This window comes from Phascolarctos cinereus, unplaced genomic scaffold, assembly GCF_003287225.1.
Source record: "Phascolarctos cinereus isolate Bilbo 61053 unplaced genomic scaffold, phaCin_HiC Scaffold_5;HRSCAF=322, whole genome shotgun sequence".
NCBI classification, from domain to species: domain Eukaryota; kingdom Metazoa; phylum Chordata; class Mammalia; order Diprotodontia; family Phascolarctidae; genus Phascolarctos; species Phascolarctos cinereus.
This window is the reverse complement of record NW_027555958.1, coordinates 79,930,714-80,219,071: the sequence shown is the minus strand read 5'-3', so window position 1 is coordinate 80,219,071 and position 288,358 is coordinate 79,930,714. Positions and strand designations below refer to the sequence as shown.

At 36.7% G+C, this 288,358-nt stretch overlaps 1 protein-coding gene and 1 pseudogene across 1 annotated transcript; both read right to left on the bottom strand.

Annotated features, from left to right (window-relative positions):
• Window positions 1–17,225: 17,225 nt before the first annotated feature.
• LOC110197977 (small ribosomal subunit protein uS17 pseudogene) lies at window positions 17,226–17,739 on the bottom strand (annotated as a pseudogene).
• A 36,370-nt stretch (window positions 17,740–54,109) lies between these two features.
• On the bottom strand, window positions 54,110–277,525 carry WDR27 (WD repeat domain 27). The gene is made up of 24 exons (XM_078155033.1): window positions 277,336–277,525; window positions 276,484–276,625; window positions 272,681–272,805; window positions 270,545–270,658; window positions 269,449–269,500; window positions 268,153–268,223; window positions 264,121–264,241; window positions 261,611–261,725; window positions 257,886–257,989; window positions 257,546–257,613; window positions 257,037–257,155; window positions 256,481–256,563; window positions 248,131–248,209; window positions 246,506–246,583; window positions 244,352–244,449; window positions 240,268–240,357; window positions 223,193–223,314; window positions 221,808–221,941; window positions 220,318–220,415; window positions 214,307–214,428; window positions 203,899–203,996; window positions 183,420–183,522; window positions 154,707–154,805; window positions 54,110–56,588 (listed from the first exon to the last, which is right to left on the bottom strand). The coding sequence occupies exons 1-24, from the start codon at window positions 277,522–277,524 to the stop codon at window positions 56,538–56,540; spliced, it is 2,475 nt and encodes an 824-aa protein (XP_078011159.1). The 5' UTR covers window position 277,525; the 3' UTR covers window positions 54,110–56,537.
• Between the last annotated feature and the right edge of the window lie 10,833 nt (window positions 277,526–288,358).

Here is a 288,358-nt window from a genome sequence, read left to right as displayed (position 1 = left end):
CCAATTCTGAATGCCAGTGGTTTTTAAACAAATCGGGGGGGAGGGGGGGAAGGCTACTTCACATAGGCAGAGCCCCTTAGAGAGAGAGAAAGAGAGAGAGAGAGAGAGAGAGAGAGAGAGAGAGAGAGAGAGAGAGAGAGAGAGAGAGAGAGAGTCACCTGTTAATAACCACACTGCCATTTGTAAATGATTAGTAGGGGGGGAAAGGAAGAAAGAAAAAGCAGATATAAAAGCACAAATTAGGATGAAAACTAAATCATTTGACCCATGGGGACAGTTTGATCCAACAAAGCCACACAAGTCATAAATTCAACAGAGAAATGGTTTTTTTAGCAATATGTTTTTACTAATAGAGATTCCAAATAAGGATTTGAGTGAGATTCCAAAGACAGCAACTCACTGATGTGTTACTGTGAGATAAAGCAGTAGATCCTCCATTGAAGTCCAGATTTTGGCTGTTTTTGGTGGCTGCCCCTGCAGAGTGGAGGCCAGACAAGATTGGAAGCTCACTGTTGTAAGCCAACGATCCTTTGAGCTCAGGTAATATACTCCAGGCTTTATATGCTCTGACACAAACAGAATAAAACTTTCTGCTCAATTCTATCACGATTTTTAAATTTTAATTTCACAAACTGCTAAATGTTTTCTTAATTGATAGAGCATGACAAGCTTGGAATTTACCAAAGTATCTTTAAGTCTACATTCTTCAATCAGCCTTTTGTCTTCTTCTTCATGCAATTGTGTATTATAGCTGATTTGTCCCTTGGGAAAGATCAGATTAACACAATGTAGCCATGTGGCTGTTCCCTTATTGTTGGGGGAGGGGAGGAAGAAGTAGAGGTGGGTAGAGAGAATATGTGTGTCACACATTGCATTTCCCAAGCATTTGTTTATAATTAATGTGAAACCCAAAGTCTAGAAAACCTCGGCCTTGATGGAGGGGCCTGGTGCTTAGATGTGGTCATGGAGATAGAAGACAGGATATGAAAGCTATCTGGTGGGGTTTTGTGCCCAGGGCACTCCAGTTAGCAAAGTATTACTTGTGAGATATTTACAAGGAAACTAGAAACAGGAAATCTGGTAGAAGAAATAAGAACATATGGCTATGAAGGGGAAAGAAGGGCAAAGAAGGGCAGTGGGGATAGAATGCCCTGTTGATGGCAGTATGGTACAGGGGGGAAAGTGGTTGGAGACAAGCCTCTGTGGCTTTCTGGAGAGGAAGGAATCAGATTCTAGTCCAAAACTTCAGAGCGATATAGCTAACTTTAAGCACAGAAAGCAGAGAGACAGATACAGAGATAGAGAAGAGAGGAAGAGAAAGAAAACAGTCAGAGACATAGGGAGACGGAGGCAGAAAGAGACAGAAACAGAAGGAGACAGACAGACACAGAGAGACAGAGACATGGACAGAAAAAAGACAGAAAATACTCTTTCCAGATGAAGTACTCCCAAGACCTCTAGGAAGAGTGAAAAACTTGCCAATGGAGGTGATACACTTGAATGCAAAGGAGCTGTTAATTTCCTTAGGTGTGTAATCTCCATAGTACAAAAAAAAAATGACTCAGACATAATCTATCAAAATGATTCTCACCATCCCATCTACAGCCAGACTTTATCAGTCACATCATATGTTCTGGGTAGTATATTAGGCACTTGAGGGAGATACACAGACAAAAATGACAGTGAAGGAAATGATATTGTACCAGGAGAGAGATAACATCTACTGGTAGGTACTTCCCCTTTGTTATGTGAACATGTTGGTAACTGGATGGAGAAGACAAAGAACATTTGTGCAAGAAAACAGATAAAATCAGCTTGAGAAGAACTACTGTTTGTCTTTCTCCTAGTATTTTTTATTTGAAAAATACTAGAAGAAAGACAAACTATTCTGAGGACGTTTGAGAAAACTGTTGCTCAGAAAGATGTATGAAGAAAACCTGTCTGAAGCCAAATCACCCATTATACAATGCATTTAGGTCTATCAGTCCATTTACATATAGCTGTGTTCAAAGTTTTGAAGAATGTAGATGATAAGGGATAAGTACTGGGGTTGTGATTTCATTGGTACAGAGAACTCCCAGATGAGAAAACTAGCAACACTAGTCAATAACTCCTCTGAAACTTAGAGAGTTGACTAGGGCAAAAAGTAACTTGAAAAGGATCACACAGCCTATACAAGGGAGGGCTTCAATCCAGGTCCTCCAAGCTTTGAGACAATCTCTCCTAGCCCTTAAGCCACACTGCCTCTCATATAACTAATCTAAATTTTCATATGGTTTTTCTCACTTAATAAACTATATGTCAAATAACTTTGGCAAATATAAGACCTGTTGAGATCATACCTGACATAAAGGTGGATTTTTAAAAATTTCATGTCAAGAGCATTATTTGAGGCACTGTTGTTCAGTCACGTCTGACTCTTCATGATTCTTTGGAATTTTCTTGGCAAAGATACTGGAGTGGAGATACATTTCCTTCTCCAGCTCATTTTACATATGAGGAAACTAAGGCAAACAGAGTTAAGTGATTTGCCCAGCACCTCATAGCTAGTATATAAGGCTCGAGGCATGGCACTCTGTGCCTCGTGCCACATGGCTGTTCTAGGCATTAGAAAGCAGGAAAGAGATGACTAGATGAAGATAGAAGTGGGAGAGGACTCTTAGTTCAAGAAGATTCAGGAGCAGAAGACACAGAAGGCAATGGAAGAAGCTCCTTACAAAATATAGAAAATGACAAGAATTTCACAGATAGCTCTGTAGCCGTTTTGGTAGGAGTTCAAACCAAGCCGTGCTGCTGATAGCAAGTGGAGAGTTACTGGAAAGTTTTGAAAAAAATAAACAGAATGCAGGAAATAACAGAAGAGAACTGCCCAGAACTTCTGAACCCAGAAAGTGAAATGCCAATTGAAAGAATTCATAGGTTACGTGGTGGGGAAGGGAAATCCAAGGCTACAAACTCCAGATATATAGTGGTCAAATATAACAATTCAGCTCAGAAACACATTCTAAAAGCAGTCAAGAGAAAGACCTTCGAATATAAAGGAAAGGAAATTCAAATAACACAAGAAATTCATCTCCTTGAAAACACAGGAAGGAATGGAATAATTCTGCAGAACAATGAAGTTCAGGATGCACCTCAGGGTGACCTACCCTACAAATCTGAGCTTAACTGTAAATGAAAAAAATGGACATTCAATAATAAAAAGGCATTCGAAACATTTTTAGAAAGAAAACCAGTCCTGAAGAGATCCTTTGCTTCTCAAGCACCTCAGACAACAGAAATGCAGAAGAGGTTAACAAATTCAGTAGCCAGCAACAGCAACAGCAACAGAGAGACCCTGGAGACCAGTAAGAGACTTCTTTTACATTTGAATGCAAGGAGACAGGGATGAAGGTGGAAGTCCAGTGGAGGAAACATTGAAGAGGCTAGACATTATGGACCAAAACTGGTGACACCTTGATTACAGATGAATCAATGGGTTTTCTTTTTGTTTTTGTGGGACTATGTTACAAAAATAGGGTGGTGCATGAAAAGGGGAAAGGGTCAGTGATGGAAGATAGTATATTATATGCCCAGGTCAAATCTAGGGCTAGGATTTGAGGAATATGAGACCTGTGTTCTCTCAGGAAGAAAAGAGTCCATAGCAGAGTGGGTGAAGAAGAAGGGGGAAGATTAGGGAAAGAAGGGAGGGTGAGCTTTGATGGTAGAAGGGCATTCCAATAATGGTTGCTTCTGTAAGTGAAGAAAGATGGTCTACAAAGAGGGTTGGGAACCTTCTGCTGAGTGTGGTCTAGGGGACTGGGCCTTGAAAAGACCATTCCTTCTACTTTTGTTGGGGAAGAGTTAAAATTCCTGGGGGCAAATGGCAGCTGGGGGAGTGTGAGGGCATGGACCTATGGGGGAGATTTTGAGGCAAATAAGGGAAAGAAGGTAACCAGGAGAGGGTATAGATAAGTCGTGGGCTGCATAATCAGGCATATGATTGTGGTAGGGGGGCGGGGAGGATGTTCTACACAGGATGGTGTCTTCTCTCTCACCCAAAGGAATTGGCATTGTTCTGGGAGTGAGGTACAAGGGAAGAAGGGAATCCATTGTGCAAGCTCTATGAGGCAGTGGCAGAAACTGCATAGAGGGTACAGCCCAGAATGGACACCTCAGAAGTCTTGCTTCCACGAGGAATACAGAAAATAAAGACTAGATAAATATAAGGGTTATAAACCAGAGAATGAGAGTCTAGAGTAGACAGAAAGAGAGGATAGATAATGAAGAGAGTGAGAGAAAACCTATCTGGAAAGGAGAACAAAAAAAAATGAATGAACAGGATAATTTGAAGGGAAGCAGAGGAAGGGGTAATCTAGTTGACTAACTGAGATGAAAAAAGAGAATTAAGAATGAAATACCAGATAAGAACAGGAAAGAAAAAGTCACTAGGAAAAGGAGGAGAGGTAACAAATGGGAGGGGGATCAGAGGTAAGGTAAAGAAAGCCAGTGGGATCAGAGCCACCTTAAAAAAGAAATTGATGGAACATAGTACTGTGTTTACAGCAAAAGAGGGGGGAAATGATAACTTGAAAAAAATCAATATTAGAAACAAATGGAGGAAAATATAAAACTAATGCTCATCACTTTAAATGTGAGTGGATTAAACAATCAAATAAAACCAAAAGAAGAAGGAAAGATTGGATAAGACAATAAAACCCTACTATCTGTTGTTTAGGAAAAACATATTTAAAAATCAAAGACATATACAAAAAAAAGTGAGAGGATGGGGAAAAATTACTATGCATTAAGTATATTTTAGAAGTCAGAGGTTACAATCATGATATATGACGAAACAAAAACAAACATTCAAAAACTGAAAAAGGATAAACAAGAAAGCATCATTACATTATGTTGAAAGGAATCACAGATAATCAATTTCAGTAATTAACTTATATGTTGTAAATGCCTTACCATCTAAATTCATAAAAGAAGTATTAACTGAGCTACAAGAAGATGTAGGCAGTATCGCAAAAGTGTTATTATAGGGAAAATATCAAACTGAACAAATTGCTAGAGCAATTAGAGCTAAAAGACTCATGACTAGGCCATGCCAATACAATAAAAATGATAATGCTACCAAAGTAAATTTACACTTTTAATGCTATACCAATTAAATTGAAGTAGTGGATATTGTTTTTGCCTTTCTTTTTAACCCTAGCACTTAGGACAGTGCCTAATACTTAAGAAGGAAATGCTTAACAAGTGCTTGTTTAACTGACTGGGGTTCAAAGGTCAAATGCCAGATACATGACTTGACCAAGGTTTTCCCGACTCTGACTTCCCCTTCATCCATTATGTCAAACCACCTATGATCAACCAGGGTTAGTATGACTATTCTGTTTGAGCCAGAATGGTATCAATTCATCCAAAGTGGTGAGTAGACTTAGAACAGCAGCCATTTCCTATGCTAAGGACAAGAAAATGATCTTTGTCCTTTTGGTGCATTGAGTTGTTTGAATTGTCTTCCCACACCCTATGAATACATACAGTAGCAGAAAAAATATGGAATTCTCTTCATGAAAACTATAGGAGAATTGACTAATGGAAAGTTCATAAGTGAGGGGATTAATTTTGCAAAATAGACACTGACAATTGCTATGCCACAGCTGATGAGAAACACACGTAAATTACAGCACCATTCTCACAACTATCAATGTCTGTATTATGGCAGGGATCAAGTGGTTCATTCCATCTCCCTTCTCTTCCTGGAAAAACGGAAGTTTTTCTTCTGGGATTATGGCATTGTTAATAGGCGAACTTTCAGTCCCTTTTCAATGTCTTGCTCAATGTCAACCTTCTGGAATGGAAAGAGGCTTTGTTAAGTTCTGGGGTCACTATAGGAGAGTCATTTACAAGAAAATATAAAAAGCACCAAAATATGCAAAGTCTGACCAAGAAATGATGATTAAAGGGAGTAGAAAAAAGGAAATATTTTCAGTTTGAGATTTACAATTTAATACTTGAATAAACGTATAGCACACCTGAAGTATTCTCCCTTAGTTTCAACATGCTATTTAGGAATTAATTTCAGTTTTGTTCTCAACCTGACAACAGTGGAATATTTCTGAGTTGTATTTAACTTTATTCCCCACTAACAAATAAGATAAGTTTCTTCTGTTTTCCTCAAAGAGGGAAATAAAGTAGTTGGTCCAGTAACTGTCATCATTTAGCCAAGGCAACAAAAAAGATAATTTCAGGAAAGATTTGATTATCTTGCCTTGACATTCTCCTGATGCCTATAATAAAACAAAGAGTAATATGGTTTATGCACAAATAGTGATTGCAGAGAATGAAAAAATATAGAAATTCTATGGAAAATTTGACAAGCTACTATAAAATGTCAACATGTACATTGATCATTGCAGGCAGTAATGTAAAAATGGGTACTGAAAAAGAAAATCAAAATTGTGTTAGAAAATATTGATCATAGGATCAAAGGTTTAAAGCTGGAAAGGGCATTAGAGATCATCCAGTGCAAGCCTCTAATTTTACAGATGAATGGCCCAAATTCCAAGGATTTTCATAATTTCTCGAAAAAGGTAGAGATGGGATTTGAACCAAGGTCCTCTAACAACAAATCTTGCACCTTTCCCACTGAATCAAAGTGTAGATTACACAGAAACCTAATGCTGGGTGGCTCAGTGGATAGAGTACCAGACCTAGAATCAGAAAAACTTATCTTCATGAGTTCAAATCCAGCTTCAAACACTTACTAGCTGTATGACCCTGGGCAAATCATTTAATCCAGTTTGCTTCAGTTTCCTCATCTGTTAAATGAGATGGAATTGGCAAACCACTTTCAGTTTCTTTGCCAAGAAAACCCCAACTGGGGTCACAAAGAGTTGGACACAACAGAACTGAGAGATCATGAGTACTTTCTTTAAGAAGAAAATAGAAGGCAGTAGATGTAGTGATTTTTCTTTGGCTTGGTTTCGCCAAGGCTTGTGATTTCACTGGTATAGGGAATTTCCAGTAAGGAAGCTACCTCCACCAATTCAGATCAGCAATTTTCTGCAGATCACAGTCTTAGAGAGTTGCCTGGGGGCACTTAGAGGTTAAGTAATTTGCCCAGATTCACACAACCAGTGTATATCAGCATTAATTAATTAGATCAAATTTATATAATTCATTATATCTTAACAGACAGGAAATGACTTGCAACTGGCAGCAGTCATTTCTGAACAATGGTTTGCATGCAGTCAGATTTTGACCCCTTGAAGTGAAAATAAAAGTAAATGCAAAACTAGACTAAAATAAATAAAAATAAGAAAACCCTAGCTGTGATTAGAGAGGCTCCAACTTGATCTGTCTAAACAAGTAGTTAATGCTTTAAAAAGGGAAATGGACAAAGGTGAATGTATTTATTCTATGGGCATTTCTTAAAGAAGTTTAAGATATGCAAAACAGTTGCCACCATGATGAGGGTCACAAGAGCCCAGAAACTGTTTCACATAGTAGGCTCAATCTTCTTGCCAACCAGGGAGACAAGTGGCAACCAGGAACAACCTGATTTTCAAAACATTACATGTGAAAGAAAATGACAGAAGATTAGAAAACAATATAAAGCAGTCATTGAGAATATAAGTCTGGAGAGGGCTTGGTTTGAAATCCAACTAAACTATGCAATACTAAGAACATTTGTTGATGGTGCCTAAAAAAAGGCACCAACAGAAATTGAACAAATCTTACCAATGTTTCTGAAGTGACATTCTCACTGGGGATGATAATGGAACCTCCCCATTTGGACCTTATCAACTGAGCACCTAATTTATAGTATGCCATGGGATGCTAGTATTGAAAAGTAATTGTTGTCCAGCTGTGTTTTACTATTCATGATCCCATTTGGGGTTTTCTTTGGTGGAGATAATGGAATGGTTTGCCATTTCCTTATCTAGCTCATTTTACAGATGAGGAAACTGAGGCAAATGGGGTTAAGTGACTTGCCCAGAGTCACACAGCTAGTAAACATCTGAGAACAGATTTGAATTCAGGAAGATGAGTGTTCCTGACTTCAGACCGGAAATCCATCCGCTGTGACACCTAGCTGACCCTATTGAAAACTAGAATATACTTTGAATATCGCTTATTTCAATCACTCATTTTTCAGGTAAGAATACCAAGCCCCAGAACAGAGAAGTGAACTGATCAGTCACACAGGCAGTAAGGAGAAGAACTGAGAGTTGAACATGTTTTAGAATTCCAAACACCTCATCATTTTGGGTTTTTTTTTTCCCTACAGTGTTCTCTGTGGAAGTTCTAATGGCCAAAATCCCACATAAGAATTCCATGCTGGATATGACATAATTTGTATAAGTTTTAATTGATGTCTTTTTTTTAATATCTACATAATATTCCTCTCTTTGACCCTCCCAGAGAGGAATTCCTTGCCAAAAAAAGGAATTTTTAAAGATGAAAAAGAGTAAAAATCAGCATAACAGATCAATATGTACATTGAAAAAGTCTGAAAATATGTGCAGTGTACAACACTTGAGGACCTCTCACCACCAAAAATAAATTTGAAGAGGCTTCTAGTGAAGTAGTGGATGAAGTGCTGGGCTTGGAGTCAGGAAGACTTACGTTCAAAACTAAAGCATAGATCCAGCAAGCTTGTGAGCCTGGGCAAGTAATTTATCAGGATAAAACAGCACCTACCTCACAGGAACAAATGAGATAATCTGTATAAAAGCATCAAACACAGTGTTTGGTACATAGTAGGTGCTTAAATGCTTATTCCCTTCCCTTCTCGTTTCTGAAAAGGAATAGATTGAGAATCTCTTCTCATATCTATTCTTTCTAACCATATTTGTTCTTTATGATCTCACAACATTAATTTTTGATTTTGTGTATGTATATAGCTATTCTTTCCATTTACATTGTTGCAAAAATTGTGTTTATTGCTTTCTTGTCTCAGCATGCTTTAATCTGTCTCAACTCATGTAACTCTTTCCACGCTTCTCTGTATTAATTATATTCAATATATCTTATATTACACAGTAACATTCTATTACATTTACCACAATTTCTTAAGCCATTGCCAAATTGATGGCCATCTTCTTTGTTTCCAATTCTTGGCCATTACAAGAAGTGCTACTGTAAATATTTTCAAATACATGGGAACATTCTTCTTATCAATGATCCCCTTGGTGTATAAGCTTATAAAAGAATCTCTGGGTCAAAAGTACTGACAATTTTATCACTTTATTTACATAATTCCAAATTGCTTTCCAAAATGGTTACACCATTTCACAGCTCCACCAATAATGTGCCAGCGGACTTATCTTCATGCAACCCCTCCAACATTGACTGTGGCCATATTTTCTCATTTTTGCCTATTTGCAGGTTTTGAAGTGAAAACTTAGGGTTGTTTGGATTTGCATTTCTCTGATTATTAGTGATTTGGATCATTCTTTCAGTTGGTTGTTAATAGTTTGCCATTCTTTCTTTTTAAGAACTATTTTTTCATACCCTTTGACCACTTCGTTATTGTGGAATGGCTTTTGGAGGAGAGATAGGTGTATGTGTGTGTGTGTGTGTGTGTGTGTGTGTGTGTGTGTGTGTGTGTGTGTTTGTGAGTGACAAAGAGAGAGAGAGAGATGAATATAGATAGATGATATGGATAGATATCTGTTAATTGTTTATATATCTTAAATATCAAAATTAAGAAGTTTGACTAAAAGATTTTTTTCTATTTGCTTCCTTTCTTATCCTGAGTTTATTAAATTTAGTTGTATAGAAGCTCCTCACTTTTATATAACCAAAGTTATCTATTTTATCTTTTGTAATTGCTCCCGTCTCTTATTTGGTTAAGAATACATCTGCTATTCACAGGTGTGAGAGGTATATGATCTGTTTCTCTTCTGAGTTTTTTATAGTAAATAACAACTTCCTCAAAACCCAACCCATTGGCTGCATCATCAGGAGAAATGGGACAATGACAAAATAAAGGAATGTCAGCCAGGTTCATTTACACCAGAGTACTCTCTGTGTCCTGACTGGCAAGAACACTGAAATCATGGCCAACTGAGCTCTACAATAACACTAGTTAGGTTAAGAAATAAGTCAATGTGATGAAACTTCCCCACCATCACTAAGAAATATATGGGGTTACATAGGATTATAGGTTATCAACTCCACATCAGGAACAAATTAGAAATACCAGTACTCTACTTGCTGGAAATTTGTGTGTAGATGATGATGATGACCACTAAAGTAGGCAAACTACCTATGTTCATGAAATGAATGGAAGACATAAATACTTTCAATATTATAACATAATAAAATGGGAAAGAGATCTCACCAGTTACAAGGAAGGGCTTTTTGTCAACGGTGCCCTTAATTCCAAACCACACAGTAATATACATTACAAATCAATGAGGGATAACCATAAAATGTAATTTCCTAAAAAATAAGAGGTGAAAAATATGGCTTAAAGCCAATCACAAAACCAAAATGAACTGAATAGCAATCAAAAATTTTACCACAGAGGCTTTAGAAGTAAGGAAATTAAAGGCAAGAGAGAACTCCCAAATGAGAAGGATGGGGGAAATTTCTCATCATCTATCTAGTTGAGAGGGAAAAGCCCAGGGTAACAAATATGCAAGTTTCATCAAATGAGAAACAGGAAATTTGTATGTCATTAATACAACAAATGACAGCATCAATTGTTACTGACACGTGTTACTTCTCTGCAAAAACCCGAAGTCAGAAGGAATATATAAACTCCATAATTATTGGCTAAAATGTTCCACAATGCTACATGTATTACTAATAAAGCCCTCTATCAGCTTCCTCTCAAATGCAGCCCTGATTCCAATGTTTTTACATAACATATCTAGTTATCTATCATACATAATTATTAGGATATATCTATTACTAAAAGATCAGAACACCAGCAACACTTCCAAAAATTGGTCAATAAGTTGTTTATGTCCTTTATACAATTCATTCATAGTTTATTTTATTTTACTAAAAATAATTGGCAAATACAAGAAAACAATATGTAGGTTGAGGAGGGAAAAGAATATACCAAATAGTAACAAGGATGTAAAAAGCAATTCATTATGAATTCAGCAATTACTAAACCAACTGCCAAAAAAATAAAGCTATGGGCATTTATATTGTATTTGGTGATTACTGCAAACCCTTTGAAACTCAGTTCATCACTCACTGCTTATTTTTGTATCACAAATATATATATATATGTATATATTACATATATATATATATGTAATAGACCCGAGTCTCATGAGAATGCTAGAGTATGATAGATCATTTGAAAGACCTGGTCATTTTTAGGCTGAAGAAAACAAGACTCAAGAAAGACATCATAGCTGTACTCAAGTATTTGAAGGGCTGTCCTATGGAGGAGATATTAGTCTCCTGTTAGACTCCAAAAGACAGAATCAAGACTTATGGGTAGAAATTGCAAAGAGGCAAATTTAGGCTTAATGTCAGGAAAAATTCCCTAACAATTAGAGCTATCAAGGCAGTGAAATGGACAGCCTTGAATAGTGATGGGATCCCAGTTCCTCATTGTAGGGGATTCTGTCAGAGGCTGGACAACCTCTTGTTCACTGTTCTAGATTCCTTTCACGTATGGGTTAGACTACCTGGTGACGGAGGTCCCTTCCAATTCTCAAATTCTCTAGTTTTATGGTTGAATAAGTTAGTGTCCACTTTTCTCTCCTTATAACATGTCAGTGACACAATAATGTCAAATAAGAGATATAAAATGTTCTCTTGTTCAGAGAGACAGAGAGCCCTATGGTTCTGCTCAGCCTTATCCATCATATCTTTCCTAAAGAGCACTAAGTATGATTTCCAAATTAAAGAGGGAGTCAACACAAAATACCTTATTAATCACTTGATAAACATGTATGACAAGCTACATGGCTCCACCAAAAAACATATTAAACAACTCTTTCATCTCATGGAATCTTTCTCTAATGATATCAGAATGTCATTTGGATTTGTTAAGTGTAAAATTCTTAACCTGTGCCAAGGAAAGATAGACTGAAGCTTTCAAACTTGAATCCAGAAGTCCTATTAAATCATTGGATGAAGGCAATACATCCAAATACATTGGTTTTCTCTGTGCAAGTCAGAAGATATCAAAGAAAAGGCTGTGACCAAATATGTAAACAAAAAAGTTCTGATATCCTATAATAAAACTTAATGAGAAGGAAAAAAAATTAGTGGATTAACATCTACACAATACTCATCTTAATATGTGTTTTTGTAACTGTAAAATAGACCATAAGAGATCTAAAAAAAAAATCCTGGCATAAATCCAGACAATAATGGCAAAACACAGGGCTCATCATCTAGGGAAGCTGTAGAGAAACTTACATTTCCATACTCATAAGGAGGAAAAAGATAGATCTTACAGCATTTTTAGAGCACAGGTTAAACAGATCAAACAGATCAAACACCGACAGAAATACTTTTGGAAGAAGCAGACATTACTTCATCGAGCAATAATAGTAAAGGTACATGTCATTATATTTGTTAAATATAACCAAGAGTGGTTTATCTCCAGATGGAAACAATATCTTCAATGACATCTAAGATGGGAAACAAAAGAGTCTTCATGGGTGACATCCACTTAAAATTGGCCAACAACATGTCAACAATGAAATGTTGAACAAATGACTACATCAAGGGGATTTTTTTGTGGAAATGTAAGGGTTTATGATGACAATTGAGGACTAGATTATGGAAGCCACAATTTTACAGGCGTTCTCATTCTATCCTGAAGGAACCTGGAATTAATAATCAATATAAATTATGTGAGGAAATGGTAAAAAAAAAAAAACTGTGCAACACATCATTGCAGACCATAAACACTTAGTACCTATCAAATACCTAGCAAAACACAGCCTGGTAGCTAGAATTATAAATCAGAAGACTGTTATCCTTTATTGACTGATACATGACAAGTTCCCGTACTATAAATATGAATCCTGGAATACGATGGAGAACTCAACCAAGAAGTTGTACAAGAACTAAACCATTACTACAGAGTGAGTTGTTGCCCTAGATCACCCAAATGTAATATTGATTCATAAAAACCTAACAATGATTTTTAAAAGCTTTTATTTATTTTTAAATAGGTCTTTCTTGATATATTTCATTTTTGCATTTACTACATTTTCTCCTGAATCCCCCTCACCTCCTATGATCTAAGATAGGAATCCTTTATAACAGAGAATAGTTTTAAAAGAGGAAGAAGAGGAAAAAATCAGTAAAACGCTGAAAAGTCTGATATTATATGCAATGTCATATACACATGGACCCCCCCCACACACACACACCTCTACAAAGGAGTTAAGAGTGATCTTTTTTTTATTCATTTTTATTGTTTTCGTAGCTGTTTTACTCCATCTACATGGTTGTGCATATTATTTTCTTGGCTCTGCTTACTTCGTTCTAGATGAGTTCATATGTGTGCCTTCTCAGAATGTTCCCGTTAGATACAGAATAGTTTTGATTTTTGGTTTTTTTGGGTTTTTTTCTGGTGGGCTCTTTGTAGAGTCTTGAATCTGCTTCCATTTGGCCTTTGGTCCCTGATGCAAACACTGTTGTCACTTCTTGTGGGGATGTTATTTGAATGCTCATTGAAGGATATGTGTCCAAAATCCTCCGGACCCTTTGAACCTTGGAAGGTCCTCCTCTGTCCAACTGAGTACGTAGATTGAGACCAAAGATAAGACCAAGGGCTCTGCTCCCTTGCAAATCAAGGCCTTCTCAGGGGATGAGCTGTAGTGCTTTTTCTTCTCAATTTGCTTTACTGTGTTAGATTCTGAGGTAGCTTCCATATTTTACATGGACATCGCAGAGCATCACAAAAGTTCCTATCATAATAATAGACTTCCTGTGAAAATTCACTACAATCCATCTAATGGCTTTTAAGAACCTTTTCACACTTAAGCTTAAGTATTTGATTAAACTATTTATTGAGGTATGTTTTCACATGATAAATGTATCAAGGCTAAATGTTCAGGTGATTTCAACTTCACCCTTGCACACGTACAACAATTTGTTCAGCTGTTCCCCAATCAACTTAACCAATGAGCATCTACTTTGTTTCCAGGTCTTTTCTACCATAAAGAGTGCTGCTATGCACTAAAAAGTGCAACATATAGAAATATGTTGATGTGCATGGAGACTTACTTTTTGCCAATGACCTCCTTGAGGTATATGCCTAGTGATGGAATATCTGAGTCAAAGGGTATGGACATTTTAGTCATTTTACATAATTCCAAATTAGTTCCCAGAGTGGTTGTAACACCTCATAGCTCTACCATTAGTACATTGGTGTTCCTGTCTTACTGCAATGCATCCAAAACTGACTATTCATATTTTTTGTCATCTTTGCCAATTTTCTGGGTTGGCTAAGGTGGAACATCAGGGTTATTTTGATTTTCATTTCTCTTATTAAGTGATTTGGAGCATTCTTTCATATAGTTTTTAATAATTTGCAATTCTTCTGAAAACTGTTCTTCATAACCACTGAACATTTATTGATGAATGGCTCTTGGTCTTAGATATTCTGCTACTAATTTTTATATCTTGGATACATTTGCTACAAAGATTTTTTGTTAACCCAGATATTTCACTTCTCTTACATGTACTGTTTTGTGCAAAAGCTTTTCAATTTCATGTAATCGAAATTCTCTATTTTATCTTTTGTTTGTTGTTCAGTCATTTTTCAGTCATATCTGACTCTGTCACTCTATTTGGGGTTTTCTTGGCAAAGATACTGGAGGAGTTTGCCATTTACTTTTCCAGTTCATTTTAAAGCTGAGGAAACTGAGAATTAAGTGACTTGCTTAGGATCACATAGCTAATAAGTGTCTGAGGCCATATTTGAACTCAGAAAGTTTATCTGTTTGGTTAGGAATTCACCCCACACCCATTTCTTTAGAATGATTTATGATCTGCTTTTCTTCTTATTTTTTGGTATGATATTTAACATTCAAGTCATATGCATTAAAGGTATCAAGCCTGAGGGCCACAACACTCTTAAGTGTGGCCTAAACCAGATTAAAATATAATTGGGAAATATTCAACAAAATAAATAAAAATACAATAAAAGATAGATGATATTGACATGTGGTTTTCTCAGTCAATACCCACCTGCAGGTGTCCTTATGTACAGTTTAGTGGTTCCTGTTTCTATTTGAGTTAGACACCACTGATGTATACCATCTTGAATTTATTATAGTATATGGTATAAATTGTTGAGCTAATCCTAATTTCTGCCAATTTGCTGTCCAGTTTTCTCAGGAGTTCCTATCAAATAGAGAGTTCTTTCCTATGTAGTTAATATGTCCAGGTTGTTTGTTTCTTAACAAGGGGTTTCATTATTTCTTATTCTGCTTTATATTATCTGTTCCATTAAGCTACTTTTTAAATTGTTTAACTAGTACCAAATGGTTTTCATTATTGCTGCTTTATTATAGTTTGAAGTCTGAAAGTGCCATTCACCACTCATTCCTACCATTTAAAAGTTATTTTTCTGTATATACCTGATTTTTTTGTCCCTCTAAATATTGTTACCTAGCACCATAAAGTAGCACTTCAGTAGTTTAGTTGATAAAATAATAAATCTTTGAATTATCATATTATTTGAATAGTATTATCATTTTCATTCCATTTGTCCAGTGTACCCATGAGAACTGAATATCCTGTCAGCTAATTGTGTTGTTCTTCATTCCCTTAAAGAGCATTTTGTCATTGAATCTATATGGGGACTGAGCATTCTTTGGTTGATTGACTCATAAATTTTTATATCACTTGTAGTCATGTTGAATAGAATTTTCTTTTTTACTACTCTTAGCTTTTCATTTATTATATAGAAACACTGTTGGTGTTTCTCATGTTATTTTTGAAGCTCACAACTTTGCCGAAGCTATTAATTTTTTCAAGTACTTCCTTTGCTTGTTTCCTAGGATTGTCTAAATTACTCACCTTCTTATGAGCAAATAGAGATAGTTTTATCTCTGCTTGTCTTTACACCTTCAATTTCTTTCATCTTAATGCTATTTTTTTGCATTACAAATGTTTAACCATTGTGGAAAATATATTTCCATGTATAAGTGAGAAGATGTAACTTTTTTTTTCTTGGGCTAAAGATTCCCAGAACTCTCTATGTTTCAATTTATTCCAGTACCTTTTTTAAAAGTATTTTTTCAGCCATAACAACTCATGAAGACTGCCTAGAAAGGTGTGGAAGATGGCTGAGGTCTCATGGAAGAAACGCTGAAACCTTAAGGTGCTTAAGTGAAGTAGCAATATTTTTTATATTGTTATGAAGGGAAGGCTGTTAGCAATATCCTTCCTTCAATCTTCCTAACTCCTCCATATTAATAGGCATAAGGAAAATATTGGTTTTTTTACAGGAGGCAATAACCAGATAGTAATTATTCAAATGTTGATATTTTGTTAATGGCAGGAATGGTTCAGTCTTGTAGTCTTGCAATTACGGGAGTCTTGTATTATCAATTTCCAAATTTCTTTACAGCTTATAAAAGGGTTCATTGATAAAGAACAATAGTTCAAACATGATGACATTCTTTCAGCTACTAGCTAAATGGCCAGATGTTCATTCATCTCTCAGACATGTCCAGTGAAAACAGAACTCAGTTCTCCAACTTCTGAAATACTAGAAAATTTCTGTCACTCAGCTTCTCCAAATGCCCTGCTCTTGGCCCTCCTTTCTCCATACCCCTTTTTCAGCCATTTCTGCATCTCATGATCAAAATCATTCCAGTGACCATAAAATTTCAGGACACTGTGTTTTGTGTGGCACTCTTTTAATAGGTTAAATAAGACATTATGTTCCTCAGTGTGCAAGTGTGGAGATGTCTGGATGCAACTTTGGTTAAGGGTAGCAGACCAACATAAAGAAATTTTCCAAATCAGGAGATGCCCTAAAGTTGCCAGAGGAGAAAACCCCAACTGCCAGACCCCAAAAGTATCCTCTTAGTGGTTGCTGCTTGGCTACCAATAGGAGGCTGAAGTCAAGCATCTGACTCATCCCAGGTGGTGACCTCCCTTAATGCTATTTCTACCATTTTTTTTTATGGGGGAAGGATGCCTTTATTAGCACAACGGCTGGCTCAGCCCCAGCAGAACAGCTGGTGCCAGCACTCAAACCCGCACCACACCCACCCGCCACCAGCGCAGAGGGCTCAGAACTTCTGGAATTGCTTCTTGGTGCCAGCTGCCTTGGTGACCTTCAGAACGTTGAACCTCACCGTCTTGCTGAGGGGCCTGCACTCACCCACAGTCACAATGTCTCCAATCTGGACGTCTCCGAAGCAGGGTGACAGGTGCACAGACATGTTCTTGTGGAGTTTCTCGAATCGGTTGTATTTGCGGATGTAATGCAGGTAGTCCCGGCGGATGACAATGGTCCTTTGCATCTTCCTCTTGGTCACCACACCAGACAAGATCCTGCCTCTGATGGAGACATTGCCGTTGAAGGGACACTTCTTGTCAATGTAGGTGCCCTCGATGGCCTCCAGGGGGTCTCGAAGCCCGGCCCGATGTTCTTGTAATATCTGGGCAGCTTCTCCTTGGCCGTGTCCCTGAGCAGCACCCGCTTTTTGCTCTGGAAGATGGTCGGCTGCTTCTGGTAGGCTCGTTCTGTCTGGATGTCCGCCATGCCGCCGCTTCGCGCGTCTCTCGCTCTTCTTCCCTCGGACAAACGGACAGAAAGAGGCCGGAAAGCCGCCGCCGGGGTCTCCTTAAACATGAGGCAAGGGCCGCCTGTTTCCACCATTTTCAGAATATAATAATAGTGGCGAGAGTAGACATCTTTACTTTACTCTTGCATTACTTGGGAAAGTTTTAGTGCATCCCCAGAGGTGAAATGAGCATATCATTACTGACTCAGTCATTACCTAATAAGTCACCAAAAAAGCACTATTACATTTATGTTGCTTTGATTGATTAGGCGAAAGCTATTGATTTCATTCTGCTTCCATGGCTTCGTGTGTGTGGTGTGTGTGTGTGTGTGTGTGTGTGTGTGTGTGTGTCCTTTTGTTATTGTTGTCCTTTATTCTCAAAGAGGCCCAAAATGGCACTGCTATGTTGGAGTTAAGTGTTCGACTGTGGCTGACCAGACCAACAGGAGCTCAGAATGCTCTACCACAAGTCAGGCACAAATAGTCCATGTGAACATTTGGAGTAGATTTTCTAAATTCTATCCTTCCATGGCCCTTTATTGAAAGCAATTTTTATTGCATTGTGATCTGAAAAGGATGCATTTAATATGTCTGCTTTTCTGCATTTGATTGTGATAATCAGTTTTCGTGTAGGCATCATGTACCCCTGAGAGAAAGATATATCCCTTTTTATCTCCATTCAATTTTCTCCAGAGTTCTACCATATCTAACTTTTTCTAAAACTCTATTCACCTGTTTAACTTCTTTCTTGCTTATTTTTTGCTAGATTTATTTAATTCTGAGAGGGGAAACGTGAGGTCCCCCACTAGTATAGTTTTACTGTCTATTTCCTCCTGTAACTTTAAGTTCTTTAAAATTTTGAGTGCTATCCCATTTGGCATATATATGTTTAGTGTTGACATTACTTCAATGCCTATAGTACCTTTTAGCAAGATGTTTTTTCTTTCATTATCTCTTTTAATTAGATCTGTTTTTGCTTTTGCTTTCTCTGGGATCATGATTGCTACCTCTTTTTTTTTTTTACTTTAGCTGAAGTATAATAAATTCTGCTTCAGCCCCTTACCTTGTGTTTCTTATAAACAACATATTGTAGGATTCCAGTTTTTAATCCACGTTGCTATCAACTTCCATTTTATTTGTGAGTTCATCTCATTCACATTCATAGTTATGATTACTATATATTTCCCTTCATCCTATTATCCATTTTTTGTTCTCTCTGTGTGTGTGTGTGTGTGTGTGTGTGTGTGTGTGTCTCTCTCTCTCTGTCTCTCCCTCCCACTCTTTCCTTTCACCAAAAAAATTAAGAAATTTTAGAGGGAATTTTATTTTTGGTGACAGGAGAGAGAGAGAGAGAGAGAGAGAGAGAGAGAGAGAGAGAGAGAGAGAGAGAGAGAGAGAGAGAGAGAGAGGAAAAATTTCACATGGCTCTCCTCAGCAATGGTTTGCTTCTGACCACTGTCTCCCCCCAATCCATTCTCTTTTCTACGCATCCCCCACCCCATGTCTTGTCCTCCTCTTCTCCTACTTCCCTATAGGGTAAGATAGATTTCTATTCACAAGTGAGTGCATATGTTATTCTCTCTTTGAGATAATTCTGAGAGTAAGGTTCAAACACTACACTCATCTTTCCTTCCACTGTGATAAGCCAATATTGAGCTCTCAATGCCACCTCACTATAAGAACAATTCCCCCTGCCCTTTTGGGGCCAGCCACAATGAGCATTTTCAACAAACCAGACCTAAATAATTGTAATTAGCATCTAAAAAATACTTTATGGTTTTCAAAGCACTTTATTCACACCTGTTATCTCACTTGAGCTTCACAGCAACCCTGTGTGGTTGAGAGAGTAGTTCTCATAGGATTAGACAGCTAGTAACTGCCAGGGGCAAAATTTGATGTCAAATCTTCATGGTTTTAAAGTATGTACTGAGCCATGTTGCACTCCAAATCTCATTCAAATCTGTTAGAAGGATGAATAGAGAAAAGAATTTCAAATAAAACTGACAATTCAAATGCCATGTCTGTGATATCTTTTAGATTAAGTAATGCCCCTATGGTCTTTCAAAGATTCATGAATTCCGTATTTCAGAGTTTTGCCAGAGTAGTAAGCAGCTATTATCTAACTGGTTGACAATTTTTTTCTGGGACTCTGGTCAGAATGACACCTGGATAACAAGGGTCCTTAAAGAGAAGCCCCAGAACCACCTATTGGTAAAGTTAAAGCGATGTCTATTTGGGCAGGAAGACATAGAAGTTTTGGTAAATGTCGTAGACTGACTCAGGGGAAGGAATAGGTCTGTAGAAGGTAGAGGCCAGCCTGCGGTGGGATGCAGTCACAACAACCGAAGACCTAAGGCAGTTCTTACGCCTCACGAGCAAACTATCATCGCTGTATCCCAGGGTGATTGGCCCAGATCATGCACTTTTAGACTTGTTCAAACACCCGCAGACATTTCTATGGGCTCCTACAACCAAAACTGCCTTCAAAAACATGCCAAAAAGCAATTCACTTTGGCCTTTGTTATGTGTGAAGTTTCTATTAGGTACACTAAAAGGCCCTTCTGAGCTCAAAAGATGAGAGGTCCTATTAGCCATCACTCAGATGGAGCCCAGCCTCGTCAGGTCTCAAGAACCTGGAACATCTCCTAGGTAAATGTAAAATGAATTCAGAGACAGATGGGGGCGGGGAAGAACACCACTTTTAACGCCGCCGTCTATGTCCCTGAATGCGGAAATCAATACACAAGTGCCCTATCCCACAAGTCAGAGCTTGACTCCACCAAGCTTTGCTAGGGCCGATGAATTTTACAACAACCCATCCCCAGTTATACCTCTTAGATCTGACCTCATAACAGTACTTTTAAGAAATGTGCATGAGAGAATTTGTTTTGATTGACTATGCACCTTCATTACAAGGGCCTTGTTTTTCTTTCTTTCTTAATGGTGAGAGGAGGGTTAAGAGGGCTTTTTGTTAATTGAAAAAATGTCATTTGTTTTGAGGAAACATGGATAGGCTTACGTGGTCATCATTTAGGTGTGAAGGCTTTAAACAGCAGAGGAAAGAGTAATATCAAATGGGTTTCTCTACTCCTATGGCAGACTATGTGTCCCATGCCCCTCCCACACACACATATCTTCTACTCATGCACTCACATACTCCTACTGGAGCAGGATGGCCAGGGCTAGAGCAATGGTATCATAACTCAGCAACAGAGTGTGTAGGAAGATTCAAGATATTCCATGCAGTGGCTCAAGAATGTTGATGTCTATGACTCTTGGATAATACCAATCAGTCCATGTGGTATTGGGAAGTCTGTTTCCAATCATAGGACCCAGTGGAGAAAATCCTGGGTCATGTGCAAACCTTTCAGCATTCCTGCATAGACAAGACAAAGGACTTCCTCATATTAATGCCACTGTCCCAGGGCTATGACTCCATCCTTTCGGTAGTAAATGTTCTTATTAAAATGACTCAGTTTATCCCCTGCTGGATGGTACCGCTGCATGACTAGTCCTCAATGGCTTTTCCAGTTCTACACTCTTCCTTGAAACTTCAAATCAGTCCAAATGCAATATAAGAGGCAGCTAGGTGACAGGCCGTAAAGTGCTAGGCCTGGAATCAGAAAGACCTGAAGTAAAATTTGACTTCAGACACTAGCTATATGACCTTGGGCAAGTCACTTGACCCTGTCTGCCTCAGTTTCTTCAACTGTAAAATAGGAATAATGATATTGCCTACTTCACAATGTTGTAGGTATCAAATGAGATATTTGCAAACATTTGTAAAGCACTTAACATAGTGCTTGGCACATATTAGGCACTTAAATGCTTGTTCCATATACACACATATACATATGCATATATGAAGGGCTTTATATATATGAAGGGCTTTTCAAACCTCAAAGTGCTATCTAAATATTCATGGGGAGCTCAAGTTTGTGTTGTGGTTTTGGTATGTGTTCACTGCTCTCCAGATAAAAACCTACCCTATCACTTAAAAGCTAATAGTCATTTAGAGACAACCCACCCAACACTGGAGAAAAGTATCTACTTCATTACTTTCTATCACCTGGATATCCAGGCCACCCTCCTGCCAACAGTCATATTTTGTTATACTAAGGTTATGCCTTCCTCCACATTAAGCAGTGTTTTCCATATTAATTATTGTTCCCTCCTTTTTTTTTCTTTTCTTATTCTTTTTTTTTTAAACCATCTTCAGCTCCAACACTGAAGACCCAGGGGAACTGACTACCTGGGGAAAGATAGAAAGCACCTCAGGCTGATCTATGAGAAGTATTGTGAGCCACCAAAGATGCAGAGGGAGAATGCGTTCAATAGTCCAGTGAGGTAGGTACCATAAGTATCATTGTTCCCATTTTCCGGATGAGAAAATGGAGCCTTAGAAAAATAACAGTTACATAACCAGAAAGTGGCAGAGTTGGGACTCAAACCCAGGTCTCCTCACTCAGAGTCTAGCATTCTTTCCACTGTTCCATTCTGAGAATGTCAGACCACATTTGAGTTATTGCATTCACGTATGGAAACCACAGTTTAAGGACACTTACAAACAGAAGATTGTTCAAAGGCAGGGTAATCAGACTGTCACATGTGGTTGTATAAGCTGGAGAGAAGACTCATAGGTAGCTGTGCATCAGTATTTAAGGGCTGGGAATGTGGGAAACAGATTATACTTCTCTTTAGTCACATAGGGCAGAACTAGGAGCAATTAGTGAAAGCTAAAAGGAGAAAATCTAAACTTGATGTCAGGGGGAAAAAAACTCCTAACAATTAAAGCTGTCCATATATGGAATGGCTGCCTGGGGAGATGGTGGACTCTTCCTCATAGGAGGTCTTCAAGCAATGGCTGAATGACCACTTGTCAAGTGGTTTTTCTTTTCAGGAATGGATTAGAGCAGAAGACCACTGAAGTCACTAAAATTCTGAGTTGCTGTGAGAAGAAATAGCATTAATTAATTAGATGTATAACTAAGGGTAAATTATTCCCATTATAGCAAATAAAAATGTGGCTTCACATTTCTAAACAAAAACTATTTAAAAGAATAGTAATAATTTAAACTAGTATTCAAGCAAATTATGATCAACCACCCACTGAGTTAACAAGAATGAGAACCAGAGTAATGAGTCCTGAAGATGGTATGCAGGAAAAGAGGCAGTAGCTGAGCCCTGAGTAACCTTTCACATACAGTGTGCGTCAATTTCAATTCATCTGTTATGTAGAAATCATGAGATTGGGTCAATCTGAATCATCTCCAAGCATTTATGATTTTTATAGGAAAAAGTGTTCTCAGTTGATAGTGAACCCAAGCCTGGGTCATCTGACTTCACTTTATAAATGTCTATCACTATCCTAGCAACAGAGTTCTCATTTACCATTCTATAAAAATAAATATTCCATATTCTGATTATTATTATTATTATTCACACATTTAGCACTTTTCAATTTCTGAAACACTTTCTTCAGAACCATTTTGCAAAGGAGTCAGTACAACTGATGATTTCTCCATTTTATAGTTCAGAAAAATCAAAAAATCAATCAAGAACTATTTATTAACTACTGCTGGTGCTAGGTGAGGGGAATTATGGTGTAATGGAAAGAAAGTTTTCCTTGGAGTCAGGAAGACCTGGGTTCAAGTTTCATCTCTGACACATACTGGCTGTGTCATCCTGGGCAAGTCACAACATCTGTGTCCCCAGCAACTCTCTAAGATTATAAAATGAAAAGAAAGTGCCATCCTTGATTGATAGAAGAAGCTCCTCACCAGAAGCTCCCTACTCCAATTAAATCAAAAGCCTGATGAATCATTTAGATAGATAGATAGATATGTTGTATTTATAGATGAATGCATACATAACTGTACAAACCTATAATTATATGATTGCTCTCCTGTCATTAAAAATGTTTTAATTATTTCATCTTCATTGTTTTCTTCCCTGCCTCCGCCCCCCTCTTCCCCAGACTCTTATAAATGAAATGAAACTATAAAAAATAAATCCTGGCAGTGTGGCCTTAGCCTGAGTTCATGTCAGGATGTGTGGTTTGCAGGAAATGTCTGGCTCTATTCCCTGGAGATTATCTTTCTGTATCTGATGCATTTTCATTTATCTAGGAAGGGTAGGGCAAGAGAAAAGTAATGCATGATTTCTACATGCTCTTACATTTGTGTCTCAACCCTAAAGGGTCAGACATTTTGAATTTATCTATAAGGTTGCCAATCCTTCTACCAGGATGTCTCTATGTTAGTTCCATGTGGATGACAATATGATGCAAGGTATTTAGGTTGTTGTCTAATTTTCTTATTGAAGTTTTTGCTTACCTAGTACCTGGTTTTCTGTGGTTCTAGGCTAACTTCATTTAGGTAATATGTCTGTGAGCCCCTAATCCCACAATTTTGGGGGGAGATTTGGGGGAGAGGGGCTAACCAGGAAGTCACAGTTCACCAAACTCCTTTTCAGGTTCTAAGCTACCACCACTTGCTCCTTAAAGAGCACACTAATCCCATAGGTATTTAAATGCAATTTTCTGTGAAAGCACAATATGTAGGAAAATATAAAATAGGGAGGAGGGGATGGTTGAAATAGATCCTCTGCTAAATAGGGTAATCCTCCAATGTCTCATCATGATCTGAAAATGATCCTCGTTTTTCAAATATTTGTGAGTAGAAAGCAAAGTTCTACCAAAGCTTCAAGAAAGGTCTACCAAAATGGCAACTAGGGTAGATGGCAGACTTGTCATCTGAAGATCAGCCTAGTTGAGTTCAGAGAAGCTTACCACTTAGTTGGCTATAGGGCAACGAATTTTTTGGTAACAGTAACTCTCATAGACCATCTATTAGGTAAGAGAAGGCTGTAATTTGTGTTGGTAGAAAAGTCTTTTTTTAAACTATGGATCAGTCTTATTTTGTCATCATATCACAATAACAGAGTTGGAATTTTGGAGATTATCTAGAACAGAGGTCTCAAACATGAATGGCTATGAGAGTCAACATTCCTGAGTAAAGTAGAGCAAAATTAAAATGTAATTGAGAAACATTTAATTTAAAAATATAATAAAATGCAGATAACGTTAATGTGTGGGTTTCTTAAGTTAACGTGCTATCTTCAGGTATCTTTATATACAGGCAGCTCCTATTTCTACTTGAGTTTAACACTATTGATCTAGATAAGGGGTTCTTAACTTGGTGTCCATGAATTGATGGTTAGATAGATAAATAAATAGACTGATAAATATATTGATATAAAAATACATGTAGATAATTATTTCAAGGTAATTTATTTCCTTGGTAACATTCATTCAACTATATACATTTAAGAACATTATTCTGAGGAGTTCATAGGATTCACCAGGCTGTTAAAGGGGGTCCATGATAAAAAAAAAAGGATAAGAGCTCTTGGTTTAGATGAAGCCCCTCATTTTATAGATGAGGAGGCAGAGATCCAAGGTGATAGAGTGACCTGCCCAAAGTCATACCAATAGAAAGTAGCAGAGCTATAATAGACAAATCTCATTCTTTTGACTCCTTCTCCAAGACTGGTGCTGCCAAAGTATGGGAAGAGTTAGAGGGTGTGGGAGACTTTCTTTAAGAAGAACATAGGTGCTCCAAAGAGCACAGTAGAAGAACTGGCAAGTGGAAGAGGAATTATACTCATTTCATTTGGCCCCAGAAGGCAGAACTAAGAGCAATGAATAGAAGTTGAAAAGAAGCAAAAAGACTTCAAGGAAGGAGAAACCTCCAAACAATTAAAGATATCTCAAAGCAGAATAAGCTGCCTCAGGAGATTGGGTTTCCAAGTCCCCTCGAGGTCTTCAGGAAAACATTGGATGACCACTTGTTGAGTAGTTTATAGAGGGAATTCTTGTTCAGGTACAGGTTACAATAGATGGTCTCTGAGGCCTCTTCCACTTTTAAGAGTATGTGCTTCTTTCAGAAAGTACCCATGCTGGTGAAATATGCTTTTAATGTATTGAAGTACTGAATTAGACAAAACATCAACAGGTAGGAGATTGTGACAGTGAATTCTGGCTTAGCCCCTATGGTATATGGAACAACAAATGATGCTGTGGGCTCCTTCTATAACACAGAATCATCACAGAGCCAGTAGATATTTTAGAGGTTAAATCCAATCCCCTTATTTTAGAAACGGAGAAACTGAGACACAAAGAGATTAAATGCTTACCAAAGGTCACACCCAGCCAGGAAGAGCCTGAGGTGGAATTTGAACCTAGGTCTTCCTGATTCTAAGTCCACAGCTCAAGCCAATTCATCATATCCTTTTTCATTAAGTAGTAATTGCTACTTAATTAAAAAAAAAAAAAAGGAAAGCCACTCAGAGGGATGTGCTACTCCAACAAGGAAGTTTCCATTCATTGATGACACTATTATCCAGGGAACACTGGTTCCAGCATCAGCTCTGTATACAATACAGTTGTCAGGAAACAAACCAACCCTTGAGAAGGGTTCTTGAAGGTTGATTTTTCTGGAGAGTGATGGGCTTGCTTGGACTTGCACAATCTTTCCATCAGCCCCTAAAGGCAAACACCTGCCAACCTCAGGCATCCTTTAGAGTAGCCCCACATTTGATTACCCAGGAAAGAGCTTGATTTCTTAAGAACAAGTTCAGAAATCCATCCCTTGTTGTAGAAACAACTACTTGCTTCCAATTTCCATTTGAAAATGATGTTGTGTGGTTAGGCTGGAAGAAATTGGACTCGAGGACTCCTCTCCACCCTTTATATTTTTAATAGAAAATTACTGTCCAACATCCCCCTGAGAGAAGTCAGCAAGCTCTTACTAGAACTCTTTTCTTTAACATTTAGTATTTATTCCTTTTCCCTCTAGGGCTGTTCTATCAGGCCAAGTCTGGGAAAGGAGAAATGGTTTAAAGAACCCCTGACTCATACTGTGAGCCTGTCTGTTACAGGCTTCTTCCTTTAATTTATCCTTAATCAAACCTCTTTACCAGGTACCACCCATCATTCTCACTCAGATTCCAAAGGCATTAAGAGGGAGTGTGAATGCTGCTGTGGAAAAAAAGTGGGTGAGGGCTGAAAATCCATAAGTAGTATGATTCATATCCTCTATAAGAGAACAAAACTCCCCTGAAGTAACAGCATGAATCAGAAAGGTAATGCTAGGAGGGATGAATTGGGGATGGGTCTTCTAGCCAACTAGCCAACTCTGTAGGGTGAATCTGCTAAGAAGAGAAAATCGATCAAAAACCATCTATTAAGCATTTATGTGCCAATCACTGTGCTAGACCTGAAAATGCAAGTACAAAAGAAGGATGATGCCTGCCCTCCAGGAACTTATATTCTATTTGGGATGGGGTGGGATATTGGGTGCTCATAGATGAGTAAATACAGGATATATACAAAATGAATACAAAATTATTTCAGGAAGAGGGGTGCTAACAATTAAAAAGATAAGGAAAGGTCCCCTGAAAGCAGCAGCACTTGAGCTAAGCCTTGAAAAGAACTAGGGGTGAGAAGAGGTAGAGGCAAGGAGGAAGAGCTTTCTAAACATGTGGGAGAGTCTGTGAAAAGTCAAGGAGGCAGAAGATATATTGTCATGTCTTCAGAACAGCAAACATATTTGGCTAGAATGTCAAGTATATGAGGGAGAGTGACGTGTAATCAACCCAGAAAGAAAACCTGGATAATATAACAGAAAGTTTGTAAGAGAAGGAAAAGTGGTTAGTGACAGGAAAAGTATTAAATTTGAGAAACAGCATTTTGATGTTGGTAGATGGTAGAGAAGGTGATATGGAGAAGTTGAATGGAGAAAAGTTCCAGTAGACCCAATGTGGAGAAACAGATGAAGAACATCTTCATCCAAAAACACTCCAGGGTTAAGGTTCACGTCACACAGACTGTCACACAAGAATCATAAGATCATAGATTAGAAACTGAATGTATCCTCAGAGGTCATCTAGTGCCATACCTTCATTTCAGAGATGAGTAAAAAGAGAACCAGAAGCCAGTATAGAATAATGCAAGGAGCTCTAGACCTGTAGATAAGAAATTCAGGTTCAAATTCTGGCTTTGCCACTTACTAACTACATGAAAAATTACTTCAAGTCTCTGATCCCAACTTTCCCCATCTATGATACCATGGGGTTGGTCTTGATGGCCTTAACAGTTTCTTCTAGCAATAGATCTGTGATCCTGTAATCCTTTTCCATATTGAACAAGCTCATCTCCAATCTCTACCATCCATCTCAAAAACCTAAAAATGACTTGCCTAAATTCACATAGTGAGTAAGTGGCAAAGCCAGAATTTGAAATGAGGCCCTCTAACTCCACATCTAAAGCCTGTTCCTTTTCATCATACTGTCTCTCAGAGAGGAAGCTGGCTGTGCAGATTGACAGGGTGAAAAAAACCAAAACAAAACAAAATAAAACCTAAACTCCAAAACTTGGAAGTACTAAAGAAAAAGAAACAACCTATAATGACTAAAATTTTGTTTTAGAGAGGAAAGCACATCAAAAAGAGCATAGGAGGTAGGATAGATAAAATGACATACAGTAAGCTTATCTGGTCCCTCACATTACAAATTCTTTCTTTCTCTCTTTCTCTCTCCTTGCCTCCTTTGCTTTCTCATCTTCACACTTTCCATATCTACTGGGTTGCTTCTCTGCTACCTACAAATACTGCCAAGTTGTCTCCATCCTCAAAAAATTCTCGAAAGATCCTACCATCCTTGCTAAATACCACTCTATAACTCTTCTACCTTTCTCAGGCAAATGCCTTGAGGAAGCTCTCTACACTCAGTGTCTTCATTTCCTCTCCTCTCACTACCTTCTGCACCCCTAGCAATCTGGCTACTGATCTCATCACTCAACTGAAAAAGCTTTCTCCAGAGTTACCAATTATATCTTAATTAACACATCTAATGTTATCTTCCAGCCTTACTGGCCTACTTGCTCTTGTTCTTTCTAGAAGCAGCTATGTCACACAATGCATAGAATGCTAAGCCTGGAATCAAGAAATTCTGAGTTCAAATCAAGGCTTAGATACTTATTACCTGTATCAACCTGAGTAAGTCATTTAACCTCTGTTTGGATAATAACAACACTTATTTCCCAGGGTTATCGTGAAGGTAAAATTTTAAAAAAATTTTAAGTACTTGGTGCAATGTAGACACTTAAATGCTTCAGATTGATATATACATATGTATGCATATATACACATGTGTGTATACACATATATGTATGTATATATACATGTGTGTATACACATATACATATGTGTATATATACACACATGTATATATACATATATACGCATGTGTGTATACACATATATGTATGTATATATACATGTGTGTATACACATATACATATGTGTATATATACACACATGTATATATATACGTGTATATATACACACACATATACAATGTTATGTCTTTCATTTCCATGCCTTTACATTAGTTGTTATTTATGCTTGGAATTTATTCTCTCTTAACCTCCATCTCTTAGAAGCCTAGGTTTTATGCAAAATTGAGATTAAGCCTTTCCTGAAGCTCTCCATTTATTTCTTCCCCAAACTACTTACACACACACACACACACACACACACACACACACACATACACACACACGATTATACTTACATATAGACATGTTGTCTCCCCTGTTCTAACATCAGATTCTTGAAGGTAGGAACTGTTTCATATTTTTCTTCTTTGTAACCTCAGTGCTTAGTACAATACCCAGTATGTAGAAGGCACTTAATAAATGCTTTTTTAATTGATTACTCAAAAGGCAAAGATGTAATTTCTTTCACAGTTGCTTATACGATTATTTTTCTTATTCTTTTTATGTTAAAAGGTTTGATGTCTAAACTCATATTTTTAATTTAATATATGTTATTTTCCCCAATTATATGTTAAAACAATATTTAATATTTGGTTTTTTAAAGCTTTGAGTTTCAGATTCTATCTCTCCTTTCCTCCCTTCTCTCTCCCCTCCCCAAGCCAGTAAGCAATCAGATATAGGATATACATGTGCAATCATGTAAAGCATTCCGTGTTAGTCATTTTGTACAAGAAGGCTAAAGTAAAAGAAAAAGAATGAAAGAAAGCGAAAACTAGCATGCTTCAGTCTGTACTTAACATCAGTTCTTTCTCTGGAGGCAGATAGCATACTTCATCATGAGTGCTTTGGGATTGTCTTGGATCATTGTATTGCTGAGAATAGCTAAGTCATTCACAGTTCTTCATCACACAATGTTGCTGTTACTGTGTACAATGTTCTCCTGGTTCTGTTCATTTCGCTTTTCATCAGTTCATGTAAGTCTTTCTAGGGTTTTCTGAAATCATCCTACCCATCATTTCTTAAACCACAATAATATTCCATCACAACCATATACCACAGCTTGCTTAGCCATTCCCCAAATTTCCCTTAGCCATTCCCCTATTTCCAATTCTCAGCCACCACAAAAAGAATTGCTATAAATATTTTTGTACACATACATGACTAATGTGAAAAAATGTTTAATAGGAATGTATATGTAGAGCCTATATCAGATTGCATGCCATCTTGAGGAAAGAGGTGGGAAGGGAGGAGGAGAAAATGTAAAACTCAAAAACTTATGGAAGTGATTGTTGAAAACTAAAACTAAATTAATTTAGAATAAACAAGTAAATAAAAATTTTGTACAAATAGGTCTTTTCCCTTTTTTATGTCTTTGGCATATAGACCTACAAGTGGTATTGCTGGATCAAAGGGTATGAATAATCTAAACTCATATTTAAAAAGGAAAGTTATGGGACAGCTAGGTGGTGCAGTGGATAGAACACTGGCCCTGAAGTCAGGAGGACCTGAGTTCAAATTTGGCCTCAGACCAAACACCTGACACTTACCAGCTGTGTGACCCTGGGCAAGTCACTTAACCCCAATTGCCTAAAAAAGAAAGAAGGGGAAAAAAAAGAAATTTAAAAAGAAAAAGTGGCAAAGGACATTCTATCTTCAGGTTCCCTTTTAAAATCTTTATGTCTGTAGAGGAATAACATCTTAAGCTTTATTGCTTTAGGTGACTGAAAGCAACCTCCTTGAGGCCAGGGACTGTTTTGACATTGAGTTTTGGTTTGATCTTTGTATTCCCAGAGCCTAATATGGAGCACTTGCTTAATAAATGTGTGTGAAATTGAACTGGCTTGTTTGGCTTTCTATGAAAAAGTAAGGAAATATTGGAGGCCATGGCTCTCAAATAACACTATACAGGCAGCACCTAATCTACATTCCCATGAGACCAGTAAATTAGAAATTATTCCCGAAAAACAGTGACTCAGAAATCCAAAGTGTTTTGTTTATTTTAGAAGTGGGGCCTGTCATGGGCAGAATATCAAGTCGTGGTTTTGATGTGCATCTGGGTATTCAGCAATGATTTACAGGTAAGATTACAAAAGAGTCTATATAACCTAGCACAGATGCTCCACACAAACATCAGAAAAGCTGTCCTGGGGTTACCTAGCCTAAACATTCATCTAGAAATATTTGGAAATGAATAGTTATATTTGCTTTCATCTGTATTTTTTCCCTGTTGTATTTGGAACTAATAAAAAAAAAACTTTCGCTCCCTTTGAATGGTATTAATCACATCTGCAGTGATAGTATTCAAAAAACTGGTTCATAGTCCTCAATATATATAGTCTTCTGAGGCTAATAATTTAGACTCTTGTGACTGCCAAGGTTACTGGAAGTAATAAACTACAAGGACACTTGACTGCTGATTCTTCACATCTGAAGAGAGCCTCCCACAAATACCCACCCACACATGTATTCTGGGTCTGTGAGAACCATGGACTCTCTCATGTTTGGTAGCTGGAGCCATGTTTCTTCTTCTCTGTTATCTTAAGATCGTCAGTGTTCAGTCCTTGATCCTGTGGAGTTATAATCCCAGACAACTGAGAAAGTGTGCAGAGATCCAACTTAGTCAAAGCAAAAGAGAAGCATTTGGAAAATAAGTCATTTATTATCTCAAAGGAAAAAATATGTCACCCTTTATGGTAGGGGAGAAAAACTGAAGTTAGAATCCATAATTAGAAATGTAATATTTATAATGGAAGGGACCATAGAAAGTTAATCCACCTCCCCATCTGTCTCACATGGATGAAGAAATGGAGGTTCAGAAATGAAAGGACTTACCCAAGGTCACAAAAGTTAAAAAACAACAGAGCCTACTCTGATTCCAAGATCACAGGCTTAGAGTTTGAAAAGACTTCAAAGTTCATCTGGGTGGCACAGTAGACAAAGCAGTAGACTTGGAATTGGGAAGATCTTAATTCAAATCCTGCCTCAGACACTTCCTACTTGTGTAACCCTGGACAAGTCACTTAACTGCTGCCTGCCTCAGTTTCCTCATCTGTAAAATGGGGATAATCATTGCACCTATCTCCAAGGGTTGTTGTGATGATCAAGTAAGATGACATTTGTAAAGCACTTTGCAAATCTTAAAGCACTCAATAAATGCTATCATCATCAACATTATTAATGTTATTAATTCAACCCCCCCTCATTTTACTGATGAGGAAACTAAGTCCAAGAGACTTGCCCAAATCCAGTGCCATTTTCACAACACCATGTTATCCCTGTTGCTAATGTTTCAAGGCTTAATACATATTTTCATCAACACTTCCATAATGATTCTCTAGGTAGCTAGCATTAACAAAACCCACTCACCTTTGTATAGTGGTTGTCTATTTCCAAGATACTTTTACATCCATGATCTCAATTCACCATAACCAAGCCCAAAGACCCAGTTGTTTCTTGCCATAAAAATATGTGCATGGAACATGCATGAAGAAACAATGAGATTGATGGTCTAATAAGTCAATTATTACTCCTCATTGATCTCTGAGAAACATTTTAAATATATTGAAGCAGGAAAAAAGATCATCTTTCCATTTTCCTTTCCTCCTTTAAGGAAAATTTAGATTTACAATCCTTCTTAAGGCAGGTCCTGTCACCTTCATTCATGCCCTTACTACCACTAAGCTCAGTGGCCTCAAACTTTTATGGTTTCTCAACTACTCTGGTAGGAAGAAAGACTCCTTGGGTGTTTCTCACCCTGGACTCCCAAAAGAAGGCAAGCTCCTTGAGTGAAGAGCTATCTCCTTTTTCTCTTTGCATCTCTAGTGCTGGACACAGGCATTTGGAGGTTGTGAATGGATTTAGTGATGAAAAGGACCTCAGAAATCATCTTTTCTAATACAGATGAGGCATAGAAAGATTGCTTTTATTGAATTAAATTCTACCTTGTCCTTCACTAACAAAATGATATTTTTAATGAAATATCAAAAAAAAATACTGATTAATAAAAGAAATAGACCTTCTTCAATATAACACTATAACACTATAAGATACCAGCCTGCAGGTACTCAAAGACAACCAGTGGTCCTCAGACCTCTCTTGGGTAGCTAGGTAGTGCAGTAGGTAGACTGCAGGGCTTGAAGTCAGGAAGACCTGAGTTCAAATCCAGCCTCAGACACCTACTGGCTATGTGACCCTGGGCAAGTCACTTAATCCTGTTTGACTCAGTTTCTGCATCAATAAAATGAGCTGAAGAAGAGAATGGCAAATCTCCAATATTTTTGCCAAGAAAACCCCAAATGGGGTCATAAAGAGTCAGACATAAGTAAACAACAACAGGCCTTTCTTACTGGATTTTATTTCCTCTTTTCCCATATAAATTGCTTTAAATTGGAAAATTTACTTAGAAAATAGGTTTTAAAAGTCAGGATCAGGCTCATAGTGAAAGGGCTCAGCTACTCCAGTTGCTTTTATTGTTATGTGTTCTATATTTTAGAAGTTGGGGTTCCAATCCAAGATATATTCATTTTTGCTGGTTTTAATAAAAGCAAAAATTCACTTTGTAGAAGGAATTTTCCCGTTATGTGCATGCAATTTAAATATGTCATAACATTGGGTTCATCAATAAAATTCTATGACTTCCTGGGATGAAAAACATTTAAGTCCCCATTCATACATAATCTTGTGTTATTTGAGAATTAGGAAGAAAGATTACTCAATCGTTTAAGAGGGGAGGCTGCTAAAGGTGCTGACTTTTAGACCAGTATCTGACATAAAAACTATGAGTATTTTCTTTTCCAGCTGTTTCTGTGGTAATTTCCAAATTGCTAATTTCTTTAATCCAATTTCATGTCAAACTTCACAGGCCATGTTACTGTTGTGGGCTTGTTCTTCCCTCAGGCCCCCAAAATCTCATGTTCTGCTGTTCCATGCATCACCCAATGATGAGCTCTTATGAAAAGCATTTTGGGGGACTCTATTTTATGATGTATTTGTTTTTCATTGGCTGACTACTATAACCAAGGTCATTTGAATCATGAGCCTCCCACATGTTAAATGACTTCAGTACCACCAAATTATGGACCTGCCTTAAGTTGGATCCTTTGATTATTGCATCCAGAAAAAAATTTCTGAGTAGCACAGTCACTTTTGTAATTACTCATATCTGATGTCCCCTGGATCTACACTCTAAAGAATTCCAACATAGCTACTATGGATATTGCCACTTGAAAGATCCCTTGATTTAAGGTGCAATGCTGGGTTTGTATCATTTCATTTTTGAAAGTGTTTTCTCACTCAAATTCTATAATATCCAAAGGCTTACAAATGGACTGCTGTTATAATGTGAAGAAGAGACAATGATTTATAAGATGGCTGGATAAGGACTACCTCTTTTTGAGAGAAAAAAACATTTTATTGAGGCAAAAATGTAGAGTCAGTAAAATAGGGACTGGATAGTTACAGGCAGTGGTCAGGGCAATAACCAGGAGGTGATATGCAATACGTATCTGCATATGGTTTGGAAAGGTTATATGCAGAATTGCAAAGGTAGGTTGCACTACTTAATCCAGCTAAAAAACAGTGCTTAAGGTTGGAGGAACTATGAGTGAATGCACTCCTTTTCTTCTTTGGTCAGTCTTAACTTCATTACCTCACTAAAGAAAAGTAGTATGATACATTAGAAAAAGCACTAGTTTTAGATTCAATAGAACCAGGTTCAAACCCCATCTCCAACATTTATTTCCTGTGTGAACTTGAGAAAATCAATTAAGCTCTTTGCATCTTGGTTTCTTCACCTGTAAAATGAAAGGGTTGGGCTGGATAGCCTCAAATTCCTTTCCTCAATCTACTCCTTTGATTACAATGAGCATTCTCTTGTCTTCTTCACCTCCTAGATTTCAAGTCAGAGAACCTGGATCTGTTACCTTCTTTGTTTGTGAACTGGGGCAAGTCACTTGAGTTTCTTCATCTACAAAATGAGAAGATTGGGCAAGACTGCCTCTAAGGACCCCTCTAGCTATAAATCTTTTATTCTAATACCTAAATCAATAAAAGGGGGAGTGGGGAACAGGTTGGAGAGGAGAGGAAAGAAATCAATTTGAGGTGACCATTCAGGTCCATTTTCCAACTACAAGCTCCAGTTAAACCTCAAATGGGAACTTTACCTCTAGTTTGATCTTGGACTCTGGGTTACTTTCCATTTTCCATTCACTCCTCTCTGAGTTTAGATACTTTGACTACTCCTAATGAAATAGCAAGGTGGTGCAATGGATAGAGCACTAGGCCAGGAGTTGGTAAGACTTACTTCCTTGGTTCAAATCCAGCCTCAGACACTAACTAGGTATTATGACCCTGGGCAAGTCACTTAACCCTTTTTGCCCCAGTTCCTCATCTGTAAAAAAATGAGTTGAAGAAGGAAATGGCAAACCGCTTTGACAGGAAACCTCAAATGGGGTCATAAAGAATAAACTGTGATTGAACTGAACAATGAAATAAATTTTATCAGATTTCTGAATGACTCCCTGGTAAGGCTTAAGATGACAAATCAATTTCTTTTTTACTTTGCTTCAGGATTTTAATTTATTTTAATGTATTTAATTATTTCATTTAATTTAATTAATTGGTTTGAATTAATTTAATCATCAGCTAGAGTCAAGCGAAAAGGTTTAGCCCATCCTTTTGTGAGAAAGTGCCTTGTAACCACAATCTTGGTATTTTAACTTATTATTTATAGTTCTAATTGGTTACATGCTAGTGCTTTTTCCAAATATAATTCACTACCTTTTATCTCTCTGGACCTTCCCTGTAAAATGGGAATAATAAATAGCCTTGCCTGAGTGCTGTCTCTGGAGGTTCCCTTTAGGATTTGTTTATCTAATGCACCATTTTCCTCATAGGCTTTATTTGTAGTAGTACAGAAAAGCAAATCATTTTTTGATCTTGAACCAGTTACTTTAACTCTAAGGGCCTCAGTTTCTTTCTCCAAAATAATGAGGGTTGGGGTTAGACTATGTGATCTTTAGGTATCCTTCCATGTCTGACATTCTGGGGCACTTCACATGTGATCTTCCAAGCAGTCCCTTCCTGCTCTATGCGAATGCTAATTGGTTGTTGTTCAGTCATTGTTCAGTCATATCTGATTCTTCATGATCACATTTGGGAGCTGTTGTTTATTGCTGTTTTGTTTTCTTTGGCAAAGATACCGAATACAATTTCCTTCTCCAGCCCATTTTACAGATGAAGAACTGAGGAAAACAGGGTAAAGTGACTCGCCCAAGACCACATAGCTAGGAAGTGTATGAGGTCAGATTTAAACTCAGGTCTTCCTGACTCCAGGCCCAGAATTCTCTCCACTGCATCACCCAGCTGCCCCCACGATAGACTCTAATGCTACAGAAGAAAAGCTTGATTCCATTGATTAATGACTAGAGAGCATAGATTTGATCCTCAAACCCGTCATCCTTTGGATGCCTGTGTGATTCTGGGCCAGTTTACTTGCTTACCTGAGGTGAGGCCTCTTGTTCCTGTCCCACAGCTCAGGAACATTCTGGAATTAATGTGTGACTGCCTAGCGGATGCTTGGCAGTCAATCTGGTATTCTCTAAGTCCCTGCTTTTACAAATAAAATTTAAAAATTAGATTAGTAATTGCTTTGGAACTATTCCAGGTGGTAATTTGGAAACTCTGTGGGGAAATATGGTTGTGAAATGATTGTAAAACAGATGCAAGCAGCAGCAGGATTTGGGAGGGCCGTCCCTCCTCTGACACACCCAGAACCAAAGGGCATATTCAGAATGCCACCACCAAGCCTTAAGCACCTGCCTTGCATCTACCGTCTAAAACAGAATGCTGCTTTGGCAGCAGACGATACTGACTGCAGCTGCAAGGCAGGACAACTTATTTTCCCACAGACTTCCAGATTCCCCAGAGGATTTGAACAATAAAGGTGTCATTTCTGCCCATGTCCTGATCTGATTTATGGAAAATAAAGGTGCTCATTCAACATTCTATACAAATGATCCCAATTATGTTGAAGTCCATTTTTTTTTATGACTAAGATTCAAGTTTCATAAAAATCAACCAAGTTCCATTCAAAGTTCTTAGAAATATTAAGCTGGGACCGGCCAGAAAATTCAACTGTACTAGGCACACAGAGCAATTAGGAGCCTGGAGTGAGGAAGACCTGAGTTCAAATCCTGCCTCAAACACTTACTAACTGTGTGACCCTGAGCAAGTCACTTAGCCCTGTTTACCTCAGTTTCCTCATCTGTAAAATGAGCTGGAGCAGGAAATGGCAAACCACTCCAGAATCTTTGCCAAGAGAACCCCAAATGGAGTCATGAAGAGTCAGACATGACTGAAACAACTCAACGATAACAATTAGGCAAGAGCCAAAGATAACTAGTGGACAGCTGGTGTACTCCATGGCTCCATACTCACACGATGGCCCGAGGAAGAGAGGAAGGTCCCTAGCATATTGTGTAGGGCCCCCATGCCAAACTGATGAGTGAAGAGGGACAAGGGTCATATGGATTGCAACTTACATCATTAACAGGAAGATCCACATTGTTGATACAGCGGATTCTTTAATACTATAATGCTGGGAAGGCTAGATGCTATCCATTAGTATTCTCTCCTGTGATCAGAACAATTGGATCTTAGGTCCCTCCTCTGCCACTTACAATGGGATCTTGGACAAAACACGTAGGTCTCAATGACTTCATCTGAAGAAGGGACCAAAGGGGCAGAGTTTACTTTCAGTATGAAAAACCCAGGGATGGCATGAATTTCTAGGACACAGAAGCTTCTATGGCACGGTAGAGCTTAGTTAAATCAACTTGAGATATTCCTGTTGAATATCCTTATCTTCCTATGCATGAGAGAGTAACATTGTATATCAGCCTTGTTCCTGAGGAATTTAATTGTGAGCTTCATAGAGGAGAAATTAACAAGAAGATTTTAAATGACTACAACATAATAAATAGACATTATATCTTATAAGAGACCCCAACATCGCCAAAAAGAGAATTCACCATGTTTCTCCAAAGATCACGGCACAACGGCAAAAAACAAACAAAAAAACCTAACCTCCAGCTGCTTTAAACCCAAAATGAAAATTTGAAAGAAGATAGCAGAATCAAAACTAGATTGAAAATCAGCCTTCTCAAAGCATTGGAGAACTACTCCAAAGTATTAAAAACTAAAAACTAGGGGCAGCTAGTAATAATGTGCCAGTCCTGAATGCAGGATGACTCATCTATCTTCCTGAGTTCAAATCTAGTTTCAGACACTTATTAGCTGTATGATCCTGGGCAAGTCACTTAACCTTGTTTGCCTCAGTTTCCTTTGCCCAGAAAATCCAAAATGGGGTCATGAAGAGTCAGACACAACTGAAATTACTGAACAACAACTAAAAACGAGAACAAATTTGAGACTGTTATTTTTTTTTCCATAACACTGCCGGGAATTTGGTTTTGTAAATTATGATTTGGCAGTTGTAGAGTGGATGGAGTGTTGGACTTAGAGTCAGAAAGAAATGAGAAATTCTGTCTCAGACAGTTATTAGCTGTGTGAACCTGTACTAGTTATCTAACCTCTCAGACTCAATTTCCCCACCTGTAAAATCAGAATAATAATAGCACCTACCTCTTGGGATTACAGTAAGGATTAAATTAGATAAAACATCTAAAGTACTTTGTACATCTTAAAATTCTCTATAATGATAGCAATTCTTATTATCAGCTTATAATTAATTTTATTCCAGATAATAAGATTTCTTTTTCACTGTCAATATCTTTATAAAAAAACAACAAAAAGCAAATAAGGAGACACAACTGGAACATTTGGAAACCTAAGTGGCCCTTATTTCAAATAATAATAATGTGTATTTCCAGAGTGAATTAAAGTAAAAACATTGATAAATCGCTTTTGTCACAGGATCTTTGTCAGATAGATAGTGTAAACATTATTATTCCTATTTAGTAGATGATGAAACTGAGGCCAAATGACTTATTATATGAATCAGGATTTCAGGATAGGTCCTCTGACTCTCAGTTTAGTGACTTTTCACTGCATACACTACCTCAAAGTGGAAGGGTACACAAAAAGGGTTGCCTTCTCCAATCTGTATGTTTAAAATGTTAACTCTCTTCTCTCAAATCCTATAACCCTTTCAAGTTTTCTAATAAGTTTGGAACCAAAGTTGGTGAACATAGGAGAACAAGAATTAGGGCTCTGGATCAGATTTTCCATTACTATTCAAATGCTCCTCTATTGCCTGGCTCATTTCAGGACTCCTCTTGGGTCCTGAATTTGTACTTTTAGTGATCTATTTTTATGATTTATTTGAGTTTATATGTATACGTAGGTACAGTGATCCACACCAAGAGGATTCAATGGAAATTGTGTTACAGCTTAAAGTCTATTAACTTAGTTACACCAGGTGTAACTATGCACCACCCTATTACTTCTGGTTTCTGTGTTCTTGTTCCTTAAGCAGTTGATTTCAAAAAAGATTTATTTAAGTGTTAAAAGACTCAATTAAGGAAAATATATAAACAGAGGCTCATCAAGTTAGAATTAAATTTTAGGGATTTGAAGTGGGTCAAGAAACAACAAAATGTATAATGAATGGTAGTTTTACATAACCCAGTACAGCAGACATGACATAAGATGTGGGAAGGAATTTAATTTAACACTTAGACAATATAGACACAGAGCCTATCTGGCCAGCTTGCCACAGACAAATTGACCATTTGGAGAGAATTTCCTTCTGAAGTAGACTTTGTACGTGAGTTTGCTTTTACTTGTCAAGACTTTTTCTTGTTTTTTTCTAAATGCCAGTTAACCAGCCTACCAGTTAGTGCCAAAGACTAGTGCCAGAGAAGAAAAGAATAGGCATGTGAAAAACTGCACACATTTAAGTATTGCAGTGAGGAAGCATCAAGAGTATGGAGCACAAGAGGCTAGCATTCACAATGTGGGGGGAGTGCTGCTGAGAAAGGAAATGTAATAATAGATGTATCTGACCATTACCTTTTTAGAATATAAATCAGCTGTGGATTACCCCAAGGTAGGTTTGGATTTGACACTGTGAACTTGGAGGAAAAAGACTGACACCATAAACTTGGATGGAAAAAAGATTACATGTTTATTTTCACTACCCTTTAGCTTAAATTTAGTATTTTCTCCAATTATGAATTTTTTTAAAAAAATTATTCTGAGAAGCAGTCTGTAGGTTTCATCAGACTTTTTTGTGTCCATGATGTACACACAAAAAAAGATTAAGAACCCTTGGTTTAAATACTGCATATCTGAAAAATAGGGAAGCAAGACAGAACTTCCCTGTGACCAAAATATTATTACATTTAGACAAGGGAATGTGAGCAGGAAGGATACTATAGCACCATAATAACTGAACTTTGAGGAACTTAAAGTCGATGGCATTAGCCAGGCTAGTGTTAAAGAATTTCACAATCTTCAGCCTTTCCTGTTCCTCTGAATGAGGTAGTTATTGTCTGTTCCAACACCTTTTTTTTTTAATAGTACTCTTCTGGAAGATTTGATTGAAGCGAATATGCAATTGTGATTGCTGTAGTCTATCTGTTGTTTCTGTTCCTCTCAGTCACGCCAACTATAGTTAAGTAGTTTGGGTCCAAAATCATGCAAAGGCTGAAGATCATGGAGTTTGTAGGACTCAAGTGGAAGGATTGGCCCCTACCAGGCGCTCTCTCCATTGCTACCATATCAAGGCTTCTCAAAGCTAGAACTATTTAGCCGCTCTTTCGATACTTGACTAGTTAGTTCCACTGGAAATTAATGACTTCCTATAATCACATCTTAGAACTTAAAGGGGGTTTAGAAACCATCTAATCTAACCTTCCAATTTTATAAATGAGGGAACAAAGCCAAAACAAAAAGGATAAGCTTCCCAATGTGACATGGCGAGTTAATGGCAGAACTGGAAGCCAGATGACATCAAAGTAGAAAAGCAGTTAGAGATCATGCAACTAACAGTATTTGTCTTCTCTGGACTGATTAAACCAAAATACTTTCCAATATATCAACCCTAACTTCTTTGAGAATTAACTGGAGGAAATGGAAGGTGAAAAGGGAAGGGGAAGTAAAGGGAAGATGAAGACAGGAAAGGGAGAGGGAAAGTGAGAAGGAGAGGAGAGAGTAGAAGTAGAAGAAAAAATGGACACCTCTACATATGAATTCTTAATAAAAAAAAAAAGGATATCTATGTGTGTCCAGTGTACTCTAAGGCACAACCATCTCATAAGGTCCATTTTGAAATATATGTCTGTACCACTGCCTTGAGGTTTCCATTCAGCAGTGATGTTCCATGGCCACTCTCCACCTCACACCTTTATCTATTTATCTATTGATTGATTGATCAATCAATAAATATATATAGATATATTAAAAACCTACTATATCTAGTAGGATTCAGGTCATATGGCTAGTCTAAGGTCAACTGAGTAAATCAATCAAATTGTCCCAATTCATAAAATAAGTGATAAAATGCTATATCCACTTGAACCAAATCAATCAAAGGTGTTCTAATATCACATCTCTAAACTTAGATTTTAAGTTTCTGGGAAAAGACCATTTCTTTGTCACTGACATAGATGAATGAATCAATGATTAAAGTGGTAGCTAGGAATGGGTATTTTGGTTCTGCAAGTCACAGGAATTCAGTACTCTGGGAGTAGCCATTAGGAAATAGATAGATATATCCTTTCCAGCAGTAATATCAGTATAAATAAAGGTTCAAAAACTGAAAGTGAGTGATGAGGAGGGCTTTGCAAGGGGATTTATGAGCTAGCAGGATGACTGGACACAAGATGGGCTAATGCATAAGGTAGATCACATCAAAGCCACCTAGGAAGACTGGCTGGTATGTGATATTCACCAATCAGGACAATGGGGTCTCAGAGGTAAAAGGGTTAAGTTCCCCAGTGCATTCTTTGTTTGGACGGTGGTGTGGCAGGGAGGCTGGTGAGAAAATGGGGCCCTGAATCACAGCAGTTTGGGCTTAATTCAATAGTCAGTGAGAGTTACTGTAGATTCTGGAACAGAGAAGGAATATTTCTCCATTCATACAGCCACCGCTCCACTTCAGGTCCTCATTACCACTCACTGGCAATATTACAATAGCCTTTTAATGACTTTCCCTGAGTCAAATCTTTCTCCACTCCAATCAGTCTTTCATACTGTTGCCAAAATGATATTCCTAGAGTATGTATTTGACCATGTCATCCAACTACTCAATAAAATCCAGTGTCTCCCTATTACTTCTGGGATCAAATATAAAGTCTTTTGTGTGTCACTTAAAGTTCTTCAAACCTGACTCCTTCCTACCTCTTCAGCCTTCTCACACTTTACTCCCCTCCCCATGTTGTCTTATCCAGCCATTGGCCTAGTCTCTATTTCTTGGACACAGCACTCCATCTCTCATCTCCACACCTTTGCACTGATTGTCGCTCATGCCTACAATCTTCTTTCTCTTAGAATCCTTGACTTCCTTCAAGACTCAGCTCAAATGCCACTTTGTAAAGAAGGCATTTCCCAGTTCTTCAAGCTTCCATCTATGTAAGTATCTGTATGTATGCATATGTGTATGAACATATTTGCATATAGATACATATCATATGTATATAAAACACTCTTGACTCAAAGAGTTTATATTCTAATAGGGGAAATGACATAACTAAGTGACCTCTATACAAACTTTGTCATGAGAAGAATAATTCCAAGGAAAATCAGCAAACTTGGAGAAGACACTGAATATTCTAATTCCCACCCCATTCCCCCCCCTAAAAAAAGAAAGAAATCCAATTTAGTATCACATCCCAGGATCATCAATCAGTTCCTGAAAACTGCATCCTTAGTATAACTGTGGTCAACTAAAGGTGGTTGAGGAGTCCATAAAGGGGTTCCACCAATCATTTATTCTGTGTAAAAAAAAATAGATTTTTACTCATGATATTTTTAGACAGCTTTGGACAATTTTGCTTGGATATTTACTACTCTATTTTTTACTCTTGCACTTTTTCAACACTATTTTATTAGCTTGATACAAAAGAGCAAAATTGGATTCTAAATATACATACATATGTATATATTTGTGTTACATACACACACATGAATTGTCATTACAAGAAAATATATGCAAGAGATAACATGTGTGTGATAAATATCATTTATACACACATACACACACACACACACACACACACACACATATTCTGTCTCCCCCATTTGAATGTAAATTCTCTGATCATAGGAACTGTTTTGCCTCTCTTTTTTACCCTAATGCTTAGCACAGTGGGCAGCTAAGTGGTGCAGTGCCAGGATTGAGTGCCAGTCCTGCAGCCAGGAAAACTTCTCTTCACGAGTTCAAATCTGGCCTCAGACACTTACTAGCTGTGTGACCCTGTTTGCTTCAGTTCCTCACGAACTAGAGAAGGAAATGGCAAACCACTGCAGTATCACCGCCAAGAGTGAAAAATGACTTAACAACAACTAAGCATAGTGTCTGACACAGGTTTCAAAAATTCTTGTTGATTGATTAATTGATTGATTGATACATTAAAAGGCTATTCTGTTTTCCCCATTCTTACTTAATTGTGCATCATTCTGCAAATATTTCCACCGTACAATTGTTCATAGTCATGATCATATGTACAATCATCTTTCATTATATTCATATGCCATAATTTCTTCATTTGGAAGAGTATAGTGTAAGAAGCATAAGAGAAGGGTTTGCGTGCAAAGTGTTGTGCAAGCCAGGTTAAGAAGATTAGATAATATTTTTTAAATGTTAAATAACTTAGTAATATTTTGACTTGAATGATGTTCAGAATTCTTGGTTTAATTAAAAATAATCAAGTACAGAATGCAATGAAGTTTCAAATACTTAAGTTCCCTCAATTTCGAGTGTCTTTTGAAGCACACTAGACAAAAGGACTAGTGTTCACTCAATGCCCCAGGCACGGGAAACCATTGAATTTCTCACACCTTAAAAAGTGGGCAAATGTCAAATAGTTTTCTTCCATTTGACAGCTTCAAGACGAGCTGTGCAAATATGGTACAAGTGTCCAATGCCTGGTGAGGCTAATGAGGAAACTATTTACACCAGGATGTAGGTGGCATTGGAAGTGGAAGTCTGACACAGTTTAAGTTATTGAAGTTACCCACCTCGTTGGATCATTTTGGATTCTGGACAGCATGATTGTAGAGAAGGGTGAACACCTTGTGCCTACAAAGGATTGGACATCTAGAGGTGGTTTTCTTAGTTTCTTTCCATAGGTAACCATGGCCTAGTGGGCAATTTAATAAGTATGCCATTAGAAGTTTCTTCAAATATATCCCTGAATAAATTGTTTCTTTTTTGGTTTTTTTGCTTTTTGGTAAGGTAATTGAGGTTAAGTGATTTGCCCAGGGTCAAACAGCTAGTAAGTGTTAAGTGTCTGAGGCTGGATTTGAACTCAGGTCCTCCTGACTCCAAGGCCAGAGTTCTATCACTGTGCCACCTAGCTGCCTCCTTGGGTTTTTTTTGTTTGTTTGTTTGTTTTGTTTTCACATCTTATGGATGATTTTTGCTTTTCAGTCAAATTTTTTTTTATTTTTAATTTATGGAATAAAACAAGCATTTCTATAATAGCACAATAAAAAGGATGATTGCACATGAAACTTCAAATTTACTCTGCACAGCTTGCTATTTCTTTTCAAATATACAACAAAATTACCACATAATTTTTTTTCTTCCTTCCTCCACCCTGCCCTAGAAATGGCTATACATGTATGTATATATATATATATGTAAAACTATTCTATATGTGCTTGTATTTATCAATTCTCTCTGTAGATTCAGATAGCATCTTTCTGCATATGTCCTTTATGGTTAATTTGGGTATTTATAATAGACAAAATAACTTATTCACTCAAAGTCATTCTTAAAACAATATTTCTATTACTGTGTACAATGTTCTGTTGGTTCTATTCATTTTGCTCTTCATTATTTTGTCTAAGTCTTTCTATTGTGATGGATGCTACTGTATTATAAGAAATGATGAGCTCGATGATTTGAAATCACATTTCTTTTTAAACCTATCTCTCCTCCTTCCCCCACCTATGGCATGCTTCTTTGTACAAAGATTTATTTTAAATATTCAGCAAAACCAAACTACACATCTACTATGGCTCATGCATAGCAGCATCCCAATCCCCAATGTCTTCAGTGAAACTTGGGAAGTGCATTTTCTCAGATCTTTTTCTGATACCAAACTTGGTGATTATAATCTCATAATACTCAGTTTTGTTTTGTTGATTTTTTTTGTTTGAACTATTGTAACATTTCATATAGTGTTTGCCTGGTTCTGCTTACTTCACTCTTATCAGTTCAAGTCTTTCCATGTTTCTCTAAATTCATTATATTCATTGTTTCTTTTGTTTGTTTGTTTTTTTCAATCTAGACAATGAGGTTAAGTGAGTTACCCAGGGTCACACAGCTAGGATCTGAGGCCTGATTTGAACTCAGCTCCTCCTCACTTTCAGGCCAGTGTTCCATACATTGTGCCACCTCGCTGCCCCTATTCATTGTTTCTTATGATATAATTGCATTCCATGCTATTCTCATGGTAAGATTTATTCGGCCATTCCACAATCAATGGACACCTACTTTATTTGCAGTTCTTTGCTACCATAAAATATCCTGCTATGACTATTTTGGTATAAAATAAATCCCTTGGGACATAGGCTCAGCAGTGATCTCTGAGTCAGCAACTACGAACAGTCATGTTTTTACAGACCCTTCTTTTTTCATGACAGCCCAGTGATCATTTGTATATTCAAGTCATTATTACTTTCTCTATTTTGCTAATGTCTCTTTTCAGACATGTAGACTGCTTTATCTTTCTGATACAGTGTCTCTTTGTCATCATTCTCTTTTATAAGTTATTGTTCCTATGATTTATTTTGTGACCCACTCATTCTGGATGTCATTGTTAAAATCTCTTAGGTTTGAATCTTTTGCTTATGTTCCCTATACAGGGTGTTTCAAAAGTCTTAGTGCAGTTCTTAACTTTAACAGCACTAAGACCCTTGAACACTCTATTAATTGCTATTTAATTACTACAAATTTTAATTACTATTTAACTGTAGCATGGTCTTTAAAGGATGTGTTTAGTATTTCTACATTACTATTGGCGAGTGATCTCTGTGACAAAGACCATGGTTTATTTTTATGAAGGTACCATATATTACCAAGAAATGTATGTGTATATGTTTGTGGGGGTGAAGAGTACTAGGAACAATGAGTATTTTAACCTTCCTATTCAGAAGATCTCCAAAATATTTCATCTCTAGAGTTTCCAACAGTTTATTCAGTTCTTTGTTTTCTGTTCTGTTGATCTTGATATTTAATGTGTCCTATTCTGTAGAACACTATAATCTCCAACAATTTTTGTTAGCATCTGTCTTTTTACAGTTCAGTTAACTTTTATGAATTTAACTGTCATACTATTTTATGTATATTTGTTTAGTATTATGATTGCTTACCATTCCTTTATGTACAATGTAGTTTTCTGTTTCTCTCTCTTGATACTGTGTATGTTTATTTCTGGTTTGTCAGATGGCATGGTTGGAATGCCTGTTCTTTTGAAAATATTTTATGAATGGCAAATTTTGCTTTAATCTAATTTTCATTCTGTCTCTATTTTTCAGATGTTTCATGTATATAGCAGTTTATTAGATTTTTCTTATCCATTTTTTCATTTTCTTTCCTTTTATTAAACTCCATTCATTGACACAGATCACAAGATATATGTGCCCTCTAATATGTATGATTCTGTTCATGTAGCCACATGAAAAGACCTATACAATGTGCTATGTCTTCCTCTGCTTTGGGGGTTTTTTTTCTCCTTAATATATTTTATTTTGTTAAATATTTCCCAGTTACATGTAAAATAATTTTAACAATCATTTTTTAAAATATTGAGTTTCAAGTTCTTCTATCCCACCCCACCACCTTCCTTGAGAAGGCAAGCAATTTGATATCAATTATACATGTGAAGTCAGATAAAACATTTTTCCTTATCAGCCATGTTTCAGAAGAAAACACAAAATTAAAAAATAAAAATTAAGTAAAAATAGTATGCTTTAATTTGCATTCAGAGTGCATCAGTTCTCTCTCTGGAGGTGAATAGCATTTTTCATCATGGGTTCTTTGGAATTGTCTTGGATCATTGTCTTGATCAGAGTAGCCAAGTCTTTCACAATTGATCATTCTTCTAATATTGCTGTTGTTGTGTACAGTGTTATCCTGGTTCTGCTCACTTCATTTTGCATGATTTATATAAGTCTTCCCAGGTTTTTCTGAAGCCATCCTGCTTGATATTTCTTATAGAATGAAAGCATTCCATCACAATCCTACATTACAACTTGTGCAGCCATCCCCCAACTGATGGGCATTCCCTTGATTTCCAATTTTTGCCACCACAAAAAAGAGTTACTATAAACACTTTTGTACAAATAGGTCTTTTCCCCTTTTCTGTGGTGTCTTTAGGATACAAACATAGAAGTGGGTCAAAGGTTACGCACAATTTTATTGGTCTTTGAGTGTAGTTCCCTATTGTTCTCCAGAATGGTTGAACTAGTTAAAATCCACCACCAAGAACCCATTAGCATCCCAATTTTTTGACATCTCTAGTATTTGCAGTTTTCCTTTTCTGTCATGTTAGCCAATCTGATAGGTGTGAGGTGATATTTCAGAGTTGCTTTAATTTGCATTTCTCTAATCAATAGTGATTTAGCACATTTTTCATGCGAGTATTGATAGCTTTGATTTCTTCTGAAAACTGACTTTTCATATCCTTTGACCATTTATCAACTGAGGACTGACTCTTTTTTGTGTCATTTTGGCTCAGTTTCATACATATATTTGAGAAATGAGGCCTATATCAGAGAAACTTGCTATAATTTTTTTTTCTCCAGTTTCCGGTTTTCCTTCTAATTTCAGCTGCATTAGTTGTGGTGCAGTGGATAGAATGCTGGTCCTGGAGTCAGAATGACTCATCTTCATTAGAAAAAATCTGGCCTCAGATATTTACTAGTTGTGTGACCTTAGACAAGTCATTTAATCCTATTTGCCTCAATTTTCTCTTCTGTACAATGAGCTGGAGAAGGAAACGGGAAACCACCCCAGTGTCTTTGCCAAGAACATCCCAAATGGAGTCACAAAGAGTCAGACATGACTGAAATGATTGAACAACAATAACCAAAGTTAACTCTTTTACTTCCCTTGATTCTCTTTATCTCATTTTATCATAAATTATTCCCTTATCTATAATTTGACAAGTACATTTTTCCATGCTTTAATAGAGGAGCTTTATATCTAAATCATTTATCCATTTTGACCTAAGGTGTGAGATGCTGGTCTATGCTTAGTTTCTACCAAACTGCTTTCCAATTTGCCTAACAATTTTTGTCAAATGTCTTCTCCTGATTTTTAAAGATTTCAAGGCTACCAGTGCAACACTCAGGCTGCCCACTGTTAATTTATCATCTATATGTGACTGCTATGCATTCTTTTTTGGTCATTTAGAATCACAGAATTTCCTAATCAGAAGGGATTTCAGCAGCCCTCTTGTTCAACTCATGCCTGAAAAAGAATCTCTACTACAACAAACCCACAAGTTAGTCAACTATCCTTTTCTTAGAGACCTCCAAAGAAGGGAAGAAACTCTCAAGGCAGCACATTCACTTTGACTTCTCCAAAGATTTTTCTGACATTAAGACTCATTCACCTCTTTGCAACTTTTATTCATTGCTCGTAGTTCTGACTTTTGAGGCCACACTAAATGAATTAATTACTCTTCTTAAAGAGTTAATTCATCTAGGATATGATTGGCAAGGAAGCTGGTAAAAAGCTGTCTGGGGAGTGAATTGAAACATAGCTAAAACCAGGCCTTGATGAAGCAGGTGACCTAGGCAAGCACAAAGGAAAATAGAGGAACCCTGAGCCAGTAGTTTCTGGTGGTAAAAGGGTTAAGTCCTCTAAAGCATGGTTTGTGGTTCTAGAGGGCAAGAGGGCTGGTGAGAAGATAACTGTAGAGAGAAACATGACTGAAGCTCACCAAACAGTTCCCAAAAATGACACTGTCAGCATTCCCAGATACAAGTCCTCAATCTAGTAACCAGCTGTCCTAACTGGTGTAGAATTATTGGATCATGAAAAAATTTCTGGTTCTTGTTATTATTTAGGGATTTGAGGTATGAGATTTCTGGGTAGACTAAAGCAGAGATTCTTCAACTTTTGTGCGTGTGTTTCACAGGCCCCTTCAGCAGTCTGATGAAGCCTATAGACCTATTCCCAGAATAATGATTGTCCCCTACATTCATCATTGAAGAAATGCTAAATTTCCATTAAAGGTTAGTGAAAATAAAGATATTTGTGTGATTGAGGCAGAGGGTGCAGGTGAGTAGGTTCTCCCATCTAAGTTCATGAACCACCCTGAAATCTATGCATGAACTCCTGGCATAGATAATCTTTGAGAAAATTGGGGGCACTAATTTTCTAATCTCTAGAAAGAAGATGTTGAACTATAATATCTGTAAGGTCCTTTACAAGTCTAATAGGTGTGATCCATGAATCTATGAAATTTCTTCTAAGTCTGATAACCCTAGCCAATGAGATTTTTAATGGATCTAAAGTTTTAAATAATAAGGTTTTTAACAGATTTAAAGTTTTAACTAATCAAATTTTGATGAGTTATAAAACCTAAAAAGCATGATAGCTGACATTCATATAGTACAAAGCATTTTACTTAAATTGTTTCACCACTATGCTTAGCTCATTTCTGACAACCTTAAGATTTCAGCTACATTGAACATATATGCTCCTTGGACACATCTTGTCCAAACTCTAAGAGTTAACGTTTACCTGAAACAAGTTTTTCCATGAACTTTTTCTAATTAAATTTCCCTGAGTGTGGATTCTGTCCATTTTTCTATTTCCCTCTTCAGTGAGAAAGGATTCTAACTTGGCCATTCCCACGTTACAAAACAAGTATTGTTTTCCTAAAAGCAACCATTACAAACTGTTTGGATCCATTCCATATCTTTGAAAGACAAGTTGTTCAGATTATTTGTATGGTTTATTTCATAGTGGACGGTAATTCAGTATGGTTTCACTTAAGATGGGTTATTTTTCCCTTTTTTTTGTATTTTCTCATCCATCTGCAATGTATTTAAATCACTCAGAGCTTATTCAGTGCAAATGGAATGTGATCTGACAGGCCTTGATTCTGCTGTCACAGAGGCCTGCATGTGGTCCTCCAGGTTCTGAAGGAAAATTTCAGTTTCTTAGTGGAAATCCTGCTTTATTTCTGGGGAGTGAGGCTGTAGCTAAAAGTTCAAGAAATGTAGTCCATTAGTGAGGGCATATAATTTTCCATTACTGAAAGAAAACCAAAAAACACTGTTCTGTGAGGGAAAAGGGAATGAAGTGGGAAGGTACCAAAGGAAAGCAACATCCTGGAAGCTTGACTCATAACACAAGCGTAATGGGGCAATGCTATGATACAACAAAAGAAGATTTCCTCAGACAGAACAAACTATGAGAGTTCAAAGATTGAAGAATGAAGAGCCACCTATGAGTACCGTGACAGAGGAGGATGACATCAAATCAAGACAAGCCAAGGTCTAAATGTGGAAATTATCTTTAGTGAGTCTTACATTTCAGAGAGCAAAGACAATATGGCATTCAGACTTGCCTTGTTTAAACTTTGTAATTTTCCTTTCCCCCCTGCCAATAGCTTGTTTTGGTATCCAGATGGGGTAACCACAGTTTAAGTGTGCTAGGAGCCAATTTGGAGCTTTCTTTCTATAAGCACATTGCTACATCTATACAAGTGAAGACAAGCTTTAGGTCCCTCAAACTATATATATAGGCACATTTAGAAATGAATCCTATCACTAGGTAAATTGATCAGAAAATATATGTTAACAGTAATGTAGTGAAAATAACAGTGTACATGGGGTCGAAACACCTAGATTCAAACCACCATATCAGTTGCTTATATGTCCTGTGAATCTAGGCAAATCATAATATTTCTTTGAGCCTCAGTTTCCTCATTATAAAATGGCTCTTATTATACTTCTCGAAAAGGGTTTTGTGAGGATAAATTAATGTAAAGTACTTTGTAAACCTTGAAGATTTAGTGGAAAGAAGGCAGGGTAGTAGAGAGAGAAAAAGGAACAGAGACAGAAAGAGAGAGGAGAAGAGAAGAGAGGAGAGAGAAAGAGAGAGAGAGAGAGGAGAGAGAGAGAGAGAGAGAGAGAGAGAGAGAGAGAGAAAATCAATTAATACTATTATCACCATAAGGATATAGTCAACTTGAACTCCCACTTAACTAAAAAATTTTTTTTCCTTTTTTGGTGAGTCAATCAGGATTAAGTGACTTGCCCAGGGTCACACAGCTAGTAAGTATCAAGTGTCTAAATCCAGATTTGAACTCAGGTCCTCCTGACTCCAAAGCCAGAGCTCTATCCACTGCACCACATGGCTGTCCCTACTCAAAAAATTTTTTAAACCATAGTAGGGAAGGATGTATACACAAACACACACATATATATGTATGTATATTTGTGTGTATATGTATATATATACATACATTATGCATATATATACACATATACATATATATGCATATACACACACACACCCATTACCAATGTGTAATTTTATTGGCATTTTAATATAGCTAGCACCAGTGGTGAACAATTCCTTTATATAGGACTTCATAAACTTAGCTCTGGTAATCTAGAAAGACATTTTTAGTAGTCTGAGATTGAATTCAATAAGGATCAATATCCCTAGAGCATACACACGGAGAGAGTTATTTTGGTCTAGTTTTCCAGATCAGAAAGGATAAGTCCATTTGAGTTAAATATATAATTTCCTACAAATACAAATTTTGAAAATAATGTCCATGTCATATTTTGACAGAAAAAAAATATTTTAAATTTTAAATGTTTAATCTTATCACGAGACTTCCTTGAAGTGTTTTTTTTCCTGTTATTACATATAACAGACTTTAGGTTTCTATAGCCAGCACCTCACACTGTGACTAGGACATAATGTTTCTATTTCCAAAATCAAAAATTCTATTGATCTTCCTTTGGCTGTTCTGTTCCCTTTGAAACCTCTGCATGTGTTCCTCTTTTTTCCATATAAAATGCTATTTTTTCCCCATTGTTTCTATCTACCCTAATTCTTGGTCACTTGGATTGTCTCCATTCAGGAATGAAAACTACTTGTTTTTCAGTCAGTCAGTCCTCCTGTCTTTCTGGAAGGAAAATCTTCTTCTTGGACACTTCATAAAATTGCATCCATAAACAAACTGAATTGTAGAGATTCATTTTTACTTCCCTTTCAAAGATTTCTTCACATCCTTTTATATGTAAAAGTTAATGATACCTGAGATCAACTGAAGAAGCTAAGGACTTTTAGCAAGAAGAGACTTATGGGGCCCATCATACGGAAAAGAGACTAGTCTTGTTTGGTTTGGTTCCCAAAGGGAAAAATAGGGATAATGTCATGCTTATTTTAATAGTAGCAGAATTAAAATAATGGAAGGGAAATCAGCTGAGAAAAATATTTTAATTCATTTTAAATGTAAAATAATGTATTTCTTATCTACTGGTTTTGATTAGCTGTTCTCTCCTTCATTAACACAGATAAGGCTAGATTACACTAGCAAAATTTCTACAGCATATCTCTTAGGTGGAGGTGGAGTTAGATTATCTGAGATACTCAACTAGTTTGTAAATCAGTTCATTATTTCTGCCAACACTATACAAATATAGCTAGTTCTTATTCTAATGTGAAGGTGGGATTCGACCCTCACTACAATCAACCAATTATTCAATCAACAGAGCAAAGTAGGTATTAGGTATTCTATAACCTAGCCTCTATGTTTGGACAAGCCCTTAATTTGAAAGGATTCCAGGAGGTTTGGCCATTGGATGAAAGACAAAGGAGGACACACAGGAAACAGTTGGTTTCCCAGTTGAAAAAATCCAGTTACACCTCTGGAGATACAATTAGTCCAGCTGTGAGCTCAGTTTAGCAGTGGATTTAATGATCCTGAAGGACTCCAGGCCTGTGAGGGCCTTGAAGAGATAGACTCTTGCACCTGTACCGGTTCAGGTCACAGGGGAGGAGAGGAAATGAACAATCTCCAAGGGACCATTACATTTTCCACCTCCCACTGACCCTGTTATTGGAGAGACTGGACCAAAAGAGACAACACATCTCTAACACTAAAGACAAGCAAAGATAAAAAAGACACAAATGTGAAAATAGTCATCCTAGGAAATAAGCAGCTTCAAGGAGTGTGACCATTGAGCCAGAGAAGAATCTCAGCTATGGACCGAGGAAAGGACTTCTACTAACCAGGAGCTAGGTGCCTTGACATCCTTGTATTCACTTTGAACTCACTTTCCCCAGAGGCCTGAGTGCGTGTGTGTGTGTGTGTGTGTGTGTGTGTGTGTGTGTGTGTGCGCACATGCGCATGTAGGGAGAATGCGCCACTGGGAGGTGGGCTGGTTGTTGAAGAATGTTTTCTACTGTTCTTATTATACCATCTTAATAAATACCCTTATTAAATGCCAGTTGAGACTACTGGCTGATACTCAATGGCAGGCACTGGTAAGAGTTCATGAGGAACAAACACCGAAGCCCCTCAGGATTACCCCTCCAGCCTTAGGGGAGTAAATAGCAATAGCAAGTGGGGAGTGACCCTTGATGGAGTGATCTGCTAAAGAGAAAGAATGCATTCTTATCCCTCAAAGAAATCCCTCTAAATGGGATTTCCAGAGTGAATGGAAAGTGTTTCTTAACAAAAATTCTTTAGACCACCACCCTAAAGCATAACTTTGGTCAACCACTTTCATTCCTGCTTTGTTGTCTATGAAAACATTATCAAGATTTTTTCCTGTGTGCCAAAGGTTGTGCAAACCCTATAATATCTAAAGTATAACATGAATCATTTTATTATTAAAATGCCAAATATGGGAATCTTAAGAACTAGATAATTATAGGGACTGAAACAAAAAGTTACACCAAGATATAATTCAAGTTCCCATCGTCAGGCAACATTCTCCATTGGGTAGGATGATCCACAGACCTCTTTTCCATCCAGGGCCTTGCCACAACCCAGCTTAAACAACAAAAGTACCGCTTCCAAAGCCCTGCCGCCCGTCAGTCATTATTTCCCCCAATCTCTTTTTTTCTTTAAGATCCTGGTAAAGTAGGATAAAGCAAGGCTTTTGCTCTGATGGTCTAGCACTTAGTTCCTTAATAAGGATCAGTTGGGGAAAAAAAATGACTTCCAACTACAGTGTGATCATGAAGATTAGAAGTGACAAATAATCAGTCCTAAAAAGAACATAGAATTTTATCAAAAGGGACCTTAGAGATTATTTAATTCAACCACCTCATTTTACAAAAGAGGTACAAAATGGGAAACTAACCTCCAGATCCCAGATTCAAATCCATGTCTGATCGAGTAATTGGTTTACCTAGGTCTTCTACCAAATCCCTGCATACCTGTTTTAAATCATTTATCAATTCCTTCCCCCTGTAAAGGGAATGGAAACTAGAGAAAATAGTGGGACACTAAAGTGAGAGAATACTGGATGTGCAGCTGGAGGCCCTGGACCTGGAGTTCAAATGTTGACTTTGTCACCTACTGCATGACTTGGGGCATTTAAGAACCCCTTTGGGGCTCGGTTTTCTCCTCTTACTGTAAGTGAGGGATTTGGTGAATATGTTTCAGATCCCTTCCATCTCTACATCTATGATACTAGGAAAGCAAAGTGAATTAACTGTATAGAGACATGTGTGTCTACTGAGAGTGGACACATGGGGTAGTGGACACAGAGTGAAGGGTGTTGGGCTTGGTATCAGGAAGACCTAGATTTGAATCCTGCATCAGATACCTACTAGCTGGGTGATCCTAGGCAAGTTACTTGAACTTTGTCTGTTTCTGCATCTATAAAATGGCGAAAATAATACATCAACCTCACAGGGTTGTTGTGAGGATCAAGTAAGAATATATAAGTAAAGCACTTTGCAAAACTCAAAACAGCTATATATTATTATATGAATATTAGGATATGAAAAGGTAAGGAAAAAAGTAGAAGGATGAGAGGACAAAAGGGTTTGATATTGCCTTGTTTCTTATCAGAAAGAAAAGGAAACAAATAGTGATAATGGGGATCTAAAATGTATTTATGAAGACCATACCTTACACTAGATATTGGAAGATACTAAAAGAATGTGATTATCAAATATAAGTATGCCAGCTTGTTCTTCCTGAAATTGTTTTATTTTCCTACTATCAGCATATTAATTTTTTAAAAGGGACATTATAATATATGAAAGTAAAAGAATGGGTAATGAAAACATCCTACACTCTTCAGCAACACTGCAAGAAAAGACAATGTGGTTCTACACCTAATGTTTGGAAAATACCATGAATATTCCATCAGGAGTCAATAGGACATTAACTCCTAGGAAGTATCATGGGGGCATGTTCAGCAGTGAGACCACAGTGTTTGCTACACATTGTCCTATGGCCAGTGTCATTCAGGGTCTTCTATGAATGGGGACCAATTTCTAATGTAGGGGACCTCCAAGAAATGAGATCACATCTAAGTCTTTGCAGTTCTTCACCACTCAGCAGGAGCTCCAGAGGAAATTCCCATTGTTTTAAAGGTAATGTTATTGTCAAAACCTCTGTTTTGGGGACTAGTCAATTCTCTGGGTTAGTTTAAGACCACTGGGTAACTCCTTCCCACTTGTCCTAGGCCTGTGTAACTAAGAATGGTGCAGGAACCTGAAAGTTGCCCAAAGTTTGTGTGACACAGCCTGTAATTAAATGCCTTTTTGCTACCATGTACCTGGTAACAAGAGCACCTTGGTCATTGGGTGCCTCAACAATTCATGACTCCATTTAGGATAGCCATTAGTTGTCCTTGGGAAGTTCTAAGTTTCTCTGAGGTCCTGCACTACTTAATACAATTCACTCGATGATAGTCACTGTCTTTCTCTTTTCCATAGTTTAATAATAAACACTGGATTATTTTTGTGGGAAAATTTCTGCTTCAATTATTACCAAATAATGCCCCTGCAGATTGCTCAGGGTATGCTGCTGCTTCTATTCTTCCAGGTTGGGCAGTGGGGAGGGAATCACTTTTGAGAATCAGGAAAGTCCAAAATAAGTATATTATAAATACAGTATGTGACCTGTAGGGAGGGAAATCTGAAAAAAGAGGCTGTAGCTTGAAAAAAGAACTTTCTGCTTCTTGCCCTATTTCTGGTGAATGAGCAGCTTTTTTCTTTCAACAAATCATTACTTTCCAAAAACGCTGGTTGATCTTCCATAGGTCAGCAATCATTCAGCTAGAAACAACTGTAGTTTACCATCCAATGTGGCTGTGGCAAGCTGTGATTGAAGAAAAAGAGGGGGAAAAAAACAGTTTCAATATTGTTCTCACTTAACCAAAAATCCACTATTGTGGAGTAAAAATCCACAATAATAATAGTCTCAGCTAAAATCTCATCTTCCTCAAAAAGTCTTTCCAACCCCTCTTAATTTTGTGCCTTTCCTCTGTTGATTGTCTCCTATTTTTTTCTGTATCTAGCTTGTTTGTATGTATTTGTTGCATGTTCTCTTTTCCATCACACCATGAGCTCCTTGAAGGCAAGGACTTTCTTATGCCTCCTTTTGTAATGCCAGTGCTTAGCACAGTGCTGCCACATAGTGTGCACTTTAAAATGTTTATTGATTGATTAATAATGGCTAGCATTTCTATGGTGCCTACAATGTGCCAGGCACTATTATAAGGGCTTTTGTAAATATTATTTCATTTGATCCTCACAACATTGGGAGGTAGGTGCTATTATTTTCCCCATTTCCAGTTCAGGAAACTGAAGTAAATAGAGCTTAAATGGAATGCCCAAGATCACATATCTAGTAAGTGTCTGAAGCTGGATTTAAACTTAGCTATTTCTGACTGTAGGCCCAGTGTTCTATTCAATGTGCCATTTAATTGCTATTATTTACCAGTAAATTTTTAGAAACCTGAATTTAAATCTGGTCTCAGACCAGCTATGTAACCCTGGACAAGTCACTTAATATCTGTCTATTTCAGTTTCCTCATCTGTAAAACTAGGATAATAAAAATATCTACCTCTCAGGCTTGTTGTAAGGATCAAATCAGATAATATTTATAAAGTGATTAATATACCTTAAATCACTACATAAAGGCTAACTATTATTATTATTATTATTATTATTATTATTACTTATTTAGCATCCCAATATTATTTTGACATTTTAAATCTTGGTTCAGACTCCATCTAAATAATGCCACAGGAATATCCCATAGAATCACAAATTTAATGCTGAAAGTTATTAAGTTTTATCTATTTTAAGCCCTTCATTTTACAGATGGGGAAACTGACGCTTAATGAAAATGAAGTGAAATAGTAAGTTGAAGGGCCAGGATTGGCCCCCAGATCCTCTGACTTCAAATGCAGTGCTATCTCCATCACATCAGTAGTAAGCTCTGTTAAATACCTCTGCTGTTAATTAATTACTTTGAGTCTGAACACAAGTATTTGATTTCTCTATTTTTACTTTCAACCTGGAAGAGACAACAAAAAAAGCTGTTGATTTGGTAAAGAAACTTAATTGATTCACCAAAAATCTCAATATTTCAATTTCCAATGCTCATTGGAATGTGTTCTGATAATGATCCATTCAATTGCAAAATTGATTATTTCTTTAATAAAACATAAGCATATAAAACATTTTCAACTGAAATTGGATAAGTAAATTTTATTTTGTCTTACATCGTTCACCATAATTCTTCTAAGTAGATGTGATGCAAACAAACTCAATTACATAAGAGGCTATCTAAAAGAAAATTCTTATGGTGATTATAATTCTGTTCTCTCTTGTGATAACAGATAAAGCAATTAACTGTATCTGCCCCTTTAAGAAAATTCAGTGTATGAAAATGTAGATTTATAATAAAGGTTACTTAGCCATTTATTTAATTAATGAATGATTATTCTCTCTTCAAAAATTTCATGCAAAAAAAATTATACTAATTCTTCTAACCACCCTATGCTTCTACTTATTACTTACATGCAAATTATTCCTAAATCTTTAGGCCTGACATTTCATTTGTGTTTCAATTTCATATTTCAGAATGCCATACTAAATGGCAGAAGAAATGAAATATACTCTATTAATAGAGAGAAAGTAACTGGTTACAGGCAAAGCCTTAATTTCGGAATTGGACATCTAACATACCAGGCTAGATGAAGATGAGAAGGAAAATGAAAATGAGATGCCTGAAGATGAGAAGGAAATAAAAACACTGTAAATGATTGCAGCAGCTCTAACTCGACCTGCTTGAATAGAACGCAACTACAGATTCACATAGACCAGAATATAAGCAGGGCTAGAAGGTCCAGTCAACAAGGATTTATTAAGCATTTATTATGTGCCAAGGCACTGAGCTAAGCACTGAGTTAGGCTCTATCCTAAGAGCTCAAATAGAGCAAGTGAGGATACTTCCTAACAGAGAGTCAAGGCAAAGCAGAGCTGAGAAAATGTCTGGGTAATTTTGTGATAAGGCATGTGCAATCTGTGTAGGGCACATATGTCCACATGGGCTGTCTAAATACAGCTTGATGAAGGGAGGCATTGAAGACTTCAATTCCTACATTGAGGGGAGCAGAAGGGGCTACCCAATTAACTACTTTGTTCTCCAGTCTCTGGAAAGAGGACTGAACTAGAATTATATGTGATGCCCTAAATACTGTTAGCCTAGGGGAAAGGTTTTTAGGTTTAAAACAAGAGCTGATAGCTTCTCTGTTGGTATCCCTCATAAGCGGGAGGGCAGCCCTTGGTTCAGTGAAAAACAGTGTTGACTTCAGCTGGTCTAACCAAAGAGTGAAGACTGGGGAAGGAGGAGAATAAGGGCAGAGCAGGCCTAATGGTCTACGAATGCAGTGAGGGATGGGGGAATCAGGTGGTGATGAAGATACAGAATAAGATTATGAGGGATGAGGCATAGGGAGAAATGATACAATAGCAGATTTTGATCAGATAAAGGAATGTTTTGTTGTTTATAAAAGAAGTAGAAAATTGGGGGGTAATGTTGATATCCAAGGTGTTAGCATCCCTGTATGTGGTTGAGGTGGAATAGAAGAGATATTATATGAGATTATTGGGAACTAAGAGTCTAAGGTGTTTGGGCAGTCTTCAGTATGAATGCTGAGGTCCCCTAGTAGAAGGGCAAGGATTGGGAAGAAGAAGAGAGTGATCCAGGCACTGAACTCCTTGAGAAAAAAAAAATGAAGAATATGAGGATTGATTGATAACAGTCATCTTGACCTGTACATGAGAAAATAACTAATAACTGAACTCTAAAGGGGTAGAGGTTTCTGAGTTGTGGCAGTAAAGGAAATGGCAGTTGACAGCAAAGAATATTCCAACTACCCCTCCACAGGACAAATGTATCGGTGGCAAAAGTGAAGATATATCTAGTACTAGAGAAGATAGCCTGGACTGCTGGGGAAATCTGGGGAAAGCCAGCTGTCAGCGAGAGCAAATAGATTGAAGGAATATGAGAGGAAGAGGTTCAGAATGAAAGAAAGTTTATTTGCGTGGAGTGGGAATTCCAGAGGGTGTAACAGAAAGGAGTAGGCAAAGTTGGAGTGGGAAATGAGTGGGGCCAGGCAAGGTTGAGTTGGGTGGAGATGAGAATAGGAGGTACAAATTAAGGATCAATTGCTCTTAAGTATCTGTTAATTAAGTAAACACAGGAAAAAAAGGAGAATAACAGGTAGTAGGAGTTTGCTAACCATAGAAGGTGTTAGTGGTGACAGATGAGTTGTAATGGTCCCAGCTACGATGAGGTGGTGTTACAGGGCAAAGATCAGAAATGCCAGGGCTTGGATACCCCATTTCTTTTCCGGGGTGAGGTAGGGGGGATAAGAATTTCCAGGGAGCTAGAAAACTCACAGGGCAGCTAGATGTCTGAACAGATAGAGGGCTGGGCGTGGAGTCAGGAAGATTCATCTTCCCGAGTTCAAATCTGGCCCCATATATTTACTAGTTGTGTGACCCCAACTTAATCCTATTTGCCTCAGTTTCCTCATCTGTAAAATGAGCTGGAGAAGGAAATGACATACCACTCCAGTATCTTTGCCAAGAAAACTTCAAATGAGATCACAGAGTTGGACATAACTGAAATGACTGAACAACAGCAACAGAAGACTCACTGGATGTCAGCAGAGAAAGTGTCAGCACAAATGAGATTGTGGATCTATGACAAAAACAATTTTTTTTCCTAAAACTTACTAGAATGTTAATCAATAAAATAGTTTACTTAAAATCAGTGAACAAAAGATATATATATGTATGTATGTATGTATAAAGCTACTTGTCTCTGTCATCACACTACCTTCAAAAGACAAGACTGAAAGGGGGAAAACCTACTAGGTCGGATTAAATTTGTGCAGCTTTGACAAGAAGCACAAACATGTTACTATTTGGTCCATATTTCTTTCATGTTTGTCATGGTATCAGGCATTTTTATACATCAATAAAATGTTGAGGTTTTCCAGGCTGAATGCACTATGTATTTAATCCTAGAAGTTAAAAAATAAAGGACATTAGTAATATATTGGAGGGATAAGCAGATTTTATGGTGAATGTAGGTCAACACATAATATGCTAGGAGATTTTAATTCTTCCTTCAGAAGACAACACTGAATAAAATCTGATTCTTTGTTGGAACAGAATTATGCTTACCTAAGGGTTCCAAATACATCTCAAACCCAGAGACACGAGTAAAATCAATTCTAGCATTTTCCCTGTTATCTGGTATATATCAGGAATAGCAATGGTGAACCACACACATTTTGCATAAACTGTGAGGCTTATCTAGTTTTAAATAACTCAGTCTGAAAGACTCTGCTGAAGATATTACACTAATGGCTTCCTGGAAAGAATGATAAATATTGCTTATAGCAGGTTTGGAAGCATCACAAAAACAGTCTTTTGGATCATTTTCTACTTTTTCTTGGAGCACTTTTATTTTGCAGGGGGCTGAGGAGGGATGAGGAGGGAATATGGGAGGAAGCCACCAGGAAGTAGAGAAGTAACAAAGTCTATTATATAAACATTAAGTTCCCATTCACCAGTGGCCTCAATTTGAACTTTGGCTAAGAATTTAATCTCTTTGTGCCCAGGCTTCGTTAATGTAAATGGAATTATGTTTTCCAGTAGGATTCTGATATGCTCAGTCTATTACATCTTTACTGTCTACATGCATTCAAGGCATTTTATCAAATGGTTCCAAATGACATTTTTGATGACTACACAATTGTGATCTATTTAACAGGTTTTTCATGATAGCCAGGAATCACTGTTGCCATTCATTATGAGCTAGTTGAGACTTATTGACCCAAGCCCAGTGACCTTATCATTTCCTTCTTCAATAAGTCATTACTTACTTGTCTATAATTCTCCCTTGCAGTTGTGGAAATCCCAATGATTTTATCGCTAAATTTTGTCCAAAGAGCCTGGAGTCACGTACCATGCCTCCTCACCACAAATAGACTCATGAAAAATACACTGGTGTAAAGAGGCTAAGCCAAAATTACACAATGTTTCTGAAGGGGAAAAAAATGGAGACTTTAAAAGCATGACTACAAAATGGAAGTATAGCTAAGAGGAAAAAAATAAGTAGACATTTTCCTTTCTGTATCTCTAGTAGAAAGCACAGTGGCTGACATATAGGGAGCATCAAAAATGTTTGTTGAACTAAAATAAATTAAACATTGAAAGCCACATGGGAAATAGAATCCAGGGGTTAGGCAGAGAATACAGAATCACGGGAATAAGGGAGAAGAGTCATGGCATTAAAATCAAGGAAAATTTTAATAAAAGCAGCTCTTCTATCCACACTAAGCTGAAATAGTTTTCTTGGTTAGCCAATGTAGGATCTAATACCTAAGCATGATTATCCTAGAACTTGATTTACTCTGTGTACTATGATGGCCATAACATATTTAGTTGGTACTATACTTTAAAGGGGGCAGTGAAAAAATAATATAGATAGGTCCAAATAAGAATTACAGGTATGGTGAGGGTATTGGAAACTATCACATGAAGAATAGTTCTATAATTTGGGATGCAAAGGCTAAAAAGGACCCTCTTCCTATGATAGCTGTATTTAACTGACAAATATGATATATTAGAATGACTGCAATGGGACTCAGAAGACCAGGGTTCTAATCTCAGCTCTGCTACTCATTTCCCTTCAGTACTTGATTTCCTTTTCTATAGAAATATATCTCTATGGACACTTGGAGCTCTTTAAAAAAGAACTTGAAGGGCTACAAAGTAGAGGATGATTTCTCATCCATAGCATGGGATCTATTGTAGTTAGAATTGGATGTTTAATGCCCTTGGCACTAATACACCATCACAAGATGATATTCATGCACATTAAATTAATTCTGGGTAAGAATAAAGAGACGCACTTGTAACAAGAATTATTTAATTTAGTCCTTAGGGAAATCTTCTTGACCAAAATGTTTGTATGGCATTATCAATGGATGACACTGATTTTCCTTCTCTGGAGATGTTAGAGAAAAAGATAGACGATAACTAGGAGAAAGTTGTATTCAATGTATTCCTGTCCAGAAAAAGGAGGGACTGGATATTATTTGAGATTCTTTCTATCACAGAATATTATTGCAACTATGCCTTATGGCTTTTCTGTGAAAGAGAGTGTAAAAGATGTCTTGAAGCTTAACATCAAAAAAACTAAGATCTTGGCAACTGGTCCCATCATTTTCTGGCAAATAGAGAGAAAAGAAATGAAGCAGTGTCAGATTTTATATGCTTGGACTCAAAGACCACTACAGATGGTGACTACAGCCATGAAATTAAAAGACACTTATGACTTGGAAGGAAAGCTACAGCAAATCTGGACAACATACTAAGAAGCAGGGGCATTGCCTTCCGATAAAGATGCATGTAGTAAATGCTATGCTTTTTCCAGTAGCAGTGTATGGCTATGAGAGTTGAACTAGAAGGAAAGCTGAGTGCTGCAGATTTAACGCTTTTGAATTGTGAAGCTGGAGAAGACTTTTGAATGTCCCTTGGGCAGCAAGATCAAATCAGTTAACTCAGAACTGAATCATATCCATGTATGTATTCTTAATATAAATATAACAAGAAAACATAAAGAAGTTGCAATCAAGTAGAAGAATTACAAGTTTTTCTTAGAGAGACAAAATATTTCAGCAGAAACAATTGTTATCCTGTGGACAACTTGTTGGTTATTGGATACATATCTTGTATCCCTAAAATAAATTATATCCATTAATTCGATACACCTTAAATATTATTTAGAGCAACAGCTAAATAAATGTTTATAAGAGGTCTAAAATCTATGTGATTCTTAATACCGTAGTCGCTGCTTTTCTGTGACTCTACTAATGCTACTTCAAGAGTTAAAAGCATCTGCATAGGACTTCGGGCTATTTTGCCTTTTTATCTTTTTCATGGTTTATCATATTCAAAGATTCACCATCTAATGATCAATCTTCTGTCATGAAACTGGGAGAGAACAGGGAATAAGCATTTATATAGCACCTACTATGTGCCAGACGCTATTAAGTCTTTCATAGTTTTTATCCCATTTGATTCTCACAACAACCCTGCTAGGTAGCTGCTGTTGTAATCCCCATTTCACAATTGAGGAAACAGGAGTTAAATGAGTTGCCCAGGGTCACATAAGCGAGTAAGTGTCTGAGTCCACATTTGAATTCAGGGATTCTTGACTCTAGGTTCAGTGCTTTATCCACTATGCCACCTAGATGCATGAGTCAATTTGTACTTAAGCTACCAGGGGTGGGGAACTGTGGCCTTGAGGCCACATGAGGTCTTCTAGGTTCTCGGGTGAGGCTTTTTGACTAAGTCCAAATTTTACAGAACAAATCCTTTTGTTAAGAGGATTTGTTCTGTGAAGTTTGGATTCAGTCAAAGGGCCACACTTGAGGATGCAGAGGGCCACATGTGACCTTGAGGCCACAGGTTCCCCACCTTCGGCACCACCTAGATATTTTATTGGATAGTAGGTACATAAGGTTGGTAGACCCTGACAAGGTTTGCACTTTGCTTGGCATAACCTTATAGATAAAACCTTCAAGAACCCAGGATTATGCCATTGCCATGATGAAGCAGCAGATCAGAATGTCTATGGAGGTCTTTGATTCCATGATTTTATAAGTGAAGATAAGTGAAGAGTTCCAGGGTGGAGAATAGAGTTCTTCATTCCTTAATTCCAAACTCTGACAATCCTCTGACCATAACTTCCTATCATTCCATCACTCTCTGTGCCTTACTGTTTTTATAATATTTTACTTTTCACCAATTATATATATTTTTAAAAACCTTTTAACTTTTTTTTTAAGTTTTGAGTTCCAAATTCTATCCCTCCCTCCCTTCTGACACTACCCCCTCCCAGAGACAATAAGCAATCTGATATAGGTTATACATGTTCAATCATGTAAAATATTTTCATATTAGTCATTTTGTATAAGAAGACTCTAACAAAAAAAAAGAACAAAAGAAAGAAAGTGAAAAATAGTATGCTTTAGTCTGTATTCAGATATCAGTTCCTTCTCTGGAGGCAGATATCATGTTTCATTATTAGTCCTTCGGCATTGCCTTGGATCATTGTATTGCTGAGAATAGTTAAGTCATTCACAATTCTTCATCATACAATATTGCTGTTACTGTGTATAATGTTCTCCTGGTTCTACTCACTTCACTGTATATCAGTTCATGTAAGTCTTTCCAGATTATTCTGAAATCATCCCATTTGTCATTTCTTATAGCACAATAATATCCCATCACAATCATATACCACAACTTGTTCAGTCATTCCCCAATTGATCGGCATCCCCTCAATTTCCAATTCTTAGCCTCTTTGTAAACCTATTCTGTATTCTCATCGCCATGTCCAATACTTCCACTTTTCATTACATCCTTAGGCATTACCTCTGCTCTGATTAAACCTTCTTCCATCCCCAACCTCAAGACTCCTATTAATCAATTCAATTCTCCACTGTCATCTCCTCTAGAATCCTTCTTTTCTTTGTCCCATTCTTGCTCATCCCTTGCCAAATTTAGCCCTGGATTATTCCCACCATCTGCCTCCTCCACCAGAATCAGGCGCTACTGAATGGAGCTGAAGGAAATTAATTCTTGGATTGCTTCTAGACTTCTTCATTTAGCTGAAAATGTTCTTTCCAAAGTTGCCAATGATTTCTTAATTACTACATTTGCTATTTTTTTTAAAAAAACTCTTTCTCAACCTATCTGCTGCACTTGACACCATAAACCACATTGCCCTCTTATATACTCTCCTCTCTTGTCCTTTCAGGATACAGCTCTCTCCTTATATATGCCATTCTGGATCTTTATCCTTTTCCATGAAAATAAATTTAGAAAGGTTATAGACTGAGGTCATACAAGTTCTAATGTACTTCAATATAACACAAAGGCATGAAGAACAATGTATATCCACCCCTGGTGTCAGTGGTAAAACTTAAGAGAGATAGTTTAATTCAATTTCAGGAAAGATTCAAAAATTCAGAAAATATAAACTGTTTTATATTATCTTCACCAATATAATATATGCACACATATGCCCATACATGTGTTTATATAGGCATTTGTTTTCTTTTCCATTAGAATGTATGCTCCTTGAAAGCTGCATTTCTATGACCAGTGCCTAGTATAGGGACAGGCCAGATACTGGGACAGAATAGATATTTAATGAACACCTGTTGATTGACTGATTGATAACCAGAAGCATTTCCTTTCCCTTACCTCCTTTCTCATCCCCATAAACCAATAATTTCACATGTTCAATACCAGATGTAGACTGGCACTAAATCGGGACCCTTCAGCTCCCATGTTTGAGGTTGCCCTGGCCTTAATCATTCTGAAGCAACATTAGAAGAGATGGAAATGATGGAAACAGAGTTTAAAATTTCAATTTTATCTTCCCCAAAACAAGATTGAGTTTTCATGGTCTTTTAGAGCTAAGTCAAGTAAATAATGATTTGTTAATGACACATGGCCTCAGTTGCTCTTGATACAACTTTTAAAATAAAGAAGTCTTCCATTCCCCATATCTGGTTCACTAGGTGTGTACCTAGGTTAACTGTAGTCAGCACTGAAAAAAGTTATAATGCCATTTAGTTCTACCTGGGGCACTATTACCACATTAAGATATTTTCTTTTGGATACTGAAACATGACACAGTAGTATTCCCAAGTTTTCCACAAACATCATTATATAAGACAATATCCTATCATGGAAATAAATCCACCCAAATTTCTCCTTTGCTCTGTCAGGTCCCAGAGTATACATGTAAGTCCTGATATAACTAGGGAGGAAGAATGAAATAGCACAAAGGGTACTGACCAAAAGGTGTTGGACTTACAGTCAAGAGATCGGAACTTCGATCCAATTTGGTACTGCCTATTTAATTAAAAAGTCACTTGATCGATCTGAAATTAGAGTTAGCTAAAATGATACCTAAGGTTCCCTTAACAAATATAGAAGAATATATAAAAATAAGTTAAAATAACAATGGGAGGAATAAAGTTCTAGAGAAAGAAAAAACCTTGAAGTTGAGTGAAAACTCACATTCCTGTTACCAAGGGCAGTGACACAACTATGTCTCTGCTACAAAAATGCAAATAGAAAATACCAATTTCTTGAACATTATTGTCAAAAACTAAATCATACTTTAAAAGCTCTAAATAGGTAAATCCCAGAAACACGTGAACCACAATTTTAAAAAATAAATGACAAGGTGATAAGTGTATGCTATAACATCAATCTTGAGTGACATACTTCTTTATAATAGCCATAGAAACAGATTAAGGATTTTGTCCTATTAAAAACAAAAATGATACTCTAACTTGCTAATGTCTTGAATTTATCTGCTTAATATTTTTACTGTTTCAGATGAGTACTTAGTGAAGGAATAGGTTCCACAGTATCAAAACCACTCCACTGGAGTCCAAGATATTCTGTAAAAAAAGCTTGAAATTTTCTTCCCCACAATTTCTTTCATCACATCTTCTTCTCCAAAATTTAAACACATGTTATGAAGACTACCTCATTCACATAAAGTGTTGAGTAAAAGCCTCTTTTTATAAATAGATGCATTGGGAGTCTGGCATTTCCACAGTCTTTTGATGGTTTGAAAGTGGAGCATGAGATAAGAAATCATGTTTCCAGATTTTATACCAACCCAGGATAGTATCTATTAGAAGTAATAAATTTAGGGCCTTGGTTTTCCTTTCCCTATTAAAGTACAGTTATCCTTTCCACATCATGACTTTCCCCATCCTAGTTTCAATATATCATGGGGCAGCATAAGAAATTAAATGAGAATTTGGGGGGAGTTTTTCAGAAGCCACAGACAACACACAAAGGCCAGCAAACAACACAGAAAGTTATGAAACTCAGAAATGCATAAAATATGTGTGCAGTATTATATAATAACAAACCAAATTTTATAACAAGGTACTATAAACACCCACTTGAAAAAAAAAAAGATTCAGACCTCTCTGGTATGAAGGGAAGGCCAAAATATTTTGCATGGATTTTCCAGATTACAGAGGCACTACACCCCTAACCCCTCCAATGTGGAAGGGATAACTGTATACTATTTCTTTTTAGGACAGTTAGGTAGTGCAGTGGATAGAGAAGAGTGCCAGGCCTGGAGTCAGGAAGGTCAACATATCCTTTAAAAAAAATCCTTTCCATCTTCAGTGCATTTTGCCCTATTTGCAATATATCCTAGAGTTTATGGGATAGAACTTCCAAGTCCCAGGTCCCCGTAATGGTGCCATTTTCTAATTCTATGGGAATGCCTGTGGCACAGAAGATTTGAGGTCCAATGATTGAGTAATAACAAAAATGTGATTCTATATTACATTTAAATAGTATGCTATAATTACAAAGCACTTTTCTGACAAGAAAAAAAAACCACGTAAGGTATATAAAACCTTATTAGTGTCATTTTATAGAGGAAAAAACTAAGACTCCAAAAGATTAAATGGCAATTCCACAGTAACATAAGTAGTATATCTAATAGGAAGAAGCTCAATCCAGTCCTTGTCTCCAAGTCCAAGTCTCTTTCCCCTATACTAATAAGGTGTCATTTCCACCTCTGTAATATGATTCTTTTCTTTATAAAACAAGTCCCTACTGATTACTCAAAATACTTAGCATGCAGAATTCTATGTGCAACACTTTCTTAGGTGTGCAGAGAAACATGAAGGAAATAAGAAGCACACATTCTGCCCATGAGACCCTTCTAATCTAGTTCAAGTGGAGAAGTAAGAAGAGTAAAAGAAAATATGTAAGAAATCAATATAGCAGAAATAAGAACACATCTACAAATCATTTCAGATTTACTCCAGAAATCTAAGTGTTTCAGAAGCTGCAGTTTCCTTGGCTTGAGACAATACATTCCCCTCTTTCTAGCTCTTTAAACGTCCCTCTTCCAAGTGTGTGTTCTCTGCTCTGCTAATCTCATTCATATCTATGGTTTGATCTACTACCTCTATTTAGACTGAATTAAACCTCATTTGGAGTGTCATGTTCAGTTTTAAGCACCACTGTTTAAGAAAGATATTGAGAAGCTAAAGAGTATACAAAGGAAAGTAACCTAGTTGATGAATAGCCTTAAATCTATGTCATAGTAAGATCATTCAAAGGAGATGGGCATGTTTACCTGAAGAAGAGAAGATTCAGTGGAAACAATCGTGGGCCTCAAATATTTGAAGGGCTTTCATGTAGAAGAGGGTAGGAGGAGTGGGTAAAAGTTATGAGGAGACAGATTTAGGTTTGATATCAGGAAGGAGGAAAAAAAGCTTCCTACCAACTGGAGTTGTCCAAAAGTAGAATGGTCTGACTCGAGAGATCATGGATTCCCCCTCCTTCAAGGTCTTCATTTGGAAGCTGGATGACCACTTTTTGGCTCTGGCACAGGGTTGGGGAGATTTCTTTTGCATGTGAGTTAAACTAGACAGCTTCTGAAGTCCCTTCCAATTCTAAGGTTCTGTGGTTCTATGAAAACTATATGGCCCTAGCCTGTCTTTCTGGCCTCCAGACCTGCATCTCCAAATAACTCCACAGGACATCTTTATTTGGCTCTACATGGACATTTCAAATTTAACATATTCAAAGCTGAGTTTATTTTCTCTCTCCTAAAATTTCGTTTCTCTTTCAAACAATTACCAAATCATAATGATTCCATTTATCAATATTCTTGGCATCATCATCATCTTCATCATCATCTACTTCTTCTACTTCTACTTCTACTTCTTCTACTTCTACTTTTTCTTCTACTTCTTTTTCTTCTACTCCTACTCCTACTTCTTCTTCTTCTTCTCCTTCTTCTTCTTCTTCTCCTTCTTCTTCTTCTTCTTCTTCTACTACTACTACTTCTTCTACTATTTCTACTTCTACTACTTCTACTTCTCCTTCTACTTCTCCTTCTTCTACTACTTCTTCTTCTTCTACTTTCTCTTCTACTTCTTCTATTTCTACTTCTTCTTCTACTTCTACTTCTTCTACTTCTACTACTTCTACTTCTTCTTCTTCTACTACTATTACTTCTTCTTCTTCTACTACTTCTACTTCTTCTTCTTCTACTACTTCTACTTCTTTTTCTACTACTTCTACTTCTAGTTTTTCTACTACTTTTACTTCCACTTCTTCTACTACTACTACTACTTCTGCTACTACTTCTACTTCTTCTTCTACTACTTCTACTTCTTCTTCTACTACTTCTACTTCTACTTCTACTTCTTCTTCCTCTACTACTTCTACTTCTACTACTTCTTCTTCTTCTTCTTCTTCTTCTTCTTCTTCCTCTTCTTCTTCTTCTTCTTCTTCTTCTTCTTCTTCTTCCTGCTCTCCTCCTCCTCCCAACTACCATCACCTCCTGCAAGCTCTCATCACCAGCTTAAACTACTGCAATAGCCTTCTAATGAACATTCTCACTTCCATTGCTTCTCTCCTACCTTTCACACAGCGGCCACTCATCTTCACTATGTATAATTTTGTTCATGTCATTACACTGCACAAAACTTTTCCATGGCCCCAACTGCCTACTAGATTCCCAGAAGGCTCAGCTTAACCACTACTTCTTATTTGAAATCCTTGAACCCTTTCTGCTACTACTGCTTCCCTCCCAAATTACCTTGTGCTTATTTTGTACATAATTATATGAGTATGCATTATCAACTCTTATAGATTGAGGGCACAGACTGTTTAATTTATTTCTTTGTATGCCTAGAGCCAATGCAGAAGGTACTGAAGAAATACTTTTTGAATAATTCCTAAGTAAAGTCCAAAGTCCTTTTCCTCCACCACCTGGAACTGCCTTGCTTCTCCAGATTTTCTGGATTTATCTCATGCTACTTTCCTTTACTTTACGGTCCAGGAAAACTGAACTACTCCTCATTACCCATTCACACCCCACTTCCTTGTCTCTGGATCTCAGCTGAAATGACCTGCTTCTCTGCCTGTTGAATTCCTATTCATTCTTTAAAGTTTAACTCAAAAGCCATTTCCTTTAGGAAATTTTTTTTCCTGATCAATCAAATAACAAGTATTTATTAAGTACCTACTATGTATCAGGCACTGTATGAGGCTCTGAGAATAAAAAAACTAAAATGAAAGTCCCTGCCCTAAAGGAATTTACCCTCCAGTATCAAATGGAATTTATCTCTTCTCTTTTGCCCTTATAATGCATTATTTTACATTATAGCTGTTTTTAATATATCTACATATACATACACACATATACACATGTATATATATATATATGTATGTACATATGTATATGTACACGTATAGTATTCTGGACTATAGGCTCCAAGTAATCCCTCCCAAGCAGGAATTTTCTTATCTGGACTTTGTACCATATCCGGTGTCTAGAACAGCATTCTCTATACAACAAATGCCTAATAAATGTTTATTTAAATGGAATGGAAAGAAATACTTCTTGAAGGAGGTGTCTTAGTATCTTTTTCCATCAACACAAATACTCAATTAAAAAAAATCCATGATGTATTTCTGTTTTAGTTCACAATTGTATCTAGCATAAAAATAACAATGGCTAATACATACATATGTATGTGTATATATATATATATATATATATATATATATATATATATATATATATCCTACACATCTCTATCATATCTCTTATTTATATGTGTTCCAACACACTAACCTGAGTCCATATATTTCTTTGACCACAACTATAAATATATATATATATATATATATATATATATATTGTTTGCAAAGCATTTTATAAATATTTGATATCATTTGATCCTCACAACCACCTTGGGAGATAGGTGTTATTTCCCCACATTACAGTTGAGGAAATTGAGGCAGGTAGCAATTAAGTGACTTGCCAAGGAGTCCAGAGCTAATAAATGTGAAACCACAGCTAATTAAAGTCTGAGACCAGATTTCAACTGAGGTCTTCTTGACTCCAGGTCCAGTGCTTTATTCCCTGTATCTAAATATTTATAAAGTTGGATTAACTTAGATTAACTATATATCAATCATGATACAGTAAAAATGTGTAAGGTGTTATGGAGGCAAAATTCTTCCTTTTCCTTTACTGAATACAAAAGTTCAAGTAACACTTTTTTCATTATTATTATCAGTTAAAAAGCTGCTGTATCCTAGAATGTGTCATCTGGATGATATTGGGAGATAACAAAGTATTATTCCAAAGAAATGTTCACTCTTCATTTATTTGAAGTTTGGGAATTTAAGTTTTAAGTTTGATCACTTATGTTAACAATGCCTTCATTGTTAACACTTTTCATACAGTGGACTCTAAATATTTTCCTAAAGCCTTGATATGAATGGAGGCTTACTAGTGATAATCTACCTTAAATTAAATATATGTTTTCATGGTTTTGCAAAATTCCAGATGTTTGGCTTCCTGTGGCCAAAAATAGAAAAATATAGTCTTCAATATGACATACCTATTATGCTTACTATGTGCACATTCAAAAAATAGCTTTGGAAAAAGATGAGAAAAAATACTAATTTCAGGTTCTAACAATTTTTAATATTTTAGGGAAAAGGCAAAGTGACCATGCCTGCAATCCCTCCATCTGGGGAGGCATAGGCTAGTGGATCACTTAAGCTTGGGAGTTCTGAGCTGCAGCAGGGTGCCTGTGCTGAGCATGGCATCAAGACGGCGATCTCCTGGGAGATGACGACCACCAGGATGCCTAAGGAGGAACAAACCACCCTAGGTCAGAAATGGAGCAGGGCAACACTTTTGTGTTGATCAGGTGTGGGGTTACTTCTAGCTTAAGCAAAATAGAGAAGCCCAATCTTAGGAAAAACAAAATTAAAAAGATATTCAAACTTATCTAGCTAAAATTTTCTCAATATTCTCGTGAAACTATTGCTCTAAGTTGTAAATCTATATAGAAAAATTACATAGATTTATCTTTTTTATCTGTATACAATATTCCTAATCTTCCTTAAAGAATTCTACTCCCCTGCCTTTTATATTTTTCTGTCAGGAAAATATTATCACAAGTTTCCCATTTTCTTTTTGATTCTCACAAGTGTCCAAAATAGCATCATTATTCTCTTTGGCACATCACTATTCTCTTGAGACAATCATTGCACATCTCTGGCCTCAGTTTCCTCATATATAAAATCAAGAGGCTGGCCCCTGACAAGGTTCTTCAGCATTAACATTCTATTCTTTTCTAATTCTTATTTCATTCTCTTCTATTCTTTATGATGTAAACAAATCTTACACATCTCTATCATATCTCTTATTTATATGTGTTCCAACACACTAACCTGAGTCCATATATTTCTTTGACCACAACTATAAATGATACATGAAATATGTATAGGAAGTTTAGACATGTGATTTGAACTATATGTTGGAAATCCCAGTGTGAAAGGCTTCCCCTACAGATGCAGACTGGCAAGTTGTCTATAATTGATACTTGGGGAGTTGACTGAGGTCCCAAGGAGGTAAATAATTTTTGCACATGGTCATGTAGCCAGAATTTAGCAGAGAAAGGACTTCAAACAGGTTTTCCTGACCCTAAGGCTGGTACTTCATCCACTACTCCAGCTTATCTTTCTTACATCAACATATAACCTTTCTAAATAGCACCCATCTGTATGACAATTGGAATAAGTATGGAAAGCAACTGCATTGCTGTGGGATGGTATTCATGGTCCTTCTGTAGGTATCAATACTTCACTGTGATCATTTGAAATAGCTGTCATTTCTTCAGAGTGGCTACTCTGCTGCAAACTATAACCTTGAGTTTCTGGGGACAAAAAAAACCCCAGTACCAGAAAAGGTCTTTGAATTGCATACATACATACATCTGCATATATTTGTATGTATATAGGGCAGCTAGGTAGTGTGGTAGATAGAAGGCCAGGCTCAAAGTCAAGAAGACTCATCTTCTTCAATTCAAATCTGTCCTCAGACATTTACTAGCTGTCTGACCCTGGTCAAGTCACTTAAACCTGTTGCCTCAGTTTCCTCACTGCAAAATGAGCAGAAGGAAATGGCAAACCACTACAGTATCTTTGCCAAGAAAACCCTAAAATGGGGTCATAAAGAGTCAGACATGACTGAAGTAACTTGAACAAACAATACGAAATGTGTGTATGTGTATGTGTATATGTATATGTATATCTGTTTAGAGCTGTGTGTGTACTTGTGTAAAGTATTGCCTGACATGAAGGCACCCTGCATCATGAACTAGGACTTTGTGTTCTATAGGCATATGTACCTAATATACCTAATAAACCTAACTCACACATTCCCCAGAAAATTAGGTGATGAAAAGGAGAAAGATTAAGCCTCATGTATTGGGGAGTAAGTTTGTATATTTGTGATTACCTTTTGAAGCAAATATTCCTTTGTAAAAGGCAATTTCTTAATGGTTAAATGGAAGTAGGGATAAGGCGGGCACATCCATTTTGGGGAACACCATCAGTGGGAGCTGTAGTCACTGGCAGAGAGCCTAGGCACCTCAAAATCCCCTTAATGGTACCAAAGAATCTTACAGGATGAGTGAGATGTAACATATTTGATCTTCGGTCAGTGCAACCACGGTAGTCAGTGTTACAGATATATATACACATACATCTAGGTAATACATAACTATGTGTGTATAAGTACATACATCTATGTACATACACATATACATATATGTATATTCATATATTATAATATAATTCCTATTTTTCTGTTTCTGTCTTTCCCAGTTGGAATAAATGAAGAGATCACAGCGATCACAAACGGCGAATACATGTGCGGGTATGTGTATGCATACACATACACATATCACTGGATCCATGCAGAAAGCCTTGCCAATTTGGCAACAATCTACCATAACTTATTCTATTCCCATCCTTCAAAAATCCAAGATCATCACAGCTCTATGCTGAAGTACCAGATAGGGGTTTCAGGGTAGATGTCATTAATTCTAGCACATAATTTACCTGTGTGCCTCCCTAACCTTGGTATGTATTTGACAGAACCAGACAGACAAGGTTAACTTGGAGAAAAAAGCATTTGCCTAGGAGGCAGGAAATCTGAGCTCTCTCTCCAGTTCTGCTACTTGCTAACTCTATGACCATTAAGAATTCAATTAAACATTTCCAGTCTCAGTTTCTACATTTTAAAAAATAAGGGGATTCAACTAAATGATTCCTAACTTCCCTTCAAGTTCAAAGACTATTTGATTCTCTAAAATAGGATTCTGCTGGGCCTCTGCAGTTTCCTTCTAATTCTGAAATCCTCTGATTCTTGGAAAAGGACAATCAAACCTATTCCAGGACATATCAACAGATGTCAGAGCTGGAAGGGACCATATAGATTATTTAATAAAACTGTTGTGTTTCACAGATGAGGACACTGAGGAGTAGGGAGATTAAACCAAGCTGTCTCCTATGACAAACAGGTGAGCCATAGGCACCCTACTGGAGAAAGAAGCCCTACTGAGTTCTAAAAAGTAAAAGTTTTTTTTAAAAAGCCTGGGAGTTTCAATCATTGGCTATATTTGTTCAGAAAAAGTAGTTGCAGAAAGCTCAGAAATAATCTGGCATTTGTAACTATCAACAGACACCTTGTCTTTTACAATCTTCCCTATCTGACAATGACTCCCTAAACTCAGATTAACTGTTCTAGAATATAGACAAGTAGCTGTGCTCAGTCCAAATATTCCCAATGCATAAGTTCATAGTGAGAGCTACTGATGAAAACTGCACATACAAAGTATGTTAAGTCTAAAGCACTCAGATACTATTTGATAGGAACTCTGCTGTTGAAGCCTTGTGTTGTTCAGTCATTTCAGAAGTGTCTGATTCTTCATGACCTCATTTTGGGTTTTCTTGGCAAAGGGACTGGAGTGGTTTGCCTTTTCCTTCTCCAGCTCATTTTTACAGATAAAGAACTGAGGCAAACAGGGTTAAGTGACTTGCCCAGAGTCACACAGCTAGTAAGTGTCTGAGGCCAGATTTGAACTCAGGACAATGAGTCTTCCTATTCCAGGCCCAGTGTTCTATCCACTGCACTGCCTAGCTGCCCCTAAATGATGATGATAATAACGGTAGCTGCTACTAATAAGACCATTTTGTGTTGTTTTTGAGTTGTATCTGACGCTTCGTGACCCCATTTGGGGTTTTCTTGGCAAAGATATTGGAGTAGTTTACCATTTCCTTCTCCAGCTCATCTTGCCAATGAGAAAACTGAGGCAAAGAGGGTAAAGTGATTGCCCAGGGTCACATAGCTAGTGTCTGAGGCCAAATTTAAACTCAGGTCTTCCTGACTCTAGGCCCAATACTCTATCCACTGTGTCACCAAGATTCTCCCATTTACAAATGTCAATCTGTCTCCTAGTTCTAGCCTGAAAATCCTTGTTTCTGTCTCTCCCAGCTGGAGTTAATGAAGAGATCACAGTGACACTGAAGTAAGATTAATTATGGATGATGGAGAAATGCCATTTTTATAATTTCTATGACTCATCACCATCCTGGTTAATTAGCATTGCATTCCATAGCCTAAGCATGAGGAATGAAAAAGAATTACATATGATTTAGGAAAAAAGAGAAAAAAATTCATTAAATTGTTTTATTATTGCAGACATTGGTCCTAACCTAGTCAAACTACCGGCACATAATTGTGTCCATAGAAACATAGTGGTAATAAGTCCCCTGGCACAGCCTCTTAAATTGTCAGAAGCTGCTTTCCAATCTCTAAGAAATCTTCATGTTACCTGGAGAAAATAGCCTGCAATGTCTTCAAGGACAAGTCTTGTATATGTTTTATGGTAATCAATGCTACTTTATGCAATGGGCATCATGTCTGGATAACAATTCATGTGTACAAGATTTGGGATTTTATTGGACTATAATTTTAATATGAGCTAATAACACAAAATGACAGTGATCTTAGGCTACATTAATAGAAGTATGCCATTAAGAACCAGGGAAATAGAATGAAGTGGTCAATTCTGGGCACTGTATTTTTGGTGAATACAAGTGCACCTAAGAAAAGGTGAAAAAGATGGTGAAATGATTCAAAACCATATCATATAAGAAGTAGTCTAAGGGGGGCAGCTAGGTGGCACAGTGGATAGAGCACTGACCCTGAATTCAGTAGTACCTGAGTTCTAGCTGTGTGACCCTGGGCAAGTCACTTAATCCCACTGCCTAGCCCAAAAGAAAAAAAAAAGTAGTTTAAGGAAGTAGTGATATTCAATTTGGAGAAGAGAAGGCTTAGGAACATGACAGATTATTGAGTATATTGGAGATAAATTCCTGCCTGTATATGGGTTGGACTAGATGCCCTCTTAATTCCCTTCCAATTCTAAGATTAAATTCTATAAGGTTTTCTATTGTACAGAGAAACCTACAGTTTATCTCTTTATTACTGATGATTTTAAAATACTGATTTTTTTTAAAATTGTGATAGAGTTTTTATTGGGCATGGCACATTGTGGGAGACCTTAGGCATACATAATGTGAAAAAATTAGTGCCCAAGAATTATATTGTATATTCAAGGAAAACTGGCTTAATTTAGTACTGGCTGAGTAATTCTGCTACCACTAACTTCCTCTATCTTTTGCTCCTCAGCTTACATTCTAAGCAATTATTTATATGTCACATTGCTTACTCTGCCTCCCTCCCTAGTCTGAAGGCCAGGTAAGTTACATTTCATCCATTCCCCAGGTTTCTCCAGCACCCTTAGGGGATCGGTAGATCTTTTGCCTCTGCCATTGACTCAAATATTCACTGATTGTGTTCCACCAATTTTAGGGGGCCGGGTACCCAAATTCCATTAAATCATTTAACAGTCGAGATAAGCTTTCATAAAGGTATCATTTCTTCAAAGTTCACAGCAAGAAAAAATATATAAACATCTTCACCAACATAAGTGGGGAGGGCTGTATAATCCCCCCCAACACCATCTCAGTCTCTGGGAAAGGCAGGGGAGATTAGGTTCATATTTTAGTTCATTTTCTACATAGCATTAGTGCCACCCCAAAGTTCCTCTCCCTTACCCTTCCATCCTGGAATTGTGGATCCCCTGACAGGCTGAATGTAATACCTGGCCATGGCATCCTGGGCTCCCAGTTCTGGGACTCTACTTAGACTCCATACTCAAAACTGAAAAGGATGGGGAAAGTTAAGACCAAAATCCTAAGCCCATTTCTCAGGGTCACAGGGGTCTAAGTGGAAGGGAAGGCAACAGTTTGATGAATTTTACAGTTCTGCATAAATCTTAGTTATTATCAGATTAAAAAGTAGCCCTGAAATTAAGCTTGTGGTCATGTCTTCAAAAGCAAAAAAAAAAAAAAGGGAGAGCAAATCTAAAGGAAAACAGGCAGAGAATGAGTCCATGAGAACCAGGAAGGGGGTCTAAAAGAAATGAAATTTATTCAACCCCTTCAACTTCATTTTTTGGGTTTATCTTTCATAAAAATGAGGAATGTAAGAAATCTATATATTAGTTGCGGGGCTTATGTTTTCTAGTAGTCATGGAAGCTAATGAAGGGAAAAGGGTAGCAATTATAAACAAAATAAGAATAGTATAATTTTAGAAGACCTGGTGGTAATTGAAAACTTACTGTGAGAGTTTTGTAAAGATATCTAAACTTCTGATAAGATACCATGGGTGTGTGTGTGTGTGTGTGTGTGTGTGTGTAATGTTGATTCCTGTGTTTGTAAGTAGTATGTTTCTAACTTCTCTTAATTTCAACGACTCATCATGTTAAAAGTGCTAGGAACTTGGCGATTTCATTTACTTCACTTCCCAAATTCATGCAGCTAGACAACCCAGACACACTTCTATTTTACTTTTGAGAATTTGAGGGAAATTTATTAACTTCTCACCATAACTCACTTTACGTCTGGTATTCCTTACATAACACCACCCCCACTCCTTCTCCCACCCCCCCAAAAAAAACTGATCCAAATATTTCCTGTGTCTCTTTAAGTCCATTTCTTTTTATTCCCTCGAGATAGAGCACAGCTGACCATTGTTCTCTGTATAATAGTCCTCCATCACTTGAAGACCATTACTTAGTCACTCTCTAGAGTTCTTTTATCCAAGATAAATATCTCTCATTTCATTTAAGTTTGCGGTAGTCCTGCTGGTAGGAATATTTTGTGGTGGTCTTTTTGGCTCTGCCCCCATAGGATGTTCCAGGAATAAGATTTCAAAATATGGCACAAAGCCACTTTACTTTGTTCTTCAATCCAGATAGCTAAGCAGGCCTGGATCCAGTTCACATTTGGGTGGGAAAACATAAGGAATGTCTGGGGGCAGGACTCTTCCCAATGAGTCAATGCTGAACCGATGACCCAATGAGGTGTTAACTATACAGTCGGATGAACCATCTCGCAGATGAATGGGGAGAACAGGGGTCAAGAACACTGGTAGTCATTAAGTACCCTATGATGCATTTCCTAAGAACAAAAGGTTGAGCCCAGGTGTTCTGGCAAAAAACAAGCCAGAGTAATTGTGTTTCGCTGGGCCTTAAAACTCCTCTCGTTTCTATGGGGCCAGTTTTAACCTATGCATTTGTGCAGCACTATTATTCAGTTAAAACCCTTCCCTGAGAATTGGCTGTTTTTCAATTGCAGGGGAAGCAAACCCAGTGTGAACCTTATACGGTAAGTCCATTTGGTTCTGGGGGTGCTCTGGGATCCTACAGGATGCACTATACTTGTAACAATTCAAATACAATATAAATTATTATTGCTAAATGTTTGGCTTGTAATGGTTTGGGTATGTGTGGGAAATGATGACAGTGGCTCATGCTTTATTAAGAGCATACTTCCCGTGACTGTCTGCCTCGGTTAGATGTTGAACATATATTTGCTTCTGTTTTTGAGAGGCAGGCATAAGCCAAGCTGCCAAAACCTAGTCTTTGGGGGCTATAAATATTTTTAAGTTATCTGTGGATTAAAAGCACAGTTGTTGGATAACATTATGACCACAGTGTTTGCTACATTGAGGTGGAAAACCAGACAAGTGATAACTCTGAATTTTCATTCAGATCATTACAATTGACTTCCCCAGGTCTCCAATTCAAATGGAGAGGGGGAGAAACCAGACAGTATTTCTCCAAGTTAAATGGAAGTAGAGGATGTATCTCTTTCTTATCCTATAGACATAAATATGTATGGTGCTTTGTTTTCCTAGAAAATTCCCCAAAAGGGTTGTTAGGAAGTAAACATTTTGGAAGCCTTTAAAGTCCCATATAAATGTGTTATCTGTATTGATATGCTGAAATGTCAGTCAATAAACATTTATTAAGTGCATTCTATGTGCCAAGCACCATGCTAAGCAAAGAAGATACAAATTAAAAAGATAGTCCCTATCTTCAAGGAGCTCTCGATCTAATGGGGGAGACAAGAGAGAAGTTCTACTAGCAAAAAGCAAGCAAGTTAAAGGTCTTGATCCAACAGCCCCAAGCAGAAGAATGGAGCCCCTCCCACCTTTAAATGGGTAATCATCAAGTCCATCAATCCACCCTCCAACTTTCTTGCACATATAACTTGCTGGGCCTTATTTAATTTTACTTTTATTAATTCTATGACTAGCTTTTCAATAACAATTAGCAACATCCAAAAAATGATACAGTGTATACAATGCTTTTTTTTTTAATTTCCTTGCTCCTTCTAGCTCTGGAACAAATAATATAATCTCTCTGCTTCTGCCGGGGACCTTAGCTTATCCCTCTGATAGAACTCATCCCAAAAAATATTTCCTGTGATACCAAATAATATGGACAAATGTAGGGCTGTTATACCGAGAAATGAGCGAGTTGACGACCCAAGCTAATTTTAAATTGTGGACTTTATTAGCTATTAGCGCTCGGCTGCCAGGGATATTCACATCCAAATCAAGCAGCCCCCATCAGGGGTTGAGCTAGGGTTTATATAGGGAGTATACAGGACAGGGAGGGGGATGGATCTTTGAAGTCTGGCAAGAGGAAGAGGTTTTTTTGGGGGCTGGTCAAGGACACCCTTCTCCCTCTGTGTAGATATGATAATGCTGTGCAAACTTTCTCACAATGGAGGCTTCCAGAGATATGATCTGAGGGCTGTGGCCTGAGCAGCCAGATAAGGGTCTTGCTAAGGAATCTAGAGGTTTCCAGAGATATGATCTGAGGGCTGGAGCCTGAGCAGCCAGATAAGGGTCTTGCTAAGGAATTTGGAGTTTTCCATGGCCTAAAGGGTTCTACTACCTAAATGGTAAAATAATGTTCTGCATTACAGGGCTACCTCATAATGGAAGCATTCTATCCTTTTTTTCCCCATTTGCCATTACCATCCCTTCTCTGAGCAAGACACACACACACACACACACACACACACACACACACACACACACACACACACACACACACATACATTGTCAATCTCACCATATCTGCCAACTGTACCAAAAGTCTTAGGTCAGGGAAAGATTGGCCCTAAAATGCAAATTTACAATCTGGAGAGAGTAATTCAATGATGCAGATAATTTTTAAATTATATATATTTATATATATAATATATGCATATATGTTTACATATGTATATAAGGATATACAAAGTGCAGCTCTCTCCAGATTCCCACTGAACAGAGACTCACAAGTGAACAATAATAATAACCTAAATAAAAATAAATATTTCCTTCAGATCCTAAGAAAGCTTCTCCTTCTTGATATAAATTCCCCAAAGAGAGTGACTTAGTGCAGTGAGCCTATCCCAATTTGGGGTCTCCATAGCTAAGGGTGACACAAATTCTTTATATTATGAACACTGCAACACTTGATAAACTCCTAACTGCTAGAGGTCCGGATAAAAATAAAGAAAGCCCGAGATAAATGGTATAAATAATTTACATAATTAGACTAAAATATCCCCAAAACTGCCTTCAGTAAATACTTATCTCCTTTCCAAGAAGGCAGATGTAACTGCCAGTGGCAATAATGGTTTCAAATATAAGCTGGTTTATAAAAGTTTTACGGGGGATAGTGGAAGAACATGATCAACATTACCTAACAGAATAAGAAACAGCGGAGGAAAACACAAGTTGAAAGAAAGTGTGATGAGAGACTGATTTAGGAAAAGTCATCCCCAAGACATTCAAGGATGACACTGGAAGGCTGACGGTAAACAGAAGAAAGCTGAAAGGATGTTTATAATAGGTTCTTTTCATCAGCAAGCATTGTGGAGCCACCACATTAGGGCTCTAACCTCACATTCTCAGATGTGTTTAGAAAGGTAAATGGGATGGTAATGAAGAAAATGAAGATGAGAAAAACATTTGGGCTGGACCAAAAAAAGACAAAGAAGAGGTCCGTGTTGTAGGTAACACCGTTTTAAGTGTACTTATGGATGGATTCTCAAGGTAACAAAACATGCCAAAAATTCGAGGGGGAAGATGGGGGAGGGGGAGAGGGAATTAATCTCAGAGGCCTTGAATTACCACATGAGATGATGAAAGAAACATCAATAATTATCATACCATATGCTTACTTTCCCATTTCCTATAATTTTTTGTGAAAATAACAGAAACATTGAGGCCATTTGTAACTAGAAGAGAACATTTCCTATCAAAGTGGGTAGTAATCCTTGGATTACTCCGTCACGCCTCCAGGAATCTCAGCATATTGTAAGATTACATCAGCCCGGGTACTCATACTTCATCACTACCCTCTGCCTTTCTTATTGGAGGAGTAGTAAAGAGCTCCTCCTAAAACTTCAGTTTTAAGAGGGCACCTGAGCCAACCGTTTCTTCATTTCCCATCCCACTTCATTCCTTTGGATTTCTCCATCATGTCATTCTCCTCACCAACACCCTTTTTTAAAGCTTCTTTTTGGGTGTTGTCTTACCCTCATTAGATTGTAAGCTTCTTGGAGAGAATTTTAGGAAGATGGCAGAGTAGGTCAGATACTTCCAAGCTTTCTAGATTTCCCCCACAAACAAGGTAATAATAGTGCCTCAGGGCAAACATAGAGTGGTAAAAATAAATAAGCGTAGGGGCAGAACAGTGATCTTCCTGGGACAATCAGAGAAGATCTAAAGAAAAAGCCCAGGAAGAGGTTTAGTTCCTACGAAGAGTAAACACTAGGTCCACTTAAATAACAAGCTAGCCCTGGGGTTAGCTGGGTTGAGAGGCTGCCTCAGCCCCAGCCACAGGAACTCTTACCCCAAGGACAGTGAGGGGAGTAGGCATCTGAGCCTGGGAAGATCTAGGGAACCTCTGATGACAAGAACTGCCAAACCCAGCTATGCTGTGGAGACAAGGCCAGTGGTGAGAAGGAACCAGCATACACCAATCTGGTGAGTGTAGAAGCAGTGTGGCAGAATGCCACTGGCTGTGGACACTTATAGGAGACTGGTGGTCTTGATTTGAGTTCCAGGTCAAAGGAGAGAACTGAAGGAGGATCTGAGTCCAAAGTCACCATCCCCATACCCTGGGACTAGAGGTGATTACAAAAATATAAGCTGATAAAAATAAAGAAAAACTAATATATATATATATATATATGTGTGTGTGTGTGTGTGTGTGTGTGTATACATACACACACATATATACATATTATATATGTATGTGTATATATATACATATATATGTATGTATGTGTATATATGTATATGTATATGTGTGTATGTATATGTATATGTATATGTGTGTGTGTGTGTGTGTGTGTGTATATGAACAATCCAAGAAAAACAAGAAGATTATGAAAAGGAGTTAACTGATAAGAAAAGGAGATCCAGAATCTTAAGTAAAAAAACAACTTCTTGAAAATCAGAATTGGGCAAGGGAAAGCTAGCAAAGTTGCAAGCAACCAAGAAATAATAAAACAAAATATAAATAATACAAAAATGGAAGAGAATGTGCTCATAAGAAAAATAACTGATCTGGGGAACAGATCAAGAAAAGAAAACATAAAAATAATTGTACTACCTGAAAACTATGATCAAAAAAAATAATCTTGATATAATAATATAAGAAATAATTAAAGAAAATTGTCCTGAAGCATTAGAACAAGAGAGGAAAGTAGAAATAGAAAAACCACATCACTACCTGAAAGAGATCCTACAAGGAAATCCACAGGAATATCATAGTCAAATTCCAAAATTCCCAGCTCAAGGATAAAATATTGAGCAACAACAACAGCAACAAAAAAGAAACCTATTCAAATATGGTGGTGCTACAATTAAAATCAAACAGGACTTAGCAGTGACAACACTGAAAGACTGCAGGTCTTGGAACACTATGTGTCAAAGAGCAAAAGAACCGGGGTTCCAGCTAAGAATATCATGCCCAGAAAAGCTAAGCATAATCCTGAATGAAAAGAAAATGGATATTTAACAAATTGTCAGACTTTCAGGATTTTGTTTTAAAAAAAGCTGAACTTAATAGAAGATTTGACATACAAGAGCTAAGAGAAATATAAGGAACATACCAAAGACTAATTACAAGGGACTCAATGAGGATAAACTGTTTACCTTTTATGTATGTAAAATATAAAACATATATCTAAGATTGTTGTTTTAGTTATTAGGTAGTTCATAAGAAAGATTGAGGTAGACCTGAGTATGAAATGATTTTAAAAAGTAAAACCATTTAGGAATAGCTAAAAAGAATAATTAGCTTATACAAGCGAGGTGTGACACAGACAAATTAGGGGGGGAGAAGGACTGGTAGTTCTGGAAACCTAGTTTCATCGGGAATGGGTTCGAGAAGGAGCAATACATATATATCTAGGAGACTACAAAAGTCTTCTAAATTCAGAAAGAAATAAAATGCTAATGGGATAGAGAGGGTAGAGAGGATAAGGGAGGGATCTCTAGAGGGGAAAGTGAGGAAATAAGTTAAAAGGGGGTAGATATGGGGGTTTAGATTAATGGGAATGGGAGGATAAGAGGGATCCTAGGGAGAGGAAGTTTAAGTTAAGAGGAAGGTAGCAGGTAGAAATGAAGTAGAAGAATCAGGAAGGAGAGGAAATAAGAGATAAGGACAAACATAAAACAAAGATCTGGAGTAGAACTTGTTAGGGAAAAAGGAGCAGAGGTGGTAATCATGATCTCAGATGAAGTTAAGGCTTAAATAGACTTAATCAAAAGAGAAAAATAGGGAAACTACACTATGTTTCAGCCATGTTTATCAATGTTGGGGCAGCTAGGTGGCATAGTGGATAGAGCACCGACCCTGAAATTAGGAGGGCCTGAGTTCAAATCTGTCCTCAAACCAAACATTTGACACTTACTAGCTGTGTGACCCTGGGCAAGTCACTAAACCCCAATTGCCTAAAAAAAAAAAACATACTTTTCAATGTTGTTTTGGACTATTTAGAACTAGACAATATAAGGTTGGAATATTGCTGTGGTATAGGAAATAATGAGTTGGTAGACTTGGAAAAATATGGAAAGATTTGGACTTGGGAAGGAAGAGGCTATCTACCCTCAGAGAAACAGAGGATAAATAAGTATAGTACAGTCTTACATAGATGCATTTGAATATATGTGTCTACATAAGACTATAATTATCTATATCTAAGTATATGTATGTATGGGTGTTTATGTATATATGTATATTTTGTGTACATGTCTATATATGTATGTGTATATATGTGCCTATATATCCATGCTTAATTGTAGCCTGGGGGAGTAGGAAGGGAGGAAAAAGAACAAAGTAAAAAGTGCACTGCAAAGAACAAAAGAAAACTTACAGGGAAGCAAAGAAAAGATGGACAACTTTCAACACAATGCATAGTATTTATTATATAGGCTTTCTTGAAATTGAACTTTATTGCTGTATATTTTGAATCCTTTTTCACGTTCTCTAGTGCACATAGTGATGCTTTTTTTTCTTTTCTTATTTTTTATTATTTTAGTTTTAGGATTTAAGTTTGTTTCTCTTTTCTTATTTTCCATTTAAGCTTAAAATTAAAAATATACAAAAAAAGACTGTAAGCTTCTTGAAGGAAGTATCTGTCATTCCTTTTCATATTTATATACTGTCCAATTATTATTATATTATCCAATAATAATATACAATCAATATTTAGCACAGGGACTGGCACACAGTAAACACTTAATAAATGTTTATTGACTAAGTGGAACAAGCAGACTTTTGCAAATGGTATTCCACAGTAGACTACATCTTTTGTTGTTGTTGTTCAGTCATTTCACTCATGTCCAACTCTTCATGGCCCCATTTAGAGTTTTCTTGGCAAAGTTACTAGAGTGATTTGCCATTTCCTTTTCCAATTCATTTGACAGATAAGGACCTAAGGCAAATAGGGTCAGGTGATTTACCCAGGGTCACACAGCTAATATGTGTCTGAACCCAGATTTGAACTCAAAAATAAGTCTTTCTGACTCCAGGCCTGGTGCTCTATCCACTGTGCCATCTAGCAGCCAAACAAATCTTTACCATCACACAATTATCTAAAAGACCTAGAGAATACAAGATGCTATTTCCTCACTACCTGTTGACTACAAAAAGAATTTTATCTGATAAAGTAAATATTAACTTTAAGACTCTTCTCCAACAATGTAATTCCCATACCATGACAAAATTATGCATGATTCATCTGAAAAAGCACTTATTAAGGAGATCAGCAAAGATGAAATAGGAGAAAGCAGCACAGCCTAGCTTTCCTCATAGCTGCTAAAACAAAGAGCTGAGAGGAATTCCAAACCAAGCAGTAGCTGGGAAATCAAAGAGGAAGAATATACAAATTCAACCCACTGGCAAGTGATCAGAGCGAGATTTGTGGAATAGGGGCAGTGTACAGCTCTGTACATTTGATGGAGGACCTGGGCCCATATGAGATATGGGCCTACAGAAGTGTAGGCCAGCATTAGGCAAGTACCTCTGTTGTTCCAACTTGAGAGCTCTACTTGGATTTGCCCCAGGTGTGAATGGACTGAGGATGGGCTGTAGGACCAGGGGTCTGCCTATAGCTCTATCTGAAACTGTACAAGCTTCCAGCTAGCAGGTTGGGGCAGGAGCTAGTGATTATCTATTGGAGCTTCACTCAGGGTCAAGTGTGCAACTGTGTTGCATAGACCCAAATGGGTCTGGAGCCTGGAAGTCAAGAAAGACAGGGATTTGTTGGCAGCTCCCCAGCTTGACACACCCTTGAAATGTCTGAAGAACATAATACTCACTATCCACTTTGCCCTCTGACTATAATTGGGGTGGGCAGTTTGTCTTTCATATTTTTTGGGGGGAATATGATACACAAGTTCTTTTTGATATACAAGTTCTTTTTTTTGTCGTGGTTTTCAGGTAGTCCAATGATTCTTAAACTATCTGTCCTTGATCTTTTTTTTTTCAGGCCAATAGCTATTTATATGAGATATCTTACATATTCTTCTATTTTTAGTTTTTTTACAATTTTATTTGGAGATAAAATATATCCTTGAGTAGAATCAGGACCTACCTCTTGGTTTTAGTTGAGATCTCATCTTGCTCCCAGCAAAGAGCTCATTCACTTTTTTTGTATTTTGTCATATATTCTAATGTATGTGTATTGTATGTATATATATTTATACTTATATGTGCATGTATGTATATATATAGGTATATATATATATAATCTCCTATTTTCATTTGCTATTTACTTATATAAACATATTTGCTCACTATTCAATATTTGTAATGATCTTTGTGCAAGCTTGGGCTCAGCCTCCCCACATTAAACTGGTTAGTTACCTGGGAAATAGTTTAGGATCTGGTGCCTAGACTATCAATAATTGAGGGAGAAGGGGCATATATGTACATAGAAATGTGTGTACACATACATACATATATGTATATCTAGTTACATACTTTTAATCTAGTAATCCTCACAGAACTTGGAGAAAATATCATTTTGTCTCAGCTCTTCTCTTCCTCCCTTTAAAGTAAAAATCATAATATCCCTTGGAGAGAGGTTGGTTAGACCACAGATCACATCTATTCAAACCTGCTTATGATCCACATCTATACAAGTTAGATAACCTATTTGGACACATATATCATACATGGAAATACACGTATCTCATGTAAATTTTAATAGCAGAACTCCCTTTCTAATAGTGATTGGCTTAGGCTAGTATTCTAGTTGGTTTTCATTTTCTAAACACCTAGCAACTAATTGGCAAGAGTAACAGAAAAGACAGCCATGGATTAAAATTTACCATGAATAAAATTATGTATGTAAATGTATAAATGTTATGTATTTATTCACACACAGATAGATGAGAGAGAGAGAGAGAGAGAGAGAGAGAGAGAGAGAGGAAAGAAAGAAAGAAAGAAAGAAAGAAAGAAAGAAAGAAAGAAGAAGAGGAAGGAAGGAAGGAAGGAAGGAAGGAAGGAAGGAAGGAAGGAAGGAAGGAAGGAAGGAAGGGAAGGAAGGAAGGAAGGAAGGAAGGAAGGAAGGAAGGAAGGAAGGAAGGAAGGAAGGAAGGAAGGAAGGAAGGAAAGAAGGAAAAAAGGAAAGAAAGAATCAGAAGTTGAATGTATTTTTTTAGTTTTCTTCTAGAATAGAAATTTCATAAATCTAGGAGGAAAACCCTAGGGGGGAAACCAGTGGGTTTGGAATGCGGCTGCTTTTAGCACTTCCTACTTTAGCAGAAAGAATTCCTATTAAAGCAGTTGCTTAGCAAGCACAGCTATGCTGTTTGTTCAAGTCCTAGCAAGCTAAACACTTAAGTGTAGCACTGAATAGGAAATGTTGGTGATGGACCGATTTGTTCTAGCATTTGACTTCCAATTGGCCAAAATTCAACTCACTTTTGAGATACTTTGTTTCATTAGGATGTGATTGTGAAGTTCAGCTATCAGGGGACTTGCCAAAACATGCTCCAAAAAGCTTTTTGTTGTATCCACCACAGAATGCACAGCTCTATAATTGTACAAATGTAACCTATTCCTTCTAATTATAAAACAAATAATGCTGAAGGATGTATATATAAAATCATACTGACAAATACACATTTACATTAGCATTCGACATCGTTGTCAATCATTAGTGTAACTATGTTTTTTCAGGGAGTGGTGATGAGTGAAGTTTATAAATTGTAAGTTCCAAAATTAAAAATCTCAGTGTTCCTGCAAAAGAGTGGAATGGGAGTTCTCAAAGAACCCCGATCCTGTATAGGAATAAATAAAAATCCATATACTCCTTCAGAGAAAGAAATAAGTAAAGAGAAGGAGAGAGAGAGAGAGAGAGAGAGAGAGAGAGAGAGAGAGAGAGAGAGAGAGAGAGAGAGGAGGAATCACTACAGAATTTCAAAAGAAATTAGTATTTCAAATTAAAAGAAAAAAAGATTAAGACAAAAAAATGAGCAAGAAAAATAAACTCCAATATAACAAATACTATAGATTAAAAGATTCTGAAAACAAGGAACCATAAGGGGAAAAAATTACAAATTAATTAACAGCAGGCTAAGAAATAAAGTGGGACAAGCTATATCAAATAGGATAATAAATATATTAAAGGAAATCAATAAGGATGAAGGGCTGGCATCTATACTGAGAGATCTATCTGTAAAAGTAGAACAAGAAAAAATGATTTTTAAAAGTCAATGACATGGAGAATACATTGGAAAATTGGAATAAATAAATGGAATCAATAAGAAATAAAATTCTCAGGCTAGAAAAGTTAATCAGCAGAAATGTCAGATAGTACAGCAAAATAAGGTCTAAGGTCAAAAAAAAGTCAATACTAACCTGGTAAAAGAATAAAAAAAAACCTTTACAAATCATGATAATAGAACTAAAAGATAACCTGGGAATTAGCTAAGCCCCCAGATATGCAAAGCAATCATCTAACCACCATCTAGGGCAGTTAGGTGACACAGTGGATGGAGTACTGGGCCTGAAGTCAGGAAGACTCATCTTCCTGAGTTCAAGTCTGTCCTCAGACACTTACTAGCAGTGTGGCCCTGTATAAATCACTTAACTCTGTTTGTCTCAGTTTCCTCATCTGTAAAATGAGCTGGAGAAGGAAATGGCAAACCACTCCAATATCTTTGCCAAGAACGCCCCAAATGGGGTCACAAAGAATCAGACATGACTGAAATGATTGAACAACAACAACAAACAAACAGTAGTGACAAGGGAACGAGGGAGTGGGGTTAAAGTGGAGAAGTTGGGTGAGAGAGGACTGGAATTGATGTACGTATGATCATAACATGTTGTTTATACTATTGTAATTTATCATATTTATAATGGATCTAACCTAATGTAATATAATAATATAATGCAATAAGCTATATTGTTTGAGGTGTGATAAGTGAATGGGCAGATGCATTAGAAAAATGAACTGAAAGGCTATGTGATTCTATACATTCTTATCACATGTATTCTGCTACCACTGGGTTTCCAACACTCAACTATTCGTAGCAGTTGAACATGGAAGCGAGGAAGCTTTGAATCATTTAACAATGCCTAGTAGCTGGGTCACTTTCACTGACAAAATATCAAGGAATATAGGGGAAAAGAGGATTTTAAGAGCAGTTAATGTGCTTGTTGGTATTTGAGAACTCTGCTGAGGTTGAGGTTCAAGTATATTTCAGTAGTGCTCAATCTGCTGCATAAATATCTGCTTTGTGGCAATTTTTTCGAGTATTCAATGACTTTTTAAACATTTTATCTGGACCTATGATTTCACTGGTTTGGGGAACTTCACTGCCAGTACAACTGTTCTATAAATCCCTCGGAGTTGCCTGGGCCACTGAAAGGTTAACTGGTGTGTCTGTGCTCACAACTGGCATGTATCAGAAGCACCTAAAAAAGCTAATGAGATTTTGGGGCTTCATAAAAAAGGGGCAAGGTCCAAGAAATAAGGAAGCGATGATTGTTTGTATGTTACCTCTCCTTTGGCACACAACAGGTAGTTAAAAAGTGCTTGGTGGCTTGACTTGTTGACCTGATCACAGCACTGTACTTTGCACTCATCCAACTCCATCTAGAGTGTTATGTTCAGTTATGGGAACCACGGTTGAAGAAGGACATGAAAAGTGACAGCGTGTCCAGAGGAAGTCAACCAGATGAAGGGACTTGAAAGAGATGAGCATGTTTAACCTGAAGATAATACTCAGGGGGAACATAATATTTTTCTTCAAATATTTCAAGTCCTCAAGTTGTCACATGGAAGAAGGATTAGACTAACAAATCTGGTTGTCTCTAGAGGGCAGAGCCAGGGACAATGGATGAGTGTTACAAAGGGGGCAGTGTTGGTTTGATGTCAGAAAAACTCTCTGTAACTCTTCGAGATAATCAAAAGTGCAAAGGCTCCCTCCAAAGACTGTGGCTGAGGCAGCATTGACCACGTGTCAAGTCTGTTGTACTGGGGACTTCTTTCAAGCATAAGTTGGACTAGATGGCTTCCGAAATCTTCCAGCTCTCCAATTCTGAGATTCTATGATGGTTAGTTACTGTGGAAGTAGCATTGGCAGAACTTGACAACTGAATGGAGGGGCAAGGGAAAGAGGAAATTCATAGATGACTGTGCTGTATTTTATCTTTGTAGAAAATATTATTGTAAACATGCAAATTATTATGGTGCACTTGGATCGAAGGTGGAAATACTTACATTGATATTTCAATCACTAAAATTATTTTTGTCCATTGTAATGACAAGATGACCTATCTTTCACCCGTACAATGTGTAAACATTTCTAGGAAGAAATAAGAGTAAAATAGTTCAGGGAATAGGACTTTCTTTCTAAACTTCCAAGAGTTATCCCTAGACACTTCAGCCTGTCAACCAGTGGTTCATTATACATTGATCTTTTTTTTTTTATTTTGGAAGGAAAAATGACAGAACTTAACTGAAGAAAATTTAAGTGCCAGCTATGCATTTTAAGGACTTTTCAGCACTTGTAGCTGCCTAATCTTTTCAACTTTTGCTGCAAATTATTAGCCTAACCTAATGTTCCTACCAAGGCCTATTCAATTTTGCTTTGGATCCACCAAACTGCTTAGCTTTGAATATTCAGCTCTGGGACATTAAAACATTGGGCCCTGCAAATTCCTTGCCAAAAAAAAAAGTCTATCATATGATTTAAATTTGCTTGAACAACAAATTGCTGTCTTGATTTATAATTTCGTTTTTCTCTCTGCTCTTCAAGTGAGCAAACCTGAAAGAGCTCTGGATCTATTCTACACTCAAAACATCTTGGCTCTTGCAAATCTTCCACTGACAATATCTCAACACCATCATAAGACCTCCTTATGCTGTATTTTTGGACAAGGGTTTGGGGAGATCTAGAAAACAAACAGTCAAATAACAACAATCTCTCACTGGCCATAATTTACAGTCAAATGTTGCCATAACCTCCTTCTAGCAGAGGACATGAGATCATGTAAACCGCACTATAATCCTTCCACCTCCAGTTAGAAAGAGGAACAATGTCAGTAACAGATTAACCTTGGTCATCTAATAACAACTCCAAGAAAAGCGATCAAAGAAGTTTGCTAGCTTAATGTTGAGTGATTTCCCTGTCATTATTTTATTGCTTCTTGAAGTATGCCTTTTGTCTTATTCCCATCTTATTTTTCTATTTTGAAATTATGAACACCACAATAAATTTAATTTGGGGTCTAGAGAAGGAGACTCATTTGCCAGAAGAAATGTGTTCTTCTACAGAACACAGGACAGTCAATTATAACTAATTTGTATTGACTACATACTCACAAACTACATTGCGCTACTCAATAACTTGGTGGGCAGGAAAGTCACAAAATTAACTATGCAAATGTCTGAATTCATAAAGAACATTTAAATTATCTGTGCTATTCCTGTTGTTTTAGAGGAAATTGCCATTTGGTTGCATTGAAAGCATCCATCTACTTTATGATGGGTGTTAACCTTTCATCACTTTAATAGCAGTTCTTGGAAGGTGTCCAAGCATGTGTGTCCACTCATTATCAATTTTTAATCTCGCTTTGGCTTAATGACACAGAAGCAAGATATGTCTTATTCATATGGAACCAAATGGAAATAATAATCAACATTTGTGTAACAAATGGAATGCCCTACAAACAAGGCAAAATTAAATACCGTTCTATTTAATAAATGTTGAGCAACTACAATTTTAAATCCCTTTACATGCTGACATGACTTGTAAAGAAAGTGATTAAAAAGAGATCCTCAAAGATCTTGTTGGTACTTATCTTAATAGAGAAGGTATCTCTGTCCAAATGTCTAGGGCTGAAATCTCCAAATGTGGTCTTCCTGATTAAGTATTGTCTGAAAGTACTTGGAAACACTACACTATGCCAAATGAAGAGCAAGTTTCATTGAACAAGGCAGAAGAGAACATGCTGATGCCAAGGACCAAAAGAAAGAATATGGTATATGAAATGTAAAATAAAACTTTTTACACAAATCATATATCAGAGATAGAAAAATCAGTTGCATAGTTACATATCATTTTTAGAAAAATTCCATTTCTCTAAACTAAGCTATAGAGAAATCTTTGTTTTTATGGGTGATAAGAAGTTGGCTCATTTAAATAATGTGAAATTAATAGGAAAAATTAAATATATATACATATATATGTGTGTGTGCACCCTATATACCTTTAGATGCATATCCTTCAGCTTTGGGACATTTTACTCTGACTCATTCATTCATTTATTCATTTTCTCTATAGATATAGAAATAGGAAACAGAGATAGATCAATTATACAGATATAGAGATGTTAAAGACAGCGATATAATAATACAGAGATCGAGATCGATATATATAGAAAGAGACAGAGATAGATGAATCATACAGATATAGAGATGTTAAAGGTAGAGATATAATAATATAGAGATTGAGATCTATATATAGACATAGAAATAGATATAGATACTTGCCATATATATATATATATATATATATATATATATACACACGCATATATATGCAAGGTGCTTCAAAAGTCTGATAAGCTAATAAAACTTAAAATAATTTTAAGCTAGTAAAGCTTAAAATACTGCTGTGGACCACAATTTCTCTACATGCACATCCTTCTGCATATAGAGAAATAGGGGAGAGAGAGAGAGAAGATGAAGTTTAATATGACTTGGTATTGAACCAAAAGTTGAACTAAAGTTTTTGTTTCTGTAGATTTTTTTAATTATAATTAGTAGAGGCCATCTATGAACTGAGTAAGGAGAACTTCTGCATTTTCTTCATATTTTTGTTTCAGGTGTTTCAATCACATCTGACTCTTTGTGATGCCATTTGGGGTTTTCTTGGTAGAGATACTGGAGTTGTTTTGACATTTCCTTCTCCAGTCATTTTACACATGAATTGCTGAGGCAAACAGAGTTAAGTGACTTGCCCAGGGTCAACATACCTAATAAGTGTCTGAGGCCAGGTTTGAATTCCAGAAGATGAGTCTTCCTGACTTCAGGCCCTGGACTCTATCCACTGGGCCAACTAGCTGCTCCAGCAGTTTAGGATTCACAAATTTGAGATTTCCAGACAAATATCCTATCTAAAAATATATTAATACAACTTTGTAATTCATGTAAACATACAAAGATATGAAAGGATTAAAAATGAAGAAAAATTTAAGAATTTGTTATGTAAACACTTAGACTTACACATTACTTATTCAATTCCTGCATTGATATGGTTCCTTCACTTTAAAAAATGTGTAAAAATTCTAACTTAATAAAATTAGAGTAAAAAACCTATTAAAGTAATGATTAGATCTAGGAACAACAATTTATATGCTAACTTTACTAGAATTACAACCAGCATGTGAACTAAGATAAAAGCATTTAATGTTTTTGTCTGTGACCTTTATAACACTTGCTAACAGTGGTAATTTTATGTAATTAAAAGTTTGTATTTGGAGTCCAACTTGTAATAATGCGTATTTCAGTTCTTTGTTTATTTCAACTATTCAGCAATGGCTTTATATGCTACTATTTTTATTTTATAGCAATATTTCAAGTACAGTTTCCTCATTTTGTAATAAGCAAAATTGATAAGGACACCACTAATCTGCTTCCAGTGGTTACTCAACAAATATATTACTTTTATACAAAAGAAATCTTTTTTTTTTATTAATAAGGACTTCACTGAAAGGCAGTGCCCAAAGTTACAGTGGTTAGGCCAGCTTTGGAGGCAGGAATTAGTGTTTAAGTCCTGTCCTTGACACTAATTGGGTGACCATGGATATATGATTTAAAATATCAACATCCCCAGGCAACACTCTGCAACTATAGATTACAACTGAGTTACTGAGTTGCTAATCTGTATTGGTAGGGGTAGTGTTCAGACAATGAAATCAAAGGTTAAGGCCATTTTCTCCATCTTAGATACCTAAAATATGGACATTTACAGAAACTTATATAGTTTGTAATTTCCATTTGTTTTTCTTAAGGTCTAAGTCAAGTCAGAAGAGCTTAAATGTTTGACCACATGATGACTGTAATTATACATATAAAATTCTTCAGGTTGGTTAATTGGGGTAAAACTGGCAATACACTCTAGCGATGATGTTATGTTTCAGTTGGCTTTATTTTTGAAAGCATACTTTATCCACAAAGGGTTTATGAAATAAAATCAATAGCCAATTAGTCTTGTTTAGGCACCTAAGTAACCTGGACCAGATGACTTCTCAAGAACTATTCCAGCTGTCCTTTAACTTTAGTGTTATGAATTTCAATAATTATATTATATTTCTAACTTATGCATAATTCTGTCTGGAGTAAAAACCCTAAATAAAATTTTAATTGTACTTATTAATTTCAAGAAATTTTTAAACATGAAATTATTAAGAATTTAATAAGTATAGCTACTGAAGGGATTTTAGCTTTACTGTTATTTTTAGAAGATATTAACATAAAAATAAATGAAAAAAATTGACAATTTATAGAAAACTTGAAACCAATTATCAAGATTCTAAGTTTCAAAATAATTTTCAACAAATGATGTCTCTTGTCCTTTCGTTCTCCTAAGCTGACATACAGAAGAAGATTCTTTAATCAATGCTTTAACCATTCAAAATTATGAAATGATACAACACTAAATCTACTTTTCCTGGCTTCCTGTTTTACCCGAGCAGAAAAATACTAAATATTACCGGTCTTTAGTAGTATACATACAAGTTTCAAGAGGCCTTTTAAATAGAAGCGAAGTTTCAAGTAGAGTTAATGAAAACAGGAAACATTCTCTGGAAACAAGTTATAGTACCTTTTCAAAACCAGAATTTTAATAAAATTACCTCTTGATGGTTAAGAAAAACAGTAGCTCTGATTGTGCTCATATTCAATACCTACTTATAAAAGACCAATAATGAAAAATGTGTATCATTTCTCTTGGCCTATAGTTTATTAATTTAGAAATTTAGATTATAAAATAATGAAGAATGAATTTTATGATTAGCTTAAAGGGCAAAAGGCTTGATATAATCTATTCACAATTTGGACTAAGAAAAAAATTTTAATAAGTCTATTCTGCAAAATGTTAAAAAGGGCCTCCAGATTCAAATGCAAAACATTTCATTCTCTTGATTTCAGATAGGACTGTATATACAGCCATTTGATCAATGTTCATTTAAAGATCTTACAGGTTACCAGAGACAGGAATCTTACCACCTCCCTTAAGGCAAGCACAATTCAAGGGATTGTGTTCAGCTTTGATACTATTTCCAAATGAGCCAATCTGTCCTCATCTTGACAAAGCAGGGCCTCAGAAATGCCATTCAAATTAAATTTTGACAAGCTTACTCAAACACAACTTTAAAAAATTTTTTAAAACACCAAAAAAGACAAAATGCTTTGTCATAATTTTATATAAAATGCCCTTTTATGAATGGCATCAATTAGGCCAAGACTATTATTTCAAAGTTTGTGGCTCTCAAACATTCATCATGATGGAAAAACTGTAACAGGCCACACATGTCCTTTTGTGCCTGTTAGTGTACTCTCTTTGCTTACTTGAATGTGATTTTGATAAAATAGTGAAAGGGGGCAAAGGAGCTGGGAGACAGAGGAGTAAACTGGTTCTTACTTGCTACACAATTACATCGAAGTCAACAGTAAGATCAGAGAGTAATAGATTTGAATCTGGAAGGGATCGTAGAGGCTATCAAAGCTGACTTTTTCGGCAAAATGAGGAGGTTGAGGTAAAAAAAGGTTAAGTGACTAGCCGTGTTCATCCAACTAGTAAAGGACAGTAGCAGGACACTGCTGCGCAGTATCAAGTGGATATCATGGATTTGGAAGCCTTGCTGTGAATCAATACTGAAATGATTCCATTCAAAATATCCCTGTGAGAGCAAAGGATTGATGCTCATGTGCAAAACCAAATGAAACTAAAGGTTGGACCCAAACATCACATTCTTAGTTTAGAAGTAGTCACAGAAAGGGCGTGAACTTTTAGTTCTCCACACTTTTTTAAGAATGGTAAATAGGCAAAAAATATGCCTTTTAAACAACTTTTGTACATAACAATAATATTTATGCAACACTTTCATCTTTGATGACTCTTTAGGGGAGGCTGCAGAAAGATGATTAGCAAGTATTATCATTAATTTATTATTAATAATATTTATAGCAATTAACAAATATTTTAAATGATTGCTATAACATAATATTTTATTTTCTACTTATTGTGCCTATTATTCTTATGTAATAAATACTTCATAATATTTATTATGATAATATTATAACATTTAATATATCATATTTTATAATTAATATACTTGTATCATTAAACTATGTATGCTCCAATTATTAAAAATACAGATAATTATTAATGATCAATCATTATCATCATTGGAAAGATGACAAAACGTGATCTGAGAGGAGAAGATACTTAGCCAAGATCACACAGCTGGTATGTCCAACAGAATTCAAATCTACATCTTCTCTGTCTATTACGCCTTAGTGACTCTCAATGAAAACCAGTGGGGAAATGCCATCACTTTCTCACAAGGTGCATAGAATTCCTGGTGTCTATGATAGTCTACAATTTTATGGGGACTCTTTGAAGAGACTTCCTGCTTTCCTGTGGGGGGAACAAAAGAATCTCCACCTTTTCTTTAGAGAGGTGATTTTCACTTTGGAGAGAAGTACCTCTAGGTACAAAGCTTAATAACCTAAGACTTCTCTTCATAACAAGCAAGTCTGGAATCAATCAAGCTCACAGGACACATGACAAATTTAGTGAGAGACTTTGTAGCCATATGTACATCTAGAGGAAAGCTGAGAGTAAAACACTTATTCTTGCCCAAAGTAAAGCTGAAAAAGAAATTTTCTGTTTTCTGAACTTTGAAAGTTCTACCTATCATTTGAAAGATGAGAAAACATTCTCTGAGAAGAGAAATCTACCTCACAGCCCAAAAAAACAACCACCCATACATTCTGGGAGAATAACAACATATTCCAGGTGAGTTATAATAAAGAATGAATAATTCACACATGATATTTACACTACCTCTGTACAGGCGCAGCCATGAAATTTCTGGTGGCTTTGACATTGTCTTGTTATCCTTCGGCTTGGCTGCACAGCTCATGCTAACGTGTACCAAAGAGAATGTGGTTGTTGTTCAGTAATTTTCAGTTGTGACCAAATCTTTGTGACCCCATTTGTGGTTTTCTTGGCAAAGATGCTGGAATGATTTGCCATTTCCTTCTCTAACTCATTTTACAGATGAGGAAACTGAGGCAAATGGGGTTAAGTGACTTGCCCAGGGTCAACCAGCTGGTAAGTATCTGAGGACAGATTTGAACTCAGGTCTTCCTGACTCCTAATCTGGCACTGTATTCACTGTACCACCTAACTGCCCATAAAAGAGAGTATATGCTACCTTAAAAGTCCTTATTGGTTTTTAGTTTAAAAAAAATTGTGCCAAAAGCCTTCTGGAGTGATGTCCAAATGTGATATACCTTGGATTATCTATCTTTACTTCTTCAGAGTCATTCCACATAATAGCTTGTTTCACCTTCGTCTTAGGGTTTTGTTCCAGTTCCTTTGAGAATTCAATTGGACAAATATTTGTTGAACTGAAGAAATAAGACTAGTGCTTCTGCTTCCAGCTGTCAGCTTCTGAATCATGAATTGACAATCAAAGAATAATAGTCTAGCAAGGATTTTGGACATAAACCTCTTTCCTGTTAGTAGTTTCCCTAATCTTCCCTTCTTTCTTCCTCCCCACCCTTCAAGTGAAGAAAACTGAATCATGAAAAATACAACTTGCATTACCAAAAATCAAATCTTATCTAAGCAAGGGAGGTTAAGAAAAATTATTCAGCTGACGGTTTTTCTTAGTGTGTCTACTTGATGGTGCTCAATATTAATCCCCCCCCCAACTCTCCACTCAACTCATATAGGTTTTCCTAAGGAGACATCTGTTACAGTGTTCATATTTTACTTACTACTGTGTGATTTCAATTGCATTTTATTACTGAAAATTCAAGTTTGCCATTGACGTATATCTAAACAAAGTGAATGAACCCATTTAAACAGCAAACTTTTGGCAGGTCATTTAAATCAGGTCCACTCTTTTAAAAATGCTTTTTGAATTGTTTGCATACTTTGGAACATTAAATAAAACTTTTAAAATAATAACTGTGCTGCAAATAATTTCTCATGCTTTTTTGTCCTCTCTGTGGAAAAATGTGATATTGTGTCACTGCCCTGGGTCTGAGTTAGCTTTGCTTTACAATTGGCTTTGTGATATAGTAAACATGTTCCCATGTTATAATAATTGGCATATTTCATTACCACTGTCCAATAACCAGCAACAAGAGGAGAGAGTACATAAGTAAGAATGCCATGCTTTGAGTATAACTAAAGTTCTGTTTTTCTCCCCCCCCTTTTTTTTTTTGAGATTCAGAAACATTTTGCAAGTTGGGTTTATAAATCATACAAAGAGATGGAGGCAAAGTAAAGCCAGGACCCAACTGTCACATTCCTCCAATGTGACCACAATGTGCTCTGGCCTGGAGGCCTTCATAGGGAGTATTTGAAGAGACAAATGGCTTGCCAGACTATTAGGAACAAACAGCTTCCACTAGCCAGATATTAGATCAACAATCATTAAATATAATATGAACCATCTTCTTCCACAGCCATAGCATAAAATTTGCAAATATAAACAGTTGCTAATGTGTTGTTAAAAACTGAATGATTTCTATCATACTGGACACTTGGCTGACTCTGTATAACACCTTAGTTTTGACTTTGGAAATAACCTTTTGTTCTTCAAAAAAAAGTGAAAAAATAACAATTCCTTACACACTCACTTCAGACTATTCCTTTCTCTGTTTTTCCTTTATGTTACTAATTTCCTATATTTGGCATCAAAACCATAATAAACTTCAAACACCTCTATCAAAATGCTAGTGAAAGCTGGGACTTGCTTCTAGGCCCATAACATCCATAATAATGTGCATCTGATTTCTGAAATCACAGTCTACATGTTGTTATTTTATGACTTTATTTGCTTACTCAAAATATCTGGTCCAACTGCATGCTGTGTTGGGGTAAGGGAGGGGAGAGATGGGGAGAAAATTTGGAACTCAAAATCTTTTGGAAATGAATGTTGAAAACTAAAAATAAATTAATTAATTAAATTTTTTTTAAAAAAAGAAAAAATCTGGTCCAGGGTTGGGGAACCTGTGGCCTAGAGGCCACGTGTGGCCCTCTAAGTCCTCAAGCGCAGCCCTTTGACTGAATCCAAACTTCACAGACAAAATCCCCATAATAAAAGGATTTGTTCCATAACACTTGAACTCAGCCAAAGGGCCACACTTAAGGACCTAGAAGGCCCCATGTGGCCTCAAGGCTACAGGTTCCCACCCCTGAATTCTGGTCCATTGCAATGTAAACTCCTGTTAGAATCATCATTAAAGTAGGGTAACTCAGACTTTACTCCGGAATGTTGAAATATAGAGAGTGGAAACATCATATTAGGGTGTACTTTTGACCCCGGCTACACACCCAGCCCTTGGACCCACTCCATTCTCCTATTTCACCTGTAGTGAAGTCCTTCAGTAGCATAGAAACCCTCCATCCTGGGCAGCTACACTCCCAGCGAGCATTATCCTTTGCCCTAGATGGAAAAGCTTGTTATGGCTTTCCTGCTAGATGTAAGCTCTGCTGCATACATTGTGGTACAAGCAGATGACTGCACTCCTTCCTCTGTAACTCTGAGTAAGTTATTTAGCCTCTATGCAACCCAAATGCTTTATCTGTAAAGAGTATCACAACATCTTACCTCTCTGAAGGCAAGTTCTGGATCTGTTCATGGACTGTGCAGATCTAATATCTGTGATTCTGAATTCAATGCAATGCTTCAGATGGACACTAATTCTCATAGAAGCTAGTAGACAATCACCACTCTGCTTCACTAATGCGGTCTAAGATTACACAGGTTGGTGGCATAGTTGATCCAGGGCTGGGTCTAGAGTCAGGAAGACCTGAATTCAAATCTAGTCACAAACACTTACTAGTTATGTAACCCTGGGCAGAACACTTAAACTGTTTGCCTCAGTTTCCTCAATTGTAAAATGGAGATAACAATATCATCTGCCTCAAGTCACTTAGCCCTGTTTGCCTCAGTTTCCTCATTTGTAAAATGAGTTGGAGAAGGAAATGGAAAACCACTCCAGCATCTTTGCCAAAATGGGTTCACAAAGAGTGGACACAACTGAAACAACTGAACAACAGGTGTTACGTAAATGTTTATTCCTTTCCTTCCTCGTCCCTTTTTAGCGGCCATATCACAGCACTTATTCTGAGCTTCTGATCCACAAGTATTCCTAAATCTTTTTCAGATAAACTATTGTTCTTCCTTGTATGCTGTATTCTATATTTTTGTAGTTAATTTTCTGAATCTTCATTGAAGACTTCACATTTCTCTATTTTTATTTTATCTTGCTATTTTGGGCCTATTCCTATTTATTGAGATTTTTTTGGACCTCGATTTTGCTGTCCAATGTAAGGGTTTTATTTTATCTTAGCTATTTCCTCCATAATCCAATAAGCATCTCATTGATGCTTTCTTTCAAGTCATTGACAGAAATACTCAATGAGAAAGGGTTAAGCATGAAGCAATGAGGTTTCTCTTAGGTGGTCACAAGAGACAACATAGAACCCTTCAGGTTGACTTTAACTCATTCCATGGCAGTCTTTCAAGCAGCTCTGAATCCCACTTAACTATACTTTCATCCAGCCCCCATTCCTTCCTCTTGCTCACAGTAAAGACAAGGAATCTGGATTTTGTTTTATTGGTAATATGTAGAACTAGAGAAAGAAGAAATATGGTACCTTTTCTATGATTGTGCCAATCTGGGTAGTGAAAAGAACAATGGAGTCAGACTTAGAGGACCTAGGGTTCAAATCTCAGCTCTGACACATACTGGCTGCATGACCCTGGGCCAGTCAACCTACCTCCTTCAGCCTCAGTTTTTGCAATTATAGAAAGAGGAGTTTGTATGAGATGATCTCTAAAGCCCTTCCAGCTCTTAACCTATCATCCTAAGATCCTAAGGTATCCCAACAAAGGCATGACACAAAAAGAGATAACAACACTTCCTTTGTAGCTGTGCAATGCAAAGAATACTCAGTCAATCAGCACTTGATAAGTACTTACTATGTGCCAGGCACTGTGACAATGCTAAGCACAAACTTAGTAACTGGAGACAATCCATCAATCAACAAGCATTTATTAAGTGCCTACTATGTGCCAGGTACCGTGCTAGACCCTGTGGACATAAGGACAGAAATGGAACAGTCCATGCCCTTATGGAAACGAAAGTCAATCAAGGGAGATAACAGGAACATATAGAAGTATACATAGAAAAATACAAAACAGTCTTGGGGATAGGGTGAAGGAGGACAGGGAGGAGGATCAGGACTGATGCAGTTTTGAGTTGAATTATAAACAAAGTAGGATATTCTAAAAGTAGGAAGAGAGAATGCATTCCAGGTTTTGGTGATGGCCAATGCAAAGACACAGTGATTGGAAATGGAATGTTGTGTTTGAATAACAGCAAGGGACCAGTTTGGCTATCCTGAAGATGGCAGGAAGAATAAAGTATAAGCAACTGGAAAAGCAGCAGCAGCAGCAGCAGCAGTAGTAGTAGTAGTAGTAGTAGTAGTAGTAATAGTAGTAGTAGTACTAATAGTAGTAGTAGTAATAGTAGTAACAGTAGTGGTAGTAGTAGTAACAGTAGTGGTAGTAGTAGTAACAATTTCAATAATAATACTAACTACCACTTATGTAATCCTTTAAGGTTTGCAAAGCCCTTTAGTTTGGAGGCTAGTTTATGTTAAAGAGGTTCTAAAAATCAAACAAAGGACCTCAAATTTTATCTTGGAGGCAATAAGACACAGCAGTTAACTGAGTGGAGGGCTGAAATGGTCAAAACATAAAATTCTCTCTAAGTTGTGTGTGAAGGATGACATGGATTGTGAACAGAAGAGGAAGGGAGACTAATCAATAGACTGTATTTCGTGCCCCAGCTACCTCATTTACTAATTGAAAATTTGGAAAATTTCTCCAAGCTTTAATTTCCTACATAGCAATATGAGGGTAATAACAGCAGTTCTGCTCACCTCAAATGGTGATTATGAAGGTCAAGTGAGGTAACAGATGTCAAAGTTCTTTGAGATCTGTAAATGCATCAACTATGCATTGAGATGTATGTTTAAAACTGGCATCAGTCAGTCAATAGTCAAGCATTTACTAAGTACTTACTATGTGCCAAGCAGCTGGGTGGCACAGTGGATAGTGCTGAGCCAGGAATCAAGAAGACTTGAGTTCAAATCTGGCCTCAGATACTTACTAGCTGGGACAAGTCACTTAACCCTGTTTGATTCAGTTTCCTCATCTGTAAAATAAGCTGGAGAAAGAAACGACAAACCACTCCAATATTTTTGACAAGAAAACTCCAAAAAAGAGGTCCCAAGTCGGACTTGAGTGAAAAACGACTAAACATAATGTGCCAAGCACTGTGCTAAGTAAGTGATGGAGATACAGAGAAAGACAAAGAACAGTCTCTGCTCCCAAGGAGCTGACGGATTTATGGCTATAAACATGCCAAAGTTGGTCCACATTCTCAAAAAGTTCTCTCTCTGTGTCTCTATCTTTCCTCCTCTTTCCTCCTCCTCCTCCTTCCTCTGTCACTATTCCTTCTCAGTCTCCTTTGCTGGAACTTCATCTAGGTCATGGGAAAAGATGAGGCATGATGACCAACTAGCAGGTCATTGCAATGAAGTGATTAGAGTCTTACACCAGGGTGGCTGCAGTGTTAGAGGAGAGAAAAGGGTACATGTGACAGATGTTATGAAGGTAGGACTGACAGTAACTGATGACTGATTAGATATGTGGGAGGGAGTAAAAGAAAAGGACTGAAAGATGACATCTAGGTTGTGAATCTGGGTGACTGGGAGGGTAGTGGTACCCTCAGAATTAGGGTTATAGGGAAGTTAGGAGGAGGAGAAAAATTATAATGAGTTCAATTTTTGACATGAGAGAGACTAGGATTGGATAAGTAGATCTGAAAATCATTAGCATAGAGATGACAATTTATGGAAGCTACTGAGATCAATAATTAGAATAGTATGGAGAAGGCAAAGTGAAGATGACACAGGGCAGAGGACACCCACAGTTAGTGAGCATGTGAAACTATGCAAACCAGGCTAGATATTATCAGTAGATAAAAACACAAGAAAATATTTTGAATTCTAATTTTTTGCTTAAAATGCTATGTGAGAAAAATAAGAGATAATCTTATATTAGTGAACAAAATTAAGTTGAAACTATATTTACTTTAATATTTCATTCTATTTTGCTGGATAAAATATTTCTAATATTTTTGGAATGAGAAGCAAAACCATTAATTTATCACCCTTAAAAATCAATACAGAAATGACTTTTCTTATTGTCTGAATTTTAAAGCATTCAAACTAAGTGGAAAGAACAGTGGATTTGAAGTCAGAAAAATGAGCTTTAAATACCACCACAGATACTACCTATGTGAATACAGACAAATTATGTAACCTTTCTAGGCCTCAGTTACTTTATCTGAAATAGGGGAATACAAATATTTGTACTGCCTACCTCATGGGATTGTTATGAGCAAAGCACCTTAAAAACCTAAATGTCCCATATAACTATAAATTAGTATAACATATTAATTTTAATTCTTATTTGAAATGAATGAATTATTAATTTCCTTCAGTTCAACCACATGTAGTATTATGCACTACTTTGTTTTCATGTGTGTTATATTATTGCAATGTTGCACATTAATTGTATTATTTTGTTAGTATTTCATTATAATGTATTTGTAACTCTATATTAAATTTTAATTCATCTTTATATGATTTGTAAATTTACTTCACAGTTGATTAACAAGCATTAAGTATCTACTATGTGCCGAGTACAATGCCAGATACGATGAATGTAAAGGGGGGGAAATGAAACAATCCCTTCTTCAAGTAACTTAGGTTGTATTCCTGTAAACAATGTGCATACAGACAAATATATACAAGGTAATTGGAAGAGACAGAAAAATATGAAGCAAAGTGGTCCATTTTAGGCTGGCCTTATTTAAATTAATTTAAATTAAATTCCTTTATAGAAATAAAGGAAGCCTTAAATAACTCGGGAGATATTCATTGTTCATGGCTAGGCTGCACTAATATTGTAAAAATTACAATACTGTCCAAACTGATTTTCAGACTTAATGCATTAACCAAACAACCAAAGTTTGCTTTATAGAACTAAGTAAAATAACAAAATTAATCCCATTACAAAAAAAGTAAAGAATCTGAAGGGAAATAATCAAAAAAGAGGCCTTTTATTACCATATTATAAAAGAGAAATCATCAAAATTATAAGTTACAGTTTAAAAAACATTTTAAGTTGGTCAATAATCAAACTAGTCAAGACAGACCCAGATGCACTTCAACATAGCAGCAGTAAGTGTTTGATAAATCTAAGAGCAAAAATCCTGGGAAGGAATTCCTTATTTGAAAATAGTGGACAAACAGGAAAGGAATACTATTGTTCTATAAGAAACAATAGATGAAAAGAATTAGAAACTTGGGAAGACATGTATGAACTGACAAAGAGTGAAGTAAGAAGAACCAAGTGAACAATTCACAAAATGAGCATAATAATGTAAAGGAAAACAATAATGAAAGGCATCAAAACTCTGACTTCTAAAAGGCTAATGGAAATAAGCATTATAGTCACTGAGTACTATAGTCACAAATGTGGAAGACTGCCTGCCTCACCTGAACAGAGAAACAGTGGATGTTAGGTGTGGAATGTGGCATTACATTATCACATATGGCAAACTGTGCTGTTCTGTTTTCTTTATCTAAATATATTGTTACAATGGTGAGTTCCATTGGATAAGGTTGAGCATTGGGAAGTAACAGTGTATTTTTTTTAAAGTATAAATAAAATCTATTATAAGTAATCCAGAAAAATTTCTATCTCATACATTACTTCTCTCCCTTGGGATTCTTGTTATCTGCACAACTGAAGTTATTATCTCATTTCCACTTGAAATTTGCAGTCAGTTCTTGTAATCTACTCTTTTCACTTATAAGAATATTTTCTACATTTTTTGAGAGTGACAGCTTGGCACTGCAGAAAAGGTACTAGATCTGGAGTCACAAGATGTGAATTTGAATCCTTATTCAGTCCCTCATTAATTGAGTAACATTGGATATACCATTTAATTCCTATGGATCTTGGTTTATAACTCCATAAAATTAAGGCATTAGATAATATGACTGTTAAGATGATGTCTTTTGTAACCTTTTATAAAAGATAATTTTGAAGGCTAATAATTTAAATCTGGAAAATAAAATATCATTCATAATAAAATAAATAAAATGTCATTCACTCCCAAACTATATTCAAATAATATAATGTAATAAACTAAAAGTCATAAGACCTGTATTTATTTTGAAATTAAGAATATACTGAATTATTCTGAATTTCTGTTCATAAAATGAAAGTCCCATCTTACTATATTGTTGAGTGATATCATATAACCGCCATAAGAAATTAGAAAGAAACCTTAGAGATTAATCAGTTCAACCCTCTAAAATTCTAAGGATGTGGTAATGGAGGTTCAAAAAAAGCATTGTCACTTGACCAAGTTCAGAAAGCTAATTAAGTCTCATCATCATCATCATCATCATCATCATTATTATTATTATTATTATTATTAGCGAGGCAATTGGGGTTAAGTGACTTGCCCAAAGTCACACAGCTAGTGAGTGTTATGTGTCTGAGGCTGGATTTGAGCTCAGGTCCTCCTGACTTCAGGGCTGGTGCTCTATCCACTGTGCCACCTAGCTGTCCCAAGTCTCATTATTTTGTAAAATTAATTAAACTGAATTAGGATTAAATCACTTTCCCATAGACTCTACACATTCTAATTACAGAGCATGTCACAGACTTGGGACAAGGTGTACCAGCTGTTATTATTATACTTCCTTATTAAATACCTCTTGCTAAAAGCTAATTTTGAGTCTATATAACTAACTGATATCAGCTGATAATCACTGGGATTGTCAATTGATACCAACTGTGAACCATGCAACATTAGAAACACACACACACACACACACACACACACACACACCCTCTCAAGGCTACCTGTAGAACCCAAGAAAGTAATAGTAGCCACATTTTGAGAAGCCAATTCAGCAGTGCAAGACAAAACTGAGAAAGTCAATTCAGAACACATATTATACATATATTAGCTATCTTCTCTTATTTTCTAGAGGTTTTGTTCATTTTTCTGTATTTGTCCATTAAAGGCCATCATATCTTGATTTTTCTTAACCATGAATACCAGCAAATATTTCAAATTAGCATCACTAAATTTTCTACATATCACTGCAATTTCATTCAATAAATATATACTTGCTATGTATGTGATGAGAGAGGAAAAAAACACATCATTTCTATTTTTCAAAAATATCTGACAAGAATCTAGAAAAGAGAGAGAATCAAGAGAATAAATTACATGATAAAATATTTTCCAGTAGTTCACCTTGCCCCAGAAAAATGAATACTTACTAATTGTTGCCAAGCTATGCCCCACTTTTAAAGTATGCTATAATAATTTAACAGTGCATTTTCTGGATGAAATAAAAACACACCTATGGTGGAAGATAGTCAATCTTTCTTAAAGTATATATAATCTAATAGTGAAAAAGATCGGGATAGTATTGGGATAAGATTGGGATAGATTGGACTGGGCTTGTGATTTCATTGATAAAGTGAATTCTCTGGATGATGAAAGCCCATCTACTAATGCAGGTTGGTACCTTCCCTGAAACTTAAGAGTCTTAGAGAGTTGCTTAGAGCAAGCAAATGACTTGCCCTGCCAGCCAGAATGTGACAGAGACAGGATTGAAAACAGAATATTACTAGGAAAGGTTAGAAATAGTCTTCAGACAGTATAGGTTACTTCAGAGATGATATCAATTACTTCTGATAAATGAGGATAAAGGCAATCAATTTTCAGCTTTGAAATTCAATGTGCTGTTTTTCTTAGTAGTGTCTCTATCTGAAGATGTCACTTCTAATCAGTAATTACAGGTTTTAGTTTTGTGAAACTGATCCCTTTCCCAAAGTCTTTCATTCAGATAAATCAAATGTTGACAGGCTACTTAATAGAGACAAAACCAGGAGGTGCCAGCATTCCTGTAGGACTTAATCTCTGGAAAGTATTAAAGGATTCTACCTTGCCAATAAGAATGACTCACAGCAGGAAGAAAAATAAAATGTTTTGCTAATAGAAAGTGAAAATTTCTCTGGTTTCTAATTGGAAATATTTTCTTCAAAATTCTCTAAATAGAAATATTATTGGGGGTTTTTCTTTGAGAGTACCATAAGACCTTCTATCAGAGCTACATATTTAGTATATTCTATATTCGGTTGATCACATTTAGAGCACTCAGCTACAACTAATCTTTAATATTTTTAAATACTCCCACCAGAAGTCATCATACAATGAGTCCCTTAGGGAAAAGTGAAAGATTATTTTGTGTGAATGCATACCAGCACACTCACTGTAGCATTTACAAGTAAATAAATATGTGCCAGACTACTTCCACAGATGAGGGAATGTGGGTGTGAATCCCATAGCTCCACTACTTAGTAGCTTCCTCATCCTAACTAAATCACTTTAATCTCCCTAAATCTCTTTTTCTCTAGATGTAAAATAAGATGATGGGTCTAAGTAGTCTCAAGTTCCTTTCAGTTATAAACACTTTGATTCCTTGGCCTAAGTCTTTGCTTTCTCTTCTATAAAAATGGGAGTAAAACTAATTAAGGACCAAAAATTATATTTATGTAAAAAGCACTTTGCAAGTCTACAAGTCAAGTCAACAAGCATCAGTTAAGCACCTGCTATGTGACAGGCACTGTGCTAGGCAAACAAAGAAAAGCCATAAAAAAATAATAATAATAATCCATGCTTTGAAGGGACTCACAGTCTAATGGGGAAGTCAACTTGCAAACATTAAGGTACAAACAAAATAGACACAGAAAGGATAAATTGGAGATCCTCTCATAAGGAGGCAATGAGCATTGAGGGGTACTAGGAAAAGCCTACTGGAGAAGGTAAGATTTGAACTAAGTCTTGCAGGAGTCTTGAATCAAAGCTAAAAGGAAGAAGTGAGGAGGGAGGAATTCTAAGCACAGAAGACAGCCAATGACGATGCCTAGAGGTGGGAAACAGAGTGTCTTGTTTGAGGAACAGCAAGGAAGCCAGTGTCTTTGGACTCTGCAGCCCATGAAGGGGAGTAAAGTGCAAGCAGACTAGAAAGGCAGGAAGGAGTTTAAAGAGCCAAACACAAGATGTTATATTTGGCCATTGACGCTTATTGAATGTGGGATTGGGTGTGTGGGGAGTAGAAACAGGTGATATGATCAGACGAGTTTTAGAAAGATCATTTTGATAGCTAAGTGGAGTAAATGTAATTTAGTAAATATTATGTATGTTGGCTCTTAGGATCACTACCACTAAAAGTCTGCAATTAGAGAATTTCTGGCAGTTGATGAGAGTGTAAAGCTAATGAAGCCATGGCAATGGGTTTAATATTTAGATAATATTTACCTGAGGTTAGCTAGGTGGCTCAGTGGATAGAGTGCCAGGCCTGGAGTCAGGAAGATTCATCTTACTGAGTTCAAATCTGGCCTCAGACACTTCCTAGCTGTGTGACCCTTGACAAGTCACTTAACTATATTTGTTTCCTCATCTTTAAAATGAGCTGGAGGCGGAAATGTCAAACCATTCCAGGTCTCTTTGCCAAGAAAATTCCAAATGGGGTCATGAAGAGTCAGACATGAATGAAAAATGCCTGAACAACAACAAAGATTTACCTGGCTATGGAGAAGGTCTCTCATAGAAAAATAATGTTCCACCAAGTCTGGGCAGCTGCCTAATAAAGATTCTCTACTGATTGCCAAGGGAATATGAAGACAGGCTATGGATGAATCAGCACAAGCATCATCACTATGAGAAAAATAATTCAAAATCAGTGTCCTTGAAAAGGAAAGTCAGTACTATCACTTTCACATATTTCTAAAGCAGATTTTTTTAAATGATCTGACATATGTTAAACTGTTCAAGTTTAAACAATATTGAAAGTGTTTTGGTTGGTGGTTAAACAGCCACCAGTAGATAATGCTTAGTACAATGGCATATTCAGTATTCTCACCATCTGCCTTGGATTCAGTAAAATATCCATTCTTAACCTACCCAGACTACAAATAATAAACTTGCTAATTATGTTCATTTACAATGTTTACATTTAGGGGGAAAAAAGCACTACTAGCCTATGTAAACCCTACATCATATATGCTAATCTGACAGAGAATCCTTATAACAGTTATAACATGAATTTGACTGAACAAATAAAAATTAAGCCACTCAGTGTGGTTTTTTTTCACCATGATTTCATGTCTGTGGCACTGAGCTCCTCAGCTATATGATAAACCAAAGCTACAGTTGCAAGTGCTAAAATATTGTCTATTTGCAAGGGTTCATGAAATGTTAAAAGGAGAATGAGAAGGAAGATGAAATAGAGAAAAGCAATTCCATCCAAGTTTAATGTGAGTATGACACCAAGTCCCATATATGTGGACTATGCATGGATATGATAAGCAATGTAGTATCCACACAACCTTTCTTCTCTCTCTGGGCTGACTCAATCACTCCCAACCTGCATTTACTGCAGTAGGTCAAGGTGACATGCCCCACCTGGGCACCCATGGCTGCAATCACATGACTACTACTGAAACTCCAGGCCTAAGCTAACTGTAGTGTGTATGGAGGTACACTCTTACTCGTTTACACAAATGAATCAGTCCCAATGGTATCACTAATTCTCACACATAAAAAATCTACTAAATTATAAATCTTAAAAATAAGAGTGATAACATTAATCATTAGAAGGCAAAAGTAAAAGTAATCATAATGTTTACTTACCAGAAGACAGAGGCAACAATAGCTACAAATTTACTTGATAGCAACAGCAGAAATAATTAAATGTCTACTCATAAACCAGAGTGACACCCCCCAAGACAGTGTCTGTAGGGGAAAGTGAACACACATTTACAAAAGTCTAGCAGGGAGAAATAAGAAACTCAAAAGCGTAGGACAGCTCAGACTTCAGAATCCCTCTCTTTCTTTAAGACACAGCTCAAGCATCATAGTCTATGTGAAATCTTTCCTGCCCTCCCTCTAAAAATACTTTGTATTTAAGTACTTTTTAATATATCCATATTTATTTGCTTTATATTTATACTGAATGTAGTTTTATAAGTAACTACTACCTCCCTCATTACATTGAAAGTTCTTTTGCGAGTAGAGTAGGGATAATTTCATTCTTTGTACTTATTATCCACAATACCTAACATTGCCTAACATATAGTAGAACCTATTGATTTATTGATGTAAAGTCTATCTCCACCTCATTCCCATCCCCTTCCCATTCTATCCCTTCTTTCTCTTAAACCTCAAACCATGGGAGGCAATAAAAAGCAACTCAAGCAAATATTTAAAAGAATTCTTTGATCAGACTGGAATTGGAGCTGATCAATCCTGTCTCTCTCTTCCCAATCAGCTCTCAGAAAAACAATGCTGCTCTTCTAATCAGCAAGGCTCCCAGCAACATAGCTGCAACATTATCACTTTTGATTAGATCTTGTTTGATGGGGTTGGGATCTGGACCCTGGAAAGGAAAAACTCTGGACTTTCCCACATGGCAAAAATGTCTGGCATTCCCTTGAGGGTATAATCCCATCAACTGGCCTTTCATTGTGGCTACACCTAATCTCCCCTCTATTGTCTTCCATTCTTCCCTTGGCCACTCCCAGGAATTCTGTTCACTCCAGTTTACTAGCCACTTCCATCCAGATCCTCCTTAGACCCCTCCTCCAGTCACCCCAAACTACTTGGTCACTCCTAGATCCCTCCCACAGTCTTTCTGTATATAAAGTCCATCTTGTCATCATTAAGGTGCTTAGATTCTTAAAATCTAGCCACAGCTCAGATTTTTACAATCTAGCCAATAGCTCACAGGTGCTCAGATTCCTTAAGAGTCTGGCCAATATGGCAGATCTTTAATAAACCTTGTCTTTGGCTGAAAGAAAGCTTGGGTCAAATTCATTTGGACAGGACCCATGTGTGGTGATTTTGGGGTTCCAGTACCCCTAAACCTCAATATTGTTGACTCATATTTTCTTCTATGGTCATTTCTATATTTCTTCCTTTGTCTTATGTTCTCAAATCCTCCTTTCTTTAGTTTCCTCTCCTATTTTTATCTCCATTTGATCATTTCCTTCCTCTGTAATAGGTTCTATTACAGAGGACTCCTTATAAGCAGGATCTATCTCTAACTCACAAAATTGTGAGAGATGATCTTTCAAAAGTGAAACCTCCTCAGGGAATTGATCAATAGTTCTTTTCAATATTTCTGACTGTTGCTTTCAAAACCCTCCCCCTGCTAGGACCCTGGTTTTTTTTAAATGCCTAGCAGAAAGAATAGTCCTGCCCCCAACCTGAACTGCTTGCCCTTTGAAAAGCTTCCCACCTTTTCTTGTCTCTGGGGTAAGGAGAAGAGGGTTAGGGAGGGGAAATTGCAGTAAATTTCGGTTTCCTAGAAATTACCTAAACCTACAGGAATTCGGCCCTAAACCCCCTCCTGATTGCCACACCACTATCACATCAGCATTAGGTTTACTAAATAAGGACATGCATGTTTGGATTGGTTACGCCCTGTTTCCTTGTTCTTTGCCTTTGAATTTTTGCGCCTAGAATGTAAGCCCACCTCCCAACCAATGGGAGTAAGGGATAGTGGTGGGTGGAGGTTTGTTTGTGTTAAGGTATATAATCTCATTTTGCTTTCTGTGCCTCGCTTCTCTCCTCCTGGAAGTGTACAGGGCAGCAGACACCCCTTGTGGTGAGATTGTAATAAAAAGTAACTTTTGCTTCCACCTTGAGAAGTCTCTGAGTTTAATTGATTTAGAATCACTGTACCACACAACACAAAATGAATCTCAAAAGACCCACCTTTCTGTCAGAGATGATTCCAGTAATCCTCTTATAATATTCACATAGCACTCAAATAGCTATTTGATTTATAATTTATCCTATATCCTTAAAACTGTGGAAGTAGTTCTCTATCAGGTGCTAGGAAAAGTCTGTCTCTCTTCAAAATTTTAGCTGAGGAATTATTTCTTCTCAAACCCATTTTATCAGTTTTCCTTAAACAAATGGTCCTTTTCTGCCCCTTTCAGCAACCCAAATGCCTTTTCTGAGAGGGGCAATATCTTACGCAAGTAAACAGGTTATGTAACAGTAAAAGCAGAATACAAATAATGTTTCTTAGAATCAATCAGTTTCAGTTCCAGCTATGAGGAAAGTTAAAAGCATTCTCAACATGCAAATTAGAGTGCTCCAGAGAACATCTACCCATTTCCTAATAGTCTTACCTGTAGATGTTTTGATAGGCCTAAGGCCAAATGCAAAAAAACCATTTAAATCATTAAAAAACCATCTGAATTTTTAAATTGTCGCAAAATAGTGCTATTAATAATAGAAATTCTAAAATTGTCTTTAACTGAGCAGAAAAAATCAAAAAGCAGATCCAAAAGTAGTTTGTGAGACTTTAAGACTTAGAGAATTTTGCTTGGATGATTTTTTAGTACAAGAAAAGGCATTTGTGTGGTAAAGTGTAAAGAACAAAAGTGTTAAGAGCCCTAGATTTTACTACCAGTTCTGTTGTTAACTTGCTGTGTCCCCTTGAATAAGTGACTGAACCTGCTGAGACTTAGTTTCTTCATCTGTTAAATGAGGTAATTGAACTAGATCAATAGCTCTCAAACGAGAAAGTATTTTACAAAAATTTTAATGTCAGAGAACCATTTCCACCTGAGTGGCTTATACCATTATTATCTATTGATTGTGAAAATAGATGATAACAAAAAGTTACTACCAGATCAGCAAGCCTTCAAAACAAATTAGTATTCTGTTATTTTAAGCATTAGATCCTGGATTTTTTTTCTATTAGGTATAAACGAAGTGTTAATAATACAAAACTATTACACAAAACTCATTCTTTTGGTTGCGTATTTTGTTGGAGCTAAATGAAGAGCAACATAACAATGTTTGGTGTGCATACAGATTTGGAAACCTCTCCCCCCACTCCCAATAATGCCTCTCTGTGCGACACTTCCTCCCATTCAATCATGGGATGTGTGGTCTACAGAAGTAATGAGCTAGATGATCCCTAAGGTTGTTCAGGCACTAAAAAGTATGAGCTTCTGTGATATCTCCTAATTTATTTGAATAAAATAACATTTGGTGATATCATTCCCTTATTAGAAATCCTCATTGGTTCCCCCCTTCCTATAAGACAATGTACACTCTTCAACCTATAATTCAAGGCCCCTAGCATTCTAGCCCTATCTCCTACAATTCCCCTGACTGGATTCCACTACTGCAGGTGAACTGATTTACATTTACATTTTACTTACATCAGATCAAATTCATATTAAGCATTATTAATATGCACAAGGCTGTGGGATGATCAAATCAGTCACAAATTCAATTCCATAAGTATTTAAGGGACTACAAGGTACCACATGCTGTCCTAGACAGGTGCTAGTGATATGAAGACAAACATGAAACAGTCCCCACCCTGAAGGGGCCTATATTCCACTGGTGAATAACAAGACATGCAGAGATAAATAAATATAAAACATGTAACAATTTTTGTAATGGGTGTGAGGGGTAGACACTAACCAATAGGAAAAATAGGAGAGGTTTCTTGAAAGAGAGAATGCTAGAGCTGAAGCATGAAAGGGGTAGGGGGCCCAAAAGTCGGAGGCAAGGACAGAGAACATTTCAGGCATGGAGGACAGCTGGTACAAAGGCAACAAAAGGTAAAAAGGCACAAAAGATAGGATATGGATCATCATATACAGGGAACATAAACCAACCATTTTGGCCAGAACATAGAATGAATACGCGGAGGATGGCCCTAACTGCCATTACTAGGCTGTCTGCTTCCACAAAAAGTTGTTTTCTGGCTCTGAATATATGAGGGTCATGGCAAAGATAAACCGAGATTTAAATTTCTCAGAATTGCCTGTAACTTGGGAGACCACTGCAAAACTTGATTTTTTTTTTAACATATTGCTGAACTGGGCACTTAGGGTAGAAATAGGATAGATGAAATATCTTTATTTTTTAGTACAGAATTTAATTTCATTGGTGTGGAGAACTTACAGGGCAGAATCTAATATAACTCATTCTCTTCCCCTATCCCCATCATGACCATTTTTACTTTTCCTGGGTGCGCCCCCTGCAAAGAGACTGCTGGCATGCTATTCAATTTCTTCCATGGGGCCAGACATGGTCTACATGGGGCTACTGGTTGCTTGAGGCTTGTGGCTATTGGCCATGCCGCAGCAGCACTGCATAATAAAAGAAGAGCTGGGACAGATCAATCAATCAACAAGGTATGTGTACTATGACGCTGGACTAGACATTGGGGATACAAGTACAAGTACAAAGAATGAAACCAACCCTACTACCAAAGAGCTAATATGCTAATGGGGAATACAAATACATATACAAATACGTACAGCACAAATATAAAATAAATAAATACAAATAAATGCAAAATAGTTCAATATGAGATATTTGGGGAGAGAGGGCACCAGTCAGCAGTTGTTGAGGGCTGGGGGGATCTTTGTGCAGAAGACGCTGCTTGAGCTTTACCTTAAAAGAAGTTAGGAACTCTGGGTAAGAAACAGAGAAGGCTCTCCAGAGACTATATTGGCATAGGGGAAAGTGTGCCCTCAACATGTTGGTGAGAAATATTTGTAGTCTTGTTCTTGATAGATCCTTAAAATAAATATCCCTTTGAAAAAGCTAATTAATGTTAATTAGTTAAACAGAACTGGGACAGTAGGGACTCTTTGCTAACAGTGTGGGGAATACAATTGGTGGGAGCTCAAATAGAAAATATTAGAGAAGACACATCCCTAACCCCTAGCCCTGAGGGCTAGGGAATGTATTTCTGGCCTTACTCTGGAAAAGTGAGCCAGATCATACTTGTGACAGGTGCCAGTAATTAAATCCATTCAGATAAGAAGAAGGAAATACCATAAGATGACAGAAGTAACACACAAGGCAAAGAGTCCACAAAACAACACAAAATCATTTAAATATTTAGATCTGTAACTCTGTAATCTCCAGAACAAGCTTTATAATCTGAGTGCAAACAACCTCCCAGACTTGTGCTGTAGAATCTGTTGTAAGGATCCTTGACTGGTAACTCCCATAGCCATGATTCAGTCCTAATACTTTCTCACTCCAAAGATGTCAGCAGTCACCGATTCTAACTGTTACATGAAAGAAAGTAGGAGCAACTAGAAGAGAAGAGTGGAAGATCAAGCCTTTATGAGTTCATCTGGCCCAGAGAAAATCACCATCACCTTACTTGAGGCAAGCAGTCTATGTATATAACAGTGGAAAAGAGAGGAGCCAAAGAATGCAGAGAGAAGGGACAAATGACTAAGAATATAAGAGAATGACTGAAGACCAAAGACCAAGTGAGAAAGCCAAAGAAAAAAATCCAGTTCACAAGATAAATCAACAGTTACTCCTAAAGACAGAAGGAAAATGATGAATAAATATACAAAATACACAAAATAAATACATAAAAATGTGAATAAATACCAAAGAGAAGCCAGAACTTTATGAATGAGCATTATACTGTAAAGGAAAATGAAGCAAAATTCTTCAATCAAAAAGAGAATCCTAAAGATTCAACAGAGATCATGGAACAACAGCATAAAACCCCAGAATGCTTCAAAAAATAAATAACATTGTTAAAAGAAGCTATTAGGAATTAAATTAGTTCAAAAGTCAGAAGTTTTTTTTTTACAAAGTTGAAAAATAATATAGCTGAATATCATAGAAATAGATTGATGAATTGAGTACGTAATTTTAAAGCCTTCTAAATCACCAAAGTAACTAATCAAAAATAAACACAAAAGAGGAAAATCTTGAAAATTAGAGAAGAAAATAGCAGTTGCTGGAGGGCTTGTTGGATGACAAGCACACTGACACACTGTTGATGCTGTGAATTGGTTCAAACATTTGGCAAATCAATTTGGAACTAAACCTCTAAGTCACTAGAGTATATATAACCCTGTGACCCAGTGCTATCACTAAGGGCAGCACCCAGGAAGTCAATAAAAGCAGGAAAAGGCTCAGACATACAAAGGATTTATATCATCACTTTCTTTTGGAGCAAAGAATTGGAACGAAAGCAGGTGATCCTCAATTGGGGAATGGCCAAACAAAAAGGCAAGGCACCAATATTAACCTTCAATATTCAGAAAGCTCAATGTTAATGTTTACCAATGGAAAACATGGGACCAAATAGTTTCACAACTTAGAGCCTGCCCTTTGGCCAAATAAGCTTTAAGACATAACAATGTGTTTATTCCAAAAGAGACTCACAGTTGGACTGGACTGTCTGCAGCACATAAATATAAGCCGTTAACCTCCAGTTGATCAAATCTTCAGACTTCTTGAGGACAGAGCTTAAAACTTTATTTGAACAAATTACTCATCTTAATGCAACTAGTCTATGGATAAACCTCATGTTTCTTTTAAAGCGAAATGGCAAACGTGTTCCAGTGGTTTCTGTTTGCTGCTTTAAAAAAAGAAAAGGAAGTCTATTTGGCATGTTGCTCATTTGCAAAAGTGTTGATCTCAGTGCTATCTAATGCATGTTGTTCATTAGTTTTCCAATCTATAACAAAACCCTGGAATATACCATATTGATGAAATAACACAATCTCAGAACCTCTCAAGATTATGACATTAACCTATAGGTATGGGCCATTCCTCCCTATGAAATTCAGTTTTGCAGATTCAGCATCTCATCATAAAGGAGATGTTCCAAGATTCCAGTTAACTAGCCTAAGAAAGAAGGAAAACTATAGTATTACTTACATTGATGTTACAAAATTCTTTCAAAAATGTAAAAAAAAAAAAGTTCAAAATCAATAGTGTCCAAACTGGCATTTAGTGGTAGACTACATAAATGTTTATTATGACAAATTATCACTGAAGTTAGAAGAAATCTCACTCTTTATCAGAGCTGGCACAGTGCCTAGCACAATATCCTTATACAGTGCTGAGGAAGGAAAATGAAAGAAGTATAATTATCATCAAAAGTGGCTAAAAATATTTTGTACTAATATTTTTGCAGCACTAAACATAACCCATGCATTGGACATTCCATTTCAGTGACATGACCAGGAGAAAGCCTTCACTTAAAACTAGAACTTGGGAACTGACAAAGCTACAATTTGGTTAATACCACAAAAATATTTCTTTTGTAATTTTTCTCCAGACCATCATAATCTATGGAGCTAGATATAATAAGCAGTAGAAAATTGTGTTCCCCTTATATAGCTCCCTAACCCATGATTGCTAAGTGTTTTTCCATGTAAACAAATTAGACTAAACTTCTATGGTTTTTAACTATAATTTACCTGATTAATGGCCCTAGCAGAAATGAAAACATACGATCTTTGAAATGCTCACGCAACATAGGCAAAATGGCAGTTTCCTTTTATGTATTGCAAAGTATGGCAAATCGTAGCTTACTAAACAACACCTGAGAGTATTTAGGCCAGGGCTTCTAGAACTTTTTTGCATCATACACCCTGTGCTAAAATTGTATCTTTTTGTGTTCCCCTCGATCAGTTCCCCTTTCTGGTCTATACAGTAAGTGTATAAGTAGCCAGTTTAAAGGGACAATAACAGGAAATAAGATTACAAAAGGGAAAACTGAAGTCACATACAAACTATTCCAAAGATCAAAGGAGCATAATTTATATACTGTACCATGTATTAACCAAAATCACAGCCTGATAAAAAAGAGATGAATCAGCAGAAGCCGTCTAGACACTACCCTCAGGGTTCTGGTCCTGTGGTAGAGCATTCTGAGCTCTTATTTGTCTCATCAGCCACAGTTGGACACACTGTACCATGACCCCAACATAGTGATGTCATTTTGGTCCTCTTTTAGAGCAAAAAACAACCATGTAAATTCCAGACAAATTCTAGACCTCCACAGCTCCACACCAGTAGAACATCAGAAGGTGCTAACAACTCTGAAATTTTAAAAGGCAGACATATTAAAAACATTTTAAATAAAATACAACAATAAAAAGAGTAAACAAGGAAATATAAAAAATTAATATCTATGAAGAAACTAAGTAACAATATCCTAAATAATGAATGGATCAAAGGAGATCATGGAAACAATGGATATTAACATTAAGGAGAATAACAAACGGGATATTATCTGTAATAAAATTACATTTATGACACACTTAGCACAGTGCTTACCACATAGTAGGTGCTATCCAAAGGCCTATTCCCTTTTCTCTACTCCCTCTGCAACTGACCACTGAAGAACTTTGCCCTCCAGGAGTCAGAAGATTTCAACTTTTTAATTGGAATTAATTTACTTTGGCATTTTTAATTGGCAGAGTCCCTAAACTAGTGTTTTGGGGATAGCAAGTGGATTGGATATGATAAGGAAGGGAGATTCAGAGCTGTGCAAGGACACTAGCAGAAGAACAGCACCATATCTAGAGAGGCACAACTTGAGGACCTCAGCAAAAGAGCATCCAGGAACTGAGAGCAAAATCTCTCTACCCCATATAAAGCCATCTACTCTTGACAGCTCTATTCCAGAACCAGCCATGTCAGTTGAGTTGGATCCAGGAGTTTCCTTGACACATGGACCCAGGAGTCCCACATCATTATTGATTTGTTTCCTGCTGTGGCCTTAAGATCACCATTCCCAAGGCTTTTTGTTGACATTCCTTTCTTCTTCTAGTATGACTTTAGAAGTGTTAGACCTAGACCTAGTACTGGGATCTGGGTGAGTCTGTGAATAACCCTGTTTGTGAGGAGTTGATGGACTCCTCTATTTAGAGGTGTTGTTCCTGACTCCAGTGTAAAGAGGGGATCAAGCATTGCCTTAGTTGTGTTAACTTGTCCCTATTTTCTTTTTTTTTCTTTTTTTCTTTTGGCTAGGCAAAAGGGTTAAGTGACTTGCCCAGGGTCACACAGCTAGTAAGTGTTATGTGTCTGAGACCAGATTTGAACTCAGGTCCTCCTGAATCCAGGGCCAGTGCTCTATCCACTGCGCCACCTAGTTGCCCATCTTGTCCCTATTTTCAATTCCCTTATACGTCTCCAGTTAAACCAAATAACCTTTCCCTTTAAGACTTTCCTTTATATAGCCCAAATAAATTTAAAAGGACTATTGATTTCATCAGTGACTGGCTCACTTAATTCTTCTGCAAAGACTTTTAAATCCCAGTAATGAACTCTGGTATTTGTGTTCCTTGGCTTTACCAAACACTAGACTGTTGCACATTTTCTCTTTTGATTCACTTGCCTTAATCAATTTCACTGACCAAATTTTGAGGTTTGGGACAAAATTTGAGTGTTGGGACAGTAGTCTCCTAGTCTGTAAAAGCTTGTAAAAGATTTAACCTTTGGTGCATTGTATTCTAATTATTTTATGGCATGAGTTTTTATATTTAATTTTATTCTTTGAAATTTATTGTGATATAGGGTCTACTGACCCAACGCTCATTCACACTGAAAGGTTGGTTCCCAGGCCCCCACCAGTGTGCTTCCCCCCAGCAATTATCAGTTGACACTCATTAACCAGTCTGACTTAATTAGCTGTTATAATGAGGTTTTTACTAAAGTGGCATAATAAAAACTCCCCCCCAAAATCTGTGATAAATTCTATCCCCAGTATCTAAATATTACATATTCAAATGTAGAGAGTACATGTAACACATCTTTGGGAGTCCCTTTCTCTTGTTTTTGGGGTGCTCAAGAACTTCCCCTTTACCAAAAAGTTACAAGGTCACAGATATGGTACATGTCAGAGGCGGTACTTTAACTCACATCTTCCTGACCCTAAGGATGTCTCACTATTCTCTATGCCAGGGTGGGGAATCTGCGGCCTTGAGGCCACATGTGGCCCTCTAGGTCCTCAAGTACAGTCCTTTGACTGAAGTTCATTCTGTGAAGTTTGGATTCAGTCAAAGGGCTGTACTTGAGGACCTAGAGGGTCACATGTGACTTCCAGGCCATAGGTTTCACACCCCTTGCTCTGTGCCATGCTACCTTCAAGATTATCTGGCCCAGGTTACCTGATTACCTGAAATTAAAACACTTTGGCCCAAATGAAATCAATACAGCTGAAGAAAAATTAAGCCTAAGGCAATATTTGAACATTAAGCATATCTGATAAAAGTCTAATATCCAAAATCCATAAGGAATTGAAATCTATAATTTACAAATCAGAAGATATAAGCAAGCTATTTTCAGAAGACATGCAGTTCAGTATTACTAATAATCAGGAAAATGTATATTTTTCTAAACTGAGTTTTTAGCAAAGATATAAAAAAACCATAAAAACTCAAAATTGGAAAGGCTGTATGGGCTAGTTCACTGCTATTGGAACTGTTAATTGGTCTGAAAAAATAATTTGGAATTAGGCCAGAAAAATTGCTATATTTCACTTCTTTTGAGCCAGAGGTAAACTTACTTGGTTTATGGCTCAAAGAGGTCAATGAATAGCAGGAAAAGACCTGTATGTATGAAAATATTCATAGTAGTATTACATGTGATAACAAAAAGCTGGAAACAAGCTATGAGGCCAATGGAATATTACCAAGCCATAAGCAAAGACGAATATGAAACATTCAGAGAAACAGGGGAAGACTTATACAGGGTGTCCCAAAAGTTTTAGTACAGTATTGAGCTTTAATTGCTTAAAACTTCACTAAGACTTTCGGGACATCCTTTAAGAAGTTGATGGTGAAAAAAGCAGAGCCAAAAGAACAACATGCAACAATGTAAAGAAATAATGCTAAAAAGAAACAAAACTTAGGTCAAACGCAGTGGACAATGTGGCGTCAATTTGTTAAAATTAAAACTCACGCTTCCTTTCTATTAACAAACAGTAAACCACAAAAGTAGAAAAAGACATGTGGTATCATTTGCAATCACTTTATGCGGGTAGTTCTTTTTTTCTTAACAATTTTGGGAGGATGTAGTGTGTGTGTGTGTGTGTGTGTGTGTGTGTGTGTGTGTGTGTGAGTGTGTGCGCGTGCACAAGAGTTATCTGGGAGTTCATGGTGAGCTGTTTGTTATGTCCAAACAAAACGTAACAATAAACAAGAAAAAGAAATTTTAACCTCAATGAATTTTTCAAGATACACTTGCTGTTGCTGCTGCTGCTGTTCAGTCATTTCAGTCATGTCCGACTCTTCATGACTCTATTTGTGATTTTCTTGGCAAAGATACTAGAATGGTTTGCTGTCTCCTTCTCCAGTTCATTTTACAGATGAGGAAACTGAGGTAAACAGGAGTAAGTGACTTGCCTGGAGTCACACAGCTAATAAGTGCCTGGGGTTATATTTGAAATCAGATCTTCCTGACTGCAGGCCCAGTGCTTTATCCACTGTGCCACCTAGCTGCCCCTAAGATGTATTTAGAATAGTCAAAAAACATTTTCTACCAAACTAAAAATCTGATGCATAAATTTAACTGAGCTCAGTATATGTTCTGCTATTGACTTCCATCCCTCCTCATTTATCCAAACCTTACTTAACTAGAAAATGTAATCACTTTTCTAAATTTTTTTTTAATTTTTAGGCAATTGGGGATAAGTGATTTGCCCAGGGTCACACAGCTAGTGTCCAGTGTTTGGTCTGAGACTGGATTTGAACTCGGGTCCTCCTGACTCCAGGCCCAGTGTTCTATCCACTGTACCATCTAGCTGCCTCAATATAATTATTTTAAAAGAAAAATAGGAAACTTCTATCCATCTTCTTTTGAAGCTACTAAAATTATAAAGACCAATGACTTTTATATTTCATCAAAGACTTCCAAAGTTGGTAAAATTAGTAACTTGATGGCACATACATGTGTTTTTTTTTCTGTGTAAAATAGTATGAAGAAGCTTGGCCTTGGAGTCTGAAGTCTCAGGTTCCAGTTCTGGCTGGAATAGATCCCTACTAGTTGTGTGACCCTTTCTGGGCCAGTCACTTTATATCTCTGAACTTCAATTTCCACATGTATAAACTAAGCCAAGAATGTCTGCTGTGCCAAACTACTGTATGGTTGTTTTGAAGACCAAATGAAAGAATACATATGAAAATGTTCTATCAGGTTTAACGTATCATATGAGTATACAGTATTTTTATCCTCCTTTTACACTACTTAAAATGGAAAAGACATTGGAAACCTGTTGTCTGAGCAGCTAACCATACAAATGATCGTAAAAACTTAAAAGGGAAAGTTTCATTCTTCAACAAATCTCCATAAACTTTGGAAATCACTTACATGTTGTACTACTCTGTGGAAAACCTACTGACTTAATTAGAAGGCCTCCACTCAATCCAAATTGAATTCCATGAAGGAAAAAGTTACCTGCTCTGCTCTTGGCACTTCCCATTGGAACTCTCTTCCTTTTGACTCTACATCCATCTGAAGGGATTAATACTTCATTACACTCTCTAGAAAAACCTGGCATAATATGGGAGGAGTCCATAAACAAATCTATAGCTCTTGGTTAACTGACTGTTACTATATATTGAATAAAAGAGGAACAATGTGGTATACGGAAGAAACTCAAATATATGTGGTGATTTGGAGGCTTCCAACAGAAAAGTGGAGGATCTGCCAAAGCTTTTGGTTGTAGAGAACTTAATACAAAGACATCTCTTTACCACTGGGTTTTCTGTGTTATGTTTCCTTGTGCTTCCTTACTTTTTACCATTCTGGTAGAAAATAAATCAACAAACTTACAATTCTGAGAACTAACTTATGATTGTCTTGGTGCTTATGAGAAATATTAGTATGTCGGGTCACTCATTAAAGTAATAAATAAATGCACTTATTAGCTTAATTAAAATGTAATGTTCTTTTGTGTTTCCACATTTAAGCTAATGTACAAATTTGTTCTTTAGAAAGAAAAGTCAAGGTTGCAGGACATTAAAACTCCACTACAATAGCCATGGTACAAATCCAGTTTAACAGGTTAAGATGAGGATATGTGACTTGTTATTTTTTTTAATCATGGCTGCTTAGTTATCCATATAACGAAGAAAAGCTTTAAAAGGTGAGTCTAGAATAATGGTGAAACTGATGGATTTTTGTGCTTGTTATAAATGATTTACCCTCCTAATGCATAATTTTTAAATTTTAAATTATAAATTATAATTAAATTTTTAATTTGAATTTTAAATTGAAAACACAATGTTAGATACCTGTATCACTTGGTTAGATGATATGGTTGTGGTTTCAGTCTTCTCATTGGTCAATAAGTTTTAAACAGAAAAGAGTCTGTGATACTCCTGGATCTCTAATTAAGGGCACTGAGCAGGAAAGTTTGAACAGCTCCATACAAAGCAACAGCCAAAAGAAAAATCCACATCCTGTTAATTCTGGGTCAGTAGTATCATCTTCAATATACAGTTGACAGCACATACTTTTGTAGGGGAAAAACAAATGATTTCTCTTACTGAACCACAGCAGTTAAGTCTTTTCAAATATCTAAAACTTTTCAGAGATGACTACACTAATTACCCAGAATAAACTAAAATTCACATATGATAATATATAAATGTAGTTATAAATAGTATATAAATGTATATTTTATAGTCTCATTTTTTCTCATTTTTTAGTCAGCAAATCAGGATTTATTAAGTACTTATCAGATTAAGTACTTATCTGTGCTAAGTGGAGAACAAGAATTCAGAGAGAAATAGTCCTTGGACAAAACAGTATACTGCTATTTTTAATATTTAATGTTATGCTGATTTTGCAGAGGTAGATAAAATAATTACTTTTAATAATTGTATGATAGCATTGGGATATAAACTTGTCTTTAGTAGGCTCATTGAAAGCATTTTGGAGACAGTTCTAGAAGCAGACAGTATAAGCCTGCAGGATAGAAACAGACTTGTGCTCCCACATGATTTTGATTTTTTTCTGCTAGATGTATGTATTTTGAAAGCTAGTCATTACACATAGCCTGATATTATGCATATGTAGTACAGGAGTATCTATTAAAATTTTTTAAATTTTCATAGATCAAAGTTATATGTGGGTGACAATGAATACCAGGCCTGGAGGCAGAAAGTCCTAAGTTCAAATCCAACCTTAGATATTTACTAGCTGTATGACCCCAGGCAAGTCACTTAACCCTGTTTGCCTCAGTCTCCTCATCTGTAAAAATTAGCTGGAGAAGGAAATGGCAAATCACTGCAGTATCTTTGCCAAGAAAACCCCAAAAGGGATCAAGAAGAGTTGAATGTGGCTGAAAACAACAACGCGACAACACGAGCAACTATTCTCTCTGTGATAATGATCCAGTTACAATACAAACTTATTCTTCAATTCTCAAGAAGCTTCTGTTAGTTTATGAAATGGAAAGAGTTACTGATGTATAATTCTAACAATCGATAACATCACGTTATTTGACAAGTACTAATGTTTTATAGCCTGCAATGATGTGCTGCATAATTTATACTATTTTTCTGGCATTGGACACTGCCCATGAATACTCCCTTCAGCTTGAACTAATACTCACACTACTCCCAGAAAATGGCTACTACCTTGGGATCTAAGGATAAGTTTATGGGACTATACTTTTAATACTATTACTCATGTGGGGACAGCTACATGGCGAAGTGGATAGAGCACTGGCCCTGAAGTCAGGAGGACCTGAGTTCAAATCCGTCCTCAAACCAAACACTTGACACACTTACTAGCTGTGTGACCCTGGGCAAGTCACTTAATCCCAATTGCCTTTAAAAAAATTGAAAAGAAAAAAAAACACTATTACTCATGAGCTCCTGTGCTTACCATTAATAATTAGTTGATAAACCAAATTGGCTTTTAGTGAAGGCATTTACTGAGAGAAGAATAAGAACAGTTGGTATAAAAATTTCCCACCCCTATTAAAACCTGGGACTCTTTCTCTTACAAATAGCTTCACATTACATATGAAGAGTAGGCTCAAATATAAAGTACAATTTTAGTAAAACACACATGTAGAGACACATGTATGGCTAGGGAGCACCTCACAATCCTTTGCATTGGAAATCCTTTTTTTTTTTTCCTTCTTGAGTCCATAGCCAGAATTTCTCTACCAAAAGGAGTCAATAGTCTCTGTAGCTGCCTCCTTTCTTGGGTAATGTCTTTCTGCATCCATCTGTCTGCAGTGTCTATCTCTGCTTCAGGCTAGATCTCTCCAATTACATCATCGATTGAGGGGGAGGAGAAAAAGAAAAAGAAAAAGTCTGAAAGCCTCCCTCCTCCAAGTGATGCCCTTATAGAGGTTTTTTTTTCCCTTTATTTCCGGCTCCAACTCTTAAATTAGCAAACTTAACTGAAAATCTTCTACCACTCGACTAGTGAACTTTCAGATTGACTTGATATTTATGCTCATAGACTTAAGTCTCATTGGCTAATCAGAAGATGTTTCCTGTATGATATCATTTATCTTTATCCAATGACAAAGTCCTATAATTCTTTCAAACTGATCCGAGACTGATCAAAACTTTTAGCAGAAATGTAGGAAAATTCCTCAATGACTTAGTCTACATTTTGTAATTAAAACTTGGTCCCACTCTTAATGATCCTCTGAATGATTCTGTGACTACCTCAATTGAGATGTCTGGACCTTCTATGATTATATTAATTGAAAGGGGGAAATCTACCCCTCACACACATATACATATGTGCATAATCCGCATCAATAAATAAATACAGGCTCATTAAGAATAAACCATCTGTTTTGGGGGGAACAATGACCTAGTCCTGAATTGCCATCACAAGCCTTTTCTGTTTCTAGAAATAATTTTCAAAGTTAGCCATTTTTGTCTGCTTCTTGGCTAATATGTTGTTGGTTAAATTCATACTAATGTCACCTGGGGATGGTTTTCTGATTCCGCTCTTGAAGCTTAGATGTTGCCTAGCTTCTATTCAGAGATAAATCCTCTTACTTATGCGACAGATGATCTCTCAGAAGTGAAGCCTCCTCAAAGTGTCATTAGTTCTTGTTAATGGTTCTGGTATTGTTGCTTTTGGGTGGTACATATATACCAACACTAAGTGAAGACCCCTCAGAATACAAGACCCCCTCCCCTAGCCTTCTCCCTCCCCTACTCTTAGATAGTGTTAACAGAAATTCCTGAGCCATAAAAGCATCCTGTCTATCTCATCCTCTAGCTAGCTATGTGACCTTGGGTAAAAGGCTGCTCAAACGGTGAGGCCCTGAAAAGGGGAACATGCTAACATAATTTCTATACCTCTTTGTTCTCTCTGTTACTGGGGTAGTTTTTACACGAATACATTGTATACCTGAGGCTCAGTCAATGAGCCGAAGAGAAGGGGGTTAGGGTGGGCTGCTACTTTAGGGTCTATATAATCTTGTCTTAAACAGAGAGCACTCTCACTCTCAGGGCAGCTTAGGCAGCATGGGGGTGCCCTTCTCAAGAAAGTCAATAAAGAGATCTCTCATTTTTGCAAACTTTTGTCAAGACTCTGGTTTTTAACTGAGTGAAACAATGTAAACAATGTGAGATCTCTCAGATAGGCTGAGTGTAACAATTTCTTAGACTGTTGCAAAACTCGAGGTTGGTTACACTAACCTGAATAGGCCTAAGTTTCGAGTTCCTAGAAATCACATGATTTGTATTGCTACATGTACAGCATTAGGTAATGGCTAATTACTAAATAAGGACAAATAGCTAGGATTGGTGGTATTATATATGGCTTCTTGTTTCTGGGGTAGATTTTCGCGTTTTAGATTGTAAGGCTGAAATTCCTGTCCAATGGGAATTCAAAGCCGGTGGTGGATGGGTATTTCTGCCTTAGGGCTATATAACCTTTGTCCTGGCCTTTGTGCCTTGCCTCGCTTAGCTTGGACTGCCCAAGGAAGCAGACTCCCATCTTCTCGTGAGAATGTAATAAAACTTTCACTACATACCGAAAGAATCTCTGAGTATTATTTTGGAGAGGATCGCAGCTGTACCACACACTTACATTAACTAAATTCAGCAGTATGTGGAAATAGCTAAGCAATGTCTGTTTATTCCAAAAGTATTTCTGTATATTTTCAGCCCATTTATTATGTTCCCTGAGGAACAAAAAAGGATCCTCTTTTTGACAAAACAAGAACAAAAACAAACAAAAAAAACCCCATTAACTTCCTACAGGTGCCTTACGGTTTGGGGCTTTATATTTCATTACTTTGTATCTGATTTTTTGGTGAAGCTTTTCAAATCTGTTGTTGCTCAGTCTTTCAGTAATATCTAACTCCATTGAACTATAGCACACTAGGCCCTTCTGTCCTCCACTGTCTGTCCAAGTTCCTGTTTCTGTGACACTATCTATCCATCTCATCCTCACCTGTCCCTTTCTCTTTTTGCCTTCAATCTTTCCCAACATCAGGGTCTTTTCCAGCGAGTCCTGTCTTTGTAGCTTTGGCCAATGTATGTGAGTTTCAGCTTCAGTATTTGACCTTCCAGGGAACAGCCTGATTTGATTTCTTTAAATATTTTCTGATTTGATCTCCTTGCTGCCCGAGGGCCACTAAAAATCTTCTCCCACACCACAATTCAAAAGCATTGATTCTGTGGCACTCGGCTTTCCTTAGAGTTCAACTCTCACAGTTGTATGTTACATAATGTTGACCATATGTCAGCAAGGTGATGTCTCTCTTTTTTAGTATGCTGTCTAGATTTGCCATAGCTTTCCTTCCAAGAAGCAAGTGTCTTTTAATTTCATGGCTACCGTTGCCATCTTCAGTGATCTTTGAGCCCAAGAATATAAAATCTGACTCTCTTTCCATTTCTTCCCCTTCTATTTGCAAAGAAGTGATGGAACCAGTTGCCAAGACCTTACTTTTTTTTTTTACGTTAAGCTTCAAGCCAGCTTTTACACTCTCCTCTTTCATCCTCATCAAGAAGCTTCTTAATTCCTCTTCACTTTCTGCCATCAGAGTGGTATCATCTACATAGCTGAGATTTTTGATATTTCTCCCAACAACCTTAATTCCAGCTTTTGATTCACTCGGTCTGGCTTTTCACATGATATATCCTTCATATAAGTTAAATACGGTGACAATATACCGCCTTGTCATACTTTTCCAATCTTAAACCAATCAGTTGTTCCATGTTTGGTTCTAACTGTTGCTTCTTGGCCCACATATAGGTTCCTCAGGAGACAAGTAAGATGATCTGGTACTCCCATCTCTGAGAACTTGTCACATGTTGTGATCCACACAGCCAAAGGCTTTAGTGAGGTCAATAAAGCAAAAGTAGATGCTTTTCTGGAATTCTTTTGCTTTTTCCATAATCCAGCTAATGTTGGCAATTTGGTCTCTAGTTCTTCTGACTCTTTGAAAATCAGCCTGCTCTTCAGGCAATTCTCAATTCACATATTACTGAAGCCTAGTTTGCAGAATCTTAAGCATAACCTTGATGGCATTCAAAATGAGCACAATTGTTCAGTAATTAAAACACTCGTAAGCAATGGACTTCTTTAGAACTAGGACACATACCGATTTTTTCAAATCCAGTGGTCACTGTAGTGTTTTCCAAATTTGATGACACATTGAGTGCATCACTTTAACACCATCATCTTTTAGGCTTTTAAATAGCTCAGCTGGAATTCTAACACCTCCACTAGCTTTATCATTAGCAAAGCTTCCTAAGGTCCAGATGACTTCATTCTCCAGGATGTCTGACTCTAGATTAGTAACCAAACCATTGTGGTTATCAGTGATGTTAAGATCTTTCTTGTATAATTCTTTTGTGTATTCTTACTACTTCTTTTTAATCTCTTCTGCTTCTGTTAAATCCCTGCCATCTTTGTCTTTCATCATGCCTATTTTTGCGTGAAACTTTCCATTGATATCTCTAATTTTCTTGAAGAGATCTCTTGTCTTTCCCATTCTATTGTCTTCTCCTATTTCTTTGCATTGCTCATTTAAGTAAACTGTCTTGTCTCTCCCTGCTATTCTCTAGAATCAAAACAACTTGATGGCTGTACCAAACATGCTTTTTACAATCCAAAAAGTGACTTTACACATGGACATCACCAGATTGTCAATAAAGAAATCAGACTGATTATATATTTTGCAGCCAAAAGTGGAGAAGCTCTATACAGTCAGTTAAAACAAGACCTGGAGCTGACTGTGGCTCAGATCATAGCTTTTTAATTGCAAAATTCAGACTTAAATTGAAAATAGGGAAAACCATCAGACCATATAGGTATGACCTAAATAATATCCAATTTAGGATCAAATACTGACTATAAATACATTTCACACATTATAACAAATATAGCTTATAATCATAATACTTAGTCAAAATATATCCTAAATGTTGCCTCAAACATAGAGTAAGTTTGAATGAACCAAAGACAGTCTTTTCATTCTTCAATTTTATTTGCTTCAAATAAGATTTGGCTCCTTCTGACTCTATTATTTTTTTTCTAGCCTTCGTTCTCATTCCTCAAATTATCTGTCTCTTCTTTCTTCTGACTAGGAAGAAGACAATCAAACTTTTATTTCTTTTTGAATCTTAAGTACTATAAAGGATTTAAGTCTGGAACATTTTAAAAATCCACACTTAATACTAAGGAATCAATATTTCATTTTGCAATTTTCATTTGGCCTTATTTTGTCCATAAAGATAGGGTCAAACAGTAAGCTAAGAACAAGGGACAGTGATGAAATATCCAGTAATCAAACGGAGCTCTATCTAGCCTGGAACAAATGGAAAAATATTTCAGTATGCCATGGAGAATAAATTACCAAAGAAGAGAATTTTTAACATGTTAAGCCTACAAAATAAGTTAATCAGAACCATTAAAACTGTTATTCTGTACCAAGCATTGGCATCGACTCAGTTATTTCTATAGCTTTCCTGAAATTTTACCCAAACAAATGCGGACTGTGCAAGAAGTCAGCATTATTTGAGGCAATAAAACAACCAAATGGAATTCAGCTACTGTCCTGTTAAGGTAATCAAACAGCTCCAATACCAAGCTAAACAACAACTATAACTGGAAACGTGTGGTTGCCTTCTGACAGTCCAATGCACATGTTCCCTTCAACCTCAAGGTCTGGAAGAACTTTGTGGCTTGGCAGGATGGAATGGCAGATGGATACATATGTATACAGAATGGGAAAGGAAAGCTTGATGATTTATGTACCAAGAATATTAGTGTGCCAATTAAAATGGGCAGTTCTTCTGATGAAGAAAAGATGTACAGCTTGCCAGTAGTTCTGTCAGTGAAACGTTCATCATCTGTTATAAGTTATGCTCTGTTACTTCTGATATGAACCAATACCTGCAAAATGCAAATTTCTCCATTTAAGTGATACAGAAGATGAAGGAAACACATTGAATGAAATGCATAGCTTTGTAGCCAGTGAAATCTTTAGGATATTTATCTATCTTAGATGTTTAGGTTCATTACATTTAAGACAACAAGAAACTTTACTGAAAATTCTAGCCACTGGAATCTGGAGAAAAATAACTTGAAACCATCAACATAAAAAACGTTCTACTGTATAGTTTCTCAGGCTATCCAGATTATCTGTGCTTCAAGACACACAATGAACACACCACCAACTTTGCTTTGGTCACCAAATGTACCATCCAGTCTTCAAGAGGATAGCTCTTGTACAAATAGCTGTACTTTCCAGCTTACCATATGTTTTCAAGCCTGACAGGTTATATAGTACATCCTATAATTCATGCATATACTAAGTCACTTAGTTTCCAAGGGTCTACCATGTTAAAAATTACAAAAGTTCATGTGCCACATATGTTGATTAAATTTTATGGAAAACTTTAAGGCTTATTTCCATCATATAATCTATGATGTGATAAATATAAATACAAATAAAATGGACTATTTAGAAATCTACAACAACAGGAGTGTTTTCATGAACATCATTGGAAATATTTAAGTTTTTGTGTGGATAAAAGAAGACGGAGGCTTCCCAGGAGACCCTAGATGCTAGTGTTTTCATACACAAGATTACTTCATATTGGATTGTTATGGGCTTTGCATACATCTGAATATGTGCATTTTTGTCTCCTTCATTAGAATGCAAGCACCTTCAGGGCAGGGACTGTTTTGATTTTTCTTCATATCCCCAACACCTCGCACAGTTTCTGACACATAATAAACACTTAATAAATACTTGCTAATTGACTATTTTTTAACCATGATGGAGATGGGGCACATTGAATTAAAATTCTATTTTAAATTAAATTAAAAATAAAAATTCAAGATTATCATCTAAGCCAGTGTTGTGAAACTGAAATAGAAACTGATCCCTATAGGCTGCATACTGATTTAGAAAACCACAAATTAACATTATCTATGATGTATTGTACCTTTATTTATTTTATTAAACATTTCCCAATTACATTTTAATCTGGTTCAGTTTTGCAGGCAAGGAGTTTGAAACCACAGGAATTAGCACGCTGTAACATGCAGACAAATTACAATATACATAGAATACTATATGTTAATCTTTTCTTTCTCTGATAATACAATAATAATTTCAAGTTTCTAGTAGACTTACACTTAGTGAAATATGTTAGAGGCATTAGTCAAGGCAATCCCCTAAATTTTTAAAACGTATATTGTTGTTGTTGTTGTTGTCATTCAGGTGTTTCATTGCTGACTCTTCATCACCTGTTTGGGGTTTTCTTGGCAAAGATACTGGAATGATTTGCCATTTCCTTTTCCAGCTCATTTTACAGATGAGGAAATTGAGACAAACAGGGTTAAGTGACTTGCCCAGGATCACACAGCTACTAAGTGTCTGAGGCTGGATTTGAACTCAGGTCATCCTGATTCCAGGCCCAGTGTTCTATCTACTGTGTCACTTAGCTGTCCCTGGCATTGAAAAACACTATTAACAGAAAAATAACTTAAAATATACTTTCCTATCTGCATCTGTGTTATTCTCTAAATAAGGAATTTTCTCCTCAAAGATCTATCATGCAAACACAGCTGACACATGAATATTACATTTCACACATGCATGTGGTGAGTTTCTCAAAGGCTTTATGGGAGACTTCACTTGCAAAAACATATAAAACTATGTTGGTAGAGAAGCTCAGCACCAGTTATTATTTTAATGCTTCAAAAATAAACATTCATTCAAGGGAAAAGTTACCAAGTATTTCACAGAATACATGCTTGGCTTCATTCAACTTTTGCACTCAACATTTAAACATCTATTCAATGTTCAACAAAAAATTTTTAACATATTAACTATATAGGCAGAGTAACCTTACTGTCATAGGGCTTCAATCTAAGAAAGACTAACACCAACAACAAACACAGATAACTTTAAAACAAGTTACATGATAAGTGTGTTTAAGAACATATACTGCTACTATCAAAAAAAAATCTGAAGCATGCATAATAAGGCCTACCATTGTAGGCTGTGTCATCACAATGTAACCTCAAGCTTTAATTAGTTATTGTTGTTGTTCAGCCGTTGTCATGTCCAACTCTTCATGACCCTGTGGACTATCGAACATCAAGCCCTTCTGTCCTCCAGTATCTCCTGAAATCTCTCCAAGCTCATGTTCATTGCTTCCATGATACTTATCTATCCATCTCATCCTCTTTTTCCTTCTCCATCTCCTTTTTCCTTCAATCATTCCCAACATCAGGGCCTTTTCCAATGAGTCCTGTCTTCTCATTACATGGTCAAGGTATTTTAGCTTCAGCTTCAGTATTTGACCTTCCAATGATAAGCCCCTAAAAGAGGCCGTTAGGGAACATTAAGATCCCTCTCACCTGTGTCAAAATGACTTTTAATGCTTTGTTTTTTATTGTGAAGCAGGATCGATGTGGCAGATCACTGCTGACCACTGATGAGGCTAGGAAAGGTTTAGAAGGGTTCCTTCCTTATCTTTCAATTGAATGAGGTTCTTATGTGATGACTTTGTCTCAGAGCACTTTTGACCAAGCCACATTTATGTGGCCTACTCTCCCAATTTACATTGTGATTTAAAGATACATGTGTCCTGCACAGAGAAAATTGTGAAATTAGCATAAGTAATTTACTATTTGAGTAATCTCTTTTATTGTCCATGGATCCACTGCATACTTATAAAGGTAACTAAGACCTTTGATACGTAACAACTAACCACATTCAAGGGGTATGATTAAATGATTAAAGATATAACTCTGAGAGATCAAATTGGTGAAGCTTGCTAAAGACAGTCTCTTAAATTTTATTATTTTCAGACCATAAACTGACTTACTCAACAATGTCTAGTCTAGGATTTTTATTTTAAATCAAAAACCATAAATGTATGGAAACACATCACACAATGTAGTCAAAAGCAAAATTTTAGTAGACTTAAAAAAACAAGAGTGGCTATTTTTATAAATTAATTTACCACAATAAAATAAAATCTTATTAATTTGAATAAAATTACAGTATTGATGTTTTGCCTCAATTTATCCAACAATACAGGATTTATTCAACATCCCAATTTCAACTTCAATTAAAACATATTTATTGTAAGCCTTGTCAATACTTTTCAATATTAGTTCAAAATAAATAAATAGCATAAGATTCTAAATGGAAAATCTTTTGTTAATTATACCTTTATTAACTTGCTGTTGTTAATCATGAATTAACTTTCTGAATATAAAAGAAGATAGTATTTGACCATATTCAAATTGAAATATTTTATATAAGTAAAATACTCAATAATGAGGAGATTAAAAATAGAATAAAAAACCAAACATTTAAATAGAGATGAGAATAGAAGTATTAACAATTGTGTGAGTGAGGAAAGACTTGAGGCAAGGAGGCCAATTAGGCATAGAATATTCCTGGGAAGAGCTGGAGTGTCTAAACCAAGGTGGCAGCTATCTCAATAGAAAGAGTGGGCTCATCTTTCCCACAACTGCCAAGGCGATTGTTCAAGAAGCATAGATCTTGCCATGTCACTACACTACTAAATAAACTCCAGTCACGCCCTATTGATTCTAGGATAAAATATGAACCCTTTTACCTTTACATTTTAAAAGCCTTTAATACAGTATTAATTTATCTTAATATTTTTCTTGGTAAAGATACTGGAATACTTTGCCATTTCCTTCTCTACCTCATTTTACAAATGAGGAAACTGAAGCAAACAGAATTAAGTGACTTGCCCAAGATCATACAGCTAGTAAGTGTCTGAGGCCAGATTTGAACTCAGGAAGACAAGTCTTCCTGACTCCAAGCCTGGCAGCACTACCTAGCTTCCTATTAATTACTTGCCTTTGCCTTTTAAAAACTAATCGCACCTGTTATTTTTCCAAGTGTTTAGTATCTTTCTCTCTTTTGGTTATCTTGAAAATGGGTTGAAATTAAAGGGAAAAGTACATTTAAATTTGATGCAAGGGAAAATTTCTTAATAATCAGAGCTGTCCAAAAATGGAATGGACTGTTTTTTCAAGGCACTAACTCCCTCATTGCTACAGGTGTCCAAGTTAAGATGAATAATCACTTGTTGAGCATATTGTAGACTTCACAAAAGAGTAATATATACTAAGGAATAACGTATAGTAAGGAAAGATTGAGGAGGTGCTTGATTAAGCATGAGTTAAACTAAATAATAGGAGCAGCTAAGAGACACCATAGTACATCCTGGAGTTCAAATCTGGCCTCAGACACTTAATAGCTATGCAACCCTGAACAAGTCACTTAACCTGGTTTCCCTCAGTTCCTCATCTGTAAAATGAGCAGGAGAAGGAAACAGCAAACCACTCCAATATCTCTGCCAAGAAAACCCAAATGAGTTCATGAAGAGTCAAACAAAACTGAAACGACTGAACAATAACAACAAACTAAATGATCTCTGAGGTTGCAGATCAATGACCAAGCCATTCAAAAGGAGTGACCAACAATCTGTCCTGTTTTAAATGTCTCTAGAGCTGGTAACCGACTTAAATGCTTAATTACCTGTACAGTTAAGAAATTCTTCCTATGGCTAATCAGACTCACATTCAGATAATTTAAGCACGTCTTTTTGACTTAATGACAGTGGAGTTAAACAAAACTTATAAATCATATGCTTGAAGACAGTTATTAAGTCTAAGCTTTAATTATTGTTATATAACTATTAATTCTTACCCTTTTGTTTTCCAGGTATAGTAAACCACAACTCTATTACCATTACTAAGAGGATCCATGTTCCATTGTTTTAACAATTTTCATGAATTATCTATATCCTTTTAAAAAATAACTGATATATTTTATTAAGGACCTGACAACCACCAAGAAAATCAAAGGATTCATGTTGTCAAGGTTATTCCATCTTCTCTACCAAATAATTTCAGTGAGAAACCACATTGTGACCCTGTCTGCATATGTATATATAGATACGGCATTTGGAGAGGTTAATGATGTGGCTCTGTTTTTATACTTTTATATATATTTTTGGGAATGAAAAGTTGCAATTATGTACATTCATATACACATATATAGTATTCTAGCACTAAAGAATGTATCAAATTTAAATTTTTCCTACTTCTTTTCTTACCCACAGCATGAAATTAATTCTATTCCCAAGCAATTGACAGTCCTTTTGGAAAATATTCTGCAGATCCTAGCAAAGACAACAGCCAAACCATGAACCTAAATGATATACTAACTGCTTATGGAAGAAAGAGTGTCCTGCCATTGTCCTGTTAGTGATTTAAATGTTCAACCAATGCCTACTGTGAATATCCGAACAAGATGCAAAGCATTTATCTGTGTGGTTAACAAGCCCCAGCCAAATGATAAGAGACAATGAAGTATTTAATACAGAATCTTATTGGGGAAGCCTGGTAGCTGAAATAATTCATTCAATATAAAAAGGAAAGAAACAAGAACTCTAATAGTACTCAAACATTATTAATTTCATCATGTTTAACAAACACTGGGAGAAACCATCTAAGCATGTCAGGGCTAGAGCTTCCCAAGAGAAACTGTATCTTGTTCTGCAGCGCACACCAAAAAAAAATTAAGCTGGGTTATTTAAAGACAGAACGTATACAAGTTCTCAAATGTGAACAATTAAACTAAATGAACATTATTTATCCTTTATATTTTTGGATAATGTCCAGAAGAATAATCTACTGTGCATGAACTGGCTCTGTTTTAGTTCAACATTGAGCCATTCTGTCTGGCAGTCTAGTCTTTTGCTCCATGTCAGCGATAGCTACTAAACGTGGCCATAACTAGTGTCTTCTCGAATTATGAGGCACACAAGGAGGCATCATCATGTAGTAGAAACAGCATTTTATTTAATTTAATGTGGATTCACAAGCATTTATTAAGTACATATAGTGGGCACCATATTAGGGGGTGCAGATACAAAGACCACCTCTGTCTTCAAGGAGTTTATTCTCTACTGATGGGGCAAGGCATGACATGGACAAAGGAGTGAATACAAAGTTAGAGTACAAAGTAATCTGAGTGGGTATGGGGTGATCTAACTGGGGATGGGGGAAGACAAGAAAGAGTTTGAATAGTGGGTGGCACTTAAATTGAGCCTTGAATGGAGTAAGGGATTCCAAGTGTTGGGAGTGAATAAGGAGAGTGTTGCAAGTATAGCCCTTGAGGCTCTGATTGTCAAAAGACCTACGTTCAAGTTTGCCCTGTGTCCTCTACTTGATTTTAGGAAGCCATTTAACCTCTATGACTCTCTGGATCCTCCTCCTTTCAGCGGCGATAATAAAAATGAACTACCTAACGATGTTTATTTGGGTGCCTCAATTGAGAAGAATGTGAAAGTTATTAGTAAAATACTATAAAAATGTAATAATAATAATAGAAAATCATACCCACTTACTAATACATTCTCAGGTCTTAAATGATTAATAATATAATTAAATAATAGAGAGAAAAGCTCAAATTCATCTATGTACATCTGAAAAATGTTCATCCAAATTAGCTGAATTAATCCAAACCAACTGTACTCAGATTAACTTCATAAGCAGTCTGGATAATGAAACATCTTTGTATCTTCTGAGCCTAGAGATGGGACCACTAGTGGAAAGCATGCCATATGCTATCAGGCTCAGTTTGCAGGTAAATTTTACTTACTTGTTCTCTTTCATCACAAGAGAAGATGAAAGGACTTTGGTGAAAACAACAAAAGGCAGCCCTATACAGTATGAAGAAAAAGTAGGAAGAAAGAAAAAGAAGAGAAAGTCTATATGATGAAAACTACGAAATGCAAAAAATACTGACTTCAGACTCCTGTGGGTGAATGTTATAGAAGAAAAATAAGGAGGAGGAAATCAAGTTGGTGACTTGGGAAGTTTTGGACTAATAAAGTTGGGAAGGCAAAATATGGAGAAATTGAGAAAAAAAATAATTGAGGAACAATTTCAAAGCCCAGATACTAGTTGAGATTCTACTTCTAGGTAGAAAGACGAATAGGATCAAGAGACAATTAAGGAGGATGTAAAAGAATTAAGGAGTGTTAGAGAGAAAAAGGGGATTACAAAGTAGAACCTGAGGAAGAACATTCATGAGGAAAAACAAGAAGGCAGGGGGCAAGACAAGTGAAGTAAGTAGAACCACAAATATATATTAGTGTGTGTGTGTACACACACACACACACATATATACACACATACACATACATATTTATATATACGTACATGATGGCTATGAAAAAATAAAAAGATGTAGCATTTAGAGTAACTCTAAATTTTGAAATTCATCAGGAAAAACAAAAGGTCAAAAATCTCAAGGGAAATTTCTTAAAAATCAACAATGAAGGGGGACTAGTGGACTAGCAGTACCAGATCTCAAACTATTCTAAAAAGCAGTGGACTAAAGTGGCAGGCATGGAGTCAAGAAGTCCTGAGTTCAAATTTAGCCTCAAACACTTACTAGCTGTGTGACCCTGGGCAAGTCACTTAACCCTGTTTGTGTATTTCTTCATCTAAAAAATGAGCTGGAGAAGGAAATGGTAAACCACTCCAATATCTTTGCTAAGAAAACTCTAAATGGGGTAAAAGAGTTGGAAAGGACTGAAATAACAGAACAACAAGTAAAGATTTCAGTCAGTGAAACAGATTGGGTACACAATAAACAGATGCAAATGAACACAATAGTTTGATGTTTGACAAACAAAGAGCCCTGCTACTGGGATAAGAACTCTTTAACAAAAACTGCAGGGAAAATTGGAAAGCAGTCCAGCAACATCTGAGTATAGATCAATATTTTTATGCTGAATATCATGATAAACTCCAAATGGATACATGATATGAGTATAAATGGTGACATAAACATGAAAATGGCTTTCAGATCTATGGACAGAGGAACAATTCATGATTAAACAAAAGATAGATATGCTTATAGAAGTTAAATGGGTAACTTTGATTCTATAAAACAAAACTAACACAGCTAAATTAGAAGGGAAGAAGGTAACTAGGAAAAAACTCTTTGCTGCAAGTTTATCTGATGAAAGTCTCATTTCTAAAGAATAAGGAACTGATATATTTTGTATATAAATTAATTTACATATAAACATATATAAATTTTGTAAGACTAGGAGTGGCTCTTCACTTGATAAATGGCCAGAGATGAACAAGCATCTTTCTAAGGAAAAATATCTAAGATATCAAAAAGCAACGTGTGAAAAAAACATGCTGCAAATCACTAATAATTAGAGAAATACAAAGCAACTCTGAGGTTCAACCTCACACCCACCAGATTAGAAAAGCTAACAGAAAAAGGAAAAGGAAAAATGTTACATGGACTTCTAGAAAATGAGAACATAAAAGCACTGTTGGTGGAGCTATGATTGGTCCAACTATTCTGAAAATGAATTTGGGGATTGTGTCCCAAAATTCACTAAACAACCGATTATCTTCTGGCCCAGGATCACTACTACTTGGCCTAAAAATCCTAAAAAGAACAAAGAAAAAGGAAAAGGAATCCATATGTACAAGAAATCTTCATAGTAGCTTTTTTTGTTGTGGCAAAACTAGAAACTCTGTGGTGCCTATCAATTGAGAAATAAAGGAACAAATTATTTTATATAAATATAATCAATTATTTGAATATAATATCATAAGAATTGTTGAAAGAGATGAGTTCAGAGAAAACTAGTTAGACTTCTATCAACTAAACGTGAACAGAATGAGAGCAATTTATACAATAACCATAACATTTTAAAAACAAACATCTTAGAAAGTCTTAAGAATTCTGATCAATGGCATGACCAACCACAATTCCAGAGGACTGATGATGAAGCATGATACCCACTTCCTCACAGAAAGTTAATGAACTCAGGGTACAGAATGAGATACATCTTTTTGGATATGGCCAATGCAAGAATCTGTTTTGCTTGACTGTGAATATTTGTTACAAAATATTTCTTTTTTTCTTTTTTCCAATGGGGAGGGGATGTAGGAGGGAAAGGAAACAGATGTTCACTAAAAAAAAAAAACTTAATTTTAAAAAAAAATTAACTTAATTCAAAGACAAGGAAACTTGGTTCTTCTTCTTAGCACCATCTAACTTATTCTACTAAGAGAAAAAAAATGTGTATAGACAAGTAAATAAAAACTGTATGCAAAGCAATTTTGATGAAGAATTCTTATTATCTCTGATAACTAAGACATCAGGGAAGGCTTTGTGTAGATTTCATGAGAAAAAATAAGGAGATGATAACAAATGGGATTTATTTATGGGTATTTAGAATATTTAATAAATGAATATTAATATGATTGCCATAAAATCTTACTTTAAGGATGATTTTCATTTGCATAGTGCCTTTAAAAGTTTCAAAGTACTGTCCATCTATTACTTCATTTGTTGTCCTGATATTCCTATAAAACAGACAGGCTAGATCATAGATTTAAAGTTTGAAGAGGCCAAAAAGTTCATTTGGTCCAAGCCCTTCATCTAATAGATGAGAAAACTGAGGCTCCAGGGGGATTAAATGATTTCCTCAAGCTTACATGGGAAATATGTGTCAGAAAGAGGGTCTGAATTCAGGTCTTCTGACTCCAAATTCAGCACTAGTTCCTGTATTATCCCATTTTGATCCTTACTCTAAAGAAAGAAAAAAAATATGCTAACTAGATGTGTGACTTTAGACAAATCACTTTACCTTTCTGACATTCACCCATATATAAGGAGTTTGGATCACATGATCTCCCATTTTCCTTTTAGTCTTAAAATTATATGTTACTGTGATACTATGCTCTTTACAGATGAAAAAAAGGAGAGATCAGTTTTGGTCTCTAGAAATTTATAGTCTGACAAATGACACACATCCTGACAAGGCGGGATGAATCAACTAGTGATTTTTTTTCCTCCTTTTCTATGCTGATAAATTATACATTATCACTTTAATTTTATTTTTAAAAAAAGGTTATGTGCAAGAAGTGAGGTTAAAGATGGACTTTGGAGTATCAAAGAAAGACAATGGTAGATGTAGAGTAAGAAACAGTTCAAAAAGTAAGAAAGAGTAATTAGAAGCTTCAAAAATGAAAGATGTTTGGTACTGTCAGGAGGTTAGTTTAAGTAAAGAACTGAAAAGAAAGGGGAAAGGAAATAACAGAAATATAATCTAGGACAGTATTAAGCCAGATTTTGAAAACATTTTTAATTGCACTATACTCATTCAGAAGGTAACTTAGAAGAGTTATAAAGTCATAAATAAGCAAGTGATGATTCCAATATTATGGGGGAGAAAACAGTAGTAGTAGTAGTCGTCATCGTTGTCATCTGATGGGAGTGAGAAGACAGATGCAAGAAAGATGATGAGAAGGTTACAGCATTCTACATAACAGATGACAAAAGCTTAGATCAAAAATTAGGCTGTGAATTTTTTAAAAAATTGATTAAGATGAATTGAAAAACTGGTTTGGAAAGATGGAGGTGAGGGGAAGTGAAGTTTTGAAACAAAGATGTTAGCTCCTTGAGGCCAAGTACTCTATCAACGAGGCAGTTGATGTGATCAGAAAAGGAAGGGGTTTGACATTAGAGAGCTTGAGTTGAGATCTCTGCTCTGACACTTAACCTCTTGGGACCTGTTTCCCCATATCCATGTAAAGGCTTCCTCTACCAGTACATCTGGTGGGCTAATATTAATTTGTACTTACCTGGTTTGAATGCAGAAGTGGGCAACAGTTTCACAGAGGGAACATGTCATGTCAAGAGAGAACTGGGAATGCTGAACTTGTGGAAAAGACAAAAAGGAAGAAGCATGGAAGAGTCAAACCATCTATTTCTTCCAACTGAGCTTTCCGAGCATTTTTTAGGAGTTAGAGGAAGCCCATAGCAGACAGAGTGTCTTTGGGTGACTGGTAGCCAGAACATACCTTTGTCCTGCTGATAACAGATTTAAAGGACCAGGCAACCAACATAGCCCTGCCTAGCAGATGACATCTGGGTCATGTATGACTCTAAAGCTATAATATAATATGGTTTTTATTATCCTTTTATAGCCAGCTTCTTGGACAGCGCATTGAGTGCAGTTTATATCTTACTAAGTATCTCTCTAGTTACACCTCAACCACCTTAGTTCTGGCTCTTAACTTTTGCCTAAACAAAAGCCTCCTAAATGGTCTCCTTGCATCCAATCTCTCCCCTCTCCCATCTATTCTCCACACAGCTACCAAATTGATATTCCTAAAGCACAAATCTGACTGTGGCATTACGTGACTTAAAATTTTTCAGTGGCTCCCTATTGCCTTTGGGATAAAGTACAAACTCTTCTGTTTGGTATTTAGAGCCCACATTCCCAATACCAGGTGTCTACTACCTAATTCCCATCCACCATCACACCTACCTTTGCAATGTCACAATCCAGATCTGCCCATCTCTTCCACTATGGTCTCTGGAAGTTCTGATCTAAAATTAACAAACTTCCTTTCATTTTAAATGTCTTCCTTCTCTTGCTACTTAAATCGTCTAGCACTCACTAAGACCACATGCCCTCCAGACATTACATTTCTCACAGGTCTTTCTAGTACTGGTTGCACTTGCTTTCATATCCATCTCCACCCTCCTACCATCTCCCCACCCCCAACTCATTAGTCTCAGTGGATGTAGTCAGAATAGTCTTTCAGATTCTCCTCTCTACCATTACAGCTACTGACTGGCTGAAGGATATCTTTTAAAAAGTGACCCTCTAGATAAAGCAAAAAAAAGGAAGGAGCTCTATGTATCAAGACACTTAGTTGTGGCCATTGGGGGTTGAGCTAAGGTGAACAACAGTCCCAGGGAGCCCAGCTAAGTGACCAATCCAATACCAATGCTGCATCCAGGGGGAGTAGCAGGAGACAGGAAAGGACACTGGAGCCTTGCAGTGCCAGAGATACACATCAACTTGGCCAAATGTGTTGCTTATGAGTGCGCCTTACCAGTCATGGATTCTATCCATGTGCCCATCTTTCCAAGGGTCTCTCAGGCTAATGGGGAAAATGTTTTGTATCAACTGCTCTTGCTATGAAATCCCAATGAATGCCTTGGCTTAGAGCTAATTATGTCCTCTGGTTGCCCATTAACATCTACAAACCAGTTGAACTTATGGAAGCTTCAGGATGGCATTCACAATCTCCTCTAGATACCCCATTCTGTAGGAGGAGGCTCTTCAACAAGGAATCCACTCCTGACCAACCTAATATTCTGAATCCAAAGGCTCCTAGGGAACAGAGGATAGCCAGCCTGAGGTAGTTACAAGTTTAAGAGATAGTCAAAAATGGATTTGAAAATTATTTTAAATGTCACAAATCCAAACCTTAGGGACCGCAAAACACAATTTTCTAAATTCATTACTCAGACCAAATTTGCTATTTCTGAGCTTCCTAGTTAATGTAAATCTGTGCATATTGGAGTTTATTGATCCCTGGCCACCTATATAAGTAAAATAGCACAGTAAAGAACTGAGAAGGGCTTTGAAATTCAGAGTCGCTCGATCTCAGAACTGGAAGAGACCTCAGAAGCCCAAGATAGTTGCTGAGCCTCAGAGGAACACTATACGTCCTTATAAAGCATATTAAGTGAAATATTTAAAGTGATCATAGCTTCCTGAAGACATTTTCATTAAAGGTTACGGGAGCAAATGGTAAAATGATAGTAGCCCTGTACTCTGAGTTGCCATATCCTCATTTACTGTACATCTTCATAAAGAACTACGTATCATACTTTTAAAATACATACAAACTTCTTTCCTTTGACATTTAAACTAAATCATAATTGCTTTGCTAAGTTTTCCAAGAAATTTGAAGCTTTTCATAAATATGTGCTCTATTCAAATGATATTTAGAATAGTAATACCAATCTGTACAAATTAACAAAACTAGGAAACAAAATTGACTAATATTCTTCACAATCCACATATTTTCTTTTAAGTGATTCTTGGTGTATCATGATTTCACAAAAAATGTGAAGTTTGTTATGCAACCTAAACTTTTCACAGTTAAGTATAAGCTAACTTTTCTCTGTCCTCAATAGGATGTTATAATGTGCTGTCTTTCTTACTGTACTATGAAAAAAAAAAGTGTCTGGTAACTCTAAAAATCCCAATAGTTGGGTTAATCTACATAGTGTTATCAAAATGTACTAATGCTATCTGTCCTCCATTATTAACAGCTCATATATCCCCTTCTTTCCTTTGCAAAAGGGATCTAAACAGCTAGGGTTATGTGTTATCAAAATTGTTTCCCATGTTTAAGTATGCAGAATTCAATAAATATTCTGACCTGGACCGTATACTAATATTATCCACGAGATGTGCCTAAACAAGCTAAATTAGCAAACCATTAAATAACTTGAAACAACTAACACAGCACAAGGAACCAAAACACAGAATTGGTCATTCAAGTTTAAAGGGAACATATGTATATAGTCAGTGAAGTAGCTAGGTGGCTCAGTTAATAGAGTGCTGGGCCTGGAGTCAGAAAGACCTAAGTTCAAAAATGGCTTCAGATACTTACTAGCTGTGGGACCCTAGGCAAGTCACTTAACCTCTGTTTGCCTTAATTCACTGGAGAAGGAAATGGCAAACTACTCTAGCATGTTTGCCAAGAAAATCCCATGGACAGCACTGGCATGGTATGGTCCACAGGGTCACAAAGAGTCGCACACAATTAAACAACTGAACAACACCACGTAGTCTATCGAGATTGCTTTTGGGTGGCTTTCAATATAGCCAAGAAATCTGTTCTCAAGCCCATAACATCCTGTAAAAAAAATCACAACAAAGAGATGCACAGAAGCATGACCATAAACTATATATAAAATTAATAAGCATACAATACGAGTAAGGGGAGATATTTGATTGTGCTAGGGCTGGATTCAAGTCTATATCTTCCTCAGTATAGCTAAGGAATTTGAGTTTGAATAGCTGCAGAAAAACTGAAGGATGTAAAGGACTAGGCCAACGGAGAAAGGTAGTAATCCTATTTTGAGACCACAGAGAAATTATGGACTAATTTAGCACCAAAAAATGCTCAGCCTATGGAAAACTTCTAACCAGCAAACATATTCTCTGAATAATGCCCTCTAATTATCCTTAAATAATATTCTCGGTATATTAAAGAACCACGGAATCTCTAAGTTAGGAATGACCTCAGGAGCTATGTCATCCTGTACCATTACATCGTACATGGCAAAGACTCATTTAGAACCATAAATCAAAGTGCTTTGTATTTTCTTATCATGTGTATGAATTCCCTATTAGCTATTTTTGTTCACCCTTTTGAATCACACCCTTTGGAATGTACATTGCATTTGTTGTCTGAAGTGTGTTTTAAGACAAAGATTTAGTATATCTTAAAGCAATTAAGATAAATGGGATTTTCATCAAATTTGTCATCTGAATTAAGATCTTATAAGTAATATCTATCTCAGCCAAGTCCTAGCTCTACCATTTATTAGTGACCTTGAGAAAGACATTTAATATATTAACTATTGAAATAATTATATTTGCATTACCTACCTCAAAGGGTTGTTCTGAGGACCAAAAAAAAAAAACTCAAAACAAAACACCACTTAAATAACTGGAGGGGTGTTCAATGATCACCAGTATAACAAACTGACAATAACATCAAAATTAATTTATAAATTAAGTATTACACCAATCAAACTACCATATGTATGCTTTACAGAGCTAAACAGAATAGTAATAAAATTAATTTGGTGAAACAAAAAAAAATCTAGAATGTCAAGGGAAATAATGAATAAAGGTATGAATGAAGAGAAAAATAACATGTCCACAACTCAAACTATATTATAAAGCAATAACAATCAAAACTGTCGGTACAATTAAAAAATAAAAAAAAAAGCAGATCAATAGAACAGAATAGACAAAGAAGAATCATAAAAAACTGAATGCAGGACTGGTTCGGCAAACCACAAACAGTGGTTTGTGTACTCTAACCAAGTACTCTTTATTTGCTAAGAATTTTTGAGAAATGTAAAAAACAACCTGGCAGATACTAGATTTATAACATCATCTTATATCATATTCTACAATAAATTCAAAACAGATATGTGATATGAATATTAAAAATCATACTACAAAAAATCGGAAGGTAATTAAATTAGGCATTTTTCACAGGCATGGCAGGGAGATGGATTCTCAACCAAGCAAGAAATAGAGATGATTGTAAATGGTAGAAGATGTTATTTGACTACATGAAATTAAAAGGCTTTTACATGAACAAAATTAAAGCAACTGGGACAAGAAAGAAGAGATCCACTGGGAAATCTTGTAACAAATATCTCTGAAAGGATCTAATACTCAAGACATCTAGACTCTAACAAATATATAAGACTATAAGCTACTATACAATAAGTTAAGTAGCCAAAGGATATGAACAAAAAGTTCTCAAAAGAAGTGCAAATTATTAACAACCATAAAAAAGAATGCTCCAAATCACTAATAATAAAAATGCAAATAAAAAACCTAAGGTTTCACCTAACATCCTGAAGATTAACTCTAAAAGTAGACCACCTATCACTTTCACAATTAAACCAAAAACAATTATGGAAATTTAAAAAGAAAAAGAATTATAACTCCAAAACAACATGACATATTTCTGCCATTTTACCTTCTACCAATACGTTTTTTCCTTTGTGTTAAGAATAAAGTTTCCTTTTGCATTCATCATGTTTTCTTCCCAGTTTTAAATCTATACTCATGACATACAGGAAATTACTATGTAAATAAGTCACCTGTTACATATGTGGTGGAGAAAGAAAGGGCTCGCTATACATTGATGATAGATCATTTTATAATTTAAAAAGATATGTCCTTTTTCTACTTTTTTCCTATGAGTATGCAATTTAAATTTACCACATTATTTTCACTTTTCCTTATTGAGAACCCCTCTTGAAATTTATTTCTGGCTTTCCCTATGAAATTGTCATTCTTTCTTTCTCCTACTCTTTCTTCTTGTACTTTTTTTTGCTTCTCTAGAAAATAAAATCTCCTCTGCTTTTATGTTAGCACCTCCATCTCACCTCTTCATCAGCTTCCATTTCAATTCAACCTTTTCTATTGGGGATTCTCTCTTGAGTTCTTGGTTTATGAATTCTTTGGGCTTTACTGCTTTCCCCAAAAACACAGCAGCTCTTCTTGGCTAAGCATGCAGCCAGTATGATTTCATTAAGAAGCTAAATGTTTCTGGAGTTTATTCTCCTCCCATCACTACAAGGTTAAATACCTAAACAGAACAGATGACTAACTGCACATCCCCCTGGCTGTCTGATGAACAAAGAACCAACAGCCTATCTCTTGAAATCCCAGTTGGCCTCCCTCATGTGGTGTACAGCTGCAGGTCATTGGCAGCACTCTTAATTGTAGTAGAGCATTCTCTCAGTTCCTAAGCCATCCTTTTGAATCTGAGGTTCTCCCATGAGTTTTACAATTTTCTTTTTTATTTTAGCTCCACTTCCTTAGCCATATGTGTTAGTCAAACAATTTTATATAAAATCTATTTAATCAAAAACTTTAAATAGTCTTTTTTTACAAAGGACAATAATACCACCTGAGCTATAGTACATACATAACATTATTCTGAAAAACTTAAAGCATTTAGTTGAGGATGATATTTTCTTATTACAAATTATTATGAGATTTTGACATTTGCTTTTCCCTTCCTACTTTGCCCAATCTCTCCTATGTGTTTTGAAAGTTATTTTGCGTTGTTCATCCAAAACTAATTTTTGTAATTTAAACTAGATTTCAAGGATTTATTGTTCAAGAAAGTGTTCTCTCTGATAGATTAGGGCACTGGGTTACAGTGGGCCAGGGCAGGACAGGATGGATCAGGGCTGGAAATCCAACTAAGTAGGAGTATGGTCTGACAGTTTCTGTAGGTCTGTGCAGACAAAGGGTCAGTTAACAAAGGGAAAGTTGAGCAGGCAGGAACTGTGGTTTCTAGGCAGCCTACAAATAAAGGAGGTGAACTAAGACCCGTGGAAGCAAATAAATAGAATAGATAGGCAGGTTCAGAATCCTAAGGGTCAGATAATCAACTGGAGAAATGAAATTCCATCAAGCAGAATCTAAGTCTGATACAAATATAGAACCTGCTTGTTCTCTGCCCTACTGCTTTTGGAAGACCCTAATGATCACAGATTCTGAGTTTCTGACAGGAGCAAAAGTGTCATCTGTTTGGTTCTCCACGCCTTAATTAACCCCAACCCATTCATTCCAATGTATTAGGGTAGCTGATGAGCCTCCTGAAGGTTTCACCAAAGTCCTGATCCTGTGCCTTCTTATGATAAGGAGATGACGCTGGTTTCCTAAAGATCATAATCTAAACTGGTAAATTCTACTGTGCTGGAAACTTATCAATGTCTGCCATCCACAGCCAAGCTAAGCCTGAAGAAGGTGTTGAGTCAAGAATTTTTTGGTGTGGAAACAAGAAAAAATACAATATGGCCCTTGGTCCTGGGTTGACTCTGCAATCACATAGTGATTGAATAAAGACCAGATGTATTTAAAAAAAAAAGAATCACAATAATTTTAAACCATCTACAAATATTCATTTAGCTCATAATGCTCTAATCTCTTCATCCAATGGCCCTTTGCAAAATAGAAACTCCTGAAGGTCAAAGATTGTTTTATTTTATCCAAGTGTCCTCAGGTTATAGCACAATGTCTCTGATGTGAGACATTTAGTAAATAATGACTTACAGTTATATAGCATTTTAAGGTTTGCAAAGTAGGATTCAAATACAGGTCTATTGATTTCAAGTACACTAACTATGAAATTCAATGTTTTGATGACTAAATCTGGAAGAAGAGAATCACAAATTTTGACAAGTGTCCTACCATTTCTTACTCTTCATATTTGTAACAAGCTAATTCCTACTTTGACATGTGGAGTTCCTGAAGACTCCTCTTGGCCAAGACACTTTATTATCAGTTAGTTAAATCCCAGGCTCTATATCTAGGTCAAATAGGGAAGAAGTAATTTAATTCCCAATAGGTTGCATCTCAGAAAGAGGAACTGTCTTAATTGCAGCTACATGGATAGGGCCAACAAGATAGCAGAACTGTTGGTTCAAGAATCTCATGACTCCCAGGTTCTCAAAACCCTACTTCACAACAGTTTTCCTCATGCACCTATCATTGAAACCCAAGTCTGAAAAGGGGTCCTGTTTAATGTGCCAAGGTTAGTCTATCGCAAATCTAGTGACAATAAATGGTAGAAGATAGGAATGTCTGTGTTGTAGCTCTAGCCACTACTTCTTTTTATCCTTATGCTAATATAATACCACATTACAGATAACTTATTATATCATTAGAACAATCCGATTGCTTAGGTAGGGAAAGATGCTCCTGCTGAATTTTACCTAGGACAAAACTGAGATTCAAAAACGTTAAGGGATGGCCAAGACAATAAGGACAGTAATGAATTTGGAATGAATCCCAATATTCTTTCCATTTCACTAGAACTACCTAATGACAAAAAAGTAAAGGTTATTTGAGAACACAGAGGACTTTATTATGTCATGATTTCCTTAATAATATTCTACAACACCAATAAATAAGTGAATAAATAAATAAATGGTATCCTACAACACAAATAAATAAATAGTTGAAGATATTGACTCTAAGTAGTCCCCTTAATTGTTGCTGCTTTTTTGCTTTCTTCTCTTTGATAGTTAGAACTAAAAGTGGCTTATTCTGTCTAGATCTTATGACCACAAATACACACAAGAGAATAGAGAATGAATGCATCTACTGTTGACCCTGTGACTCAGGCATCACTGCCAATCCTCTCCAGAATCTGTGTCTCCAACACATTGGGCAGCTTGCAACATGGCCCAGCATACGAGGCCTACTCAGAGACACATACACAACAAAGAGGAACGCAAGAAACACAGAGAAGGCCATCCAGAAACAAGAAACCACAAAGCTGTAACACTTAGTCAAACAGAAGTCTCATTTGATTGTCTCTCTCTTATCTTCCTTCAAGGATAATTAGCTTGAGAGTTGTACTAGGGTGAGCCAGCCTAGAAGCCAGGCCCTTCTGCTTGTTTTTATCTGTTGGCTGCAAGCAGCTCCACAAAAGCCCCTATATTAATGGTACCAGCAATGGATGCTGTTTTCCGGACCCTACAACTAGCTCACTTATCCTGCCCTTCTTGCTTTGATATCATTTATCTTAATTTCTTCAAAAAATGTTTATAGGCTACATCAAGAAAGTCAGATTTTTACACCAAATTACTATTAATTCTCATGCTCTGAAATATATCTACATTATATAGATTATATATGGATTATTATATATTAATATATTATTATAACTATTATATTTATATATAATCTACACATTAATATGTAATTATATGTTTAATAATATATACTTATATATAACTTATATATTAATATATGGTTATATATTAACATATTATAACTATTACATATAGATATATATATAACATGTATATATATATATATATACACATGTAGACACGTATCTTTGAAGGAATACAAAATACTATTAGAAAAATCTATATGTGAAATAAAAATATACTACTAAAAAGTACCTATAACATCACACCTTTAATTCAGCTTTAGCTCATTTATCCCATTCCCTGCATATATCATTAGTATGCCCCTAATCTTCCCATTTCCTGTCTTTTCCTTACTTACACATCAAGTAAACTATGCCTACCTAAGGAAGTTGTGGTCATTTTGTCAACTCAGAAAATCTTTACCAGTTCTTTATGTAGCTTTCTGAGATGAACAAATTAAAGGCAGTCTTCAAAGGTTTGGCTTATATTTGCTGACCAGAATTTGAAAATATTTTAATCGATTACAACTCACTAGTGAATCACTGATACAGTTTTGTATTGTATTTTTCTTTTTATTATTCAGTACCTAGAAACAGCAATGTCAATAACCACATCTGGATGGTCTGCTTTAAATTTTCATAGATTATAAACTATAAACAACATCCTTTAATGCTTCATGCAATGAAAACTTTGTATGGATATAAACACGAAGACATAAACTTTTAATTAGTCTCATGTTGTTTTATCTAAGTTCTTTTTCTCAGGGGGGAACATACGCAGCTTTTAATCTCTAGGATTTATAGTACAGCAAATGCTACAACTAAAGATTGCACAAACATCAATGAAATAAGCAGATAGATATATTCTATCAGTATTCTCTTTTCTTGTAAAGCAAACAGTTCCTTTACATCTTAATTAAAAATACAAATATAAGGCACCCAAAAGTATTAACCTCCTAAAAAAGGATTTTATTTTAGGCAAAGATCATTAAGAATATTTATGGAATGTCCTATCCTTTTACTCTTAGGCTAAGTGCCATAAAAATGAGTTAAAGTGGTCACTGCCAACTCCAATCTTAGGTCAATTTAAGTAAATTTTAAATAGCATGAAATGCCTAACAATTACCCAGAAATGGGCTAGCTACTCAGGATGAATCAGAATGACTAGAAAACACAGCCATATCTTGATATTTTGTCTTTCTCTTCTCCACTTTGCCAACAGTGAGAACGGAAGCAGATGCCATAAACAAGAAACTTGGAAGGGAAAACTTGGCCTTGCCTCTGAAAAGAGACAGTTAAAGCTAGATCCTGCCGGACAGAATTCAAATCAACCCAATTCAATAAGCATTTATTAAGTACTTTTAGTTGCCAGGAACTATGGGGATATAAAGGCAAAAATGAAAGTCCTTCCCCTCAAGGAACTTGTATTCTACAAGTGGAGGAGGGGGGAACACTGATAAATTCAAAATAGATACAAAATAATTATGAAGCAATTTGGGGTGGAGGCTCTCAATCAACAAAGGTCTCTTACAGGAAATGGCACTTGAACTAAACCTTGAAAGGAAGTCAAATTTCTAAGAGACAGAGGTGTTGAGGTAGAGCATTCTAGACATAGGGCTTTAATCTACGTGAAAGCGTGGAGGAAAGAAACATGATTTCATATCTGTAACATGAAATGGGTCAGTCTGGTTGAAACATAGAACTCATGATAGAGAATAATGTGAAATCGGTTTGGAAACATAAATAATTCTGGACTATTTTGAATGTCAGGCTAAGGAATAAAGAGCAACTTACTTCTAAAAATAAGGACATAGTCCCTTTATCCTCTGCCCTCATCAGACCTCACTTGGAGTATTGAGTTAATTTCTGGGCCCCACCATCTAAAAAGGACATTAGGAGATTAACAGAAAAGGACAATCAGGATTACGAAGAACCTTGAGTCCATGTCAAAAGAGGAATAGTTTAGAAAATTAGGAATGTTGGCCAAAGAAGAGAAAATTGTGTCCATGATAGTAGCGTTCAAGCATATTACAGGACCTCATCTAGAAGAGAGATTATATTTATTTATGTTTGGCCCAAAGAGGCCGACCTAGGAGCAACAGGTACAAGTAGCTAAGAGAACCATTTAGGCTTCAGCTGTCCTGAAATTCCTTCTGACAGAGCAATCCCAAATGGTTGTCTCAGGGTGTGGTGAGTTCTTCATCCTTCCAGAGGACGTTGGATGGCCACTCATTGGGTATGTGATTGCAGGGATTCCTTTTGGACATAAATTGAGCTAGATAGCTAATGAGGTCTCTAAAACAACTCTAAAATTATATCACTCTATGATTCTGAGTATGTATTTTATCTTAGAAGCAACAACAGAGTCATAGAAAATTTTTGAGCAAAGAAATGACAAGTTCAGAGCTGTGTTTTAAAAGCATGGATTTCACAAAGATGGCCCCAAGGTTGTGAACCTAAATGATTAGAAAGATGGATGAAAGAGTAAAGTGTAAAGGAGGGGCAAGCTGACAGCAGGGGGTAGGGAGGAAAAGGGCGTATTCTGTTTTAAACCTAAAGAGTATAGAGACACCGATGGTGTCTTTCAGTGTTTTGTTTTGTTTTAAGGCAAACAGGGTTAAGTGACTTGCCCAGAGTCATACAGCTAGTAAGGGTCTGAGGCCAGATTTGATCTCAGGTCCTCCTGACTCCAGGGTCAGCACTCTATCCACTGTACCACCTAGATGCCGCTTAGTAGTGATTTTTAGCAAGTAGTTCAAGACAGAGACTAGATACAGGTCTACAGATGTAGATGGAGAGTTGAACAAAACTGAAACATGACTAAACAACAATTACTATATTACAACTACTGCAACAACTACTAATACTATGAGTACTGCAACTACTACTACTAATAGTAATAATAATAACAATATTGCTACCACTACATGAACAATTCGGAGAAATTTGGCAAGACCTGTATAGCTGTTACAGAACAAAAGAGCAGAACCAAGAAAACAATACACACAATTATTACAATAATGAAGAGCACAAAAGGAAAGTCAATCTCAGATTCATTGTAATCACTCATTTCAGTTCTAGATGAGGTATGGTAAAACATATTTCCCTTGGCTTATGAAACAATGTAGAGACTAGGCATGTGGAAAGTTATACATTATGTCAGATATGGTCATTTTGTCAGGCAGATTTACATAACTGTTTTTCTTTGTTACAAGGGAAGATTTGAGTGTGAGTGAGGGGTTGACAATAATAAATTATTATTAAAATGGCATCAATAAAACATTAAATATATTCACACATTTATGTATAAGGATGTTATACATTATTTTCATATGTAATATAAATATATAATATGTTGTCTTACACATAATATATTTTTTTATTTTGGAAATTATACAAGTATACACTTTTACCTGGGGTCTTGATGGGTTAAAAGCCACACTGATCACTGTTTCTGTGTGTCCCGTCAATTTGTGGGAAAAGGTACTTGAGCCCATCTCATATATATAAGCCTAAAAGATACAATGAAAATTTCATGGAAAAATCAACATAATCTCACTCAACACCATTTTCACTTACATAAAATTAGTTTCCTAGAATGCTATTAAAATATCAGCCCCAGTGCTTAACCTGACAAACAGTAAGTGCTTAATGACAATAGTTCAATGTTCATATAAAAGATAGTTTTAAAGTATTTAGATTTAATTATATGAGTATGGTTTTCCCTCTAGGAAGGATCAAACTACTCACACTAGTACTCCCTCCACTAACTCCTCATCTTCCCTTTCCATGGTGTCCTTTGGAACACATGTTAAAAAGACCTTTAACAATCTTCCTAATCTCTTCCTCCTTCACGTAACTGAAAACTGGCTTTTGCCCAAGGACTCCATATCTCTACCAACAGTCTCTAATGATGACTACTCATTTCTCAAATCTTTCCAACCCCCATCCAACAATCACCTCTGGCTCACAGAGCCTCAAGTATCATTGCCACATAAATTTCTCCTCTTGCTCCCCTTTGCAACTCCTCAATTACTTTTAAGTTCATGCCATCTAACTATACCCTCTCCCTACCACTGTCACTTCTTCTTGTTTCTGTTGTTGTTGGTTATGCAGTCATGTCCAACTCTTTATGACCCATGAAGCACAGTATACAAGGCCCTTCCATCCTCCACTATCTCCCCAAGTCTGTCTAAGCTCATGCTCATTGCTTTCATGACACTATGTACCCATCTCATCTTCTGCCCTCCCCTTTTCTTTTTGCCTTCAATCTTTCCCAATATCAAGGTATTTTCCAATGAGTCCCATGTTTTCATTATGCAGCCAAAGTATTTAAGTTTCAGCTTCATTATTTGACCCTTCAATAAATAGTCTGAATTAATTTCTTTAAGCATTGACTGATTTGATTTCCTTGCTTTCCAAAGGACTCTCAAAAGTCTTCTCTAGCACCACAGTCTGAAAGCATCAGATCTGTGGCGCTCAGGTTTCCTTATAGTCCAATTCTCACAACCATACATTGCTACTGGAAAAGCCATAGCTTTGTCTATACAAATTGTCGACAAGTTGATATCTCTACTTTTTAGTATGTTGTCCCAATATGCTACCGCTTTCCTTCCAAGGAGCATCTTTTAATCACTGCCATCTACCAAATCACTTTCCGATTTTACTCTATGACTTCAGCACCTCATTTGCAGTATTCCTTCCCCACCAACATACTGAAAGATTATACCAAAGGCTCTTATGGCAGTATTTCATAACAGGTTCTTGAATTCATCCATTTTTTAACACCTACCTCTAATCTACTTCCGATAAACACTGGAGTGGTCATATCCAGATCCAACCAAACTGCTCTACTCCAAAATTCTGATACCTGAAATTCTGTCTCCTTTACTTCTACCTTTTCCAATATCTTGCACCTTCCTGTATTTATGCTTTGTAATAAGTATGAACTATCCCTTACTTATTACTCTCCCAATCCATCACTCCTCTTTTGGCCTCAATTTCCTCCCTACCCAGGCTTAACCCTGTGGCTAGCTACTTCAATAAAACCACCTATTCTAGCATGGCATAAAGCATTTCAACCTAGAGGGGAGGTCTCCAGGTCCTGCATTACTAAGGATGATTGGAATCATGGGATAGCTTCTAATGACCCCAGTCAAGCATGTATTGGCAGTAGGAGAGATATGGTAAGCTATGGAATGTAGCCTTGTGGTGAGGATAGAATTTCAAGGAAGAAATTGCTAGGCTCTGGAGCAAATTTAATTACAAGCCACATGGGAACAAGGGACTGCTACTGACCAGCAGGCCTGTCACGTAGGCACCTAGAACACAAAGGTATCTTTGTTTCAAGAAAAACAATAGCCTTTGAAAGAATGACAGTTCCACAAGGAGATATTTTTTTTAATCTGGTTTTTGGGTGACCACAGCTTTTTCAGAACTGACAAATACTCCACTCTATGTGGGCTGCACTTGCCAGGCCTAGAGCATTGTCTCCATGGAGAGAAGAACAGAAGATCTAGATGCTCATAAGGATCAGAATCCAATCCAGAACTATCAGCATATATCTTTGCCCTATGTTTGACAACTGTATCTTTAAATGACAAGTAAACATTTTCCTACTTCTTACTTATATCAAGTTAGTCATTTGTGGTATTCTAATACCTGGGTTTAGTAACTCTTCTAAAATACAAATATTCCATTACAACACGACACACGTGCCATCAGCTTTGCGAAGATGACAAAAGCCGAAAATAGAAAATGTTAGAATGGTTGTTGGAAAACAGGTATGCTAAAGCACTGTTGGTAGAGCTATGCATTGGTCTAACTCCTCTGGAAAACAATGAGGATTATAATAGAAAATCCACTGAAGCATGCATATACTTTTATACTACGACTCTCAGCCTATATTCCAAAAAGGTCAAAGCCAGGAGAAGAAACCACAAATAGAAAAACATTTATAGTGGCACTTTTTGTGACAGCAAAGAAATGAGAAACCAAATAGTTGCCCAGAGATTAGGGAATTGCAGAGCAAACTGAGGTCTGTGAATGCAATGGAATATAATTGTGCTACAATAAGTGACAAATATGAAGAATTCAGGGGAACCTGGGAACACTTGTATGAATCAATGAGGTAAATGGAACCTAGAGAACCAATTTGCAACCACAATAAAGTGAAGGAAAAACACAAAAAGATGTCAGAAATCTTATCAATGAATTAAAAAGTTTTGATTTCATAGAATTGATGTTGAAGCATGACTCCCCTCCTCCCAGCAGAGAGGTAAATCCTTCTAGGTGTGGAATGAGGTGGCTGTTCTTCCTTTGTTCTTGAAGAAGACCATGTGCATGAGTTGGATCTGAGTGAGGCAGAGCTATGCAAAACCATCGACTTCACTCTCTCCTCCAGACATTGGCATCCAGCAGGAAGATCAAAGTCAAGATGACTGGCAATGGCCCAGGATGCAATGGGTGATCTTGGCCTTTTTAATTTAAGGTCTTTCCCAGGTCTCAGTTTGTCTGAGGCCACGCCCATCCAATGATTAAGGGACACATAAGAACTGAGACAAAAGATGGCCTGATTTACCATCCCAAAGATATCCATGAGGGTGGGGAAGACCCTCAGAGTTTCTGGCCACAAAAGAAAACAATTGCTATTTACACTCAGAATGAGGTATATGTTGTCAGACATGAGTAATGTGTTGGTTTTATTTTTGCCTTTTTTTTCAAAGGAGGTTTCTCTTAGAATAAAGATAGAAGATTTGGAGAGTGTTCATAATATTAAATAGGCAGATAGATAGATAAACAGATAGAAAGATAGAAAAATAGAAAGATAGACAGATAGGTAGACAGATAGATAGATAGATAATACCTTTTAATAAATCATTTATCTTTCAAAAACCCAGTCAAAAGGAAAACCTTAGGGGTTTTGATAGCTTCCTGGCTAAGTATGCTTGTCATAGCCCTTAAGCTATGAACTGTAGCTATAAAGACTCAAAGAACTTGCCCCTCCCTTGCAAAGGAAAAGATCACTAACAGTTGTGCCCCAGCAGATAGTAGCAATGATCTAAGGATGGTCTGAAAAGGTAGAACAGATGAAAAATAGCCAATGGTATCAAAGGGCAACTCAGTGAATACCAAAGCTACAAATAAATAGAAGTACCCAGAGAATATGATATAAAAAACAGCAGAGATGCAATATCTAGCAAAGACCTACACAGAGCACACTGCTGACATGACCAGAGGACATCAAGGGCTCTGAAACATCCAATGTGGGGGTTGCTAGCCATATGCATGCCCTCAATGAGTGTGACCAAGTTAAAACATGTTCCAAGTATCCCTTTCATACTCTCTGATCATATGCGATCTCTGCATATGTACAATCCTCCCATTGGTAGCATGGCAACCTTGGAAGAATGTACCCCTGTGGAACATATTTTCTTGTCACTTAATTTGCTATGGTATTTGATTAATAGCACAGTTATTAATCATTAAAAACCTTTTAAATTTAATCCTAACTAATCATTAAAAGCTTTTTGTTTTGTACCAATTGACCCTTCTGAGTATTCTAGTAAATACCTACCTAGGTCCTGACCCACAGAATGCTTCAAATCCAATCTAGCTTTCTAGGGCCTATATCTGAGGGGATCCTGGGCACTAGTTACATAAATTAATATATTTAGCTAAAAAATATCACTGCATTAGCAAACACTGTTGTTGTATTTCATGTAGTTTTATAAAGAAAGGTTTAAAATATAAAAATTAGAAAATATTTAAATATATGTTTACAACATTCATACAAGAAATGCTCTTGCTTGCTTCAATTAAACTGATATAAAAAAGGTTAAAACCAAAATCCTTCTTGGGGTGGTGGAATTAGCCATTTATTCATAAAGTTAACAAAGTCAATCTGTGGGGCCTATGCTGAAAAATGAAGGTCAGAATGTAATTAACATTTCCTCTCAGTACTAAACTCATAAATTAACAAAGGGCCGCCTACAGGTCAGCATTAAGACACACATTTAGACACATACACACACACACACACGCAGCCCCTACAAAATAGTTTTCTTTAATTACAAACTCTACAAATGACCATCAAATAAAATTTCAATTCTGAGCTTCAACAGACTCTAAAGAAAAAGTTTTCCCAATATTTTCCTTTCAGAATCTTATTCCATAGCTGAAAGCTAATAAGCCCTTTAAAAGGTTCAGAGATTTGCGCAGATTTCAAGTGTGATTCTCATCATGCTTTCATTTATCTGGCATGATCACAGAAAACAGGGATCTGAATAAATTAATTCCTAAATACCTGAAGTTAAACCTTTAAAGTGCCAAAAGACTTGATTGTATTCATTTCCTAAGAAAATATTTCTAAAACAATATGTTCTACTGTTAAAAAAAAAGTGGATTAAATATATTTTAACCTTTTCTTGATGATTCATTTTGTCATTATTAATATCAACTACTATACTTTCATAGAGTATACAGAGTGATATCACTGGGAACAGATGAGGTGCCTCAAGCACATGACAATTTGGGAAAGGATATAAACATATCTTGTCAATACAACTGCATCAACACACTGTAAAATATTTGGGTAATAGCAAGAAACTTGAATTTAGGTCATTTGTCTACATAATATCAGTCATCTCTAATGTTGACTATTTTTTTGTTTCAACCAAATGTCTGACATCACTCAGGGAAGGTGGAAAAGAATAACATTTAGATAGCGCCATATAGTCAAAGTATGCATTTTTATCAAAACTTGAATACTTATATAAAAGATAAAATTAATATCTATACCTGTCCATTGGGAAGAGACAGGTCATGTTACAAAAGAAATTATATTCTTATATTTAAGACCTTTAATTCATATAATTCTTATTTTAAAAAAAACTAACACCTCATGGGATAAGTTTCAAGACAAAGTTACAATTTCATGGACAACTTGAGGCAGCTAGTAATTTTTTATAATTATTTATTCAACTTATTTGTCTATTATATACATTTGTACATGTACATACACATAAATATACATATATAATCATAGATTGTTATTCAATGTATTTCTCCTTGATTTGAATCCTTACCAAAAGGTCAGTCTTAGGTCAAACAGTGAAAAGGTATAGTTAGTCCACACATCCTATGTCCTGCATTTCCTCACAAAAAAATCCTGAAACAGGGACCCAATATCACAATTTTATTGAATTTTGTGGAAGTGTCAGTAGGAAAATTACAGAAAGACTAGGTTGAGATGGTTTTGAGGAGGGAAGGGCACTCCAGGTAGTCAACTACTCCACCTTCTTACTGAGTACTCTCATAGTCTTCAAAGAAATAGTTACAGAAATATTTTCTAAACTTTAGCCATACTTTGGGCATTGAAATATATTGATGAAATATATAAATCCTAATCTGAGGACATGAAATATCCTTTTATTGGAGAAACTTTTCAACAAAAAAAGAGACCAAAAATTCTAGAACATAACACATATTGTTGGTATACAGATAATTTCATATTAAGTATTTTTGAAGGAAAAAAATCCCTAACATTGGTATTTCCTCATAGAATCTCTCCCTTCTCATGTAGCATAGAACTCAGTTTAGTCAATGGTTGCCTAAAAAATTTAACATGAGATTATCTTCATGCAGAAAAAAAAGTAAATAGGAATGAAATTGAGGTTTCCCAAAATAAAACTTTTCTTGCTACATGATAATAAGAAACCTGACTTAAATTACTATCCTGTCTCTTTGAAGACTGGCATGGATAGGTTTTTAATTTTATAAATATGCTGTTTGCTTTTGAAGTAGAAATTGCTTTACATAGTTGAATATATTAATTGCATGATTAAAAAAAATTATGTGGACACCAAAGGGATAAATCTCCCTCAGGTTTGGAGAAAATACAAAGGAGGCATAAAACAAATAATGAGAGCAATTAATATTAATTTTATCTTTTTTTCTAGCTTCACATTCACCCAACTGGGAAATGGCTAAACAAAGTGCTACATGTGAATGTACTAGAACATTTTACTGGGCCATAAGAAATGTTTAAGGCGAAGAATACAGAGAAGTATGGGAATATGCAAACTGATGAAACATGAAGTAAGCAGAAGGGAGAAAACAACAAACATAATGATGGCAACAATGCAAACAAAGAACAAAAAATTCTGGATGTTTGAGTTTATACTGACCGATTTTGTTCCTGAAGAAGAATTGAAAAAATGTACCTCCCTACCTTCTTTGGAGAGATAGACTGTAAGTACAGAGAACTGCGTATGCTATCAGACTTGGTTAATATATTCATCGGTTTTAGTAAACTGCTTTTTATCTCATTCTTATTCTCTGTTGCAGGGAAAAGATGGGATTATATGTGTGGAAATAAAATGGACATAAAATGAAAAGAAGGAAGAAAGGAAGGACAATTACAAATTTTGAGAAATACATATAACCAAAAAATTATCATAATTTCTGAATTATAATTTTAAAACTTATTGTAAAATAAATAATAGAATGCTCAAATGAATCTGTGATATGTAAGGATATTCTCTCCCATAGTGGGATCATACCCATCCATGTCTACCCAACCTGTATGACTCTTCTCCTTGTCCTCCTATAAATTTACTGCAGTGTCCACATAATGTGTTAGGAACCTTCCTTGTTTTCTTTTGACTAAATATTTATCTCACTACCTAAATCAGCATCTTCTAAGAGGTTGAGACAGCACATAAATCAGGTGTCATGAGTCCAGATACAATATTTTTCTTCATCATACTCTTTCTGCCTTAGTGCCATCACTCAAAAAATATAAATTATCAAAGCACACAACCATAATTATAACCTACATAAAAGAAATCTTACTCACAAACTAAATACAGCAAAACTGAGGAAAAGAGTGAGGAAAAAAAGGAAGAAATATTTTTTCAGGCAATGGATGGGATGTGGCACAGACCACATGGATGCTGGAATAATGCTTTACTGGTTCAAAAATATTTTCATAAAAATGCTAAGGGACTGAATGTCCTACTAAAAAGGAGAAATGCTTTGGAAAGAGAGCTCAAGTGCTTCATTACCCCTATTTTGTAATTCTGTTGAACCATATCCCTGAAGCTGGAAGATGTTTTTCCTGATATAGCTGTCTACATGTGTCCTTCATTTCCCTTTTACCCAATTATCCTCATAGAAGGAACGGGAAAACAACTGAAAATAAAAAGTCAGCTTTTCTGAAAGTGTCTCTGATCCTTATACATCAAGGAACAACTGGTTTCACACATTTTGATTGTGCACATTTATCTTTCCAACATTAAACCTTTGACCATGAAAAAAAATACGATCTCAGGAGAAAATGGTTTTCGTAACTTGATGAAGTAATCTTGCTTAAGGTTATATGGAGATTGGTATTCAAACTACCATTCCTAACTTCCAAAAGGAAGCACTAAGATAAGAAAGAGCAAACCTCAATAAACATGAAATTGGTCTCTGGGTTATTCAGCCAATAGGGATTGCTACCATTGCTCTAGATTCCCCATCACTGCCCACAGACTTTTGTAATATTAACCTCCACCTTTTCCCTGGTATAAACAGAATAATGGTAGATAAAATGGACATGCAGGATCATTGCTAATCCCACAGAGCTGGTAAACCATGACCATTTTCCTTCACACCTCTTTACAAACAAGCATAATTGAAAAAAAAAAGATAAACAAAAACAAAAAAGGTCTTGACTGATCTAACCATTAAATCAATTTGCTTTTCTTTCCATTCTAACAATAAAGAAATAAAAGCAGTTTAAAACACAAGAATCTGAGAGTGTCTGAAATCATACCATGAGCCTCTCCCTTTGCATATGTTTCATTAGGTTAACTTCACCTAGTAAGACTCAATGATTTAAAATAATAAAAGCCCTAGCCATGGGTGCCATATATCCAGTGATGATATAAAAATGTCTTTCCCGGTAACTCAGGTTACTTACTGACTCCCAGTTTTACATTTTGAAAGGTTAGAAATTTTCAGCCTGTATTAACTAAAATTATTGCTAATAAAACAGCTTGCATTTTCATTATGCTTTACATGCACATTAATTTATTTGATCCTCCCCACAGCCTATGAGGTAAGGAGTGCAAGTATCACCATCCATATTGTACTGATGAAGAAACTGAGGCCTGGAGAGGTTTCCAAAGGCATACAGCTAGTACTTGGCAGAGCCAGGACCCAAACAAGTCTCCTGCCTCCTAGCCAGTTCCCTCTAGCCCAACATTACACTATGCCATCTCCTACAAACACTAAAGGCCTGTTGTTCTCAGCTTTCAAATGGCACATTTACAAGTGCTTTGCAAAGTTGAACATAACCTATAAATGTGAGTTATTATTCCTGTTGCAATGGTAGTTAAAATTCAGAGCCTATCTAATAGAAACTTTTAAGTAAACTTAAGTAAAAATATAATCATCCCACAAATACCTTCTAACCCATACCCCAGATGTTGCATCTAATCTCACTGGGTAAGGCGAGGCTGAGCCTTCCTCCATTTTTGCCCAGGTAAGGAGCTATGTGTGTAGAGCAATGCAGAGTCTGTTAGACTCTGTGGATATATCTGTTAGTTTTGCTGAATTATTTTCTTTCTTTTTTTTTCTTTCATTATAAAAGATGGCTCTCTGGGTAGGGGAAAGGGGAGAATATATTTTTAAATGAAGGCTAAATAAATAGAAAAATATCAATACAATGAATATGAAAGAGAAAAGATGTTATTATATTGTATATTTTATTTTGCAGAATTATAAAGAGTTGGGAGGGACCTTAGAGGCTGTTCCCTGATTTTACTGACAAGGAAGCCAAGGTTCATGGAGGCTAATATGCCCAATCAAAGATGGGATTTGAACCCAGGTCCTCTCACTCCAGAACCAGCATTCTTTCCACCAGACCACACCATCTTTTATTCTTTACTTAGTTACATTCTGATTATTAAAAGCCCAGTCTAATTTATTCCAGGGTTTGTGAACTCATGCTAATTTATACAGCTATTTATATCAAAACATCCTTTCTTTTGACAATTCATTTTTACTTTATTCCAAAGTATATGTAATGTCCACTGAGAATTCTGCCAAATGATTGGCTTACTTCAACACATCCTGGTAGAGCTCCCTAAAGCATGTATCTGGATAGGAAGAGCTCAATTGTTGAAAAATCTGGGGTTGGTCTCAACATGTTTCTCTATAGTTTAAAGCAGGGCTAAAAATGACAAGGTAATTTATCTGCTAATCTAATAGGTTCAAAAATAAGGACACCGTGAAATTCTTAAGAAGTATTACTCTCATCTTTATCTATGGAAATCTGAATATTTTTAAGTCAATAATAGTTCCTAGGTTACTTTATCACATTTCTGTGGAAAAATAGCTGACTCCCTACTAGCCAAGAATAACTGTTCTAGGTAATTGCTCCAAGCAATGCCATCTTTCCAAGATGACCAGTTTCACAGGCAGATGATGCCAACACAACTCCAAGTGCACTGATCCTGGTCCCAAAAGCCTTCTCTGTTTACTGTGCTGTTGATTTCTCTGCCCTTAGTTGCCCTGCCTGACTTTTAGTCATCCAGTACTACAAGGTACTTAAGAACCACATGGATCTTAGGGCAAGGGTTTCTACAAAAGACAGCCATCCTAAGAAAAACTGGAAATTGAGTTATGTTTAATTTAAGCATCTACTTATTCAGCATTTCCCCCCCTTTCAACATATTTTTCTAATCCTGCCTGCATCATTCAGTATTTAATCAACTTGTGAAAAACTTTGATGAAAAAAGTCTGATGCTTTTTCTTTCACTGAGCCTTGAAGTATGGCAAAATGTAGCAAGCAACCTCTGCATGCCACTTAAGGGGTGACCTGGCTAACTCTCCTCCGTGTCTGACCACCAATTGGCATACATGTCATCTGGCTCCCAAGATAAACCACAGCTCTGCTCCCTACGTAAAGTCTCCTAGCTAAGAACAATGGAAAACTCTGCAGAACAATTCTCCCAAACAGTTACACAGGACATGAATCTGGATCAAGTTGTAGCTATATTTCTATAAATTAGAGAGTAGCAAATGCAAAAGTTTAGCTTTCACATCACACATTGTACCCATGAAAAAGGCTTTTAAACAAGCATATAAAATTGAATAAGGCATCTGGAATGTGGATGACAAGAAGCTCCCATTCTTTAAATTCCCTTTGTCCTCTGCATGTAAAGTGATACCACATTAAGTTCTCTTTCATTTTTAACATTTGCTAATAAAGGCATAGAGAATGTTTAACTACGCTTTTAAACCAAAAGGCACACTTCACAATTTCTCTTTTCTCTTTCTCATTTGTTCCATTATATCAGATGAATTGCTAGATCCTTTTTAAATTGGTTTCAACATCTCCAAAGTGAGGGTTCAAAATTTACGTGGCACGGTTGATGAGACTGAACTAGAATCCATAAAAACATTTGTTCAATCTAAGTTTAAATCGTTATTTTCTAAAATCACATTCCTTGTAAGTTAGCTCAAGGAGGTATTCTTTGAAGTCCCCAGATACACGAGTCAGCTTTGCCTTATCATAGCTTCCCATAGTTACCAGTCAATATGCATTTATTAAGCACCTACTATCTACCAAACGTTTGTTAAGTTCTAGGAATATTCAAAGAAAGTCAAAAAACAGTACCTTCTTTTAAGAAGCTCTAGGCTAATTGGGTGAAAACTTGAAAACTACTATATACAAACAAAATGTATACTGGAGAGATTGGAAATAGTCAGCAGTGCAAAGGTATTATTACTATTGAGGAAATTAGGAATTCTTATAGAAAGTGTAGTTTTAGCTGAGACTTGAAGGGAGGCAGGGAGGCTAGCAGACAGAGATGAGGAGAGAGAGAATTCCAGGTAGGGGAGACAACTATTAAAAAGGCATAAATTCTGGAGATGGAGTATCTTGTGCACTGAACAGCAAGAAGGCCAACATCACGATGCAAGAGTAGATACAGGAAGATGAAAAGTAGCCTGTGGTGAGAGCTTTCTGGTTGGTCTCCTTGCCTCAAGTTTCTTTTCACTCTAGCCTAGCCACAAATGTCGAAGAGATCTTCCTAAAATGCAAGCCATATCATTTCCCCTCCCCCCCTTCCAGTAAACTACAATGGTTCCCTATTACCCCAAAGATCAAATATAAAAACCCTCTTTTTGGCCGTAAAAATCCTTCATGACCTGGTTTATTACCTTTTAAGGTTATATTTGAAGGAAGAGGATTAAAAAAATAAAGCCATTCGATCTGGTGATTAAGAGATTACTGGTAACTTTGGAAAGAGCAGTTTCAATTGAATGAAGTTGGAAGCCAGACTACAAAGATTTAAAAAGAGAATGAAAAGAAAGGAAGAGAAGGTAACTGCTGTAGAAGACCTTCTTAAGGAATTTAGTTACAAAAAGGAAAAGAAATATGGGCTGACAGCTACCTAGGACAGACAGATCAAGCGAAGGTTTTTCTGAGGATGGAGGAGCCATAAGCATGGTCATAGGCAGTAAGGAAAGGACTAGTACACAGGGAGAGTTTGAAAATTAGTGAGAGAATAGAGATGATAGAAAGGAATTTTGCTAGAGAGGATGGAATGGAATGGGATCATTGTTATGTAGAAGGACTAGCCTTGGCAAGTAAAAGGGCCATCTCTTCATGTGAGTGGGATGGAGAAGATAGTAATGGAAGGCATCTGAATGATGTGAGATGAAGAGGAGGGGAAAAGATGGAGTTCTTAATGAAAACCCTCAATTTTTTTCATTGAAATATGAAACAAGGTTCTCAGCTAAAAGGATGGGGATGAGGAAAGCAAACAATAGGGATGGGGTAAGATGAAAAAGTTCAGAAAAGTCACTGTGGTAAATGGGATTGAAGACTGTGGAGGAGGAGCAAGTCATGAGAAATGAGTAAACTGAGGGATTCAAAAGTTAGAGTATTTGAAGGAGAATTAATATGTATGTTGAAGCCCTCTAGTATAAGACCAGGAGTTAGAGAGGAGATAGAAACATCATGAACAAAGCACTGAACTCACTGAGGGAAAGAAGAATGCCCTGGATTTCAGTAGATAACAGGTACCAGAGTCTTGATTGGATGATAAATACAGATTGAGTGAACCTTAGAGGAAAAGGGGGATGGGAATAAGAGATAGGATAGAGGGTGACAGAGAATGATGAGGTTTGAATAATAACTGAGGTTTCACCATCACCAAGATAGGGAGGTTATAAAAAGATTAGAGTTTTTTAATCACTGAGAAAAAAAGGTCAGGCAGGTTATCAACATCTCTAAGGGTTTGGCCTCAAGATTGAGACCTCCCAGGGTATTAGGCAGAAGAGTATGGCTGGAAAGAGAGGGGGTAGTATCCAGACTAGGGCAAGCAACTGGTAGCAGGAGGACAATGAGATGGAATGGCTTGTCCCTCCTTCCCCTGCAGGCCGAGGCAGATGACTGGTCAAGATAGTGATGGAATGGTGGTGTTTTTAGCATCTATCCATTTAGCATTTCCCTTCTTTCCAATACATCTCTGCCTAGCCTCTGTTTATTCAGAATCTAGTTCCCTGATGCTGCCTAGAGAACCCAACTGTGGTGCCATATTGGAGACTGCCTTTGCTTTTTCTTTTGCATTTCCTCTAATTAAAACCAACCAAACCTGTAACATTCCCTTAGATCTCTGCTCTCTGCTAAATAAATACAATCAACCTCCCAATTAACATGTGCCAAGGCATATTTCCTTCACTAAAGTCCTCTTCTGTGACCTCAGCATGGTGTGGTAACCCTGAGGTATAAGCTTTCACAGATACTACAAGGCTTAGAGTATGGCGCAGGATATGTATCATATGAGAAGAGGCCTAACTAAATTGGGAGAGTCTCATCGCTACCTTTGGCTGAAAGTGATTAACTTTTCAGGCACAGCAACTCTTAAAGACTTATGAAGTCAAATAAGAGTTGCAATTTTTGTTGATGGAAGAAGTAGCCACATGAAAGAAATCACAGCATCTAAAATATTTAAATATATAATTAAGTTGTAACTCATAGGATCATGAGATTATAGGACTTGAAGCTGGAAGGAACCTTAGCAATCATGTAGAGAACACCAACCTATTCATTTTGTAAATGAAGAAACTAAAGCCCAGAGCAGCTAAATGACTCACTCTTGAACTTAATGCCCTTAGACATCTCAAGTTCAATGTATCTGTAATAGAACTCATTGTCTTACCCTAGACCTCCCCTCTTTTTAACTTTTTCATTACTGTCAAAAATGCTGCCATGGTCATAGTTACCCAAACTCAAAACCACCATTTCATCCTCAACTCCTCCCTCCTCCCACAAAGGCAACTGGTTACCAAGTCTTGTCTTTTCTACTTTTACAACATCACCAGTATACATCCCTTCTCATCATTTATAAAACCACCACCTTGGTACAGGCTCTCATCACCTCATACCACAACTATGCAATATCCTGAAGATTAGTCCCCTTGTGTCAAGGGTATCCCCATTCCAGTCCATCCTTTACTCGGCTGCCAGTGAGCCTCCTAAATCAAACATAAAATTCTATTTGGCTTTTAATGCTCCTCAAGGACTGGCCTCTTCTTACCTTTTCTATCTTCTTCCACTTTACTATCCTCCACATATTCTACAATTCAGCTACGTTGGCTTGCTTGCTTTTCCTTACCCACTACACTCCATGTCCCAATATCATGTACTTTCACTAGCTGGAAACCTCTTATTCCTCACATCTGCCTTTTGACTTCCATGGCTTCCTCAAAGACTCAGCTCAAATACTGCCTTCTGTGAGAGGCCACTCCCTGTCTCCCCTACCCCAATCCACACTGCTCATGCCTTCCCTCTAAGATCACCTTCTATTTACATTGCATGGATCTTATATGGACAATAGTTTTTTTTCCCTGTTGTCTCCCCCATTGGAAGGTGAGCTCTTTGAGGACCAGGACCATTATTTTTGCCTTTTGTTGTATATGTCCAATGCTTCGCACATTAACTGGCACGTAATAAGCTCTTAATAAATGCTTTTTTAATGAATGACATAGGTAATAAGGGATAGGGTGAACCTTCTGGAGATAATACTTGACTGAAATTACCCATTCTAACAGCAGGTATACAAATTCTATGACAGAATGTTAGAGTAGATATGTGGGTAGCAGAAAGAAATTTGGGGAGCTCTTAAAACATACCATATGAGCAGTTATCTATTAAACCAATGAACAAGGTTAGCCCATATATAAAGATTTCTTTAAGGAAGGAATTTTGAAACTTTGTAAATGCTGATTGAAAAACAAAAAACACATTCAAAAGTGCCCAGAAAAAACTGAACCAGTAAGTGAAGCTCTTTTTAACCTTTTCCTCAAAAATTTTCAAAGTCTACATTAAAAAACAGATTTGACTTCCATAGATATCAGTAGAGATAGCATCTGGATGCTACAGATAGCATCCACAGTTGAAGGAGTTAGCATTTACCTTTTTTGTGTCACCTAAACTGCTACAATACTCACTGCCAAATATTCAATGCAATGGATAGACCGCAGGACCTGGAGTCAAAAAGACTTATCTTCATGAGTTCAAATCTGGCCTCAGACACTTCTTAGCTGTGTGAACCTCAGTAAGTCACTTAACCTAGTTTGTCTTAGTTTCCTCATCTGTAAAATGAGCTGGAGAAGGAAATGGCAAACTAGTATCTTTGCCAAGAAAACTCCAAATGGGGTCACAAAGAGTCAGACGTGACTAAAACAAAAGAACAACAAAATATTCATACTAAGAAAAACTCCAGTATTAAAGATAGTATATGCATTAATTAGTATATGCAAACACTAATAGTCAAACTATCAATCATGCTAAAAATTAAGGATTTGACTACAGAAGTGAACCAGAATACTGAGAAATGAAAGTATAAGATGAAAACTAGAAACCTACAGAACATTCTTTTAAATACTCAAAATCTACATGTGCATATAATTACCTAGAAATTCCAGGCAAAACCATTTTTAATACCGTATGTGAAACTGTTTTTGGAAGGAAAGTACTAATTCAGTTGACATGGGAACTTCCCTTATATCTTTATTCACAGATCAGACAAAATTAATATTTTCCCACTCATTTCAAGTCAATTGCCAAATCTTATCACTTCTACCTTTACAGCACCTCTCACATATTCCTTCTTCCTACTTACAAGGCAACCACTTGAGTCCGAGATTTCATTACCTCTCACCTAAGCTATTGTAATAGTCCCTACCTGACTCTAGCCTCCCCCCCTCCAATCCATTCCACATTCTCCTGCCAAAGTGATCAAAGCAATTTTCTTAAGTGTAGCTCTGTCCATGTTACTCCCCTATTCAATGAGGTCCTTTTAACTTTAGGACAAAATATAAACGCTTATGCCTGGCATTTAAAGCTATACACAAACCGACCCTTCCCATCTTTGCAGGCTTACCACATATCATTTCCCTCACACATGTTATGAGCCAATCAAACTGCCCTTGCACACACGGCATTCCATTTCCTGTCTCTATTTCTTCACATTGGCTTTCCCCCTTGCCTGGCACGCTCTCCTTCCTTGCCTCTACTTTTCAGAGTTCCTAATTCCCTTCAAGATTCAACTTCAAGTGCCACCTTCTACATGAAACTTTTTATGATCCCACCCAACTACTAGTATCTCCCTCCTCCCATAAGTTAGCTTGTATATAGTTTCCATGTAATCTGTCTATAGGGGCAGCTAGGTGGCACAATAGATAGAGCACCAGCCCTGGAGTCAAGAGGACCTGAGTTCAAATCTGGCCTCACTCCCTAGCTGCGTGACCCTGGGCAAATCACTTAACCCCAATTGCCTAAAATAATAATAATAAATAATCTGTCTATATTTATATATGTATGATGCACTGTTCTATTCAGATAGATTGTAAGCTTCCTGAAGGAAAAGATTGTTTCCCTTTTGTCTTTGTATCCCCTTAAACACAGCATGATCCCCAGCGCAGAGTAGGTACTTACTAAATTTGATTAATGGATGGGTAGATAGATGGGTGGATGAGGTATTGTAAAGGTAAAATTTAACAACTGATTGGACATGGGGGGCAGGGGTGAGTGTAAGTAAGGACTCAAAAGATAAGTTTGAGGATAAGAACATGGTATGGTAGTACCCTAGGAAAAAATGGAGAAGTTCAAAAGAGAGGTGGAAAAAAAAAAACATAATGAGCTCTGGTTTAGACATGTTGAATTTGAGATGTCTATAAGACATCTAGTTGGAAATATCCAATAGGTAGTTGGTGTTTCAACACTGAAGCTCAGAGGAGAGACTAAGGCTGAATATAGATCTGTTAATATAATTGTCATTATGCAAGCTTAAGCATTAGTTTAAAACAATACTCTTATTATTAAAAAAAACAAGTAATATTTGAACAGACTCCTTCAAGACAACAATCATGCCTTGTATATGCTCTGTGTATTGCTTGACATATGTTTTTTCCTGAGGATTCATGGGGTAATAGACTGGCAAAGTGAAGCTTTATTTTTTTAAAACCATAATCAGAGTTTACAATTCTCTAACAGAGTACAAAGGATTACTTGCCAAAATATGGAAAAACTAGCCAGTATTTCTGCAAAGAATTTGCTCTGTCAGAATACAGAACAATGTAGTACATTTGCAAATCACATGCTTCCTGCTTTGCCAAAGCAAGAAAAATTTGATAATTTATTTTCAGTAATTTTTGTAACTAGGGTTTGGAGAGATTTAAAAAAAAAACAACTAAAAATTGCCTGGTACATAGTAAGTGTATAATAAATGCTTTTTCTATAGCTATCTATAGATAGTCATTATATCATCTGTCTATGAATAGTACTGAAAATGAACTCTATAAAAAGTTTAGAGGGAGAAATCACTAGGGTACAAAGTAGCTGTGGAATGCTTTCTAAAGACATGGCATTTAACTTGATCACAAAGGATGAGTGGACACTAACAGAGAGGAGAGTGGAGACCATTATACATATCAGCTGCCACTGACAGAAATACATTTGCCATCACAAAACACTATTCTACCAACAAAATCTTAAATTTGGTACTCTTGAGTTTGGATCAAAAATCCCTTTTAAATTCCTCCCTTTCCACTCCCCCATCCAACCCAACATGCCCCCATGACCTCCAAGCTCTCAACCCCAGCCGCTTCAAACAATTAGGTACCTCCCTGCCATCATAACCTTCCCTCCCCATCAGGCCTGTATAGTCAATCATCTCAACCTTCTCAACCAGTAGCCTAGATTTCTTTGCTCTCACCTCCATTCTTTAGCAAAGTCTAAGCAATCAATCTTTAGGTCACTTGGCCAGAAAGTGGAAAGAGATGATATTTTTAAAATCCTATACAAGAGAGCAAATGAGGTTTCAAAGAAGGAGTAGCATCACTACTTGAGCCCTAGGAAGAGCGACATCCCAACCACAGGCCACCAGCCCCACTTCCATCCAAGCCTTGTTCCATAGCCAAAGTCCAGGGAGAAGCCCTTGTGGAGATTCCTAGCACCCGACTTTGTGGGAGCTGCCGTCCCCACCTCCTCAGCTGCCACAGTTATTGATAATCCTGAAAAGAAAGTGCTCACCACCAAAGTCTCTGGCATTTTGAAATATAATAGCAATATAAGCACTAGATAACATATAAGCAATAGATAGGCTTTCATCTATGGAAATGACAGTAAAGGCGCAGCAGCATTGCCAGGAGCCCTATATCTGTACCTTAAGAACCACTGGGCCTTTCCATCTACCTTGCTGCTCTACATTGTCTCCTTGCTTGCTTGCTGAGAGAGGAAGCAATTGTCTGGTTTATCTGTTTGCAAACTCAGAACTTAACACAATGTTTTTAAGACATTTTACTGATAACAAGAGAGAAAATTTATAGCTGCTAAACTCATTTTGCTTTGGTTTTCTCTACCAAAGAGAACAATTTGTGGACTGGAAAGGACAGAACAAAAATGGAAAATAGCCAAGATAAGTAGGGAGACAGTAAGAGAATGAACACCTAGTCACCCTTGGTGAGTTCAAGTCACCAGATCTGGATAACCTACATGCTAAGGTACTGAAAGAATTGGCAGAAGAGATGGCTAAATTACTCAAAAGGTTTTATTTTCCCCATAAACCTAAATGAATAGAATCTTCAGACTGACAGCTGAGTGAGTTTCAACTCCTGGCTGAATTCTAGGATATACTATTTTAAGGAAGAGTTACTGAATGTCTCAGCAAAGAGTCTTGCATGGCTTCATAAACAATAACCTAATTTTTTTTTAATTGACAAGATTACTAGGCTTAGAGAATAGGAGAATGCTATAGTTGTGATTTCCCTCACTTAACGTGAACAAAGAGATTTATTTATGCTGGACAAAATACAGCACAAAAATAATCATCAAATATGTATAATAAAGGTAGGTACAATGTCTCTGCATACTTCACCCAGCATTTTGCTCTTGCCCCTGGCTTTATTTGTGAATCAATGTAGGATCACCTTGGAAGCAGGGCCTTGTTGCCCCACTCCCTATAAAGCTCCTGTGGGTTTGAGGGAAGAGGTAGATTTATAGTCAGAGATTTAATACATGATAAGAGGAATTTTTTAACCCCAAGTCACATAGTTGTTTCCTTGACACGCAGTATGGTCCAGCCAAGATAGCTTTCATTCTGTTCTTCATGCAGAAATGTGAATCCATTTTCCATCTCTGCATCTTTGCACTGGCTACTGTCTCTCATTACTAGAATGTTAGCCCTCCTCACCTTTGTCTCTTGGAATTGCTAATTTCTTTCAAGATTTGGCTCAAGTATGACCTTTCCACATGACATCTTTTCTGATCCCCAACTCCACTCCCAGCTGCTGGAGATACTCTCCATCAAAAGCCTCTTTGTGTTAATTTTATATATATTGTATTAAAATTATATATATATATATACATATATATATATATATGTATATATATATAGAGAGAGAGAGAGAGAGAGAGTACATATGCATATATACACATATGTGTATATTGTCTCCTCCAATAGAACACATACTACTTGAAAGCAGAAACATTGCTTTCGGCTTTGTATCCTTAGTGCCTAGCAAGTGCCTAGCACATAGCAGGTGTTTAAATGCTTGCTGATTGATGATCACAGGATTAGAATGGTTCTTAGAAGCCATCTAGTAGAAAAGCTAGGTGGTGCAATGGATAGAGTACCAGGCCTAAATTCAGAAAGACCTGCGTTCAAATCTGGCCTCAGATACACAATACTTAACTAGCTGTGTGACTCTGGGCAAGTCGCTTAATCCCATTGCCTAGCCAAAAACAAAAACAAAACAAATCTGGTCTCATATAATTACTAGCTCTGTGACACTGGGCAAGTCATTTAACCTGTTTGCCTTAGTTTTCTCATCTGTAAAATGAGTATATTAGCACCTCCCTTGCAAGGTCGATGTGAGGATCAAATGAAATCATATTTGTAAAGCACTTAGCACAGAGCCCAGCACACAGTAGGTACCACATAAATGCTTGACTCCACCCAATCTCCTCATTTTATAGACAAACAAATTGAGAAAGCAGACAGTTTAAGTGACTTGCCCAAGACACACAGGAGGAAGCAATAGATATGAGATGTGAACCCAGATCTTCTGACTCCAAAGCTAGTGCCTTTTCCAGTATACAACACTGCTGTTCCATTTCCAATCTGTCAAGATATAGTCAATTTCTATTTTGTGTGATGCTGCGTATTGCTCAACACTTTCTAAACTTTCCAGTTACCTTCTAGAAGAAATAATACACAAATATGAAGCTTCTGGATAATGTACAAGCTTTTGGCCTCTTTCATTTCTTAATCCTAAACCTCATTTTCTGGCATATTTTTCAGTATCCTTCAACCACCAATGCTCAGAACTAAGGTATATGTCCTCTTGGACTGGGGGGATCTCATCAAATTCTTCATGAAATTCTTCTCTTTCTTCATCCTCTGTAACAGATGTTTGCACATAAACTGTAATCATCTTCAGGGTGGTCTATTTATATTCGCCATCAACACTGTATGTCAAAAAGACCAACCCTCCTGTGAAATTATATTCTTTGTGGCCTTTGGGTGCGTGATGAAACCAATTCTGCCCGTTCCTTTATTTTACTCTGTTCCCACTGAGCTGCGGATTGTTTACTTCTTCTGGTGTCATTTACAGTGAGAATGTCAATGTGTTCATGCTTCAGTTTCCATAGCACTGTTAGCAACTCACTGATCTGGCCAGAAACATCTCACCTGTAGCTTGTCAACAGGATAATTAATCTTTATAGATGACCTGAAAAGTGTGTGATCCTTAACATTCTTTCTTCCTTTTGCAATACTCCATCACTTTCACTGAAGGAAACTGCTTAAAAGAGAGTTAGTTTGTATTTTGATTGTTTTGTGGGAAATATAAGGGGGTAAAAAGAGTTGACCATGAATTAATCATTTACTGCAAAAATTTAACTGATATAAAGAGTCACCCAAATTGATTCATGAATCAACATGTATTAAGTGCCTACACTGTACTATCAATGAGTCAACATGTATTAAGTGCCTACCCTGTGCTTGAAACTGTCCCTGCCTCAAGGATTTTATGTTTATTGGGGGGGGGGGACAACACATATGAATAAATGCTAAATACACACACACACACACACACACACATATGTGGTAGGTGAATCAGTGGATAGAGGACTTGACCTGGAGTGAGGAAGACCTGAGTTCAAATCTAGCCTCAGACACTTACTGTGTGACCCTGAGAAAGTCATGTAACCTCTGTTTGCCACTGGAGAAGGATATGACAAACTACTACAATATCTTTGCCAAGAAAATCCCATGGACAATACTGGCGTGCTACAGTCTGTGGGGTCACAAAGAGTAGGACACAATTGAATGACTGAATAACAACAATATATAAATTAATTACAAAGTAATTTGAACAGAGCACTGGAAAAGCCTCATGAATGAGATAGCATTTAAGTTGACCTTTCAAGGAAGCCAGGGTTTTTAAGAAGCAGAGATAAAGAAAAGATTGCATATAGGATTTAGCTCGAGCTGAGGCATGGAGACTGGTTTGGCTGGAACACAACATGTAATAAGCCAGGAAACATTTGTTGAAAGAAGATTGTGAAGAGCTGGAACTGGAAAATAAAGAGATCTGTATTTTAGCCTAGACATGGCAAGAAGCTACTGGAGTTTTTGGAGTAGAGGAGAGAGATGGTCAAATCTGTGCTTTAGTCTTCTAAAACTCTTGTCTTCTGTGTGCAGGACAGATGGATGAGGGGCGATAGCTGAGGAAAGGGGAACAATGACTAGGCTGTTACCTGCAGAAAAAGGTGCTGAAGTAGGGGGATGGCTGTGGGAATGGTGAGAAGGGGAAGGATGGGAAAGATACTGTGCATATAGAATTGATAAGAAATGGGAAATAATTGGAAAGAGTGGGAGTGGGGTAGAATGTGACGAATCAAAGATAAACTCTAAGGATACAGACCTGAAGGGTAGTAGTGTCCTTAATATAAACAGGGAAGTTTGAGAAAGGAAAGAGAGGGATGGTTAAATTTGTATTTAAGGGAAAAAAGATGTCGATGGCAGACTTCAGTGGTGAGAGATCTGAAGCTTCATCACACACCAGACCTTGCCATTGTTCATAAGCATTCTACTTCCCTAATTAAGTGACTGTAATAGTCACTTATCTGACATTAAGCTCCAAACATTCCACCTTTCCCTTTTCTTCAACCTTCTGATACCTGCGCCCTTTTTTGCCCTCTTCAAAATCCAATCCCCTTACTTCTCAGTACTTTCACAGTCTGTGCTCTGATTACACCTTCTTTCTCTCCAACCGTAACCCAGTAGTCATCTATTTCAATTCTACACTGTCCTCTGCTCTTTAATTCCCAGCTCCCTAAGTGCTGGCCTGGTACCCATGAAATTTAAAAAGTTCTCAAGAAAAGCCCCCATTAGGAAGCTCCTCTCTGAAGGATGTATAGGAGAGTACTGACCAGAAATACACAGAATAAGAAGGCACAGGTGACTTGTAATCTGCTTCTGGATCATGGAAACATTCAATTAAGTAAAACCATCAATGGTCAAAAAACCTTCTGATGATATCTTGCTTTCATTACTTAAGTTGGTCCTCATTCAAAGAGCAGATATAGTCTATTCCCAGGACCATATTCAAAGTTTTTCTGGCTTGGTAAAACCAACCAGATTAGGAAAACCTTCAAGGAGTCAGGGTCACCTCTGTGCCACAATTGAATATCAAGGTAGGACTTTGTGCCCAGATAGGCATTTCATAAATGCCTTTTAAATTCCTCAGTATGCATCTTTATTTTTGTATTCTGTCTGGAATGTCATTCCTCCTCACCAGCTCTATCTATATAGCACCCATCCTTCAAGACTTAAGACAAATGCCAACAACCCCTGTCCATGACACCATCACTGATCACCTGAAAGTGATTGTCCCTAATCTTAACACCTATTGTATTTTGTTTATTCCACTCATCCAATTTACCCAATGCATTTATTAAATACACACTACCTGCAAGGCAGGCAAAATGAGGTAGTGAATTTAGTTCTTGGCTTGCAGACAAGAAGGCCTAAGTTCAAATCCCACCTGTGACAAGTACTAGCTATGTAACTCTTGGCAAAGTTTTTGGTTTTTTGTTTGTTTTTGTTTTTAATTTTACATGTTTCAGCCAGCTTCCTAGAACTTGATTCTTGGAGTTTTCCAGATCCTTCTGGTATTCCTAAGATATTAAATTTTAAGGATACAAAGATGAAAACCAGCACTGTTCCTGCAAGAGAGAGCTCAAAGAGCTTAAAATAGAATAGGAGGGATGCCTCAAGTATAAGGTAGAAGGGTGATGAGCAAAGAAGAAATGGAAACACACCCTAAGAAAATTTGAGGAGAGAGTAATTTCAGTTGTGTGGCTTTTACACTGCCTCAGTTTGCATGCATGTGTGCCCACTCAATTGTATGCCTTTGGAGGGCAGGAGCTAACCCTCATGTGATTTTGAATTTCCCCATCACTCAATACAATGCCTTAGACAAAGAAGGTGTCTTGTTATTAATATTAATAATGATAACAGATATCACTTACATATGGTTTTAAGCTTTGCAAGATTCTTTACATGTATCATTTGATCCCGCATGATACTTTGAGGTAAGAGTTATTTCCCTCATTTTATAAATGAGAAAACTGAGGCCAAGAGAGATTTAAGTGATTTGTCCAGAATCACTGCTAGTTACAGGTTTGAGGCAGGATTTGAACTCATGTCTCTCCCTCCCTAAATTCAGCATTCTACCCACCATGCTGCCTAGCTTTCTGGTAGAATGAATATGTGAATTAGGAATTTTTTTTCAACTTTGTTCTAAAATACTTTTCACACTCCTCTCAGACATACATAGGGTCAAATAATTTTAGAACTCAAAGGAATATCAGAAATTATCTAGGTCAACCCCACCCCCATTTTACAAATGGAGAAACCAAGGCCAAAAGGATAATAAATCAAAATACCATACTTCTTTCAAGGTCCAGGCCAAGACTTACCACCTCCATGAAAACTTCCTTCATAAAAGTCACCTGACAATACTCTTTCCTATTTTAAATTCTTCAAACCTTGAATATATTATCTGTCACTCTATCAAGGATTTCTTTATATGTTGCCTAGGAATTACTTTCTAGATCCTTCATGACATGTCTTAATTCCAATTAGACTGTAAACTATTCATAGGACTTTTTCCTTGCCTTTCTTCCTCGTATCACTGGTAACAAGAGTAGGTGGTTCATAAATGTTTGCTAAATTAAATGAACCTGTCACTAAGAGAAAACATGGCATTATGGACTAAGCAATCAATAAAATGTATCAGAATTTTCATCTCAATTCTGTTTCCATATCTACAAAACAAATACTCATTTGGATACAGGAACTGTGTGATGAGAATGATTAAAACTGCATTAATACGAAAGAAATATTTAAATTTAAAGCCTGATCTACATCCAGAGAGTGATAATGTGTTTTTGGCTGCTTATCTTCTCCCTGGCTGTAGGCAGCCACCTGCAGGAAGTTAATAAACCTATGCAATCTAGGGCGGTCCCCTGGCACTGAAATCACCTGCAGCAACTTTCAGGTATCAGATGTGCTACAGGAGTTCAACTATGTACGTCAGCTGACTGACTATAGCCCAATTTGAAACATGCTTCCTGGAATTTTTATTTTCAGTACTTCAGATTTAAAAATTTTTTAAATTTAAATCAATAGAAAATATTTTCACTTCCAAATCATTATAATATAATGATTATATTGTAAACCAATAATTCTCTTTTTATTTTGATTCTGTATATACTTATATATGTACAATACAGTTTGCAGGAAGTTTCAAGGGTTTCACAGAATCTCAGAGCTAGCAGAAGTCGTATAGATTGACCTTTACCCGAACAAGATTCCTTCTATGGTCTACCAAACAAGGGTTCAGATGGCACTTGCTTAAAGACCTCTAGCAAAGGGAAATCTCTAGACTTTTCCAAACTTCTCCATCCACCCCATCCCTGGATTTTCAGCCTCCTTTTGTGCATTGTCTTCTTACTCCTTGGGAGAAGGGACTATCTCTTACATATCTGTATCCCCATCACTTAGCACAGTGCATGGTACATAGTAGGCATTTAATAAACTTCTGTTGACTAACTGAATGACTACTTTCAGAGGCAGCCAATATTACCCTTGTGGATAGCTCTAACATTCAGGAATTTCTCCCCAACAGCAAGCAAATTATTTGCCTCTTTCCAACTTTCACCCAGTGTCCCTACTTTTTCATTCTGGGACCAGGTGGAACATGTTTTTCTTTTACTGATGCAAATTTTAAAAATAGGTAGACAGAGAGATAGACAAACAGATAGAGACAGACAGATAATTAGATAGACAGACAGACAGACAGACAGACAGACAGATAGATAGATAGATAGATGGATGGATGGATAGGTGAAAAAGATCAACACATCATGATAAAGCACCAAAGTGGGTCTTCTGTGGAGAATTTTTGTGCAAGCATATATAATACATTTTAAAATATATATCACAAATTGGCAGTTATTTTGGTAAATTTATAAAGAAAAAGATCTATACTATAACGTATAACAGAACGGATATACTGATAATTAAAAACAGATTTTAATGGAGATTGGACTCTCAGTATGAAAGACATTTAGTAGATGTAGCAGCAACTTAGTAAGTGTTAATTGGAAGTTTAAGTGACAGTTGATTACAAAAACAATAATAACAATAATCACTATCATTATATTATGTAACTATAATAATATAATGCTTTAAGGTATATAAAGCATTTAACTTATGATCTGATTTGGTCCTCATAATGGCCCCGCCAATTAGAGGCTGACAATCTAATCTGGAGGCTATATGTAAACAAATACGTGGTAGAAGGTAATAGGAATAAAAAAGAAATCCAAACAATGTATACTAAGAGCATTTGAGTAAGGAGAAAACTTTTAGTTGTAGAGGTCAGGGAAGATTTCACAGATGAAATGGAAGTTGAGCTGGTTCTTAAAGAAGGATTTTGCCAGGTACATATGTGAAAGAACTCTGCTCAAGGCCAGAAGAAGGCCCACAGGAATGATCAGAGGCAGGGTAGTTTAGGACATGACTGGGGAAGTTAATAATCTAGTTAGGGTCAGAACTGAGTCTAGGTTTTGTAATATAATGGCAATTGCTGCCACGTCATTCCCCTGTGACACACAGGGGTAGCATAACTGGGCATAATTAAGGATGAAGAAGTGCCTACTGAGTCTGGTAAATTTAATTAAGCTAGCCAATTTTGTGCTTTTGATAGTCTGGATGGTTCAAAAAGCAAGAAAACTCTGGTCTTGACATGCCTTTGTATCTTTTTCCCAATTTATTCACCCATGGAGAAAGAGCTGTGCAACAGAGCACATCAATGGGTGTCATTTCAACAGGTGTCTGGGGTGTTGTGTTGGGAATTAGTATCATTTATGAGTCTGTTATGACTTTCAGGGATAACTTCCCTTGCATTTCTGGCATAATGCTAATGCTGATGCTGAAACTGCCTCCATCACCCTAAGGGCATGTGTTTTTAAGTTCAGATATAAAACAACAATTACATAGGAGAGACTAGAACATTAGGGAGAGATGGAGACCAGATAGGTTGATTTAGGAGTCATCTATGAAGAGATCATAGGATAAGTCATGGTTGCAGACATGCTAGATGAGAGTGTATAGATATACAGAAAAGAGGGAAGGGCAGAGCCTGGCAGGACATCCACTCTTAAGAGGTGGGTAGAGGGAAATTCACCCGCCAAGGAGGCAGAGGAGTGTTCAGACAATCAATCATTAAACATTTATTAAGCACCAACTATGTGCCAGACACTGTGTTTAGTCCTGGGGATACAAAAAGAGGCAAAAGACAGTCCCTGTCCTTAAGAAGCTTACAATCTAATAAGGGAGACAACATGCAAACAAATATATACAAATTAATCTATAGACAGGATAAATAGGATGTAAATAATAAAGGGACGACACTGGAAGTAAGAACCGTGAGGGAAGGTTTCCTGTAGAAGGTGGAATTTTGCAGCTAGGTGGCACAGTGGATAGAGCACCTGCCCTGAAGTCAGGAGGACCTGAGTTCAAATCTGGCCTCAGACCAAACACTTGACACTTACTAGCTGTGTGACCCTGGGCAAGTTACTTAACCCCAGTTGCCAAAAAAAAAAAAAGGTAGGATTTTAACTTGGACTTAAAGGAGAGGTCAGCAGTTGGAGCAGAGGAGGAAGAGCATTCCAGGCATGGGAAATAGCCAGAGAGTGCTTAGAGATGGAGTGTCTTGTTCATGGAACAACCAGGAGGCCAATGTCACTAGATCACAGAGTACATGGCCAGGGAGTAAGATATAAGAAGACTAGACAAGCAAGAGGGGGAAAAGTAGGTCATGAAGGGCTTTGAATTTGTATTTGATCCTGGAAGCAATAGAGAGTCTCTAGAGTTCATTGAGTAGAAGGGTGACATGATCACAGCTGGAAAATACTTTAGCGGCTGAATGGAGGACAGATGGAGTAGGGAGAGAATTGAAGCAGGTAGATCCACCAGAGGGCTTTTGTAATAGTCCTGGTTGGAGGTGATGAGGGCTTTCACTGGTGGTGGCAGTGTCAGAGGAGAGAAAGGGACATGTTCAAGAGATGCTGCAAAAGTGAAATTGGTAATCCTTGGCAACAGCTTGGATATGGGGGGACACAAGTAAGAAGAGAAACAGAAAAAAAGTAAAAGCAGTAAAAGCCAAAGGGAAAGTCAAAAAGAAGTTAACTGTCAAATGCAGAAAGATCAAAGGGGCTGAAGACTGAGACAATGAATGAAATGAAAAGGTCACTTTTCATGACCTTAGAAAGGACATTTCTAATAGCATGACCAGTACAGAAGTCAGAGTGCATTGTCTCAAGGAGTGGATGGGTGATGAGTGAACTGGTGGAAGCACTCTTGCAAGATGGCAGTAATAGTAAAAGGGAAGAAAGATATAATGGCAGTCCCATAAAGGGACAGTCGCGGGAAGTTGTTTTAATTGTTTCTGTTCTTAGCACAGAAGAAACATCAGTCTGTTTACAGGCAAAGGTGAAGGAGCCAGTACAAATGGAGCAAGGTCTCAGAGGGGATGGAATATGTATCAAATTTGTATTATGCTTCATAGAAACAGAAAATACGGGATTTTCTTGACTAATGTTAAAATACTCGAATATTTATGTATGGGGCATAGAAGGCTGGTCTCAGAGTTAAGAAGCCCTGAGTTCAAGCCTCACCTCCAACCACACTGGCTATGTCATCTTTACCAAGTCTTTTAGCCTTGCTGTGTATCCAGACAACTCTCTAAGATATTAGGACAAAGAGAGTGCATTGGCTGCAGATAAGCTAAAGAAATCATAGGTCTGTTTAAAAAAAAAAAACCCTACATATCTATGAAATAACCTCATATTCACAATCAATATTCAGGATGGAAAGTGATTTTGCCCAATTCCTTCCCTACAGATTGGTCTTTACACTTTAGTCTCAAACAACACTTTATCCACCTAAAGATTTCAAGTTTAAATAGCATTTCATTGTAGCACATACATATTTGTCCTCTGATCCACAGGCTATGTATCGCCCACAAGGGCTTACAGAAATTGCACAGGGATGGCAGCGGTTAAGATGTCCTTCAAAACGGCGTTCACACCTATGAAGAGAAACAGAAACACTGAAAATAATGTTCATAATAAAGTTTGATGATTTAAATTTAATAATAAAATTATAAAGTTTAATAAAGTTATGATTAAAGAAAGAAACTAAGCATCTATTTTCCATTTCTACAGAGAAAGAAGAACTTTGTGACAATAAGGATGATTAAGAGTATGTTACCTTAAAGATTTTTTTAAAATAAGATAAGTAGTTTTCTGGCAGCTAGGTGGTGCAGTAGATAAGAGTATTAGACCTGGATTCAGGAAGACTCATCTTCCTGAGTTCAAATCTGACCTCAGACATTTGCTAGCTATGTGACCCTGGGCAAGTTACTTAACCCTGTTTGCCTTAGTTCCTCTTCTGTAAAATGAATTGGCAAAGGAAATAACAAACCACTACATTATCTTTGCCATGAAAGCCCCAAATGGAGTCACATTCAGATATGACTGAAACAAATGAACAACAACAAAATAATTGTCTATCTTGAATAAGTGGTAAGTGATTTACAAGCTTTTTGGACTGCTACATTTAAATGAAATATGAAATATCATTAGTTTCATTTCACAACCCTATTCACTGAAGTATTGCATAGCATTTATTTATTTATTTATTTAAAGCATTCTAGTGAAATCAATTTAACTTTGTTCTCGAAACTTCTAGAGATTCTTGGGATAACGGTAAGTACAATAGGAAATCTTTTAAAAATTGGGATGAAAATGACTCATTAGGCAATGGATGTAATGACCTGTTAGGGTCCTTTTCAATCAATGAATTAATCAACTACTTTCTGAAGGCTTACTATGAAGTTAATACTCTGCTGAGTACATTACCACAGGGGATATTTAAGATGCACAAGACAAGAACTTTGACCTCAAGTTTCCCTGACTTGTATTTAACCATGACAATTTAACCAAGCTTGACTTATCTACTACCTAGACAGCTAAATTGAATGGTGGATACAGCATTGGAACTGGAGTCAGAAAGATGAGTTCAAATCCTGCCTCTCAGACACTCGCTAGCTCTGTTTGCCCCTGGGCAAGTCATTTAACCTCTGTCTGCCTCAGTTTTGTCATCTACAAAATGGGAATAATAATAGCACCTACCTCCCAACATTGTTGTGAAGATAAAATAATAAACATATAGCTCTCTGCAAACTTTAAAGTGCCGTATAAATGTTGGCTATCATTATTATTAATTATTATGTGACTAGGGGGAAATAAAAGGAATAAGAATTTATCAATTGCTTTATAAATATCTCACAATCATCTGTGAGGTAGATGCCAAAACTATGATTACTGCAGAGGAATTTTTACATATTAATTAAGGTTTTTGAAAGGAAACCCAGCAACTTTCAATAGACTATAAACACTGAGCTAGTCAATTAGTGCCAGGCATTCAAATACCTAAACATCTAATTCAATAAAGCCCTTTCAAGGAAATTGCACACCAAAACATACTGGTCACAGTCACTAAAAACATAGGAATCGTATTGTAATTCTTTTGTACATAATAGCCATCTGCTGAATTCTGTTAAAATACTAGAACTCCTGAGAGAATAGATGTATGAGAACAAGGCTAATAGCACAGACAGCAAACATGAGAAACTTACAAAGCAGTTGCCCCCTAGCATACCTGACAGCTCTAATATTGGCAGAGTTTGGATTTCCCTCAATTACAATTCATGAGGCCATTTAAGAAACTGAAATTTTTCTCTATTCTCTCAAAGACATGCTGTATCCAGTTACAAAACTGTGAGGAATAAGTTCACAAAAATCATGGACTACTCCAACTCCCTTCCACCCTTAAGAACTCATTGGTCATTAAACTGACCATATGCTTCTCCAGCTTGATGTATTATCTATATCGCCATGGCAGGCCAGGACCTTTAGACAGTCATGGTATACTGAGTCAGGTACAAAGAGCAGAAGCATCATGGACATAGGATTTCTCAAAAGGTTATTTAGTCTCTCCATAAAGTTGACACAATCTTCAGATGGGAAAATGTCTCAAGAATTGCTGAGCTCCAGGGACTTCTAGAGCTTGTGGCATACTAATGGTGTTTGTGCCCTACTTCACCCTGGCTACAACATGTGACCAAAGAATCATGCCTGAGAATGATCATCTTACTACCAAAAAAAAAGAGGCTTACCTTGTCCCAATCTTGATCTGCTTGGACCATCAGTGGCTATGACACATACTTCAAATGTCATAATCGGGAACATATTTCAGCCTGATTCAAAAGTCATCTAGCTGCAATCCAGTGTCTACTCCTCAAAAAATCTCAAACTACATCTTAGATCTACAACTGGAAGGTACCTATCACAGAAGCCAAACCACTCATTTTATATAGAGGAACTAAGTGATTTGAGGGAAGTCATATAGGAAGTAAGAGGCAGGACCAGGATTCAGATGCCAGCTACGTGATTCCAAGTTCATCACTATTTTCCCTTTGTTGAACTGCAAATTAGACCCTATGCAAAATAGAGCTTTTAACCATGGAGGCCTACATTCTAAACTTGGCAGCATTCCCTGCAGGGAGCCAGTGATCTCATCACAATAGAAAGAGCACCAGAAGGTAGTGAGTGCATCCCCAGATAATTTACCAACATGACAAATACCAGATCCATTGGCCGTTGTAATTTCACCAGTTATACTTCGATGTAAGTTGGTCTCAAAGCTCAGAATAACTTAGCCAATGTTCTCTCACACAAGTATGAATATCTGGTCCTACTTAAAGCAGCCAAATCCTTGAAGACTATTGAGTTTAGAGTGGATCTCATGGATCTGCCCTTGTTCTAATACTATTCAACATTTCCATTACTGAAATTTTAATCAAAAAGTTGTATAAAAGCATATATATGGTGGCAATTCAACATGCTGATGACACAAAGCTGAAAAGGCTACCTAGTGTACTCAGTGGCAGAGTCAAGACCCAAAGCTAGAATTATGGGCTAAATATAATTAAATAAAAATTGACTTGGACAAATGTGAAGTTCTACCCTTGGAAAAAAAATCCATTGCACAAATACCAGCTGGAGAAGGCATGTCTAGACAACATTTTGTGTGGGAAAAACTGCAAGGTCACCATATGTCATAATTGTGACATGACAGCCAAAAAAGCTAGTGCGATCCAAGGAAAAGTATTAATTAATGCTGTGCTAATTGAAACAGTGTTCAGAATGAAAGAGAAGATGGTTCTGCTGGACTCTGTCCCAGTCAGACCACATCTGGAGGACTAGGTTTAGTTTGAAGCACCACATTTTAGGAAAGAAACTGACTAGCTGAAAAACTATAGAACACAAGGATTATTTGTTAGAAGGAACATGATAGACGTCTTCAAATATTGGAAAGGCTGCCATGTGGAAGAGAGATCAGACTTGTTCTGCTTAGTTCCAGAGGGTAGAAATAGGAGAGATCACTGGAAGTTTCAGTAAGGCACAATTAGATTTGACATAAAGAAAAACTTTCTAAAAATTAGAGCTTTCAAAAAGTGTAACTAATAATCAAATCAAAAAGCATTTATTAAGTACCTACTGTGTACCAAACAATATACTTATATCCAAATATGGGGAGACTTACGTGTCCCCTCTGAACCTCATCATCATCAGAGTCTATAGAGGGAGTCTTATTAGACCAGACTTGGGAGTGGTTGAATTGTGTCTTGATGATTTTAAGGAAAGAGAGGGGAAGAGGAATACAATGGAGGGGGGATGCAGAGAAAGAAGGAAAAGGAAGAATTAGGGGAAATTGTTTCACAAACAGGATACACAAGTAGACATTTATACAGACAAAGAGAAAGAGGGTTAAGGGGAGTCACTGACACTTGAACGTCACTCTCATCTGAACTGCTCAAAAGAAAGATTACACACAGAGAAAGTTGGGTACAGAAACACATTTCACTCAGTAGGGAAATAGGAAAGCGCAGAAGGATGGAAAGAAAACTAGAGGAAGGGTAGGTTAAGGGAGAAATGAGTCCAAAGCAAAACAAATTCTGAGGATGGAAAAAAAAATTATATCTCTTTTTGAGGTGGCAAAGAATGGGAAGCTTGGGGAATGACTATAAATTAGGGCATTGATAAAGAAGTTATGGCATATAAATGTGATGGAATGTTATTTTGCTGAACTCTCACCAGCCAGAATTCCAGAGGACTAATGAAGAAAGAGGTAAAGAACTCAGTACAGAATGAGACAAAAAAAATTTTAGACACAGTCAATGTGGACATGTGTTTTGATTGACTATACATGTGTGTAATGGATTTTGTTTTTCTTGTGTTCTCATTTGGGAAGGTGGGGCTAGGGTGAGAGGGTAAGAAAATGGATCTTGGCTTATTAAAAAAAATTTTAATAATAAAGCAGGGGGCAGATAGATGGTGCAGTGGATAGAGCACCAGCCCTGGAGTCAGGAGGACCTGAGTTCAAATCCAGCCTCAGACACATAACACTTACTAAGCTGTATGACTCTGGGCAAGTCATTGCCCATACCCCCCAAAAAAATAATAAAAATAAAGCAAATTATGCCAGATCTGATGGTCAGTTGCCCCTACCCTCTTTCCTAAGGGACAGGTCAGTTTTGAATGGACTGAGGTCAACCCTTTTTATAGCAGAAAGCTGCCCCCTCAATATAAGCAGTATGACTTGCTGAAATTCACTTTCCTAGCTACAGCTAAATGAGGAAAGGGTGATGTATTTTATTGTGCCCCTCCATTCCAAATAGCTGGGAAATAACAAAATGTCAACAGTTGATTATGACATTTCTAAAAACAGCTAAGCAGACAGGTTCCTAATAGTTACTCATGGACATAATGGAATTTAACCATTTGAAGGAATTGGGGATGTTTACCCTAGAGAAGAGAAAATTAAGGAAGTCTATGTTGGTTATGTTCAATCATTTGAAGTACTGTCATGTAGACTTGTTCTGTTGGCCACAGAGAGAAGAACAGAAGCAATGCTACAAAGAGGCCAGTTAGGCTTGCTTTCAATAAGACAAACAAACTTAACCAATAACTATAGCTACCCAAAAGTTAATGAGACTAACTTTAAAAGTGGGGCTTTTTGAGCAGGGGAATGACATAGTCAAAGCTGTGTAATAGAAATATTACTTTGGTAACTGTGTGGGGGAGAGATTGGAAAGAAGAGACTGCAGACAGACCAATTAGGAAGTTTTTGTAATAGTACAAGTGAGAGTCAATGATAGCCTCAACTAGGGTGGTGGTTGTTTGAGTGGAAAAAAGGACAGCTTCTAGAAATGTCGTGGACATAGAATCAATAGATCTGGTAAAGAGTTGATATGGCAGGAAGGAAAAAAGTAAGGAGTTGAGGATGAGTCTGAGGTCAAAAACCTGAATATAAAGAAGGATGGTGGCATATTTAGCAGGAAAAAAAAGACTTAAGAAGAGAAAAAGTTTTAGGGTAAAAATGATAATGAATTATGTTTTAGAAATACTGAGTTCCTTGCTTCCTTTTCAATTTGAAGCTCTTCAAAGATATAGAAAAACACATTTTTACTAAGGTGTAACTGAAGGTATACTTTATATCTGGCTAAAAGCTTATCTTTTCTGTCTTTTTAAGTTGGAGTCCAGAAATATAAATCCTGTTCTCAGACACCAATTTATTAGCAAAGTAGATGTTCACTTTCCAAAACTATGTTATTTTCAGTAACCCTTCCCTTCAATCTGCAGAAGTACCATAGAGGCCTTTCACAGAACTTGAGAATTAGAAGGGATCTCAGCAGCCTCATAGTTTCAGCTATACATGAAATGAATCCCATTATAACCCTACAAGTGGTCATCTAGTCTCTAATTGAAATCCTCCAAGAAGAAACCCACCACTTCTGCCATCTGTGGCCAAATTGAATAAATCTAATTCTTTCATATGATAGCCCTTCAAATAGTTGAACACATTTATCAAGTCCATCCTGAGTTTTCTTTTCTCGAGGATAAACATTCCTAGTTCCTTTGAGAAATCTTCATTCATATGTTGTAAAGTTCAAGGTCCTTCTCCATCCTGGCTGCCCACATCTTGAGGCAGCCCATTCCATTTTGGACAAATTTAATTGTTAAAAAGGTAGCCCCATCTCTTCCCCAAGACTTCAAAATTCTCATCAATGGTTTTCAGATTCCTTCTGGCAATATTAGCTGCCAATATTAGTTGTACATAGGAAAAACTATAAATGTACAATAGTTATCAGGTTTGACCCATCTTTGAGGGTTGTCATATCCTCTATATATACAATAATGTGTGAATTACTTAAGATAATGTAAAATAACTAAATTTATTGACCTATACATCTTACTATTTTTACATCCTTAAAAAACTTTTAATATGCAATATATTCTCTATTGCAATAACTTTTTTGTAGGATTTAGCATTGAGTTCACTAACTAAAGGCAAAGAAATCAGTTCAATGTGGTTTCATCTGATCAAGGACAGACTTTCTGGATCAGCCAAGTGTTAAAAGAAGCACAAATACATGAGCATTACTGTCATAAAATGAAACTATATCAAAATTAATGTTTCAAATCATTTGCACCCCATTGTATGTCCTAGGAAGACAGTAAACATATTATTAATATAAGAGGCAAACCAGCCAGTGGAGATTCCATTGACTGCTAAGGCTGGTAAAGAGATTAGAGATTACCTAGTGGCTAGATTCTAGCCCAATCCCCAGATTAGGAAAGTGAAACTCAGAAATGTTAAGCAACATGGCCAAGATCACAAAGCTAAACTGGTAGCAGAGTGAGGACTAAAACTCATGCCCCTGATTTCTTTTTAGTGCACTCAGGATATTCTTCATTTTACCACACTAGCTCATTCTTTAACAACACGCATTTATTAAGCACCTGCTATATACCAGACACTGTGCCAGGTGCTGGAGAAACAAAGACAAAAAATGAAGTAATCCCTGCTCTCAAAGAGTTTACATTCTAATGGGGAAGATGAGTGCATTTGTAATTTTTACAGAGGAAATATAAAGAGAATGAATGCAAAGTATTTTAAATAGAATATAGTTAAGGAGAGGGGGAACTAGTACTTAGAGGAATCAAAAACGGCTTCAATTTTTTTAAAGGTGGTTTGTGAACTGCACTGTGAAGAGAAGAATCCTGTGAGGTGCAGATAAGGAGGGAGAGGTTTCCAGATACTGGGGCTGGACAGTGGAAAGGAATGGAGACAGGAGACAAAAGTGTTATCGGGGAGGAACAGAGAGATCAGTTTGGCTGGATTGCAGAGAGCAGGAAGGGCAATAATCTACAGTAATGCTTTACCCATCACAAATTTCCCCATTGTGGTTTTGCTATATAGCGGGTTAGCATAAGAAATTAAATGGAAATTTGGGGAGAGTTTTGCTAAAGCCACAGATGATATGAAAGGCTAGCAGATGACACAGAGCCTATGAACAAATACTTAGCCCAAATATTACAGTAAGGGATTGTAAACACCCCATAAAAGAAAAAGAAAAAAAAATCAGACTTCTCTGGTACAAAGAGAGGGCCAAAAATTTTACACAGATTTTCCAGATTGTGGGGGTGCTGTGCTCCTAACCCCTGCCATGTGAAAGAGATAACTGTACAATGAGTCTAGAAAGATAGGCTGGGGCCAAGTTGCAAGGACTTTAAAAGTTAAAAAAAGAAAGTTCATATTTTGTCCTGGAGGCAAGAGAGAGTTGCTAGAGTTTACTAAGTAGGGAAGTGACATTCTCAGATCTGAGCTTGAGAAAAAACATTTAGGTAGCTATGCAGAAAATGGACTGGAGTGGGGAAAAAACTTGAGGCAGGGATACCAATTAGGAGTTGCAATAATCTAGGTGAGAAGTGATGAGGGCCTAAACTAAGATGGTATCTGTATGAATAAAGAGAATGAGCTGGGTGCAAGTGATAATATTCTTGACAGTTTATAGCTAAACATACCAAATTTCAATTGGCAATTCAAGGAAATTTCAATTATTTTCTTTTGAAGTATTTTATTTTAACCATATTAACACTGACTCTAATTAAAGAGTAAACATAACTTCAGTTCATTTCTTTTACTGTAGCAATCTTTTTACACTTATAATATAAACACTGTTATTTCAACAATTCTTCCAAAAGTTCCTATTTACTTTAACCAAAATTGTCTATTAAAAACAGAGAAAAATTAACATAATGGAATACTACTATGCTATAAAAAATGATAAGCAGGTGGACTTAAGAAAAATCTGGAAATACTTATATGAACTGATGCTGAGTGACGTGAGCAGAACCAGGAGAACATTGTACACAGTAATAGCCACATTGAGCAAAGATTGACTTTGATACACTTGGCTCTTCTCAACAACACAAGGATCTAAGACAACTCCAAAAGACTCACGATGGAAAATGCTATTTACATCCAGAGAAAGAACTATGGAGTCTGAATGCATATGGAAGCATACTATTTGCTCTCCTTTTCTTTTGCTGATTTGTTTTATTCACATGGTTCTTCCCATCAGTTCTAATTCTTCTTTACATCATGACTAATGGGAAATATGCTTAATATAAATGTATGAGTAGAGCCTATATCAGATTGCATGCTGTCTTGGGGAGGGGGGAGAAGAAAGAGGGGAAGAAAATTTAAAACTCAAAATCCTATGGAAGTGAATGTTTAAAATTAAAAATAAATAAATAATTTCTTTTAAAAAAAAAAGAAATCCAAGGCAATTCCTTAGGAAGCAAAAGTTGAAAAAAAATCCATACATTGTAGCATTTAAATAAAGACAGAAGGTATACTGGTGAAAACTGGGGAGGGAAGGAGGAGAAATATAACTATTTTTAATTCTTACCAACATAGAAATTATTTTACCATATACTTCAAAAAAGAATAACATAATAAGGAATAAATGAGCCTTCACTGACAAAGAGATTTAGATATTTATGTTAATTATTTAGAGAAATGGTTCTCAAAATGTTTAGCTCCAACTGAAATATAATTCTTTGCTCTGAAAAATTAGTAACAGTCTATGGAACTGCATACACATACAATTTCAAGTGTAAGTTTCATACAAATTACAGCACACTTAGTAAAACTCCTGACACTCTAGCGAGCCATGGAATATAGGCTGTCTTTGAGAATCATTGAGCTAGAAAATGTAAGTTAAATCTCAAGTATTTTAGGCCTTTAAAAAATCTACTTTATATGGCACACTATGTCAAATTCATTGTTTTGTTTTGACACTGAATATCTGAGTGCAAAAGTTTCCAATGAATATTCACTCTATGAATGAAATAAAACATACTTCTTGGCAAAGTTAATGTACATTAAACATGGTATAAAATAAGTGAGAAAAATGGTCAAAATATTAGAGATTCATAAATGTATTAATAAGACTAATAAAGATGGTATCACAATCAAAATAAAAAAAGAAAAAAGTGTTCAAATCATTCTTCTACTTCATTGAATAAAGATTAGAATTGGCAAATGATAGAGAACCAAATGAAAAGAGTTCACTTATACATAAGTTACTTTCTTATATAAAGTATTCTATCACATAAAATGTTTGATGATCAATGATGATGATTAATGAATGAATAAACCTCACTGCAAAAGGCTGAGATGTGAATAGCAAGTGTAAAATTAGAGGCAATGAGAGTAGACAGCTTTTTCTAGGAATTTAGCTATGAAACAGGGGAGAAATAGAGAACCTGGGGGGATGGTAGATAATAGTCATCAGAAGATGGATAGAGTAATATATCTGGACGGAGTGAAGCATAAAGGAAGATAGATGGTTAAGTGAAGGTGATAGACAGGGGAAGGACCTAGAAATGGCAGTAGGGAGCAAAAAGCTTGATTACACCTCCTCTTGGCCCAGTATATAGGAAGACAGCCAATACTAGAGAGGGTGAACATGGATGCAGTATCTTTAGCGGAAAGCCAGTTTTCTGTGATTGCAAGGAAATGGGATGGCTGGATAGGATGAAACTCTGTCTGGGCTGGCCAAACATAGAAGGTTGAGATGAAGTTTCATTTACTCACTCTACAATCAACAACCAAAGAGAAGCTGTCCTAGGGCAATCCCAGGGTAAGTTACAAAACTTACAGGGTGAGAAGGCAGGATTTCTAGAGGTCAGATTACATGTAAATAATAGCACAGATGACATCATCTAAAACATGCATGTTGAGAAAATGTGGTGGGTCAGTCATGTAGCCAACAATAAGAGATAATAGATGCGCAGTCATGTTATATGTTGTTGTTTTTGCTCATTTTTAGTTGTGTCTGACTCTTTGTGACCCCATTTGGGGTTTTCTTGGCAAAGATACTGGAGTGGTTTAACATTTCCTTTTCCAGCTCATTTTGTAGATGAGGAAACTGAGGCAAACAAGGTAAAGGATTAAGTGATTTGCCCAGGGTCATATAGCTAGGAAGTGTCTGAGGCCAGATCTAAATTTAAGATGAGTCTTGCTGACTCCAGAGCAAGCATTATATTCACTGTTGCACCACCTAGTCGCCCCTCATGTCATATTGGTATATATGAAATATTATCAGAACCAGAAGGTGGCCTCTAGAATATTGGATAGATCTTTTATGGAAGATTTATATAAACATATGAACAAGAATTACACAGGACGAGAGGGCATGCAGCACACGTCTTTGGAGGAATACTGGAGGCAGTCACATTTCAGCACCCTTCTCTGCCATCTTGGGATCAACATGGTCCTACTTAAAATATAACCATTCATTTAGAGGCCTATACTTCTAAATGCTGATAAATGATCAAGAGAGACTGACCACTTTCCCTAATTCTGAAATGAAGCCCTCAAATTCAGGATATTACCATTTTCTAACCTTAGAGTTACATTTGACTCTTCCCCTTTCTTTTATCTTGGGTGTGGCTTTTTGACTGAGTCCAAATTTTATAGAACAAACTCTTTTATGAGGGGGATTTGTTCTGTGAAGTTTGGATTCATTCAAAGGGCTTCACCTGAAGACCTAGAGGGTCAAATGTGGCCTTGAGGCTGTAGGCTCCCCACCTCTGCTTTAGATATTTAAGTCATATGGTCTACTCTAAATCTCCTATTATTTATTCTCTGGCTCTATGATTTTGCTTATGCTGAACCTTATGCTGGAACAGCCATCCCATTCTCAATCTATTAAAGTATATCTGTTGAAGTTGCTCCCTTCCTTCTAGGTCCAATGCAGATGTAATCTCGGGCAATAAGCCTTCGCTGACACCTTCCCTCCAGAGAAAATTCTCTGTCCCTACTCAAATTTCCCATAGCACACTGTCTGAACCACTCCTACCTACCTACCACAATTTTCCTTGTTTCATAGTTATTTGCATGTTTTCTCCCCCATTATAAACTCCTTAACCACAAAATGTGTGTCATGTTTAACTTTGTCCTCTCAGTCTGAGCACAATGACTTCATTCCAACAAACTAATCACATTTATTATGTGTCTGCTACATGACAGGCACCTTGCTACGTGTGGGTAACATACAGAAAAATACAGGCATTTAACTGACTGTATTTTGAATTGAATTGATGTGATGTCCTGCCAACAACTGAAAATAATCCTGATAAAAACAAATTAATTACACATATCACTCATCCCCCCCAAACAACAACAAATACCTGTTAACACACAATGGCACTTCTTTAGAATTAAGAATCATCTTGGATTCTTTTCAAACAACTGTTCTTCCTTCTTTCTTTTCCCCTCCTCATCCTCCAATATATAATTATTCACCAGGTTTTGCCAATATTACATCTTTAATATTTCTTAGATTTACAGGATCTTAAACAATGGAAAAGAGAACTCAAACACCCACTGCTTATCTAGGAATTCATTCTACCTTTAAAATTATCTATATAATATTTCAGATTTTGAATTAACAAGGTAAATATACAATTCAAAGACATGCATATATATTTTTCTTAAAAACATACTTATGCTACTTTAAGTATGGATATTCAAGAATATATATTTTCAAATAGTAAAAAAGTGAACTCATAAGAAATAGGAAGAGTCTAATATTTCCAAGTTTAAAAAGTGGAACAATGAATACTATTTCTCTGCTCTCTCTGGATACATACATTCAATACATTGGCCAAATTTTGTTTTAACTATTTTACCAGTAAGCTGCTTTGCTTATTTTATTATTTTAAAAGGAAGAAAAAGATAAGTCATGTGTGAAAAATATTCAACTTATTGGTTCTCCTTCAAGAATAATACTTAGACCAACTGAGTACAAAAACATAAGAATGTGAAAGTTTCCAAGCTCAGAAATCCGTAATTTTATTACTTCTTAATATTTGGAACAAGTAATAAAGTCTTGTATTTTGGCTAAAATTTACATGACTTCCACAAGGTTAGCAGATTTCTACAGAAGGAAATTTAAAATTAAAAAAATATATAAAAGGTCTAAGGTAAAATGAAAAACTTCTATTCCTACCAACAAAAGGAAATATCCACTTGGATGCATCTTACTATACACATAGTGGACAGAGACATAGACACAGTGGACAGAATGTTGACATGGGAGTCAGGAGAACCTGAGTTCAATCTGGCCTCAGGCATTTCCTAGCTGTGTGACCCTGGGCAAGTCATTTAACCCTGTTTGCCTTGCCCCATCAGTTTCCTTATATGTAAAATGAGCTGTAGAAGGAAACGGCAAACCACTCCAGTATCTTTCCCAAGAAAGCCCCAAATGGGGTCATAAAGAGTTGGGCATGACTGAAACAACGAAACAACACAGCACCTACCAGTAATACACTGGGCTAAGTACTATTTACAATACCTTATCCTCATTTTACAAATGAGGAAACTGAGGCAGGCAGCGATGAAGTGACTTGCCCAGAGTCATAACTTAAGTATCTCAGGCCAAATTTGCACTCCAGTCTTCCTAACTCCAGGGCCAGCCTTCTATTTGTTGTGCTTCTCATCTGCCAGTTCTCAGAGAACGGAGAAGATAAATTATTTACTGAGGGTCACAGAGCTGGGATGGGTCATCAGGTTTTCCACTCCTAGTCCAATGCTCTTTTGCAACAATTTAATTCTGAAATGAAGCCAAGTCTACCGAGTTTGAGGAGATTCTTGTTGCTATATAATACCTCTCGCCACATACATACATACATACATACATACATACATACATACATACATACATATATACACACATACACGCACACACACACACACACACACACACACACACACACACACATACACACACACCCCATCAGGATAGCAAAGAGGCTATATGGAGGAGTGACATGGGACAATTTTAATGGGAGTAAAAGGCAACTGGTATAGTGAAAAGGACACTGGGCTGTGATTCAGAAGACCTGGGTTTTAGTTCTGGCTCTACCAGATATATAGCCTGGGACATACACACACACACACACACACACACACACACACACACACACACACACACATACACACATACCCCTTGGGACTCAATTGCTTTTGCAAAACAAAAAAAAAACAAACTAGGGAGCTGGACTTGTGGACATGTAGAGGCTATTTCAGCTTTAAAAAGGAATATATGAAAAGTAGTAACACATTAAAGACATTAAAACATGACTTCAAATTAAGTGGCATGCTGTGTAAACCAGAATGACAAATAACCTGGCAAGTTACTGGGGTGGCTGTTGGCAAGTAAAAGCCTCTGCACACTGTACGATGAAGACACAAAGACTCAATGCCATGTTCTGAAAAAGCAGGCACAAACACAGTGATAATAAGCAGTATTTATGTCTCAAATCTGTTCTGCTGCAATGGAACACTAGGAGCCTGAGTAGAACACCATACGGCTACTTTACTTAAGCAGCAGGACAAAGATACATAGGAAGGATGGGTAGAAGTGGCCTACATGGACCTAGAGGGTCCCTAATATCTGACTAGCCCAGGAGGAACAAACAGGCCAGCCCCTACAAGTCCTCAGAGCAGTCCCTCTCTTCCAACTGGCTACCCCTATGAGGACCTCCTGCTGCCCCCAGATTTTCTACCAAGGCAGAATGAGACCATCCCAACCTTTTTTTTTCTTATTAACTCCCTAGTCCACATCCGACCATTTTTTTTTCTAATTCAGTCTCAGTTCAAAGATCATCCTCCTACAGTAAATAGGTCTTTGATGCCCATTTGGTCGATTTTTCTAGGCTAAATGACAATTACAGTATTAACCATAAGACATTGTACCAGGAGCAGTGGAGAGGCCTTCTCAGCTTCCAATTACTGAGGACTCAGCTAAATCACATTTAACTCACTTTAAGCCTATTACATGTGTAAACAAAAAATTAAAGTGGCTTCATATCATTTAATTCTGTTACATCTATAACATATACATATACATGCAAATACATGAACATACACCATAAATTTATGTTATCTAATCTCAAATGGCCCCTCAGTGCAGCAAGGAAATTTTTTTAGCCATTCTAACACCTGTTCCAAACTTTCTCTGCTTTCAAACCTCCTACACTACCTTCTGCACACTCTCAGGTAAGGACTTTGTCTCATATTTACCAAGAAATTCAAGGACATTCACCTTGAGTTCCCTCTTCTTCCCTTTTCTTCATCTTCCACCCCCTAGACCTCTATCACTATATTCTTTATTCCAATCTCTGATAAAGAGGTGCCTCTTTTCATCAAGGCCAATCCCTTTAATGCACTCTGGATCTCATCCTCCCCCACATTCTCCTGAAGAATGTCCCCATTATCATCCCATTCTTTCCATATCTCCTGGTTCCTTTCCTCCTGTCTATTCTCATACCCATCTTTAAAAATCTCTCACAAGCTCCTAACATCCACACTGGCTATTCATATCTGTCTTCCCCTTCTCAGATAAATTCATTTTAAAGTCCTCTACACTCAGTTCCTCCACTTCCTCCCACTTCATTTGGCAATCTGGCTTCCAACCTCATCATTCAACTGAAACTTTTCTTCTCAAAGTTATCAATGATCTCTTAATTGTGAAATTTAATAGCCTCTTTTCAGTCTTTATCCTTCTTGACCTCTCTGCAGCATTTGACACTGTTAATCACCCACTCCTGAATACTTTCTTCATGATACTGCTCACTCTCTCTTGGTTTTCCCCCTACCTTTCTGATTACTCTTTCTCATTCTCCTTTGCTGGACCTTAATCCACAGCATGTCCCCTAACTCTGAGTACCAAAAGGTCTCTCCTTGGCTTTCTTCTCTTCTCTCTCTATACTCTCACTTAATGACCTGGTCAGCTTCCATACATTAGCATTTCTACACAGTTGATTCTCCTATCTATATATCTAGCTCTATCATCTATCCTAAACCCAATCCTGCCTAACTCATTGGCTTTTGGACAGTTTAAGTTGGATGTCACATAGGTATCTCAAATTCAACAAGAGTTATGTTTCCTCCCCAAATCTTCTGACTTTCCCTCTTTCCTTAAAGGATACCATCATCCTTCTAGACACCCAAGTTTGCAAACTCAGTGTCCTCCTAGACTATTTCCTTACCCCACATAGGATCATAGATCTAGGAATAGAAGAAACCTTCAATATCATTTACCTCAACCCTTTCATTTTACAGTTGAGGAAACTGGAGCCTAGAAAAGGTTACCCCGCAGAAAGTATGTCAGAGGTAGGATGTGAACAAGATCCTCTGATTCCAAATCCAGCACTATCCACTACACCATACTGTCTCCTATCTAATCACTCACAACATCATGTTGTTTCTATCTCCACAACACTTTTCACATGAGTTCCATTCTCTCCCCACATACAGCTACAACTCTAGTCCAGATTGTAATTACCTCCAACTTGCACTCCTGCAATAACTTCTTATCTGATCCATCCCCCGTCTCAAATCCTTTCTCACTCCATTCTCCACAAGGCTTCCAAAAGGATTTTCCTAAGGAGCTGCACAGGTCTGACCATATCACCACCATTCCCACTCAATAAACTCCAGTGGCTCCCTATTAAACCTAGAATCAAACATGAATTCCTCCACGTGGCATTTAAAGCTCTTCCCCATCTGGTCCCATCCTACCTTTCCATCCTTATTAAATATCACTACTTCCACACACTCCATGGGCTGCCCAAACCAGACTCCTAACTGTTCCCAGGGCTTAGCACTATGCCTGGAACAGAGGAGGCACGCAACAAATGTGAACTGGCTGCTTGTTCCTCAGACACAACACTTGGTCTTTCATCTCTGTGTCTTTGCACTTGCTATACTTCATGCCTGAACCTCCTTCCTCATCTGGGACCTTTAGAATTCCTGGTTTCTTTCAAGGCTCAGCTCCAGAGTCACTTTCTGCATGAGGCTTCTTCCAGTCCCTCTAGATTGCCTTCCCCTAAAGGCTTACCTTGCAAGTGTTTCAAAGTATTTCATATTTACATATTATATGTGTGTAGACATATATATATACACACATACACACATACACACACACACAAACATACATGCATATGTATACACATATATATGGTGGCCTCTTTGTTGGGATATATATTACATTATGCTTGATATAATAAATACCTGTTGTCTCCCCTATTAGAATGTAAGATCTTTGGGGCCAGGAACTGCTTGGCTGTTATTGTGTCCCCAGCATGTATTACAGTGCCTGGGCACATAATAGAGCATTAACAAATGTTTTTTTGATTTTTAAAAGGGGAGAAAGGAAGGAAAGGGAGAAGAAGAAGAAGAAGAGAAGAAGAAGAAGAAGAAGAAGAAGAAGAAGAAGAAGAAGAAGGAAGAAAGAAAGAAGAAGAAGAAGAGGAAGAAGAGATAAAGGGGAAAGGAGAAGGAAAGAAAGACCCCCCAGTGTCTACTGACATCTATTATAGAATTATGGGAAAACATGGATAAGTATACCCAAAATAATGAAATTGTGGATACCCCAAAGTGCCAAATATAGGGAAAATCATCAGTGTATTATTACCAGCACTTAGGAAAGATAATGACTTACATTAAAATAAGTTGACCCATAAGTGAAGCAGATAGATTTGAATAAAGATGATGGAAATTATGCCAAGTCTAATTTAGAGATGATGGAATATTTAAATTTAATTTTTCTTTAAATGCAAAAGATCCCTGCATAACTGTTTAAAGCATTAATAACAATTATAGTAGCTAACATTTTTATAGAATTTTAAGGTTTGCAAATTGCTTTAAAAGCATTATCCCATTTGATCCTCACAACCAAATGAGGAAACAAACTCAAAGAGGTCATGTGACTTGTCCAGGGTCAGACAGTTAATAAGAGTCAGATGAGGGACTCAAAACCAGGTCCTGCTGAGTCCAAGCCAAAAGTTTGTTTGTTTTTTTGTTTTTCCATACACCATGCTGCCTCTCAAACTGATGGATACTGACTACTTAAAACTCATATAACTTGAGAATAAAGATGTTTTAATTTTAAAGTATAATCAACTGAGGTACTGTGGGAAAAGAACTGGATTGTGAGATGTGAATTTTGGACACAGCCTTGCTTTACTATATGACTTTGGACAAGTCGCTTGGATCCTCATCTATAAAAGGGGAGGTTAAACTAAATTATCTCTAAGGACCTTTCCTGATCTTAAATGCTATTATTCTAATTATTTTATCATAAAGGTTTCATAATACCACAGGTTTAGGCATTATGTATTAACTAATTTTCCCAAAGACAAGACTTCTATAATTTTATCTTTCTTTTTCAAGGAAAATATTAAGCTTGGCAGAGCATTATCTTTTTATTGTATATCATGATTATTTTTGGCACGTTACCAGACTTTGTACCTGTAGCTAAAGGTTGCATTGGAGCACTTCCCATGAAGCTGGGCAGGCACACTTTGGCTCCATGGGAAAGGACACTTAATGCTCTAGCCCCCTGCAAAAGGTCATGCTTGGCTAGAGGTTCCTTGTTGGCCATTTGTTCCACATGGGTAAAAGGTAGAGGGTTGAGGGGAAGAGGGGAGGGATTATGTCAAGAAATGACAAATGGACCAAAAAGATCTGCCCATTCTGTGGACCAGAGGGAACAAGGAAAGGAGGTTTACAATTTTTTTGAGGTGTCCTTTTTGTTGGGATGGAAGCAGTGCCACCTCTACCTTGGACTCCTCAAAGGTAGGAAGGGGCTTTTTCTCCTTTCCTTTTCCCCAGTGATGGCTCTGGTGCTGATTTGCACATGGCAGGAAGAACATTTACCTTCCTAAGTGAATATAAGACTAGATCTCAAGTCCATGGCTACCTCCTCTATTTTCCATTTCTTTCCCTAGGTACAGGTAACTGAACAGCAAACCTAAGAGGTGCATGTTTCCAGCTCTGGCAATTATGTTAAGAATTCAAGAGGTCTGGAGTTCCTGGGTGGTCACTAGCAACAAGTATTTCCTGTAACTATGTTCTTCTTGGAGAAGAAAATCATAAGCTAGACGAAAATGCATCTAGGTGGCGCAGTGGATAGGGTCCAGGGACTTGGAATCCAGAAGACCTGAGTTCATATCCTGTTTCAGACACTTCTTAGCTATGTGAACTCTGGGCAAACCACTTATCCACCTCAGATTCTTTATCTGTAAAATGTTGATAACCATTGCACCTGTCCCCTAGGGTTACTGTGCAGACCAACTAAGATGTTTGTAAAGCACTATATAAATGCTAGCTGTTATTATTCTTGGCCACCACCAGGAGAATAAGCCATGCACGCCTGGCTGGCCAGAAGATATGAGTAGCTGCCCAGACAGTAATGAAAAATATCTGTTCAAACAGTCCCACAAATCTCCCAGAAGTCTTTACCTTCCAGGAGAGTATAGCAAAAATCATAGATTAGAGTTTGTGTTTTAGTATGTGTTAACCAAAGCTGATAAGGTCTTTGTATTTTAGCCATTCTTTTGCAATAGAGGAAACAAATAGCTGTCCTGTACCTGATACCTGTTAGTTTACATGCTGAATAACTTTTCCAGAAGGGATATTGTTATCCCTTCAGTGCATACAAACCTGAAGTTTATTTAATCTATTTCTCCCAGAAGTCTGGGGTGAGAGTATCATGAAGCAGGGAGTCTGAGAAAAGCTTAGCTTCCCCTCCTTAGGATCAGGCTCCCCCAGAACTGAATCCAGGTCCACCTACACCAGGGTCAAGTCCTTTTATTGGAGAGGGTGCACCCCCATCCAGGCGACAGATGATATCCTCATTGCAAACCATAAACTTTATATTTTAATATATTTTACTTAGTAGAGGATTGTTCTTTTCTCCACCAAATGCTCAGTTCTTTGCCCAATTAAATATTCAAAAGCAGACTTAGCCTTGTCTTTTCTTCCTTCCAAAATGCACACACTTGCTGGCACTCCCATATTCAATATACAAGTGTGCCTTTCATCCTTTATATAGCTCAGGCATTTTTCTGAAACCACAGTTCTTGAGCCTTAGATGTATTCAACAGATTCTAGGAAGGATTTCATCTTACAAGAGATTCCTCTACAGTTTTGGGTTGTTTTTTCTTAAGGAAAAGGGTTCTCTAAGTTTTTATTAGAATTCTTCATAATTTCACTCTGGCTTCCAGGTTGCTCAGAGCCTTTCCTTCTGAATTCATTCAGTTCTCTGAAAATGGAGACTATTTATTAAAGCAAAGGATTTAGATTTATTAAATACCAAATCCCCTTTTTAAAAAAGTGACTAAGAATGCCCTCATAAGATTCACTTGATTCATTTTAGCTCCTATTGACTTACAGGTACCATAAGTTTCTTTTTTTACCCAAATTAAATTACTGCAACCATGTCTAATGGCATGAATATAATCCTTAAAAAGTGCCTTATTAGCAATGGCAGGGTTTTATTATATAACCCAGCATTTCTTTTTCTTTAATTCAACAAACATTTACAAAACATCTAATATAGCCAGAGAAATGTGCCTTTTTTTAATTCAAGTTTTTAAAAAATAATCTCCAAAGACAGAAAATATAATTTTGTAAACCTAATGCAAACCAAGTTTTGGGTTTTTGTTTTGTTTTGTTTTGTTTTGCTTTGCTTTTAAGTTGGTTTCTGAGAACACCAGTTTAAGGCAATAGCCTTGCATATAGCCTGATAGAATGCCTAATTTCTAATTTTGAGGCAGAACATACAAAGACTAGTTGCCTCCCAAAGCAGTCCTTTTCGACTGCATTTTAAAGAACATCAGGTGGTATATGCAATAATTGAATGAAGCACTAACTTTTTATTATTGTTGTTGTACAGTCATTTCAGTCTTGTCCGACTTGGGGTTTTCTTGGCAAAGATACTAGAGTAGTTTGCCATTTCCTTCTCCAGTTCATTTTGCACATGCGGAAACTGAGGCAAACAGAGTTAAGTGACTTGCCCTGAGTCAATCAGCTAGTAAGTATCTGAGGCTGTTGACTTTTAAACATGGCTGACTGAAGTTGACAAAGCTTAAGAGATACACTGATAAAAAAAAGCTAAAACATTTGCTCTTACCTCAATGTTCTTAAATCCCACAGTTTTATTGCATCACCAATAGCTGTGGTTAGGAAAAGATCGTAATTCTCAAATGGTTGTGCAGCAAATGCTGATCCCTATAATGTGGAAAACAAAATGAAGACAAGACACATTTTATAAAAGCTGCATTACCCAACATTATCTTAAATTACGATAATCAAAAGAATATTATAAGTTTCAAAATTAATAAAGAATCTACTTTTCATTATTTAGTTTCTATTTTCTATATTTGGCTGTTGGAACATGTTCAGAGTAAGGGAGGAGAAGCCCTGAAGAAGAGGTGGCCAACATTGTTCAAATTCTAAGGATAAAGAATGTTAAAAGGTTATTGGATTTAGCAACTAAAACATCATTTGAGGGAATAGTTTCAGTAGAGTGTCAGGGTACTGGTAATCTGATTGCAAGAAGTTGAGAGATAAGGGATGGAGGTAAAGGAAACACTTTTAGATTACTCTTTCTTGGAATCTGGCAATAAAGAGAAGTAAAGAACAATGCTTAAAACTGAAAGAGGTGGTAGTATCTGAGGAAGGTTTTTTTGGTTCAAATGAGTTTTTTGTTTTTATTATTCCTTTAAGACAGATGAGACCTGAACATGTCTGGAACAGTAAGAAATTGCTGGAAAAGAAAAGATTGAAGACGCAAAAAGAAATGGGACAAGTGCATAGACCAAAAAGCACGCCTTTTTCTGCAGCGATTTTTGTCTCCATCTTTCACCTTTTATTCCTTTACTCCAAAAGAAAAAAAACCCTAGTTGTCTACCCTAATCTTTGATAGTGACAGATAATCAGATTTGAATTTGGCTTTCTCCAGGCCTTCTTCTTTCCTTTCCCTTATTTATTTTGAACTGGGAGTAGCTACACTACATACAAGGAAGACTTGTCTTCACGAGCTATAGGAAGGGATGAAATGAAGAGAACAAGTAGAGAGGGTTGGCCTTACCAAGAACTAATCTTTATTTGAGTCAAGAACTAAGGAGGAAACATAGAAGACTCTAGAGATGTGGAGTTGAGAAATGTAAATAATGACCTTAGAAGAAAGTATGATATTGTAGAAACAGTGATGGATTTGGAATCAGAAGACTCAGTTCAAAGCCTGGCTCTGCTACTGTGTCTTTAAACAAGTCACTTAAACCCTCTTGGTCCCAGTTTGCTTATCTGAAGAATGAGGAGAGTAGAATAGATGACCTTTGAAGTCTCTTCTAACTCTAAATTCCTGATCTTTACTTAACTTATTATTTGCTTATTATATATATTATATATATATATGTTATATATATATATATATATGTTATATATATATATATATATATAATATATATATATATATATTATATATATATATATATATTGTTTCTTATGTATCTCTTCCCCACAACTTTAGTCCAAGACCCTATCATCACATGGAAGTGACCCTTGGCTCTCAAAAGCTGTACCAACGCAATGCAACTCTCCTAAAAGTTTCAATCATGATCCCAGGAACAGAGTTGCATCTGCTTTCTGAAAATGAACCTAGCTAAGAACAGAAAAGTTCATCACTAATAAGCCTACCACATGGGAACAAATTTTTCAGCCATGGCAACCCCCAAAACAAAGCATAAATGGGTTACAATTTTTATTATTGGAGGAAATAGCCACGTTGATGAGACAATGGATTCATTTAACTATTAAGTATCTGAATACTATTAGTAGTAACAATATTATCATAGTTCTTTCTCTATTTTTACTATTTTTACTCCATTCAGCCATATGTCTTACTGGGTAAAATGGATCCAGAACTTTTTTCCCCCTTAGTATCACATGGTACTACTGTTCTGCTTCCCATATAGCACCTAAAGCTGAATATTATTTATCTTAATAATAAAAATACTTCCTATTTATTCCATCCACAACATTGTTTTCTTTGTGTAATTATAAATATCAAGTGGAATAATTTTCTCAGGTACTCAAATTGTTATTTCAGCTATTTCTTCAACTAAGTACAAAAGATCTATATCTTGGGTTCGTGTAAAAATGTATGCTTCCAACTATTTATATGTTGTGAAAAGACTATAATCTTTTGACACAGCATTTAATGTTAAAAATAATTATTTCAAATTGTAAATCATGTATAAAACAATGTAGAATATTTTTATTCATAGGAAAAATATTAAAATTATATTCATTATTTACTTTCCAAAACAAAAATTGATATGCATAGTCAGCCAATTTTGTTTTGCTGCCCCAGGATACTGTTCATGCATTTATGATTAAAAAGTCTGTCGCCAATTGTCATCACTTTGATGCACATATCATTCTACCTATATAATATATTGTTATATACCTACATAATAGTTATCTACCTATATAATATATCATTATCTACCTATATAATATGTTGTTATTTATCCTTTGTTTTTGAAGACATCACGGGGTGATATCTTGACATGCATGTGAATTGGATTTAAGTGAGTCTGAGTTGCAGAGTCATCATACTCACTGTCTCTTCCAGAGTCATCAAAGTCCAGTGGCAAGACAAAAGTCGAGATGACTGGTGATGGCCTGGGATGCAGTGGATGACCTTGCCATCTTTGATGCCTGACCAAACCCTAAGCACCCCACAGTGCCTGCTTTAGCTGCTTTCACGGCTGTAGGAACAAATTGTTCTCATTCACCATTCTGCCAAGGGAAGTCTTCTCGTGTTTGGGATAGCTATCCCCCTAACTCACCAATGGGTTTGAGGCCTGTCAGTTACCCTTAACCTGGTTTAGCCTGTCTGCCAAGACTGTTTTACTGGGGTGTGGCTGTCGCACATGCTACAGCTTCTTGGAGCCATGGGTGAGAGCTGAGTAACATGCGGACACCAAATGTGGATGAGCAGCCCTGAAAAGGGCTTGGCAAGCTCTCATACCAGAGGTGTTAATCCTCCATGAACATCCCATATACCCCTTTATAATATGTACTACATACATAACAGATGCATATCTCATAAATAACTACAGAAATACACGTTATAGCCAAATATGAACATTTTAAAATGTAATTGTGCTATTCATATATTATGTAGCTTTTGTATTTTTTATTTTAATGCTTACTGATAATTCCCTTAATTATGATTTGCCAAAAATATTGGAATTTCCAAGATATTTTGATGAAATATGGATAGAATATTCAAATTTGGGGATATCCTGGAAAAATCAGGACAGAGAGGATACAATAGAAATCGGGCAAAACTTAGTGACCTGTAGAGTATACTGTATTATAGAGGAAGAGAAGAGCAGCAGTCTGTTTAGTCCTAGAAACAATGGCTAATGAAAAGCTACTTAGCTAGCTTTGTTGCTGTAGTCTGATCTTTTCTGTCTAGTCATGAAAAAACCTATTATTTTTTATGAGTGAGTCATCACACAAAAGGACCAAAATCTGCATTGTGTCTGCTGCATTGGGGGAGGGGAAAGGAAAATATGGTTATTGCATGTGCAAGTATATGGTTCTCTAGTTAATGATACAATAAAATGAAAAAATAAATCCTGCTATTCCCACATACTTAAGGTAACTTTATAGGATTAAATAACAGATCATTTTAGAGTTGGCATACTGGCATATTCAAGGAAATCTATTATTGGTACATGACTAACATGGTTACTACATTTAAAAGTAATTAAAAATGACCTATTTTACATCTTACTGGAAATAAGACATTTGTGCGCAATTACAACTTGTGCTTCTCATGTTCAGTTCAGTCGAGACTACATGAGTAGCAACTCCCATATGGCTATGGTTAAGTTGAAAACTTTGATGTCCACTATGTAACTGGACAAATATTTAAGAGATGTTAAAAACAAGCTATTAAAACACTGAATACAGCATCTGTAAGCTTATATGTTTCCTTTCATTCCATTATATACCATTCAGACTTTTATTTTCAGGAAGTCAAACAACCATTTTTCCTATAAGAAACCTCAATAATATTGTTTCTAATATATCACCCATCATCCAAAAGGCTCCTACAGTGGTTCCCAAAACATTCGCAAAAAACCACTGAAAGGAAATTTGGAATGAAGGTAGGCTCATAGACTGACAACTGAAACACTAGCTGTTACAAAGGTATAAGGAAGAATTTTTTTTAACTAAAGTCACTCAAGCATACACACCCATAACTCCTCCATAAAAGGACATAATGAGCTATCATAAATATCATTTACTAGACATATTCCATTTAATGAAAGGATGACTACTATGGGTTTTAATGCACCGGTATCACTTAGTTTATGACACAAGAGCATTATCAGTGATAACTGATTTGGAAGACCTGGCGATTTTGTGAAGATTCCTGGGATACTCAGTCAAGAGAAGACTTGAGAAAGGCATCATTGTATGATGTGAAAAGGACTAACCTGGGAATAAGAGCATGTGTGTTCTAGTCCCAACTGTGTCACTAACTCTTGTGACTGAAGGCAAGTCATCTATGCTTTCTAAGACTCAGTTTACTCATCTATAAAGTTATGAGGTTGAACTACATGATCACTTAAGTCCTTTCTAAAATTATAGGATTATAAAATGCAGACTCCTGAATATGAATAGACAAATTAGAAAGCTATTATGTGATTTTAAATTGTGGTACCCCCATCAACTGGGAAATGGCTTAACAAAATGTGGTACAAGAATGTTAACAGAATATCACCGTGCCTTAAGGAATACCAACTGTGAAGAATTTGGAGAAGAATGGGAAGAATTATATAAACAAATAAAGATAGAGATACGGAACGGATCTATGATTTCCCTGATACAGGCAATTCCCTGGGTGAGGAAATGTCCTGTAACAATGTAGGTTGGTACCTTCAGTACGTAAAGATTTGCCCAGATCTCTAAGAGGTTAAGTGTCTTTCTCAGGCTCACACAGGTAATATGTATCAAAGGCAGGACTTGAATTCATATCTTCCTGGTTTTAAGGATAGCTCTCTACCTAGTGAAATATGACATATATGAACTGAAGCAAAGACGTAAGTAGAACCAAGAAAACAATGTATTTGGAAAGAACAACAAAAACTTAAAACTGAAGGCTATGTAATTATAATGACAATGCTTGGCTCTGGTGTAGAGTTAAGATACTTCCCCTCTCCACTTGATGGGGGACAGGAACTATGGGTATGGGATTTTGCATGTACTATCAGACGTGGCTGATATATTTTGTCTGTTTTTTTTTAATCTTGTTTTAAGGGGAGACTTAATTAAGAAGGAAACAAGTTATATTCAAAAATAAAGATGATGTAAAAACAAAAGGTATCCACAAAAGTAAAAATTTTTAAATTAAAATGTGACAACCAGATCTGAAAACTCACAATACAGTGGAATAATCATCTCTCTCAAAATTATATTAATGCAGTCTATGATATTTCCTGTTTGAATTGTAATTTCACACTGTTGCCTTATAATGCACACTGTTGCCTTATAATGATTTTGAAATCCAATAAAAACTGAAACTTTTTCATATGAACTAGCATTTAGCCACATTTCCCCAGTCCTATAGTTGCATGGTTGATTTTTTGAACCTATGTAAAAGTTGCATTCATCCCTACTAAATTTAATTTTATCAGATTCAGTTCATAATTCTGGCCTTTGTGGATCTTTCTGGAAATTTATTCTATGAACCATTATGTTACATAGCCATATAAGCTTCATATCATCTATAAATTTGATGGCACGACTTCTATACCTTCATCTAAATTACTTTTTTTAAAAAGGATGGAACAGAGAGGGGCCAAGGATAAAATCTATGACACTCTGTAAGAGACGCCCCCTTCAGTTTGATATGTACCAACCTATTCAGTTCTAGAAAGATTCTAGGAAGTTAAAATGGCATTAAAGAAGTCAAAGACAGGAAAAGTAGCTAGACCAGGATCAACTGTATACAGAAAAAAATCTATATAGAAATCAACACAATTTGGTGGACATTGAGATATATATCCACTGGACATCTAAGAGAAGAAACATTACCTATTATTGATTAGAAAAAATCATAATATCATTGCCAAAAAAGGAAATGAAGAAGGCATTAAGAATTACTGAAATATACTTATTTTCTCACCTCTACAAAAATCTTTATCAGAATAAAGTACACACATATACAGAGTATCTTTCCTAAAAATATGGAAAGGGAACAGGTAAGCTTTCACAAACAATATTTTTCAACTAACCACATCTTTATAGTCACACAATTAACTGAAAAGTGCTGAAAACACAAAACTGCACTATGCTTACTATTTGTTGATTATTTTTTAAAGCAGTTGATTTAGGAAATTGTAAATTTACTGCATAGTACATTCAGAGTAAAATGTAATATAAATGACAAATGCATATAACCTAAATTGACATATTCATGGGAGACATCTCCAACAAGTTTCCCTCGCATGCACAAGTCAAAATCATATTAAATTCTTTAACAGATCCAACAAAAACAAAGTCTTTATTTGAGATGTTAGCCACTGTCATGGAGATATACAGAGAAAAATCCAAATGGAATTGGTATTTCCCACAGATGATGAGGTGCTGATTACAACAAACCTTAGGGTACTATATAGCTTCATGAATGAGTCCCACAACTACACAAAAAGACTTCAGAATAACAATCAACATGAGAAAACCAGGAGGATTTATGAAGTATAAAGTCTACATTATGATCATGAAGTTGGATGGATATCCATATGGGCTGGTCCATCAGTACATATAACTTGTACAGACAATGAACAGAACCCAAAATTAAATCAAAACACCAAGCTGGATTGTTTTGGAGAAATTGTACAATGCTTTCAATAATCTCAGACTGCTTCATGAAACAAAAATTCATCTTTTTAACATGAGAACTTTTCAGGTGATGTTAGATGGCTCTTAATCATTTATCAGCATAATCTCTGAAAAATAAAAATTGTGAGTAACCCAAAAAGGCAGTAGACAGATGTATGGTGGGCATGTATACTAATGATGGCTTATATGCAAAAAATGGTATAAAAGTTAAAATCCAGGAAATGTATGGCAGAAAAAGATACTAGAGCAAGAGGGAGGGATAACAGGTGGCTGGCCCAGGTACTATACTGATTCCCAGTTAATGTTAAAAGACTTTAGAGGAAGCCCTCCAGAATGTTAGGTAAATCCTCCATGGAGGATTAGCAGTAGAACATGGACAAAAGTCAGAATGAATGAGAAGGTATTACTGGTCTGCAACATAAAGAGTTGAAAAAAATACCTACATCAATAAGCTGATAGATCAGGGGTGGGGAACCTGCAGCCTCGAGGCCATGCGTGGCCTTCTGCATTAAGTTCCAAATTAGAATAAGAAGAGGCATCAATTCACAGTCAAATATTTTTAACTAGAATATAAATATTCTCCAGGGAAAGAAAACACTTAATAATCCAAACTTCTGGATTCAGTGAAAGGGCAACACTTGAGGACCTAGAGGGCCCCATGTGGCCTTGAGGCCTCAGGTTCCCCACCCCTCCAATAGAGCCATTGAAGTTATATTGAAGTATTTAGCCCTAATAACTTTTTCCAAATTATACAGGGGGAAAAAAAGCCTTCCTTTTTATTTACTTTTATTCAAAGACAGGTAGTTTATGACACTCACACCACATCTGAAGTAACTTTAAGTTGCACTACCAAATGTACCTTTTTTTCACTCTCTTCCTTATCTTTCCCATGACTTTTCTCTTATCCCATTCTCTCCCTCATCTTCTCTCTTTCATTTTCCTTTCTTTATATCTGTGTGTGTGTGTATGTATACACACACATACATATGCATACACATACATATATACATATACATATACATATACATATACATATACATATGCATATCTACAAGGTTAAAGAGGTTTTTGATCCTTGCTTTAGAGTCATGCCAAGACACTGAAGGACCACTGGGGTGCAGGACTGGGAGCCAAGATAACAAGAGATGAGCAAGAGCTGAGGACCCCATGACTACCACATTCATCTTTGTTTTCCACACAGTACCTTGTAGATGATAGGCACTTGGTAAATGTCTGCTGAATGATCAAATGAGTCATAAATAATAAACCAAGAGTCTGAATAGCAGGGACTAAGGACAGAGATCAAGCAGTCTTCAAATATGGTAGTCAGAAGCATATTGACAAACCTTAAGACATGGAATCAATCAAGATAAAGCAAGCAAATCAGAGTCTATGGCAAGCAAGAGTCAGGAATACAGAGTCTTCGTTAATCAATGGAGGATATAGCAAAGAAGAGTAGAAATAAGACAGTGAACATGATTCTAGGGTAGGATCTGTTGGTCCTCTAGAAGCTGTTATATTTCGCACTGGCTTAGATGACTGAAGTTTCATAAGTATTTTCTAGAGGAAACCAGAGCCACATAAGAAGTCAGTTTCCTCTGATTCTAGCTGAAGCAGGAGCATAGAGAAACACCCTACACTCAGCAGAATACAGAAAACCAGCAGAATTAGAATAAGAAGAGGCATCAATTTACAGTCACATATTTTTAACTAGAATATAGATATTCTCCAGGGAAAGAAAACACTTTTAATAAATAATTCATGAAATGGAAACCTATAATATTTGAAGCCAACTGAATCTTTTATTTTCCCTCCCCTTCCATTAACCTTACTCCCTTACTACCAGAGGAGAGCAGTTTTACATCTACTACATTCAGAATCACCAACAGGTAGCAACACTTACTCTACAACTCTTATAGCTTCATCAAAAAACAACAAAGTTGACAAACAAAACCTAGAATACCGTCATAAGCAAGTGGGCCCAAATCTGTATTCTTATTTCTGGCCCCTACTCCCATGATATGGCTATATTCCCTGCTATCTCACTGCCAGGAGAAGCCTATAAGCAAGAATGACCTGTAGTCTGAATCTTATGAATAGCATAAAAATCAACCAATGTCGTGTCTCCCCCAGATCATCTTAAGTAAAGTTGAGGAGCAATAGTGCTGGACTTGAAGTTAGGGAGACTGACATTCAAATCCTGCCTCTGACATTACTACCTTTGTTACCCTGGGTAAGTCACTTCATCTCTCTCCACCTCAGTTTCTTCATCTGTAAAATGAAGACAATAACAGCACTTACTTCACTGGGTTGTCATGAGGATGAAATGAGATAGGATGTGCACAATGCTTTACAAACTTTAAAGAACTATGTAAAGGCTAGCTATTATTAGATGGTCTCACATATCCCTTCTGACTCTGCATTTGCTAAGTGTTACCAGTTCTACCTCTGCAATACTTCCCGCAGACCATACAGAAGACACGAGTTCAAGTGTGAGATCTGATACTTCTGGCTGAATGACCCTGGGGAAGTAAGTCAGTTGAGGGTAAGTACTCAGGGGTAAAATGAGGAGAATCACAACTTCACCATCTCCTTCACAGGGTGGAAGGCCTTTCCCACTGCTGGTCCCTTGTAATTACACTGTATGTATTTTACAGGTACATAGTTGTTTGCATGTGTCTCCCCCATGTGACTTCAAAAGTCTTAAGAGCAGGTGTTTTGTGCTCCAGACTTTGGCAGAGCAAATTACAAGTTGTTTGAAGAAAGGATGAGTAAGAGCCTATGGCTTAAAATTCTATAGAAGTATGCTTAAAGGGGGATGGGAAACTTAAAAAGGAAAATTTGAAGACCAAAAGGGAAAGCATTCTCATGAGTAAGAAAAAAAAAAAAGAAAAAAGAATTGTCTTAAGAGACTAATGTGGATGCACATCAACCATTTAGATCTGAAAAAGATATGCACAGAAGACTGAATCTGACAATAAATACAAAAGATAGGATGATCCTCTAAGAGCAGGCTCATCAGGAGAGCTAACTTTCAGAATTTTCTGAATCTAGCAAGAAAAAAACGGATAAAAGGGAACGTAAAGTTATATCAGGGAAAGATGAGGATCAAAGAGGGACAGGACTCCTGCTGGGGTAGATCGGGAAATGACGACTGATAACAGAAAGAAGGCAGAGTTTCTCAAATCTTACTTTGTTTCTATTTTCTATGCCAAAGACAATAACCTTTGCACTGGGAAGAACACATCGAATATTGCAAATACAGTTGATATTCAAAATAAGCAAGGGATAATAAGAGTGGTTAGCTACTTTTGATGAATTCAAGCCACTTGATTCAGATGAACTGACTGTAATTGAACTGATAAATCAGAAAAATGCTGCAGTTATAATTTATCTAGATTTTGGTAAAACTTTTAATAAAGGACATTATGTTAGTCTTACAAAAATAATGGAAAAATGTATCCTGGCTGATGAGATAATTATATGGATGCAAAACTAATTATATGTCATAATTAGGTAAACTGATATAAATTTGTGTTTGAGAAATACTTTTTTAGATACATAGTTCTGCAACTTCATAAATTAAACTAAACTTCTGAAAAAGTACTTACTTTATTTTGGCAGATCTGATGGGCTGATCTTGAATGGATATCTGGGATCACTGCTGCACTGCAATCTACATTGAGATCGAAAACTTCCAAAGCTTTGTTACTCCCAGTTGTGAGAACAATATCTACAATACTCTGAGTTAAGATCAATTTATAAGATGCTAGTTCTTGAGGTAGGGGAGTTTCTCAAGATCTTATCAATAGAGGGGCACCTAGGTGGCTCAGTGGATAGAGCACCAGCCCTGAATTCAGGAGTACCTAAGTTCAAATCTGGCCTCAGCCACATAACACTTACTAGCTGTGTGACCCTGGGCAAGTCACTTAACCCCATTGCCTAGCCAAAAAAAAAATCTTATCAATAGAAACTGAATAGTTCCTAATTTTTAAAATAACTCTTTTTGGAAACAAAGATGAATACTAAAGTGGATCATCATTTTAATAAAGATTTTTTGAAATTATATCAAAATAAAAAATGAATCATGAGTGAATTTGAAATAAAACAAGATAATTATTTGTTACTGGTTATAAAAACAAATATATAGATATTTGTGTAAACTGAGATTAGTGATTTAACAAGTCTGGTTATCTCTTTTCTTCTGGCCACCAAAGGTTCTCCCCTAAGTTACAATATAAAACAATTGGAGGATGTAGAGAGGAGTAACTGGAAAGATAGGAAGGGATCAGGTTGTGAAAGGTTTTGAACACCAAACTGAGGATTTCATATTTGATTCTGTAAGTAAAAGACAAACACTGCGGGGGGGGGAAGAAATAACATCATCAGATCTGTGCTTCAGAAAGATCTGTTTGAAAGCTGAATTAAGGATAGACTGAAGAGGGCCTTGAGACACAGAGAAAAATCAGCAGGCTATTGCAGTAGTCCTAGCAGGAGGTAATGAATGCCTACACTAAGGTGGTAGCAGTATCAGAGGACAGAAGGAGGCATATCCAAGAGATGTTTTAAAGGTTGAAATGACAAGAAAAATAATAAACCCTAGTTTGTGTTAATGACATTATCTTTCAAAAGGGAAGAGGAACAAGGAAGGAAAACTGCTATTCTCTTGCTGATTCTGAACAGATTGTCCCTATAATAAAATACACGAGATATATATATATATAGATAGATAGATATATAGATAGATATATATATACACACATACACATACATATATATACATATATATGTATGTATGTATGTACATATATATATACATATTTATCTTCTCCTCACCTGTCTTCTCCTCTCTCCTTCCCTCCTTTCCCCTCTGTGTTTGCCTCTGTCTCTGCCTCCCTTGTTGCCCTGAATCCAACTTAACCTGTCTTCTTCAGTCACCATATTTTCCAGAAGCACTGGACCTAGAGTATGCAGGAGGCTGTGAATGTGCCAAGGACAAAGCGCCCTCTCCCCACCCCCGCCAGCTGACACGATTTGTTGTCACACCCCAAGCTGGAATCCCTGTGTATCCTAAGGAGGCAAGATAGGTGTGGGCTGGTTTGTGCCAGGCTGGGATAATGCTTGTGCAGCTGGGGTCCTTTGCAGATAAGCCAACTTTCCTATCTTCACAGTCTAGCAGTTCCCAAGGGAAAAGAATGCAGCTTTTGCCATCACCTTGTTCCTCCCCTTGAGGAGTGGTCTTGTCTTTTTTCCCACCATTGCTGTACCTTTCCCCTTCCCATGCCACACTACCTCCTGGTATCCCCTCCTACCTTTGCCCTGTTATTATAAAAATGCAAATTTCTGTAAGGACGGTGAACTCTTTGCTCTGGCTTTGATTTCCACATGTATGTTCATTCCTCTTGTAATAAACCTAGTTTTCATATGAATTTTGTGAAGGTGTGATTTTTTTTGTTGACATCTTCTCTCTCTCCCTCTCTCTCTCTAGATATACATATATAAATATATATAACACCAACATCTAACACAATGTCTGGTACATAGCCTGGTACATACCACATTAGTAAATTATGCTGCCTGAAAAGACTTTTTTTTTCTAAAGTAAAAAGGAGGAACCTGGCTATAAGTTACCACTCCATTTTAGATTTTGTGATGGAGAGAGTCAAACTATGCACAGTCTTAGATGCTGCTTAAATTTGAGGAGAGCAGATTTCAAAAGCTTCATTGAAAGGATAACTAAGATTTCAAGTGTAGTGGGGAAGATTAATAAAAAGATAGACTAATAAATTGAGGCCCATATCTCCCTTCTCCCAAAGACCTTTAATCAAATGTTAAGGCATCAGTAGCAAAAATAATGAGAAGTTAATGTTTTGTCCTAGGTAGGCTTACAATAACTGCACTCACACTTTGAAAAGCATACAAGACCTTAAGTAGCTTACATCTTAAGTGAGCTATTTACAGATAGCAAAAGATGGGAAAGGAGAAGCAATCTGTTCACAGTTTATAAAAGAAGTATATAGAACTATGTATATACTTCATTGTTCTGTTAGGAGGTAGGAAAAACTTCCTCTATCAGCTCAGTGGAACTACAGTAAATCTTTAACATTTATTTAACTTTCATGACTTTTAGCATTCATATGATTTTATTAGTAACCTCATTATCACTGTTGCATTGACAACCATGAACTTTCACGGCTAGGTGAAGTACAGAAAAAATGCATACAAGTTTGTGGAGCAACTGGTATCCTCCTAGGTGCTTCACTGGTCTTGTTTAGCCTACTGTTGTAAAGAGCTCCCTGTGCATCTGTTGCATATTTTCATTGTTTGCCTTTAAGACTTAAGTTTTATATTGCAATTATGCCCCCCAAAACCTAGTGCAAGTCCTTTGGGCCCTAAGCCAAGCTTTCAAAGTCAACAATGTAGCTTAGCGAGAAAATAAAGGTGTTAGATAGACTTTGTGCTGGAATGTCTGCAGCCACAAATTTGGTGTTACTGTGTTAGGAAAAGTGCATATTATCAGAATTAATGTTTTGTTATAATGAATTATATGCAGAAAAGTACATTTTCAAGCAATCTCTGGCGAAAAAATTAGCTTTTGGTGGTTATGGGAACCTAACTTCCTATTTCCCATAGGAAATGCATCAACATTTGCATTTTTTTTTTTACTTTTCATCATCTTCTAGGAGCATTACCCCTGCAAAAGTTGACAGATTGACTATACAGGGAAGCTCACTGTTGGTTTGCTGAATGATCTGCCATACCTGGTGGCCTTTAAAAAGCAAGCTAAAAAGTTCTTCAGAAAACAGAGATTCATTTTTGTTAGCTGAAAGGGAATAATCCCTGGTGATCAAAAGTGAGACAGCTATGAAGGAAGAATCCAGATCTTGAGCATAAATTATACAATGCCTTTTCCCTTGTGCCTCTTACAGAATGCCACATGTAGGGGAAACAAGAGTTCCCTATCCTCTACCCTCAGGGGCAATGGCAACTTGCAGTTAACATCCTGTATAGCAGGCAATGCTGCACCCAGCAGAAAGCAGGTCCTCAAAATATATGTGAGGAGATGCAGTAAGTTATGGAGAAAAGAAAAGAAGTGTAAGTTTCAGGAATCTGGTGAAGCAACAGCCCAAGCAGAAACCCTTCACAAAATGGTAGCAGCAACACGCCACCATGAGATGACCTCTGGGCCCTATAGTGCCAAAGGAGTAAACTGCCTTAGTCACGTTCATTCACTATGTATATATCACTTTACTAGTACAACATATTCTATGTATGCATATATATATGTGTGTGTGTGTGTGTGTGTATGTATATATATGTATATATGTGTATCTATATATACATATGTATGTGTGTATACATATATACATATATTTGTGGCAAGAATAGTGTACCCCAGGCTTGGGGGGCTAAGGGAAAGATATCTTATAGCTACTTTTCCTATAACACCATTTCATTAAATGCTTTCTTTTGATCTAAGCATGTCAACAAAATAAATCACCAGTGGAGGCTCATAAATTATAGTTTTTAGATGAGAACCAGAGTTCCTTGAACTTGGGGCAATTGTTCCCTTGGTTAGTGTAACCTATGAATGTCAGTTCAGAGGTGGCTACCCAGAAAAAGAGGTGTTATATGTAAATTAAAAGTCTGCAGAGCAAGTGGCTATAAATTTAGAAGATATCTAGTGGAATGTCCCAGAGATCTATGCTTGGTCCTGAGATGTTTAATATTTTTATAAATGACTTAGATAAAGGTATATAAGTCAGGCTTGTCACACTGAATGACAGAATAATGATACAAAAATGTAAATATCGAGTTAAATCACTGGGCCAAATCTACTAAGAAGTCATTTATAAAAGATAACCATAAGGTCATTCACTTGGGTTTAAGAATTCACCTTCAAAAGTACAAGAAGTGGTTAGTATGGCTATATAGCTGGTCATCAGAGAAAGATCAGGTGGATTAAAGGACTAATATTAATAACTAATAATAATTCAATATGAGTTAATAGTGTGATATAGCTGACAAAAAAAAAGGATTATAAACATTGGGTTATGTTAAGCAAAATACCACTTCCGGGAACAAAAAGCTTATATGTCAGTGCTGTATTCTATCCTAGTCAGACCATATCTGGAATACTAAATTGAGTTTTGGGCATCACACTTTAGGGATAACAGTGAAATGCTGGAAAATATTCAAAGAATAGCCAGGTCAGAAAAAGGCCTTACTTATATCATGACATAAGAGGAGCCAGGGAAGGAATTTTCTCATTTACAAAATGAGGGAATTGGAATGGGTAACCTCTATCATCCCCTATGATCCCATCATCTTACACTGAAGATGTTTAGAACAGAAAAGAGACTAATGAAGACATAATAGATCAAGTATTTGAAAGGTTGTCACTTAGAAGATGATTCAGATTTGTTCTGCTTAACTAGGAGAAATTAGTAGAAGCTACTTTAAGGAAGACCTACACTTAATGTAAAGAAAAGTTTCTTAACAATTAAAATTTTCCAAAAGTGGGATTGCACTACACTGGTGTGTACGTACTTCCCCTCACCAGAAGTCTTTAAACAAAGGCAGAATGAACACTTGCAGGTATACGCGGCAGTTGGAGGGGTTGGGGGTAATGCACTGGGACTAAAATCTGGAAGATCTGAGTTCAATTCTGGTCTCAGAAATCTAGTAGCTATGTAACCCTGGGCAAGTCATTTAGCTTCTGCCTCAGTTTCTTCAATTGTAAAATAAGGATAAAATAATGCCTACCTCGCGGGGTTGTTGTGAGGATCAAATGGGATAATCTTTCTAAGGCATTTAGCACAATGCTTGGCACATAGCAGATGCTTAATACTATTTAACTATAATAAATGTTTGCTTCCTTCCCTTGTTCTTCCCTCTCTCCCTCCCATTGTAATGGAATTCTTTCTTTTTTTTTTTCCATGAGGCAATTGGAGTTAAGTGACTTGCCCAGAGTCACACAGCTGGTAAGTGTTATGTGTCTAAGGCTGGTTTGAACTCAGGTTTTCCTGACTTCAGGGGCCAGCATTTTATTTACTGCACCATCTAGCTGCCCCCATAAAGGAATTCTCAATCAAGTACATAGCGAATTTAACAGACTCTGAGTCCAGTCCAAATTGGAGATGGTGGGATTCATTAGGGATTCTTATTTATATGCTTCCATAAATTTTATTTATTTCATTCACTCATCCATAAAGGATCCTCTTGATACACCCCAAGCCTTCCTCTGGTCCATTTAGTATTTGGTGGGTACCAGTGCAAAAATGCATCTGCCCATCTTCTATCCCTGCCACTTTCTATGTAGTTGGCTTCCTTCCTTTTGCAGTCATGTGTGTCTTCAAGAGTATATTTTACAACACTTCTCATATGGCTTTCTTTTTCAACCATGGTAGTCATGAAACTAATCCATTACTGCTATGAAAAATGATCATTGATCAATATTGGGTAGAGTCTTTGGAGTCAGTGGAATGGATTTAAAAATTAGTCCTACCCAATTACAACCTAGAAGCCAAAAAAAAAAAAACCTAAGTCTTTATCACTAATAGGAAAAAGCCTAAAAGGCTTAATTTTCATAGAAGCACAAATATAAATAATGAAAGGATACAGGAATAGAAATCATTTATGGCTGAAAGACTGGTAATCTCTACAGCTGATGTCATGGAGAACTTCTTAACAAGTTTGGCTTTGTTCTTTTGTTTATATCTGCAAAAGACAATAATGTTTCCAGTTAACTTGTACTGTTGATATCTTTCCATTAAACCTAAATCCCAATAGTTACACATGTATTATTCTGCTAATACTACATGAAATACAGAAGCAAGTTTTAAGATTTATCATATTGGTTAATTAAAGCAATATCAATTAAAATAGAGTTCCTATTTATAGCACAAAGAAAATAGTTGAATGAAGGGAGAGAAGGATAAAATTCTGAAAACTATATACATGTATATATTATGTGTATCTAAGATGAATGGAATTCACCCTTCATTGGCACAGAAAATTCCCTCCTCAATTTATTTAGAATTGAATAACTATGCATAAGGATTGCTTTCCTACCCACCACCAGTCCCCAGGATTAGAAGTAATTCATGTTTCCATATAAAACTGAATCTTAGATACTTACAAAATTGTACAGGAAGCTGTAAACTGGCTTTTAAAAAAAAAATAAGTGATGCATACATAAATTACAAGTGCCTACTAACAGGGAGAATAAGCTGCCTATATCTGATGTAGGTTTGGGGAAGAACTGAGGAGTTATCTTGGGCTAAGAACACAACAAATGAAGATTCCCAAGTGAACTACAATGAGGAGAAGAAAAAAAAGTGGGAAAGCTTAAGGACTATAAAAAGAGGTCATCACAAATGAGAAAAATAATTGTTCATGCTTGTATAATGCATTATGGTTTGTAAAACTCTTTATAGCCTACACTAACTTTACTAATCCCATTTTATAGTTATGGAACTGGGCTTTAGAGAAGCTAAATGACTTGTGGAAACTCAAACAGTATTTAAGTGGCAAATTTAACTATCAAGCCAGCACTTAGTTTGGTTTGGTTTTTAACAATTTCATACTGCCTTCCTTCAAGACAAAGCTGGTGGAAACAGTATTCTGGGATTGAAGTATTACTGGCAGATAATGAAACTAAGGATCAACAGGTTGACAATCCAACTGTAACACTTGTTAGAAGACCCTAGTCAGTGTCAAAACCATAGCAGATCAATGGACTTTGGGACTTAAGTGAGCTGACTCTGATTAATATAATTACAAAGGCTACTATTCACCAGTTTTCTCATCTGCTAAATGAAGATAATATTTGTACAACCAATCTCCATTGTGTTGTTGTGACGAATATTTCAACAAAGGAAGGAAGGTTTAAAATAATGTGTATTATAAATATGAAAAATATTCTTCTATTATCCAGTTTTACCAAGTGTTAGTTTTATTAGAATTTGAGAATAATTCTATTCAATTTTGTGATATAAAAAATGTAGATTTGCAAATATTATGCTTCTGGGAAATATAATTTTCTTTAATCCTACAAGAATGTACAGATTAATACAAATATTTTAAATACAAAAAGAATATTTCACCTACCTTTTGATCTCATCTTTATCTGTGTCAATATGATATTTTAGTAGGTGAAATTCAGAGCCAGAGGATAGTAATATAAAAGCATCCATATAATAAAACTGTGTGACTCGTACAGGTTTACTTAATACATCCTTGCCCTGAAATGCAAAAGTTGGAATTATTTCTAAAATATAACCAAACCATTATAGTATCAATAAGCCCTGTTACAAATATTTGATGTTTTTATTTTGACTCCTAAGTTGCAATCCATCCACGGTTACAAACATGATTTGTTGAGTAAAAATTATAGTATCTTTCTATAAATAACCATCCTCATTTGGAAAAAAAATATGTAATTCTGACTACTGCTCCTAAAAGTGAATGTTTTAATTTTTGAGTTTTTTTAAATTTCTAACACATGAAACTAGGCAGTAAAGTACTTGTTAGTAAATAAGTGTTTCATTAAAATCAGTTCTATTTTTTGTTCAAATCCTCCTGATACTTTATAATGTTAGTCTGAAGTTTTTATCACCAAATGTATACCACATAATGTGTATAACTACAATTTATGGGTTGCAGCATTACCAGCATCTCTTAAAAAAATCATCTAACTTTTGAAGTCTCATCCTCACTTCGGTCACCTCATCTTGCCTAATAAAATGTCTTCTTTATTCCTCTTTCTTCCTCTTTTTGCATTCAGTAAATGTCAAATCATCTTTAAATTTGTACCATTTTTATGTCATATACCTCCTGTAGCACCTTCCCTGGCTCTTTTTACATCATGAAAATGAGCTGAGTTTCTTGTTATTACCCTGAAAGATCACTACCACACTAATCTTGTACACAAAACTTCATCATCCACTAATCTGTTATTTTGGTTCAAAACCTGCATATGAATCTCATCTCCTTCTCATTCTATACTTTTACATTCTATATGGCTACCTACAATTTTCCCTAAGTAACTGACTTTTCTCCATCATAATGTACTTTATTCATATAACTTTTTCTGGTCTATTAACATTTCCCCAACCATAAAATGGTATTACAATACCAGACATGGAAAGCAAATTCACTTATACTATCATAACACAAATAACTGTCTTCTCAACTTGTTTCAACCATTTTGTCTATCTCAGATTATAACTTAATAATTTACAGACCTGTCTACCTCAATGTATAGAACACAAGAATCAATGCATAAACATTTAAAATAAACAACAAATTTTCAATACATGCAAACAAAACTACCCCTAGTGCACTCATATTTTTAATCCTCTAATACATTAAAAATGATAGAACAATTGAACAGTATTTCAGCTTACAAGTGTTTATAATAGCTCAGAGTTTTATGGTCACAAAACTGTTCATTTGGACATGAAAGAATGCATTAGATATGAATTATTCATTACCAGAAATACCGTAGACTCTGTAGTCCTAACTGACCAGATCCTTAACGTTCTGTCTTCTGAAGCAGAAACCAACCATTTCCTGTCATGACTCCAGCCAACTGAGGTCACTGCTCCATCATGACCTTAAGTGGAAAACACAGCATGAAAACATCTTAACACAATTTCTGACATCCAGACATTATAACAAGCGAGTCCCAGTTTGCCTAATATTTTTGTGTAATTCACTAGAAATGGCATTCTCAAGCGATAAATAATGAAATCAGCAGCATTTTCTGAAAATTGTCTAGTGCTCTTAAGATCCTGGATAATATAAAATTACAGTTTGGTGAAACTCTTATAAAATCTTTCAAAACCTTTTTTGTGATCATCGCTTCTGGGTCTAGATGTTCGCTGACCATCCCTTTCTCCCAGTTTTGAAAAATCAGGTCATTTGTCTTTCTTCAGTCCAGCAGCACCCTTCCCATTCTCAACAATCTATAAAACAGCAGTGCAGTGATGGCCAACACATCTTTCCATCTCCCAGGATAGATTTCATTTCGGCCAGGTGATTTGAACTTGCTAAGGGTATCTAGGAGTTCTCGTTATGTTCCTATTTATAATGGATGTCAAATCTCTGTTACCCATGCTTGTTCTCTTCTTTCCAGTCCAAAGGCTATTCTCCTTGGCAAAGAAAACAGGGGCTAAATAAAACTTGAGAACCTCTGTCTTCTGCCTGTTGTCACTGATCATCTCATCTACTTCGAGCAACTGTTCTATTCTTTCTTCAATCTCCCTCTTGTCCTCCTTATAGTTAAATGTGTTGTCCCTAATTTTCTAGCCAGCCACAGCTCACTGTGAGCCTCAGAACTTGTGACACTCTTCTTTTGGTACCATGCCATGTTTCTGCATTTATCCCATTAACAGGGATAGAGTATAACTCTATAATAGACTGGGGGACCAGCACATGTACAGAGGGCCTCTGACAGGATCTCCCTGTCGGAGGTGAGGCTGAATAGTCTGCTTCCAGGAGAGAAGGGGGGCAATATGCAAGGGACATGCCTTGGAGAGACTAAGAAGCATGTAAAAGCATTCTGTAAATTGGTTCCAGTCTGCTGACCCCTGCAGTCAGAAGGTATCTCTTCCATGAGCTGTACAGCCAGCACTGAGAGGGCCTGCAACAAGCATCAGGAAGCAAATCCTCTGCCATTTTTGTGTCTTTAGTTGTTCTTCTGGTCGATGTCTCCCTTGGTTTAACTCTTTGACTGACTTCATCCATCAAGAGACAATGCTGCAAAAGGAAATACATTGGGCTTTCTCCCCTCCAAAGCCATTTGGCCTCTAAGTTGGTGCTTTTTTGTTTTAGGTGAAGGGATTAGGGCCTCTTGAGTTTCAAAAGGTCAGGACAAAGAGCCTCTAGGTACCCTGGTATCCCAGAATCGCAGCTTCTAGGCGTTGTAGCCAGCTCAGCATCAACACCCTGGGAAACAAAGAATGACCTTTGGGACCCAGACCTGAAGAACCTAAAATGAAGACTCATCAAACAGTCATGCTGCATCGGGCCTTGAACTTGTTATGTAGGAATTAAGCCAATTTTGAGAACTCTCCCAGAAGGTAAGGCAAGATCAGGAAGACAGTGTCTCTGAAATGTTCTGGGAAAGCATTTGTACTTTTGTTCTAGCTTTATGTTTGAAGTAAATAACCCTTTGCAAATGCTAATCAATGTTAAGTGGTTAAATGGAACAGGGGCACTGGAAGTTTCTGCACATAAGAATTTGAGGGAGGGAGAGAAATTCAATGTGTGGACGTTCAATCCGATGGCAATAGAGAACAGATACACAAAAATCCCTCAGCGTACCCCTACAATCTTGAGAGAGAAAGAGAGCTAGTGGTTTGACTCTGGAATAGTGGACAAATATATAGAGAAATAAGTAAAATTTATAAAAGTAAGAAATGAAAATTAAAACAATTCTGAGGTACCACCTCACACTTATTAGATTGGCTAATATGACAGAAAAGGAAAATGATAAATGTTGGAGAAGACATGGGGAAATAAGACACACTAGTAGAGTTGTGAACTGATCTAACCATTTTGGAGAGCAACTTGGAATGATGCCCAAAGAGCTATAAAACTGCATACCCTTTAACCCAGCAATGCCACTACTAAGTGTGTATCACAAAGAGATTTCTTTTAAAAAGGGAAAAGGATCTATTTGTACAAGGATACTCTTAGCAGCTCTTTTTGTAGTGGCTAAGAATTGAAAATTGCGATATCCATCAACTGGGGAACGGCTAAACAAATTTTGGTATATGATTGTGATAGAATACTATTGTGCCACAAGAAGTGATAAACAGGACGCTTTCAGATAAACCTGGAAAAGACTTACATGAACTGATGCAAAGTAAAGTGAGCAGAACCAGAACACCGTATATGGTAATAGCAATATCATATGATGATCAACTATGAATGACTTAGCTATTCTCAGCAATACAAAGATCCAAAACAATTCCAAAGTATTTATGATATGTCCAGCTCTTCATGACCCCATTTGCAGTTTTCTCGGCAAAGACAGTGGAGTGGTTTTCCATTTCCTTTTCCAGCGCATTTTACAGATGAAGAAACTAAGGCAAACACAGTTAAGCGATTTGCCCAGGATTACACAGCTAAGTAAGTGTCTGAGGCTAGAGTTGAAGCTCAGCATCAACTCAGCATAAAGATGAGTCTTCCTGACTCCAGCCCTGGTGTTCTATCCACTAGCTACAACACAGAGTAGATGAAGGAACTCTGAAAGGACAGGGAATTAGCAGCAAGTGGGACTGGGAAAGGCCTGCAGAACGTAGGATTTAAGCTGAGAGTTGGGGTGAAAGGAAAACGGGGTGGGGGGTGAGAAGCTGGAGTATTCTAGGAATGGAGAGTAGCCAGCACAAAGGCAGAGACCCAAGATGGAGGGACATGTTTGAAAAACAGTAATTAAGGCCATGTGGCTAGATCAGAGACAGAGAATAAAGTATAAGAAGACTGGAAAGGTAGGAAAGGGCCAGGATGTAAGTGAGTGGGTGAATGAATAAGTACAAAACATTCAGTAAGTGCTTAAACTGCACACGGCACTATGCTCAGTACTTGAGACACAAATAGAAAAGTAAGACAATCCCTGCTCACAAGGGACTTTCCAATAGGGAAGGTTTTCAACTACAGGTCAGATGGAAATTCCCATGTTCCTTTTAGGGTACAACAGCAAAGCAGATGGTAACGAATGCCTCTTCTGTAATGTCATTTCCACTGATACCATTCTATCTCGGTTTCTGCTGTGGAACCATTTGACAGGACCAAACAAAGTCTTCGTTGACAAGAACTTTCTCTTCTGGGTCTTCAGGAGGTTTGGCTACAGCACCTGGAAGAGTAGTTGCCAATCTATGTCTCCACCTGTGTCTGAAGAGGGATGGTATTCACATTGCTGGTGGTGATGGTTTGACTTGCCTGGCACAGGCTATTTCTCATCTCACTGTCTTAGGGCCCTGCTGCCTCCACAAGGCTGGCTTGTTGGCCTTTGTGGGTAACAACTGCTTAACAGCTGTTGAGGATGGCTAGCCCCTTCTCCACCGGAGTTGCTTTCCCAAATGATGGTATGAAGGCTGGGCTAGAAGTACGACTGGTGGTCTGCAAGGAGTTGCCACTCCCAAGCTCTTGTACTTATCTGCCTGTAGGAGCAGTAAGTCAGCAGTAGCTGCTGGCAGTGTTAAGGGACACAGGCCCCTTGTGAATGGCTTTAAATACAAAGGATTTTGTATTAGATCCTGGAGGTTAATAGGGAGCCACTGGAGTTCACTGAGCAAGGCGACGACATGGTCAGACTTATGTTTTTTAAAAAATCATCTAGGGGCAGCTAGGTGGCACAGTGGATAGAGCACTGGCCCTGGAGTCAGGAGGACCTGAGTTCAAATCCAGTCTCAGACCAGACACTCGATATTTACTAGCTGTGTGACCCTGGGCAAGTCACTTAACCCCAATTGCCTCACCAAAAAATAAATAAATAAATAATCTCACAACTGAAAATGAATTGGAATAGGAGGGACTTAAGGCAGGGAGATCAATAATCTTTCACAACTATGGCTAGAAGGAAAATTGTTAACAAAAAGAAGGCTAGAGGAATAAAGCAGATAATTTTATGAGATGTTTTTACAGAAATGAAATAAATGCAATAAGTATAAGAAAAGAAGATGGCAAGTGGGGAAAAATATTTGTAGCAAATCTCTTTAATAACCTGGTATCCAACTTACAGGTATTTAACATATTTACCATTATTTAGTGAATTAGTGGTCAAAAGATTTTTTAAAAACAGTACTGAGAGTAATATTTGTGAACTATTAATAACCATATAGAATATTATTCCAAATTGCTAATAATAAAGGAAATACAAATCAAAACAATTCCAAGATTTCACTTCATACTGACAAAAGATGAAAATGGCCAATGTTGTACAGTCACATCATTAGACCACTGGATCATATGATTTCTATTGGTTTGTTATTGATATGGTCAATTATGCTGAAAGTTTTCTAATATTGAACCAGCCCTTCATTCCTGATATAAATCCCACCTGGTCATACTGTATTATCCTGGTAATAAATTTCTTGGGGCAGCTAGGTGGCGCAGTGGATAGAGCACCGGTCCTGGAGTCAGGAGGACCTGAGTCCAAACTCGGCTTCAGACACATTTACTAGCTGTGTGACCCTGGGCAAGTCATTTAACCCCACTCCCCAGCCAAGAAAAAAACTGGAAAAAAATAAATTTCTGTATTCTCTTTGCTAATATTTTATTTCAAATTTTTGTATCAATATTCATTAGTGAATTTGGTCTATAATTTTCTTTCTCGGTTTTTGCTCTTCCTGGTTTAATTATCAGTACCACATTTGTGTAATAAAAAGAATTTGGTAGGACCCCTTCTTCGCCTAGTTTTCCAAATAGTTTATATAATATTGGAATTAATTGTTGTTTAAATGTTTGGTAGAAATTCCATCCGGCTCTGGAGATTTTATTCTTACAAAGTTCAATGGTGGCTTGTTCAATTTCTTTTTTCTGAAATGGGGCTATTTAAGCATTTTATTACCTTTTCTGTTAAACTGGTCAATTTATATTTTTGTAAATATTCATCCAATTCACTTATATTGTCAGATTTATTGGCAAACAGTTGGGCAAAATAGTTCCTAATTATTGTTTTAACTTCCTCTTCATTTGGTGGTAAATTCACCCTTTTTATTTTTGATACTAGTAATTTGGTTTTCTTCCTTTTTTAAATCAAATTAACCAAAAGTTTATCTATTTTATTGGGTTTCCCATAAAACCAGCTCTTAGTTTTATTTATTAGTTTAATAGTTTTCTTACTCTCAATTTTATTAATCTCTCCTTTGATTTTCAGAATTTCTAATTTGGTATTTAATTGGAGATTTTTAATTTGTTCTTTTTCTAGCTTTTTTAGTTGCATGTACAATTCAGTGACCTCTTCATTTCTCTCTATTATTCATGTAAGCATTTAGAGATAAAAAATTTCTCCTAAGAACTGCTTGGGATATATTACATAAGTTTTGGTATGTTGTCACATTATTGCCATTCTCTTTGATGAAATTATTCTTTCTATGATTTGTTCGTTGGCCCACTCATTCTTTAGGATCAGATTATTTAGTTTCCAATTAGTTTTTATCCTATCTTTCCTTGGCCCCTTATTACAAGTAAGCTTTTTTGTATCATGATATGAAAATGATGCACTTAATATTTCTGCCTTTCTGCATTTGATCATGTTTTTATGCCCTACTACATGGGTCAATTTTGGGGTAGGTACCACTAAGAAAAATCCCCCCCCTTTTCTTTCCCCTTCCCCTCCTACTTCCCTATGGGGTAAGATATATTTCTATACACAACTGAGTGTGTATGTTATTCCCTCTTTGAACCAAATCTGATGACAGTAAGGTTCAAACAATGCTCACTCTCTCCTTTCCTTCTACTGTAACAGGTCTTTCATTCCTCTTCATGTGACATAATATACCTCAATCTGACTCCCCCTTTCCTCTTCTCCCAGCATAATTTTTTTTACCCTCAATTTTTTATCATCACATCAGAGTCAACTTATACCCAAACTCTCTGTCTAAGCATACTCCTTCTAACTGCCCTAATAGAGATACAGCTCTTAAGAGCTATAAGTATCATCACCCATACAGGGATGTAACAGTTTAACCTTATTGAATAACTCGAGTTTTTTTTCTTTCCTGTTTACCTTTTTATGCTTCTTTTAAGTCTTGTATCTGAACAACAAAATTCTTCTGTTCAGCTCTGGTCTTTTCATCAAGAAAGTTTGAAAGTCCCCTATTTTATTGAATGTCCATTTTTTCCCCTGAAAGATTCCGCTCAATTTTGCTAGGTAATAGATTCTTGGTTGTAATCCAAACTCTTTTGCCTTCTGGAATATCATATTCTAAGTCCTCCGCTCCTTCAATGTAGAGGCTGCTAAGTCCTGTGTAATTCTGACTGTGGCTCCTTGATATTTGAATTGCTTTTCTGGCTACTTTCAGTATTTTCTCCTTGACCTGATAGTTCTGGAACGTGGCTACACTATTCCTTGGAGTTCTCATTTTTGGATCTCTTTCAGGAGGTGATCAGCAGATTCTTTCAGTGACTATTTTGCCCTCTGGTTCTAGGATATCAGGGAAGTTTTCCTTGATAATTTCTTGAAAGATGCTGTCCAGGCTCTTTTTTTGATCACAGCTTTCAGGTAGTTCAATAATTTTTTAATTATCTCACCTGTATCTATTTTCCAAGTCAGCTGTTTTTCCAATTTGCATTTTTTTTTATTCTTTTGATTTTGTTTGACTGATTCTTGACATCTCATAGAGTCATTAGATTCCACTTACCCAATCTTAATTTTTAAGGAATTATTTTCTTCAGTTAGCTTTTGTGCTTCCTTTTCCATTTGGCTAATTCTTCTTTTAAATTCAGTGGGGTGTTTTTTTTCCACTTGGCCAGTTCTATTTTTTAAGGAATTGTTTTCTTCAGTCAATTGAGCATGGTAGTGCAGGAACCTTATTCTCATCAGAACTTGGTTAAAGAGGGGAAAATATATGCATCTAGTACAGTATAAAAGTCTTCTTAACTTACAGAGAAATAGGAGGACAATGGGGATAGAATAAGGGGAGACTCTAAGAAGGGTATGTGGATTAGGAAAGCAGTGGTCAGAAGTAAATTAGAATTCTGAGGAGGGATATGGTGAGAAGAGAGAGAGAGAGAGAAGGATAAACAGTAAGGAAAAATAGGATAGAGAGAAATATACAACTAGTAATTATAACTTTGAATGTGAATGGGATGAAATCACCCATAAAATGGAAAAAGCAGAATGGATTAAAAAAAATAGAACCCAACAACACATTGTTTATAAGAAACACATTTGAAAAATGAGATATACATATAGAGCAAAAATAAAGTGCTGGAACAGAATTTATTATGCTGCAGCTGACATTAAAAAAAAGCAATCACAATCTCAAACTTAAATAGACTTAAGAGAGATAAGCAAGGAAACTACATTATGTTAAAGGTACCATAAATAATGAAGTGATATCAATTCTACACATATATGCACCAAATGCTATAGCATCCAAATTTTTAAAGAAAAAGGTAAATGAATTAGAGGTAGAAACATACAGAAAAACTATCAACCTTCCCCTCTCAGAGCCAGATAAACATAACCAAAAAGTAAATAAGAAGTCAAGAAGATGAATAAAATCGTAGATTAGAGAGATATGATAGACATCTGGAGAGAATTAAATGGGAATAGAAGAGAATATATATTTTTCTGAATGGTACATAGCATCTTTACAAAAATTGACCATATATTAGGGTATAAAAACTTTATAGTTAAGTGTAGAAAAGCAGAAACATTAAATGTATACTTTTAAGATCATAATGCAATAAAAATTACATTTAATAAAGGTCCATGGAAACACAAGTTAAAAATTAATTGGATATTAAATAACATAATCTTAAAGAATGAGTGAATTAAAAAACAAGTCATAGAAACAATAAATAATTTTATTAAAGCAAATTATAGTGAGATAACATATCAAAACTTATGGGATGCAGCAAAAGTAGTAACCAGAGGAAAATTTATATCTCTAAATGCTTAAATCAATAAAATAGAGAAAGAATAGATCAATGAATTGGGTGTGAAATTTTTAAAAACTAGAAAAAGAACAAATTAAAAATCCCCAAATAAATGCCAAATAAATGAAAATTTAAAAATATTAATAAAAGTGATTACAAGAAAACTATTCTATTAATAAAACTAATAGCTGGCTTTATGGGGAAAAAACAATAAATAAATAAACTATTGGCTAGTATGATTTAAAAAGAGAGAGAAGAAAACCAAATCACTACTATCAAAAATGAAAAAGGTGACTATACCACTAATGAAGAGGAAATTAACGCAATTATTAGGAGTCATTTTGTCTAGTTATATGCCAATAAACAACAATTTAAGTGAAATAGAAGAATACTTACAAAAATATAAACTGCCCAAATTAACAGAAAAGGAAATAGAATATCTAATTAAACCTATTTTAGAAAAAAGAAATTGAACAGACCATAAATGAGCTTCCTAAGAAAAAAGTATCCAGACCAAATGAATTTACAAGTGAATTCTACCAAGTTTAAAGATCAACTAATCCTAATACTAAATAATTTGAAACAACAGGCAAAGAAGGAGGCCTACAAAACTCCTTTTATGAAACAAATATGGTGCTGATAGCTAAATGAGGAAGAGCAAAACCAGCAAAAATTATAGACCAATTTCATTAATGAATATGGATGCAAAAATACTAAAGAAAATTCTAGCTAGAAGATTACAATATATCACAAAGATTATACATTATGACCAAGAGAGATTTATATCAGAAATGCAGGGCTGGTTCAATATAAAGAAAATCATTAACATAATTGATTATATCAATAATAAAACCAATAAAAATAATATGATTATATCAATAGATGTAGAAAAAAACTTTTGACAAAATATAATACTCATTCCTATTTTTTAAAAAAAGTACTTGAAAGCATAGGTATAAATAGATGTTTTCCTTAAAATGATAAGAAGCATCTACCTAAAACTATCAGCAAGTATTATTTATAACAGGGATAAACTAGAAGCCTTCCCAATAAGATTAGGAGTGAAACAAGGATGGCCATTATCACCAATATTATTCAATATTGTACTAGAAATGCTAGCAATAGCAATAAGAGAAGAAAAAGAAATTGAAGGAATCAGAATGGGCAATGTGGTAACAAAATTATCTCTTTTTTGCAGACAATATTATGGTATACTTGGAAAATCCTAGAGATTCAAACTAAAAAGGTAATGAAAAAATTAATAATTTTAGCAAAGTACTAGGATACAAAATAAAGTTGCATAAATCATCAGCCTTTTTATATATCACCAACAAAGCCCTGTAAGAAGAGATAGTAAGAGATATTTCACTTAAAATAGCTATAGACAATATAAAATATCTGACAGTATACCTACCAAAATAAACTCAGGAACAATATGAACATTTTTTACACAAATAAAGTCAGATTTAAATAATTGGAGAAATATTAATTGTTCATGCGTAGGCTGAGCCAACATAATAAAAATCAGAGTTCTACCTAAACTAATCTACTTATTCCATTCCATTCCAATTAAATTACCAAAAAGAAATTTTAGACTAGAAACAATAACAGCAAAATTCATTTGGAAGAACAAAAGGTCAAGAATATCAATGGATTTTTTTTAATGTAAAGGAAAGTAGTCTAGCAGTACCAGGTCTTAAACTGTATTATAAGGTGGTAATTATCAAAACTATCTGGTACTGACTAAATAATAGAATTGTGGATCAGTGGAACAGAGTAGACATACAACACACAGCAGTAAATGATTATAGTAACCTATAGGCAAACAAGATTAAGTGACTTGCCCAGGGTCACACAGTTAGTAAGTATCTGAGGCCAGATTTGAAGTCATGAAGATGAGTCTTCCTGACTTCAGAACCAGCAGCCTATCTACCATACCATCTGGCTGCCTTTTTTTTTTTTAAGCATTGATTCTATAAATAATGTTGGAGGACCTGGTCTAGAGGGTTCTAACACAAGAATTACTGCAAGCTCATTTTTATTTTATCTCAAGGTAAGACCGGGTCACAATTTCCATGGCCCTCAAAGATGTTTCGTCAATGACTTGGCCCTCTAACCCAGTGCTGCCGCGAGCTTCCAGGACTCTACTTTGCAAAAAGATCTAATGCTTGTTTATTGAGGTAGCTTAGGCTCCCTTTCAACCTCTGTTGTGACAACTGTCCTAGAGAAGTTAAACTTTTCTCATAAATGACAACAGGCAAAAAAAATGCCTTGCTTTTTATTTATGTCCCATTTTTTAGAGTCAACAGATTGTCTAAATGTGATGTAAAAGCTGTTATAATTATATGAATGTCTTCTTATCATCTTACCTCCTTTTCTAATTTGGTGCTGATTTTAACCATTGCTCTAACTAGCCTGCACACCAATAAATGACTGATAAATGACTCCCAAGTCATTTCCTATAGACTTTAAAGTCAACCACATCATTGCAATAAGTACTCAACACTTCCAATGCCTTCAAAATAATTAAGGCTATAAAAAATAAAAGGAACATTAATGAATTCCTTGTGCCTGGAGATTCCATATGAGACCGCCACCCACAGTTTAAGAAGTGACGAAGGGGTCTCGAGGGGGAAAAAGTTTAAGAAGGCCCTGAACTAAATAATTACTTCTCTGGGATACTATGGCTAGAGGTCAAGTGGATTAGATGGTCTCTAACAGCCTTCCTCACTCAGAGATTCTATGACACAATATTCTTGGTTTTTTTTCTTTGATAAAATATAGAGTTTGGAGGTTGTTTTTGTTTTTTATTGGGGGGAAGGGGTTATTCCATATTATCTTGATTTGTTAATATTTGGTGAAAGGAAGTTTTAAATTAATGTTAATTTAATTTTTTAAAAAAACTTTTAAAAACAGATTCCAATCTATTTTTCCAATATCTAAATTTAAAATAAATTTTACTCCCCACAGCATCACTTTATAATTAACTAGAGATTCCCTTTGTATCTGCTCTAAGGGGGTTAAAATCTAAATGGCTCTCTTCAAGTCCCAGGTAAAGTTTCATTTTCTGCAAGAAACTTTCCCAGTCCTCCTTAATCTTAGTAGCTTACCTTTGAGATTATCTCATTTATTATATATCTATGTATATATGATATGTACACACACACACACACACACACACACACATATATCTATATAGTTGTTTGCATGTTCTCTCCCTCATTAGACTATGAGTCTCTGCTCTCAAGCAGAGACTGTTTTTGTTTTTTTGTTTGTTTTGGGAAGGAAAGGTTAGCCTTTGTATCCCTAGCACTTAGAATAGTGGTACTTAATAAATGCTTATTGACTGATTAAATGATATTAAATTTAAAAGACATTTAAAATGACATTAAATTAAAAAGAATACATTAAAGAGATTACTTATTTTACTCATGCGTCCTAATGTAACCAATCACATTTTTCAGGAAAATAAAAATCAAAATGGAAAAAGAAGAAATTAGGATCAAGTACATAATTCAGGACATAAAGAGTATTTTTCAGAAAACCTGAAGCTGAAATTAACCTAACTTCAAAATATTTCAAATACCTCTGCTGCCCTCTTGTGTAATTTTCAGGTTATTATTTTGTGAAACTAAAATCGATAGAGCAATCAACAAAATGAACCTATGAAATTGTAAAAACTAAATCATACAAAAACAAAATCATACAAAATTAGCATGGCATAGGAAATGAGACTTCTTAGAAAATAAGGAATCTCATTAGAACAATACTAGAATCACTGGAATTATAGAATATTATTTTTATCTCAACATTAAAGCCTTTATAATTCTTTTAAAGTTATTCTTTCAAAATGTCATTCTAAATATATATATATATATATATATATATATATATATATATATATATATATATATATATATATATATGATGATAAATGAGGGAAATTATTTGGTAAAATTCCTGTTAACTGTTTTTTAAATCTTTTAATGGAAACATGTTGCATTTGGATTTGGTGATATTTGCTTTCTTATATTAAGTTAATTTTGTCTCCTAAGTATCTATTAAGATTTCTGTGCTTCTCAGTTGTTTCATGAATACAGTGGTATGATCCAGCAGCATGAACACTGGCTTGGGACAGAAGGAACCTATATTGAGACAATAAAGTTCCTGTTTTGCTACCAACTATCTAGATGAGTTATTTAATATAATTTTCTATGCCTCAGTTTCTTTAGCTGTTAAATGAAAATATTATTGGCCCTCTACTACGTAAACATAAGGTATCATCTCATGTTCTTTGTCATGCAACTTAATTATGAGCTACTCAAGGGCAAGAAATTATCTTTAACTGTCTTGTATTCCCTTACTCTACCAAGTAGAATGTTCACTGGTTGTCCAATAAACGTTGACTAAAACAAAAATAAATAAATAAATAAATAAATAAGCAAAGCAAAAATGTCCAGGGAGTTTCTGCTGAAGGGACTGTAAAGTAGCACATATCTGCCCTTTCCATTTAATATGTCACGTGGATTGTCATCTATTCCTGAAGTTCCTGGGGATGTTGGTGGCAATCTATAATCAAGGTGCTCCCACCATGCTTCTGAAGCAGCAATTAGGAATTCTCATTTAAAGGATATACAAAAACATAGAGGGAAGGATATATGTTCATTCAACAAAGATTTATTTAGCCCTTGATTTGTGTAAATAAATAATCAAGAAGTGATAAATGCTCAGGAATTACACTCCCAACACCAACTTACACTGGAAGACTGGGTCCCAAGAGAATGGCTACTCTATCTCTCTTACAGTCTAGGAGTAGCCCTGAGCAGTTGGCAGGAATCTTTACTGGTATAAGTTAGAAATCCCACTGGTTTGGTCCTCACTCCCATGACAATCACTTGATAAATCATTCAACCAGACTTAATTAGCTTTTAGAATGTGCGTACACTTACGGACAACACAAAATCCAGTAGACCTGAAAGATGAACAGCTCTTCTTGCAAGAGAATTCAGCAGGTATCACATCCAAATAGTAGCCCTAAGTGAAACAATGCTGGCAACTGAAGGCCAGTTTACCGAAGCTGGAATTGGATACACATTTTTCTGGAGTGGATACGGTGAAGGGGAACATTGTGAAGCTGACACAGGTTTTACAATCAAAACTAATCTAGTCAACAAGCTTGTATGTCTACTAAAAGGAGTGAAGGACAGGATTATGACAATGTAATTGCCTGTTGCAGGAAAGCTCCACGCCACCATCATCAGTGTGTTTGCTCCCACCATGACAAACCCCAAGGAGATCAAAGAACAATTTTATGAATGCTTGGAGACCCTCATCATCAGTGTGCTGAAAGAGGACAAGCTTATAATTCTGAATGACTTTAATGCTAGAGTAGGCTCAGACTACAGACATGACAGGGACTCCTTGAAAGTAACAGAGTCAGAAAAAGCAACAGCAATGGTCACTTACTACCTAAGACCTGTACATCTCATGACCTTTTCATCACCAACTGTCTTCCATTTTCCTAAAAACAATAAACTTTGTGGATGCACCTTCACAGCAAACATTGGCATTTAACAAACTATATCATTGTAAGGAGAAGAGACAGACGGGATGTGAATGACAAAGATGATATGGGGTACGGAGTGCTGTACTGATCACAGACTTATCTTCACATTCAACAAAAGCAACAACCCCAAGGCAAGAGATTACAGGACACTTAATGTCAACAGATTAAAGTGGCTTCTACAACCATGAACAGTTAGTTGCTAACTTGGAGGGAATAAGCCAACACATAGTTGGCAGCTGTGGAGCAGGAAAGGAGTGGGCAGCTTTCACAGATTTGGTGTTCAGCACTGCATTTACTCATCTGTGTCAGAACCCTCACAAACATCAATATTGGTTTGACAAAAATGATGAAGAAATTCAGAAACTGCATTTAACTCCATCAAAAGTAAAGTACAAGAGAAGCTTAGAGAGATGCAAAATTCTAGTCTCAGTAAGAAGGCAGATGAAATTCAATTTTATGCTGATAGTAACGATCCAAAGCACTTTTATGATACCCTGAAAGCTATTTATGGGCCAAAGACCTATGGTACACCTCAGTTACTCAGTGCTGATGGAGCCACATTGATTAGTGATTAAGAACATGATCCTGGAGTATGAACCAATTACTTCTACAGTGTTCTCAACAGACCATCATCAATTGATGCCGAAGCCATTGACCATACACCTCAGGTTGAAGTGTATCCCTCTCTAGACAAACTTCCAACTGAAGAAGAGAATCTGAATGCCATTAGGCTCCTCTTGTGTGGCAAAGCACCTGGTGCTAATTCTATTTCAGCTGAGATTTATGAGGGAGGGGGTCCATTGCTCATACAAAAGCTGATTGAAATTTTCCATGTTATATGGTAAAAAGACATTATACTCCAGGAGTTCAAGCATGCCTCCATTGTCCATTTTTATAAAAGTAAAAGAAATAGATTGCCCTATGACAATCACAGGGAGGGGGAGGGGAGAACAGGAAGAGAGAGGAGGGTTGTCTCGCTCTTCCTCATTGCCAGCAAGATTCTTGCCAGAGTCTTCTCTAATAGGCTAATCTCTCACCTGGAAGACAGTCATCTACCTGAGAGCCAGTGTGGCTTCAGAGAGAGTTAAAGAATGGTTGATATGGTGTTTGCTACCCAACAACTCCAGGAAAAATGCCAGAATCAGAACAGAGGTCTGTATACAATGTTTGTCAATCTGACCAAAGTCTTTGAAACAGTCAGTCATGAAGGCTTGTGGAAAATTATGAGAAAATTTGGTTGCCCAGAGAAATTCATCGGTATTATACATCAGTTTCATGATAGCATGCCTGCCCAGATTCTGGATAATGGACAACACTCTTGCACTTTCCCAGTCACCAATGGAGTAAAACAAAGCTATGTGCTTCCTCTCATGCTTTTTAGCATGATGTTTCCAGCAATGTAGTCAGACATCTTCTATAAGGATGAAAATGGCATCAAGGTCAGCTACCACACCAGAAAATTATTCAACTTGAAAAGACTGTAAGCCAAGACTAAAGTAGAGGGAGAGTTGGGGCATGATTTTTTATTTGCAGTTGGTTGCGCACTCAGTGCAGCTTCTAAGGCTGCATTGTAACAAAGTATGGACTGATTTTCTATTGCTTGTGCTAATTTTGGCCTAACAATTAACACTAAGAAAACACAGGTTCTCCACCAGCCACCACACCACTCATATATGGAACCATTGGTTACAGCAAATAGAGAAATTTTGAATACTGTGGATAAGTTCATTTACCTTGGTAGTATACTTTCCAGAAATGTACACATAGATGATGAGGTTGACACACACATTGCCAGAGCTAGCTCAGTGTTTAGGAGTCTCTGAAGGAAGGTGGGGGAGGGAAGAGGTATTACGCTGCCTACCAAACTGAAGGTCTACAGAGCCACTGTGCTGACCTCATTGTTGTAGGTCTACGAAACCTGGACAGTATACCAGCAACATGTCAGAAAACTGAATTGCTTCCATTTAAGTTGTTTAGGAAGATTCTGAAGATTACCTGGCAAGATAAGGTACCAGACACTGAGGTCCTTTCTCAGCTAAACTGCCAAGCATTCAAACTCCACTGCAGAGAGCGTGACTCCGATGGGCTGGCCACATTGTTTGAATGCCAAACGTACACTTGCCTAAAAGACTACTTTACAGAGGACTCACACAAGGCAAGAGCTCACACAGAGGTCAGATGAAGCGATACAAGGTCACTCTCAAGGTTTCTCTGAAGTACTTTGGAATCAATTGCATAACACCGGCCCAGGACCACCCAGCATGACGTGCCCACATCAAAGAAAGAGCTGTGCAAAAGAAACATGAGATGTTCAGGTTTAGAGACATCGACATCTCCACCCCAAATGTTCACACGGACTATTTGTGCCCAACCTGTAGTGGAGCCTTCCAAGTTCTTATTGGTCTGATCAGGCACAGTCTGATATGCTGCATTCCAACACAGTGATGTCATTTCAGTCTTCTTGGAGAACAAAGGATAACAATCAATCATATACTAAGATGGTGTAGTAAGAGCAGTTGGTATGAAATATCCACCCAAAAAGGTCTGTGCCACACTCTTTCATTTATACATATGAGTGAAAATATTCCCAAGACTAGAGAGCACATGAAACTCACAGCTCTTTAAAGTCCTTTTGTATTAAGAATAAGGCAAATTTCATAACAATAACCCTAAGCTATAAAGGAAACCTTAACTTATTCATTCACCATTTGATCTTGTAGGAAATAGTGAGCCACTGAAGTTTATTGAATAGGAGAGTAACATAGTACAAAACTATTAATTTTTGTATTACAAAATCACAAACTAGAAGCAGCATAATGTTCCTTTGATTATGAATGTAAAATTATTCTGATAAAAATAAAGAATCCTATTAAATTAAATAAAATGTTCTATTAAAAATCAATTTTGAAATACCTTCATACTAGGAGAAAACATGTTAATTATTTTAATTAGGAAATGATAAAAAAAATAAGTATTTTTATATCTAACACAAAATTTTTCTTTAAAAATTTTTGGAGAGTCATCAGGATAACCAAAGACATACATATTTAATACTGAATGTTTGTCCTTTCAGTTATGAATAAACATGTCCATCATGGTTGACTATAATGGACTACCAAGGAAAAGACATTTTTAACTGAAAACAAGATGATATGCTCAATGTATGCCAAGTCAGCTTACTGGACTAAACAGCTTCACAATTTAGAGTTTTACATTACAAAATGTTAACCCAAAATGACTATGTATGTCAGTAAACCTCATCATTCCACTCACCAGCTCAAGCACCATTTACAGAGGGGAGTAAATCTGGTACTTACAAATTAATATATAAAACTGGACTGAAACCCATACTTAAATTCATAAAATATAGAATTAAGAGACATTTACCTTGAAAAACAGTTGGTACTCTAGTAAGACTGGAATTGAAAACTAGCAATGAATGGTCAGCTAAACCACAAGCCAAATGGAGTCCATCTCCTATTAAAAAAAAGTTCCAAGTCACATCTGATGCAATATAACCAGTGTCCATTACGAAAATTGACTATTCAGATGTAAAATTTACTTGCTAGGGTAATTTTTACTTATTTTAAAAAAGCACATTTCAAACAGTGATGGTTTTAATATATTTTTCCAAAAAAAGACTAAAAGAGTCATGCATTCTTTTTGCTGAGCAAATATATTTGCCCAGATACTAAGCTTCTTGATATTCAAAGCTAAGAACCAAGAGTATAGATCAAGTATTCCAGTTCATACACACACGCACACACACAAACTTAAAGTTGACTACATACAAAACAGGTATATTTTCCTGAAGAATATATCACATAGCCCAAATCTTCAGGGTGGGGGGCAGCTTTGGATAAACTGATTTAAATAATAAAAGAGTTTTGATTCTTTGGGGAGAGGGGCAGTAGAAGAGAGGACCATGGAAATATATGTAATAGTAATTTACCTCCACTGGCTTTATTCCTGATTACCAACTTTTTCTACCATGCCCCAGAAGCATCCTCACCCCCAAAGTTAACTTCACCCCTGTCCTTCTCACCCTGGAAATGTTTGGACTCTGTGTTCCTTTCCTCTAACTGGCTGTTTCTTTGCAAAAACTACATTTTAAGAAAGCACCCAGGCTAGTCATGACTTCTTTTGTCTTCATGCTCCACTTCTCTGGGGATTTTCTCTACCAGCCCACAGCCCAGTTTTTATGTGTTGTCCTCCCCTACTAGAATGTAAGCTCATTGAGGGCAGGGCTGTCTTTCTGCTTGTGTTTGTATTTCCACTGTTTAGCAGAGTGCCTGGCACATGGCAAATGATAAATGCTTGTAAACTTGAATCAAAATATTTAAACTATAACTAATAGTTGGATGAATTTCTTTCAAGCCAAGGATGGGGACAAGGAACATGCCAACATATGGTCTGAGGTGCATGCAAATAGTTTCGAGAATGGAATCCAATTCTCATTCCTGGGAATGTTCAAATAGACGGTATGCTCCACAGAACTGAATTTTTTGCAAACTACATCTTAGTTATTCCAATAACAATTAAAATCAATAAAGACAGGAATCAACAAAGAGGGGAATCTACTTTGGGAATGAAATATAAAATACCTTTTGGGAATTTTTTGAATAGTGGCTGCTGGAGATGGGCAGGTATTTTAAAATCAGCAGGGAAATGCTTCAGCAAAAACAAACTATGAGGATTCATCTCCAAAAAACAGATAATTCTTCTGAGTTAAAATTAAATTTCAGACTACCAATCGTCAATTTTCCTCCCTCATCGACTAGAGTAATTAAACTAATTAGACTAAGTCAACTAATTAAAGCTTCTCACAGAAATCTAGCGGCCTTATTTTCCTGAGTCCTGTGATCATAGCATCCTTCTCTCACCAATAGTTTTTTTTTTCCCCACAATGAAAAAAAAAAGTATGTGTGAGAAAGGAACATAAGCAGAGAGAAGCTACATTTTGTTAGTCTTGAGTATGGGACTGCAGGGTCAGGACTAGAAGTAGATAACAATCAAATTATCTAAAAGTATAGAATTGTTTGTCAAATGCCATATTCAAAGTTTTTCATCTTGTAGCTGAAATGGATGAAATGACTTCTCAAACCCCCTGTTTCCTTTTATAGTTAAGAAACATAACAATATTGAGAATCACTTTTTAATAAAACTGAATCTTAGCGAATGAGATTCTAAGTTTAGCAGGATATTACTGCTAATATGACTGTTTCCAGAGAAAGTTCTTTTTGGATAAAATTCTGCTCTAATTCATTCCAACAGTAACATGATTATGAGAATTAACAAGGTTCTCACATGGTAAGGTACTTCAAAGGACAGGGAGAATACTGAACTGGCCACGCTTGGTAGCTCTCTGTGGTGCGAAGAACACCACACTAAGAGTCATTCAACCTGGGCTCAAGGTCCAACTCTCCCACAACTCTTGTTGTATGGCCTACAACAAGTCATTTCACTTTCTGGGGTCTCAGTTTCCTCACCTATAAAAGAAAGAGCTTAGACTAGGTGTTTCCTAAGGTTCCTTCCAACACCACCAATCTATGAATAGATAAAGCCTAATTCCTAAATCAAAATGAAAAAGTTCTCCATTTCTTGAGAGGTCCCATTCATACTTCATTCTTGGTTCAATTCATTAGCTGACTTGGGTAAGTTGTACAATGGATAAGTGGCATAGTGGATAGAGCTCTAGGCCTAGAGTCAGAAAGACCTGAGTTCAAATTTGGCCTCAGACACTTACTAACTGCATGATCCTGATTTAACCTCTGTCTGCCTCAGTTTCTTCAATGCTGAAATGAGGATAATAATAGCACCTCCTTCACAGAACTACTGTGTGAAACTTGAATGAGATGATATTTGTAAAGGCACCAACAGTGCCCGGTACATAGTAGGTGCTTAATAAAGGCTTATTTCCTCCCTTCTCTCCTTGACTTCTCCACCTCCTTACAAGTCACTTTCCTGCCCTGAACCTCCATTCTGAAGTACTCTCCTGACTAGTGACTCTCTAGAGCCCAGACCACTATTTTTTGAGGGGCCCCAGAAAACTTTACTCTAGTGCTGGCTTCACCCAGCCTCTGGACTTGTTGACCTCCTCATCAGTAACTCTGCCATACTTCCTTTACAGCTTCTTTTTATGCATAGTCTGCCTCCATTAAAACGTAGGCTACGTAAAGAGAAGGACAAGCTCATATGCTTATGCTTGTGCCCTCTGTGCTTAGCACAGCGATAGACACATAGTGAGCACTTGAGAAACATTTTGTCCATCTGTCTATACCAAAGGTTTTAATTACAGGCAGCCAAGTAAAAATTGGGGTTTTGTTTTCATCTAATTATCTCTCGATGACACTGTGCTGGATACATCAGGTCTTTGAAATATCACAGAGATGCCTAAAAGAGGAGTTTGGCCTGATAAAACATATAGAAAAGACCATGGAGATAAAGAATGCCTGTCACCTAGATTAGGACATGTAGTTGGATGGACAACTTAAAGTGTTTGTCCATAAGCATGCGTGTGGGGGTATGCATGTACTTATATACATATATGCATACATACATACATATATATATATATGCATACATACATATATATATACACACACACACCCATACATGTAAATGTGTACATATCTGCATGTTTATTGTGTGAATGCATAAATATGTATACATATGGGTACATGAGTATGTTTATATGTGTATACATACATGTATACATATATACATATACATATATACATACATGTATACATATATACATATACATATACACACATACATACATATAAACAATATAAATGGAAAATAATTTGGGTCCAAAATAGAACATGAGGAAATCAGGTTAGACTGCCTTCAGGAACTAGAAAGCTCATTAATGACACTAAGTTCTCCAGAAAAAAAGGGCCCAATTTAATTCCAATTTAGTGACAGTATTCTTCTAGTGTTAAGGTATGTTGGCAAGACATGAAATACAACAGACTCCAAAGAACTGAAAATGAATATCACCTAGAGGGCAATAAAGAGGTGGATGATGGGTAGAAGGAGGCTCCAACCTACACCAATAAGGAACTTCAAAGATGAACGAGAGTCAAAGACGTCATCATGGAAAAGAATATGGACGGGTCACATGGTGAGAACAAGGGATGGCAAGCTGACAGCCAGAAGGTTGGTATTCTTACAACGTCAGAGGAAAGAGAGCAAGGAGGACCTCAAGAACATTGCTGGAAGCCACCTCACAGGACAGACAGCCAGGGATGGACTGTGATCTGCATCCCTGGGAGAAAGGGCATCCAAATCAGCGAGATCACAGATCCATTTGAATGCTGAGTTTTTAATTATTCAAACAACGCATGTTGTACCTCACGTTTGGAAATCTTCTTAACTGCATACATTTTTAAATGTAGGTTTATTTAAAATAATCTTATTACTAAAACAAAGTAAAACCTAAAATCTTATCTTTAATTATACACACCTGAATACTGAAGGCAGCAAATAGCAGTTAATGTGTGGCTTACAGATAGATGCCTGCTAAGCTTGGTGGGCAGCAGATTCTCCAAGGGATAATTTTTACTTTATGGGATAATAGAAACAATGAGTCACACAAAAATTAAATCAAACGAGTAGGATACAAGAAAGAAGCTAGACTCTAATTTCTCTGTAGACTCAGTTTGAAACCAAAACCATAACATAACTCTGAAAATACATTATTCATTTAAAATCTGCATACATAATTTTCAACAACATGAAAATAACTGGCGTAAGAATGCAAAAATTACCCTGCTTCATGCAAATTGATGAAGATACTGACCTGATGATTTTCTTCGTTCTCAGTAGCCATAAAGAATGGCTATTATTTATTGTTTAATAGTTGCTAGTGTAAATGAGATGAATAAGTTTCCTTGATCAAAGTGGGAAGTTTTCCTAAAACTCCTGGCAACAGAGTGTGAAGGAGTTTCCTTAATAGCATATTAGAGCATACACTATTGTTAGCTGCTAATCATATTGATGTCCTTAGTCAACCTGATGGAATTATAGAGTGTTGGTAATTGTATTAAGATAATTGATGGAGCACAGGAAAACTTTAATGACTGGCTGAGAGGTTCAGTCACCCCTACATAATAAGCAAGTTAGCCCCACTATGAGACAATCAAGAGGAGTCAAGTTGAGGAGGGAACCGGAGACTCAGCTCTGGAGCAAAGACTTAGCTTCTGATGACTCAAACCCTTTGCAGAGTGCAACTGGGTAGCGAGATACTGTCTCTCTCTCCTCCCCATCCCCAAATCAGCAATGGTGCATTGTGGAAGAAGTGCATGTCTTTAGCAGACATGTGCTTACAAAAAGCCTAAGAGGGGAATTCAAGAATGTAGCTTTCTGAACCCCAACCTTCTGGGTGTAGAGAGTTCACAGAGAAAATGGGGCTGTTGGTATGGGGATCTTGCTTAGAAGATAGGAGCCCTCAGAGCTGAGATTCCAAGTGAATAAACACTGGTCCTAATGGCAATGGTTCTAGTTCTTTTCTAAAAGCCTAGAAATGCTCTAAGTAGGAATTTCAGCTGAGTCTGTCTCTTTCCACCTATTTCTTAGTACCCCCTTCCTTTATGCAAACCACAAAAGCTCATACTCTCTAGTCCTCAAAACCCCACCCCTCCATGATCACCAACTATCCCTCCCCAGGGAATGATCTCATTGATCTCCGAAAGCTATGGAAGGGTCTACATTCATACCATCAGCACCTGTTCGAGTGGTTTGCACTAGTAGGCACTGAATGAATTCTTAGTTAACCTGCATTAAGCTGAACTGAATTTAATCAATAGATAATAGGGAGCCAATGAAAGGTTTTGAATTAAATCAAATGGAATCAAACAGGAAGAAACTGAAAGTAGCAAGATAGGTGTAAGACGGAAGGGGGCAGCTAGGTGGTGCAGAGCACGAGCCCTAAAGTCAGGAGGACCTGAGTTCATATCTGACCTCAGACACTCGATACTAGCTGTGTGACCCTGAGCAAGTCACTCAATCCCAACTGCCTCACCAAAAAGCAAATAAAAAAAAAAAGAGGGGGGTTTCAGTCATCCAGACAGATGTGCTTGGGTGGTGGCAATAGCAACAGAAAGAAGGATATATCAAGAGATATCAGAAAGGTAAAAGTGACTATATTTTATGTGTAATTTGATGCGAAAAGACAGAAGTCTCCTGACCCCTCATTTTGTTTCCTTTTCACTATACTAAAAGTGAGGTATTCATTTTAAATACCATACTAATAAATGACCACTTAAAATTATTACTTGGAATGATGCATACATTAATGCTCTGATCAATAATCATTTAAAGCAGTTTATTATGAATGTTGTGATAAAATACTTTAATCATATTTCTGGACACATAAATTTCTACATTTCATGATATACTAAGAACAAACACCACATTTGACATTTAGAAAAATTTTTTAAAACCTTTATATCAGTGAAAAGAGATCTGAAATTTCACTCAAAATAGATGGTTAGCATATACTTTACAAGGAAATGGAACTTTCCATAAAACAAAATTTTGAAGAGAATAAAATAAAAACATTTTAGAAGTTTCACATTTTATATTTAAGTTTTTTAATTGCACTAACGGTATTACATACCATTTATAATGACTCTTTGATTCTGAGGATCTTTCACCATTTGTCTTTATGTTGGTCTTTGGTGAAAACATAGTTCCTCTGTTGGAAAGAATACCTTCAAATGTTACTTTAAAAACATGGATTGCATATACAATTCACTACAACACTGAGAAAAGTCAAATGTCCATTTGCTACACTCATTCCAATATTATTAATGAAGCAAAAACTTCGAATTGGTCATGCAATGAGAGTACAAGTTAAAATTCTTTCCAGCAGAACATGATAGTGGGAGGCCACAACTATATTTTGCTTTTGTCTTTGTATCAGTGCCTTGAACAAAGAAGGTGACTAATAAATGTTTAGGTGAATTAAATTTATACCTACTTAAAATGGCACATCTAGTCACTGTAACTTCTAGCTCATTATTGGCTCATAATTTCAATTATGTGTCTACACATTCGCAAAAACTCTGATTTGCTGCAATTTTCAGATAGAAACAAGGACTTCCCCAGTGAGCTAACTCTTTCTAAAAATGCAAATCAGCACCTTCTTTGTGACTTCTATTCTTGGAGATACCTAGAGCACCCAGAAGTTAAGATACTTGTCTAAAGTCACAGAGACAATAGGTGCCAGAGGCAGGACTTGAATTCAGGTCTTCTCTTGGCTTGAAGACCAGCTGTCACCTGTGCCTCTTTCACTGGATTTGTTGCTAGAATATTGTGACTTATTTTGGGAAAATGCCAGTAAATAATAGTCATACCTCCCCCCCATAAAAAAGATGAATTAATTATCCTTTTAATTTGTAGAGATTATGCAAGAGTATGCAAAAGAATAAAAAGAAAGAAAATAATGTATTGTCAAAAGACATAGTAGCATAGTGACATAGCAAAGCCAGCCTTAAAACCAGGAAGTTCCAAATCTACGTCCAGCCTCTTGGACAGCCTCGCTGTTTGACTCTGCGCAGATTACTTAACCTCTCAATGCTTTAAGTAACACTCTTAAGTTCCAGAAAAGGTACTGATCTGCACTGATAGAAGCAGCTTCCTCACAGCAGCAGTCTGTGCCAAGGAAATCACAGGCCCAGTCTCTTTTCCCAGAATGCTAAATGTAACTTTCAGTTATTTTAAACTCAAGACTTTTCTTTGAAGCATTCCTATGAATATTAATGTTAATGATACAATGATTCAATATGCGGATATTCACTTTACCTAGCTGCTCAAAAACACATCTAAAATGCAAAATGAGATAAAAATGTTTATTTTAATCTCAAATAGTGTTCTTAATTGTTTTTGCATTTGTACATTCTACATCTAAAAGTATATCCAATCATAATGTTCCATACTTGCCAAGACCCCTTCTTTGCTGTGTGTCAATAAAGAGGGTCCCTTTCTTCTCACTGGGACCGCTGGCTTTACTGAGGTTACCAGTCTGACCCACTTTGTTAACAGTTATATGCATCAGTGTTAATAAAGTGATTTTGCTGAGTCTGCTTTCATTGGATTTATTCAAGACAGTTTCATATCTATTGTAACACAAGTAACAAGTATCAGTGACAAAACTGGAATCCACGTTACTTAACATTGTCTCTCTAATTAGTTAAAAAGATTTAATATTTCAGTGAATTGACTCAAAGAATTCCCACTTACTGTGGTGCAGATGCATAACCGGATGATATAACTTTATCGTGGAAAACCAGTGGTTGGTCTTTTATGGTGCTCTTCACAGCTATATTAAAATAATTGAAAAGGATCATTCAAATGTTGGGAATATTATAATCTCATTATGAAAATGATATAGTGCAGTTAGAATAAAAAACTGCCAAATGAGGGGAGGGAATCTTTGTACCAAATATCTCTGATGAAATCAAAGGTCAATGCCTATAGCTATTTCTAATAACAACATGATATTCAGGATATACGAGCAGCTGCATGGTGCAGTGGATAGAGCTCCAAGCCTAGAATCAGGAAGACCTGAGTTCAAATTTGGCCTTAGACTCTTACTAGCTGTGTGACCCTGGGGACGTCTTTTAGCCCTCTTTGCCTCAGTTTCCTCATCTATAAAATTAGTTGTAGAAGGAAATGGCAAATCACTCCAGTATCTTTGCTAAGAAAACACCAAATGAGGTCAAGAAGAGTTGGACACAACTAAAACAACTTAACAACAAATTCAGGATATATAAGGAATTGACACAAATATATGAGACCAAGATTCATTGTCTAATAAATAATTGGTCAAAGGATATGAATGATTTTCAGGGGAAAAAGTGCCAATTCTCTATCAAATGGATTCACTTTTTTGGTTTATTTTGTTTAGTTTTGGGAAGGAGGAGATTAAGTCGGTTGGGGGAATTATTGAGGAAAACGTTTCAGAGGCAAGAGCATTATCAGGAAATCTCTATGGTATAAAACCAATGGTTATCAATAAAAAATTTAGAAAACAAAAATTACTTTTATAATAATAAATAAAGCTAAGAATGTCTTTAATATCATATGAACACTTATGAAGTCAATGTATGAAAGTTAAGTGAAAGCAATACTATGGTAAAAGTCTTTGCATAACCAATTTCAGCAATAAAATATATATTTTTATTCCTTTATTAATTACATGTTTCATTCATATTGCCTTCAGTGTGTTTTTGTAAAGATACGGATACAATTTTTGTGGTTCATGGCATGACTAAGTCAGGCACATTCATTTGTTTTCCATATGAACTTTTTCAAAACAAAAAAGTCCTTAGCAATACATATTTTAACAATCACAAAAGCCAATCCTGGGAAATGAACCACCAGCTGGCTACAGAGAAACTATTATCTTTGTAATAAAATTCAGTATTTACATGCATACTATCACATCAGCATTTTTTCTAAGGCACATAAACACCGTAATTTATGTGAAAATGCAGTACATGTCTTTGGCTGAAAAAAAGAAAAGAAAATGCAGTACATAGCATAGTATGCTATTTTACTAAATGAGATGCCCCCTATGGGGAAAAATTGAAATGTTTCCATCTATAAGTTGCAATTGAAATACCACATAGAGATGGAAGAGTAAAGATATCACAAAATACAAATAATAACAGCTAAAGATCTAATGTATCAAATATTATCATACATTTGCATATGTATTTGCATGTATGCGTATACACACTCTATCAGTTAGAGAATCCAACAAGAAAAAATTTGACCCATTATGATTTGTTAGGAAAACTAAACCCTTCACAGTGCAAGAACAAAATATAAGGAGGATAATTTGATGTCTCGTAATTGACAATATATATAATTAATGCTTATTAATAATAATTCTTGTTGAGACACAATCTGATGTTCTGGCGAAGTATCATTCACCTATTTGTTATTCAAGTTAACTCCAAATCTTGTTTAATATTTGGTATACACAACTTTTTCACATCTAGTTAATAAAAATAAAATATTAATCACATATCTTGATGGATCAATGATTTCATTAGTATGGTTATCCTCTCAACCAGTACAAATCCAAACTCCTCCAAGTTTTGATATTATACAATTTTTTGCCTATGTCTTTCCATTAATCCCGGAATTGCATTGAAACCATTCTTCAGTTCTATCAATATCTCATGGATAACAAAGCAATGTTCTTAATATTTTTTTACATGACTAGTCCACCACTTTCTGTGCTGAATGATGCTACTTTTTTATGCTACTTTTTACATGTACATCAACATTGGCTGTGGCCTACTTAGGAAACATCCTGCATTTTTCCATAGCAATTTGGATCACCTGAAAATTTTATTCCTCTCAGATTGCAACTGATGATGTTCCATGATTCAAAGCCACATAGCAGGAGAATAATGGTTTATAATATAAACTGAGAACAAATTCAAGCTATTAGAGTAAAAAAAAGTGAAAGAGACCCAGGCTCTTCACACAAGCAACTAAAAACAACAAACATGGAAGTGGGAGTTGGAAAACATAAAAGCAAAACACCAAAGGGGAAGAGAAACAGCTATCACACACATAACACACACACACACACACACACACACACACACACACACACACACACCACTCAAACACACACACACACACACACACACACACACACACGCACAGGAAGATGGAAAATGGAAACTAACCTAAATTTAAAATGCACAAAACTACAAAAATGCCAATATATTTTAAATGCTCTGGAGAAACTGAATCAGCTAAAGTACTAGCAAAGGAGATTTTAGAAAAGAAAACAGGAAAGATATCCTAAGACATCCTCATAAGGACTAATGGCACATTCAAAGAAATTAAACAAGAATTGTCTATCTTAATAAAACAAGCCCCAATAAGACTTTGAAGTAAAATAAGAGCAGCAACAATAACAATGATAATGATAATAATAATAATAATAATAATAATAATAATAATAAAAGAGGTAAAAGGCAGTTCTCTTTGAACTTCAACCTCCCAAAACTTATTCTCGATCCGCAATGCAAATTTCCACTCACTCCACACTTCCTTGCTTTCCCAAGTATCACCCTTGCTTTTGCCTCACTTCTCCCTCTTCACAATCGGTAAAACTTTAATCAGCCAGCTCAAGTTTATGCTGGCTTTTAGTTTTTTGTCTCCTTGTCCAATCATGGCTTATCCCTTTCCAAGCTTCAACACCAGATTAATCCCACTGCCTGTTTTCTTGGCTTCTACCCATGGGTTGTTCAACACCATTGAAGGAAGTCACTTAACCTTGTAGATTAAGTCCACTATAAATTCATATTATTCATTCTGAACCAGGCACTCACTTCCGCCCTTCAATATTTTATTCTTTCCTGATTGACTCTTGGTCAAACTCCCCACAGCTACTTGTCTAAACTTTTTCCTCTGTTCTCAAGTCACCTATGCCACCGTTCACTCCCCTCATTCTCCACTGAAAAAACTGAAGCCATTCATTGAGAGCTCCTTATTATCCTCAATTCCACATTTCAAATAACCTCAGCACCACCCCCCATCCTCTCCTTTGTTTCAATCTCAGATGATAAGTGGCCCTTCTTACCAATACCAATACCTCTACTTGTGCTCGTGATTCCATCCCTTCCAATCTTGCCTCTTTGATCATCTCTCTCTCTCCCTAATTGTCAACCTTTCATTATGCACTGACTCTTTCCCTGCTACCTTCAAACATGATCACATCTCACTAAACCTTTAAAAAAAACCTTTAAAAATAAAGTCAATACATCATTGACTGTTCTTAAGCTATGATCTTCTTAAGCTATCATTTTATATCTCTCCATCCTTTTTCACCACCAAACTTCAGGGAAAATCTATCTATACCTATTAACTCTACCTTCTCACCTTCCACCCACACTTGGCAATCCAGTTTCCATTACCACCATTAGGCTGAAACTGCACTCTCAGAGGTCACTAACACCTTCTTGGATTTGACGATCTAATGGGCTTCTCATATTTCTCATACTTCTCAAACTCTCTGTAGGACTTGTCACTGTTGATCACTACCTTCCAAATTCTCTCTTCTCCCTGGGTTTCTTGTGACATTATACTATAGTGTTTCTCTTCCTATACATAGAAAACTAGCCTTTCTCAGGCTTCTTTGCAAAAGTTATCATCTATGGAGCTGCCTCCTATAAATGTGTAACTAAGATTCAATCCTGGGCCCTGTCTTCTCTCCATATACACTGTTTCATGGTTGTCTCATCAACACCCATGAATTCAACTATCATACTTATGGAGGGTTCCCAACCCTCCATAGCTAACTACATCGTTGTAGTTATTGCTTACATTGTTTTCCTGGTTCTGTTTTCTTCTCCTTGCAAGAATTTATATAAATTATCCCAAGCTTCCCTAATAAATATCATAAATACCCATTTATATACCACAATTGGTCTAATCATCCTCTAATCAATGGGAATCTATTTTGTTTCCAGTTCTCTGTTATTACAAAAAATTCTATCATGAATGATGTATATGGGATTCGTCTTTCATTGTCATCATCTTTGTAACATGTCTCGTAATAAACAGGGTCTCTAGAGCAAAGGGTATAGACATTTTAATCACTTTCTTAGTATAATTCCAAATTGCTTTCCAGAATTCACAGCTCCACCAACAATGTGCCAGTCTTTCTATATCTCTTTCCTTGACTTTTTACTCTCTATCATACTCCATAGCCAATTATAGGAGCAGTGACAACTAGCTTTAGGCTTTTCATGGGCAAAGATGAAATATGGTCTCTCCAGAGAGAGCTTTTCAGATGAAATTAGAATATCTTTTCCCAGTACGGTCCTCACGTGAGGTGCTGCTGCTAGCAGCTGATATAAGGCTTACTTAGCTCTCTAACAGAACTGAAGTAAAATAATATAAGCCAGCACCCATACACTCATTTGGCCTCCTACCTGGACCGTGAGATAATTATTAGTTCTCATTTTGAGAGTTCCCAAGTATTTAGACCTAAAGGGCAGCACTGCACTAAGAAGACCACCCACTTTGAATTAATTGGACTATGAGACAGAAACAGTATCCTGAAGTGAGGGCCTATTCCGTTTTTATCTTTGTGTCCTCAGTGCCTAGAATAGTGCCTTTCATACAGGAATGCAGATCCTCAGGTTGGATGTGGAATGGAATTATAAGCAGGGAAGAGGAGTATCAAAGTACATGAATATGTTTTTTAAGAAAGAAAGGAGCTGCACTCAAAGCCACTGAAGTATAGTGTGACCAATAAACCAATTGCATTTGAAAAAGGTATTATTGGAAATAGATTGAACAATGGAATGGATTAGGTATACAACAATCAGAAGGAAATGAACAAGGTAGCATAGTGTTCTTACAGCCAGGTGATGCAGTGGATAAAGTGCTGGTCTGATGTCAGGAAGACTCATCTTCCTGATTTCAAATCTGGCCTCAGACACTTCCTAGCTGTATGACCCTGGGCAAATCACTTAATCCTTAACCTTGTTTGCCTCAGTTTCCTCATCTACAAAATGAGATGGAGAAGGAAATGTGGCAAACCACTCTAGTATCTTTGCCAAGAACACCCCCAATGGGGTCACAAAAAGTTGGACAAGTCTGAAACAACTGAAAGCCATAATGTTTAGTAAACCCAAAGACCCAAGTCAATGGGCTATGGACTCACTATTCATAGCAATCAGATTATCAAAGATAACATAAAAAGGAAAAAGGACAATTATGGGAAGGCCTTCAGGAAAACAGGCATAGTAATGCACGATTGGTGGAGTTGTAAACTGGTCCAGCCATCCTGGAAAATATTTTGAATCTTTGCCTCAAAAGTTAATGAACAGTTACCTTCTGACTCCGTAATATCACTATAAGGCCTACACTCCAAGGAGGCTAAAGATAGAGAAAAGAATTCATATGTACAAAATTATTTACAGCAGCAATTTTTGCAGTGGGAACTGAAAATTAAAGGCATACCCATCTAATTGGGAATGACTAAACAAATTATGGTAAATGTAATGGAATACTATTGTGCCATAAAAATAATAAAATGGATGATTGTAGAGAAATATGGTGGATCTGTATGAAGTGACACAGAGTAAAGGGAGCAGAATCAGAACAATTTATAATAACTATTGTAATAAAAAGGAAGAAGAAGGAGGAGGAGGAGGAGGAGGAAGAAGAAATAGGAAGAAGAAGGAAGAAATAGGAAGAAGGAGGAGGAGGAAGAAATAGGAAGAAGAAGGAGGAGGAGAAGGAGGAGGAGGAGGAGCAGGAGGAGGAAATAGGAGGAAGAAGAAGAAGGAGGAGGAGGAGGAGCAGGAGGAGAAGAAGGAGGAGGAAGAAATAGGAGGGAGAAGAAGAAGGAGGAGGAGGAGGAGGAAGAAGGAAGAAATAGGAAGAGGAAGAAGAAGAAGAAGAAGAAGAAGAAGAAGGAGGAGGAGAGAGAGGAGGAGGAGGAGGAAGGAAGAAATAGGAAGAAGAAGAAGAAGAAGGGAAGAAGAAGAAATAGGAAGAAGAAGGAGAAGAAGAAGACCCACCTACTGACAGAGGGGTAAAGGACTAAATATGCAGAATGATACATATATTTTTGGACATGGCCAATGTGAGAATTTGTTTTGTTATTCTCTTTAATTTCAGGGATGGGGGCTGGGGAGAAGGAGGAGTGGAGAGTATGTGAAGGAGAGATGATAAATTCTTGTTAATTTTAAAATGATATTTTGAAAAGAAAAAAATAATGTACACACAGTTCCAAGATTATGGTATACAGCTAAATAAGCACCTGTCAAATTAAGTCATCAATTTGAGCACTTTAAAGAACTATATGTGAAGAATGATCTAGGCCAATGATTCAGCAGCAGAAAGAGGATATCCAGCATAATTTGATATGGGAAATTGTGGCATTTTCAATTATCTATAACTACTCACCACTGTAAACCTCCATCTCTTTAAGACCAACATTCTTTAAATTATACTATTTGCCTACAAACCATGCAATAGTATCTCAGAAAAATTAAAATTATAAGTAACTCAAAAGGAATAAATAGAAAGAAACACAGTGGGCCAAAAAGACAACATGTTACCATTAATGATTTGTATGAAGTGACCTAGAAGTCACTATCAAAAATATTATTGATGAGAAAATAAAGTGGGCTGATCAAGAAGAAAGACTGAGGGACAACAGATGGTCTGTTCATTTCTATTGAAGGCAACACCACCCTTCCAGTCATCCAGGTCCTCGACCTCAGATTCACTCTTGACTCTTTATTCTCTCTCTCTTTATAATCAGCTGCCATGTCCTAACAAGTCTACTACCACAACATATGTCACCCCCATCTCCATCTCCATTTCTCTACTCACACAGCCATCATCCTAGTTCAGATCTTCACTAAATCATTCCTGGAGTATTGAAATAGCTTCCTAAATAGCCTCCTTTCCTCTGCTCTCTCCCCTCTCCAAACCATTATTCACACAGCTGCCAAAATGATCTTTCTAAACTACAGGTCAGACCATGCCACTCCCTGGCTCAAAAACCTTCAATGGCTGCCTATTGCTTCTTGAATAAAATAAAAACTTCTCAATTTAGCACCTTTGAAATCTTCCTCCAGCCTACTTTTTAATATTTATTTAATACTTCTCTCCCTCATATGTTGAATGATCTAACCAAATTGACTTACCTGCTGTTTGCCAAACTTAGCATTCTATCTCCTCCTTCCAAGGCTTTGCATCACATGTCATGCTTGCCTGGAATATTTTCTCTACTCATTTCCATCTCGTAATATCCTTAGTTTCCTTTAAAACTCAACTCAACTGGCAGCTTCTACGAGAAGCCTCATAGATGTTAATGTTCTCTCCTTCAATACTTTCTGTTGTTTATCTGTGTAAATGGTATATCTCCCACCCACTCAAGAACAGGTAAGGTCCTTTCAAGGAAGGAGACTATTTTTTGTTTCCTCTCTGAATCCCCAAAACTGACTACAATGTATTAAACATAGAAGGTGCTGATAAATGTTTACTAATTGAATGAATGACCCATCTTACACTCTTACACTATGATAATAAAGAAGAAAAAAGTTTCCACTAGGAAGACCCTCTGTAATAGATTTATAGGGAAAAGAACAAGAATCACCAACGGCGAGGAAATATGAGGGGCTATGATCTGTACTGATTGCAGGAGCATTTATTCCTTACAAAATCATAAATCTTTCCAGTTTTTTTAAAAGGTAAGTAATGAATAAAAGATTTAATCTTGTCTTTGAAAATATGACATTTGTATTAAATTTTTTAAAAACCCTAGTGGCTGCAAAGTTCCCAAACGGGTTGAACCAGATTAAAATGTAATTAGTTGATATTTAACAAAATAAATAAAAACACAATGAAACATTTAAAAAAGAAAACATTAAATTTGTGAGTTGACTAAGAAATCTAACATTAAATATATATAATATAAATATATTGTGTATCTTTGTTAATTAAGAGAATACTCTGATTTAACATTTTAATTTTATAGAGAACCATTAGAGCATAAATTTTCCATTCCAGAGAATCAAGAAGTATTTATACTAACCAGACTTCTTTTGACTAGCCAAATTTGCATTTTTCTTCTTAAAAGTTTTAATATACAGTGGAGAGGTTGCCAGGAGACAGGAACTAAAAACAAATTTTAAATATGAAATACAAAAGTAGCGACTAATAAAATAAAGATAAATTTAAATAAATAGATATTGAGTACCACCTACATGCAAATCATTCAGAATAGTTACAAATGGCTAGTCCTTATAGTATATAGCTGTGATTTCAAAAATAGGACAAGACTGGCCTCAGCCTGATATTCCCAAGTCATGTTTATTACGTATTTTCAATAATAATTACTGTTCTCCTCTGAAATATATCTGTATGTATGTATGTGCATACATACATACATACATACATTATTTTAAATTAAACTGTGTAGTTTAGGAAGCTACAAAACAATTCAGTGTTCTGGATGAGAATTTATCTCTGTAATAATATAGCAAAATGTCACAGTTGGTAAAGTTCACTTGCATTTTTTATGAGAAACAAGAATTTAAAAGCCTGTCATTTGAGATGCACCCACTGAGTGTGCGTTGTTTGGAAAGTACCTGGCAATAACAGAAAGAGTTTCTTTCACATCATGACACTGTGATAGCATGAGTGCGAAAAGACTGATTTCCAACACAGCAATTTGATTTCCAAACATAGAGGTCAGCAAACAGAAAACCTGAAGGAGCAAAATCAGGAAATCAGAGTCACTGACAAACACAAAGTGTAGTGATACGTATATACTTACTACCATAAACATGACAACAAACAGAGGCACAGTCACCCAATTCAACTCAACAAACATTCAGTAAGTACCAAATGGCCATTACAAATTATCTAGATTAACTCTCCTATTTTATAGTTAAGGAAACTGAGTAGTAGGGAGTTAAGTCACTGGCACAACATTACATGTTAATTATTTATATCAATAACTTGCAAGTCACTAATTATTTAACCTTTAAACTGTCAGATAATTCTACCTTCTTTTAAAAAGTTCAAATTAAAGGTAACTGATGAAGTAAGCTATTAAAATATTGGTAGAAATGCCATTAAATGCTTCTTCACTCACCTTATGATTAACAGCCTTGTTCATTATTGCACATGAGCCAGCAACTTTAATGCTGAGGTTACTGAAATCTTAATTTGAAAAAAAAAAAGTGAAATTTACAAACAATGGAGGATTTTTTTTGGTCATTTTTTAAGATTAATACAGAATAAATAAGTTATCTCTAATAAGCTGAATAGAGGAGAGACCTTAATTTCAAAATACATAGATCTGCATGCTTCATACAGTAAATTATAATGAAGAAGGATATTTTCTATAAGAAAAAATATACCTTCTACTCATATCAGATCAAAAAAAAAGTATTCAAATTATCAAGCAAATTTAAGATGCCTTATGACCTTACCTTTAAAATGTAAAACAGATTCTAATTCCAAGTTGTCCAAGTTAATTATGAATAAACCAGTAGAGCTTCCTATCCACAAGCATCTGGTGTTGGCAGCAGGGAAGCTAATTTCAAAGTAAAATTTTTAAAAATAGGACCTGTAGACTTTGTAGCATAATGTTTAGGAGACTTAAAAACTTCCTGTATTCATATATTTCCCCCTTAAGCCATGATTAATTATTTCCTTTGGGTATTCAGATTACAATGTTATAGTCAACCAACCCTACATCATCTAAAGTAATGTAGGGAAGTAGTGGTGCTGGTAATAAAAAATAATCACAAATAATCCCAAGGTCATTTGTATTTGTTTTTGGAATTAATTCAATCTTTTCTTCAGCAGATTTGCCTTTCTAATTATATTTTGCTATTAAAATTGCTTTATATTTCTTTTCATACACTAGGTAATAGATGAGGAAAGGCAACTCAGGAAGGCCTACCATCTGGTCCCCAGACAATTCCATCACATTATTAAATGGGTATTTCCCCTAACGCTTAAAAAAAAAAAGGTAGTCGTATATGCGGTAATAAAGCAAAAGAGCAAACATTCAGTTTATCTGTCTTGTCTTCTTAATATTATAATAAGGTAGTAAGTACAAATCAAAACTAGTAGCACAGAGCCAACTAAATACACCTGGGATACTCTACTGGGGACCTCTTGCCATACTGACATTGAACCACTCACAACTATTGAGTCTGTCTGGCTAGCCAGTGCTAAATTGCAATACTGTCTAAATCAGGGTTGGGGAACCTGCGGCCTCAAGACCACATGTGGCCCTTTAGGACCACCAGTGTGGCCCTTTGACTGAATCCAAACTTCACGGAACAAATTTAGGCCACATGTGGCTTCACAGGTCCCCCACGCCTGGTCAAACCCTGTCTCTCCATCTTCTCCACATAAAGTGTATGAATTACTTTATCAAAAGCTTTGGTAAAATCTAAGTTAAACTATACCCACGACATTCATCTTATTTACTAGTTTAATAATCCTGTCAAATAAGGAGGTGAGGTTACTCTAGCATGGGTTGCTTTTGAAGTCAGGCTGACTCTTTGCTATTGCTGCTTTCTTTTCTAGACAATTATCTCCATAATGATCTATTCTAGAATTTTCTCAAGAATCAGAGTGAAACTCAGTATCTATAGTTTATAGGCGCTGTTGTCTCTCCTTTCTTGAAATTCAATACTACACGACATTTTACTTTCTCCAATTTAGTGGTGCCTCTCCCATTTTCCATGACCTTTCAAATAATACATTGCTCAGTCACAAGTTCCATTCTACCAAGTTTCAGTGATACTTATGAAGTTACATTTGCCTGCCTGTGTCATGACCTCTGATCTCTCTTCTTTGTTGCCTAAATGTTGGGCATTGGCAGATATGGTCATTTGAGGCCATTGGTTTTGTGTCACTACTATTTCCTTTCTTGGATTTTTGTCTCCTTCAAACTCATGGGATTTTTAATTGCTATTCATGTTCCTTTTCTTTTTTTATGCTACTCTCTATAGTATTAAGCTTAAGAGATATACATGATCAATCTTTTCCAGTCCCCATTCTTTTAAGTTTAAAGCACATATGATTATATTTGCAAGAGACCTAGCAAACGTATATTGTACCAACCTTTGTTACTCCATCTCTGGCCAATAATCTGTCATCTCTATAATTAAAGATATGGTCCAAAAGTCCAAATGCCATTCTCAGACATCACTTTCTTAGGTCAGTTGTTTACTTCTAAATTTTTTTTTTCTCTTCCACTTACCACTCCTCCATTGGACATCAATAGGGAAAACACAATATGCACCTATATAATCTTCAGTTTCTTGTCTAACACTTTATAATCATTGGCAATATTTTTCTAAGTTTCTTCTGGCAGTATCATTTGTGCCCACATCAATCATATGAATCAGAAGTAGGAAGTTGTCATCTGTTTTGACAAGTCTTCAGAGGTTCTCTGTTATATCTCAGATACATGCTCCAAGAAGATAATAGACCTCTCTTTGTTCTTATCAGCTCAACAAATAACTGCCTCAATTCTCATCAAGTAATTAACAATTAACTAGTACTCTTCTGTTCTTCCTCCTGCCCTTATTTGGTGTCCTTTCACCTGGCAGCTTCTGTGGCTCTATTATCTCCTTCTTTGGAGGACAAACAACTTCTTCTTCTCCTCAGACCATCCAACCCTCTCATTCTTCAGGAAGAGCCTCAAGTCTGTTTTTGAGCTTTTATCGTACAGCTGATTTTTCTCCTCTTTATAACATTAGTTCTCTCTGCAATATTCTGACAAGGGTCAAGTGTCCTCTCTACTACCTTAGATTACTTTCTTTTTTTCTCATTGAAGCCTCATGTCACTTTCCTTTAGGAATACTTTCCCTAGCACAGGTGTCTGGACAGCTGTTTGCAAATCCCTTTACTTTCTCCTCCAGGAGGGAGATCACCCTAAGTAAAAGTTACTAGCCTGTGAAATAAATATAAACCCCAGCCTTGATAAAAGTCATTGAACAATTTTTTCAACTCTCCACAATGGTTGAAACTTTCAGTTAAGCCTCAATTCTAAGCACTAAGTTAAAACTTTTAAGGTAAAATATCGTCTCTTAATAACTTGACAACCTCACTCAATTCTTGATATATGTCAATATAAGTCTTAGAGAGACTAGTTAATTCTTCCTAGCCACTATGGCTACAACTCAGGTACCTGCTACAAACTAATTGTCATAATTTTTTTTTATGAATGGCAACAAAACTTGAAACAACATGGAAAACGTAGGCATGGAAGTCATGTAGAAAAGTTCTTGATGGCATGGATAGCAGAATGTGTATCCCATATACTACTAAACATTTTTAAATGTTTTCTATAAAAATATAACTTCTAAAATAACAATCAGATAAAAGTATTTGCCCACAATCGCAAAAGGAGTCAACGACAATTGACATTTCCTGATTTCTCAAACAATCCCCTTTCCCCTGTATCATGCTGTCTCTCTGACACCATTGTGTAGCTCCCTCAAAGATATTAAGGCTTTAAAACTGAAAAATACTTTCTAAGTCATTTAGTCCAACCCCACATTTACCACCTCATTTGACATGGGAGCAGTCTAAGTCTCAAAGAAAATGAGGTGACTTTCCCACACCTCCACATCAAGGTCACCCTATATGGAGAAAAAGGAGAGAGGGAGAGAGAGGGAGACGGACAGGGAGAGGGAGAGGGAGAGAGAGTGTGTGAGTGAGTTGTTAGGGGCAGCTAGATGGCGCAGTGGATAGGGCACCTGTCCTGGAGTCAAGTGGACCTGAGTTCAAATCTGGCTTCAGATATATAACACTTACTAGCTGTGTGATCCTGGGCAAGTCACTTAACCTCACTGCCTAGCCAAAAAAAAAAAAGTACACTAAAATAAGGGACTTCTTCATATGAAATTTTCAAAGTGAATACTCTTCTCATATTTAAACACAATCCAACAAAAGGAAAACTAGTAGAAGGATTTATAGCTTTGTTTTTCCCTTTGCAAAAAGTCCTATTATATAAATAAAAATGCATTCTTAAAACTATAAATGGTTATTCAGAAGAGAAAATACTCCAATTTTATTTTAATCATCTCCTTTCTATATCACCCACTGAAAAAAAAGGGTTTTTGGTAGATGTTCTATGAGATTATAATGTCTTCCTTTACATGACATTATCAAAGGACTTCATACTTACAATTCACACTCTTCATTAATTGACTGAGCACAGCGTTCGATTCTCAATATAGGATATGCTGTTTCTACCCTTTCTTCTTTTTTCAGGTCATTTTTGTAGAAGGGTTGACTCTCTTCTAGAAAACAGAATCAAAAGTAATTCTCAAAGATTAGCAAAATTTTAATGATCATATGAAATGAGATTCCAATGTCTTGACTGTATTAAAATATAAAATGCAAAGAGCTCAAGGCATGTAGAAGATAACACCCCTACAAGTTCTTAGAAGTTCAAAACAGCATGTACCTCTCAGGCTAGCTAACTTCCAGGACCAGGAAAAGATAAGACAATAATTCCTCTCCTGCCCAGTTTTGGTTCAGTTTGGTTTGGTTTGGTTTTTTGGTTATGGCTTTGGTTTGAGGCACGAGGGGGAATGAATCAGTGACTTCAGGATTTAATATCCAATGTATATAATTAGCATCATCAAAACTCTATTTGTATTCAAATTGAACATATACAAAATGACTATTTCTATACTTGCAGGGACAGAAGAAACTGTCATACTCTGATTCATTGAAATCCTAGAATTGCAGGCTCCTACAGTGAAGAAGGGAGAATTGTATATTTTCCTCATCCACATCAACTTCCCTGAAGCAAGAATGGAATTATTTGGTTTCTCTTGTCAAACCATGATTAAGTGGTCAGAGTAAAACAAAATATTGCTTCTCTCAAATGAATGGCTCTTTCTTGATCAGAAACCAAAATCAAATGGCAGATTAGACTGGTCACTAATATAGTCTATGGCAAACCAATTCAACCATGTTTTTCTTTTCCAAATATTATGTTTGCGATCACATAAACTTGGTTTATATTAGACATTTTGGGAAGCATATGAATTCCTTTAGCAGATAACAACATTTAAACTACTCCTAAACAATAAGCCTTAAGTTCATCTTCGACTACTCACTACCCTTCATTTAGTTCTTTGTGAAATCCTGCTACTACTTTAAAAATAACTCAGTCTGCTTCTATTTATTTACACAACTAAAGCTCAGTCTATATTCTAATCACGTCTCACCTGTCTGTGGTAACCCAATCTCCCTCTTTCTAGGTCTGTCATCAGTCCTTCATACTTTAACCAGTATACCCTTCTGCACCAACTAAAATTATCTCCTTCATTCACCACCATTATGACAATTAGAGAGGCAGAGCAGCTGTTCTTTGGGAAGAACCCAGTCGCCCTAATGAAGGCATCAGCCTCTCCCACACAAAGGTTGCCTGATTATTGCATGCAAAAGGAAGAAAAGCCTGGGTGTCTGGGTTCCTTGGTTGACCCATTATGCTATATGAAACAGGCTTTGTGTTTTAAAAGGAATGAAGGCAAAATAGGAAAGTGAAATCTCTTGGTAGCATAGCAATGCTGCTTTAGGAAATCTGGTAACATATATCTTTGCTTATATCCAAGTTTACATTCCTCTATGTTGTGCAAGTCTCTATCTAAGAAACATCATGTACATTGGACTGTACCATCAGCTGCTTGAGGTTTTAGAGCCAGAAATATAAAGGAATGAGTAGCAATCACTTTGTCACCAGGAAAACAACAGCTGTGTCCTTTTGACATCAAGCTTCTGAGCCCTTCCGGTCTCTTAGGCATACCCATTAGAGGTCAAGAGAGCTTGATGATTACTCAGACCATATCTTTCTTAAGAGATAAATTTCCTATAACCTCTAGCAAAAAAAAAAAAAACCACCTCTCCTCTAAATTACAAAAACACTTCATTTCAAGGCACACATGGGCCTTACTCCTTATTACCCTGTATTGTGGTTATTTCCGAAGACCATAACTCACCTAATGTAATACAAGGGGAAAGTGGTACTCTCTTACTGATCTTTGTACTCTCCATAGTGCTTGCACAGAGTAAAATTCAATTAGGAATGAATGCTTCATTAAGGCCTTACATCTAAGGAAGAATATGCCATCTTCATTTCAGAGTGTTGATTTGTCAGATTTGTTGAGGTCAACACTCTATTGGCTTCTCTTACTACACTGCCAATTCCCTCTTCTCTCACATGACCTATTTGAAGGTTATTGCTTGAAAAGTCCTCTTTGAGAGATCTTGTCTATTTAGCAGACTTTATGCAGCACAACCATCAGGGTCAGACTCTCACAGACTCCTGAAGCCACCATTTTATTATACAGATGTTCTCAACACTTCATATTTGTTACTGTCCCTAGAATGTTTTCCTAATTTCTCTCTGCTAAGCTCTGACCCTCTTTCTCTATGCTGCTTAAGTCTACCTACCTAACTCTAATCATTCAGGCAAACCTTCAGCACAAATGCTGTTGCACAAGAGAATCAATTTATACATGTTTGTATGTTTTCTTTGTATTTTTCACATTTGTCCTAAGTATGGCATTGTGTCTTCTATTTAATTTTTTATCATATTAAACCTCTGCACACAACAAGCACTCAATAAGTTTTGCTCATAAATGCACGAAGGCAAGACACATATAAGTACTCTAGAAATATTACCTGTTTGGATACGTTGTGCTAATTTGACCCTTTTACTGAGGAAAATCTCTTGTTTTTTCTTTAGGTCAAATTGGGCCACACAACGATAATGATGTGCATTGATCAGACTGAAGATCCAAATCTAAAAAGGTAAAACATATACAGATACACAAGATGTTGGACAAAGTTATTTGAAAAAACATTTCTAGCCTATGGAAATGATTGTTGTTAATTCAAAATAAATTAATAAAAAAAAATTCCTATCTAAATGTGATAAAGAACTCGAGACCAAATAACTTCATGAGATATACTGCTTCACCTCCTTAGTGTAATTTTCCTTTAAATTCTTATTCCACACTTGCTTTCATTTTAAGATTCTCTCTTTATTTAGTAGTCAACCAAAGCCTTAGAAGATTTCTCAGTTTCTTCTGAGGCTGCCTGACATATTTATTTTAGGTGTTGCAATATTATGTTTACTATTGTTATTATCTCATTTTCATTTTTTCAATGAGGTTCAGATAAAAAATAGCCCTGGAACAAGGTGCTATGCTGCAATTATCCCTTTATATTCAACATTTTAGAGACTATTGCTCAGGTGAGTAAAATCATATCCCCTCCAGCATTTATCATTTTCCTTTTCTGTCATGTTAGTCAATCTGATAGGTGTAAAGTGGTACCTCAGAGTTGTTTTAATTTGCATTCTCTAATGAATAGTGATTTAGAGTATTTTTTCATGTGAATATTGATAGCTTTGATTTCTTCTTCTGAAAACTGCCTGATCATATCTTTTGATGATTTACCAACTGGGGAATGGCTCTTATTTTTATAAATTTGGCTCAGTCCCTATATATTTGAGAAATGAGGCCTTTTTCAGAGAAACTTGCTATAAAAAATTTTTCCCAGTTTCCTGCTTTCCTTTTAATCTTAGCTGCATTGTTTTTGTTTGTGCAAAACTTTTTAATTTCATGTGGTAAAAATTATCTATTTTACTTCCCATGATCTTCCCTATCTCTTAGATTGCCATAAATTATGCCCTTATCCATAGATGCAACAGGTAAAATTTTCCATGCTCCCCTAATTGTTTATGATATTACTCTTAATGTCTAAGTCATGTCCTCATTATGACCTCATCTCAGTTTACAGTGTGAGATGCTGGTTTATACCTAGTTTCTGCCAAACTGCTTTCCACTTTTCTCTGCAATTTTTGTCAAATAGTGAGTTCCTGTCCCAAGAGCTTGGGTCTTTGGGATTATTAAACACTAGATTACCATGGTCATTTGCTACTGTGTATTGTGTATCTAATCTACTTCTATGGCTGTGGTGATGTGCTACACAGTTTCTGCCCTTTCCTTGTATAATCTACATGGATCACTAAGTCTACGCTCCATAGGAATAACCCTTCTATAATTTCTGCTGGTAATGTCCTAGCTCTGAATCACCATCATAAATCTCTCCATTTCCACAAATAAAAAGGCATGGCTTAACCATTTAATCAATGCTTCTCTATCCCCATGGATGGGTTTTTAAATTATTATTATTATTATTATTATTATGTTACTGGATTTTAGCAGTTTCACAAACTCCATTCATGGTTGAACTATTTTCAGTCACATTCAATAAATACAATGGGGCATTAATACCTTATACAGGTACTTGCAGTGCATTTCCCTACTCAATAAACTCTTGCGGCTCCCTCTTACCTCCAAGAACAAATATAAAAACCATTGTTTAGCTTTTCAAGTCCTTCGTGACCTGGCCTTTCAGTCTTCTGGCACTTTACTCATCTCCACATACTCTTTAACCCAGCGATTCTTGTCTTTTTGCTGTTCCTCTCACAGACACTCCAACTCCCAGCTCCATGGCTTTTTAGTGACTGACCCTACACATGGAATATTCTCCTTACTCATCTCTGACCCATGAGTCCCTGGCTTCCTTTAAGACTCAGCTCAAATCCCACCACTCCACTAGAGGTCTTTCCTGATATTTCCCAGGGCTAGTGAATTCCCTCTGAGATTACCTCCAACTTACACTGTATACATCTTGTTTGTTCATAATTGAATGCATGTTGTCTCACCCCTTAGATGGTGAGTTTGTTTCCTTCCATTTGATTATGAACTCCCAGAGACTGACCACATTAATGATAAACCATGAAGACACCCAACTGACTTAGCTCCCAACAGCTCAGAATTCCCAAGCAAAGGATCTGTCAGCCTCAGCCTCCTCAGCCACAGAGACCACAGGTATATGCCGCCACATCTAGTTATTAGGTATAATTCTTGAATTGGCACTAGATAAAGATTTTTAATGACTTTAGGATCTTCATCTTCTCCCTTTTCAGAGCCTTCAATTTCATAGCTTATTTCATCTAATCTAGTCTTGAAGATGAAGTGTTGGTTTGGGGGAGGGTTGTTTTGCTTTTTATTATTAAACCATTTTTATGATTTTTATGATTATGCATTAGTCAGCAACGTATTGTGTAAATCTGAAAACTGACTGCATACTTAACAAAAACACAATAAGAATCTCTCGTCTATAATTGGTGAGATATTTCCAATTCTGTTACGATTAGTACCGTCACATAATGATATCATTCATGTCTTCAGTCCATTTCATGGACACTTATGGTTTATCTACTTTTCTAATCAGGGTCATAGGCACAGAAGCATTTTTTAACAGGTAAAGAAGGATGCTGGTCAGGTTGTTAACCCAATTCATGGGGTCACCAAAGTTTCTGGGTTCCTGCCAGGCTTTCAGAGCTATCACAGTGGTCTCAGGGCACATACAGTTTCTGCTTGCACAATGCCTTGACTGGCATTCCCTTCCTTTGCCATCCTCCCACTCCATGACATTGACAATGGTTTGATCTTTGAGGGGGTGGTTGTTATTGTCATCGTCATTGTTGACATTATTATTAAGTGATGCACTTTCATTAAATGTAGTGAAAAGAGCACTAGGCTTATAGTCAGAAGATGTTGGCAGGAGTCCTGGCACCCCTACCAGCTGAGTGATGTGGGACAAGTCACTTAAGCTCTCTCAGGCTTCAGTTGAAGGGGGTCAGGGGAGAGAGCTGCCAAAGGAACACATGTTAAGTAGGTTTATGAAGGTCTATGAAAATGGTTTCTCTATCAGTTTAAACTCAAGAGTATATTTCACTCAATCCAATAACATTCTAATTGCTAAAATCATCCCTATGTCATTCTATCTTTGCAAATAGACACATCATATCTTCCCAAAAACTTTAGATGTATCAGATTTGATTTCGCTGAGTTCAGTTTGCCAGATCCCCAGAGATGAGACTGATATAGTTCCTCCTGTCAGCCACCAACTTGCATTCACTTGAGATAGGTAATTTAAGTAATAAAAAGTGTAGTACAAAATACAAAGCTGAATGAACAGTCATCTCCATTAACTATATTTGAATATTCCCTGAGGGAGTTTCTTCAGTCAGTCTCAAAATCCCTATCATACAATTTTACTTTTCTTATCTAAATTTAGATCCCAAATCTAAGTGAAATCAGGCCAGTATGGCTCCACTAGGATTTCAGTCCTAGAGACTTGAGCAACTGGGTCTGGTTAAGACCATAACCTACGGGACAATTTTAGGCACCTTTTTCAACAGGGAAAGTTTGCCTCATGCAGTTTTTCTATATATAATTTCATGTTAGTCAGTTAGTCAACAAATAGTTATTAAGCAGGAACTATGTTGAGTGCTGGAGATACAAAGGGAAGACCCTGCTTTCAAGGATCTCATAGTCTATTAGGGGAGTCAACATGCAAACAACTATGTACATATGAGATATATACAGGATAAAATGGGGACCATCAATGGAGACATGGCACTAGCAATAAAGGGAAGAGGGAAACTCTTCTTGTAGAAGATAGGATTTTAGATGGGACCTGAAGGGAGCCAGGAAAATCAGGAGCTAGAGATGAAGAGAAAGAAAATTCCAAGCATAGAGAAAGCCATTAAAAATGCACAAAGTTGGGAAATGGAGAATCTTGTGTGAGCTTAACAATAGTTTATACTTAAATATTTTTAAATGATTTTCTCACCTGACCATCAGCGCTCCCAGTAATAAATTGTTCCTTTTCTTCATCAATGAATAAACTTAAAAGAGGATATGCTATTCAAAAGAAGATAATTACCTGTATTTGAAGGTACATATATTTTAAGATAAAAACATTAATAGTTTTGGTTTTGCTCTATTTTCTTTTAAATAAGGTTGAATAAGAAAGCAAATTAAATTTCCCCCAAAAAGGAGTTATTTAAAAACACTTGGAATGAATTCTACTCATTTTGTTATAAGTTTATTTATTTAGTTTTAGTTTTCAACATTCACTTCCATGTATTCTACTCATTTTAAAAGTGCATGGACGTAAGAGAAGTCTCAAGTAAAAAGATGACACATCAATTCAGGTATGCCAAAGCTAGAAAGGTTAGAGTGCCCCTGTCTTACCTAAACTTTATATCATGCCCAATGCTTAGCAAAAAGCCCTATATGGGACAGATTCTTAGTATTCATTAAATAAATGAATATTAAAATAATTTTAATTCATTAATTCTAAGAAATTTAATAAAAGCATTATCACACATATCACACTTTGGAAATGCCCTCTGCCCTGCAGGCCCCTCCCTCTAACTGGAGAGTGGAGAGCTCCTTCCAGAACTTCCATTCAGAAGGGCACCCAGGCTGCCATCTTTTCATTTCCCACCAGGCTGCACTCCTCTGGACCATGCCACTGCCTTGCTAGAAAACCTTCTGAGGTTCTCTATTGCCTCTAAGAAAACACACAAACTTTCACTCTGGCATTTAAAGCCCTCCACAACTAGGCTCCAATCCATACTTCAGCCAATTCCTATTTTTCCCTTCACAAACACTATGTTCTGGCCTATACACCAAAGAAATGATTGGGGAAGGAAATAACGTCAATTGCTTCATGTGACTGAGCATATCAATACCTACTATTTGACTTCCATCTCTAATCAAAGCAATAACTCAATTAAATCAAGTGATATTTTATTTTCTAACATTTTTTTAATTAACAAAAATTGACCTTCTCTCCTATTTCTCCCTCCCATTAGGGAAAAAAAACCCTACACCCTTTAACAAATATGTATAGGCAAGCACATACATTATTTCATTCTGATCACTCAAAAGTGGTCTGAAAAGATAGTCACATCATTCAATACTCTCATATGTGTTTCTGAAAAAGTTTCCTCTTCCCCTATCTACCCTCCACTGCCATTTCCTCAGGAGGGGCATTTTTCCCTTGAAGCTGGCTTAGCATTCTTGATACTTTTAATCAGAAACTTAATCATATAGTAAGTTTTGAAATGTACAAGTTTACCTGTTAGTACTGCTGAATTGTATAATAATAATCCAGTACAGTGATCCCAGACCTTTAGAGAAATATATATACACATATATATTTTAGAAAATATCAGAACTTGGAAGGCTTTCATAAAATAAAATTATACGAAAATATTTACAACATATACCATATCTTAAGCCAGTTGCTAGCTAGTAGAAAAATAATATGAGTCATAAAGAGAATTTATCAACAAATATTTATTAAGTGACTACAATGTACCAAGCAGTGAGCTAGGTGTTAAGGATAAAGATAGAAAGAATGAAAAAATAGTAAGAAAATCCAGGATAGAAATAGTAAAATCATAAGAACACTTGTTAAAAATAACATCAAAGAATCAATATAGAAAAATGCAAATGACACCTCAAGAAACAGTAGCTTGTATATTTGAAAGTAACAGGAAACAGGACAAGATGACAAGACTAGAAACTTCCCCAAAGCAGAATAAGTTTAGCTGAGCTATGTTATATTTGAAGTAGAGTATAAATGTATTTCCAAGATTAAATAGCAAATTATAAATAGGAAATGTAAACATATGCTAACTCCAATTTGCTACTTTTTATTATGTTACCAAGGAAACCAATTGGAAACCTTTGATTTCAGATAGGTTCTGATCTAAATTCATCCCTCTGAGTGGGCTTCATTCTTAACTAGCTTTCTCAGGTAATCCAAATCGACTCCAACTATTCTCCACTCCCATGGTGTACCTACCCAAAGGAGAGACACTGTAGCAGCTAGTATGAGATAATGTATTCAGTCTAGTCTGAAATTTCCAGTGAATGAACTGCAAAGAAAACCAACTCCCAGCAGGTTCCAGAAATGACCCAGTCACCAGAATGTCCCTTAGATCAAGGCCCAAGCCCAAACACTTTAACCAGAAACCTAATCCAGTCTGAGAGTGAATTTGACCCAAACTAGACTGCTTTAAACAGACATCAGATCTGTTTAAATAGGTTCAATTTGACACATCCAGTGAACCAACTTTTTGTTATTTCATGATTCTAGAAGGAAGGGGGAGGCTCTCTACTCTTTAAAAAATCAATTTAAAAAGTAGTTTAATGAGTCATATCCTTACCTTAAAGCCTCTGTCTTCAGACACTGATATTATTATATTTGTTTGCCAGGTGCAAAATTCAACTGCAGTGACCGGGCCAACATGACCTTTCAGCTCAGCTAATACAGTTTCAAACTGGAATAATTGATGAGAGAAACCTCATTAGCATAATTTATTTTTGTAATTCTCATTATTTAATTGTATCTCATATATGTAGCAGAAGAAACATTTACAGTAAAATTCTTGTTCTACTTTGACTGCTATCAAAACTCCCTTCCCCAAATTCTTTAGAATTTGAATAGAGTCTATGAATCAACATCAGAGTTAGAAAGAAGTAACAGGGATCATAGGGTATAAATTATTAGTAATGATAAACTACTAACAAGGCTAACATTAGGAAAATTACAAAGTACCTGTCATCTCAGCTCTGCCTTAAGTGACCTCCTCCCTCACTACTTTTGCCTACTCTTCTCCTGCTGTCTTCTAGATTATCAGGGTACTTTCCCTACTGCAGTTCTCAAACCTCTTCTCTAAACCTTTCCTGCCCATTCCCCGAACACCCATCAATATATATCTGGCTCATACCCCATTCCCTCCAAAGACTCCTTTCCGATGGGTAATTAAAAGTGAGATCCATGATAATAATTGTTTTATGTACATAAAAAAGTAATAGTGATTATTAATCTCTTAGGAATACAATATTTGCATTTTGCTGAAGGCTTGTTATAACAATAATAATGTCATTTTTTTTAAAGTCCCTGTTCTGTAGGGTTGTAAGGATTACAGAATCACAGAATTATTTTTCAAAGCTGTAATGGAATTAGTTCAGAGCCTATCTGGCCCAACCTCAACCTTTTACAGGTGAGGAAACTGAGGCCTGGAGAGGCTAAGTGACTTGCCCAGGATCATATAGGTAGCAAGTAAGGGAGACAAGATTCAAACCAGGTCCTCTAATTCCAAATCAAGCATGCTTTCCATTTTACCACACTCCCTCTGTGGTGGAATAGGGATTCTCTTTCAGGAGTGGGTTGTACTAGATGGCCACTGAGGTCCCTCATCCATAAGCCTGTGATCCTGTAACCAGGTACAACCCTGTGCGGCAGACAGCATGGGGACTTTTATCCCAATTTGGAAAGTGATAAAACTGAGCATCCGATGGCTCAGCTGATTTGCCCAGGGTCAAAAAGGCCCAAGTGGAGGAGCTCAGACTCAAGCCAATGACTACATAGCCTGCCAGAATGGGAAGGTAACTTAGTGATCATCTGGGCCAACTCCTCATCTGACAAATCTCTCTTAACTGCAGTTCACTTAAAATTATTTGTCTAGAGTCACACAGCAAGAGCTATTTAGTGTGGCAGAGTGAAGAAGCCAGTGTTTTACCAATATTACCCCACTATCTAGGGAAAAAATGAAGCACCCAAAATGGAGTAGGAAACAATGAACTCAGAATCTCACATTGTGGTAACAACAATAATAATAATAATTCATCTTAGCAGCTCAGTCACAGCATTCATCTTCTACAAGAAGCCTTTCCCAACCCTTCTTAATTCGAGTGCCTTTCCTCTTTTAATTATTTTAATTTTTAAAATTATTTTCTATTTATCCTGTATATAATGTTTGTACATATTTGCTTACTTGCAGTCTCCCCTGATAGACTGTGAGCTCCTTGACGGCTGGCACACAGTAGGTACTAAATAAATGTTGATGGATTGATAGAGCACTTTAAGGTTTGCAAAGCACTTTATAGATATTATCTAACTATTTTAAATTTTGTAATTATTTTATCCTCGGAATAGCCCTGGGAGGTAGGAGGGGAAGAGGAAGAGGAAGAGAAGGAAAAGGAGGATGAGAAGAAGAAGGAGAACAAGAAGAAAGAGGAGGAGGAAGATTCTAGTAGTAAAGGTAATAACTGTAGTTGTAGTGGTAGTAACAGTAGTAGTGGTGGTGGTGGTGGTAGTGGTAGTGGTAGTAGGAGTACTAGTAGTAGTAGTAGATTCTACTAGTCCTATAAAGGTTAGATGAGAATACATTTCCAAGCCTCTCGGTTTAAACTTCTTTAAAATACATTATAGAATTTTTAACATACAGGATCTTATATCCATAGAAATCCATCAGATTTAAATGATTCTAATCACTATATAATGTTAAAAGTCTTACCTTAGCATTAAGCATGAGTATCTTATTTCCAGCACACACTGCAATAATACGGTCATCTGGACTAAATCTCACATAAAGCACCATTCCCAAAAGAGTTCCTCTGACATCTCCTCGAGGAGTTAACCCTGTAACAATTTTTATTATTAATACCAATTAATAAACTGCTGTCAGCAAAAATTAGCATAAGTAGTCTAAATTATGAGAAAATAAAATAATGTAATTTGCTGATCCCAGATGATTTTTAAAACAAAAGCACTGAGCCCCAATGCCATTTTACATCCTTAGTTGGGTTATAGAACAAACATGCAAAGCTTCCCCTGAAGTTATTCTAATTCAAGAACTCCTCTTATTTGAAGTTACTATAGTAAAAGAATTTTACTAGAGGGAACACCTTTGATGGTTCTTTCTAAAATAAAATATTACACTCAGAAAATTTTTAATCGATCAACATTTTTATAAAATGGACCATACCAATAATCTTATTTTCACACAATCTTAATTAAATCTAATTCTCTAGGTTCAAATATAAAATCTGAATTGACACTGGACATAAAGGCCTTTATAAGTCTGGCACAGATCTGGGCCTTCATTAAATATGGCTAATCAGAAAATTCTCTTTCCAAATTTGATATTTATATCAAAGTATATCAATGAAAAATTAAAGCAGGTGCAACTGGAACTAACCAACAAAACCATATTCTAGGAGTAATACTTCATTTTAGTCTAATGCTTTCCATGAAAACGCATAAGAATTGTTAATCAAGTAAATCAACTATTAAAATGCAGCATTTTCCCCACTAAGAATTCTCTTTATTTTATAAATGAAATATCTTCTTGTTTCTTCTTAGATGATCACTACATCAATAAAAGCAGAGCTGAGTAGAACCATTATTGGTCACTTCATTTCTTGCCCCATTAAAGAAATCACTCAAAATTCCAAAAATTTTAAGGAAATAAAGCAAGGCTTCTTAACCTTTTTTTTCCTGTTTTGTAGATCTATTAATAATTTGGTGAAGCCTGAACCCTTTTCAGAATACTGCTTTTTAAATTCACAAATGAAGGAAATGCTAAGTTTGTTAGAGGCTAGTAAATGTGGAGATGGAAACTTTTTCCCATCCAAGTTCACAGACCTCTTAAAATTTATCTACAGACCTCTCACAGGGTTCATGAACCCCAGGCTAAAAACCCTAGAAAAAAGGTATTCCTTCACTTATTTACATTCCTCATACACAAATGCCAGTGCCCAAACTCTAGTCAGACCACCCCAGGAACTATTCTTTTCTCCCCACAGCCATGGCTGGAGATTTTCTCCTCTTCCTAATAACCACTGTAGACTATGCCATTGCCTGGGATACCAACCACGTTGGTCCTGGTACCCTCTTTTCCACCTCACCTCTTGGACAAGGTCAGGTAAGATGGTAGCAGGAGGAGGGAGAGGGAAGAAAGAGGGCCATGAGTAGATTGGAAGAAGTAGACTTTATCCTACCATAGCTTCTTCATTTTATACCAATTACAATTATTCCCCCACTCCATATTAAAAAGGCAGCTAGGTGGCAGTGGATAGAGTGCCAGACCTGGAGTCAGTAAGACTCATCTTCATGAGTTCAAATCTGGCCTCAAAAACTTACTAGTTGTATGACCCTAAGCAAGTCACATAGCCCTGTTTGCCTCAGTTTCCTCATCTGTAAAATGAGCTGGAGAAAGAAATAGCAAACCACTCTAGTTTCTTTGCTAAGAAAACCCCAAATGGGGTCACAAAGAGTCACACACGACTGAAACAACTAAACGACAACAACCCTGTTAAAAGCAAAACACAAAGTAAGGAGAGAGAGAGAGAGAGAGAGAGAGAGAGAGAGAGAGAGAGAGAGAGAGAGAGAGAAGGAGGAGGAGGAAAGAAAAAAAAAGGTTGGAAGAAAAAAAGAAAAAAATGGAAAGGGTTTTCTGTACCCCAGTTCTGCCATAAGACCCCCAATGTTGATGAACTATTCCACCCTTCCACTGTTCCAACCAAGAACTGGGCTCTACCTTATGAGGAGATATGGAAGTTAGACCCCTTACCTCTATCATCTAGCCTGTACTTCCTTCCTCAGACATTCCTACTGCCCTTATCCCAGTTTCTCATTACCCCTATTCCCTGTCCAACAACTCAATCAAAGGATCCCATCCCAGCTCATGAACTCCTGACTCCCATCCTACTACCGCTACCCCCAGCTTCTCCTGTCCTTGAAACCAGCTTAAAGTGGGGGAACCATGACCAGGGCTGGCAGCATGGGGACATTTGTGGAGAATCTCAAATTAGACCTCTGAGCATATATTTCCATAGAATCATTGTTATACATGGTGGTTGGGTTATTTAAAACCAGAAATACTATGCAATCAGTTACATATATTTCTCTGTATGGCCTGGAAATCTATCACCAAATATAATACGTTTCTAAAGAGAAACTATTCCCAATTTGGATCAACTTTGGAACTCAACCCATTACTAATTTGATAACTTCCTATATATAAATATCCCTATTGGTCTCATCAGATTAAATAGTTTGATGATGTGAAGTATTCAAAATAGTTTTGATGATGTGAAGTATTCAGACATACAAATTATTATCAGTTTAGATTATTCAATTCAGAAATCATACCACAGGTCAGAAATATTAATAGATTATTTATGTTGCCATCCAGCATTTCCTGACCCATTTTTGTTGGCAGAATCCACATTTTGTGCACATTTTTCCATGGTAGGACAAAATTACACAGTTCAAATTTGTTTTTGAAAGAAAATATGTAAAACTTGAAAGTCACAAGCTAATTTACATAATGGACAAATTCAAAAGGTCAGACCAATCTAATTGGTATAGCATGCTTTCAAGATATTGTATTCCTAGGCCAGAAGATGTGTGTATATGTACATATGTGTGTGTGTGTATATATATATATATGTTATATATGTATATGTATGTGTGTATCTATGTGTGTGTATACACACATACAAATACACATTTATATATGGATGTATGTATATCAATGCTTCTTTCTCAAATAATCTAGCTGATCATCTTGAAAAGGCCAAGAGATATCAGGTTCAAGGCAGGTTCTAACTTCTGACTGAAGGTTTATTCTCTTTGAGATTGCACCATATATTTAAAAGCTTGGGAGCCAAAGGGCCTTTGGTTTAGGTTTGAAAATTCAATTTTATAGCAAAGAATTCTACTATGCTCCTTTCACTTTCCTCTCCTATTCATATTTATCTTCCTGACTCTATTGCCTTCTTCCAATATTAACCTTGTATTTTGAGAGGCCCAAATATGTTAGGAGCCCTTCCACTACTGATATACTAGAGTGGAATGGGAATTTGCAGTAAGTTATTATGTTCCCAGGGCCACAGGGTACTGAGGAGGAGTGACTTTGAGTTGATGTAGTCTTGCAGGAAGGTGAGTTACTAGAGACTATACAAGGATCCAGAGTACAGGGTGGGAATGAAAAGGTGGCAGCTCTGGGCCCCCTTCTTAAGTAGTGGGTCTAGGAGGAGCTCTCCAATGGCCAGCCTCCACACTCTGCAATCAGAGGTATTTATATCTCATCTTCCCAAATATACTATAAATTCCTTGATTTGAGGACTATGGCTCATTTTTCTTTTTATCTCTCAAAATGACTTGTATATTGACTAAAAGCAATGACCACAAAAGAATATACAAAATAAGTAGTATGTCAATCTAAATATTTTATATTACCAAAATACATTTAAGAACAAATTTTTATTTTTAAAAGCATCTATAACATATGTACACAATATACACATTTACCTTCTAGTACTCTTTCTCCACATTCCACCAGGTTCCAAACTATAACATAGTCACAAGATGCAGAACAGACAAGAAGTGGATTAACTCTGTTTCCAAATGTCACAGCAGTAATTGACTGATGATGGCCTGTCAAGTGTAATGGCTAAAAACATTCAACACATATCAATTATACATCATTACATAATATTTGAAACAAAAAAATAAGAATTCAAAACTTCTAAAATTTAATATTTCTCAATAGTATTTGATTGAGCACTATTTTTAGAAGTACCCAGCACATACTAAGTACTTAGTAACCAAATGTTAAATTGAATTCATATATTCCCATTCATACTCCAAGAGCCATGCCCCACAAAATTCAAAGAGATCAATCATTGTCTGTAAGAGCTTCTAAAAAAAAAAACCTCTAGATTTTGAAGCTTGTTTCAAAAGCTCCATCTATTTTTCCCCTACTTCCTACTAAAAAATGTTATCTATTTTGTTAATCTTTAACACCATATGTAACATATTATGTTACATATTATATATCCATTTGTTGCTATAGAGTCATTTCAATCATGTCCAACTCTTTGTGACTCCATTTGGGGTTTTCTTGGCACAGATACTAGAGTGGTTTTCCATTTCCTTCTCTAGCTCATTTTACAGATGAGGAAACTTAGGCAAACAGGGCCTGTTTAAGTGACTTGCCCAAGGTCACACAGCTAGTAAGTGTCTGACATCAGACATCACATTTGAACTCAGGTTGTCCTGACTCCTGGGCCAGTACTGTATCCACTTCACCACCTAGCTGCTCATATCCCTTATATCCCATATACTCTGTATACATAAAACACATAGCATGGATTTAAATACCTGATTGAAAGGGTCATTGGTATTCCATATGCAAAGCTCATTTCCATTTAAAGGGAAAGCACAATAATGTTGACTGCAAGCAAGTTGAACATGAGATGCTGATTCTTTAGATTGGATTAAATGTCTTTCTTGAACTATATTGCCAACACAGCCAACCTTATTAGAACAGGCATCTTCTGAGTCTTCCATATTAAAGCTGAAAATACAAAGTTATATAATTTCCATTAAGGTACTTAATTTGTACTAGTATAGTGGAATTTGAAGACTTGAGTTCAATTCCTGACTCTAACTCACAACCTGTGTTAAGCCTCAATTTTTTAATCTGCAAAATGAGATAATAACTGCCTACTTCCAAAACTTGGAAAGTGCTCCTATGGTACAGTGGAATGTATGCTTTATTAAGGAGTCAGAAGACCTAGATGCAAATTAATACTTGCTCAGTTTCTCTACTTCAGGAGTTCTTAATCAGGGGTCCCACTTCAGAATGTAAGCTACTTGAAGGTTCCTTGTATTTATATTTCCAGTGCTTAACACAGTCCCTAGCACACAGAAGGGCTTAATGAAAGCTTTCTTTATCTACCCACTCAAGGGATCCCTAATTAGACTGGAAAGGAGGGCATGAACTTGGTTTTTTTTAATAATTTGATAACTGGATTCCCGTACAAATCGTTTCCTCTGAAATCCTATATATTTTATGCATTTAAGGACATTATTCTATGCATGGATCTATATGGCAGCCCCAGACTTCCAGAAAAGGTTAAGAGCCCCTGCTTTACAGCTTAAGAAACCCTGTCAGTCACAGGTTTGCGGGACCACACAAGCAGGAAAGAAGCCAGATGGTCCGGGCTGGGAGAAGGGAGAGGGAGGACAGTTAGGGGGGAGAGGAGTATGGAGGGGTAAGGGGCGAGTCGAGGGTCTTAGGGGCTACGTAAGGCTAGGACTCCTTCACCTGCACTTTACAAGATCCTCTCCCAAAGGTGAGTGCGTTGGCGAAGTCCGTGGGCTTTGCAGTCCAGGTGAGGGGCATGTATGGTGAGAGAGTCCCCGCCTCTGTATCCTAGGCAACAAAGGACGCCAAGGATGGAGACGGTGTGCCAAGTGGGTCAATTTACTTTGTAATTTACTTCCTGATGGTAGAGCTCTGTCTGTCCTGATCTCCGGGATTCTGTTCCAACCAGAGGAGAGCAGGGCAGGGGCGGAGGGTGGGAGTGGCTGCCCAAAGAGCCTGCAGGAAATCTAGGTCCGAAGCCAAACCCCGCACCTCCGAATGGCTGGGAATATCTTGCAGGGCTCATTTCTTAAAGCAGGACTAAGTCTTTCGAGGTTGAAAGCCAGAGAAGTTCGATCAAAGTTGATGACCGATCAACTCCCATGGATTCATTTATTATCTCTATGCAAATAACATGTTGCATCTTCCCACTATACTCAATTTCTCTCTCTCTCATAAAAAGACAAGGTTGGATACATTGCCTCTTAGGTCTAGCTCTAAATCCTATGATATTTAAAACTGTCATATCCTTGCATGTTGTTGTTTAGTGGATCAGTCATATCTGAATCTGCATGGACTCTACTGTCCATTGGGTTTTGTTGGCAAAGATGCTGAATTTTTCAGATGAGGAAACTGAGACAAACAGGGTGAAGTGACTTGCCTAGGGTAATATAGCTAGTGTCTTAGGCCATATCTGGAACTCAGGTCTTCCTGACTCCAATGCTGTCTATCCAATGAGTCATCTAGCTGCCTCATCTCCTTGCTTAGCTTCAATTATAACCTCAGTGCCACATGTATAAACTATATCAAATTGCCTACCATTTTCAGAAGACGGAAGGAGAAGAAAGGAGGGAGGGAGAAAAATTTGGAACTCAAAATCTTGTAAAAAGTGAATGCTAAAAATTGTCTTGACATGTAATTAGAGGAAAAAATACTATTAAAAAAAAAAACTTCAGCGCCAGTACCTCCCAAATACACACCTTCTGCCTTAACCTCTCACTGGAATTCTAGTGTCATATTTCCAACTTCTCACAGAACATCTACCTTTAGATATAATGTTCCAGGGTCACCCTTAACCCCAAATCATCTGCTCTCCCCAAACCAACTATTCTTTCCAAGTTCCACAATTCTGATAATGATACTACTCTTCTGACAATTTTCCAAGATAGAAACCTATGTAGGTCTTTGTGTTCTGAGAAAGGAATTTATAATTTTCATATTAGTCAATATGATATGTGTAATGAATATACTAATATTTCATTTTCTCAAGAGCTCACTTTCTGGCTTGGGAGTCAGAGCTCATAATGCAGCTTGAAATGATTAATCAAAACTCTGTCAGTGTTCACCATCATTGGATCTTAAGCAGAGCGAATCAAAGATTGTAGAACTTGTTCCCATCATAGAACTCTTGTTCTGTACGTGAGGGGAGGTGGTCACAACCCCCAAAGACTTGACTCCAGAATTATATTGTGGGACTCACAGGTTTCTCGTGGAGAAGCCACTAAATGTTTGTAATCCATCTCTTCCCTTCCTCCTTCCCCACTTGCGGTTTAAGTATGTAACGCATGCTTTTACTTCAGCTAAGGGAACATTTTTCACTCTGAAACCGATTAATTAAACTACTTAATTACTGGTACTCCTCTAAGCCTGCTTTGTTCAGCTCTAAGCATTCTCAAGTTAGAGAATGGCTCAGTGAAAATTCTGTTAACAGTTCCATGGCAAAGCATGCTGAAATGGGAGTCAGGAGACCTGCAGCCTAGTTTTGGCCCAACCATTAACTCACTATATAGCACTGGACAAATCATTTAAACATTTCTGGGCTTCAGATGCCTTATCTTACAGATGAGAGGATTGAACTATATGACTTTCAAGTTTGCCACAATCACATCCACCCCTCTTACCTTTCACAGTTAGTATACTAAAAAAAAGTTGGCTATACTCATTGCTTCCACTTCGCCACCTTCTAATTTTAAACTCATTATCTCACTGTCCTAGCCCTGTTCCTAACTTTCTCTGGACTTCAAAACTATGGCCTTTACTGATGGCTCATCTTGGAACTTTCCTTGTCTGGAAATAATCTACTGCCCCAATGGCCCACAAACTCTGGAAAATCCATCTGCAAGGCCCGCTATCCTTCTCCCATGGGCAAATTGGAACAAGACTGACCTTCCTTCATTCTCCTCCTAACCCTGCTCCTCACTTCTAGAATTCAAAACCATGCTTCCAGCCAGATACCTTCATTCCCACCCCTCTGTGCCCTGCTTTTTGTGTGATGCCTTCCCCCGTTAGAATGTAAGCTACTTGAGGGCAAGGACTATCTTTATTTTTCACTTGTATTTTTATCCCCAGCACTTTCCAAAGAATAATTTTTTTTTTATTGAGGGAATTTGTTCTGTGAAGTTTGGATTCAGTCAAAGGGCCACATTTGAGGACCTAGAGGGGCACGTAAGGCCTCGAGGCTGCAGCTTCCCCCCACCCCTGTGCTAGACACATAATAAGCATTTAATAAATGCCTATTTTCTTCCTTCCTTTCTTCCTTCCCTTCACTAGACTGAAAATGATAATCCCAAAGTTACCAACCATCTCTTAATTGTTAAAGCTAGTGACCTTTTCTCAGTCCTCACCCTTCTTGACCTCTATGCTACATTTCACACTACTGACTACCTCCTTTTCCTGCATACTACCTCCTTTATAAGTTTTGGTGATACTACTATCCCCTTGGTTCTCCTCCTCCATATGCCAGGGCTTGGTCATGAGTCTTTTTTCCTTCTTTCTCTTACTCTGTCCATCAGTAAACTTATCATCAGCTCCCATGGGTTCAGTGATCCTCTATATCTGTGACTCCCAAAAGTTCCAATCTTGTGTCACAACTGTCTACAGGAAACCTCCACCTGGATGTCCCATAGATATCTCATAAGATGGTGGATCCTGTAATCATAAATCTCAAACCCAACCCATAAAAAATAGAGGTCATAATCTTTTCCTCAAAATCCATTCTTCTACCTAACTTCCCTATTTCTGTTGAAAGCTCCACCATCCTTGCAGTTACCCAGGTTCAAAACCTAGGAGTCATCCTTGACTCTTTCCTCCTTCACCCCTTCCCCATCACATCAGTTACTACATCTTGTACAGTCTGACTCCACAGCATCTTTCATATCCATCCCCTTCCCTCCACTCACACCACCTCCAGCCCTTCACCACCTGTCATCTGGACTATCACAGAAACCTCTAATAGCTCTCCCAGAATCCAGCCTTTCTCCCTCTGCAATCCATCCTCCACACAGCTGCCAAATTAATATTTGGCACAGGTCTGATCATGCCACTTCACCGCTCAAGAAATTTCAAAGCTCCCTACTGCCTCTAACAGAAAATACAATCTCCTTTGTTTAGCATTTAAAGCCCTTTAATATCTGGCTCCCACCTATCCTTCCAGACTGAAAATACATTACTCCTCCCTCACATACCCAATACTTCAGTCAAACTGGTCTATTTGCTATTCCTTCTACACAACACCACATCTCCTTCTTCTGTGACTTTCCATATGCTGTCCCCCATGCCTGGAATGTTCCCTCTCCTGACTTCTCTCCCTCTTGGAACTCCTAGGCTTGGAACCTTCAAGGCTCAGCTTAGGCGTTACCTCCTCTCTTGGGTCTTTTCAGATTCCCCTCAGTCATCAGTATGCCTCATGTCCCACCAAAAAAATGTTTTGTGTTTACTTTGTACCTATTTTGTATTGACTTATTTTTCTACATTTCTCCCTGGGAGAATTAAGCTTTTAGTATGTTCACCGTGTGGCATAGCTCCTGGTAGAAAACATTCAATACTTACTGAATTAAATTAATTTGCTAGATTGAAGCCATAATGTGCTTCATATGGTACTGTGTACCAGATCCAAATATTGGATTTTTCTTGGAATAATAGAAGAGGTGAGAAAAATTAAAGAAGCAGTCCCTCAAAGGTGGGACTTCTCTGAAAATTGTTTCCTCTCTGGAAAGTGCCATCCTTCTTTGCCAATTTGGCTGACCACAGGCCTGATTATATCCCCTTCCTTCTGAAGACACATTACATGAATTGCATTCTAGAACCAAACTTTACCCAGGATTAAGATATATAAAAAGGGGAGGTGGAGCCAAAATAGCAGAATAGAAGGAAGGGGAACAGCAAGCTTCCCACCAAAACTCCTCCAAACAGATCTAGAAAATACACCTGACTGAATCCTGGTGAGGGAATACAAGGAGTCACAGCGGATCACTTTTCCAGCCCAGGTTGGCATGGAGAGAGGTCTACAGAGCCTAAAGAAGGGGCTTGGCTAGGAGAATTACGTATGAGCACATTCTAATCTAAAGAAAGGCTGTGCGCCAGGGCAAGTGGAAGTCTTTCAGGGGTGGAGAACCTGCAGCCTTGAGGCCACATGTGGCCTTCTAGGTCCTTGGTTGTGGCCTTTTGACTGAATCCAAGTTTTACAGAATAAATCCTTTTATTAAGGGGATTTGTTCTGTGAAGTTTGGATTCGGTCAAAGGACCAAACTTGAAAACCTATGAGCCACAGGTTTCTTATCCCTGTACTTAGACCCATATGAGGTCCTCAGATTCATTCAACAAGGAGAGGTGTCATCTGATAGCTTCATCATCCACTACACAGCTCCACATCCCAGACCCAGGGCAAACTAAGAAAGGGGTCTGTACCCTCTCTCTTCCACCCCTTAAACCCCCAGCACAGGCACTGGGCTATTTACTAAGATAAGGAGTTTCAAATGCAAGCAAACACAGAGTGGTTCAGAGCCCCAAAAGCAGAGCAAGGTCTCAGTTCCAGCTTCTAGCCCATTTTGAAGCCTACAGAGAAATAACCAGGGCAGGAATCCCAGAGGAAAAGGGAGCCTCCAGTTCTGTTATTCTGAACCATCAGAACTTCCCAGATACCTAATGGTGTACTGCAAGTCTACTTTTGCTCAGATCTAAACCCAGTTCAGAAACTAGAGCTCAGACAAGCAGGACAGCAATTGGACTTTGTTCTGGATCAAATCATTTCAGAGACACTGAAAATTTGCAAATCCCCAACCTGAGCTGTGTCTGAGATCCTAGAACAACCCAATACTCAATTCCCCAAGGAAGCAGCAGCAGAACCAGCCCAGATTCTCCCTCCAGAATACCATAGAGTCAAGTTTTAACTAACATCAAATCCAAAGTCAGAAAGTAGTTTGGAAAAATGAACAAGAGAAAAAGAATCCCACCATTGAAAAGCTGTTATGGTGACAGGGATAGTCAAAACACAAACCCAGAAGAAGAGAATGACTCCATCTACAAGCAAAGCCTCAAAGGAAAACATAGCATAGGCACAAATTCAACTAGAATTCTTGGAAGACATGAAGAAAAAGCTTTGGTGTTTTATTTTCTGTTTTGAGATTTGTTTGTTTTTTAGAGTTTGAAAATGTTCTTATCAATGAAATGAGAACTGGGGACAGGTATGTGGAGGTTGAATGGAAAGAAAATGAGAGCTATGGAAGAAGGAATAGGAAAGGGAAATAACAGCTTGGCTCAACTGGTACAAAACCTTGCCCAAGCATCAAATTCCCTCAGAAGTGTAATAAAGCAAAGAGAAGCCAATGACTCTGTTGCGGTCTGAGAGGTTGTGACCCCTCAAAGACTAGAGTATAGGACAGGGTCATCTGGAATGAATTCACAGACTCAAGCATTCTTTAAGTCAAGTTGGCAAAAAGTTTATTGTTATGCTTTTCAGCAGGCAAGGATTCTTAAGGAACCTGCAACCTGAGAGGGGTACAGTTAAAGTTCATATAGGACAAAATACAATAAAACATGTGCCAAATATGCTAACTAGGTGATTCAGGGTGGGATCAGGGAGTAGTTAAGGAGTGGTCAGTTCTTAAAGAAACATGCACTTCTTGTACCTACTCTGCAGGTGTTTTACCCAGAGTTCACTAGGAAAATCCCACAAGGGGGGCCACATGGAGGTGTGGTTTTAGACATGCTATGTCACTAAGTTAACTAGAGTTCAGGGGTAACTGAGAGTTATCCAGTCTTCCACCAGTCAATGTCTTGTTTGATAAGATAGATATAGGGAGTATACATATGTCTTAAGTCTAGAATACAGATAATGAGGAGTCCAGGATGTAGACAATGAGGTAGGACGGTAGTATAGATAGTCCAGTGGGTAAGAATGTCTTTATGACCCAGTGCAAAGCCAGTTCAAACTAATAATTCCTTTGGGTGCTGTTTGTAACTGCACCAGGGAAAGAGATAAGGGTCTCACAGCAAAAACAACTGAGCTTAAAAATAGATTAAGGAGTAAAAAATTAAGAATGATTAAACTACCTGAATGCCATGACCAAAAAAAAAATGAGCATAGAAAACACATTTCAAGAAATCTTAAAAGGGCAGTGTCCAGATCTCTTAGAACAAGGGGACAAAGTGGAAATAGTAAGAATCAAGTGGTTACCTCCTTAAAGAAACCCCAAAATAAAACTCTCAGGAGCATGATAAACAAAATCAGAGCTTCCAGGTCAAAGAAAAGTACTGCAAGAAGGCAGAAATAAAGAATTTAAGTACTGAGGAGCCACAGCTGGCATCACAGAATTTAATAGTCTCCACTATAAAGGAACAGAGAGTTTAGAATACAGTATTCCAGAAGGCAAAGAATATAGGCTTGAAGGCAAAGAATGACTTACCCAGGAAAACTAAGTATAATCCTAATAGAGGGGAAGAAATGGATCTTAAATGAAATAGGGAACCTCCTGAAGCAATAGAGAAGCATTCCTGATGAAAAGACCAAAGCTGTGTTGAAACTTTGAAGTTCAAATACAGTAGTTAAGAGAAACATAAAAAGGTAAACATGATTGAACAATAGTGAAGGACTCAATGAGGATGTGTTCCTGCTAAAACCTGCCACCATCAGGGGTCATAGAGGGAGTCTAGTTAGAAGAATGAAGGTTCTGTTATATCTTGATGATCTTAAGAGAAGAATGGAAAGGAGGGAAAGGGAAAGGAATATTAGGCAAAATTATCTCACATAATCAGAGTATGTAAGTAGGCATATACAAAAACGAGGAAGGGAGGACTGGATGACACTTAAACCTCAAGCTCATCTGAACTAGTCAGATGAAAGAAGAAACAGTTTAGTACAAAAACATTATCTCACTCAACAGGAAAATAGGAGGGGAAGGGGAGAAGGGAAAAGGCAGAACTAGAGGGAGGTTAGGTTATGGAAGTCCTAAGCAAAGCAACTCTAGGGATATACAAAAATATTTAGAGCTTTTTTTTTTGAGGTGGCAAATAATAAGAATTTGAGGGAGTATCCATAAATTGGCAAATGACTGAACAAGTCATGGCACGTAAATGCGATGGAATACTATTATGCTCTAAGAAATTATGAAGGGGGGGCAGCTAGGTGGCACAGTGGATAGAGCACCGGCCCTGAAGTCAGGAGGACCTGAGTTCAAATCTGGCCTCAGACCAAACACTTGATACTTACTAACTATGTGACCCTAGGCAAGTCACTTAACCCCCAATTGCCTGAAAAAAAAAATTTAAAAAAAGAAGGAAAAAAAAAGAAATTATGAAGGGAACAGTTTCAGAGAAAATTGGGAAGACTTGTATGAGCAGATGCAGAGTGAGCTGAACAGAACCAGGAGAACAATTTATACAGACAACAGTAAGACAAAGACAAACAACTTTAAAAGAATTAGGAAATCTGATCAGTTTAATCAGCAACCACAATTCCAGAGAATTTATGAAGAAACATTACATACACCTGCTGATAGCAGGGCAAAAGGCTCAGAATGTGATTATTTTTTAGACACGACCAATGTGGAAATTTGATTTGCTTAACTATTGATGTTTATAATGGACTTTGTTTTCCTTTTGTTTTCATTTGGAGAGGAGGTTGGTGTGGGACGAAGACAAGGCAGATTGTTTACCAATTAAAAAGGTATATGTATTTTTAAAATACATTATTAAAAGAAACTAAGTCCCAAAAAACTATGCAAGGTCATTCTGTAATTCCCACATGGTTTGGCAGAATACAATCTACAGAAGGTCTCTGCTAACTTTCCTTTCCCCAGCTCCCTTTCACAGCAAATTAGGCTGGTCCTTGAAAATAAGTGCTCCATGATTCTTAGCTAAGCTATCTAACTTGTGCATGTAAAGGAGTAACAAATGTTAAGACCGAACATACTGGAATAAAAGAGACATGAAAGAACCAAGTACAATTCTGTCAGATGGTAAAGAAGGAGAATGAGAGCATTGTATTCTGAACTTTGAAAAATCAGGATTTGGGCTTCCACAGCTGGCCCTTACCCCTTTTTCACCTCCTGCTCTCATGCTGGGAAGGGCAATTTTATTTCCTTTTCCTTTTTCTCTCTCCTCTAGTTTGGAAAGGAGCACAGAGAGCATTGTCACCCTCTCTTTTTTCTCAAAGGCCTTGCTCACACTTTTTCTGAGAGTTATAAGGCTCAAAAAAATTCCTTGATATTATGCCTAACCAGGAGCTTCAATGCAAGGCTTCCTAAAAACAATCCAACAAATTTTCCTAGAAGTTCTAGTCCCATTGACTAGCTCTAATATTTTACTTGTGTATATGTCTTCTCCCTCTTATTACCCCTGTTTTTCTCCTTTCTTTATATGCATCTTCTCCCTCTGACTATGGTATTTGTGATATTTCTATTTGAAGCTGTTAAAGGTAATTCCTTAATAAATTGTTAGCGCAATGCCTGGCATACAGTAAACGCTTAAAAAATGTTGATTAATTTTTTTTAAATAAGCACTGTCATACTTGATTGGCATACTTGTCTGTAAGCTAAATGTTACTGCTGCATAATTAAAACGTTAGGCAGTGCAGTATCAGGGGATAGAGAGCTGGCCTTGGAGTCAGGAAGAACTGGGTTCAAGTCCCACTTTTGACATGGACTGGCTTTGTGACTCAGGGCAAGTCACTTGCTTCAGTGTTCCAAGAAACTTTCTAAGACTATAAAATTGCAAAGAAGTTGCTAATCTGCTTTGGTAGGAGAAGCTCTTTACTAATGCTAACCCTAACCCACTGGGAACAAAGATGTAAACACACAAAAACAAATGCTCAGTATACTTACACAGTCTCTTTCTTCTTTCTTTCTTTCTTTCTTTCTTTCTTTCTTTCTTTCTTTCTTTCGTTCTTTCGTTCTTCGTTTCTTTCTTTTTCTTTCTCTTTCTTTTTTCTTTCTTTCTTTGTTTCTTTTTCTTCTTTTCTTTTTTCTTCCTTCCTTCCTTCCTTCCTTCCTTCCTTCCTTCCTTCCTTCCTTCCTTCCTTCCTTCCTTTCTGATGGTGGATCTCCCTCTCATCCAAGCTGGAAGTGGAATGGCCACTCATGGGTCAATCCCGCTAGTGATCAGCCCAGGAGTTTTGACCTGCTGTTTCCAACCAGGACAATGCACTCCTTCTTAAGCAGCCGGCTCCCTGGGGGCTCATAATATTGATGTCAGACCTAGTGTAGAGACCCAATCAGCCAAGCCTACTATAGCCTAATCCACCAGCCTGAGCCTCCCCAATAGCAGTAATTACAGGCATGAGCTACCATGTCCTGCTGTACATATTTTTGAAAAATGATCTGTATGAATGTGAGTTCTTGCCACAAATTGTCAAAATACATTAATGCTAAAGCTAAAACATACGAGGTTCAGAAGACTCTTAGCTATTAATGGCTTTTTAATAGCCTAAATTACTAAAAATTGTTCCTAATTGTATTTGCCTCCACTGAATCCCCACAATGACCTGTCTTATGTACCAAAGTCAAATTTATTTTCCTAAAACAGTTTTCAACATGTAACTTCCTTGCTAAAGGATCTACAATAGCTATCCCTTCCCTATGGCATGAAATCTAAATTCCTTACCCTGACTTTCAAAACTGTTTATAATCTGAACCTGAGAATATTTACAAAAGACACTAGCTGGATAATTTAGTTTGTTTCCTGAATACATCTAAGTAAGAAATGCTGTTTATTTGCCCACCTGGACATTTGGCATGTGGCCATGCTCATGACATGTGGCCA

Excerpts from the sequence above, each read along its gene's own strand:
- WDR27 (XM_078155033.1), bottom strand. The coding sequence starts at position 277,524 with ATGGAAGACTCAGAAGATGCCTGTTCTAATAAGGTTGGCTGTGTTGGC. Across the intron at positions 264,242-268,152 it reads CTGGGAGCGCTGATGGTCAG|ATTTGGATCTTCAGTCTGAT; the intron begins GTGAGAAAATCA and ends TTACCTTTTTAG. Across the intron at positions 257,156-257,545 it reads ACAAGGCTGTTAATCATAAG|GTTTTCTGTTTGCTGACCTC; the intron begins GTGAGTGAAGAA and ends TTGCTCCTTCAG.